The sequence below is a fragment of the Pogona vitticeps genome, chromosome 15, assembly GCF_051106095.1.
Source record: "Pogona vitticeps strain Pit_001003342236 chromosome 15, PviZW2.1, whole genome shotgun sequence".
Taxonomy (NCBI): Eukaryota; Metazoa; Chordata; class Lepidosauria; order Squamata; family Agamidae; genus Pogona; species Pogona vitticeps.
Genome location: NC_135797.1, coordinates 11,788,092 through 12,025,288, shown reverse-complemented (window position 1 = coordinate 12,025,288; position 237,197 = coordinate 11,788,092). Strand labels below are relative to the sequence as shown.

At 49.5% G+C, this 237,197-nt stretch overlaps 15 protein-coding genes and 2 long non-coding RNA genes across 23 annotated transcripts; 7 read left to right on the top strand and 10 right to left on the bottom strand.

Moving 5' to 3' along the window:
* Positions 1-18,249: 18,249 nt before the first annotated feature.
* On the bottom strand, positions 18,250-21,875 carry CD248 (CD248 molecule). The gene has a single exon (XM_020777637.3). It carries the CDS (start codon positions 21,780-21,782, stop codon positions 19,689-19,691), a length of 2,094 nt encoding a protein of 697 aa, XP_020633296.3. The 5' UTR covers positions 21,783-21,875; the 3' UTR covers positions 18,250-19,688.
* Positions 21,876-37,127: 15,252 nt separating this feature from the next.
* Positions 37,128-44,328, bottom strand: CFL1 (cofilin 1). The gene is made up of 4 exons (XM_072984197.2): positions 44,129-44,328; positions 41,013-41,320; positions 39,621-39,697; positions 37,128-38,045 (listed from the first exon to the last, which is right to left on the bottom strand). Exons 1-4 carry the CDS (start codon positions 44,129-44,131, stop codon positions 37,933-37,935), a joined length of 501 nt encoding a protein of 166 aa, XP_072840298.1. The 5' UTR covers positions 44,132-44,328; the 3' UTR covers positions 37,128-37,932.
* Positions 44,329-53,288: 8,960 nt separating this feature from the next.
* Positions 53,289-61,134, top strand: LOC110070044 (glutathione S-transferase theta-1). The gene is made up of 5 exons (XM_020777640.3): positions 53,289-53,514; positions 57,154-57,241; positions 58,060-58,210; positions 59,610-59,786; positions 60,727-61,134. Exons 1-5 carry the CDS (start codon positions 53,403-53,405, stop codon positions 60,925-60,927), a joined length of 729 nt encoding a protein of 242 aa, XP_020633299.3. The 5' UTR covers positions 53,289-53,402; the 3' UTR covers positions 60,928-61,134.
* Positions 53,989-58,100, bottom strand: LOC144584883 (uncharacterized). The gene is made up of 2 exons (XR_013539364.1): positions 57,792-58,100; positions 53,989-57,730 (listed from the first exon to the last, which is right to left on the bottom strand). It is a non-coding gene; the product is annotated as an uncharacterized LOC144584883 (long non-coding RNA).
* Positions 61,135-64,121: 2,987 nt separating the features above from the next.
* MUS81 (MUS81 structure-specific endonuclease subunit) lies at positions 64,122-81,725 on the top strand. 2 transcript variants are annotated; one of them, XM_078382091.1, is made up of 16 exons: positions 64,122-64,317; positions 65,634-65,772; positions 68,040-68,179; positions 70,011-70,094; positions 70,277-70,357; positions 70,482-70,570; positions 71,741-71,914; positions 72,954-73,058; positions 74,122-74,249; positions 75,215-75,327; positions 76,333-76,449; positions 78,128-78,223; positions 78,755-78,793; positions 80,182-80,285; positions 80,695-80,778; positions 81,107-81,725. In XM_078382091.1, exons 1-16 carry the CDS (start codon positions 64,204-64,206, stop codon positions 81,171-81,173), a joined length of 1,674 nt encoding a protein of 557 aa, XP_078238217.1. In that variant the 5' UTR covers positions 64,122-64,203; the 3' UTR covers positions 81,174-81,725. The 2 variants fall into 2 exon arrangements, with proteins under 2 accessions (XP_078238217.1, XP_072840297.2); XM_072984196.2 differs by having other exon boundaries at positions 64,123-64,317; positions 78,755-78,877.
* A 1,383-nt stretch (positions 81,726-83,108) lies between these two features.
* EFEMP2 (EGF-like fibulin extracellular matrix protein 2) lies at positions 83,109-98,790 on the bottom strand. Its single transcript, XM_020777643.3, has 12 exons — positions 98,631-98,790; positions 94,888-94,980; positions 93,557-93,605; positions 92,692-92,919; positions 91,913-92,035; positions 90,562-90,678; positions 89,631-89,750; positions 88,043-88,162; positions 86,299-86,425; positions 85,752-85,947; positions 83,804-83,984; positions 83,109-83,457 (listed from the first exon to the last, which is right to left on the bottom strand). The coding sequence occupies exons 2-11, from the start codon at positions 94,969-94,971 to the stop codon at positions 83,823-83,825; spliced, it is 1,326 nt and encodes a 441-aa protein (XP_020633302.2). The 5' UTR covers positions 94,972-94,980; positions 98,631-98,790; the 3' UTR covers positions 83,109-83,457; positions 83,804-83,822.
* A 3,173-nt stretch (positions 98,791-101,963) lies between these two features.
* Positions 101,964-115,543, bottom strand: FIBP (FGF1 intracellular binding protein). The gene is made up of 11 exons (XM_020777639.3): positions 115,410-115,543; positions 113,355-113,524; positions 112,698-112,896; positions 111,458-111,584; positions 108,939-109,039; positions 108,580-108,713; positions 106,625-106,733; positions 104,736-104,799; positions 104,336-104,422; positions 103,035-103,132; positions 101,964-102,281 (listed from the first exon to the last, which is right to left on the bottom strand). Exons 2-11 carry the CDS (start codon positions 113,437-113,439, stop codon positions 102,212-102,214), a joined length of 1,074 nt encoding a protein of 357 aa, XP_020633298.1. The 5' UTR covers positions 113,440-113,524; positions 115,410-115,543; the 3' UTR covers positions 101,964-102,211.
* Positions 115,544-118,484: 2,941 nt separating this feature from the next.
* Positions 118,485-119,894, top strand: CCDC85B (coiled-coil domain containing 85B). Its single transcript, XM_078382098.1, has one exon. It carries the CDS (start codon positions 119,134-119,136, stop codon positions 119,875-119,877), a length of 744 nt encoding a protein of 247 aa, XP_078238224.1. The 5' UTR covers positions 118,485-119,133; the 3' UTR covers positions 119,878-119,894.
* Positions 119,895-127,348: 7,454 nt separating this feature from the next.
* Positions 127,349-144,256, bottom strand: FOSL1 (FOS like 1, AP-1 transcription factor subunit). Its single transcript, XM_072984012.2, has 4 exons — positions 143,429-144,256; positions 134,297-134,548; positions 131,225-131,332; positions 127,349-128,829 (listed from the first exon to the last, which is right to left on the bottom strand). Exons 1-4 carry the CDS (start codon positions 143,540-143,542, stop codon positions 128,317-128,319), a joined length of 987 nt encoding a protein of 328 aa, XP_072840113.2. The 5' UTR covers positions 143,543-144,256; the 3' UTR covers positions 127,349-128,316.
* Positions 144,257-150,563: 6,307 nt separating this feature from the next.
* Positions 150,564-172,833, bottom strand: LOC140702855 (maestro heat-like repeat-containing protein family member 2B). 3 transcript variants are annotated; one of them, XM_078382094.1, is made up of 3 exons: positions 172,602-172,833; positions 152,956-153,052; positions 150,564-152,167 (listed from the first exon to the last, which is right to left on the bottom strand). In XM_078382094.1, exon 3 carries the CDS (start codon positions 152,016-152,018, stop codon positions 151,065-151,067), a length of 954 nt encoding a protein of 317 aa, XP_078238220.1. In that variant the 5' UTR covers positions 152,019-152,167; positions 152,956-153,052; positions 172,602-172,833; the 3' UTR covers positions 150,564-151,064. The 3 variants fall into 3 exon arrangements, with proteins under 3 accessions (XP_078238220.1, XP_078238222.1, XP_078238221.1); XM_078382096.1 differs by lacking the exon at positions 172,602-172,833 and adding an exon at positions 171,993-172,455; XM_078382095.1 differs by lacking the exon at positions 172,602-172,833 and adding an exon at positions 154,312-154,506.
* LOC144584881 (zinc finger protein-like 1) lies at positions 155,903-169,478 on the bottom strand. Of its 3 annotated transcripts, none has more exons than XR_013539362.1 (7): positions 169,344-169,478; positions 168,705-168,816; positions 167,415-167,608; positions 167,031-167,106; positions 166,165-166,332; positions 165,340-165,469; positions 155,903-160,465 (listed from the first exon to the last, which is right to left on the bottom strand). XR_013539362.1 is itself a non-coding variant. In XM_078382099.1 (6 exons), exons 1-6 carry the CDS (start codon positions 169,443-169,445, stop codon positions 160,401-160,403), a joined length of 717 nt encoding a protein of 238 aa, XP_078238225.1. In that variant the 5' UTR covers positions 169,446-169,478; the 3' UTR covers positions 155,903-160,400. The 3 variants fall into 3 exon arrangements, 1 of the variants encoding a protein (XP_078238225.1); XR_013539361.1 differs by lacking the exon at positions 155,903-160,465 and adding an exon at positions 164,612-165,241; XM_078382099.1 differs by lacking the exon at positions 165,340-165,469.
* Positions 156,917-160,345, top strand: LOC144584936 (maestro heat-like repeat-containing protein family member 2B). Its single transcript, XM_078382222.1, has one exon. It carries the CDS (start codon positions 156,917-156,919, stop codon positions 160,343-160,345), a length of 3,429 nt encoding a protein of 1,142 aa, XP_078238348.1.
* LOC144584882 (uncharacterized) lies at positions 169,848-170,827 on the top strand. Its single transcript, XR_013539363.1, has 2 exons — positions 169,848-169,952; positions 170,676-170,827. It is a non-coding gene; the product is annotated as an uncharacterized LOC144584882 (long non-coding RNA).
* A 1,733-nt stretch (positions 172,834-174,566) lies between the features above and the next one.
* Positions 174,567-181,542, top strand: LOC140702850 (maestro heat-like repeat-containing protein family member 2B). The gene has a single exon (XM_078382088.1). The coding sequence runs from the start codon at positions 175,172-175,174 to the stop codon at positions 178,610-178,612; it is 3,441 nt and encodes a 1,146-aa protein (XP_078238214.1). The 5' UTR covers positions 174,567-175,171; the 3' UTR covers positions 178,613-181,542.
* Positions 181,543-190,815: 9,273 nt separating this feature from the next.
* Positions 190,816-209,177, top strand: CTSW (cathepsin W). Its single transcript, XM_078382097.1, has 12 exons — positions 190,816-191,026; positions 194,742-194,962; positions 201,553-201,619; positions 202,465-202,578; positions 203,570-203,727; positions 204,176-204,275; positions 204,649-204,729; positions 205,242-205,361; positions 206,073-206,137; positions 206,299-206,389; positions 207,128-207,204; positions 208,726-209,177. Exons 2-12 carry the CDS (start codon positions 194,867-194,869, stop codon positions 208,837-208,839), a joined length of 1,083 nt encoding a protein of 360 aa, XP_078238223.1. The 5' UTR covers positions 190,816-191,026; positions 194,742-194,866; the 3' UTR covers positions 208,840-209,177.
* A 2,321-nt stretch (positions 209,178-211,498) lies between these two features.
* BBS1 (Bardet-Biedl syndrome 1) lies at positions 211,499-230,135 on the bottom strand. Of its 2 annotated transcripts, XM_072984368.2 has the most exons (17): positions 228,626-230,135; positions 227,440-227,516; positions 226,403-226,437; positions 225,561-225,833; positions 224,718-224,764; positions 223,673-223,711; positions 222,791-222,863; positions 222,561-222,692; positions 221,032-221,138; positions 219,679-219,799; positions 218,903-219,061; positions 217,249-217,318; positions 216,612-216,770; positions 215,326-215,459; positions 213,580-213,714; positions 212,475-212,561; positions 211,499-211,912 (listed from the first exon to the last, which is right to left on the bottom strand). In XM_072984368.2, exons 1-17 carry the CDS (start codon positions 228,661-228,663, stop codon positions 211,826-211,828), a joined length of 1,773 nt encoding a protein of 590 aa, XP_072840469.2. In that variant the 5' UTR covers positions 228,664-230,135; the 3' UTR covers positions 211,499-211,825. The 2 variants fall into 2 exon arrangements, with proteins under 2 accessions (XP_072840469.2, XP_072840470.2); XM_072984369.2 differs by lacking the exon at positions 212,475-212,561.
* Positions 230,136-231,196: 1,061 nt separating this feature from the next.
* On the bottom strand, positions 231,197-235,553 carry LOC110069798 (transmembrane emp24 domain-containing protein 10). The gene is made up of 5 exons (XM_020777355.3): positions 235,106-235,553; positions 234,638-234,758; positions 232,982-233,055; positions 232,760-232,886; positions 231,197-231,738 (listed from the first exon to the last, which is right to left on the bottom strand). The coding sequence occupies exons 1-5, from the start codon at positions 235,307-235,309 to the stop codon at positions 231,617-231,619; spliced, it is 648 nt and encodes a 215-aa protein (XP_020633014.3). The 5' UTR covers positions 235,310-235,553; the 3' UTR covers positions 231,197-231,616.
* Between the last annotated feature and the right edge of the window lie 1,644 nt (positions 235,554-237,197).

Genomic DNA, 237,197 nt, shown 5'->3' with positions numbered 1-237,197 from the left:
TGGGAAGGTCTGACTCTGCCAAACAACCCAGGAGTCCTTGACTCAACATTGGCCAACTATCTGGATTCTGGAGCTATATGTACCGTGTTTTTCCATGTATAAGACTATACTTTTGTCTAAAATCTTTAGACTAAAAATTGAGGGTCGTCTTATACACGGAAGTAAGCTGAGGAGAGAACAAAAACAAGTGGAGGGGAAAGCAGGGATCAAAGCTAAGCCCCACTTAGATTTCTTAATTTTGGATTAGAAAAGTGGGGATGTCTTATACATGGGGGTTGTCTTATACACAGAAAAATACGGTATGTGGATCTCTGGTCACAAAATTTGGGATGGGGGGAAAGCAGCGAGGGGGAGAAAATTACAAGAATGATTGAGTCTCCCAACGGCTAGCTTTATTCCAGAGATGGTTATAACCACACAGGGCCACACTGACAAACCGGCCACCTCCATGTGGCTGGGGACGAATTCACAGCCACCCGCCTGTGGGTGTAGCTAATTATAACGACGGAGTATGTGTGTGTTCACCCTGAGATTCCTTCCAACGAAGACCTCAAGAATGTCCAAAATTGCAGGCTGTATCATTAAAGTAATTCCGAGAGTTTTCACCTCTATCGGGAGCAGGCCTTTTGTACAGCTAATGAGCCTTAGTTGCCCCCTTAAATCGATCCCCAAATACATTCCATTACAGCAAAGGGGAGGGGAATCACAAGAAAATCATTTCTTCAGTTGCAGCGAGGACAGCAGCTTAGTTGAAAGGGAACAGAAAAGCCAGAGGAGGAGCGCCACGACGTGCCACCCTCATCATCTTTGCTCATCAAAATGCCCTGGGTTGTGGGTCAGCACTTTTAATTGGGCTCATTGACAACAAAGATAGTCTCTTGAAAGGGAGAGTTTCAGGGCCTGTCTAGAGTGGCCGGATCAGGCTACAGTTGAGGTCGAGAAGAGCGATGTGACATTTGCCACACTCCTCCCATCTGAACAACATCTTGACAGCTCATTCTACTGTCAATCGAGTGCTTCCCCTGATCACCTGTAGAGGATCAGGGGAAGTGAAATTAATTTTGTACCTCTGTATCATTGCTGATGCAATGAATCATTTCAGGTTTTTTTTTTAAACTTTGTGTATTGCTAATAGAGAATCTGCAACAATGGAGCTGTGGGTTGTGTTATCAGAGGCCCTGTGATGTTGTTAGGTGGACTGTGATTGTTACACAAGGCCTTACCTCCTGTTGACGACACAAGGAGATGACCCCGTACCCCTTACATCTTAAGTCCTGAATATTGCTGACCTAGCAAAATCCCATTGGGAAATGAGGTCATAATAGCGGGAACATAAAACATGGAAAGAACATTAATTTTTGGTACGTATATAACAAATAATAGCTTCCAACGACTTTCAAAACACAGCTCTAAAGGACATTTTTAAAGAGTGTTTCAAACCATTAATTTACAGTGGTGCCTCGCTAGACAGTTACCCCGCATGACAGTTTTTTTTGCTAGACAATGACTTTTTGCGATCGCTATAGCGATTCGCAAAACAGTGATTCTTATGGGGGAATTTCGCTGGACAATGTTTGTTCCCTGCTACGCAACCCGATTTTCGCTAGACGGCTATTTGCTTTTCGCTAGGCAATGATTTCGCTAGACAGTGATTTCAGTGGAACGGATTATCATCGTCTAGCGAGGCACCACTGTATCTATCTTCAGTGCTTTTTACAAATCTTGGAGAAGTCGCCATTTTTGAAGTCGTCGCTGCGTTAATCTGTGCAAGCATTTCAAGAAGAAACAGAAAGCAAAACGAACAAACACACACACAAAAAGTTGCAGCACCTTAAAGACTAACTGCTATATATAATGTTATGTTAGCTTTCGTGGACCGTTATCCACTTCATCAGGCGTAAGAATTAAAATGGTAAAAACCCATGCAAGGTTCTGATTCACGCATGAATGTTTCATGGTGGAGTCTCCGTAATTCTAACTCCTACGTCTGACAAAGTGGATCTCCTGCACAAAAGCTTATGTTAAAATATAGCCATTAGTCTTTAAAATGTCACAATATTTTTTTTGTTTGATTGCTTTCGCCTTGGGTTGCTTGTTGAAAAACTTGGAGGTCACTTCGCGAACTGCTTCAACCCAAAGTGATCACAACAGCGATGGCAAATTACATTTGGTGTTTTGCAACCCAATTGCTTTTTTTTAAAAGCACCTCCATCCTGTTCCATTTCAATTCGTTTCCGCCGGCTCCCACAGACTGGACTATTTTTCCAGACTTATGCGGGACAGATGTCTGTCAAAATATTTAGCAATCATAGAACGATTCTTTTGTCTTGCGTCTCCATGGAAGGCCGAGAGAATGCAGAAGTACTGCAGAAGGTGGTTTAAGATTAATTAATTCATTTTTTTTCTGTGGACAAATGAATGGGATTAGATTTTGCTCTGTGTGGATGACGGACAAATATCAATCCAATAAACCTTCCTCATATCTGATAGCCTGTAAATTGCATTTTCTATTCAAGGCATAAGGATGCAGCTTAAATTTCATGACAGGACATTCTCAACGGGTAACATTTGTATTTGAATTATTTGAATGACCTGCTTTCGTTCTTTCCAGCCTCTGCAGGAATGTTGTTTTGTTTTTTTGCCAATTTTCCAAGGAAGGTCATCAACATAAGATACTAATTTACTGCATGCCTCTAGTGTATGGCTTCCTTCAACTGTGCTTTATATTTGCGCTGCAGTTTGTTTTCCTTTTGTGTTGAATGTTTTGCTCTAAGTTTTAACTTTTTCCCCAGTAATGTTTTGGCATCTCTTTTCATGGGGCATTCCTTCCATATATCAGGTGTGGGGGTGGGTGGTTTAATATTAAGTTTTTGTTCCAGCATTGTATTGACGTTTTATAGAGTTTAATTGTACAATGGCCTTTGATATTGCATTACAGTGGTGCCCCGCTTAACGATTACTCCGCTCCACGACGAAATCTCTTCACGACGTTTTTGCGATCGCTTTTGCTGGAACGGATTATCGTCGTCAAGCGAGGCATCGCTGTATTGAGTTGCATTTATATAGAAGATAATGAGAGGCAAGATTTGGCGAGCTTGAAGTTCAACACTCAGAAACCTCCGCATTCTATATCACATAAATATTTTGTTATTCTAGCGATGCATCTCTGCAAGGTTTTGGCAACTGAGGGCTGGCGTATTGAAGTTTGCCAACTTTATATGCTTCTTTTAGTAGGTTTGGCTGGAAGGGACCTTTCTGAGCTCGGAGATGTCAATCTATCCAAAATTCACCCATCATACCTTCCCTCATTGCTTTTTCCTTCTCTAGCATCTGTTGGGGTCTGTTGTTGAAAGCAGTCATGTTTCTCAGTTTGCTGTTGGTCTGTAAGTAACAAAACCTTATTCTGTTCTTTCTCCCTCCGATGTTTCAGAGGGAGTTATTGAGACGGTGAGATTAGTTGATGAGAAAAGGGGTGGTGGACTCATCTGGGGGACGGGACGCTATTCATTCCTGCGAATCCTTGTGCATTTCCGCCTAGAGGAATTTAACCAGAAATCCAAAACTCTGCAACATGAGGGAGGTCAAAGCTTCACCCATCTGGCTAGGGAGAAAAAAAAAAGTCCAGAAATGTCTCTCTTCTCCCCATCAGAGCAGAAGTCGACCCTTTCTACCTTCATGCTTTTTTTAAAAGGTGTTTCTGAAAAAAACCCAGGAAGAATGTCAAAAGCAAAAAAAAAGAGACTAAAATTGAAAGGAATATTGGGGCTCATGGTGACCTTGAAACGGATGTGGTTATGATGCTGTTTGATTGAATGCCATTTCAATTATGATTGAAACGGATGCTGTTATGTGGTCTGCGAAAGCACTTCGCTGTCTTTTTTACACTGAAATGAATAAAAATGTGAACTTTGACGTAGTAGAGCCCCCCTTTTTTAAATCCTTTTTTTTCCTGAGAGATGTGGAAATTGTCTCCTCGAGTCCATGCTAGGAGTAACAGCCCACCAGCTTCAAGGGCATCCTCGTCCTCCTTTTCCTCTGTCCCCTTCGCCCACCTCCCTTCCAGCTGCGTGGGTGACCTCTCCGATTCCCCCCCCCCACTTCCGCAGAATCCTTTGACCATCTTGTCCCCATGCCCTACAGCCGCTGCGGGGACCAGATCCCGAGGGAGACAGGATCCGGTCTCGCTTGCCCTCGTTTCTTGCCTTTTGCACATCTTGTCCTTGGGAGAACAGGAAATGAGACCAGGAAGGGGGGGGGGGGAGAGAAAGGCTGGGAATGAGAAATACAGACTAAAACTTCCATCAGCCAGCCTGGGAGAGGAGGAGGGAGGATCAGAGGCTCAGGGATCTGCACCCCTCCGAATGCTGTTAGATCTCCATTCCCATCAGCCAAGGGAAGGCAGGTGGGGGGAAAGAGCCACTTGAGCATGTGCAGAGTTCCAGAAAGGCAAACGGGACCTTGTGGCCAGAGTGGATGTGGGAGCGTGGCTTCTGAGCCGGAGAGGGTCGAGGTGAAGAGGTGAAGGACGGCTCATTGTCCTCCCTAAGCTCTCCGTGGAGTCCAGGCCATGAGAGAAGGACCAGCTGTTGTGGTGGGGTCAGCTTGGCCCGTAGCCTCTGGACCACGAGGCTGGCCCGAGGCGGAGTGCCTGCTTGAGGGACCGAGGAACAGATGAACTCATTAGATGCTTGCAGGACTGACTCACCTCCCAAGGGGGGGGGGTGGGAAAGGCGGACAGGAGCCCAGCCCGCCTTCACCCACATCCACCTGGCTCTAATCACAGACCAGCCGATTGCTTTCTCGCATCCAGGACAACCGACGGGCTGCTGGGCACACACACGTTCAAGCCCCCCCCCAAAAAAAGCCAGCCACCTCCATTGTGTTGAGAAAGTCAGGCCAAGCTTGGAAATTACAGTGGTGCCTCGCTAGACAGTCACCCCGCATGACAGATTTTTTTGCTAGACATTGACTTTTTGCGATTGCTATAGCGATTCGCAAAACGGTGATCCCTATGGGGGAGTTTCGCTGGACAATGTTTGGTCCCCGCTTCGCAAACCGATTTTTGCTAGACGACAATTTTGACAGCTCCCTCCGCGCTCGCAAAACGGGTGTTTTCGGGACCTAAGCTTTGCAAGACAGGGATTTAAACAGCTGAGCGGCGGTTCGCAAAGCGGCTTTCCTATGGCCGATCTTCGCTAGACAAAGATGATTCTTCCCCATTGGAACGCATTAAACAGGTTTCAATGCATTCCAATGGGGAAATGCTTTTTGCTAGACGATGATTTTGCTAAACAGCAATTTCAGTGGAACAGATTATCATCGTCTAGCGAGGCACCACTGTATTAGTGACCTTGGGGTTGTGTGGAATCTGGGAGCCGTAGTCCAAAAAAGATTAAATTGCCCATGTGATCTCCATCGTTTTTCTGGCTCATTGTCACTGCAGAATAAGTACCCGGGTGGATCAGGCCGCCCTCCTTCTTCCTGTGTCTACTCAGTGCCTCTGAGAAGGTTGTCAAATGTAGCAGGAGGGGCAATAATGACACCAACCCCCTTGGTATTTAGTGGTAGGCTGCCCTGGAAGATGGAGGTTCCATTCCCAATTCACGGGACTAATGAGAAGCCAAAGATAGCACCAGGAACCAAATGGCGAATGAACGTAGCAGTTCCTGTCCGGCTCAATTTGCTATCTTAAGTTTTAGCAGCTCCGTTTCTTGAATGGTTAAACTAGAGATGTAAAAAAATATAATGATTAGGCTGACTTGAAAAACATAGTGGTTTTATCCTTAATTACTGAAAAGCAGCTGTTTTTACTTAGCTGTAGGAAACCGAGACTCTGCACCCACTGTCTTCTTCGTTGTTAGTGGGTCAGATTTTTTTAAGCCAACCACTCTGTACATGCCCAGAGGCTTTTCTGCTTAGACTCGTCGCTTCCTGCCTTTCCAGCCACTGGAGAAGTCGTTTCTTGGGCCGAGTTCTCCCAAAATTTGAACTCAAAACAAAGCCTTTGGCTACATTCCCCCCACCCCACCCCACCCATCTCCCCTTGTGAAAAGGATGCAACTCGAACTGCGTTGTGCAGAACATTTTTTTTAAACCATGCCAGCTCTGCTCCCCAGATGTTTCTCCGTCTCGGCCGCGCCGGTCATCTGCTCCTTAAATCAGCCTCAAACTCTTGTACTGCTGAGCTGTCATACATTTTTTCCCCACTCTGGATGGTTCTTGAGGACCGCCCGCGGGCCCATCCAAGACAGCCGCAGGATCTTCCCCCAAAGAGCAACGGGGCAATCACTGTCATCCGACCAGCAATGCGAGATCAATTTTTCTCTTATAAACCCCGGGGGCCGGCTAGTCTCCGAGGCCGAAAAGGGAGAAAGTGACTCTTTGAGTTTTTGGAACTACCAGTCCCATAATCCTATCGCCAGCGTGGCTGCTTGCAAGCTCTGGGGTCTAGATGGTACCGCAATAAACCTTAGAGGTGCATGTTCCAGGGAAAAGCAGCAAGCGGGGGTCTTTCCTTCCATATTGCTTCCTTAACCCTGCTGTGTTTCTCTCTCTTTTTTTTTTCCTCTTAACTCCGATCTGGTGAGATCATCCCGTCCCCCATATTCCCATTCCACCCGGCATATATTTGAAGCGATGCCACGGATTGCAAAAGTCTGTACAGTCGAATCCCATTTTTTCCCCCTGCCCCTTCCTTGCCCCGTTCAGAGCTGACAGAATAAAGCATTGGCTTGGCCCAGGTTTGCAACCCACACTTATGTGCGTGTGTGTGTATGTGTGTGTGTGTTAGAAGCCACGCTGCAGAAATGACGAGGAGCGCCAGGCACCTCAAATAGTTGGGTGCATGCAACTCCACTAGAAAAACCTCATCAGAGCGATTTGGCTTTGCTGTAATTCGATTTGCAGCCCATCTGTCGTTTGAAAAGAGCAGTCAGTGCTAACACAGAGGCTGTGGGTGAATTCAGAAGTTTATCTTTCATACTGGATGCAATGAGAATCACATTCCCCTATTCTGTTTCCCAGGAGGTGATGGGACCAGTGGCCATGATCTAAGTTTTTTTTTTTTAATGAGAAAACTGATAGCCACCTTCAAATCTTTGAATGGGTAGGACTTGAAATGGTGGAGCAGGCATCTTCTGCCTAGCTGTAGAAGATAGGACGCCGTGTAGTGAATTCAAATTATGAGAAGGGAAATTGCATCTTAAAGAGGAGGGAGAGAAAGGTAAAGGTTCCCCTTGACATTGAGTCCGGTCGTGTCCAACTCTCGGGCGCGGTGCTCATCCCCGTTTCCAAGCCGTAGAGCCAGCGTTTTTTTCCGAAGACCATTTCCGTGGTCACGTGGCCAGCGTGACTAGACATGGAACGCCATGACCTTCCCACCGAGGTGGTACCTATTTATCGACTCTCCTTTTTACCTGCTTTTGAACTACTAGGTTGGCAGGAGCTGGGACGAGCGAGGGGCGCTCCCTCCGTCGCATGGATTTGATCTTATGATGGCTGGTCTTCCGACCTTGCAGCCCAGAGGCTTCTGCGGGTTAACCCAAATTATGAGATCGGAAATCACATTTTAAGAGTAGGGAGAGTTTATTGATCATAAGTAGTGTTAAACTATATTAATTTATTCAAACTATTTTTTAACCCGCCTTCCGAGGAGGCTTACAACAATTAAGGATCAATGAATATACTACCCCCCCCCAAAATCAGCTACACTAAAACACATTCAACGCAGTAAGGTACAACAACCTATTTTTAAAAAAAATGGAGGACAGAGCCAATAGAAGGGGAAGATATGGAGGCAGTGACAGATTTTACTTTCTTGGGCTCCATGATCACTGCAGATGGTGACAGCAGCCACGAAATTAAAAAGACCATTTTAATCCGTCCTGTATCAGGATAACGCTGTAGCGTTCTCTGCTCAATGAGGAGAAAAATTTTTTAAATTTGCAAATGGCCTTGCAGTTGGCGTCCTGACCGGGGCAAGCAGAAGGGGGTAGGATGATTCCCCTCACCGTCCCCCCCACTGTCATCTGGACACCCCCCCCACCATCGCCCTAAAAGATTGATAAACAAATGTTGTTGGCTTTTGCTTCCAGCCCTAAGGAACGGTGAGAAGAACGTGGCTGGTCATGTTTTTTTCTCCAATTATTCGTCCTCAATTCAATGCGAACGATTAGACGAAACCCAGATTTCTTTGCATTGCAAAAATGATGCTGCAATCCTGCATTGCGTCTTGTGATGTCCACCCTTCTCGGTGAAAAGGCAGAATATTGCTGAAACATTTCGCCTCTGCCGTATTTGACATCCAATGGGTTTTATTAGCCCACAAAGTCTTGCCGGAGTATTGAGCAGTGGATTCTACCCGATACAGCTGAAAATAGTTATAAAACCACGTCTGGAAAAAGATGGAAGAGGAAGAAGTTGAAAGGATTTCAATGTTGTATATTGGACCGACTTTTCGTTCGAAGAACAAGTTTTAATGTCAGTTTCCGGTCTCATACTGGGTATTTAAATGACAATATTTCAAAGACTGCGATATTGTTTGCAAACTTTTCCTTTGGTTGCAACAACTTTGTGAGTTTGGGCCAGGGACGTCTAATTCCACTAGGATTTCGAGAATGGTGACTTTATACTGTGGTGCCTCGCTAGACAGTTACCCCGCATGACAGTTTTTTCACTAGACACTGACTTTTTGCGATCGCTATAGCGATTCGCAAAACAGTGATTCCTATGGGGGAATTTCGCTGGACAATGTTTGGTCCCTGCTTCGCAAAGTGATTTTCACTAGATGACAATTTGCTTTTCGCTAGACAATGATTTCGCTAAACAGCAATTTCAATGGAACGGGTTATCATCGTCTAGCGAGGCACCACTGTATAAGAAACATAAAGGAAGACTGTTGTCAGTATTGTCAGCAGGAGGAGAAAGGTTTTGACCTCTTTCTCCCCAAGTTACTGGGCTCCACAAGCCGATTCTTCTGCTCCCACTGAGGAGTAGCTGTTCAATGGCAGAACACTTGCTGCGCACACAAAAAAGTCACACGACAGCTAAACCCCCCAAATCTACAATAAAGACGGGAACCCGAATCTACAAGACAATAATGCTAGGAAAAGTCGAAGGCAACAGGAAGAGAGGAAAATCAAACAAGAGACAGATTGACTCAGTGAAGGAAACCACAATCTTGAGTTTGCAAGACTGAATCATTTGGAGGTTACTCGTACGTAGGGTTATTCTGTAAGTCAGAAGTAAGTTGAAGGCACATAACAACAACGGGGCAAGGAAGATCCTGGTTAAAAACCTAGAAAAGTATTGGTAGAGAGTGTAAACATGAACAGAACTGAGGTTATTGTCTGGCTTGTTAGGCAGGTTCATTTAAAACCAACCCTTTCTCCAAAGCCACAAGAGGGACTAGAACCTTGTGTTTTCAAAGAAAGTACCATAACTGAGTGGGAGTACATACACCAATAGGCAAGATGGTCTTAGGTAAAAAGGCGCCTTATCTGAAGTCCTGATGAGTCCATGTAAACAAACCCTGCGGCCTTCCGGCAGTTGCTCGACTCCGGATCCCATTATCCCCACCACGGTTTTCGCTGGGTCGTGCTGATGGCAGTTGCAGAACAATCCTATAGCGAAGGCTGGAGTTGTTCCTTCCCACGAGCTGGAGAGAATAATGTTCGCCCTTCGCTCTAAAAAAAAAAAAAAAAAAAAAAAAATCAGGACTAGAACCTTATTTTCATTTTAAGGGATGGCCGCATTCCGAGGCATAAATGTGGGTGAACGGAGTTTTGTATTTTGCAAGAACATTTTCCACGGGTCTGCAAGAACTTCTCGTGGGATTCCCTGGTGGTTCGAGCATTGTCCTATGGTTCACCGGGGAAACCAAATATTGATAATTTCATAACAATAAGGAATTTTTTGGGTGTTTGTTCACGCGTTTTCGGGGTGGGGAGAAATTACTTCGTCTTTAAGTGGATCATCTCCTTCTCGAGCTGTTCCCCCCCTTCCCTCCCTTGCTCCAGATCTTCTTCCTTGGCTTTTGGATCTGCAGAGCCCACGATGTTGCAAACGGTGCGTCAGCGATTCCACCCTTTGGGGGTCCCACGGCTGATGTTTAAACGGGTGAGAGCATCAACCCCCCCCCCCCTGTTTCCTGGGCTGAACCGTTGGGAAGAGATCCAAGGACGTTACTGGCAGCTAATCCATGCAAGGCCCAGAAAGTGGGGAGCGGGTAGTAGAAAGGGATTCGGAGACGGATTCATTGCAATCTGGATTTCCTCGCTTTGCGTCTGAATTGAGGGATGTTGTTACGTGTTGCCAAGTCCCTTCTGACCTGTGGAAACCCTACGAATGAAGACCCTCCAAAATGTCATGCCATCCACAGGATTTGCAAACCGCAGTGTTGTGGTTTCATTTACTGGATCAATCCATCCCCTATTGGGGGTCTTCCTCTTTTCCTGCTGCCTTTCCCAGTGAGTCTTGTATTCTCATTCTGTGCCTTAAAATCGGACAGCTTCCGCTGGGTCGTTTTTGGCTTCAGAGTAGATTTAGGACCCACTTGCTTCTTTCTGGAAGTCCGAGGCACCCGTAAAGCTCCCCTCCAGGACCCTATTTTGACCTTGTTCTCCAATGACCCGGACTTACACCTGAAGATCTTCCCACCTTGCTATATCGCTGCCTCTTGAGACTAAAGACCGAGGCACGGATCCGGTGCAAGTTTGCGGAGGCCGTAGGATGGACACTTTTCCACTTGCCCCATGCTTTTCTGAACCGTCAGAAATTCAGCGTTATTATGATCCACATTATTAGACAGCATGGGATCTGTTGCTCTTCTGCCTGTTTGTGATACTTTTAGAGTTGGAAAAAGCTTGATCAGGAAGGTAGGGGCAAATCATCCATATAACCGGGCTAGGGTTTCAATATGCATTTTATGGAAACGTCAAACGTCAACCCCCACATCTGCGAAAAATGCCAGGGTGCAGACTCTCTCCTTTGAAAATCACCTGGAGAAGAGCGTGTTACCTGAGCATGTACAGAATGCCCTTCCCTTGTGTCCCAAGTATCTCCCTCCTACCAGGACAGAACAAGGAACTGGCAACCTCGCCCGTCTGTCGCAGGACAGAACCTCAGGCCTTAAAGCACCAAAATTAGCAGACCTTTGAATTGTTACTCGTTTTGGACTACATCTCCCATAAACCCCAGTCAACACAGTCATTTTCTTCCTGTGTAGGAAAGCCCTCAAATGCAGCCAGGCAGATTATATTTTCCGATCTAAAGTAAACCTCGGGAACCTTTCCCCCTTCGGAGAAGAACACTGAGAATCTATTAGCCAGTACAGCCAGAGGCTGGGGGATGATGGGTAACGTAGTTTTTTTAAAAAAACTTTCTGATCTAAAGTGCTCGCTCTGCATAACACGATGAACGCCAGCATCTAAAAGTTCCCTAATGGTATGAAAAAGGAGAGGCAAAAGAGATTGACGCTTAGACGCTGGGACTGGAATGGGCAAGATCCGGCGTCTAGAGAAGGGGGCAGTTGCTTCCTCCCACCACGAGCTCTACCTTGCAAGTTTGCTGTGACTATAAAGTGGGGCGGAGGAGAGCTGCCCATGCTGCAGCGGCCTGGAGCTCATTTCCTGTTGGATACCTACCTGTCCTGTAGCTGGGTGGCAAGTGGGGGTCACAGAAATTAGGAAGCAAAGTGAGCAGTCCTCATGGAGGAGAAGACGATTTTGGGTGCCATGAAAAGCTAGTCGGGGGGCCCTGCTGGAATGAACCAGCGCAGCTCAAGAGAGCCCGTCTTTTCCTTCCACCTGGAGAGAGCCTGCTTTTCGTTCTGCACATCTCACTACCCTCAGACTCTCCAGAGGCTTTTGGACGACAGGACCCACCATGAGCAATGCGGGCGAGGGCCGATGGGGGGGTCTGTCCGTGGGCACCACCTGGAAAGGCCCCCGTTTCCTGCCACTGGCATGAAGAACGACGGGCTAGGGGTTCGAATCCAGGGATGCAAAATGGTATTTATGGGGGGGGGAATGACATTCTTGGGGCTGTCCCAGGCAAGTTGGAAGGTTTTCTGGGAGTTTGTCGGCCGAAAAGAGTTGTGCTTTGCCGTTCCGTCCTCCCAGCGTGGAGACTTCGAAGCTGGCCCGTCATGGCAGGGGGGGGAAAAAAACGGGACGGGAATTTGGCTGCAGAGGAGCCCTTGGCAAGGAGGAGGATGAGATGGAAGCCAGGCGGAGTGTCTTCTGTCTCTCTCTTCCCCCCACCCCGGTTGGGCTGGGCTCTCTTGCAACGCAGTTCCCCCCAGGCTCCCACTTGGGCAGTGGCCACCTTGGAGGCTCACAACAACAACAACAAGAGATCCCAATCTGCAGCAAAAAGGGGACAAAGCGTTCTTCCTGACCTCACAGCAGTCCTGGCCAGGGAGGACCGCTCGCCAGCCAGCCAGTTCGTAAGCGAAGGCAGGGCCTCCGCCCTGCCTGGAGACACGGAGGACCCCAGCTCACCCCCTCCAGCACCGACACCACCCCCTCGTTGTGCAACGTCCACCCGCGAGCGTGCAAGCCAAGGTGGCTTAGAGGCAGAGGAGCACCAGCCGGCTCGGCTGTTGGCCTCTCTCGGCACGTTCGGATACCCTCATGATGGGTGGAGGTGGCCAACGATTGTCCTGGGCCCTGCTCTTCCGCCTTTCCCGAGCACGCACGGCACCTCGTTGTGCCTCAGTCGAAGGCACTGGAGGAGTCTGGGAAATGATCAGTTGGCAACCTCTATGTGGTAGTTCCGGTCCCTGGCTTGATTGGCTTGATTTGGCGCCACCCCCCTCTCCGCCTGGCCCACCTCTCAAGGTTGTCGTGACGGTAAACCTGGCCAAGATCCCGAGCTTCTTGGCAGGGAATCGGAAGCGGGATGCCTGAACCTTTTGGCACGTGCCAGCCAAGCAGAGATTGCAAAATGACTGCGAATTTTAAAAAAAAACCAACAACACACCAAACCAACCTGTGCAAAACATTATACTCTTTGGTCATGGTGTTTTATAAAGTCTCGGCAGTAACTCTGGGAGAGTCAGAAGTTCCCCTCTGCTGGGCTTTCTTACCTCACTGTTGTACTCTAAAAGTTTGGATGGGGTGGACCGAGAATCTCCACCGGTTGAATTTCTGCCACCTCCAAAGCCATGCAAGATCCTGGTGGTGGTGGAGGATGATTCCCCCTGCAATATCTGTTTGACAACCTTAGTGACCCGCTTTTTTAGTTACGTGCCTCTAACCACTCGACATGATGGCTACAGCCAGCCCCTGCAACGGAGACCTCTACCGCCCCCCCAGTTCCCCGGCTCCCACCGCCTGCCTCCCCGCCTCTGTGTGTGGGCCGGATGATGCTTTTCCCACCCAAGCCCTCTGCAGAAAGTGCAAAGCTAGTAAAGTGTGCATGGAGGGGAAGGGGGGGGAAGAAGCGGGATCGACCCATCATCTCCTGTTTCAGGACAGCCGGGGAGGCGGTGTTCCTGTTGAGGATCAGGCTCAAAAGTGGGGCAGGTCAGCCTGAGATGCCCCCCACTCTCAGCTGTGATGGGGGGAGAGAGAGAAAAAGGGGGGATTCTCTCGCAGCTGCAAAACCAGGGAGCTTCTCCAGACATCCATCGGACGCCAAACAGAAGGATAAAAAAGGACACCGATTTTTCACGGTGCCTGCACATGTTAAATTAGGATGTCTTCATGGCCTAATAACCAACCGTCAAGGAGAGGAATGCCCTCCATAAAATAGGGCATCAAGCCCCCTATTTTTTTTTCTCCACCATCCTTTGACTTCCACCTGTTTCTCATCTCCCGATTCTGGGATTACAGTGGTGCCTCGCAAGACAAATGCCTCGCAGGATGAAAAAACTCGCAAGACGAATGGTTTTGGCGATGGGAGTTGATGACTCGCAAGACGAAGGTTCCTATGGCCGTGCTTCGCAAGAAGAATGTTTTCCGTTTTTTTGTTCCTGCCTCATGTTTGCTGATTTTGAAATGTTTTTCTATGATGTTTAAAAAGTTAAAGTTTTTTGACTGAATTTTTTTTAAAAAATCATCTGCACAATATGTATGGCTTTAAAGAGCCCTTAATAAACCCTTTCTAAACCAAATTTGACTTTGTTCTGACTTCGTTTGCCCATAATTAGATTTCAATGCATTCCTATGGGAAAACGTGTTTCGCAAGACAACATTAACCGCGGAACGAATTAAATTTGTCTTGCGAGGCACCCCTGTATATCCGTGCTGGACAGCAGTGCCAGTGGTTAGAGGGGCCTGCTTTGCAGGGGGGTGGGAAAGCCTGGCTCACTCCTTAGGAAAGACGTGTGTGTCAGAAACCCATTTCAGAACAAGATGGATTTGTGGTCTCATCATCAGCCACCTTCCCAATTAAAGCAGCCTTTGGAAATGACACAGCCAGAAATATTCTTTTCTTTTAAGGGGAAATGCCAACAGCTCATGAGCAAAGTCTTTGTTTTGCATGTGGCATGCTCCAAATTCAACGCTGGCCTCTCCAGATGGTCAGGGTTATGGAAATCAATCCTTCCGAGGAAAGACTGAAATCACTCAGCAGGTTTAGCCTTGAGGAAAGAAGACAGAGGGGAGACAGGACAGCCCTTTTCAAATAATTGAACGGTGGACCAACAGAGGAGGGGGCAGGATCTGTCCTCGACCACCCCGGAGTGTGGGACACAGAATCACGGGCTCCAAGCTACAGACAGTTGGGCTGAACATCAAGAAAAAAAAATTCATAACCGTTAGAGCCGTACGAAGCTTTCAAGAGAAGATCGGACCACCCTCTGTCCGATCTGCTTTGATTTGGATCCTCGCGTTAGCTACAGGGGTCTTGTTGAGATCTGAGGGAGCCTAAATCCTGGGGGTTGTGCTGACATTTGGGGGTCAGACTCAATGGGCTTATAAGCCCTTCCAACTCAATTATTGTACGTATATATGTAAGTAGATCAGACCCATGCCTGAACCTTATAGAAGCTCGGTTGCTCGTTCGGACGGCTCAGGGATGTGACCCGTAGGTGGGAGGGGGCTCCCCCCAAAAAATGGTAGGAAGAGACCATCCTTCGCATGTCAGAAGCCCCAAATGCCATCAGGTAAAAAGCAACCAGGAAGCAAAGTTATGGAAACACATCTTCTCTGCCTCACTTCTCCGCCTGAAGCAGATCCTGCTGGCAGCTGGTCTGGAGCTGCCAGCAGTCCGGTCTGGGGTAAGTCAGCATCCTCCTGGTCTCTGATAAGGGCAGAAGTGGGGAGAAAGTGGGTTTTCAGATGTTGCGGGACTACAGTTCCCATCAGCCAAGGGACTGTGGCTCTCTGCGCTGGGAGTCCATGCCCGAGATTTGCTTGTGCCATGCTCCTTTGTAAGCAGTGGTCCCCTGATGGAGATACTCGTATTGTTTCCGTGTATAAGACTATGCTTTTGTCTAAAATCTTTAGACTAAAAAAATTGAGGGTCGTCTTATACACGGAAGTAAGCTGAGGAGAGAACAAAAACAAGTGGAAGGGAAAGCAGGGATCAAAGCGATCCTGCAGCGCTTTGATTCCTTTCCCTCTACACTTGCTAAGCCCCACTTAGATTTCTTAATTTTGGGTTAGAAAAGTGGAGGGCGTCTTATACACAGAAAAATACGGGACCTCTGTGGTTTTCCCCCAGTGAAATGTACTTAAGGTACGCAGGCCTTAAGGTAGGAAGAGCGATCAATAATATTGCAATAAATAAATAAGGAAAATCAAGGGGAAGGTGAGAGGAAAGAAGGGTGGTAGGGACTGAACCCAACAAAAATTAATCGCTCTCTTCTCTGATCTCTTTCTGTCAAGACTTTTCCTTGTTTCAATACTCTGTTACAGAATAGGGGGAGAAACCGGATCAGCACCATGTTCTTGGTGGAATAAGCTCAGATAAGAAAGCTTATGCGTTACTTGGTGAGCGTTGGCGTTGATCCTAATGAGCATTTTTCACATCGATCTTTGAAATGTTTTCGCTTCAGTTTTAGAAGGGGTATTACAGGATTGCAAAATGGATCTCCATGCTGTCTCTCTCTCTCTCTCTCTGCTTTTCCCTAGAAATCCAGAAATCCACTATAATTGCCACAAATCCTTCTGGACCACCGCGGCTAGCAGAAATGCCAGACGACGAAGCCGAAAAGATTAACGAAGGGAACCTCCCTAAGATTTCAGGTTTTACAAATCTCTTAGCCCGTCATCCTCCCCTCTAGGAAGATGCAAGAAGAGGAGGCAAATCTACCTGTTGGGTTTCGGCCCGTTAAGCCGCTGCCCCCTATCAGGAAAAAAATGGACTGACTAATGAAGAAATGGGGGAGGACTGCTCGTTTGGCCCTGTAAATGCTGAGCCTGAAGTATGTGGAAGGTGGGGGTGGTCCTGGAGTGGGGGGTTGATGGGGAAAAGGGTGGTCTAACCCCTTTCAGGATTTTCCGGGCCCATCTGTTTCTTATTAAACCCTGCCAGCAAACACAGATTCCAAAAGTTGGGGATTAACCTTCTCGGTGCCAGAATCCGTGGAACCACACGAGGCCGGGCTGCTGGAGAGGAAGAAAGGAAAATCAAAATTTCTCCTCCGGGGTCCTGCCCTGACCCCATCATCCCCAACCTCCAATCCATCCATCTTTGCTTGGATTTTTAATTCCCCTGGGAATGGGGTGGGGGGACGTCGGTTCGGTCTGGAATAGAGGCAAACATTTAGTAGAAAGGCCAAAAGGGGGGTCCGGGAAATGAATTCGTTGCCCCAAATTATGAAAATGCGGCCGGTCTCTCTCCCCCCCCAGAAGTCTTCGAAACCCAACAAACTCCTTTCCCCTTAATTGTGTCACACGCTTGAAACTCTTCGCTCTTCTCCTCCCGTGAGCCGCAAAGGGTTAACATTTTGGGGATTTGCCCCCCTACCCCGTCCTTCCTCCCCGGCCCCCCTCCGTCAGAGTGCTACCACACCCATGGATGCAAACCAGGGCCAGAAGTAAGGTCGGGCTGAGTCACGAAGGGCCGTGGAAACGGGCCCCGAATCTGGGATTTAAAAAGCAGTGGGGGTCCGGTGGGCTTATTAAAGTGGGAAAAAAGCTGATTTCTTCATATTCAGCTTGGGCCCCATGCAGAAACCCAACTCCCATTCAACGCTCAGCCCTTCAGCCATCCGTGGGGGCTCATCTTGAGCCCCAGAACCCATTCTGGAGACTATGCTTAGCTCTGGAACAGAATGGAGAGACTGCCCGAAGCATGGACAGAGTGCCTGTTCTTCGCTTACGAGGAAGACAGATTCTCCTCTGCTCCGACGCCTAACCTCCCAGGTGGCTACGAAGAAGCCTGGGTTTGGTTTTGTCGTTTTTCCCCCCCATACTGTCCTTTTAAAGAGACTACCACTCTACAAAATGTGCCCGGCTGAAGCAGACCCTCACCAAATCCCGTGTTCTTTCCCTGTTCTGGAGCACATCCTTTCCTTGTTGAATCCTGTTCCCACCGTTTTGAGCTCAAGGGCTACAGACGGGGCCACTGGAGGAGGGAGCCCAGTGTACCCGCGGTTGGCGTTTCCGGGAACCCAGTTCTGTAATTATCTTAAAATTATAGGGATTTGGCCAAGAAGGATAATCATCTTTTTTTCTGTCCCAGAAAAGGGCGATTTCTTTTCCGGAGCAGAAATTTTAAAAAACCAAAATCTTTTGTTCTCTGCTCTTAGGATGCTTCAGCCCGCTAGTCCTCAAGGAGGTCTAGCAAAGAGTTCCAAACATGGTTTTCCCCAACTCTCCCGGTGACCGCTGCTCCGCAGCGGTGGGGTGGGGGAAATCACCAAAAACCTCAGAAAGCCCTTATCAGCCACCAAAGCAAAGCTTCAGGCTTCAAATTCGAGGCAGCAGGAAAGGACGGGAAACCGTTATTTCATCGATGGCTGCTGTTGCTGCTTTTTTTATGGCCAGGAAGAGAGAGAGATGCAACTGGTGGGCATCTTTCCCTCATGGGCCCAAGTAGCATGCCCAGTTTTGGACGGAATTAAATGCAGGCTTGACCTCAGACAGCAAATGGTTTGGAGTCGGCCGGGAACCCAAATCTTTTTCCCTTCTTCATTTTGTGGGTGTCAGAGAACCTTGTTAAGCCGCTGTGTCAGCAGCCCTACTTTACGGCGTGGCTTCCCTCTTTAAATCGGGGTATCTCCCCCCCACCCCGGTTTTCTCTCCGACCTTCCCCTCCTATTAGACTTACATGCAATGCTGTTCTCATTCCAACCAGTTGGAGGCGCCAGTCCCTTTTATTATTGGACATAATGAAGGGGGGGGAAACACACACGTACAAACAGGGGGGGGAAGGATCCCCCCACCAAGAAAAAAGTACATCAGCAGTCACGATCAACGCAGCCCCCCCCTCTTCCTTCGCCGCCTGGATCCGTGCGCTTCCCCCTCTCCTCTTCTGCCCCTTCCTTCACCTCTTTGCAAAAAAATGGGAGGCCCACCCTGGCCCCATGGCTCTGGAAGATGCATTTGTGCCTTCGGATGGAGAGAAGCGAAAAAAGGGGGAGCCTCTTTAGGGCACGGATCCGGGGGTCCCCTCCCAGCCGGGCTCAGACCCTTCTGCCACTGGAAGAAGAGCAGAGCGCATGGCCCTGGGGAGGGCAGGAGAACAGTGGTGGGGTGGTCTCCCGAGGTGCCACCCCCCTTCCACCGCCAGCTGGATGAGGAAGGGCATGGATGCAGAACGCCTGGGTGGACCCTCTCCCCGTCCAGCTGTCCCCTCGTCCGCAGATCCCCTTTGCCAGCTGACATCTGTGCATGCAGATGACACATGCGCAGAGTTGTGTGTCCACCCGGCTGCCGGGAGGTCTGCGTCCCTCTCTCTCTCTCAGACAAGGTGGATCTGAAAAGCCCGAGACCCAGATGTCCAATCTGATGCGATTCCGTGGCCCCTTCCGTGGCGTAAAGCCATGCTGTGGCCCCTTTGCAATCCCAAGGTCTGATGTTCAATCACTGGGGTCTGGGGGTGGAACAAAGGCCTGCGGTCATTCATTGTGGGCGACAGCAAAGGACACACACGGTAGAAGACTCCAGCCTAGTATAAAACCCCGGTTGAGATCAGGCCCTTCATGAGGACTGGAAAATTAACTTTTTGTTGTTGTTGCAAAGGACGGGCCCCGGCTCAGCATTTGAGCCTCTCGGCAGGCGGGAAAGGCCTTAGGCTTAGTTCTCGGGAGCATCTCCAAACCTCGAGAGAGCCGTTCCCAGGCTGTAGAAGGGAACCACAAAGGGGAAGAATCAAAACAGGGTTTGTCAAAATGGCAAAAAGAGAGAGAAACCGCTTCCGGGATTCCCTAAGGCTTCCGAGCCTCGTAAGAGTCTGTGTCTCGCCAGGCAGGGGAGGGAAGTTTTCTGCATCCTGGCATCACCAAGGATCTCTGGATGGCAGCAGCCCAGGGGCCCCTCCTCAACCAAGGGAGAAGGGAGGCCCTCGTGGCTTGGAGAGCGGTGTTTCCCCTGAAGTCTCCACACCTCGGCAGAGTCCAGTCTGTCCCAAATACAGTATCAGCGTCGTATAGCGTCTTCCTCCCCACTGGGGAGAGCCGGTCCTGAATATTTCATTTTTTCCTGCCAAGAGTGAGCCGTTGCGTCTGAGACCCCAGGCAGGCCTCGGAGGACGCGCGCCAGGCCCACGGCCAGAGCCACCCGTGGCCCCGCGGCTCAGACGCTGGTCCGGCACGTGGCCGGCTGGCCCGGCCTGGACGGCGGCGCGGCCCCCTTGCCGGCCGAGCTGATCACCCAGCGATAGCACTGCGTGACGCTCCGCGCCTTGGCCTGGGGCCCGCAGCGGGTGCAGTAGACGATGCCCAGCACCAGCATGATGACCACGAAGACGCAGATGGGCACCAGTAAGGCCACCAGCAGCCAGCGGTCATCTCTCTTCCTCTGCCCGCTGTCCCCCTGCAGAGTCTGACTCGGGGTGGTGAAAGTGGGGGGCGCGGCCCTGACACCCCAGACCACCGCCCCACCGCCGACCTCGGGGAAAGAGGTCAGGTCCGGTTGGGGTGCGGGCCGGGTCGTGGCGGAAGCAGGGTGTGCGTCGGGCGTTTGGGGGTCTCGGAGGGCCATTTTGGGGGAGGACAGCGCAAAGCCGGTAGCAGGACCCGAGGGAGTCCCGGTGGCCGCAGAGGTCGGATCGGGGGTCTCGTGGCGATCCAGGGTGGCGGGATCCGGATGCCTCAAGAGGGGGACCGAATCCCGGGGGGTGGCGCTCACGTCGGGGGGTTCCGTGTCCTCCGGCACCATGCGGGGCACGACCCGAGGGTCCGGGAGGAACGAGGAGGGCGCCTCTAGCTCCGGAGAGCCGACCCGGATATCCTGGAAAACCGGGAAACGGTCCGAGAGGGCCGAGCCGTCGTGCTGCGGGGGCCACCCGTGGCCGCTCTCGTAGGGCCGGTAGCCCTCGGCCGTGGCCAGCGGGGGCAGCTGGGCCACCAGGACGCAGCTGATGCCGTCGGCGTCCAGCTCGTAACCCTCGGTGCAGTAGCACTCGAAGCCGCCCACGTAGTTGACGCACATCTGCTGGCAGACGCCAGGGAACTGGCACTCGTCGGTGTCGGCGCACTGGCCGGGCTCCTCCTCCGAGGGGCTGAAGCCCAAGTGGCACCGGCAGAGGAAGGAGCCCTCGGTGTTCTCGCACTGGTGCTCGCACGGCGCTTCGGCGGCGCACTCGTCCAGGTCGTGGCAGAGGTGGCCGTCGGGGCCCAGTTCGTACCCGGGCGGGCACTGGCATTGGTACCCGGCCGTGCCAACGCCCACGCCGCCTTCATCCGTCGCGGGCACGCAGCCGAACTGGCAGGGCCGGCCCAGGCAGGCGTTGTGGGCTGCGCAGGAGTGGCCGTCGGGCAGGAGGTAGTAGCCGGCATGGCATTCGCAGGAGTAGCCGGGCCCTTCGTCCAGGCAGAGCTGGTGGCAGCCCCCGTTGTCGCCCTCGCAGCCCCCCGACGGGTAGGCGGGCGCCTCTTCCTCCGGGCACAGGGGGGGCTCCTTCGACCACCCCACCTCGCCCTCCTCCGTCTGGAGGCAGAGAGCCGAGACGGCCCCACCGGTGGTGGTGCCCCCCGGGCAGGCCACGGCGGCCACGGTGCCGAAGGGGACGAAGCGGAGGCGGCCGTCGGCGGGGCCGAAGGGGGTGCTGTAGCGCACCTTGGCGGCAGCATCCTCATCCTCGTCCCCCCCGTCGGACAAGCCGGGGCACATCCCTGGGAAGGCGAAGCGGCAGAGGTAGCCGTCCACGGGGACGGTGCAGGATCCGTCCAGCCAGCGCAGGTCCCGCTCGTCCAGCACCACGCAGCGCGGCGCCGAGCATCCTCCAGCCCCGACGGCCGGGCGGGCCCAGTTGGTGTACGCGGTCTCCTGGTCGCCGGTGGTCCAGGCGAAGCCCCGCAGCGGCCGGCCCGGGTGGCACTGGCGGGGAGGGCGCTGGAGCCCGATCCAGAGGAGCCGTCGGGGCTGATGAGGATCGCGCACGGCGGCGTCGGCGTCGGAGGCGCTCCCGAGCAGCAGCTGGCTCACCTGGGCCGCCTCCTCGGGGCGCTTGAGGGCGGCCAGGTCGCCCCCCAGCTCCCGGCACCCCCTCCAAGCCTCCAGGAAGGTGCGGCGCTGGAAGAAGGCGGCGAAGCAGCCGTCGGGCCAGCAGATGATGCCCGGCGGGTCCTCCTCGGCCCGGAGGGGCCAAGCCAGGAGGAAGAAGAAGAGGAGGAGAAGCATCGTCGCCGTCGTCGTCGGCCTTCTGACAGGCGGAGGGGCCCCCATTCCCCTTTCCCTTCCCCGGCCAGGGGTGGGAGGATGATGAAAGGGGGGGAGGCGGGGAGGAGCGGCTCCATTCCCCGCCCTTTCCCTTCTAAGGCTTCGGACGGAGCCCTTGCCATTGGGGGGGGGGGGGGGGAGAGACGGAGCCCGGGAGGAGGGAGGAGGAAGGACGAAGAGGCTCGTCCCTCTTTTCCCAAATTCACTCCTGGGGGGAGGGAGAGGTAGAAGCCCCCCTCCCGAATAATCCCCAAAACGCAGCCCGAAAAGGATGGCGCCGATCCGCCGAAAATGCCACCGCTTGATTTCTTAGGACATTAAGGAAGGAAACATTAGGGAAGGCATCCATCAGATCCAGCCTTTGGGATCAGAAATGATGGAAGGGGGGTCCTGGCAGAGGCCAGACTGGCTGGGAAATGGATCAGAGCGGTGGGAAAAGGAGGGAGGCAGCAGGAGATGAGGAAGGCCCAGTACGAGATGGACAAACTCCCTCCAGGAACCCACAAGCTTCAGTTTGCAAGAGTCGGGGAGGGCAGTTCAGGACAGGGGATCTCGGAGACGGCTCATTCCTGAGGCCGCCCGGAGTCGGTGGTGACTTGACAGCACATCACAGTTACAAGCCATGCAAAATAAGAAACTAGGCTCATCATTCGAACCGAATTCCGGTCTCTCTCCCCGGAGGGGGCCCGGTGGCCGCTGCGGTGGCCACGCTCCCACTGTCTCTACCTGTGAAAAGGAAACCATCGTCCTGGCCCCGATTTCCCTTCTTGTGGGTCTTTGTTTTTAACCAGAGTTTGAAAAACCAAAAAAAGAGAGAAGATTTGTCTTCCGACACATCTGGGGCAACCCTACCCGGAAATCTTGGCTGCCGGCCCTTTGCTCTGGCCGTTAGCCGTTCCTTCCTGAACGGGAGAAAATTGCAGGAGAGCCGCCCCTACCGAGAGATGGAGGGAGATGGGTGGAGCAGACCCCCATCCATCCATCCATCCATCCATCCATCCATCCATCCATCCATCCATCCATCCATCCATCCATCCATCTCACGTATGGCCTTTTGACCATCCCTGGGCCTACCCCGGAGGGTGGTTGTCAGGAGGAAAGCCATGGAGGCCGCCTTGCGTTCCTGGGTTTCCCTCTCCTTGAAAGACTGTTGTTGACCTGCCAGAGATGCTGCGCGGCAAACAGGCGGACGTACAACAGGGAGAGTCCCATATTCTGTTTCCAGGGCATTCAAAATGGCTCATCCAGCAGCGCAGCGGGCTTCTGAGAGCCTGGAAATCGCGGTGGGGGTGGGGGTCCGGGAGGGGGATTTTCCAGCTTAGACAGCAAAATATCTTGGGCATCTTCTCGGCCACGCTGGCCAGCTTTGCCACAGGCCTCTCGTTCGACGCCCTTGAGGTCATCCCCCCGTTCCCGATCCGTGGTAATTGCAAAAAGGGGGGCATGGAGCATGAGCATGCAGTGGCACGTGGAGCATGAGCATGCAGTGGCACATGAGCATGCAGCAGCACATGGAGCATGAACATGCGGTGGCACATGGAGCATGAGCATGCAGTGGCGCATGGAGCATGAGCATGCAGTGGCGCATAAGCATGCAGTGGCGCGTGGAGCATGAGCATGCAGAGGAGCATGAGCATGCAGAGGAGCATGGAGCATGAGCATGCAGTGGTGCATGGAGCATGAGCATGCAGAGGAGCATGGAACATGAGCATGCAGTGGTGCATGGAGCATGAGCATGCAGAGGCGCATGGAGCATGAGCATGCAGAGGCGCATGGAGCATGAGCATGCAGAGGCGCATGGAGCATGCAGTGGCACTTGAGCATCTCTCAAGCAAATCTCTTGAGAGATTTGTGTTCTGAAGCCCTGCTCCATAGCCACCCATCCACACCGGACATTTGACCTAAATGGGTAGGTTGACTTCTGCCGCGCTGTATGCAGATGACACCCCGTCCGAACTTTGGAGAGCAGTTTCTTTTCTAAGAAAATTGGGGGGGTTTTAAGGTGTTATGGGGGGCCCCAAGCCATCCGGTCCACATTCTGCCTGTCGCCACCCCAGAGGCCCACGGAGCCACGTTACGGCTCCATTTGATCCGACAGAAGGACGGAGCAGGAGACAGAGAGGAAGAAGGCAAAGTGGGGTTGGGGGGTGGGTGGCCGTTCCAACGCAACAAGGAAATAAATGGAATTCTTTGTGCGTGGGAAACGGCAAGGGAGACCATGGGGGGGGGGGGGCTGGGAATGGCAAGTATAAAAATGGAGCACTGGAGCATCGTCAGTCTTGAAGCAATTAAGGGGGACTCCAGGCCTGCCGGAGAAATCTTGAGGCACAGGGCTTCCCGGCCAGTGGCCCCCTTCTTGCGATCTCTCCTCTCCCCCCCCCCCCGCAAATTTCCTTAGCAAAAAAACGCCTTGAACGATTGCATCGAGGTTGGCTTGGCCCAGGGAACATATTTACACAACCCACCCAGAGTTCTCCCCGTCGATCCAGCTGTGCTCGGTTTCCTAGGGAGGGTGTTCCTCCTCTCCCCCCCCCCTTGCAAAGGAACATTTCAGCGCTTCTTTCTCACTGAGGTCATGCATTTATTCCCCAACTGGAAGTCTTAACCAGGCCCCTCCTATAAGTCTTATGATACAGCTCCTTTGAGAAATGCCTTTGAGTAAAGCTAATATTTTAATGCCTGCTAAGTGGTTCACATTGTCATGTCTTAAAGGGCTCCAGGCCCTCCCCTGAAGAGTCTCTTGAAGGATGGCCCATAAAGACATGACGACCCCCCCCCCCATTCTGGCACCTTTGCTGCAAATGATGCCACTTACAGTCGCGCCTCGCTAGACAGTTACCCCGCATGACAGTTTTTTCGCTAGACATTGACTTTGTGCAATCGCTATAGCGATTCACAAAACAGTGATTCCTATGGGGGAATTTGGCTGGACAATGTTTGGTCCCTGCTTCGCAAACCGATTTTCGCTAGACGACGATATTGACAGCTTCCTCCGCGCTCGCAAAACGGGTGTTTTCGGGACCTAAGCTTCGCAAGACAGCGATTTAAACAGCTGATTGGCGGGTTCGCAAAGCCGCTTTCCTATGGCCATCTTCGCTAGACAACGACGATTCTTCCCTATTGGAACGCATTAAACAGGTTTCAATGCATTCCAATGGGGAAATGCTTTTCGCTAGACGATGATTTCGCTAACCAGCGATATCAGTGGAACGGATTATCATCGTCTAGCGAGGCACCGCTGTATTGCTTTGGTGGCACTTGCTAAAAGCGGGCACCGCTCAGCGACCCAACAGACTGGAGAGAGAGTCAACATCTGGATGATTTTGGAAAGTCGCCGAGACATCAGAAGATCCCCCTGCTGGCTTTCACACAGCTTTGAAGTTTCATTAAAACAAAACATCATCCTCGTCGCTCAGGGGCCGAGGTCTCTGGCTGTGGAGTCGGAGGTCGAGAGTTCAGTTTCTCCACGGGGCCTCCTTGAGAGGGGCTGAACACCATTGATCCAGAGGGTCTTATCCAGCTTCAGAGTTCAAAAGTTATTCTATCATCATCCTCATCATCTTTGAACTGCAGAGCTGGACGGGACCCTATGATAGCCTGAGCATCTTTCATAAAGAGAGGAAAACACCTCCTAAAACTTTTCAAAGTACCAGCTGGGCACTTTGGTCATCAGCTGAAGTTCAGGTTTGATCCTTTTAAACTCTCAAGAGCCTCCTCCAGCACCACAATTCAAAGGCATCACTTCTTCGGCTGTTCAGCCTTCTTTATGGTCCAGCTCTCACTTCCATCCATCACTACTGGAAAAACCATAGCTTTGTCTGTGCGGACGTTTGTTGGCAAGGTGATGTCTCTGCTTTTTAAGATGCTGTCTAGGTTTGTCATCGCTTTCTTCCCAAGAAGCAGGCGTCTCTTAATTTCGTGGCTGCTGTCACCCCCTGCAGTGATCATGGAGCCCATGATCTGTCACTGCCTCCATCTCTTCCCCTTCTATTTCCCAGGAGGTGGTGGGACCAGTGGCCATGATCTTAGGTTTTTTTTGATGTTGAGCTTCAGACCCTTTTTGGCGCGCTCTCTCTTTCACCCTCATTAAGAGGTTCTTTAATTCCTCCTCGCTTTCTGCCATCAGAGTGGTGTCCTCCGCCGATCTGAGGTCGTTGATATTTCCAAATCATCCAGATGTTGATATTTCTGTTGAACGGCCATCACTCAAAGGCGGGGAAGGAGAGGATCTCTGCTGTGATAAAGGGAGCATCAATGAATAAGCGCACAGGCATGCCCTAAGTCTCTTAGCGGATGAGGTTATAGATTTATAGGATGTCTCCTGGCATCGCAGAACAAATGTTTTCCATCTTCCTCCCGTCCAGCCTCAAGACGCCTCCAAAGTTCTGGTGGAGACTGTCACGATGTTCTTTGCTCAAAGCAGTGACCTCTCGGCCTCCTCTTTATTACTCTCGTTTCCATCTGTGTCTCAAGGGATTTATATTTTAAGCCCTGTAACCCTAAGAACCTTCCTGTCTGCGGTGGCTTGAAGATGATGGCAGGATTTTGTTTCCCATCTAAAAGAAACGGGCAATTCACGTTAAGACTAAGCATGCGCGACACCTCTGGCACTAAGGAGAAGATTCAAAGCACAGCATCCTCTCCAGAAAAAAACATTTGACCATACAGGAGAATTATGCAATTTCTTTCTTTCTTTCTTTCTTTCTTTCTTTCTTTGCTCAAAGTGGATGATAAAAGGAGTACAGAATTAGAAGCAAAACTGCCTTAAGAGGTAAAAGGCATCTGTTTCTCCTAGCATGAACCCACCACGTTCCAGATGAGCTCACCTTGGTTCTATCCTGGAAAGCAAAAAATGGCATTCCTTGAAAATCCAATGGCTTCCGAAACAAGGTTCTGAAGCAACTACGTGACTGGAAGGGAACGCAATGCCAGGAAATGTGCATTTTCCTTGCTAGGTAATTTGACCTTGTGTTTTAGAGCAGGTCCTTGTTTGCATGCGGAAAATCCCCATCATCTCTCGTTACAAGGATGAGGTTGCAAGAACTTGCTCTGTCTGAAACTCCGGTGAGCTACTGGGGAGGGGATTTGATTGTTTTGGGAAACTGTCTTTTTTTTAATTAAAGGGGGAAAAGCTAGGCACAGCATCTAATGACTACAGTCAACTAGAGAGCAGACTCATTGAATCAACGGTGAAATATTAAGTCAACACGGAGCCAGTGAATCTGCTCTAGTTGAGATTTACGGTATGATACCGGCCGGTGTGTCTTCTTCCTTCCTACTTCTCTATTGCTTGGCTTTCGAGAAAACCTCAGGGCTTCTCTAGCTTCTTTCCCTGTGAACCAAGCCTGGACTGGGAGGCCTTTCGAACCAAGCCCTCCAGATGTTTTTAGAAAATATACAACGGCGCCTCATCCATCGCCGTTGACTCTTCTGGGCCGAACTGGTGGGAAGCCCGCAAAATAGGGAGGGCTGTGGATTTAAACAACAAGGATATCACATTTAGGACTGCCCACTGTAAAGTAGGAGACATGGCTACTCTAATACAGTGGTGCCTCGCTAGACTATGATAATCCATTCCACTGAAATCGCTGTTTAGCGAAATCATTGTCTAGCGAAAAGCATTTCCCCATTGGAATGCATTCAAACCTGTTTAATGCGTTCCAATGGGGAAGAATCGTCGTTGTCTAGCGAAGATTGGCCATAGGAAAGCCACTTTAGGAACCGCCGATCAGCTGTTTAAATTGATGTCTTGCAAAGCTTAGGTCCCGAAAACACCCGATTTGCGAGCGCGGAGGGAGCTGTCAAAATCATCGTCTAGCGAAAATCAGTTTGCGAAGCAGGGACCAAACACTGTCCAGCGAAATTCCCCCATAGGAATCGCTGTTTTGCGAATTGCTATAGCAATAAGTCAATGTCTAGCGAAAAAACGTCTTGCGGGGTAACTGTCTAGCGAGGCACCACTGTAGATCTCTCTCACACACAGAAACACACAAGTTCTTACAATATTTTTCTGTGCCTGAAACATAAGGCATCATCCATTTGCATAGAATGGCTCTGAAAATCAAGGTCCCTCTTTCCCTCCCTCCCCTCCCGCTCGCTCTGTGTTTGTGTGTATTTTGGGGGGGGGGAGGCAGGAATCTTAATGGGTCTGCCCTTGTTTTGCTTAAGGGTGGTCTTGCGGTGACATGGGGAAGTGTGAGCGAGGGAGAGAAAGCTGCCCACACAAATGCAAAGGTGGTCTTTTCGGAGCATGCTGTATATATAGACCAGGAGCCGTTTCTGGCCTCACGCTGTTCTCTTGGAAGGCCGCCTGAGCTGAGTTTGCAGATTTCTTTGGCAAATAAACTCAGATCGAGATGGTTATCTCGATGGTTCAGTTGAAAATGCTTCTCGTGTGCTTGCTGGCGGTGGCGGAGCCGAACGTTGGCAGGTCAGTCCCGCCACGGATGCCTTCTGCGCACGGAGCCATCCTGGGTGGCCTTGGGCCGGCTGCACCGTCCCAAAATCCAGAGGAAGGATGTGGTAAACCATTTTGGTGTCTTCTCTACATGGAAAACCCCTGAAAAGTCACCCTAAGTCAGAACAGACTTGACCGCACATAAAGCTCCAACTTCAAATGCCACTCTGGCAGCGGCTAGCCGGACGAAAAGATAACGTCGTGTGGGAAAGTTTTACGCTAAGCGCTTCTTTTCTGTGGGAATGCTGTGGGGGTAACACAGTGCTTTGAATCTGCTTTGAGCTTTATGGCTTATGGGGATAAGGCGAACGGCGGAGATGACCCATGCTTTCAGATAAAAAAAAAAAGATGGAGGAAAAGATGAAAGAAGATCTGAGAAGAGAGATAGAGAAACTCCTGGGGGTCATCCTAATAGAACCATAAAAATAACTGCATTTAATTCATGGGACAGCCTGCAAAACTTTTCCAAAATTCCTTTTTGAGTTTGTTTGTTTTTTTAATGGCAAGATTTCGGGAGTATTTGGCTCAAGGCAAAGGGCGCCACCGTCAGGCAGAGAGGGCAAGGTGCAATTCTTTCAGGCCCGCCGGCTCTGGCTGGCAGCCTCTTTCTGCAGGGTGTCAAGACACAGCGGTGTCTTTCCTATTTCCTGCTGAATCTTGACAGTTTCACCTTCGGAAAGTCCTCGCAGAATTGGCATTCTAGCAGGGGACACGGCAAATTTTTTTTTTAATTGAGCATCTGTGTTTTAGATTTCTTTACGTTTGTTTTAATCAGCATTGTTCAGGTTTAATTGTATTTTCATGTTAATATTTTAATGCATTGCAATTTGAAACATGTGTATTTTTAAAAGCGACGGCAGGCCACCTCGAGTCCCTTCCTTGGAAGAAAGGTAGGAGATCCCGTAAATAAATAATATCCCAAATCCATCTGTTTGGCCACCATCCTTACAGCAGCTGTGGCATGTACTGCAAAGATAGACAGTGTTGTAGAACCCCCCCCCCACCTCCCTGCTATTTTTACAACCCCTTATTTTAGCCACGGAAGCAGATGCAGCCTACTGAGTCCCAAGATGTATGTGGCCCCTGGCCCTTCAAAGTTTGCCCACCCTTACTGCAGTGAAAAACATTTGGGTTCAGTTGGATAACCAAAAACCACCACTAAGAGGCATTAGATCTACAAAAGACCTCCCCCTGATAGATACAAACGCAGCTAACAGCTTTATTTATATGGATCCATCATTTCCGAGGGTTTCCTTTGAACACAATACTAGGGACCATTGCAGTGAGCGCCTGCACGCCAGCATTTCCTAGCAGACTTCCTCAAGAGCAAGGGGAAGGGGTTGATCAACCAAGCACCGGCCAGTGGACATCAGATTTTAAGAATGACCGCCAGTGTTATCAAATGTCTTGCGTTGAAGCTTAGTGCTCTTTCTTGGCTTTTCTCACAAGATTTCTTCCCTGCCTCTGAACACAGAGGTTCGTTCATCTGCAGAAAAACGGGCCGTAATGCAAACGAAGAGAAAATGAAGATCAAAACCGGTCCAATCATTAGGCTGCTTTGGAAAATGCCTATAATTCAGGTCTAATGTTTTTTTTCTTATGGCCAGCATTTATTTATTCATTTATAAAATCAGCAAAGAGGAGGGCAGAGGGGGACCCCAGAGTTCATCCAGTCCACCCCCCTGGCAAAGGAGGAAGGCCGTACCCTAAAGCATCCCGGATCAATGGCCATCCAACTTCTGTTTAAAGACTTCTGGTGCTGGAGAAACCACCACCTTGCAAGGCGGTCCATTCCACGGTCGAACAGCTCTCTCCCTGCTAGGACGTTCTTCCTAAAGTTGAGTCAAAATCTCCTTTCTTGTCATTTAAAGCCGTCAGTGAATGCCCAGCCTCCTAGGGCCTTGACAGATTTGTACACAGAAAGGTAACTTAATTTTAATCCCAATTCAACGAGGCCTCTCTCGGGCCAAAAACGCCTTCGGCTGAGCCCCGGCTTTGAGGCACACGGTTTCAGAATCCTAGATCTAGCTTTCTGAGCCACTGGTTTTATAAGCGGGACCAAAGAAAATTGGGTTTTCGCATCAACACAATCTTTTGCAAGGGGAGAGAAGCGTAGGGAATTTCTCATCTACCTCTATGCCCTTCAAGGTGTACTGTGGAAAACATTATTTTAGCCTCCTGAAACCCTCTCAAGGTTGCCCATGATTGTACAAAAATAATCGGATTTATTCATTCTACTGTGATGCATCTGACATGAACAAAGAAGGGTAGCTGGAAAAAAGCAGATTTCAGGGGTCTCGTGAAAATGAGATCTTGATCAGCGATAATACAGTAAAGGGTCCAGCCAGCCGGAGCCCAGATATTTTACTGCCCGAGTATAGCACCTATTCTCGGGGTGTGCGTGGCAAATTTGAAGGGGGGCACAGACTGGAAACAGTTCTTCACACACCAGCTTATAATGTTCGTTCTGCGATTTATACAGTCCTGATTTGGCTTACATTCCTTTTTTTATTGCATTTATGGCTGTGGCCAAAAAAATCACAAAAACCCGTTGAAAATGGCTGATGCATTTGCGAATATAGTTTTGCTAACTATAGGTGCAAATTTGCACCTATAGTTGGCAAAACAATTTTAGTCATGGAAGGCAAAGTCCGACCAGAAGCTCTCCCCGTTCCTGCCAGAAAATAAATGTATAATAAGAGTAAAGGAAAGAAGTAACCCCATTGTGTCTTTTTATCCCTTCCTAAAAAGCTGCTATTTGAGGAGGCCACTTTCTTCTGCCTCGTGGTAGGGCCGGCCCTGGGGGGGATTCTTTACAAATCTGTATGACCCCCATCTTCATTGTCCTCGTAGAAATTGCTCAGCCAGAGAAAGCCACAAAGTGAAATAAAAGAGGCCGGTTTCTGGTGGAAAATCTGACTCATCAGCGATCTAGGGATTTTGCCAAACTGGTTACCTTTTAAAGCAAACTGGCATCTTGCATATTCCTTTTGTAACGGGAGAAATTTCAATCAGCATTTACTCGCTAAGGCTGAAATCTTTCAAGGCGGACTTCACAGTTCTTCAAGTTTGATAGGTTTATTCGTTAGGTTTAGATCGGACTTTTCATCCAGCCTGGCTCGCCTCTTCTTCAAGGGAGGCTCAAAACAACAACCCTGTGAGGTATCCAAGGGGCTTCATGGATCCTTAGGGACTAGAATCCAGGTTGGCCACATAATCCAGTCCAACTAGTACCTAGTATCGTTGTGAAAATGTTCAACAATCAGGGTAGAACAGCAGATTTTTAAAAGCATCCACTGGATGAAAGGTAGACTCTTTGCTTAAATCTACAGCTTTTTCTTCCTTCCTTCCTTCCTTCCTTCCTTCCTTCCTTCCTTCCTTCCTTCCTTCCTTCCTTTCACTTCCTTCCTTCCTTCCTTTCCTTCCTTCCTTCCTTCCTTTCCTTCCTTTCCTTTCCTTCCTTCCTTCCTTTCCTTCCTTCCTTCCTTCCTTCCTTCCTTCCTTTCCTTCCTTCCTTTCCTTCCTTCCTTTCCTTCCTTTCCTTCCTTCCTTTCCTTCCTTTCCTTCCTTCCTTCCTTTCCTTCCTTCCTTTCCTTCCTTTCCTTCCTTTCCTTCCTTCCTTTCCTTCCTTCCTTCCTTCCTTCCTTCCTTCCTTCCTTCCTTCCTTCCTTTCCTTCCTTCCTTCCTTTCCTTCCTTCCTTTCCTTCCTTCCTTTCCTTCCTTCCTTTCCTTCCTTCCTTCCTTTCCTTCCTTCCTTCCTTCCTTCCTTTCCTTCCTTCCTTCCTTCCTTCCTTCCTTCCTTCCTTCCTTTCTTCCTTTCCTTCCTTCCTTCCTTCCTTTCCTTCCTTTCCTTCCTTCCTTCCTTCCTTCCTTCCTTCCTTCCCACCTTCCCTCTTTCCTTGAATTTACAAATACTTAAAAAAACCCAACCTTCATGCTTGCTTTCAAAAGCCCGGTAGTGACCGGCTGTGGCCGGCAGAGGCCAGCCGAACCCAATTCTTGACAGTAAATGCGGCTTCATCGCTTCCTTCCAGGTTCCTCTTTTAAAAAAAACAAAAACAAATTTCTTATTTTCTGCTCAAGTTTTGCTATGGCAATGTCCACTGCCAGGAAGAGGGTGATTAGTTTAATGATAGTACGAGGGGAAGAATTATCTAGCCCTCTTGTCTTACCAAAACCAACCAACTAACAACAAAAAGGCCATTCGTACACAGTACATTATATCCAATTTTTATTTTCTAAACATACACAGCCTGTCGTCCTAGACACCTTAATGATTTGGAAATGTGTTGGATGTCAAGATATTGCAAGATACTTTGTTCTTAAAGTTGTAACAGGCTAACGTGGCATTTTCCAACCTTGAAGTCACAGCCTCCGAATGAAAAGAGGCCGACGGTGTCCTTTTATCACAGCGCTTCCTCTGGTGCCACGGAAACTCTGCAGATGCTCAGGGGCACCTTTCCAAATCTACCCCTCTCTCCCCCACGACAAGAAACGAAGCCGCAGCCTCTCCCCTGACTCCGTTGAAACAGCAGGCGCTGCCTTCCGCCCTCAGCAAACCGGGAACAAAGAAATGTCTGCGTCAGCAGAGAGACTAAAAAGAGGTTGCCATTCCTTAACCACAAAATGTTCATTTTATACAGCTACCGGGGAGGGGGGGAGAGAAGAGGAGGAAGAGAGTGACGAAATAAAAATCTTTCCAAATACCGCTTGGAAAGCTAGTTTGAGAAGGACATTGGTCTGAATACAGTGGTGCCTCGCTAGACAGTTACCCTGCATGACAGTTTTTTTCGCTAGACATTGACTTTTTGCGATCGCTATAGCGATTCGCAAAACAGCGATTCCTATGGGGGAATTTCGCTGGACAATGTTTGGTCCCTGCTTCGCAAACCGATATTCGCTAGATGACGATTTTGACAGCTCCCTCCGCGCTCGCAAAACGGGTGTTTTCGGGACCTAAGCTTCGCAAGACAGCGATTTAAACTGCTGATCGGCAGTTCACAAAGCGGCTTTCCTATGGCCAATCTTCGCTAGACAACGACGATTCTTCCCCATTGGAACGCATTAAACAGGTTTGAATGCATTCCAACAGGGAAATGCTTTTCGCTAGACGATGATTTAGCTGAACAGTGATTTCAGTGGAATGGATTATCATTGTCTAGCGAGGCACCACTGTATTGTGAATCTTGGGAAGACTTTCTGGATTGAAAAAGAGTGCCTCTGAGCATGTACAAGTCATCTCCTTCCTAGACACGGACAGGATGGTGCCGACAGTCCTCTGGGCCGTAAAACAAAGATTCGATTCCTCTCCTTTTCTCGGCGACAGATTTGACCTCAACGCCAGCGAAGGAAGATGGTTCGGAAAACAGCTTCAGGGCACTTGTCTTGATCACAAAGACTTTAAAAGTTTTTGGAACTTCCGAAGGACTTCCTGCCTTTCTCGACTTGGTTAAAAAGGGCAAACCGCAGAGTCAGGAAACTTGTTTTAAAACGAAACTATACGAAGACATTGGCGTCAGCTATTTCCGGGTAGCCGTTAGACAGCCCAGCTCCATTTAAGAACTTGAATCCGGGTCTCTCGTCGTTCAGGACTCTAACCACTGGCTCATGTTGTCTTTCACCGCATCCCATACGGACAGAGACAGAATCCAAGCAGCATCCAGTGTCAAAAATGGGGTTGGGGGGGTGAGAGAGGGACAGACAGAAAATGTGAGTAGAGTTACCCTACTTGGGACTGAGGTCTACGAAACCATAGGTAGCAGAAATAATGGTTCTGGAGAGGAGTAAAGCGTTATCCAGAACTGAAGTGTTTTTCCGAAAATAAGACCAAACCTGAAAATAAGCCCTAAGAGGATTTTTCAGGATGCTCGTCATAATATAAGCCCTACCCTAAAAATAAGCCCCCGTTAAGCGAAACCCCGACCTCCACCCTTGTGCAGCCACCAGAAGAAGAGGACAGGACTGTAAAATAAAACATCCCCTAAAAATAAGCCCTAAGGTGTTTTTTGGAGCCAAAAAATGAATAGAAGACCCTGTCTTATTTCCGGGGAAACACGAAAACGGTCAGAGGGAGAGACCCAACGTGGTCAGAGACTCGTCGCCTGGACACTTTCTAATAAGTCTACCTGATAGGGTTGCGAGGACGGTCTTGTCGGGATCTAACAAGGCGGAAAAACCAATTCCGACCCCTGCCGTTCGTTTTATGGGTTTTTTTCCCCCCAAGTGTTGCGAATTTGCCCGGCTGAGATAAACGGAGCATCGGCGTTGGGCCGTGGGGAGAGCGCTCGAGATCAAGACTTAACCTCACCCTTCAGCGATCAAACTCGCCGAGGGATTTCGGATGACTTTCTCGTCCTACCTGGCAGGGCTCTTGGGAAGATAAAAAGCATGGAGACGACGTGCTTTGCAGAGAAGGCATGGATCACCCTGGAGGAATGGAAATCTAACGAAGGAATAATATATTATCTGGGCAACACTCTGCTCAAACAGGGCAGACGTTGGGTCTTGTCTGGGCCGCAGAACAGACCTGTGAGTCTCTCCGGCCTGTCTAACCCACCCCGCTCCCTGGGGCCTCTGTGCAGTCGTTCGGCGGAGGAGGCGAGGCCGTGCGAAGGTGACTCATCTTGGAGGAACCGAGGATTTCGATCCAAGACTAGGAGCCTCACCCGTGGACTTTGGCCTCGTTCGGCAGAGCCCAGGTGATTTGGCCCAGCCACACCCGAGGAGCGATCAAGCAGGCAAGAATTTGGAGTTGGCACCGCGGGAAGCCGGCCAAGACGACGCCACGTTCGCGCCTTCAGGCAGGATGGCGCCGGGATCAGAGTGCTGGATTCACTGGAGAGAGAGTTGCTAACGATTTTCTTTAAAGGTTTGAAGCGTTTTAGCTTGTTCGAAGGTTTTAGCTTCTTCGAAGATCTTCCTGTAAGATCTCTTGGCACGGGCAGGTTCTCAGCCCGGCCTACCCCTTTAGGGTCGTCGTGATCATAAAAATAGGGAGGGCCCGTGGCTGCCGCTTGGTACTCCGTGTAGGAAAGGAACGAGGGATGCACACACGTTACTGAGAACGAGCGGGACAGATCACAGATGCTGGTCCAATCCCTTGAAGATTGCAAAATGTTCAGGGGATGCGAAAGATGACCTTCAGACAGAGAAAGTTCTTTCCACAAGCGTAGCTAGAGACGATGGGGACGAAACGTGGGGATTTTCTCCAACAAGCACCGGCTCTAGACCTGTCATTAGCACCAGCTTCCTTTTACTGAGCACCACTGTCAATTGTGACCTACAACGCTTCGAAGTGACTAAGCAGAAATCGAGAGGCGCATTTGTTTGCTGGCATAATGCTCCCCGGGTTCGGCCACAGCCTCACGAAAACCAAGATTTGCAGCAACAACGCCTTCGGCTGATAACCCGGGAAGCCCGACACGAGGACGAGAAATGCCAGGGTTGTCATCCAGCAGAAGGATAAGCCCGGTCCTCTCAGGAGACTGGCTGTGAGATTCACGAGGTTGAAAAGAACCTCAGAGGTTTGTAGATTACAATCCCCATCAGCCCCAGCTAGCCCAATCCCGGAGAACTGTAGCCCCAAAACATATTCCCCCCCCCTTTTTTTACAGCCATCATCAGGAGGATCACGGGCAGCCCTTTGCTGATGTCACCATCTTCTTTAAACAAAGGTGGGAGAGTTTCTTTTGCTATGACTGCACCACCGCAGGGTGTCCGAAGTCCAAGCGCCCGTGTTATTTCAAAAGCACTGCAAGTCCTGCCGGCAAAGACTTAACAAATAAGGAACTGCCTGATTCAAATCACTCTCGGTGGGAGAGAACATTACCGAAAACCATCAGGCAAAACCTTCAGTGAAAGCCCACATCCATTCTGGATTGCAGAGAGGCAGGGTTAGCTTAACGATTGCTAATTTTTTTTTTCCAGCCCAGCAGCGCTTTGTTAGGTATTAACTATGTTTAGTAACAAGAAAAGTCACATAGGACACATTCTGAATCTTAATGTTCTCCCATTAAAGGAAATTCACCAGGGATACCTCTGGGGCAAAGCAAGCACGCCCAGGGGTAATCTGGCCCACGCGTGGCGCCCTTCTGGCAGCTTCGAGGCTTCTGGGTCCTCAGGATGGCAGTTTTCAGCAAAACCTCCAAGAGGGCGGGGGGGGGGAAGAGAATAAAATTCCAGAAGTAAAACTCTGAAAACTGGAAAGTTTGCTCTCACATTTTCAGGCCTGATGCCATCCAGCATTAACCGAAGACTTTCCAAAGCTACCTATTACCGCTTTAGAAACAGAGCTGGCTAAGATTATAGAGCCGGGTCTATCCCGTGGTGCCTCGCTTAACGACGATAATCAGTTCCAGGAAAATCGCCGTTAAGCAAAAGCATCGTAAAGCAAAATAAAAAACCCCACTGAAACACAATGAAAAGTGTTCAACGCGTTCCAATGGGGTAAAAACTCACCGTCCAGCGAAGATCCTCCATGTGGCGGCAATTTTCGCTGCCTGTATAGCGAGGAAACCGCCCCTAAACACAGTGGGGAGCCATTTTAATTAGCCAGCGGCCATTTTGAAACAGCCGATTAGCTGTTAGAAAACCATCGTTTTGTGAAGAATCGGTTCCTGAAGCAGGGAACCGATCATCGCAAAAAGATCGTCGTAAAGCGGATTTGTTGTAATGCAGGCCAATCGTAAAGCGAGGCACCACTGTATCAGTGTCAAACCACCTACTGGTGGAAGTTGTCCTCTTGCACCCAGGACAGAAGGTGTATGAGAGGATTTGTGTGTGGGGGTGTGTGTGCACAAAACCAAGAATTAGCAGCTGGTACACCCAGCCTTGAATTTAACCCACCTTCCTCTCCCAAGTCTGGTGAAAAAGAAAAAAAGAATGACGCATAAGAGTTAGCATTAATTTTTTTTTTATTTATTGAAGGTAACTGGTGCTGCTTCCATTATTTTTGTTAATTCCACCCTCGACATTGAGATGGGTGCAACTATCTCCACAATATCTCATTTATACACAGTACTACGGACAAGCACAAAGCCACTATGGCAGTTAAGGAGGGGAGAGCAGGGTCTCGGGAGGGGAAAGGCTAGGAAACGCAGCTGCCATCCCACATTGTTTTTTTTTCCAAAACACACATACGGAGAAGGAAAAAAAAGAGCGCGAGAGAGACCGACCAATAAAAAGAATTTACACACCGGGAATGATGGGACTGAGATTCTGGAATGAGGGGCCCTGCCTTAAAAAAATCCTAACCCCCTCCTCCTCCTCCTCCCCCTCCCCAAAAGCGTGGCCAGGAGCAGAGCCCAGGCCACGCGTGGTCCCACAGCTGGAATGGAGGAAGCAGGTGGTCCCACAGAGTAAAAGGAGGCAGCCAAGAAGTGGGAGGGGGAAGCCCCCCTCCAAGGAATGTCGCCTCAACAGCTGGGCAGGGAAAAGGGACAAGGAAGGAGGCGCTGGAGCTGGTTTGGCAAGTTTCAAGGGCAGCCGCAAGGTCAGTGGCCGCCTGCCCTTTTTCTTTGAAACAGGAGGGGAGCAGGGGGGGGGGGAGAGTAATAGATGAGAAGGCAGAAAACTGGAACGTAACTAAAAAGGAGAACCCACCCCACATCCCTCCCACCCCACCCCAAAAATGGTAGCACAGGGCCATTAACATGGAAGCTCCGGAGACGCTGGCACGACAGGGGAAAGGGCGGAGGGGGCTTACAAGGGCTTCCCCTCCAAGCTGATGACGCAACTGCCGCCTAATTTCTCTGCCAGGGTGCAGCGATCCTTCACTTCCTCAAAGCAATTTGCTTGTACCTCGTGCTTGATCCCTGGAAGGGCGAAAAGGTTTGGGGGGGGGGGGGGAAGAGAGAGAAATGAGCAACAGTCCCAGCCAGTTAACCTCTCTCACCCCATTCTGCAGGCCTGAACCCCCACCCCCTCCCAGCACAGGCGGAGAAACCACCTTCCACAGACTGGCAGAAGCAAGCGAATTAACTAATTAGCTAAGGGAGCAACTCTTAACTGCAGGACAGCCAAGGGGCAGAGGTCCATCCCTTTCAAAAGCAAGGGTTCCCAAACATGGGTCGCCCAGATGTTCTTAGACTAAAAGTCCGAGGGCCAGGATTTCTGGGAGTCGTAGTCCAAGAACATCTGGAGGCCACAAGGTTGGCAGCCACGGCTTCCTACCAAAGAACGCAAAGCGCTCCAGCTGGTTGTCGGAGCTGCGATTCACCCACACCAGTCAGGCTGCAAATGTGTACCTATTACAGAATGAACTTTACTAGCACGTGGACTTGATTAAGCATTTAATATAAGGTACGTGTTTGTGTATTTCAAGCTGAAGAGGACCTTACATACTTGTCAAGGTAAGTATTTTGAACCGGGCACATTTTGATCAACAAGGGAAGAAAAAAATTCAAAAAGGGAAGGAAAAAAAAAACACACAGTGATGTCAGGAAAGCAAAATAGATCCACACATTATCATAAATGAATGTGATAACTGCATTTTTAATGATAGTCCATGGGAATTTATTTTTTGCTCTCTTAACATGTTATCAACCACAGCAAACTTCCAGCAAGGCTGGATTACACTATTTTCCAATAGATGGAAGGTTGGGAAATGAAACCACAGTAAATGTGGACTGCCACAACCCACTACTGTACTTAAAATTTGCAGCATCCAAGCACATTCATGTTGTCCATTTAGCTGCAACCCGGACGCTCAGAAAGACAAAACTAGCAACAGCAGTAAACGGCAATTAATTGGGAACTGGTAGGAAAAAGGAAGTGGGGGAGCACTTGAGGGGTCCAAAGGCTCAGCCGAGCGCCGGACAGGGAGGCGTCCCAGTTATCTTGTTTTGGGACAAAAGATGACAGAGGCACAGCGGTGAGCAGCACAATGGGAGCCCCAGAGAAAGTGGGCCAAGCGCCGGCCCCACAGAGAGCAGGGAGACAAGGATATTGTAACTGGCCCAAGCCTGGCTCCGACCTTGCTCTAGAAGTCTACGAGAGCAGCTGTCTCCCCACACGGGGAGTGCCCTCCAGATGTTTCGCACCACAGCCCCACGGCACAGCTCACTGCTGAGGCCCATACTGTAGTATACGTAGTTCCAAACAGCTGGAGGACACCGGGCGGGGAATGGGTGACCTAAGAGATCCCTTTCTGGGGGAGGAGGGAAAACAAGGGATGAATGTGACTGGGAGGAAGCCCACACATTGGGGCCGCGGGATGGCTTCCTTCCACGTCTGCTTCTAACACGTCTAAGGACACGGCTGTTATGAGCGAGCAGAGGGCAAAACCCATCTGCGAGATCAAGAGATCTACAAACAAGGAGTTAAAAGCATCTCATCCCACAATCCATTCTGTACCCGCTATGCGTGAAACACTTAAGGTCCCCTCTCACCTGGGAGCTTCTTCTTCAAGGCATCCTTAGAACTGGCATAAATCATCTTACTCTTCAAGGGGGCAGACTCAGGCGCCCTAGAGGGAGAGAGAACAGCAACCTCAAGAACTGGATCCGGTTCACCCACAAACAGGTTTTTTCCCCACAAGCCTCTATGAATGAAGGCTAGGAGGGCACCGCTCAAAGGACAGGGATTCCAACGGAACACGAACCCTTCCCCTACACGGAGAACAAAGTGCTTGCGATGCCTTGGTTGTCTCTACTCGACAATGAGGGGAGCCACTGGCAACTTTGGTTAACTACTATATTCTCACAACAGCGGGGGGGTGGGGGTGGCCAACATTCCCTCTAAGTTTCTGTTCCGCTGCCTTTGCTCCCTGTGCGCGGAGCATCGCTCGGAACAGGAAGTAAACAAACCAGTTGCCTGTGCGCCACCGAAACGGAGCGCTGGGAGAGGATGAGCATGGGGGGTGGTGTGTGGCACAAAGGGATACAGAAAAAAAATGTTTCTTCTTTATGCTCCAGGTCTGGAGAGGATAAGGAACGAGGGGCATAGGCATGGAAAATGCACATTCAGCAGCCCTGGAAGTGCCTTGAGGTGAAAGAAAGGGCCAGTTTTTCCCCTGCTAAGGACCGTGAACGCTGGCGTAGAACACGTTCGCTGCTGGGAGACGTTCGGGGCTGTAGCCTACTCTGCTCTGGGCTTATGATACTAGACAAACTCTCACCTCAAACTAACTGACAAGAGGGAAGAAATGGGGCAGAATATCAAATCTCGATTCTATTGAAGAACCAACAAAAGCTCAGAATCTTCTCCTCCACTCCAGGTCCAGTTACCTGCTCTTATGCAAAAAGGCAAATGGGGGGGGGGGTATCGTAGGACTGTCCAGGTGACAGTACAGCTGCAAAGGCCACCAATCCTCACCATTTACGATTAAGAATAGACCTGGTGGAAGCTGTATCCTAACCTCTGGGATGGCACATATCCCCACCGCCCACCTCCCTGAAGAAGCAACAGCCTTTGGGTCAACTTCTCAACAACACAACGGGTATTTAAACTGAGTGGCAGAACAGCTATGGGATGAGTTGCCTCTTGAGATCTGGATGCCTGGCCAGGGACGCACCCTGCTGGGGTCGATTCAGACTGGGAGGACTGGAATAGATGGCCCTGCTTTGTGGTTCAGAATGGAGAACTCCAAGCCAGAGCTCCAAACCACAATTCCGACTACATTTCGTTTTAAGTGCAATGTTAGTTACAAGTAGGAGCTTCCAAGGAGCTACTCTGATACACCTCAGTTAAGTGTCAAGAGTGGGGCTGAAGGGGTGGCCTGGTTGGCTGTTCCAGAAAGGCTTGCCCGGGCGGAGGGGGGGGAGACAGAGAGGCACCCTCACCAAAAGATGAAGACAAGGTCCTCCTTTTTGCTCTCCTTGGTCTCATAGGTGGCGTCGTAGAGGGCGTAGCGACAGTCGCGGTCTGGCAGCATCTTGACAAAATGCAGGTAAGGGTCATCGATGGTGTCGCCCACCTGCCCCACCAGGATCTCCTTCCCCTCCTCCTGGATGATGGTCTTCTTGTCTTCGCTCAGGCAGAAAAGCACCGCCTTCTTGCGCTTCTTCACCTCCTCTGAAGTGGACGCTTTGCGCACCTTCATGTCGTTGAAAACCTTGATAACTCCATCAGAGACAGCGACACCGGAGGCCTGCACGGGGGGGGGGGGGGGGGGAGAGGAAAAGGGGTCAGCAGCCGTCACTCGCAAGCCTCCAGTACAAAAGAAAAGGGAACCCATGTTTGTGAATGAATGGCAGGAGAAACTGGGCGATGCGGCATTAATACAGCTTCCCCTTTCACGGTATCAGAACTCAGAGTCATCCAATCAAATAAAATGCTCAGACATTCTGGATCATCAAAAGGAAGGACCAAGATGGGTTCTTTAAACCACATGCTGCCACAAGTTGAGGCAACAAGCTTAGGTTTAAGTAGCTATAAAAAAAGGGGGATTTGATACATCAGACATGCAAGGTCCTATGATGGTCAGTTGTCATAGTAGGACTGGGCATCTTGAAATTCACTGGAAGACACTGGGCCTGTGTCTCAGCCACATCTATTTCACAGGGTGGCTAGGAGAGTAAAAGGACTAGGTGTGCACTGGGCAACCTTAAGCTCACTCAAAAAGAGATGTGACACAAGCACAACTCAACGAATGAATAAAATTATTTAGGACAAAGCATTCAGCCATAATTGCAAATGCCATGTTTCAAAGACAATAAACCCAACCATTCCCACTGCTGGGAAGAAAGAGCCACTGTCTTCAGGCCTCTCTCAGAGGAATCTGGCTGGTCACTGCAGGAAGCTGGGATGTTCCACTGAAGAGACTTTTAGTTGGACAAAGCAGGGAGCTCTTATTCTTCTGAGCTAGCCAGTAAGAGCTGAGGTATAAAAATCTACAGATCTACTAGCACCCCTTCTCATTCTGGAATGAATAAGCCCTTACCATGGGGGGGGGGTGTTTCACACCAAACTGCTCCACGTGCGTGACAAAGATTCATGCATCCCCACAGATTTCCCCCCCCGGGCAAAAGCAGCTGATAATTCTTAATTTAGGCACAGGGTCTTTCCAAAAGCTCGATGCAACACAGGCGATACTATCACAGGTTGTGAAGAGAGCCACACATTTTTACTGCCACTCCAGAAAGCAAATAAGCCAACAAGAACGGGGATAACAGCGCCTAAGACGCCTCTGCCCAACCTGTCTTGCTGACGCCTCCATCTCACCACCCAAAATAGTTACTGTAAAAACCTTGTGGGTGAGTGAGCCCCTGAAATCAGAGGCCCCACCCTCACCTGAAGTCAGGAAGACTTCCTTTTTTCGATGGATGGAAGGCAAATCTAGGAGCGGCACTTGGGTGATTTCGAATTATTTATTTTAATATACCTCTGTTCGTGAAATGCACTGTTCTGGGTGGTTTTATAGCCAATGGAGTGTGACTGGATGTCCGGCTTGCTATAGGAACGGGCAGGGAACAGCGACCCGGAATACCGGCCGGCTTTTTTGGGGGGCTGGAGGAAAAAGAACCCAGCGGGAGGAACACACAAGCAGGTGCCCCCAAGGAAGGAGGGGCTTGGCGGCTTTCCTGCCGCCAACTCCAGAAAAGGAAGTCTCTGCTGTGCTTGCTGCCAAGGGTGGGGAGGAGGCAGAGGCCAAAGAGACCTCCGGTCGGCCCCAGAAGAGCCGAGGAGGGACCAGATTCTCTTAAGAAGGAGGGGGGGGACAAAGGGCTGGCTGTGTATGTGTGTCATCCCTGGGAGAAAAAAGCAGCCGGTGCCAACTCACCCTCCTCGACTCAAGGGGAAAAGATGGAGGAGGAAGGACAGGAAGGGGGTTGGCCAAAAAAAGAAATAAAATAAAATAAAACCGGGGTGGCCGGGGGGGGGGGGGGGAGAGCAAAGGGCTGAAAAGCCAGGAAGGGCTTTGGGTAAACCTTTGCAAAAAGAAAGAGAGAGAGAGAGAGAGAGAGAGCATCTTGGGCAAAAGATGGTTTGGAGGAGAAGGACGGTTTCCGGAAGGATGCAACCCCCCCCCCAAAAAAAACGCCCACAACTCCAGGACTAGAGTCGGACCTTGTTCAAGGGACTGGGTTCGGCCAGGGGGGAAAAACGGTTCAAATGAAGCCATGCCTCCAAACGCCAAAGCCCAGGGCTTCAAAAGGAGGGTGGCCCACGAGGTGGGGGGGGAAGAAGAGGGACCGGAGGGAGGGGGGTAGAGAGAAAGAGGAGGACGAAGGGCTCCCATTCCTGGTCCAAACGACATCCCTCCATCCCTGAACAGCCCTCTACACACACACACAGAGGGGGGGGGTGTCCCAAGGCATCCCTCTCCCCCCTCCCGCCCCATTGAAGCCGTGAGGAACCAGAGGTGGGGTGGGGGTGGTGGAAGGGCGGACTCTTGGGCTTCCCCCTTCCCAGTCCCGAGAGGGGGAACACCCCCCCACACACACACATACACCCCCCCACAGACCCCCACTCAAGGGGACCCGAGTCTAGAAAGGAGCCCCCCGGTGGGGGGGGGAAGAGACAGAGAGAAAAGGAGGGGCAATTCCAACCGCCAACCGCCCCCACCTCAGACACAAGAGGTTCCATTTCCCCCCTCATGGAAAGGAGGAAGAAGAGGGATAAGCGAGCCCCCCCAAACGAAAGAGGGGCGGGGGGGTGAGGTGAGGTTGGGTTTCCTCAGGAAGGGGGGGAGGCTGAGGCAGGGAAAGCGCCCCTTCCCCCCCCCGTTAGCCATGTGACCCCCAGCATGAGGGGGGGAAAGAAAAGGCCGAGAGGGAGGTGAGGAAGACGGGTGTTTCTGTCCCCCCCTCAGATATAAGGCGAAAAGGAGGCAGCCTCTCAGACAAGCCGGGTGAAGGGGGCGCCCCCCCAAAGAACCCCCCACAAAATGGCCGCCGAGAGACAAGATGGCGGCCAGGAGGAGGAGGCGGCGGGGCCGCGCTCGCCGGGGCCTTACCATGGTGCGGTCGGCGAGGAGGGGAGAGCAGGCGGCGCTGGTTCGGAGGCTGGTCTCGGCGAGACAGTGGCGGCTGAGGCGGCGGCTCCTTCCTCCTCTTCCTCTTCCTCCTCCTCCTCCTCCTCAGCGGCGGCGACTCCGACTCCGGTCTGCGCGTCAAGCGAGGCCCGCAAAGGAACTACTGCCCCGCCCCGCTCCGGCGCTTCCGCTTTAAGGCGCCGCCCGAGGAGGAGCCGCTTCCGGCCCGGCGCCGCGGAGCATCACGGGAAAGCGAGGCCGCCGCCACCTCCTCCCCGAAGGCCCTCCATGGAGAAGCCGGGCTGAGAGCGGTCGCTTTAGCCCCCTCTGCAGGCGGGTCGGGGAAATGCAGCCACACACCGTCGCCATGGTCCCCCAAAGGCCCATCCCAAGAACCGACAAGCACCCACACAAAAGTGCACACACGACAACATTTATGTGGATCATCTTCAGAGGGCTATGATTGGGGACACCCCCCCCATCATTCCAGCTGGCAGCTTCTCCCCAGCTATCATCCCCATCAGGAAACGGAGCGGAACGCATTCCTGAGTTTTTCCTTTGCCCTCCTCCTCCTCCCTTTTTTTTTCCTTTTGTGCTGTGTTTTCAGAATTTTTTAAAAAAATAAAAATAAAATCCACACACACACAACGCTATGTACAGAATTGCAAGTCTCAGGGAAAGTGCGGCCTTGCCTTTTAAAACGACGATCCACAAAACCTTCCTATCGCCTTTCCCTGTTGTCTTGTAAAAGTATCAAAGCTGTATTTTAGTGTAACCAAAGAGCCTGCTTATTTATTTTCCTTTTCTCTCTGGCATGATCGGGACCCCCAAAAGCAGGAAGGCTCAAGCAAGAGAACAATTGGAAGAGGAACGATACCTTATAAGGGAGCAAGATGCAAAGGGTGACCTGCCAGAAGTGTTTATTTTAATTAACTACAACTCCCATCTGGCTTCCTTCCCTACACAGCTCATGGCGAGACATGCTGGGTGCTGTAATCCAGGGGTGTCTGGAGGGCGGAATTTCCCCTGCCACCCACCACAGCTTTGAGGGTCTCTTGCTAAAAACCAGACCCCCTCCAGACTCAAAATATGTTTTTTCCTAGAAAATTTCTAGGTCATCTGCAATACGATGGGACTGTGTGTGTTGACGCCTACCATCAAGCGATTTACCAGTGCTAGAATTAGCAAAAAAAACACATAAACCCTCCCACCACAGCAGATTCTAACCGCATGCAGTGTTTGTGTGTGTGTGTGAGAGAGGGGGGGATTAAAAGGAGAACAAAGAAGCACAAATGTTGTGTCGTTGTGCATCACCACCCTTTCTCTTTACAAATAAAATTAAATCTCAAGACCAAAAAAAAAAAAAAAGTTAAAAAAGGGAGAGAGCACTGTACATTTAAGGCAGTTTCAACTCTGCACACGAGGAGTCAGGCACCGGGAATGCTTGGGTCCAAAGATGATGAGTGAGACCGATGAGACACTCAGAAATGATATGCCCATTTTAGGAAGAAAAGGAAAAAAAAAAAAACAGGTTGGAGGGAGAAAGATTCCAGGCTGCCAGCAGGAAAAATAGCCCAGCTTAAGGATGGGGAGGAGGGAGGAAAATGCTTGATGGGCAAAGCTTAGCGGTGCCCAGATGTTTCTGCAATGATCGGTCAGTTTTGGCAGGGCAAGACCCCCCACCTGCTGGCGGTCTTGATATGCAATTATACGAACATGGCCTCCGTTTATGTGCGTGCCCACAGGTTTAACAGAGAAATCGGAAACAGTCTGCAAGAGACACGGAAAAGCTTCCAGGTCCCATTTATCTCCCAGTATTACAGCCAGCTTCAAGCAACATCTGGATGGGTTCTTCTCCTCTCTTGGTTTGTTTTGTGGGCTTGAAGGGCACTCCTTCTGGCTCCTCGGGGGTGCCAGGGAAGAAAAAGGGCTCCCAGATCCTGCAAAAGGGCCCACGTCGGTCAAGCAGCCGGTGATGTTGGAGACCGATTTTTTTTTAAATGAATTAATTATATTTTTAACCTCCCTTTTCCTCCTTGAAAGAAACAATTCTGTCTCAGTTTGTTTTTCGGTCTCAAAACGGCGTGTATAGGAGTTATTCCCAGTTAGAGAAAGACCATTGGATTTTTTTTGCACGACTTGTGAGTAACAAAGCCCTATGGATTTCAATAAACAAACTATACGGGATTTGACCCATACTTCTTTCGAAGCTTGTAAAGGTTGCTTTTTTTGGACTACGAAACCAAGATTTCCCCAGCGAACTGTGGGAGGTGGAATCCCCAAAAGCAACGTGTATGAATTCTGAATTCTTTAAAGTTTCCTCTAGTTCCCCTAATAGTTCTGCAACCTACGGTATTTAGGGGTGTGTGTGTGTTTGCTGATGTCAATCAAGTGAGTGAAACAAATAAGCAAACCTTCTAAACCTTCCTGATCTTATTGCAATACTGCTTAGTCCCAAACGATCCAGTTTATCCGTGTTCCAATTTGCAGATTTTTTTTTAGCAGTCCAGAAATTGCAGGCGGCGGGGCGGGCGGTTCGGGGGCAGAGGAGAAAACTGAGTTCTCTGAGAGAGCTCTCCAGGGAAATCTGGAAAGTGCTTGATTTCTAAAAATAAAATTAAAAAATGAAATTGCAGCTTTATAGGGTCATTGCTAAGCGTAGCAGAGATAAAAACAGCCTTGAACTCTCCAAAAATAATAACACAAAATAAGTGTTATTATTAGATTATGGGATCCCACTTCCTTGTTCTGGAAACTTGGTTCTTTCAGAGTGTGATGGGGCAAACAATGATCATTTCACGGGGAGGCAAAATGCTTGTCACCTCTATTGATAATCTAACGCAAGGAGTGGAAAGGGGCTAATTAGTGTTGGCATCCCCTAATAATCTGTGCTTACTCCCTTCCTGAGCAAGTCCTCCCAATCAGTGGTTTTCCAAACCTTGGGGCCTCCAGATGTTCTTGGACTTCAACCCCCAGAAATCCTGGCCAGCAGAGGTGGTGGTGAAGGCTTCTGGGAGTTGTAGTCCAAGAACATCTGGAGGCCCAAGGTTGGGGACCACTTTCCTAGGCTCGCCCCCTCTTTCTTCTCATCCTACGACTCTCAGCCAAGACCTTTTTATTTAGACCGAACTCCGATTGGCTGCTGAGAGTGTATATTGCATTATTCCCTCTTGTGTTTTAACAGGGTTTGCAAATTGTTTTTAATAAGAGCACCTTATGTTTTTTTTACAATCACTTTGGTTTGCATGCTTATGATCTTGTCACTTATTTAATTGTGCTATAAACATAAAGTTAGGCCAGTGTAAGTTTGCTGGACATTACTTCTAGGGAATTGGTATGGGAAGAGCAAGATTCTGCATGTGAGAATGTGGATCCCATTGCAACTATTGTATATAAGGCACATGTGGAAGTGGTTTGTAAATAGCACCTCCATCCAGCTGTGCTTCATTTTTTATTTTTTTGCTAATGCTGCTACAGCTTTGCGTTTTATTATATTTTTGTATTTTAACTGCTGTTCCTTAATCTAAAAGCTGTTACTTAAAGAGTTTCACAGGATTTAAGTTTTGGAAGGAACAGAAATAAAAGCAGGTCAAATATGCTTGCACAAAATGAAATGCTATATTAGGCCTAGAAATGAAGCTTTTAACCTATATATTATGATGGGCTGGGGTATGTGTGTCAATTTCAGGCCTCTTCCTTCACACAAAAGCTCATAGATCAATCATAAATTTGTTCACCCACAAGGCTCTCACATAATTAATTCCTACACGTCACTACCATTTAATTCACAGATAAGAGTTTTCTGCGGCTACTGACTTTGGACACAATCCTACAGAGCTAAGAATGGCTGACTTTTTTCAAAAGTAAGATTTCGTGGACAAGTCCACTTCATCAGATCTAAGAGAAGGAACGCTAACATGGGATATATCCTTCTGTTAGGTCTGATGAAGTGGATTTGTCCACGAAATCTCACTTTAAAAAAAATATAAAAGTTAGCCTTTAAGATGTCCTCACCACTTTGGCGAGAGAGAGAGAGAAAGAAGGTGGTCACTTTTACTACCATGCTCGGCTGGCTGGCTTCTCTAAGCCCCACTGGTCGGCTGCTTTGAGAAATACAATCATGCGTATTTTTTATTTTGCTTCCCAAAATATCCCAGGCCAAAAGAGGATGGAAACAAGCCATGTCAGCTCCGTGATAGGGAACAATCCTCTGTCTAAAAGTCACCTTTGGCCGCGGGGCGGTGCAATCTGACCCTACCTTGAAAGTAAAACATTGTAAAGAAGGCAATTCCTTGGCGGAGCCCGAAGTTGCAAGAAACTAAGCAACAGGCTAAAGAGCAGGAGCAGAGGCCACCAGACGTCAGGTGAGAAGATCATTCTTCTTGAAGGACAGCAATTAATTCTCAATTTTCATTTGTGCCTATAGGAGAAAATTCATCTTATCTAGAGCAAACAAAAGTCAGTGGAAGCAAAAACGGGAAATAAATGGCCCAGCCATTAGTTACTGTTCGTTCCCAATTTCCCAATATCACATTAAGTGGCCAAGCTGTTTGTTTAAGTCACTGACAATATTGGGAAACTGAAACCAGCTGGGCATTCAAACAGGAATTACAGTAACTGTTAGTTACTGTTATTGTCCCAAGGCCTCCATTAGCACTCACAGTTAGTTCCCATTTCAAAAACTTGCTCTTTTCTGTTTCTCAAAAAAACAAAAAGACTCTTAGCCTTCCCATTACTTTAAAACCACACACCCCAAACGTCTGATTTTCATTCAGCGGCCACACTTTTAACAATGTGATATTCCTCCACCATGTATTAGTGAATCCGAAAATTAATAAATTCAACTCTCCTTGAGCTACAGTCATAATGCAATGTAGTTAGTGACACCTTTGATGTTGGGGACGGAAGGCATGATAAAATAATGAGTTATTTCAAAAGCCTGATTCATTGTTGTTTTTCTAATTGCCCCTTTGCAGGCCAGGTCTGTGGAAGGAGGATTTTTGGGTTTGTGGAGCGTTCGTTTTCATTAGACAACATCTCCGAAGCAGAGCTGTGACCGACGGCAGGGCGATCCGGGCCTTTTTGCCCTACAGTGTCCAAATTTGAACAGAACAACACTACATATGAGCCTTTGGAAAATAAACAGAAACTTTTCCTAACCCATCTATTTCCTTTAAAAAAAAACTTTATATTTTGGGAGGGTGACATCCTCCCCTCTTTCTCTTGGGTTGGTGGGAGGAATCGATTAATCCAAGGCATGAGGCGTTTGCTCCGGAAGAGTTGGACCTCTGGTCTACTAGAAAGGGGGTACATAGGTGATTATTTGAAGGACGATTGAATAATTGCATTTAAAAGCTACTCTTCCAAACTCCAGTCATGGGAGGGTAGCCTCGTTTCCTGGATTTACAGGTGCTGGCGGGGAACCAGAAATCTCAACTGAATATAATGGGGAAACTAAAGTTTTATTTCCAAGTAAATACGTTTGTCTATAGGAGGAAAAACTAAAATAAAAATAAAGCAAATAAAGAAGACAAAAACGTTGTGGCCCCTTGGAGGTTGCAATAGTTTCATGTGAGCTTCCACGATTGGTATAGGGCCGCCTGAGACCAAGAGGAACTTTATTGGGTGACCCAGGTCAAAACTGTCTTTCACACGTTCACACGCATACACGTGTGTGGCAGAAGTGGGTCTGAAAAGGGCAGAAGGAGGTAACACAGCTGGCTAGGCTGGACCAGCCAAAGCAGAGAGAGAGAAAGAGGTCGTTTTCTCTTCGTCTCGTCTGCAACCACCCCAAAGACACGTGTCGCCAGGGCGACACCCTTCCCTCGCCCTCAATTCTATTGACACGCGAAGCGCGACAAAGGCATTTTGTTGAGGGAAGGAGGCCAACGCGCATGCGCCAGCGAGGCGAGGCTCGGGCCTTCCCCCCCTTTTATTGTCACCTTCCGCCTCTCTGCAGCGCATGCGCACAACCACCCTCTCTTTTGTTCGCCCCCTCGGCGGCTCTGGCCGCTTCCAAATAAGGCGTCGTGCGAGCCGAACCCACAAGCCCCGCCCCGCTCGCCCCTTGATTTGCCCTTATATGGGCATGTGGAGCAGATAGGGCGAGAAAGGGAAGGGAAGCCGGGCCACGCCTGGCTCAGGAGCGCCCTCTGGCTGCCGCGCCGGCGGTACTGCAAGCCTTCCCGACGGGGCGCTGTCTTAACGAGGAGAAAGAAGAAGGAATAAAATAATAAAAAAAATAAAATCCGCCTGGATGGTGATAATTTCATAGTTGCAAAATAAGGAGGCAGGCTGGTTAATGGCTTTGCTGCCATTCCAGGGCATAACTTGCATTTATTTATTGCAGAGGAAAAAAAGGTTTTGACAGCAGGTATAAAAATTAAAATTAAAAAACTGAATTCTTTATAAAGGGACGGTGCAGACAATCTTCCTGCCTTTTCTTCTTCAAGTATTTCTCCTGCTTTGTAAAGCCCCCCCCCCAGTGGGTACCAAGGCTGGCCTTCCTATCCCATCCCTTGCCTCAGACAGGACAAGTTAGAGATCTTACATTTCCACCTGTCATGAAACTATTAAAAGTGGCCCACACTATTTTTTTGTCCGGGTTTCTTATATGCAGGTAGAATTGCTCCATTTTGGTTCCTTTCCAAGCCCAGGATTGCTGAGCTTGAACTAAAGTGGAGTTTCCTGTTTGAATGCCCTAGCTGGTTTCAGTTTCCCAATATTGTCAGTGACTTAAACAAAACAGCTCGGCCACTTAATGTGATATTGGGAAATTGGGAAATGAAAAAACCTTCCTTCCTCCGCTGCTCCACGGAGCAGAGGGAGGAGACAAAGGCCTTTTTAATCCTAATAAAGCGCAGGCGATGAACTGAACCTTTTTTTTTAAAAAAAATGAAAATTTGAAAACTTCCTCCTGGGAAGGAAACAGGAGGGAGAAAGGAGGGCAATTCTTATTTTTTTTTATTATTTTTTTTAAGAAAGGTGGGCCAAAGATGGTCACTATATACCACGTGGATGTAAAGATCATACCCATGGCATACCAGATCTCTACCTGATATTAGGTGAACCTATTTAACCAGCGCCAGTCACGTGGCTAAGCCTTTAGAAACGTTTGATGAGATTTCCGCTTGTCACAAAAGTATTAACAGCAGAAGATTTCGGGATGAATCAAAAGCGGACCGCGCCAAAGAACTTTTTTAAAAAATCCATGCAATGCTGCCTGCCGTTTTAACTTGTCTTTTGATATCTAACAATAACAACCTCAAATAAGGTCTGATGAACTCACTCCTTTCTAATGCCGCCTTGTTACTTCATTAAATAGAGTATTAACGATCAAGTACCGCAAACGCTGCAGGAGGAGGAACAAGACGCAGGTGTCACTGAAAATCTCATACTTGGCACTGATTCTGCTAACATCCACAGAAATGGATATTTGGGACGGTGTCCTCAAAAGAACCTTTAATAAACACAGCCCTTTATCTCTACAAATGCAATCGCGACCCTTGATTGCTCCCACATTAACTGTGGATGATGGGAACTGTTACCCAAAATACCTGGGGAGTGTCACCTAGGTAGTAGAAAACTAGATTCGTTAAATTTACCCCTTTTGTTATCAATATTTTTTGGGGTTTTGATGTTTTATTATATCGACGGACAATCCAGAATTTAAAACCAGAGAGGACTTTACACAGGGAGGACACATTTCCGCAGGGATCCGTGAATATTGCAAATACAACACTTTTTCATCTTTGGCAAAGCCGATGCATGGGAATTTGAGGCATTCAACCAAGCACCCCTGGACCGTCTTCGCCCTACCGCGACGTGCCAACAAACCGGATTCTCCATGAATCATAGACGGATCGTGACACCAACTTTGAAGAACTAGAGCCAAACACGATGAGACGCAGGACGGATTTTCTCGGCAGACGGGCACGGCTGCCAGAGAAACACACAGGGCTATTGAGAAAGGATTTCTTCACAGCAGGGCCAAAGGCCACGACAGACAAGCGGTCCAGTCTGCGACATTTTCTAGACCACTCCGAGATGTATAATGATTAATGCACAGTGTCTATTCACAAGAACTGTAACAAACAGCCTCACATCGGTTCTTTGGCCATGCTAATTTGCTTTTGTCTGCGGTGCGAAAAGAACCTTGGTCCTGATCAAGGAAGAAATGGGTAGAACTGAACTTGCCAATAAACCCAACCATCAAAAAGTTACTACTGTGCGGGCTACACATATTTACACAGGTACCCAGTTGGTATAGCGATGGAGTAGGACTCGGGAGATCTGAGTTTGAATCCACACTAGACCATTAATGGAAATTCAGTGGTTAAACCATTCTTTAAACCTCATTTACTTGCAAAACCCTTTTAGGGTCCACTATGATAGGAATGCGAGTCGATAAATAGGGACCACCTCGGTGGGAAGGTCACGGCGTCCCGTGTCTAGTTGCGCTGGCCACGTGACCATGGGAACTGTCTATGGACAAACGCTGGCTCTACGGCTTGGAGACGGGGATGAGCACCGTGCCCTAGAGTCGGACATGACTGGACTCAATGTCAAGGGGAACCTTTACCTTATGATATGACTGCAACTTTATGACATTAGACACATACAAGGCCCATTGGGTGAAATCCTGTTGCTATCAATGATGCCATGCATACCTGAATTATGTCGTCAACCGTTATGATTTTATATGTGTGTAATCATAGCTGTGTGCCATCCACTCCATTCCAACTGACGGTGAGTCCTTCTAGGGGTTTTCTAGCTAGACAGCCCTCAGAAGCGGTTTCTCCTTCGCCTCTCCCGGAAGGCCCAACGGGGGGAATCGAACCCCCAACCTTTGGCTTCATAACCAGATGTGGAATTTACTAAATAGACATGCAATAAAAGCTAAATATCGATACAACAAGGACGAAACAGCACTCCAAGGGTTTTCTGGATCCGTTGGAGGGAGGCCGTGGATCACGGAAAGATATCGTGTGCACACTTATAAACATCACTAAAAAATAGTCCTAAGGCTATAGGTATGTGCATTTTAGGGATCAAACACATCACTCTTAAAGGGATCCAGAAAAGCTTCAAAATGCTGTTTAGTCCTCTGTTTAGATGGGCAGCCAGCCAGCCGGCCAGACTGGGCTGAACGATTTGTGTTTGCTGCAGGAAGGAAGAGAAACCGGCGCACTGCCATCGGAAAGCACCCTTCCCCTCCCTCCTCGGTGGCCAAAGGGGTCCTCTTGCGGCCGCCCGGATGGCGCTCCAGCTCTACCTCGACCTGGTCTCCCCACCCTGCCGCGCAGTTTACATCTTTGCCCAAAAAAACAACATCCCCTTTGATTTGAAGCCCGTGGACCTTATGCAAGGTGAGTCAGCAGGCTGCAGAGAAGCTAGCGCACGGAGAGTTCATGGGAGAGAGTAGGGAGAGCAACATCCTTCCTGGTTTGGGACTGGCCACTGGAACGAGGCAGAGGATGATGTTGTTTTTTTTAAAGCTCCTTTAAAGATCCTGGGCATGGGTTAGGAGCAGTGGTGGGATTCAGCAGGTTCGCACCAGTTCTACAGAACCGGTAGCTAATGTATTATTGGTTCTGCAGAACCGTTTGTTGGCCTGCTGAATCCCACCACTGGTTAGGAGCTATTGAGCTGGTCGTGGGGTTGATGGTGAGGGAATTGAGGGCAGGGGATCAATGGGGAGGCATTAACAGTGGTATTTCTGTGTGTACATTTTCTGCATATTGCTTGGTTTAGAGCCGGACCGGAGATGGCACAGGTATGTCATGGGAGCGTGGGCCTTTCACAATAGCCAGGCATCCAGCGGGACAGAACAAGGAGGTGCTCTGCACCTACTGGCTAGTACCCGTGTCGTCCCTATACAGCCACTGGAGGGTCAAGGATTTTGCAGAAGGGTGGGAGGGCAAAGCCAGTTCCCACCAAGGCAGTGGGATTCAAATGAACCAAGAAACCCAGAAGGCTGGGCTTGTCCATGGACCACTGGCTATGTTGTACAGCCCAAATGTACACTTGAAAATGCTCTAGAGTTCGGACAGACAGAGGACTGTCAAGCTTCTGACTTCACAGTAAGAACCAAGATGATGTGCCTACAATAAAAACCCACTGTGCCTACACTTTCTCCCGTACATACCCTTTCACGGGGTATAAAAAACTGTAATGTTGAGCTCTTAGAATGTCCCCAAACGTAGCAAAGACATTCAACCTCAGCGGCCTTCGATCAGACCGGTCAGTAATTTTCACCAAAAATCTGAAACAAATTATGATGTAATTGTCTGAAAGATCCATTTTATAAGCACGAGAAGTTTGCAATGAATTGGGAATTTCCTCCTCGCTTGACTTAAATATCATCTTAATTCCTTTTTTTCCCCTCTCAGCCCTATTTGCCCTTTCTCACTCTATAGCCTGAAAAATGTGTCCTCATTAAAGAATGTTCCTGTGTGGATTATCTTTGGATCCCTACTGAATTTTAAGTTTGAATGAGTTTAAGAATATGCCACACGACAGTCTATACAGCCTGCATCTCATACAACATTGCAATCTACAAAACTCATATTGAAACCATATTTTTTCAAAGGGATTCAAGAAAACACAGACCGCTCAATGTAACATCTGTTGGGGTGAACTGGTGGAAGAGTGTTATTAAAAATAAAACCCGAAAGTATATAGAAGTCTTGCTGGTTTCTAGAAAGGTAAATCCTATCTTTCTAGCCTGTTCGGCTTCTTTGAGAATAGATTTGTAAAAATGTCAACATGGGGTACTTAGTTGATATTGGTAAAGGAGTTAAAAGCTGTTCCAAAGTCCAGGTAAATAAAGACTCTTGAGCATACTTAACTGGCTTAGGATAAGAAGAGAAGTCCATTTATAGGTGAACAACGGGTTAAAGGACAGGAAACAAACAGTAGGAAAATGAATCATTGGCAGGCTATCAACAAACACTGACTGCCTTGATACCAGTGTTTCCTAGCATGTTGCTAAATAACCTTGAGCAATAGCTGAGCAACAAGCTGGCTTTCTTTCCTGACCACACCAGATGATTCAGGGCGGTGAAAACAACAAGGGACAGAGAAAACTCCAACGTAATTGTTCCAAACGGGAGAAATTGGCATTAGTACTGACTAGAGAAAAATAAAGAGAAGATGGAAACAATACACTGAAGACTTATACAGAAGAAATCAAAGGACGACAGACTTCTTTGAAGAGGAATCCCATGATGAAGAACTTGCAATTCTTGGCGTGAAAACTGCTTGGAAAGCAATGGGAAGGAATAAATCACCAGGGGCAAAAGGAAGACCCACAGTACTACTGAAAACCACAGAGAACGAATCAGTCAAAATCCTAACAAGAATGTGCTAACAAATATGGAAAACAATACAAACTGGCCCACAAACTGGAAGTGTTCAATATACATTCCAATCTCAAAAAAAAGAAGATACCAAGGCGTTCAGTAACTATAGGACCGTTGCTTCAATTTCCCATGCAAGCAAAGTGAGAATTGCCTGATGTTCAAGCTGGATTCCCAAAGGATATCCTATTGCAAATGCCCACTGGCTACTGGAGTGCACTTAAGAATTTCATATCAGTCTATGCTTTATAGACTCCAGCAGACTTTGACCGTGTGGTTCAGGAGAAACTATGTTTTTTTTCCTGAAAGAAATGTGTGCACCTCAGCAGGAAAATGAGCATTCAGGCTTGTATGTGTCTTGTTAATTCCTCTCCACCGCACACCTAGTGCTTTTGTTATGGCTTGAAATTGAACTACAAACCTCTCCACATTGGCTGAAGCAACCACACCACCTGAACTGATGGAAATGCAATCAATTCCAAAAAAAAGTAGAAATCCAAGTACAGTAGTGAAGAAAACACACTACAGATGGGGTGGGGGACTCCCGGCTGGTTTGTATGGACTCGTTTGTCCTGCAGTCAAAGGAAGATCATAGAAATCTCACTGTCGCAGTCCTGAAGCAATTCCCATATTATTTGTCAACGCAGGCACCCGCTAGAACTCAAAAGAGAACTGAGGTATGATACTTCTTTGACTGTGGGAACTCACCAGGAATTTCTTTATCATTTGACATAACTTGAAGCCCCTATTAGGGTCGCCATAACTCAGAAGCTCCTTGTATAACAACTGTTCCGTGGTAGAAGAATTAGTCTGTTGGGGTGCACCAATAAACATCGAGTACCACTATGTTGTTGTTTTGTTGTTGTTTTGTCGTTAAGTTGTGGCCGACTCTTTGTGACCCCATGGACCAGAGCATGCCAGGCCCTCCTGCCTTCTACAGCCTCCCGGAGTTGGGTCAGATTCATATTGGTCCTTTCAGTGACGCTGTCCAACCATCTCGTCCTCTGTCATCCCCCTTCTCCTCTTGCCTTCACACTTTCCTAACATCAGGGTCTTTTCCAGGGAGCCTTCTCTTCTCATGAGATGGCCAAAGGATTGGAGCCTCTGCTTCAGGATCTGTCCTTCCAGTGAGCACTCAGGGTTGATTTCCTTCAGAATGGATAGTTTTGTTCTCTTTGCAGTCCAGGGGACTCTCAAGAGTCTCCTCCAGCACCACAATTCAAAATGTACTATGTGCCACTATGTACACTATGTACACTTTACATACTTGTACCACTATGTACACGTTACCTACTCACTTTACTCACTACAGTACGTACACTTTAACCCCCAGTCCCCACATGGCTCAGTACCAAAAAATGTAAAATACACGCGTGCAGCTGCTCCACCAGAAGATTCAGAACAGCTTGCTTTTTGAGGATGGCATATTGACCTATGCATGCTTGCGCACAGTTAAATGGGTTGCAAGCCAACACATGCCCAGGGTCAAACTCCTGGCTTTACAAGCCTGTTTCTGGCTTCATCTCCAGGCCGTGAATGGCTTGTGCTCCATTAAAGGCATCGTTTCCCTTGACGAGGTAAATGTGAAAAATACCTTTCACTAGGCATTCCGAGTTCAAACAGGATTCCTCTTCTCCATCTTTCTAGGGCAACAGATGGGAGAGGACTTTGGCAAAGTGAACCTGTTGCAGAAAGTGCCTGCCATGAAAGACGGGGATTTTACTTTAGCGGAGAGGTAAGGATTCGGTCTTGCTCTGGGCCAGAGATGCTCAGCCTTGACTGAGAAGGGACCTCTTAGGACCTCCGCCGTCTCTAGGTGCTATCAGGCAGGGAGGAAGGATAGTACTATCTGATCCTGCTGGAAAGGACCGTTTGGCTGGGAACAATCTCACTTAAAGCGACCCATCTGTCCACGCAGGGATTGCTCCAGCCTGACCCTGAAAAAAAAAATTAGTCCTGCTGTTGGATCAGAAAGGTCCAGCTAGAAAAAGCTACTGGAAAATAGCTTGCATTGGATCAGGCCACAAGCCGTCCAAAATGCAAGCTAATTCCCCAATCGGATCACACCCTCTGTTTTCTTCCTTTTACATTTTGAAATTGGTTTTCAGGATCTTGCTAGGAGATCATTCTGTGAAGTTTTCAGACCCTTCAAAAGAGCTGAGAGGGAGCCAGAGAGAGGCTTCTTGAACACAGCTGGAGTTTGAGGGTGCAAGCTAGCCATCCTCTTGTTTGCACCCAACAAGGTGCAAACAAGGTTTTCCTCCTCTGAATCTGAGGAGGAAAACCTTGTTTGCACCTTGTTGGGTAGTTCCCTTGAAACCACACCTCCTGCAGCTACATACAAGAGAACTGCAAACAAGGTTTTCTTCCTCTTTCCCTCTGTGGCTATCAAGACAAATAAACCTGATTTCGATCTTACGACGGCCAGTCTTCTGACCTTGCAGCACAGAGGCTTCTGTGGCTGAACCTGCAGCGCCACCACGTCCCGCATTCCTAGTGGCCTTTCCTAATTCCCTTGCTCACGATTTGTGGTCTTCTCCTCTGCCGGAACAGCACTGCTATCCTTTTGTACCTAACAAGAAAATTCAAGACCCCAGACCACTGGTACCCTTCTGACCTGCACAAACGAGCCCGCGTGGATGAGTACCTTTCTTGGCAGCACACGACGGTCCGCGTCCACGCCAGCAAAGTCTATGCAGCCAAGGTGAGTGAGGGGTACAGGAAGGTCATCTCCTTAGCGCAGCAGCTCCAAGTCAGAGGATAGTCTGCGGAACTGCTTCCCTCCTGACCTAGCCTGTCTGTGATGTGTATTGTTTATTGATCAACCCAACACATGTTCTTCATTTTAAACATAAATGTGTGCTTCTGGTTGGGTTAACAAAGCAGTAAGAAATACTAAAAAAATTACAGTGCCAAGGAAATTAGAAAACTAAGCAAACACCAATGGAAAGGGACAAATGGAAGCAGGTCCGTTAAAAGAGTCATTAAAAAAAGGCAACAACTGAGCTAAACATGCTGGCATGGGTAGACCTGAAAATCAAAGGGAAGGTGGGCCTCCCTGGGGTGCCCCCCTCCAAAGACAAGGGGACTGTGCCTGTGAAGTTGCACTGGGGAATTTCGGTTTTCCCAAGGCTCTTTGCATTAAGCGGCGACTCAGGGAGCCAGGAGAAAAGCTTTGTTTGCAGCGGCACTGAAGATCCGTAAGAGGTTCAGTTAAAAAGGAACTGCCTAGTAAGCTGCAAACAAGGTTTCCTCCTCTCGTTTTCCTCCATTCATCTTGCCAAGGCAGAGAGGCTTGGCTCCCCTTTAGCTGTTTTTTTTTAAAAAGAAATGTCTTTAACAAGCTGTGCTCACTATTCTTATGCCTATGGGTTGATGCAGCGGCTTTTCCGCATCGGTTCAAACCATTGCACGACTGAATGGATCTGGGTTAAAAAAAAACCTACATGCAAACGTACACAAAAACCTTAGAAGCTCCAAGGGCAGAGGGGAAAACTATGGCTGGGTGGGGGGGATGCCTCCAACCTGATTTGCATTTCCTTTTGAGTCATAGGGTCAACAGGGGGGAAAATGTGAATCAGCCTGCTCTAAACCCATCACATTTCTCCCTCTGGTGTAGTCGCACAGTTATTCTCTTTGATGGAGAATAATGCCGTTAACTACCTTTAAGGCAAAATAATCCTAGCCCGGCAACTGGATACCGAGAAAACAATTGTGGGGCCAATATGAACCAAACTCTCCCTATAGGTCTAACCAGGCCCAGAGGGACCCATGGGTCTGATTGCAAAGCTGGATGTGTGGGGAACCCATGCGAGGTAGGGCCCCTTTCGGCTGATCTTCCACCGTGCAATTACAGAAGTCCCTTGGCGCAACTCAACGGAGGAGTGGAAGGACATGGGAACCTCCCCTCCGCCCATGGGGCCGCCCTGCCTTGGTGTGCGGAGAATACATCTCCCCAGCGTTCAAGCGTCATTGGGATTTCCCATCTGCCCCAGATCCTCTGCTCTATTTCCTACTAACCATGGGGCACCAGAATTGCTTTGGGTTGTAAAAGGTGTGCCGTTCCTCTCTTATCTACCCCCTTCCACCCCTCCCTTGGACAGGGTTTAGTGCCCCTCTTCCTGGGCCACCCCCTTCCGCCCGAAAAGCTGGACGAACGCATCGGGGATCTGAATGGGGACCTGAAGCTCTTCGAAGCGAAGTTTCTCCAGGACCGGCCATTCGTGACTGGCAAGGAAATCTCCCTGGCCGATCTGGTGGCCTTTGTGGATCTCATGCAGGTGAGCTCCAGAGGCCAGGTGCCCCCCCCCAGGTGCCTAGAAGGCTTGGAGGGAAGATGGGAGCCTTGATTTTTAGTTCCTGGCTAAAGTTGAGCCACCACAACTCCTTGGGCGAGGGACAGCCAGGATCAGGTGTTCCTATGTTCCGGGGGGTGGGAAAGGGGCCACTCGAAAAAGGCCCAGGGACCAGACCGCCTTCCTCTTGGAGAACGTATAAGTCCTTAATGCTTCTTAGTTTAAGAAAATCCAGCCAAAGGGAGACACCCTCCCCCAGTTCTCTTTCCTAAACAAGAGACTCAGCTTTCAATGCATCCTCATCCACTCGGGACCACATAAGGAGGATGAGCGCTTAAAAAGTGGACTACAGAAACCACAAAAGGGTCCCGAGACACAACACACGCACAGCACTGTGGTCTGGCACTGTGTCCTTTGTGCCGTGCGTTTACGAGGTGGCGGTGGTGGTCACGGAATTGTTTTCAGCCAGGGCTTTGAGTCCACGCGCTCGCTCCGGGCTTGCAGAAATTGCCCTGCGCCATCTTCCTTCCTTGGATCGTGCAGAATGGGTCCAATTTATGAGCCTCCTTTCCTCTGATAGGCACAAGGGGGCATGCATGTCTCTCCTCCCCACATGTGCCCCTCAGGACAGCCCTACCTCTGTGAGATACGTAGGTGGGTCAGACTGAAAGCGTGGTTGACCCAAGGAGTGAATTTCAGGGTTGTTTGGGAGATTTGAATTGGGTCTTCTGCGTCCTAGTCCAACGACGACAACCCGCAACTGAAGTTGCTCTACAAAGGCCACATGCCACCGAATTCTCACTCCTTGGAGAATCGCTCCTTAGAATGGGTAATAGCCACTCTACCAGCCCTGTTCAATCACCTTCTGTCTGTCTGTCTGTCTGTCTGTCTGTCTGTCTGTCTGTCTGTCTCTCTCCTTGCGCAGCCTTTTGCAGCCGGCTATGACGCCTTTGAAGGCAGGCCCAAGATGGCGGCTTGGCGTGGCCGGGTGGAGAAGGCTATTGGGGAGGACCTCTTCCAGGAATCACACAAGCAGCTCTTTAGCCACAAGAGCAGGCTAGCTGACCACATCCCCCCAGAAGGGAAGGAGCAGATGAAGCAACACATCTTGAAGTATGTGGAATGAAGCCCAGGAGGGACCAACCGATTGACCGACTGACCGACCGACTGACCTATCAACCAACCAACCAACCAACCAACCAACCAACCAACCAACCAACCAACCAACCAACCAACCAACCAACCAACCAACCAACCAACCAACCAACCAACCAACCAACCAACCAACCACTCACTCTTAGGGTCTCTTGAAATAAATGCAGAAGGCATGTTAGCATGTGTCGCATAGCTTTGCTTTACTTAAGACGTTAAAAATCCTCTGATTGTAGTAATTCCAGGAGCTTGTCTTCTTGTGCACTCATGAGAGTGTTTGCCGAGCCTCGGAAATGATCGTATGTCCAGAAAAAATGCCTCTGGGGTTTTTTGACCAGCGTCCAGGTGCCACCTCCAGGAGCATGTGGCCCTCCATCTCTGCCTTGAAATCTGGGTTAGGAGCAGGGCCAGATACTTATGCCCCCAAGCTAAACTTCTCCAAAAAAAAAACACTGCTTTGGCTTTTAGACAATTCATGATTTACTAATCCAAATAAATACAGCCCGTTTCAGGGACAAGAAGACGAGAGTATGCCTTAAGTTCAGAGCTTGGCTCCCCTCCAGCCAACTCAAGACAGCCGGCAGGGCTCCTTGTGGCTTCCTCATTTCTCTTCACCGCAACCAACACTCACATTGACATCTGCTCCAGACTGCTCATTCGTACTTTATTCCCCGGACAGGCACCTCCTTGTGTTTCCTCCTTGCCAGAACGGATGCTGCGAGGCATACCTTCATTCCTCCAGAAGAAACACAAAAGCTGAAAGTCTTTGGGCGTTGTTGTGTTTCTTTTACACAAACGTGGCGTGATGCCCTGTTCAGACTTCCTTTTAAGGAAAAAGAAATTGGCAAGTGGCACAGCGCTAAACTGATGTGGCAGCTTATGAAACTACTATAGCACTTCTCAGGCTGGCTGAAGGAAATGCCAGTAGACCTGGAAAAGTCCTTCTCAAGGGAGACCCTCTTATCTCGCTTCTGAACCATTTTTTTCCGTCCTGTTTAGCGCTATGTTACAGAAGTGCTATTAGATCAGCTTTAGTGATATAGGATAATTTTTTTATAATCTATATCTCACGGGCAATGTCACCCTAGGACGTAAGTGCCACTGCACTTTGGATTGACATCGTTGACCATACATAGCCAGGAAAAAAAAAGGCATGGGAGTGAAATCACTACCAAAATACTGTAACGCTCTGCCAGCAGATCGAAAAGCAATGAATTCCCATTAAAAAAAAAGACAAGAATTACTCACAATTAACTGTTCTCTGTGCCGTTGAAAGGAAATACACTGAATTGTTACCCTGCCAACTCCAGCACAGACGGGGTGGGGGTGAATAAATTTCAGTGCAGTCACACCGTCATTTATTTTATAGGATTATGCATTCCACTGACATTTTAATCGACAAAAGAAAAAGGAGACACATCATTTAATTTTATGTCATTTATCAGATTTAACCTTACTGTAACCGTCGCTCTTTTTGGGATGGGGTTGTATTTGTCAAAGTGAAACCCATTTATTACCCTTGGAGATCCTGCAATTCTTTTGATCCCAACTTTGTTCCATTTTTAAAAACTTTTATAAAATATTTTGAAATGTTAAAATATTGCACCCCTCTCTGTTTTTTCCCCCTTCATCTTTCTCCTGTTTCTATTTGGATCAAGCTAACTTTCCCCCTCGTCTACTTCTTTCTTCTAATTGTTCACCACCCACTACAAAGAGAACAGAAGGGGTCCAGAGATGCACCCTAAGAAGAACCCCCACAGCGCCTCCTGATGGTTAGCCGCAGAAGTCACGAGCCAGAAGGCCATCTCTTAAAACGGATCAGTGAAAGTCTGCAGCATAATCCACCAGCATCTTCTCAGCACCGATGACAAATGGGTTGCTGACTCAACACCTCCATGAGCATACTTTCACATGCCTGGCTTGGCCCTTTATCAAACGATGCGTAATCCAGAACCACACCTTTGCGGCTTGTTGCCTGTGCTTGCCTCCCTGGCAACGAGAAGTCTGTTCAAAAGACGACGACACAACCACTCAGCGGCTCCAGGCATTTTGCTGCCTGAGGTTAAGGACAAAAGTCCAAGGACAGGTGCTGAGTGGGTTGGCCACGGTATTTTTGAGGGCAACTGGGCAGGCTTAAAAGCTACAGACATACTGTCTGGAGCACTGGTTCTTAACCTTGGGTTACTCAGGAGTTTTGGACTGCAACTCCCAGAAGCCTTCACCACCAGCTGTCCTGACTGGGGTTTCTGGGAGTTGCAGTTCAAAAGCATCCGAGTAACAAAGGTTAAGAACCACTGGTCTGGAGCACACACAGCTGTTTCCTACATCCAACACAAGGGGAATTATAAGGGCTATCTGGCCCCATCACCTCCTGGCAAACAGAAGGGGAGAATATGGAGGCAGTGACAGATTTGACTTTCTTGGGCTCCATGATCACTGCAGATGGTGACAGCAGCCACGAAATTAAAAGACGCCTGCTTCTTGGGAGGAAAGCGATGACAAATCTCGACAGCATCTTCAAAAGCAGAGACATCACCTTGCCGACAAAAGTCCGCATAGTCAAAGCTACGTTTTTTCCCCGTAGTGATGTATGGAAGTGAGAGCTGGACCCTAAAGAAGGTTGATTGCCGAATAATTAAAGGTGCATGCATATATTTTGCCTATAAAAGGTGGTGAATGTTTGAGTCCTGTTCAGTGGCAGAGAACTGGGTTCTGTGTGTGTGGTTCAAGATCTGAAATGTGCTTTTGGATTGATTGATTGATTGATTGATTGATTGATTTATAGAACAGGAGGCTTGGTAAGGTGGCTCCTGGGCCTATATAAGGCACCCTCCCGTTTCATTCCACTTAAATATATATAAAGTTAAATGTTTCCAAACTGCCCTGACTGAACTCTTGTGTAAAAAAAAAAAAAATGTAGAATTCAACCTTTCTGGCCATAAGCAGATCCCACGGCTACTCCTGGGGCAGGAGGATGCTGATTCTCGTCGTGAGAATCATCATCCTCACCACCAGCAGCCTCAATGGTTAGGGGGAATCATCCACGCTAGCAAGCCCTCCCTTTAACTTTTTTTTTCTCCTCCCTGCCTGCCTTGCTTCCCACCACGCGTCCTGCGCATGCGCGCCAGGCTCAGGAGGGGGCGCTCTAGCCCTCCAGCTTCCGGGGGAGTCTATTGCTCCATCCGTTTGGGAAGGGGAGGGGCCGAGCAAACGAAGCGAGCGAAGACTTCGGAGGCGCGCCTTCCGGAAAATGCCGAAGCCTCCTCCGCCCTGCCCGAACCCTTTATTCGTGCAATGGCTCCGGGAGTGGCGCGACCAAGCGGCCGACCAGGGGCGCCTCCGCAGCCAACGGGCCTACGAGAGGGTAAGCCACGCCCCTTTTTCCTCACGCCGGAGGCCACGCCCCCTCCCCGCCTTGGCTAACCACGCCCCGATGGTGCTCGCCCCCGCCCCTCTCTCCTAAGCCCCGCCCCCTCTCTCCTAAGCCCCGCCCCCTTGGTCCTCCAAACCAGAAATGGACCCTTTTAAAAGGGGAAAAAATAAAAATAAGAAACTGCTCCTCACATCCTAGTTTTATTTATGAACTTTGCTATCATTTTTACCCGTGGTTGATGCTTTTTTAGCCGTGGTTGACTTTATTTATTTATTTATTTATTTATTTATTTATTTATTTATTTATTTATTTATTTATTTATTTATTTATTTATTTATTTACAGTATTTATTTATTTATTTCTCTACTTATCTACTTATTTTATTTTATTTATACCCCGCCTATCTGGTCAATATGACCAATCTAGGCGGCTTCCAGACCGATTAGTGGGAATCAGGTTTATCATAATAAATGTATCCCTCACCATGGCTGGGTTCATTTATTTAATTTTATGTATTTATTTATTAGATTTCTACCCCGCCCTTTTAGACAAAAAGTCTACTCCGGTCGGAGATACAGTCGTGCCCCGCTGGACGATTACCCCGCCGGACGACGAATCCGCATGACATCGACGTTTTTGCGATCGCAAAACGATGTCTTAAATGTTGTACCGTATATGCAGCAGAGAAGCCGGCGGTGTGGTGGATCAAAGCACCCGGAGGTTTTGACCATGGTGTAATCCTGGCACACCTCTCTGACTTCCCTGTTCCCTCTTTCCACAAGAGTAGCGCGTGGTCAGATGTTTCCAGTAACCATATATTACCGCAAGAGATCTCTGTTGTAACACAGAAATTTTTAGGATGTCTTGGTCTGGATTGAGCCTATTAGACCCCCTCCCTGGTTAACTTTGCAACCTATTTGCTCAGGATAGAGATGAAAACCGCCTAGAGTGGTCGTATAGACCAGATGGGCTGGATAAAAATCAAATAAATAAATAAATAAATAAAACAGCTCAGGGGGTTGGATCATGCAGCTCAAGAAGACTACCTGCGTTTCTGAGCTCTCTTGGCGATGAGTACGGTCATAACTGAACTGTTTTAATTGATGTTGGAAGCTGCCCGGAGACTCTTGCGGGCGGCGTACAAATCGAATAAATGAATGAATAAATAAATCATCCTCTTTGCACCAAGAGAGACTGTGATAACTAAGAAGATCAGAGCGGGTGATAAAATTGGTAGTCGCTACAAGCCTCTTGGTCCCCTCTGTTGCCCCCAAAGCTTGGCTTATGTGTCTCCTGCATCCTTACAGGCACTGAGCTCCCTCCGCAAATACCCTCTCCCTCTACGCAGCGGGCGCGAGGCTCGAGTCCTTCAGTACTTTGGGGAGAAGATCTGCCACCAGCTGGACGAACGGCTCGAGAGGCACCTCGGTGACCAAGCATTGACAGGTGCGGTGGGAAAGATCCAGGCAGCGATTCCTTGTGTGCCTGGAAGACGGTAGATTTCTTATTTGATTTGTATGGGAAGTTCCCTGTAAATTGGTGCAGATTCCAACTTCATTGCTTCACAGCCAGTCTCCGAATCATGCTTAGTCCCTCCTTCGCAAGCCTGATCCTTGGCCGGCAGGTGTAGGGCATGCGACTGGAGCCGTACTCGGTGCTTGCAAACTTGGTAGAACTCGCCAGCGCTTGTGGTCTCCAAGCATAGCCTTCAAGGGGTCAGGATCACCTCCCTGGTACAGCCATGCAGTAGGATCTAAGGGCAGAGTTATTGGTACAGCGGTGCCCTGCTTGACGATTACCCTGCTCCACGACGAAATCGCTTCACGATGAGGTTTTTGCGATCGCTATTGTGATCGCAAAACGATGATTGAATGGGGAAAATCCGTTTTACGACGATCGGTTCCCTGCTTCGGGAACTGACTCTTCGCATTACAACGATCAAAAACAGCTGATTGTCGGGTTTCAAAATGGTCGCCCGCTGTTTTCCAGACCTATTTCTGGAAGACAGTGACCGAAAATGGCTTCCCCTATGGAGGATCTTTGCTGGACGATGAGGTATTTCGCCCATTGGAATGCATTGGGATGGTTTTCAATGGGTTTTTTCTTTCGCTTGACGATGATATCGTTTAACAGCGATTTTAACGGAACAGATTATCGTCGTCAAGCGGGGCACCACTGTATTCTGCTTTATACTAATAGGGTTTTGGATGATAGCAAGATGAATGGGGAACCAATACGGAAAGAGACGGCCCTTTGTCTTGTCAAAGAGGAAGCCCTTTGTCAAACACCAAATGTGACTGGTATTTGAACGGTTTAACCGACAGCTCCTGGGAATCCCTCCTGGCATGCTAAATGCTGAAAACGCCATGGGGAGGTTGCACCAAAAAAAATAAAATAAAAATTAAAAAATCCAGAGGGCCAGCCCTCCGTACCCCAAACTGAAAAACACTTTTCCTTTGGACAGTTTGCAACAGTTGAGAATAAGATCAAGCAAGCACGGCTGTATTTAGGGATGTCGGCTTTGGCCGTTCGAAGACTTTTAACTTACCGTCCACACCCTAGCAAATTCCTCCTCCTGATGGCTGTGCGGCATTAATATGTGAAATCTGGTAAATCCCATTAAACAAAGGGCCGCCTATCCGGAGAACAGACTCTTTTGTGCTGGGGCAAATTCGTGGCCTTTTTCTTGTTAGAAAAAGAGGGGGGGGCTATATGTAAATCAGGGGGACAGACGCCCAATTTTCTTGATTGCTTTGAATGAGGAGTCGTCCGATGGTAGTCTGTGAGCCACCGCCAGCCTCCCGGTGGGCTCCCCGCCACTTTCTACACCCTCTCAACCCAAGGGGAGAAATTATCTAAACATGACAAAGTCTACTGCCTCCAAACCTTGGGGAAAATAATTGTTTATATCTCACTACCCAAGCTTTTTTTTAAGAATAGGCAGCTCTGAAGAGGTCTATTTTGGGCCCGAAACAATCTTGGCTGACGACGAGCCTTCACGTCGTTCCTCAGTTGATGGAATCATAGAATAATTTGAGTTGGGAATTATTCGGGGACAACCCCCTGCTCAATGCAGGAGTCATAAAAGCATTATTATTCTTGTTATCCTTATTGTTATTATTGTGCAAATCCTAGCAACCCTTGCCTGGGATTCCTAGGTATAAAATGTTCAGAGTTAGTTTCCCCTTCCTGTCTTCTGGGGACGCTCCGGGAGGGGAGTGGGCTGCTTGCCCGCGATCACAAAGCGTCTTCTCCCAGCAGTTGACATGCGGAGTTCAACTTCTGATTCCTCGCTCCTTCAGCCAGGAACTCCTACTCACTGAGCAACCCGGCCAGCATCTACCCTGGTTTCCCCTAAAATAAGACCTAACCTGAAAATAAGCCCTTGCAGGGTGCTCGAAATACAAGCCCTACCCCAAAAATAAGCCCCAGTGAAGTGAAACCCCATCTTCCACCCCTATGCAGCAACCAGAAGGACAGGACTGTATCTGAATCAATGTAGATGGTTGTCCATGAAAAAAATTAAAAATCACCTGAAAATAAACCCAAATGCCTTTTGTTTTGGAGCAAAAATTAATATAAAGCCCTGTCTTATTTTCTGGGAAACACGGTAGCATTCCCATTTCCTGGGGCATTCCTGGAGACGCAGTTCGAAATCTGATTTCTGGCCATCGGCAACCGGGACTGACTTTGTTTTGTGCCGCGAATTCCAGAACGAGAGGCTCCGGCTTCTTCTCCGAGGGAGCCAGAGGGAGACGGCAGCCCTCCCAGCGGTGGAAGCACACGGTTCAACGATGTTCCAGAGGGACCGCCTTGCATGGGGCCGGCTCAAAGCCAAAGCAAACGCACCAAGGTGAGAATACCACCAGCCCTTCTTTGTTAGAAAAAGCCCATTGATTATTACATAATCAATCAACCCAGCAGGGGTTCAGAGACTTGTCAAATATTAGCAGAAGTTCTCATTCTTGACCAGACAAGCTGTTTTCGTACATCAGGTTTGCCTGGAGAGGAATCATAGAATCACGGAATAATGGAATCGGAAGGCGCCTACGAGGCCAACGAGGTCAAAAAACCTGCTCAAGGCAGGAATCTAAATCAAAGCAGATCTGGCAAGAGGCCTCCAGCACCGTAGCGTTCACCATCTGCAAAAGTCCCATCGTCGTACTGCTCTAACAGTTAGGACGTTATTCGTGATATTCATCCGCCCTTGTGGAAATTCTTGGCCTTAACATGAAAAAAAAAAGCCAAAGAGGGTGTGTGTTTTTTTAAATTTAAAAGTCAAGGAGTCTGTGTTTGGAGCAAATAACGAAAAAAACAGAGGACTAAAGATTTACATCCCGAGGGGGAAGCTTCCCGGAATTAGGCTGTGACGCCCCTGGAGAGAAAAAGATGAGGAACGGGAGATAGGAAGCGTTGCTGCAGCATTTTGGTGGCGGAAGGTCTGCGGTGGGGTAAACAGCCTTTTAAATATGGGGAATTAGTGTCAAGGGTGCCCCCTCGTGTCTGTTTTCTTCAATCTGGTTTCTTTGGGAAAAGGCACATTTGGTTTATAAAAAAGAGAAGCCGGGGTAATGGTCGTTCTGCAAAAGCAACAAAAATTTGCTGTCAGAGGGAGAAAAAAACACGAATTTCCGCCATTTGCGTGCTGTCGTGTTCTGGTGGAAAGGCAGAAGGGTCACTCCACCAGGAGGCTTGCCCGCTGGCGACAGACGGAAAGGGGATGCCCGCCAGTCTTTTCTCTTTGGTCTAGCCTCGGGCAGGCGGGCGTCTCAAGGAACGGCTCTGAAGGGGTCCTTATATCCGTTCGGATTCTTAGCCAGCCTGCAAAAGTGGTTTGTTCACAGCCGTCCCCGCTCTTGACAGAATTAGACCTCATCTCTTTCGTCTGCGGCAGGGGGAAATGAGGAAACTGCCCTACCGCGGACGGCTGGGGAAAGTCTTTTGTGCGAGGGATGAAAATAAATGAATTGGGTTTCCATCTCCCGACCAAAAAGACTCATTTCACCCTTTGCGAGACTTGCAATGGGACGGAGCCCTTTTTGCCCCAGAACGTTAACGAGTTTACATCGTTCCAGAGGGTGACACTCTTTTCGGCCGGATAACGCACCCAGAAGAGGTTATCTTGGAAAAAATGTACACAAAGATGTACAGTATGTTTGGGAGAAATGCCGACAAAAGGCACACAATCTATTTAGTGGGACAGCCTGCCTCTTCGGGCCCTCCTCCGTAGGGGTGTCGTCCCGAGGGTCCGAGCCAATTCGATTTATAAAACGAGAGATTCTGAAACTGGCCGTCGCTCTTTCTCCAAATCCTTCCGCGGGAACAAAACCGGAATGGACGCCAGCTCCTTGAGAGACCCCCCACAGCGTGGAAATGAGACTCCTTGAACTACAACTCCCATGATCCTCCAGTTGGCACGGCCACCGGTGGAGCTGAATTTAACCAACTGTTGAATATAGTAGCCCAGAACGGAGTGCCTGATTTTGTTTATGTCTCCCCCCCCCCTTGCAGCCTTCCATTTTTCTTTCGTTTTGCGCCTTTTAGACTGTAAAGCCGCCATCAGGGACTGCCCTATTTGTGTCCAATTTGGAGGTGAAGAATGGTTAAAAAAAAAACTCTTACGTGTGCATTCTTGACAAAGGCATGAGCTAATCTTTTTTTTCCTTTCTTCTCGGACAAACCAGCCCACGTCAGGCAAGACGAGCCGTCTTCCCGCTCGCCGTTCGCCCGCCTACGCTCTCCTGCTGGCTCTCTACCGGGACCGAACGGTAAGAGAACTGAGCGTACAAAGTCCGCATCCGGGTCATCCTTCTGGGTAGGCAGAGACCCCCTACGCAGGAGGACGTGGGGAAAGAACCGCCAGTAGATGTAGCACGTAAGCCCTAAGAATCAGATGCCAGGAAGGAACGTGTAACTCTGTCTTTCTGCCGTTTTGATCTTTTCTCCCTAGAATCCCAACTCCCGAGGTTACCTGACGAAACCAGAATTACAAAGAGCCGCTCAGCCACTGTGCGATAAATCTTTCTCTCTGGTGAGTTGATTCCGAGAGCCTTTCCCTTTCCATGGGAGCCTCTGGCGCACACCTGCGCACCAACGATGTGATTTTATTTTTTGCCACGATCTCCTTTTGGTTGTTATGCGGATTGTTCTTACAGGTGGCTCCTGGGAGTAAGAACACGGCCTGGTCCACAGTTGGCTCTCTGATTCGCAAGGAGCTAGTCCTCAAGACTAATATCCCAGCCAGGTGAGCACCCTCAGGAGGGACGAGGGGGACTTCATAGGCAATATTTAGCTTGTGCGGAAGTCAGGCCTGTGTGCCCCTCCTTAGTAGGATAGCCTTTCAAGTATTTGAAAAGTACTATCCTCAATTTTCTTTTCTCCAGGCTAAACCTGGCCGGTTCTTTCAGCCTTTCCTCCTAGGGCTTATTTTCCAGCCCCCCCTGATCCTCCTTGTCGCCCTCCCTCTGAACTTGTTCCGATTTAGGCCACAGAGAGAGCAAAGGTGGATCTGATTGATTTGCAGTCCGTCGTATAGGTATTCTGACTTCCATTGAACAATAGCGGGCAGAATTGGACACAAAGAGAACTCGGAGCAACCGGGGGGGGGGGGCGTACTTCAATTTGGAAAGACTTCGAACCACTCAGTTTGCTTCTTGTCCTCAGAAGAGGATCTTGAGTTTCCAAGCTGTCGTTGGTGTCACTGCGGGCTGGATAGCTCAGTGAGTTTCGTGGCTGGCTCTGGAGCCGGAGGTTGAAAATTCGATTCCTTGCTGTGTCTCCCAAGAGAAGAACCAGCCTCTTTAACCTTGGGAAATCTGCACAGGCCCAGGGCACCCCAGGAGAAGGGAATGGCAAACCATTTCTGAGTGCTCTCTCCCTAGAAAAACCCTGGAAAGGATTGCCATCAATCAGAGTGGACTCGAGAGCATGATGGTGATGATTTGAGGGTCTTAGGCTGCCAGCAGATGGGGAAAAATAGCCTTTGGAAAGTCTGAAGCCTGCCTAAGAAGCCCGTCAGTGGGCATCTTTCTGGCAGGTTTGGACTCATCCAGAGAACCAGCGAACGTCTGCGCTTTTGAGTCCTGATGAAGACAAGAAGCCACCAGAGCCACGAAAGGTGTATTGTCTGAACGGCTAACGCAGACGCTGCCATGATCGTGGATAGGGCGTGCCGATGTGCCGAGGTCCTCGTGCTCATGGGGGAGCCTCACTTAAGTTCAGGGACCTCTCCTAACCTGGCGCCTTCCAGGTAGATTGGGCTACCACTCCCGAAGAACATTGCAGGCTTGCTTGGCGTCGTGGAAGCAGAGGCCGGAACGGGCCGGGAGCAGCCATCCTATGAGCGAGACAGAAGGGGGAAAGCATCCGGTGGAATTGAGGAGGGACCACTAACCCACTTCTTTCGCCCCACCAGGTATTCTCTGACGGAGGCCGGGGTGTCCTTAGCCCAGCAACTGATCGCTTTGGAAGAAGCAGAACCTAGCACGCCTGCCTCATCTTCAGTTGTGGCACCTAGAACCGGAGAGCTCCCACTGCTTTTGGAAGGAGAGGATGATGGGAGGCAGGAGGACAGGGATGCTGCCCCGAAGTAAATAGCTTTTATTTTCTCTGCGCCTGCTGCTTTTCTTTCTTCCCGGAGGCTCAGACGAAAGGCAAAGTTAGTTTCATGGCTCCAAGGTCCCAAAGAACTTAGTTACAAATGAGTTGCTTTTAATGAATTATTATTTTCTCCAGAAACCCTATTATTGCACAGTAAGAGCCCAGGACGTGACTGCCACGGCATTTGGTATTCAGGAAACTGGAAAAAGAGAGAGTGATGAGCCTTTATAGCTCGTAGTTCTTCCCAGCCCGATCCTCCAAGAATTAGCTTTAATTTGGAGCCTGGGAGTCGGGAGTCACAAAATAAGGCGCCTGGATATAACTTTGTGACAACACAAGTTGGTTGCAATTCATCCATTTCTTCAACGACACGGGTATAAATACGGAAGTTACATTTAAAAGTGTAACTTGTCGCGTGATCGCTTTACTCCTGTCGGGAAGCAACTGTAATTTTTTTTAAAAAATCACTTCTGTAGTTAACAAGGTATGGCCTCAATAGATGGCGAAAGAGGAATTACTGCCTGTTGGCTCATACTGTGTATTGGAAAAAAAAAATTCAATCTATTTTAGTGACTTCTGCAAAACGGGGAAAATTAAAGGGTGCTTTAAAAGTGTAACGGTGGCAGTGGGGAAACGCAGGAAATTTGTTAGCAAGATGGTGGAATTCACGACCTGGTTATGGGGACTGTAGAATCTATAAATGCTTGCCAGATAGCTCAGTGGTTTAGCTATCTGGCTGAAGAGCCAGAGGTTGGGAGTTCGATCCCCCCACCTAGGAGCCAACCTATGTGGCTTTGGGCAAGCTGCACGGTCGTGCCAGAAGAAGGGAATAGTAAACCATTTCTGAGTCCTCTCTACCTTGAAGACCCCGAAAAGGGGTCTCCATAAGTCAGAATGGGCACACAATGATTATTAATCTATAGATTAAAGGTTTACAGATCTAATTCTATAGAGTCCCTGATAGGTCCCAGCCGTTTGTGTGTTTACATTCATTTCCCTGCTCTTAATAATACTGTTTACTTTTCCAGGTCCTTTCAGGGGGAGCCACAGACCGGTCTGTTTAACCCTCAATTTATCTTTCATCCTGGACAATTTGAAATTATTCTTTGTGTGGATTTTATTGAGACCACAGGGTAAGTGGCGGTGGCGAACCTCACAATGATACGGGAATGGCACGTGGGCAAGGGTGTGCATTGGGTGTACAGGCAAGCACTAGAAGGGGAGAGGGAACGTAGCCAGCAGCCCCTGGTAAGCATGCCTGGAAAGGGTTCCTTTCTGAGGCTCAAGAGTTTCCCTGTCTTTGAAATATAAAATTGCTTATGTGTGTGTGTGTTAATCGGTAAATCATCCATCCATCCATCCATCCATCCATCCATCCATCCATCCATCCATCCATCCATCCATCCATCCATCCATCCATCCATCCATCCATCCATCCATCCATCCATCCATCCATCCATCCATCCATCGTCTTAGAGCAGTAAATCTTGTTTTTCATGTTGTTCTGTTAATACAATAAGAGCTGGTCAGGGACGTGGTGGCGCTGCGGGTTAAACCACAGAAGCCTCTGTGCTGCAGGGTCGGAAGACCTGCCGTCGTAAGATCGAATTCACGCGACAGAGTGAGCGCCCGTCGCTTGTCCCAGCTCCTGCCAACCTAGCCGTTCGAAAGCATGTAAAAATACGAGTCGATAAATAGGGACCACCTCAGTGGGAAGGTCACGGCGCTCCGTGTCTAGTCGTGCTGGCCACGTGACCACGGAAACTGTCTTCGGACAAACGCTGGCTGTAGGGCTTGGAGACGGGGATGAGCACCGCGCCCTAGAGTCGAACACGACTGGACAAAAATTGTCAAGGGGGAACCTTTTACCTCTAAGAGCCAGTTGAATACCATATACATACTAAAGAGCGTGTGCCTATACAGTTTTAAAATAGCAGGGACGTATCTAAGGGAACAGAAGCAACACATGCATAAATAAATAAATTAAAAACCCACCCAGCCGTATAGAATCTCCTTCAAGATAAAACTCAGATGTCAGGTGTATCCGTTAAAGGCCTGATGGAGAGTAAAAAGTAAAAAATGGTTGGAAACCCATACTGTTACTTGAGAACTACCTCCCCAAGGGGTCGTAGGGAAATGTATTCTAAATATCTACACACAGAGACACACACCTCTTCCCTTTTTTTTTTCCTTCAGCGGCCCCACATCCCGGAAGCAGGACTTAGTCAGAGAACTCCAGCGCAACGACGTGCCGTTCAGCATCCGGAAGCTTCACGTGGGGGACTTCCTCTGGGTCGCCCGGGAAAGGGCCAGCCCGGTTGCAGGTGCGAAGGTCGCTCCGGTCCATTCGGGGGGGGGCAAAGGGAGACGGGACAGTCGGGTCGAGAAGCCCTGCCTGCCCGCCTTCCGCCATCACCGTTTCTGCGGGCAGGTTTGGCGTTGGGCCCCACGGGCTTCTGTAGCGGATTGGGGGCTTCCTCTTGTGCTCATCTTGGGGTTGTCTGTCCTACAAAGCCTGAAGCCATTTTGCGGCCTTTATTCCCGAATTTGGAGAGGCTTTGGAAGGTAGCTGGCAGCCCAAGGTTGTGTTGTTGTTGGTCATAATTCTTCCTCACCCACCCAATACTTGCTCCCACTTTGTGCCTGCTCTCAGAGGGAAAGGGAGGAAGGAAAGGCTCCACGGATGCTTCCATTTGGTGGTTGGAACTCCTTCGACCCCTTTCTTCCCCCCTGTGAAGAGATGAAATGCGTTGCTTCTTTAAAAGAAAGGCTTGCCTTATTGAGGGCTAGAAACTTGTCTTTGTATTCACGAAGGCTTTCACGGCCGGGATCTGATGGTGGTTGTGGGTTTTTCAGGCTCTTTGGCCGTGTTCTGCAGGTTGTTCTTCCTGACGTTTCGCCCGTCTCTGTGGCCGGCCTCTTTCAGAGGACTGGAGTAGGAACTCTGTCCATGCTCGGGGGCAGTTTGTTCACTCAGCGATCTGAACAAACCACACCAGAGCACGGACAGAGTTCTGACTCCTCTGAAGAGGCCGGCCACAGAGATGGGCGAAACGTTAGGAAGAACAGCCTTCAGAACAAGAGCCCGAAAAAACCACAACAATCCAATTTGTCTTTGTTCGAAGAGGCGCTGGCGTATTTAAGAAGTGCCGTCGGTGGCAGACGTTGCCCGCGTTGGGTGAGGAAGCGCCAGCCGTGCCTGGCGAGGCCTCGACGACCTCCAGAACGTAGGGCGCTTCGTTTCCCGCAGACTTTACGCCTTCCTCCCTTCCCTTCCTTTCCGTCTCAGGAGAACAACAGCCCGCGGCCGGTCAGGAGCTGGTGCTGGATTACGTGGTGGAACGCAAAAGGATGCCGGACCTGTGTAGCAGCATCATCGACGGCCGCTTTCGTGAACAGAAGGTGCCGGGCGGTTGGAATGCCTTGTTAAGCGTTACGCAGGAGCTAAGATTCCTGAACTAAGATGAATAGTTTGATAGGATCAAGGATTCGGTACTTGATTTCAGTGGTAACGGAACTGGCTTCCCGCAGCCAGAAGGCAAAGCGTCTTAAAGACTCGCCGGCTTTATTTGCTACAAGTGTTCCCGGATAAAACTAGGTAGTCTTTAAAATGCGGCAAGGATGTGTTATTCCGGTCAATGTTTTTGGAAGCAGTTTCTGTTGAAAGAAAGAGAGGAGCAAGGAAAAGTGGCGTTTAAAAGAGGTAGTCTGTTTTGGAAAAGCTTTATGGCCAGTTTCTCCCCCCCCCCCAGCGCCTGCCCCATATGGCACCGGTCACCAAAAAAAGAGACAAAACAGGGTCAAAAGGAGAGAGAGAAATCATTACTGGAGATGCCTGAGCAGACATCTTCTCAGGTGTTGATTTTTAGAACTGAGGCGCTTGCTTAAGAGGGGGGAAAAACACAGTTCTCAGAGTTTCTGAAGGTGTTAAAATATTTTTTGCTCTTCCTGATTATTTTATTTCACTGGAAGGCAGTCGAGGGGAGCCCCCCAAAGGGTGCCGATATGGCCTTTGATCGAAAAGATGAATAAGGTGGGACTTTGTGGGTTATCCTCCGCGGTTTCAAAGAGTCCCCTCTAAGAATGGCTAAGAGGTTTTCCTTTAAAAAAAGGGGGGGTGGATATGGCAGAGGAATTGGTAACCCTAGCTTAGCAACCTTCCCGCAACCTGGCCGTCTCTGGGTACGTCGACGAACGCTCCAGTCCGGTCAGCCCAGCCAGATGTGGCCGCCGGTAGGAAGGCCGTTTGCAGGCCGGTGTGGCTTGGAGAGCACCAGGAAAAGCTTTTATGGGGGACGGCTGCTTTCGAGGGAACCCGGACGTTGCCCCGAAACCTTCGAAATGGGATCTGTCGTGCACACAAGGACAGTAACCGTCTTCTCTCCTACTTTTCCATCACGCGCCCAGTTCCGTCTGCGACAGTGTGGCCTCCGGCACCCCATCTACCTGGTGGAAGATTCTGGGTCCGGGCAACACCTCAGTCTGCCAGAAAAAACTTTGCAACAAGCGATTGTCAACACCCAGGTATGACCCCCCCCCAGCATGGGTGGTGGTTATGTGGCCCTCAGGTGGCCTGCGATTTAGAGCCATCTTGTCATGGTGTGGGTATTTACGGAGTGGCTTAAGGTGCGAGAGGTATTTAAGGGTGGTTTTGCCGGTGCTGTCTCCTTCTGCTGTGTTTCCGCGGCTGAGCAGGGATTTGAACCCGGGCCCGTGTGTCTCAGGCCCAGCAAGGTAGACTTATAGGACCGCCATGTCATAGGACAATGGAGCTGGAAGGGGCCTCTTAAGGCCATTGAGTCCAACCCCCCCTGCTCAAGGCAAGAATACCAATCAGAGAAGATCTGACAGAGGGTGGTTCAATTTTTCTCTCAGACGCCTCCAGCGTTCGAGCCCTCGCCGCCTCCCGAGGTCATGCGTTCCGTTGTCGTACTGCTCTAACAGTTAAGAAGTTTTTCCTGATATTCAGCCTAAATCTGCCTTCCTGTAGCTTGAGCCCATTGTTGTGTGTCCTGCACTCTGGGAGGATGGAGAACAGATCCTGCCCTTCCTCTGTAGGACTACCTTTCAAGGATTTGAAAAGGGCTCTCCTCTCTCCTCTCCGTCTTCTTTTCTCAAGGTTAAACCTGCCCAGTTCTTTCCGTCTTTCCTCCGAGGGCTTGGTTTCCAGTCCCTTGATCCTTCCCAGTCTCAGCCAGTCATCCCCATCTTTGTATCCCTTTCTGCCTCGGTTGCTAAATCCAACCAGTTGGAAGCCAGTGTGTGGTTTTTAGGGCTGGGCTTGGCACTCATGGAGAATCCAGATCCATTTCCTCCTCAGCCCCTAAACTCGACAGAAGGCTATATCTATACATCCCAGGTATGGCATTTCGATACCGCTGGGGCTCCATCCCAAGGAATTCTGGGGTGTATAGTTTGGTGAGGCGCTTGGCACTCTCAGGGGTGAATTCCTAGGATTTTGTCGGATGCAGCCGCTGCCGCCAAAGAAGGATCAGACCTACTGCAGCAGGGTGGTCTAAATACAGTGGTGCCCCGCATAGCGACGTTAATCCGTTCCAGGATTAACGTCGCTATCCGGATTCGTCGCTATGCGGGGGGGAAACCCCATAGGAACGCATTAAACTCCGTTTAATGCGTTCCTATGGGGGAAAAACTCACAGGTAAGCGAAGATTCTCCCATCCGGCCGCCATTTTCGCTGCCCGGTAAGCAAGGGCAGGGCGCGAAAATGCTGCGGGCAGCCATTTTGCTGATCCGGTGGCCATTTTGGAACCACCGATCAGCTGTTTTTAGAACATCACAATTCGAGGATCAGTAAGCGAAACGCTTACCGATCATCGCAATGCGATGATCGGCCATTGAGAACGTCGCAATGCGATCACATTAGCGATCGTGAAAAACGCGTCCCTATGCGGATTCGTCGTTAAACAGTGTGCTCGTTAAGCGAGGCACCACTGTATACCATTGAGTTCACCAATTGCGGTCTCTCTCATCCTGGATGACTTAATCCTGTTGCAAGGCGGATAAATTTGGGAAGAAGAAAAATTGAAGGTGCTGGGATCTTGTTTGGATCTCGGCATAACTGAAGGGAGGCAGATCGCCAGATCATGGAGAGCTGCCCCTCCATGTGGGGATGGGGAGGAACGGGCAGGCAGTATTCCTGCTGTTGTGATAACGTCCGTGTCTCTCTGCCACACACGGTAGGTGGTGGACGGCTTCTTCGTCAAACGCACACGGGACCTCCGGGAATCTGCTGCCTACCTGACCCTCATGACGCGTCACCTGGCGAGACTGTACGGGGTGAGTTCGGAGCGAGCGGGAGAGTGGGCTTGTTCCTGGAAGGCTTGTTTTAACAACAACAAAAAAAGCAAGAAGTTTTGGGAGTTTTGTCATTCGCCTATGATGGTATTTTGCGCTCGGCGTGTTTCAAAACCTTAGCGTCAGCTGCTTTTCCGATTAACTTGGAAATCGGAATAAAATATCCTAGAGATGGTAGGAGAGAGGCGAACTTTATTTTAATTTTTATTATTTTTATTTTTGCTGTGTTGGAGGCCACCTTCCCTTGGCTAGATGATCTGTAAGTCACCTGGCTTTCAGGTTTGGGGGGCTTTCGTTTTTCTCTTTCTTCCCCCTCGGCCAGCCTCTCTCCTCTTCTCTCTCTCTCTCTTTTTACCTTCTCTCCACCTCCAGCAGGCTAATGAGGGTGGGGGAACGATGGGGTTTGTGGTCCAACGTGCCTGGAGGGGTGGTTCTCAAAGGATGCTCTTTAAACCTCCGTAGCCACCAGGTAGGCAATGACTTCCGGGCTCTTTTCTCTCTCCCCCCCCCCAGGACAGAACGCTCCTGAGCGCTACCAAGGAGGAATTAGAGCGTGAGCGCCCCCTGCAGTTGAGTGACGGCTCCTGCTGCCTCCTGACCTTCGCCGAGTTTAATGAAGGGGCTGTCAAGAACAAGGTGGATGATGAAGGGAGCCCAGAGGATGCTTCTGATGTGGGGGGAAACAGGGAGAGGCATAGCTCGGTTGCAGAAACCCCCAAAGGTTCTAAATTCAGTGCTCAATAGACTCTCCTCTAGAAAAAGGAAGTCGCCCGTAGGAAAATGGAGCTTTCTTTGCTTAGAGAGCCTCTGCCAGTCAGCGCAGGCTACCCTGGCCTGGAATTCAGAAGAGCTGGACTCTGTAGAACGGGGTTCTACGTCCTACCGGGACTGTCTCTGAGTAGGATGGACTACACTTCCCATAGAGGCGGTCCTAGGTGGGATCCTTGCAAGGAGAGATTTCTCTTTGGAGAGCTGATGCCAGTCAGAGCAGGCAGTACTGGCCTCTGTGGTTATTCTGCTGCCAAGCGGCTTTGAGCTCCTGGCAACCTTAACCGTGTTTGCAGGGTAGCCGAGAAGCCATTAGGTATTTAAAAGTAGGTAAGTGTTGCCACACCCGGTGCGTTCCCATCGCCAGGCGGGAATTCGAACCCAGGTCTCCCGAGCCTGGCTTGGATGCTCTGTCCCGTGCGCCCGCCGGATGGAGGGGCCAACCGCCGGGTGTCCATACAGAGCCATCGCTGTGTGTCCTCCTGGGTTTTTCTTTGAGAAACACAAGCGAGAGAGTCTATCCACATCTGGCCGGCTGATGGGGGTCTCTCATAAACTGGATTTAACCAGTGTGGGGAGATCCCTAATCCGTGGGTCTCAATAGCACACCTCTCTGTGTGCTCTTCCGGCCCACGTGCCACGAAGCACTGAGGGAATTTCCACGTTCCCGGACTGTGGATGGACTCGGTCCCTCCGGCCGATTTATTCAGCAGGGAGGGGCGGAGTGGACCCCAAAGGGAGGAAGCTGGAGGCAGAATCGTGGCTCCCGAATCTGACATTTATTTCCCTTTTAAGATGGAATTGCGGATTGGAATTGAATGAGGAGCGGGACTCGACTCAGACGATGCTGCCGAGGACGGCCAGGCACTTCTGTGTTTGCAAATGGCATCATTTAATAGTTCCTTCCAGCCCTCACCGGGATAGCCAGGACTGCCCCGTTCGAAGGGGTCTCAGAGATCATTAAGTCCACCCCCCTGGTTCAATGCACGACGGGCCAAAGCAAAACAGCTTTGCCTCTTCTGGAATAGTGCTGATTTCTGAAAGAATTTGATACCCTTTTCCAGGAGAGCTGATTTTCTCTTTTCTTCTGGCGCGAGAGCATGTCGTTTCGGGATGAGAAAGCCCGGCGTCTCGAATTTTGAGGTCCCTCTTTCTCCTCCTCCTCCTCTCAGGCCCAGACCGTGCGGGACGTGTTTGCCCGCCAGCTCATGCAGATCGGGGGCATCCGCGGAGAGAAGGCAGTGGCCATCCTGGAGAGGTTCAAGACGCCGGCCAGGTAGAGAGAGATCTAAAGTGTGGGGGGGTCCTGCGGCACAGGTGAAAAAGCCACCCTCCCACTGCCCCCCCCAAGGTGTAATTTGGACCGTCCTCCTGCAAGATCTTTAGTTTTAATTGAACCGACAAGAGCTTTGGGTCCTGATGTACCCGTGGTTTAGTGGATCACCGTCTTTCGCGGGAGGTGGGTCTGTTCTTCTCACGTCCCAGCTAGGATCCCTCTCGCCTCCCCCCCCCCAATAGCCAGCCTTGGCCTTTGTAGAATTCTGGACATTGCAGTAGAAACTGGATTTTCTCTCCGTGGTCCGACCTAGCGGTGGCTTCTCAAGGCGCCCCTGCGTGCGTGGATTAGAAAATGGGCCACAGTGTTGGCCCCTAAGCCCTTCGCGATCCTTTCTCTCCTTCCTCAGTCTGCTGGCTGCCTTCGCCGCTTGCCCGTCTCGCCCGGACCAGGAGCAACTCTTGAGTAACATCAAATGCGGCCCATTGCAGAGGTAAGTGGTTGGCCTGAAGGTTTCCAGTCCATAAAACCACCCCCACCCCCAGATCCCTTCCAGATTTGAAGCTTGATGACTCAATGTGGGCGAGGGGGGCTTGGTGGCGGAGGGCATCCCGTGTAAACACCCCACCCGGGACCCTAAAGACTGCGGTTCGTGAGCTCCAGACAACCCACGGACTGGTTTAGCCGTTGTCCTGCTGCGCCCGGTTGCTTTGCGGCGAAGACGGGTCATGACGCTCTCAGACCTCCTGGCTGGCTGCCCTCTCGGGGGACCTCCTCCTGGCTTTCTTTCCTCTGCCCTCCTCGCTTTCCTTCCTTTGCAGAAACCTCGGTCCCGTCTTGAGCAAAACGTTGGCCCAGCTGTACTGCACGCCCGGCCCTCTGCCGTGAATCGCGAGGGAATGCAGTGCGAGAGACGGAGAGGTGGGAAGAGAAATCGTTCCGCCCGGATTCCGAGAAGGCCCATTGTGAATCCCATGGACTAAGGAAGGGGACCTTTGGATCTAGCCTTATCGGCCGCAATGCACTTTCCTGCCCCAACCTTTCAAAGGGGCTAGGTTGGCGTTCTTGCTCCTCCCCAGACACACACACACACACACAACACAACACAACACCCTGCCCTGTGGGCAGCATATAACCCATAGAAGGCGGTTTGGGGGGACAACGATACCAACGCAGTTTTATCCCTGGACTGCCTGTAGCCATCTAGGAAGAGCTAAACGCAGGATGTATAAAATAATGGGTTGGTAGGACAGAAGGGAGACGGGGATTTGGCCCCCCCCTTCCTTTCCTGCTAGAAGAGATGGGCTAGTGAATCTTTTGGGTCCCTTGATGCTTGCCCAATGCTCTTGCTGAATGTTGTCCCTGATTATTAATACTATTATTTTTTAAAATGCAAAAATCTCGTGTTCTTGTGATCGTCCAATAAAATGGTTAAGGGGTGCTCTGAGCGGTGGTTTTCCGTTCAGAAGATGGCAGTGTGGGGCCGAGAGAGAGAAAGAGAGAGAGAGAGAGAGAGGAAAGGGATGCCAGGCCGTTCAAGGGGGGGGCAGCCTGTCCGAGTCCCGAGGGCCATTCACACCTTCCTGGGGGGGGGGTCCCCATGGAAGACAGCCAAGCAGGCTGTGGGTCTGATCCCCTGGGGCCACCCCTTCCAGGAAGCCCCAGATGGAAATAACTTTTGCTGTCTGCTTCTTGGGAGGAAAGCAATGACAAACCTCGACAGCATCTTAAAAAGCAGACATCGCCTTGCCGACAAAGTTCCGCTTAGTCAAAGCTATGGTTTTTCCAGTAGTGATGTATGGAAGCGAGAGCTGGACCATAAAGAAGGCTGAACAGCCGAAGAATGGATGCTTTTGAGTTGTGGTGCTGGAGGAGGCTCTTGAGAGTCCCCTGGACTGCAAGGAGAACAAACCTATCAGTTCTGAAGGAAATCAACCCTGAGTGTTCACTGGAAGGACAGATCCTGAAGCTGAGGCTCCAATCCTTTGGCCATCTCATGAGAAGACTCCCTTGAAAAGACCCTGATGTTGGGAAAGTGTGAAGGCAAGAGGAGAAGGGGATGACAGGATGATGAGATGGACGGACAGGGTCATTGAAGGGACCAACATGAATTTGACCAAACTCTGGGAGGCCGTGGAAGACAGGAGGGCCTGGCGTGCTCTGGTCCATGGGGTCACGAAGAGTCGGACACGACTTCACGACTAAACAACAAAGTGACACTCTCCAACAGGGAGGGAAGAAAAGAAAAAACTGCAGAAAGAAAACAGCCTGCAGTATTTTCTCTCAGCATGGTAACTGGAAGAATTTGCAATATGTGAAGGTCAATATTTTTGTTTCCTTCCTTTTGAAAGGTTGGAGTCTCGGGCTGTTCCTGTTTTTAGATGCCCGCTTCTAATTAACCACACGGCAGAGGGGTGTGGACACAGAGGGTGTCTCTCCTTTGAACATTCCCGTAAATTACCCGTTTATAGCCAGTTTGGCTCCTCTCTTGAGGGCCAAGCCAGGGAGGGGAGCCCCAAAAATTGCTGGGTTTTCTCTCAGAGGGCAGGTTTTCTTGTTCCTTGTTTGACTTAAATGTTTTCTTTCTGAGATAGGGGAACACCTCCAGTATCCAAAAAAGGAGAGGTGGGGGGAAGCCAAGCCTGTAATTTCTAACTTCACAGGCAGCCCTGAAATGGTGCAGAATGATGGATGGGGGCAACATTTCCCCTTTTCTTGCTACCGGGAGGAGAGGAAACCTCATAAAGTGACATTTAAAGGGCTCTCGGAGGTTACGCCAGACGTGTCCTACACACAGACACACAAAATTGCATCATGTGAAAGTTCCTTTAAAAAAAAAAAGTTTTACTAATTTTCATCAGCCTTGTTCTCTTTTAAACCCGAAAGACAGAAGAAGTGGGATCCTGCCTTTGAGGTTCAGAAGTCCCCGCTGTGTTTGGGATTTTCATCCTTCTGCTGGGAAAAAAAATTGCTTGGTGGTGGTCCCATGACGGCTGCAGCTGTGGGTGGTGGGGGGCAGAGGTCTTGCTTGGGGCTGTCGGCGTGCCGGTTTAAGGAAAGTTTTGGGGGACCCATGCGAGGCCCACATCTTTTTCCCAGCAGTCGGGGGGAGGAGGAGGTGGCTCCCGTCTCTCGATTCCTTCCGCACCCCTCCATACCTGGCAGATGTTCTCTGCAATGGAGAGAGAGAGAAGGAAGGTTTAGCCTGGAGAAGAGAAGATAGGGAACGCGGAAGACGGAGCAAAATGTTCCCCCGGATGCTTCAGGCACATGACCTCCCCAACCAGTGGGTTCAGATGACAAGGAAGAAGGGCACCGATTTAAAACCTTCCTGGCACCCAGAGAGGATTGGCAGGGGCACAGGCTTGCCTCAATGGTGAGCCTTCGTTCACTTGAGTTCGGAGAGCCAAGCAAGGCGGGGTTGGCCAAGAAAGATCCCCCCGTGGAGCCAGCCTCCTTCCATAATTCTGCAAAAGCTTTTTTTCCCCCTAGGAGAAGCTGGACTCCCAAAAACTTACCCTCCCTTCTTCCGCCCGGTTAGAACGGATGGGCTCCGACGAAGACGGTGAGCCGGAGAACCGAACTGGAACGGTAACTCATCAGGGTGTTCATGGTGACCATCTCCAAGTCCAGCACAAACTCCCGGGGCCCCGTGACGGATCGGGCCAAGACAAGCATGGCGCTTATGTTGTTGATTTGCTGCAGGGGGGGAAAAAGGTGCAAAGCGGGGGTATGAAAAGGGAGGTGGGGCATTATGGGGCTGGTCTCTCATGAGCAGCCTACATGCCACCCGTGGCCCTCAGAGCCATCCACTGTGTCCCGTCCGTCCCCCTCCGGTTCAGGACTACAATTCTCTTGACAAGGCTAGCACTCGGATCTTCAGTGAGTTGGGGGGGGAAAAACAGAATTCAAAGCACACACCCCACACGGTTTTAGCCAGTCACTCCTCTTTAAAAAAAACAACAACCCAAAGAAACGGATGTTTGCTATGTCTCTTCTTTCCATCCACTCGTTAGGGGCTGCGAGTGGGATAGTAAAATGGCTTGCACCCCTTGAACACCATCAGCCTACAGCCACCAGGATGTGCCCAGAAAGAAGCCCTGTGTCTTTCCAAGGGGACACCCTCCTGGAACAAAGACGGGCTTTGCAGGATGAGACCCAAAGGCCTCCCTCGCTCATCCTTCTGTTCCCACAAAAGCTAAAGGAAAGCCCACCAGCAATTCCTCTGGGCTTGCTTATGATTCCCGTTACTGATCGTTGCAGCTAGACGTCTGCTCTGGAATAAGGAAGCACCATTCCTTATTATTGTGATACAGTGGGTGCCTCGAATAGCGATGTTAATGCGTTCCGCAAAAAACATCGCTATTGGATTTCTTCGCTATTCAAAACGCGGTTTCCCCTTGAAATGCATTGAAAGCTGGCTAATCCGTTCCAATGGGAACAAATTGCTGTCGTTAATGGAAAATCTCCATAGGAAACCTCGCTATGCGGTTCCCCAATTGAAATGCATTGAAACCTATTCAATGCATCACAATGGGGGGGGGAAATCAACAACAAATTTAAAAAAGAGTCAGAACAAGGTCAAATTGGGCTAACACAGGGTTTATTCAGTGTACTTTACGATCTCAAACATTTCAAACAGGAAACTTTAACTTTAAACCTTTTAAAAATAGTGAACATGAACCGAGGTTCCCCAATTGAAATGCATTGAAACCTATTCGATGCATCTCAATAGGGGGGAAAAAGATCGCTATTCGATAATCGCCCATAGGAAAAATCGCTATTCAAAGCGAAAAAATACCCCGAAAACCACATCGCTATTCGGTTTTTTCGTTAATAGAGGTGCTCGCTATTCGAGGCACCACTGTATAATGAGTGCAGGGAAATCGCCTCAGAGGGAGACCACAGCTGTGATACAAGGAGATCTGCAAGCGGGATCTGAAGGCCTTAGGAATGGACCTCAACTGATGAGAAACCTTGACCTCTGAGCGTTCAGCCTGGAGGCAGGCGGTGCATCACGGCCTCTCCCAATTTGAAGAGACCCTTGTCCAGCAGGCTGAGGCCAAGAGGCAGACCCGGAAGTAGCAAAATCAGGGAGCTGGACGGGGGACAGATTGTGTTTGTCTTCCGTGTGGAAGGGACGGTCACTCTCGAATTGGCCTTCTCAGCCACACCAGACACTGTTCCAAGTCCTCCTTACAGAGCACGTTACCATCATCTCTCGAGACTGAAGGATGCCTAACGACGATAAAAACCATCAAAAGGCGCTCTAGTCCTGCCACCTGAATCCCACCCATAGCCAGCCAGATGCTCCAGGCATGTTGAGCTCAATCGCTATTTCCCAGATTTGGAGACGGAGCATCTCTGGCGCCGGACAGAATACTCCGCCCCTCGTGACGACGAGATCTTAACCGTCAAACCCCTCCATAAAGTTTCCTTTTAGGACTTACAAGGAAGCAGCCTTACCCGTATGTAAAATTCTCCTTGCTCGTTGCCGGAGCGGATCTGGAAGGTGTTGTAGGCACCGGGATAGAGGCTGGTGGCCTGAATCTGGAAGATGTCAGAGGGCACCGTCCGGTCGGCTGTGATGCTCATATAGCGGTGGACGACGGAGGACGGCTTGTCTCGGCAAAGCGGGTTTGTGGCTGGACAAAGGCAGCGGCTACGGTGGGGATAAAGGCATTAAAATCAGGGGTGAATTTGGTGGAGGGTCTCCCGCAGTGTCTATTCCAAAGGAGGCTTTGAGATTCGACTAGGAAGGGCCAGGCATCTTGCTGAAGAAATACACAAGTCTATTTCTCGGTCTTGGCTATGGAATGAAATTATTTTTAGCCATCCACATTCAACTCTCTTTAGAAACAAACAAAAGGACAGATCTGGGCAAACGTCAGGAGGAAGCAAGACTCTCTGGAGAAGGCAATAAAGCCAGGAAGGTGGACGGCAGCAGGAAAAGAGGAAAAGCAAACTTGAGAGGGATTGACTGCAAAGGAAGCCACAAGTTTCCTGTCCTTACTTTTCAGACATTTGCACGTAGGGCTCCTGGCAGCGGTTTTTCTCGACACAGCGGTATTCCCCGTGGAAGTTGATGCAGTTCTGAGAATCGGTGCATGGGTGGGTCCTGGCCTCGCACTCGTTAATGTCTGGAAGGGCAAAAAATAATAATTAATAAGTTGATTAGGGAGAGCCTGGGAAGCGGAGAGACCGTGGCCTTTGGGACTGCTCGTGGCGCATTCCGGTTTGGGATATTTTTCTGGGGAAACCCACAACGTAGGGGAGACCGCGAACCCGCCCGACCCAAATCTGTGCGCAGTCTAGACTTTTTTTGGTCCAGCGGCCAGGAGACTCTTTTTTGGGGGGTGTGGGTGAGCAGGCTGGAGTAATTCCTGCATGGCCTTGGCACTTGGTACCAAAAATTCGAACTCGGACCCAAAGATTTGCCAATATCCCTGCTTTAAAGGGATATCACTCCCGGAGAAGCAACCCTTTCCAGCGCGATCAGACACAATCTCTTTGTTTTTTCCCCTGTCTGATTGGAAACGCATGCACATTTTCTCCAGTGGTGTAGATGGAAAAGCAAGCACCCGTCTGTGACAGGCCCTCGAGCCACGATAGCGGCCAACCCAAGACATTTCGCTGCCTGAGGCCAGGGATAAACGTATCTCTCCCCGTGGCGCTTTTCCGTGACTTCCACGTGGGTAATGGGATAAGATGCCCTCCCCATGCAGAGAGAGCCTGCTAGATTACTCTGGGTATAAGGCACGCTGGTGGGGGTGGGGGCATGTCACTTCGTCCAGCGAAGGAGGGAAGTGGCGAGGGGGCTCAAATCTGCCAAAGCGTAGAGCGAGCCCGAATCAAAACCTCAAGGAGATTTCAAAAAGGCAGGAAGCTATTTTACCCCAAACCACGCACCTCATCCTCCTTAGAGTGGGGTCTGCATGTATGGAAATGTACCCCGATAAAAAGCTGAAGGCTTCTAGGACGTTTCTTTTTAAGTACTGTTACCGCAAAATGCTAGCTCTGATAGCTATCCTCTTTTGCAATCTTACCATTTTTTTGTGTGTTTTTCTCTAATGCTATTCTGACCACCTTCTGGGTATGTTTAAAACAAATACCGCATTTTTCTATGCATAAGACTATACTTTTGTCTAAAACCTTTAGACTAAAAATTGAGGGTCGTCTTATACACGGAAGTAAGCTGAGAGAAAAATAAAACAAGTGGAGGGGAAAGCAGGGATCAAAGCAATCCTGCAGCACTTTTGATCCCTTTCCCCCTGCACTTGCTAAGCCCCACTTAGCTTTCTTAATTTTGGGTAGAAAAGTGTGGGGGGGTGTCTTATACATGGGGGCGTCTTATACATGGAAAAATGCAGTGTGTGTCTGTGTCTGTGTAAAACATCATAAGCTTACAGATGCCTTTGGTGTGTTGAGTTATCCTAACAACCCTAGTTTGTAGGTTACCACCCTCCTAGCTCTTTGGCCAGTGCTCCTCCTCCATAAGGAAACCCATGCAGTACGATGGCGAGAGGATTGGTGTGAAGCCTGGGAGATCCAGGTTCGAGTCCCGGTTCAGGCATCAAACTCACTGGGCAACTTTTGGTTCCTCCCTTTCAGCCTGATGGAACTCGTAGGCTTGTTGCAAGGATCAGGTGTGGAGGCGAGCCTTCAGCTCAGGAGAAGAAAGACGGGCTCAAAACCACGCGAGGGATAACGAAGCCATAAATCCATCCCAAGATAAAGAAGAGGGTCGTCGCGTTTACCTTGGCAGAGACGGGTGCTTAGCTGCTGGTACCCCTGAGGACAGGTGCAGGAGAAATATCCCGGCTCGTTCTCACACTGATACTGGCACAAATACGTGGAGTAGCTACACTCATCAATATCTGGAGAGAGAAATAAAGGGGATTTCATTCAAGCGCTGAGAGAGGAAAAGACTGAAAGAAACCGGGCAGGTTTAGCCTTGAGACAAGAAGACAGAGGGGAGAGAGGAGAGCCCTTTCCAAATCCTTGAAAGGTGGCCATACAGAGGAGGGGCAGGATCTGTCCTCGGTCATCCCAGAATGCAGGATGCACAATCAAGTGACAGATTTTGGCTAGAGATCAGGAAAAACTTCTTAACTGTTAGAGCCGCACAACGACCTCGGGAAGTGGGGAGCGCTCCAGCGCTGGAGGCATTTCAAGGGAAAGCTAGACCACCATCTGTCGGAGATATACGATGACTTGGGATTCTTGCCTTGGACTCAATGGCCTTATCGTTCTCTTCGAACTCCATTATTCTAGGACTCTATAATTCTGAGATGTCGGTGTTGGCTTCGCCTGCCCGGCCTTCCAATAGGAAACGCCTGCTCTAATTTTGCAACTTGTGGTGATTTAGTAAATGATGCTGGTGGAAAGGGACACTCAATTTCTGCTCAGTCAAAGCAAGTTAAATCATTATGACCACTCCCTGCCTTTTCATGACCCCCTCAAAATGGGATGCCTGAGGTAACGGCCTCTCCCTGACTCAGTTGCAACTGACGGCTCGTTGCTACCTATATACGTTCACAGACTCAGATGGTGGAAGCCAGGCAATACAGGCGTGCCTCGGTTTACGAATTTCATGCATTCTCTGGGACATTTCGTAATGGGGGGAAAATTCGCAAACTGAAACACGGTTTCCCGTAGGAAATGCATGCACGGGGATGGCACTATAAACCTGCAAAATTTGTAAACCTGCACGGGGATGGCACTGGAAACCTGCTTTGAATTTGTAAAATACAAATTTGTAAACCGAGGCATTGTTTTCAATGGATTTTCATTCACCATCTAGCGAAAAGCATTTTCCCCATTGGAATGCATTGAAACCTGTTTAATGCATTCCAGTGGAGAAGAATCGTCGTTGTCTAGCGAAGATCGGCCATAGGAAAGCCACTTTGCAAACCGCCGAACAGCTGTTTAAATCGCTGTCTTGCAAAGCTTAGGTCCCAAAAACACCTGTTTTGCGAGCGCGGAGGGAGCTGTCAAAATCGTTGTCTAGCGAAAATCAGTTTGCGAAGCAGGAACCAAACATTGTCCAGCGAAATTCCCCCATAGGAATCACTGTTTAGCGAATCGCTACAGCGATCGCAAAAAGTCAATGTCTAGCGAAAGAATGGTCATGCGGGGTAACTGTCTAGTGAGGCACCACTGTAAATATAAAAACTGAAATATGAATTGAAAATAAAGCAGCCCAAAGCCTAATAGAAAATGGCAAGCCATCTCTGGAAAGGATGAGGTGGCAGGGCTGGGCGGACAGGTAAGGGTGGGAGCCTCACCTGAGAGATCAGCCAAGGGAGAAGAGGTGGAGGTAAATGGGGTGGAATCACCTCTTACCTCTGCAGGTAAAGCCATCGTGGTCCAGCTCGTAGCCCTGGTTGCAGCGACAAATGAATGTCCCGTAGGTGTTGAAGCAGCGTTGCTCACACGGGGCCCCCATCTCACACTCGTTCACATCTGTGGGAGGTTGGAAAGGGTGTGATTCGAAAGAGGAGGTGGGCTGCCTTCAGGGAATGGACTGATTTTTTTTTCTAAGGGTGCACAGATGTGTCTTCTAGGACTTTAATTCCCAGATTTCCGTTGCAGAGTTTTGAATTTCTGGTTTTAAAAAAGCCTTTTGCTATCCGGGACAGAGACACGCAAATAGCGGCCAGTTCCCCAGAGAGTCTACCCCTTTTTCTCGTGATCTGGCGCTTCCGGTCTCAATAACTTGCTCTGAGACATTTGCGGGAGGAAAAAAAACTTATTACAGTTGTTTGAAATGACAGGGATTGGGTTTGCCATTTCAAGCTACTGTTAAAAAAACCCCTCTCTCTTTCCTTCACACCTACTAGCAACCACCAACCGAACAGGTCAACAGCAAACAAACAACGGTCGGCAAAGATGGAAGCGTTGGGTCGGCAATCACTCAAGTATTTCTCATCACCAAAGGAGGAGAGGATGTGAGCTAAACCTCTGGTCCGCGAGGTCACAAAGAGTCGGACACAACTTAACGACTAAACAACAACAACAACCCTAGCCCAAGATGAACCTGAAGGGGAAGGGGGGACCCAAGAGGGCTCTCCTTCTCCTCCGACCTGCTCTCTGATCCTTACACCGGGAGAAAGCCGGGAGACTATACTGCTGGCTCGGCCGGCGAAGCACGGACTCCACCACCGCGGAGAGCAAACGGCACAGAGGGGAAACGCTAAGGATCAGAGACCACGCCGTGGGCTACGTGGGCCCTTCGGCAGGACAGGGAAGAGCGAGGCCAGGCGTTGCTCCTCACCCACGCACGAGCGGTTGTTGCTGGCCAGCTGGAAGCCTGGTTCGCACTGGCAGGAGAACGAGCCGGGGGAGTTGACGCAGCGATGCTGACAATAACGATACCGACACTCGTCGATGTCTGGAAGAAGGAAGGGAGGAGAAATTGCAGCTGTGTTTCTGAGCATGCACAAAAAATTTAGAGCCGGACTGCAGTATCCATGGGGGTCAGAGTTTCAAGCCTTTCCATGCCCCCCCAAAGCCCTGAAAATTGAAGTCTCTAGTTCCCCAATATAGGGCACCATCTCTGATCCCCTCTGGTGGCCCGTTCTAGTAATTACAGTGTGGAAATAGGTACCATATTTTTCAGTGTATAAGACTATACTTTTGTCTAAAACTTTTAGACTAAAAATTGAGGGTCGTCTTATACACGGAAGTAAGTGAGGAGAGAACAAAAAGCAAGTGGAGGGGAAAGCAGGGATCAAAGCGATCCTGCAGCACTTTGATCCCTTTCCCCCCCACACTTGCTAATCCCCACTTAGATTTCTTAATTTTGGGTTAGAAAAGTGGAGGGTGTCTTATACATGGGGGCGTCTTATACACGGAAAAATAGGTACCTATGTGAAGACCGACACTTTGCTAATTTAATGGTGTCCAGAGAAACTCAGACTGAACCGATGGAGGGCCACTTGGTTTAATTCTGCAGGTGGTTCAAGATAAGTCACACCCCACTATCAAAAATGGAGCACCGTCTCTGAAAGGGGTATGGATTCCTATCCAGGATTCTGCACTTTTAAGGAGCATAAACGGCAATCGTTTCAGACAAGGAAAGTTTAACTGATGAGATGGGAGCTTTGCAATTCGAAGCAGCTGCCTTAAGAAATAAAGGGCCTTTTATGATCCTCCCATCAAATTTCGTAGTTCCAAAAATTACAAATTAGCTCGTTTCTCTTTGGTGCTGCCCAACGACGGTCTTCATTCGCATGTTGACCGTTTGACTGTCTTAGGCGGCCAATAGATCGATCGAATTTTATCTGCTGCTCCTTGGAAAGCTGTTGTGTGGTTGAGAGATGTCAAGGCAAAAAGCAAGCAAGCGATATAAGAAATGGTGGAAGGAAACCCACTTATTTAGCCTGGAGAAGATGCGGTAGCTCCAGACACCCGAGGGACCATTGGGCAAGACTAAATTTAAGGAGCTGAATTTAAGTGAATTTAATTCTGTTTCAAGAAGAAGGGTGACAGTCTCTCCCTTCTGAAAACTTTGGCAAAGCGGCTAAGCAACCATCTCTCTAGAAAGCTGGGTTTCCAGCATCTTCTCCTTCTTTCTCCCTTTCTATCTCTACGAAAACCACATCCCATTTGGCTCAATGACTCACCTACACATTCGGTGCCGATCTTCCGATAGCCATCCGGGCACTGGCAGTGGAAGCCGCCGGCCGTGTTGATGCACTCTTGGCTCGGCTGGCAGTCGTGCAAATCGTACTCGCATTCGTCAACGTCTGTGTGGAATAAACACCCCAGTTCTTTGATATACAGTGGTGCCTCGCTTAACGATTTTAATTGGTTCAAAAAAAATTGCTATGTGAAAACATCGTTAAGCGAAACACCATTTCCCATAGAGATGCATTGAAAACCGGATAATCCGTTCCAATTGGAACGGATTACCATCCCTAAGCGAAAAGGAAAAAATGTTAAGCGAAAGCCATTGAAATGCATTGAAGCCTATTTCAATGGGGGGAAAAATTTACAAAAAAATTCAAAAAGACTCAGAACAAAGCCAAATTAAGTTAACGAAGGTTTTATTAGGTGCACTAACGATTCCAAGCTTTTTAAACATTTTTTAAACATTTTAGAATATTTTATAAATAGCAAAAATGGGGCTGTAAAAAAAAACGTTAAGCGAAACAAGGGGACCTAAAACTGTCATCGTTAAGCGAAGCATGGTCCCGAAATCGTTAAGCGAAAATCGCTCATAGGACAAATCGTTAAGTGAAGCACAAGATTGCTCCGAAAAAGCCATCGTTAAGTGAATTTTTCGTTGTACGAAGCAATCGTTAAGCGAGGCACCACTGTATTCCAGCCCCCACACACAGACACACACCGGAGCCAAGACCCACACCTGGAAAGGCTTCCCTCTGGTCCGGCCCCCACTCACCCAAACAGGACCCCAGTCGGTCTGGCTCGTAGCCCTGAGGGCAGGTGTTCTGCAGAGGGATGGCATGCGGGGGCCGCCTCAGCGCCGGGCTGGGGGGAGAAGCCCTTTCCGAGTTCACGTCGTTGATCACGGAGGCCGAGCGGGGCAGGCAGAGGTACCCTCCGTAATGGTTGATGCACTTCATCTCCCCTTTGCAGGCGTGAGGGATGGTCTCGCATTCGTTCACATCTGAGAACGGCAGAATGGTTTGGGGTTTTTAAATATATTTATCATCATCACTGCGCTCCCGTCAGGATTTAGCCCCGAGGAAGGCTGGTAGGTCAACAAACGGACCTGACAGGGCTGGGAATGCACATCTGTTGGCGTCCCGATGGGCCACATCTGGCCTGCAGCCTTCTCCTCTAACCATCTTTCCCAGGTAAAGCCAGGCCACGATGGGCCTCAAGGAGCCAAAAAAAGACGAAATGAAATATATGCCATTGCACCTAATTCACAGCGGCAAGGCTGATCTGGGCCCAGAGGTGGGAAATGCAGGAAATTCCAAAGAAAGAGATTTTTTTAAAAAAAAACTACAGTGGGCCCTCGACTTACGAACTTAATCCGTTCTGGAAGGACGTTCGTACCTCGAAAAGTTCGTAAGTCGAAGTACCATTTCGCACTGAAATGCATGGGAACGGTATTAACGATTGCAGAAATGGATAGTTTATCAGAGACACGACATGAGAACTCGAGATTATATTAAGGAAAGTTGGAAAATGTTTTACGATTGGGCCCAGAAACAGATACACGGGTCGAGAATGAATTAAGGACGACAACAAGGAGCCAAAGTTTCTACAATGCACAATGGCTTCACGGAGGTCTTTACCTTTGCAGTGTTGGCTCTCGGCGTCCCACTGGTAACCGTCGGTGCATTCCTGGAAGACAAACACAAGACTTTCCAGGAACCGTCCATTTCTCTGGACTCGCCGGCAGCCTCCCTGGTGCTCTACACGCCCCGCGCTCAGAGATACTGCCTCCATGGCGCCTACGTAGAGCCCAGGACCGCCGGAGACGTGCTCTGAGCCCAAACGTGATCATGCGCGAAACGCTGTATCGGAAAGCTTTGCTCAGCTCCGGCCAGGATCCAGAGACCAGGCCATGCGGAGATTAACGGAGCTGAACTGCACCTTAAAAGAGTCCTTGAAACAGGTTTGGGCAGCAAGCCCTGCCCATATTTAGACTGGCATCAAACATTTCCTTGGGGGAGACCTTGAACTCGGGGACTCCCAAAGTCGCTTCTACAGTGGGACTTACAGTGCCTAAGATTCCTTTTGAGCATCGCTGCTGGCTCGTCTCTTTTAATTTACAGTGGTGCCTCGCTAGACAATTACCCCGCATGACAGGTTTTTTTGCTAGACATTGACTTTTTGCGATCGCTATAGCGATTCGCAAAACAGTGATTCCTATGGGGGAATTTCGCTGGACAATGTTTGGTCCGTGCTTCGCAAACCGATTTTCGCTAGACGACGATTTTGACAGCTCCCTCCGTGCTCACAAACAGGTGTTTTCGGGACCTAAGCTTCGCTAGACAGCTATTTAAAGAGCTGATCGGCGGTTCGCAAAGCGGCTTTCCTATAACCGATCTTCGCTAGACAACGATGATTCTTCCCCATTGGAAGGCATTAAACAGGTTTCAATGCATTCCAATGGGGAAATGCTTTTCGCTAAACGATGCTTTCGCTAAACAGCGATTTCAGTGGAACGGATTGTCATCGTCTAGCGAGGCACCACTGTATCTCGAGCAAATTCACAAGCCACGGGAGTGGCCGGAACGCTGAACAGAAGCGTTCCACATCGCAGCCATTCTGTGGTGTTTTCCGGACCAATGTCCAGTCTTTCAAGAAACACGAGGCAAGAAAACATGACTTTCCGCTGTTCGCCTTCCCGGGTTCCATTTGAGCCCCGCTCATCACAACCCTGCGAGGCAGGCGCCTTTTCAAAAGTAGTGACCATCCTGAGATCAAGACAGGGGATGATTCTGGAGCTGAGTGAAGGCTTCGCCACCGATTTCCCCCAGTTGGCAGAGTTCGACGACAACCCCCTTTTTCTCCTTCCAAAAAGCACCTGCCTGGCTTTTTCCCCCCACCTTGATCCTTTCCTGCCCCATAACTCCCGTTCTAGTCCGCGAGAAAGCTTATTTGGAGCCAGGGCATTTACCGTGTAAGTGTCGGGTTCCTCGGCCGCTTGCGATACCACCGCTCTCAAAAGGGTCGCCAGGAGGAGGCATGAAACGGGCTTCATGGTCTTCCGCTGGAAGGGAAGGGGAGCAAGTTAGAATTTATACATTCCTTTATTTATTTATTTATTTGACGTATACCCCCGCCCATCTAGACCAAAGTCTACTCTGGGGAGCTAAACCAAGAGCAGCCATCATCCTCGGCCGCCGTCTGCCCTCTCCGGTCCAAAGCATGCCAGATGCAAAGCAAAGTGGATGACTTTGCCGTTCCCTACAAGCAATGCCCCCCTTTTTTTCTTTACCACAATGTTAGAAGCCTCTGAGCATATGCAGAATGCACCTCTCTTTGACTCCCACTCCCCTTCCTTTTTTTAAAGCCTCGAATAACGGAATTTCGGCCAGGTGGTAACCAGGTGTGTTACCTTGCAGGTATTATTTTTGGAGTTCTTCTTAGGGCCTCTTCCAGGCAGCTGTGAAGCACGTGCTTTGCAGGCAGAAGGGCCCTATCCACCCAAAAGGGCTGGGAAGGGACCCAAGACTGAAACAGTGGTGCCAGCCTAGCCCAGACAATGCTAAATTGGGGGGTATGACGCCCATTTAGCAGGGGAAGTTGGCACATTTCGAGATCCAAGTCCCAAATTAGAGTCCGGGTCTTCGGAACCAAGTCCCAAGTCCCCCAGAAAAAAAGGGAGTCGAGTTCGAATCATGGGGGGGAGAACCTGAGTCAAGTCACTTAATTCTAACGGAGATCTGCCTGCCCGTCCACCCTGCCCTGCCTGGCTGGGGCAATGGGGCGTGCCATCATCCTTCAGACGTCCAGCCAGTGACCACCTTCCCAAAACAATAGCTTTCCTGGCCTTTGTGTTTGAGGCTCCGTGCGGCTTCCTATAATTATTTCTAGCCTACGGCCTACCAATTACGGGAGATGATAATGTTTTGGCCTACCCCTAACGTTAGATTTGTAATTTCGTGGGTGTTTTTTTTTTAAGCCGGAACACTTATTTATGCTCTACACGCACCAGGATTTGCTGCCTGGAACAAGGGACACGGACCTATTTTAAAGTGAAAAACGAAATAGACTGTGGTTCTGGAAGAACGGAACGACGGGAGCAGGAGAGGAATAAAATGAATGTTGATGGGATGCCCTTCGAAGCCCGTATCTCCGTAAAATGATGAAGTCCAGAAAACATGTAGGGTTTGAGACGCAAGGAAAGTGAATAAGGCCAGGAGGTGGTCGGTCTTTATTTCCCCAAGATTCGCCCGCCAATTCTCCTCTAGATTTCGCTGCCCTGCGAATTTTGATGCCCTGAGATGTTGCCTCAGTTGCTCCATCCCGAGCCCTGGCATTCAAAAAACCCAGACCTTATCTTTATTATCCAAACCATAGTACAAATTAAATTCCAGTTTGGGTCCTGGGGTACGGGGCGAGCCTCTGACTTTGTCGGCAAGGGTCAAGCCTCTCCTGGATGGAGGCCATGGGTCAGTCCTTCTTCCAACGGAGACATGGTGCTCAGCTCTAAATATAGCCCTTTGCCTGGACCGACGGAGATCCATGTAAGCAGAGGCACCCAGCCGCAGCGATGATCCCAATATCCCCCCCTTAAACCCATCATCAAATCTGCCTTAAGCCCAAGCTGTTGTCAACGCGGAGGAAGGAAGGGACGGACAGCCAAAACAGAGCTTAAAGGGAACTGGAGGAGGGAGGGGAGGAAATTTGTCCGGTGCGAACCTCGGTCAATCCTTTCAAAATGAATGGAGACCACCTTTTCTGCCCCCCGTCTGCAGCCACAGAATCCACAGAGGAAGCCGAAGCCAAAGGATGGCGTTCACGGTGAAGAGGCTTTCCTGGAGAAAACGGTGAGAACCCATAAGGCAGACGATCCGATAGAATTGGAGGGGACGGCTCAATGGGGTTGCATGCAGAAGATTTCCAGTTGCAACCTCCACCTTCTCCTGCACCCTTTGCTAAGGAAAGACCACATACCAGTGATGGAGGGAAGGAAGCGCTTCTGCTGAGACCCGATGGTCGTTGGAGCAGACCATAGTGGAGATGCATAAAGAGGAAGAGGCAGGATCGAGGGAGCCTCCTATGAAAACCATCCAGGTTGGGGTAGCAGGCTTTGAAGTGACACAGAGCACTTGAGCAGGCCAAGAACAAGGAAATCTCACTGCTGTACAGCCGGACTTTAAAGCCTATAAGATACGAATGTTCTCAAAGCACCTCCGGGGTGACCAGGAACCGAGACAGCCACTCAAGAAACTTTTGAGTTGACTCAACATTTTGAGTTGACTCAACATTTTGAGTTGACTCAACATTTTGAGTTGACTCAAGTGGCGATGGTCTCTGCCTCGAAGCTGCGGCGGGCGATCCTTTTCCCGGCAAGAACAGTGATGGGTCTTCTGTTGGCCCTGAAGGACCATCAAGGCCCATTAGCTTTTAAAAGACCTGCTTCTGGCGGAGATGAAAACTGCCAGAAGGGCTCCCTTGACCCAGATCGGCATGACTGCCTGCATTTTTTTGCAAGAAGCGGAAAGGTAAACAGTGGGCCTTACGGGAAGTGGCCTCCACTCCACCCGAGCGGACGCCCTAACAAACCGGTAGTTCTTTTAAAAGGATTCTTGGCATGCTTTTGGCTGACACAGGCGTCCTGTGTAAGCCGTTGCCTCTAATTCAGATTAAAACAGTTTGTTTTTAACCTCTGCAAGCAATGGCCTCTATGAAATACGGTTCCTTAATTTTCTTCTTAAATCAAGGTTCTGATCTGGAGACGTCTGTGCCCCCTGACCATAAACTCAACCTCGTCGTGACTACAGTGCCCATTAGCCCCCATCGGTAACATTTCAAGTAAGGGTTTCCAGGCAAGGAAGGGACCAACAGAGTTTTTAACTATCCCCACTTCCTCCGATTCAGCATCTTCTGGAAATGTTAGGAAACAACGCTCAGAACGCCCCCCCCCCAGCCAGCTCTAAATGGGGGGTGGGTGATGGGAATGTTCATCCAACCCATCTAGACTGCACCAGACAGAGGAGGCTCTACCATCGAGCCCTGAAAACGAAAGGCAAAAGGAGGGGGAAAGAAAGTAGAACGAAATGCCTATTGTACGTGAATAAATAAGAGATGCATTCTGGAATAAAAGGTGGGAGCTGGAGGGAAAGAGGAAGAGGGTCCCCCCGAACTTTGCAAAGCCGTTGAGACTTTCCTTCCTTTGTGACTTTCACAGAATCCTTCCCACCAGACCCCAAGAAGCTTTGGAGAGCTCCCCATCGCCCCGAAACCTGGAGGGGCCAGAGGAGGCCTGCCGGTAGAGGAGAAAAACCAGGGTCCCATTGGCAACCCAAAGAGAAAGCGCGCACACCCGGACTCTGGCCGAACGCAGCCAAGAAGGAAAGATCGGGGCCTCCCTGGCTGCTGGAGGAGCCGAGATTCCTCCACGGACTCCGGGGTCCCCCCTGAGAGACGGTCCCAGAGGGAGCACCCCGAGACTTTTGAGGCGTCACCCCAGAAAGTCCATCCACCAGCTTTCAGCCCATCATCTCTCAGGACCAAAAAAAACACACCCCACTTCTTCTGTCCTCCACATGTTGAGAAGCGGATTTTGGCCACCCACCCATCCCTTTTTATGTGCTTTGGGCCCTGGCTTTCTCTTGCTTCCTTCATCCCCCCCCCACGCACCCCCTTTCCCAAACCAAACCGGCCACGGAAAACGCCAAATCCATCACTCACCACACTGACAGGCGCCAAGCACAACTGGGGTCCCCCCTCGCTTTCCCTTCGGGGCTGGCGGTGGGCTCAAAACACCATCCTCTCCCCCCACAAAAATTCCGGCTGGGTGCAGATGCAGAGCAACGGCTGCCTCCCTCCCTCCCTGGGAGAGTGTGCGCTGGCTCCCCCACCTCCTATGGGCCCCCCCACCCCGAATTCCTGGCCCCCGGCCAAGCAGCCCGCATTGCCAAAGGATTCCACCCAACATCTGGTTCCACTTAGCTTCCAGCAAACACCCTTTCCTGGCCAGCTGTTCCCGGCCATCATCTCCCTCCTCCTCCTCCATTCCCCCCAGGCTGCCAGTCACACCACCCTCTCGTGCAAAGGGGAATGTTTAACCCCACATGTGCTGCAAACTCTCGTGCAAAGGCGTGTGGCGCCAGGCAGCAGGGGGGGAACGACGCTGGCGCGCCTCTTCCGCTTTAGTGCTCCCGGACCCTTTGGTTGACGTTGAGGTATGGTACCTTCTTCTCGTCCCGGGCGTGTGCATGTGTGTGTCAATAGATGATACCGAGATCAACACAACAGGACAGCCATTTGTGAGCCAGAGAATTTGGTCTCTTTCAAAAAAAACCCCCAAGTTCCTAGTCCTCAGTCTGTGATCCAGAGAATTTGGTCTCTTTCAAAAAAACCAAGTTCCTAGTCCTCAATCAGTCAGTGATCCAAAGAATTTGGTCTCTTAAAAAAAAACCAAGTTCCTAGTCCTCAATCAGTCAGTGATCCAGAGAATTTGGTCTCTTTAAAAAAAAAAAAAATTCCTAGTCCTCAATCAGTCTGTGATCCAGAGAATTTGGTCTCTTTCAAAAAAACAAGTTCCTAGTCCTCAATCAGTCTATGATCCAGAGAATTTGGTCTCTTAAAAAAAAAAAAAACCGAGTTCCTAGTCCTCAAGGCACAACCGTGAGCTGCAAGCCATACAGAAGACAGAAAAGACAGAAGAAACCTACAGGAAAGATGGCTGCAAGTAGCACCTCACAAGACCCAGGTTCAAATCCCCACCGAACCCTTATCATCATCTTCTGACCAATCCGCAGCCACAAGGCCAGTCCCCCTTTTCTCTCTGCTGACTGACCTCCTCAGGAGAAGGTCGGGCGTGGGAAGCCACATTATTCCACTCCGGAGCTTCTCGGAGGAAAGACGGGTCCTCCATACAGCCATGAATGAATGAATGAATGAATGAATGAATGAATGAATGAATGAATGAATGAATGAATGACCTTTGCCTCGTCTGTCGGAGATGATTTTATCAGAGCGAAGACCCAACAGAAAGGTTAACTAATACTTTGATTGAGGAGAATATTAAATACCTCTGGGCAAAAACCTACTCCGGATTATTTTTCTGCTATGAGACCAGGATAACTCTATTGCTCTCCAAGACTAGCCGAGGTCTCTGCAACGTTAAAACAGAGGTGCATTTAAATGCAAAATTGTTTATCATTATAATGCACGTTATCAAGTGGCCTAGATGGATTTCGGAGTCCAAGCTATGGAATAGACGCCGTTGCTGGCATCAACTTTGCCAAAAGCCGGCTCTGTTAAGGTAGGACTCTGCTTTGGGTTGCTTCCTGCTTCGGTCGGGGTCTACACACATCCCCAGGCACCAAACCTTGCAACCTGGCGCACGCAGAGCCCTGAGCAACAGCTCTCCCTTCCATTCAGAGCCTGGTTTGCGACCCAGGCGTCCTGCCTTCCCCCTCTGCTCCGTGATGCATCCTGCAGCCCCAACCCAATTGTGGGGGAGGATGAGATTCAAAGGGGGGGGGGGAAGGAAGAAAATATTCTTGCTGCAGATGTGTGTGTGTGCGTGCAAGGAATGAGGTGTGGGAGACAACATGGCTGGAAGGCATGATTAGCCGGAGCCAAACATCCAGGTTCTGTCTCATCCCGCAGAGCAGGTGTGCAGGAAGAGTTGAATCTGGGGATGGGGCTTCTTTTGCAGGAACTGGGGGGGGGGGAAGAGATCGTAGCAAATAATGAAGTAGGAATAAAGCAAGGCAGCCTGTGTTTAGCCTTTGGAACAACAGCCCACCCGGTTCAAATCCCGTGTCTTGCCACAACTGGAACGGAGGGGGGGAGCACACTAGCCCCAAATGTTGAGCAAATAACCGCATCCCCCCACCCTTATCCCATAGCCATGACTATGGAGAGAGACACCCACCCACAAACATTATTAAAAGGCCACCAAAAAGGGCTATATCATGAGAAGACTCCCTGGAAAAGACATTAATGTTGGGAAAGGGTGAAGGCAAGAGGACGAGATGGCTGGACAGTGTCACCAAAGTGACCAACAAGGATTTGACCCAACTCCGGGAGGCAGTGGAAGACAGGAGGGCCTGGCGTGCTCTGGTCCGTGGGGTCACGAAGAGTCGGGCACGACTTAACGACTAAACAACAACAAAAAGGGCTTAAGGCCACTTAATTTGGAGGTAACGGCAGAAGAGTATTTCTTACGGACATTTTTTCCTTTTGCCATACGTCGTGGGCTGTATTTCTGATTTATTGTGGGGTTTTAAAGTATTTTGCCATGGACCTTTTGAGCACGCGGCCTCGGAGGCCTGGGTTCTAGAACAGAAATATTGTCAAGATTAGATTGAAATATTTCAAGAACAGGTAGAAACATTTTCAAGAGTAACCATTTTCGACGGTTAGGTTAAGCCGTTTGATTTTATTTTGGTCTGAGAGGGGAATGAAGGATAAGGGTGCTCACCGGTAAATGAGTTATTGAGACCGTAAGGGCCAGTTAAAAAGACCAAAAAAAGATTTGGGGGTCCACTCTGGGGAGACTCGAAGCTAACTGGGCTCTGTAAGTTCACATGCTTCGGATGCAAAGTGAGAGGTTTTTAACTAACATTCAAAACGCTGCAAGAGTGTGTGGGGTTCTTCCCCTCTCCAATTTATCCTCACAACAGCCCTGTGAGGTAGTACCTCCAGGTGAGACTGGCTTAAGGTCACCCAGTGTCAATGGAGGAAAAATCCTGACTCTCTTAAGGCCCAGCCCAGTCTTCTAATGAATAAACCACCCGAGCTTTAATACTTGGGAAGTGAATAGGCTCTTTCGGCAGTAAATCTGTATTATTTCACTTCAAAATGTGGTCGCTCAAGAGGCGGGGTAGGTTTTGAAGGAAACCTAGTCAGGAGAAGCGAAGGGCTTCTCCTGTAGGTTTAGTGGCCTCCCTCAGGTTGTCATTTCAATCAGCAAAATGAGTAATATTGTATGCAACACTCTGCATTGAATGCTGGCTGCCTGTCCATGGACGCCACCGTCCATTAAAATAAAATTAAGCAATATACCTGTTTCGGAGGAACACTGCTTTATTTATTTTTTTTATAAATAACTCTCCAGCCTTACGCTCCAAAGATATAGAAGATCGGGAAGCCGGCCGAAGGTAGGCGGCAGAGTAGCCAGCGAAAGGGAACAACAGAATCTGCAGACCTGACCCCACCTCGGCGGCTAGTAGTGAGACCTGCGTTCTCTTGAATTTCTCTCTCCCGAAGAAGAATTAAACATTGACACCATTCACACAACATCCTCCTCCTCAGGCTCAGTCATGATACATCTTCAGAAGGCAAGCCTTGAGGGTCCCCATATATCTCTCCCACAGCGCTTGATGCCTGCAGGATAAAAAAAAAAAGGGAGAAAAGAAAATTTTGCATTTAAATCTTCTGTGAATTGAAAAAACAACAACAGGAGATCATTAAGAGCCGGCCTTTTTTCTCTCTCTAAGCGCTTGACTTTCTATAGGGGCCAGTCAGGGATGTATGGCGGGGCCGGACCACAAATCCCATCACACTGTGAGCCTGAACCAACAGACAAGGGTGATAGGAGTTGTAGTCAGACCACACTGGGAAGCGGGGCGGTTGGGAAAAAGTCTGGGTTACAGAGGAACCCTACGAGCCGGGCACGAAGGAGACAGGCCCTTTCCTGCGCCTGGGATTCAGAAGCCTCTCGGGAGCCATATTGACACTTTCTGACGGGGAATATTCTGTATCTCGCTCGACCAGCTTTTTGAAAAGGCGAGGCTGAAAGGTGTATGGGCTGAGCCTCCAAATTTCTCTTTAAAACTCCACTTCCTTTAAAAAGACATCATATTTTGCTAAACCATTTTTCTAAAGAAGGGTTTGTTTGTTTTTAAAATGCACCTAGCCTTTGAAGCAGACGACCAGAATTTCTCAGGACAAACAAATTCCAAAATCCACACTGAGGTTCATTTCGTCACCATATGGGTTTTGGAAATGGGCCTTGCGGCCAACGTGGCTGTCATTATTTGGGTAGCGCAAGGAAACCAGAGGGGAACAACATGTAGTTATGGGGGGGCAGTAGAAGAGAGCGACCCCCTTCCCTCCGCCTTTTCCCCCCACACACACCTGAACGCATCCAGAGAATGAGCGCACGACGTGTACTGAGTCAAAAAGAGACGGACGTCATTGGAGGTCCACTTGTCTGAACGGAAGGGCTCCACAAACTGTTGAAGCAAAAGACAAACATCAAAATGGGGAAAGAAAATCTCCTGGAGGCTAAGAAGGGAAAAGAAAATGTAACAGGGGCTCAGCGACCCCAAACCGCCATCTCCAAGGTGTCCCCTCCATTCACAGATTTTTTTCAGGCAGTGATTTTGGCTTCTGAAACAAAGCTACTGCGGGCCCAAAAGAGGCCAGGGGCTTAATGGAGCCTTTCAATGAGAAAACCTGCCAAAACTTTTATTTTCTTGGGGGGGGGGACTGCAGGGGGAAGAGCAGGAATCCCGAGGGGGGTCTTGCATGCATCCGTTTTCCCACTGATTCACAGGTTGGTTGCCTTTTAAATTTGTTTTTACTGTGAAAGGCTTGAGGGAGGAGAAAGAGAGAGAGAATCCACATTGCTTTTAGGGCCCAAAGGCAGCTTCATAAAGTTTCAAATCAATCACTCGCTCAGCTATCCAAGTTTATTTTCTTCTGCTCTCAGCAAAACCTCGTATACAATCTCTCCAGGTTTGAGGTGTGCCTACACAGGGATGTTTGAGTTACTCCTTACAATCCAGGTTTGCAAAGACGTGGTTTGATTTCTTACGGAAGCGAACAAGCCGGTACTCCTAGTTCCAAGAATGTGCCCAAACCAGAAGCCCTATTAGGATTGCTCTAACTTGGTTCCCACATGGGACGCAGTGGCGCTGGGGGTTAAACCACAAAGCCTCTGGGCTGCTGCAAGGTCGGAAGACCAGCCGTCATAAGATCGAATCCACACGACGGAGGGAGCTCCTGTCGCTCGTCTCAGCTCCTGCCAACCTAGCAGTTCGAAAGCATGTAAAAATGCGAGTTGATAAATAGGTACCACCTCGGTGGGAAGGTCACGGCGTTCCGTGTCTTGTTGCGCTGGCCACGGAAACTGACTTCGGACAAATGCTGGCTCTACGGCTTGGAGGCAGGGATGAGCACCGTGCCCTAGAGTCGAACACGACTGGACTCAATGTCAAGGGGAACCTTTTACCTTTATATTGACACCTTTTTCTCCCGCATTTATTTCCTCCACATCCCTTTCATTATTTCACTCTGTGCTGAGAACGGGAATTAAGGACCTCATCCTTTTATCATCCATCATGCCCCATGCAGCCTCATCTTGATGGTGTCTATCATCATTCATCTCTGCTCTCCTGCCAACCTGTACGGAGAGATGGCAAGGAGCGTCTCACCTTCTCCACCAGGTCGACAAAGAAGTCCCGAACATCTTTGCTGTGCGTCAGCTTCGAGGCGATGTTGATCAGAGCCCTGGAGAGGTTCTGAAAGAAAAGAAAAAAAAGGGGGTGGGGGACAGGAGGGAATAGGTCAAAAAATAAAATCAATGCACAGGCAGCCGAAAAGGATGGAGGTTCTCAACAGAACCACAGCACCCTCTGTTGGCCAACCCAGAACGAGCAGGCCAGAGGACCACAAGGTTTTCGAGGAAAGATGGGTGCAGTGGGGATCAGGGGAACCCCTCCCTCCCGCCAGCCACCTCAAAAGGCCAAACCAGGGAGGGGTGGTGGAAGAGGTTGTGAGCTTAAAACTAGGGTGCTAGAGGCATCCAGGCATCTCCCAGTTTCCACGGCGCACCTTAAAATTGGCTTCCATCTCGTTGAACACGGAGAGTTTTCCTCGTAAGGATGTACACACCAGGCTGCGCGGGACGAGATAAAACAGAAGTCGTTAGAGGAGGGCGGGAACGACGCCAACCCCAAACTTTTCATGGAATGCCAGGGGTTAGGACTGAGAGGTGGGCCAGACCTTGTAAAGTCTCTCCAGTGGTTGACTTGACTTGCTAGGGTGATGGATGATGGGGGTCTAAGAGGATCTGGAGGGTACCCCACCACCCCCACCTGCCCTGTTGTGATGTGCCGTAAAGTGGGAACCAGCTTAGGTAAAGGTTCCCCTTGACATTTTTAGTCCAGTCGTGTCCGACTCTAGGGCGTGGTGCTCATCCTCTCTCCAAGCCGTAGAGCCAGCGTTTGTCCGTAGACAGTTTACGTGGCCAGCGTGACTAGACACGGAACGCCGTGACCTTCCCACCGAGGTGGTACCTATTTATCTACTTGCATTTTTACATGCTTTCGAACCGCTAGGTTGGCAGGAGCTGGGACAAGCGATGGGAGCTCCCTCCGTCGTGTGGATTCGATCTTACGACGGCTGGTCTTCAGACCTTGCAGCCCAGAGGCTTCTGCAGTTTAACCCGCAGCGCCACCACGTCCCATGTGGGAACCAAGTTAGAGCAACCCTAATAGGGTTTTCTAAGTAAGGGAGGTCTTTAAGGAATGGTTTTACCGGTTCCACCCACCCCAGTGAACTTCCATGGCAAAAGTCAGGAATCAAACCCAGGTCTCATGAGCCTTAGTGTGCCACTCTATCCACTATACCGCACTGCTTTGGGACACCTTAAAAAGCCAAAGAAAAAGACCCAAGCATTTACAGTATTTGTAGGCCCCAGCATGCCTCCCTCCAAACATTTAAAAATGGCAGGGATGGGGTAGAGAAGCTTGGCCGTTAAAATAGACTTGAAACTTTAGGGACCTGTTGAATTTGAAATTAGCCTTACAGGGCGTCCTTCGGTACTGTGGAATGTGCAAGGAACCCTAATCCATCGTTCCCTTATCCTGACTGAACCAGCTTTCTAGATTCCTTGAACAGCCTATTGAAGGCGGAGAATCAAATTAGGGTTCTGTATCTCCTGACCTGTAAGGCCAACAAACTGAAGCCTTACACGGAGAAAAAGTAAATAAATAAAAAATTATAAATGCAATACATTTGACTCCCACCAGACTCCCTCTCAGACCCTGGCCGTAATAGGGCCGCTAAATGATTATGGTTAATTCTGTTTCAAGAAGCTGTTGCAAATGACTTTCGAAACATTAAATGGCAGAGAGATGCAAAAATATATTCAAGCAAAAACATCATCTTCCTCGCTGAGGGGGAAAAGGTTAAAAGCAGCACAAAAGAACAGTGCCTTCCATTATTTTAGCTGCTGGCCCTCCAAGAAGACGTTTATTTATTTAAAATATTTTAACCCACTTTTTAAAAGGACGTAAGGCCGTTTACAACCATTGAATGGCCATACAGTGGTGCCTCGCTTTACGATTGCCCCGTTTAACGACGAAATCGCATTACAACGAAGTTCTTGCGATTGCTTTTGCCATGGCTGCCCTATGGAGGATCTTCGCTGGACGGTGAGTTTCAAGCCCTTTGGAATGCATTAAATGGGTTTTAATGCGTTTCAATGGGTTTTTTCTTTTCGCATTACGACGTTTTCGTTCTACAGCGATTTCGCTGGAATGAATTAACATCGTAATGCGAGGCACCACTGTATTTAGGTTAAGGAACAAGGAGTTGGCTGCAAAAGGCCTCTGCCCCCCCCACAAGAACTCGTGGTTTCAAGAAAGTATGCGTAGCCCACCTCCAACTCCGAGACCTTGTTCACCTCCCCAAAAGGGAAGCTGAACCGTCAGAGGTACCTCTTGTGTAGATCTAGCAAGTCTTTGTCGGTAATCAGGATTTTTAACTCTTTCAGACCCTGCAAGAACTCTTTATCCAGGTCAACATCCATGTCATCAACGTTGGTATCTGTGAAGGCAAGAGGGAGGACAGTTGGAAGTCCACGTCCTACGATCGCTCAACCAAAAAAAAGCCCATCAATCGTAGGTCTTTCTCCGGAGCCACTTCTAGGCTAGGGCGCCCCTTTCCTTAGGGACGTGGCTGGCCCTTCCTTTAGAATCACAGAATCATGGCGCTGGATGGGGCCTAAAAGGCCATCGAATCCAGACCCCTGGGGAAGGCAGGAATCCAAATCAAAGCAGATCCGACACACGGTGGGTCCCATTCTCTCTTAAATGCCTCTAAAGTGTTGGCGAACACTTTCCAAGGTCATTGGTTCCGTCGTTGTACTGCGCTAACAGTTAAGATGTTTTTCCTGATCTTCAGCCTAAACCTGTCTTCCCTGTAGCTTGAACCCATGATGACATGTCCTGCACTCTGGGATGATCAGATCCTGCCCCTCCTCTGTAGGACTGCCTTTCAAGGATTTGAAAAGCGCTATCCTATCTCCCCTCGGTCTTCTGTTCCCCAATCCCCAGTTCTGTCCATCTTTCTTCCTAGGGCTTGGTTTCCAGTCCTCTGACCATCCATCGGCGTTGCCCTCCTCTGATCTCCCCCCAACCTCATAAAAAGGACGGCATAGGATCTAACATTCCTGGCCTGTTTTCAAATAAAGCATTTTTGGGTTTTTGCAAGTCATACTTTTATCTACAGCTGTTTTTTTTTTTTTTAACAATCTTGTTTAAGCATTTTAGAAAATGGTGCAAGCACAATTGAAATGGGAGGGGAGGGAGGGAGGGAATTATACCAAACCAGCCTTCCTAACCAAATGAAGATTAAAAGCACGGGGGTTATCTACAGGGGTTCATCTGGAGTGGGCTGATGCAAGCCAAATGCTACACAATTTGGTGCAATATTTGTGTACAAATGGCACACATAAATACCTCAACCAACCCCATTTGACTCAGCTTCTTGCACTGTCAATGGCCAATATTATGAAGCAGCTTAAGAAGACAGTTTAACGCTTTGTGATGCCTACCGCCCAACTTACTACCAATTACAGTGGTGCCTCGCTTAACGATTGCCTCGTTAAACAACGAAACCGCTTGACAATGAGGTTTTTGCTTCGGGAACTGGTTTTTCGCTAAACGATGATTTAGAAACAGCTGATTGACGGCTCTAAAATGGCCGCCCCCAGTGCAAAATGGCTCCCCACTGTGTTTGCAGGACAGATTCCTCGCTTTACAGGCACCAAAAATGGCCGCCCCTATGGAGGATCTTCGCTGGACGCTGAGGTATTTAGCCCATTGCAATGCATTGAACCGGTTTTAATGCATTTCAATGGGATTTTTTGTTTCACTTGACAAGGATTTCGCTGTACAGCAATTTCAATGGAATGTATTATCCTCGTCAAGCGAGGCACCACTGTAGAGGCCAGCAGAGGATCTGGCTTTGGGCAGATTCTTGACGCAATTTTTAAGAAAAGTCACAGAGAAAGGGGGGAACCTCCCTCCTATCTCTTCCCACTTCTGAAAGTTTGATTTTTTAAAAAAAATTCTGATCTGTGATGCAATGTACCAGCATTCCCCTAATACAGTGCAGGTATGTATATATTTAACTTCCTCCGCCCCTCCACGGAGCAGAGGAAGCGTTTAATTTCCCAATATCGTGAAGCGGCTAAGCTTTCTTCTTAAGCCACTTCACAATATAGGAAACAAGACAAAGGGAAGGCAATTTGAACTTCTTACTGTCCAGAAAAAGGGTCACCACCACGCAACACAGAAACTTAGTTGTCCAGTAATGAGCAAAGACAACGGCCGCTTCTACAAACCCGGTGCTGAGTCACAAGATCCGAATGGCTCTGGACCAGACTTACCCACTGCCCCTAAAGTCCAGTTCTGAATCATCTGCTCGGCACAGTAGGCAAAATCTTCGAAAGTCAGGTACTGCAGCTTCTTTTTCCCGGTCTCAAAGCGGCTGTTGGCAAAAAAAACGATGGCTGCATAATCCCTGGGAAAATGGCAGAAGAGGAGAGGAGTTTAAGGACAGGATGTTAAACTTTTTAAAAAATAAGCCAGCCATTCTCCGTTTGGCTGTGATGAGCGGCAGTCACGGTTTCGTGAGCTAACAACAAACCATGGTTTCCAACTCTGGCTTGCAGACAGAGGAACTGTGGTTTGTTTGCAGGCAAGCCCACGATATAACCCCATTTCTTCTTCAATCTTTGACCCGCACCTGGCGAGCCGGTCCGAGAGCAGGAAGTGTTGTTGGATGTTTTCTACCAGCGACCCACGGAGTTCTTCAACGGCCTTGAAGACGCGCTTGAAGTTGTCAAACTGGAACAGAGCAGAAATTAGACGTGAATTTACCATGGGCCAGAACTGATTTAATAGTCTGTCCCTCGGTCCCTAAGGAAACTGAAGTTCATTAAGGGCTATGTTAAGGATCCCACTGGTATAAAACTACTGTATTTTTCTGTGTATAAGACTATACTTTTGTCTAAAATCTTTAGACTAAAAATTGAAGGTCATCTTATACATGGAAATAAGCTGAGGAGAGAACAAAAACAAGTGGAGGGGAAAGCAGGGATCAAAGCGATCCTGCAGCGCTTTGATCCCTTTCCCCCTACATTTGCTAAGCCCCACTTAGATTCCTTAATTTTGGGTTATACACAGAAAAATACGGTAATTAGCTTCCAATAAAGGCATCATTTTAGTGGTGGATCAAATTACTAACAGCTAGATCTAAGTATGTTACCGCTTGTAAAGAGGTAGGATAACTTCTCTCCTCTTGCTTCTTCGATGGCTAGGGGTGCCTGAGAAATCCACCATTCTTACAAATTTTGGATAAAACTGAGGTAATCATTGCCTCCAAGATGAATGCGTGGATGAGAAATTAGTTATCAGGAAGCGACTTTTGGACTTCCCAAATATTCTCAGTTCAAATGAAATATCAAAAGAAGCTCAGAAGCAAACATTTGGGGGATGAAATGCACTTTTTTTAGGGGAGAAAAACACATTTCAACAGAAAATATGTGCAGAAACATCAATTCCAAGAGAAAACGTGTTATGTTTTGAGACAAAACACCTTTCCAGTTGCACATTCTGACAGAAAGTGCGCCTAGAAATGTATCTTTTGAGATGCTGCATGTATGAAAGCGCTCCCTGTGAGGGAAAACACGAACATTTCGACAGAACACACACAAAAAGGTGCATTTTGAGAGAGAACCTGCTTATTTTGATATGAACTCAACAAAGAGTTGCACGTTTAGAAGGAAAACAAGCCCGTTTGAAGAGAAAACACATTTACTGTAGCCCCACTTTGGGAGAACAGAGGTCGAATGTGTAGTTGACTGGGAGTTTTCATCCAGATTAAAAAAAATTTCCTCCACAAAGCAAGGTGGAAATAGGTCGCAAATAATCTGTGAATGCACACAATCAAAAGAGAGATGGATTCGAAATAGGCTTATCTGTTCCGTCCCAATAAACTGCTCATCCAACTTCTAAACTACCTTTTCCCCCCATTTCTAACACCCAGACGGCATCCACGCATTCCCTCCTAGCACGACATGCTTTGTTTCAGGAACACAATCCTGTGAGTATAGTCCTGTGGTGCCAGAACTAGACCTTTTAGTAGTTGTTTTTGTCTTAGCCTCACAGGGTTGTTGTGAAGAGAAGACCTACGTACGTTGCCCTGAGTTCTCTAGGTAAACAGAGTCAAATAAATCAATCAAATGGATATACAGTGGTGCCTCGCTTAACGAGTGCACCGTAGAATGACGAATCCGCATAGCGAGGGGGTTTTTTTGATTGCAACTGCGATGGCCCCAATGGGCGAAACTCGCATAGCGAAGGTCGGTAAGCATTTCACTTACCGACCTTCGCTTTGCGACCCGCGGATTAGCTGTTCGGCGGCTCCAAAATGGCCGCCGGAAGCCCCGAAATGGCCGCGCGCGTTTTCACGCCCTTGGTAAGCGAGGGGAGGGCGCGAAAATGGCTGCCGGCCATAGGAAAACATCGCTGAACTGTGAGTTTTCGGCCCATTTGGGTTTTCTTGATCCGTTCAGCGATGTTTTCACATAGCGAGGGTTAATCCGGAACGGATTAACCTCGCTATGCGAGGCACCACTGTACAGATCAGGTCAACACCTGAGCATCCTTCTGCTCCTGGTTTCCTTCATCCTTAACTTGACTGTCCTCCTTTCCACTATCCTCTCCAAGGCTCAATTCTATTTGTTCAATCCTGTTCCAAGTATCTTTACCTCCTTTGAAACCAGCCCTCTAGCATAACTCCATTAAAAGCGTTCCCTGTGGCAGAGAACAGCTATAAATGTGGAAATCATGACAAACCAGAATTCCACACACAGACAGCCAAGACGTCTCTTCTATCTGACGGTGACCCATGTCCATCTCGACCCGGGATTGAGACCTGTTTTTACTATAAAACCTTTATATCATTGAATTTGCAAGTCCTCTTTCCTACCACTGCGTTTTTTGCTGGCTCGGCAGAGACAAGACGCTTTCTGTAGTACACCCTCAAGAGAACGCTCTCCTCCATGGTTTCTGCTTGGTCTCCCTCACAGGGGTGTTGTGAGAAAAGGTGAGGAGTGGAACAGATTTGGACTGAGCAAATGGATAGATCTTTATGTTATTACTCAGTCTATCAGGTCAGAGCCATCGAGCACCTTAAATGTTGGAAGAAACAAGCCGGCCGGCGTTCCCGAAAGCCCACAGATAAGCCCGAAAGGCGAATACCTGCCGACGGCAACTTTTAAGCGTCACCCCGGTCTTGACACTGATGTCGTCCAGATCCTTCTTGGTGCCCTTCGAGAGTTTCTTCCCCAGCACCTCCCTCACAAAGGCCTCGTCAAAAGCGTAGTACCTGGAGCCAGAGGGACAAGAGGCAAAGGAGCACACGGGCAGAGAGCCGGGACGCTGTCGCGCTTCCGGTCACAGAACGAGTGTTGGGAGATCAAGGCTCTAGACCCCAATGAGGCAGGGAACTTATGGAGGACCCTCGAGCCCATCGCACACACTCTCTGCCGGACCTGCTTCTCCGGGTTATGGCGAGTGGGAAGCCGGGAGAAGGACAGCCCTCTATGCTTTCTTGGGTTCACTGCGAATAAGGCTGCTTTTAAAATGTAACCAACAAATATATGAAATAAATAAGCACATCAGAAAACAACTTGGGTTTTATTGATTGATTGAATTAGTCAGACCTGGGCAAAGTGCGGACCAAGGGCCGCATGCGGGGCCCGCGAGTCGCTCCTGTCCGGCCCGCGGACAGTTTTGAACATCAAAACCATTTATAGCTTTTTGTCTAAAGTTGATCAGTAGCTTATCTTTAACATACTGCAAAAAAACCTCTTTAGTATTTGTGAAGCTTGACAAGTTTAAAATAAAAACAACCATAACATCACTGTTTCATTTTATTTTTAAGTATAGTTGGTTTGGCCCCCAAACACAGTTCAGATTTTTCATGTGGCCCCCCCTATAGAAATTAATTGCCCACCCCTGGACTTAGTTATATCTCACTTCCCCCCCCCCAAAAAAAACCCCTACAATGTTGACTGTTACTTACATTTTTCTTTTATTTTCCCCAAACATGACGGCCCCCCTTCCTATTGAATCAGGACTCTCCAAGACAGGAGGGCAATCAAGGGGTGGCCCCAGTGCTACCCTTTATATCTGAGTCAGGGTCTGAATCCACATACCAAGGCTTCTACTTAGACACACTACCCACTACACCACGCTGCCTGGAAACAGAAAACCACCTGGGCTGCGAGGTGGAAAAAGGTATGCCAAATAAAATCTATTTGTTTCTAGAGGGGCATAACACTCCTTTGCTGTTTTGGTGGCAAGAGATTAAAATGCCTCTCTTCCTGACCGGTTTCTTAAACACAGTGTTCATGGATTGACCTGCTTATTTATTAAATATATTTTTCGTCCCATGGGACTGGAAGGAGGTAAACAAAACCAGAACAGAGCCTCCCACCTCTCAATCAGCATGGTCTGGCGGTACGGCGGGATTTGGAAGAGCAACTGATTCAACAACTTAGGAGGCGAGTGGAGAAGGCGCTCCAGCATGTAGAACGTCCGGTAATGGTCCATGGTGTCGCTCTGGAGGACGTCCACTGTGGCCCCCGTCTGCTCCAAGATCCCACTGCGCAGGCGGAGCGCCACCGCATCGTTCACTGGGAGGCAATAAACAGCTTATTTGAAAGACTACGGGCAAAATGGGTGGCAGTTACAGATGGAAAAATATATATATATACAGTGGTGCCTCGCTTAACGAGTGCCCCGTTTAACGCCGAATCCGCATAGCGACTAAGATTCTGCGATCGCAAAAGCAATCGCATTGCGATGTTTTAAATGGGTAAAAATCACTTTGTGATGATCGGTTCACTGTTTCGCTTACCGATTATCCACTTACACTGGTGCAAATCCCCTGCAGGATTCTGGCCAATAAGACCACAGCCAAGATACCTTGTGTGTCTCTTACTCTACGCCAGACATTCCTCCCCCAACAACCTCGTGCTCCCCAGAGGCCCCAGCTACAATTCTCCATCATCTTCAGCCAGCAGAGTCACAGTTAGAGAAAGCTGCATGTGACCTCTTACCCGCCATACCGAAGTTGGAACCCCATTCTTACCTGAGTATCCGTCCAGCCAGAGCTGGTAGACTTCCTCGTCAATGAGGGTGGTGTTTCCCACAAAGATATCAAGGTTGGTTGTCATGGTTCCACAGAGATGGATCTTCCTGCTCAAAATTTGTCCCCGGCTTCAAATTTCATGGCAAAACTTCGGGAGATCAGAGAGATGGCTGCAAGGCAAAACATGCGGCTTAGATACCACCTCATAATGCTTGAAGCTCTCTCTCCAAATAATTCACTGTTTGATTATGCAGGCTATACATTGCCTCCTCCCTCCCCCACTGAACTGGGTACTCAATTTACTGACCTTGGAAGGATGGAAGGCTGAGCCAACCTTGAGCCGGCTACCTCAGCCCATTGGGATCGAACTCAAGTCCCGAGCAGAGTCTTCACTGCAGTATTGCAGTTTAACTACTGCACCACAAGAGTGATGATCAATGCCAGTGTTGGGCCACTCAAGGCCCGGACTTACTTACTGCAGCTGTCGTTTGGAGTCACTCCAACAGGCTTCATCTCCCACCGGCATCACCCGAGGGCAACGTGTGGCAGCAGCTGCAAATCCAGGGAGAACGGGAAGGCTGCTGTTTTTTCCGCAGGCTTATTTCGAACAGAGGCAGGGCATCCGGGGATAAGGAAGAGGGCAGAAATTAGAGCGTTTGGCTGGCCCTTGGGAAAAAAATACATCCCCGAGACCACCACCGTGACTATGAGCCAGCCGCTCGCTCGCTTGCGTTCAGCTTGTGGGGAATAAAATGTCAAGAAAGACAGGGACGGAAAAGTTACCCTTTGAGCTTTTTTCTCCTTTTTTTGGAAGAAAAACAGGACAAGGCAGGCTAACGAGCGAAGGGCATTCGGTAGACCTTCGCTCGCGGCGCCTCCTCCATGCCGAACCCGACCCGCTCGCCCACCGTTCGGAGGGGGCTCTCGTTATTTTCCTCCTGGTTTCGGAATTATTGCAAAAGGCTCTAGAGGCTGAATCCCCAAACGGAGGAGAAACCAGAGGCGAACTGAAATCTGTCGTCTTCCTGAGTCCACGGCCAGGGAAAGGGGTGTTGGTGGGGTGTTTACAACGCGGAGCGAGGAAGAGGAAGGCAAAAAAGTCCTTTTTGTTATTTCCTGACGGCTTGAAAGGGGAATTGAAAATAAAAGAAAATTACATCTCACACAGCAAAGGGGTAAAACCCATGAAAACCTTTTTTAAAAAAACCTCCATCCTTTCTCCCCTCTTTCTTTTTCTTTCTCTTTCTTTCCTGCTTTCTTCCATTCTTCCATTCTTTCTTTCTTTCTTTTCTTCTTCCTTTCCTTCCTTCCTTCCTTCCTTCCTTCCTTCCTTCCTTCCTTCCTTCCTTCCTTCCTTCCTTCCTTCCTTCCTTCCTTCCTTCTCTTTCTTTCTTTCTTTCTTTCCTTCCTTCTTCCTTCCTTTCTTCCTTCCTTCCTTCCTTTCTTTCTTCTATTTGTACCCCACCTATCCGGTCAATACGACCACTCTAGGCGGCTTCCAGGCAGGTAAAAATACAATAGCATATACATATAGCAAAAATTAAACATATCCAGGAATAGACATTAAACAGCAACCATGAACAATAACTCTTCGGCTTCCAGTCTCAACCCAGAGGCACCCTAGGCCTTTAGAGGAGACACCGACCCCCCCCCCAATCCAGGCCACTTCCACCCAAAACCCTCCAGGCCGCTGGGACTACAACCCCTATCATCCCCGGCCAGGAGGGCTGACGGGTAGGCAACCCTGGTTTGGCAAGATGATCTCGCCTCCCCGTCCTCCAAAAGCAGTTTTAAGCACAAGGAAAAGGGGGGGAGGGCACTCTACACATGCTCAGAGGCCCAGAGGTGGAGAAACCAAAATCTTTACTGGCGCAGCAGCTGAAGCTGCAATCCTGCAGTGAAGACTCTGCTCATAACTCTTATTTGTATTTATTTATTTATAAAGTCCTGATTTCCAACCCTAACCCTTTCCTGAGCCCACCCTGGGCCCCACGTTTCGAACTCAGAACCCAGGAGTCCGGGCCTGAAAACAACCCCCCCCCCCCCCCATTTTACCTCCAAGCCATCCATTTCAACAGGGCTCCCCCTGCAAGCGCCTGCTACGGCTTTTTGTATACAGCCTTTTCACATGACCCCCGCTCGGGGGATCCACTTCCGGGTCATGCCTGGGATTGGCCCCGGAGGCCTCGGCGCGTCGCACGGCGCCTGCGTCACAAGGGCTGACGCTCCGGGCGCCATCTTTAGGGCGGGCAGAGTGGTTTTTCTGCTATTCCTTTCATTCCCATCAGAGAGAAGTGATTTTTTTTTCCATTGAAAACCCATTGGATTTAGAAATACAAAGCATTCCGATGGGCTGTCCTGCAAAGCAGCCCCCCACTCCCCAAAAAACCTAGCTTAGTAAATAATATAAATTTATTTTATTATTTATTTTTATATTTATAAATATATTTATAAATGAATTAAATAAATAAATAAATAAATAATATTTTATATACTTAATAAATAAATAAATAACAAATAAATAATAGTATGGACTACAGCACCCATCGTCCACCTCCAATACAATGATCTCAATACATTAGTTTGGGAGCAGCCGGTCTGGAACCAAAGCAAAACAGCAGGCAAGGGGTGTGTGTGTGTGTGTGTGTGTGTGTGTGTGTGTGTGTGTGTGTGTGTGTGTGTGTGTGTGTGTGTGTGTGTGTGTGTGTGTGATATATGTGTGTTATATATATATATAAATAAAACACACACACACACACACACACACACACACACACATATATTGCCTTCAAACAGGTGGGCAATATCCATCCAAGTCAAGATTAAATAATGCCCATTTTGCTGCTGGAGAGGTAAAACTGGGCAGCAATTTTGAAGTTGGTTTTATTTGTTGCAAAGTTGGTTGTTTAAATTCCTCTGACTGCACAGCAGAAGTGCAGGGATCCCCCCGGAAGGAGAATAGCTTCAAGTTCCCCACCATAGACCATCCCTTTCCCCCCCCCCCCTCATCAACTGGCACATACAGTCCCAATAACTCACTGGGCCATGAGGAGGAGAAAGAATAAAAACAATTTACGTTAGGAAGAACAACCTTCAGAACATGGCCAAAGAGCCCAAAAAACTCACAACAACCAATTTAATGACAGTCATGAACAGATCAAACCGCAGGCTGAGAAACATGACTGCCGAACGGACTTAAAACGGTCTCGCAGCTTCCAACAAGGCTTATGTTTTTGTTTATTTGTTAAGTCGTTTCTAAGCCTAGCTGAAGAGTTTGAACCACCTAGGACCATGGTGGGACGTATGCAGAGATTATACCACTGAAATTTAGTCCTTAACATAAAATAAGAGTCTAGTCCTCATGGTTTCCCATAAAGAGCTCTATTCATCTTTTTCAGTATAGTTTGCCACCATTTAAAACACGAGTCTTTTTTCAGAAGACAGCTAATTGAAAATGGGAACTTCTGCGTGTAAAACATGAACTCTGATCACTGATCTATGGCATTCTCCTAAAAATATAAGTTAACCTTTCAGTTCCTGAATAAAGGACACGGGAAACTGCTTTGTACCAAGTCAGACTATTATTTAAATAGATGAAAGGGAGCCGTATGGTTATTACAGAATACCAATGCAAGAGTAGGGGATACTTTTATAGACCGCTAAAAAAAAATCGTAACAAAATCTGTGAGCTTTCGTGGATCAGGTCCGTCCATCAGGCATGTACCCGTGTGAAGAATTTAACGTCCAAAAGTTCATGGCGAGATGGATTTTGCCAGGGAAGTTACTCTTAGATGGCCTCTTTGTTTTGTTTTTTTTTTAAAACTGGGGTGTGATCTCCAACTGGAAGCTGCCTCGGCGGTTATTTTAAAACAGCCCTGATGCTGCCTGAGTTACATCTAAGAAATGGTGAAATCCATCTCGCCATGAACATTTGGACCATCTGCAGTGATCATGGAGTGCCATTTAAACAGGAATAATACTGTATATTCGTCTTCCAGGGATGCAGTAAATTTGAATTCCATGCTTTTGCCGGGGGTTGGACTAGATGACCCTCGGTGTCCCCTTCCAGCTGCACGGTTCTCTGCTAATGCTGTATATAGATTGCTTCTTCTTTTTTCTTTTTTGTATGAGGCTCCTCACCATTAACACTTACACGCCTGGCAGATGCAATATCGTCGGCTCTGTGCCGAGAGAAGCCGGGTGTCTCAAATTTAACTGCTGCTGGGAGGAAATGTTTCTTTCATTCCCTGCATGACAACACCGGGGACAGGAAGAGCTTTTAAAAATACAGTATAGGGGAGAGGGGGAAGTAATGTTGGGGGAAATTGAAACGGGCAGATTTGTGTTGTGTAGCTGGAGATCAACTAGTCCAGGCGATGGCACTTCTAGTTACTTGGGTATAGACGTGAAACCTGGTCAATGAAGAAGTCAAAAGTCTGGTTCATTTGAAATGTGGCACCGAAGGAGGGCTTTATGGAGGCCATAAATTGGAAGTAACCCATAACCACAAAGCACGGATTTGAAGCTTTAAGGCCTTTAATGGTCCTGTGTTAGGGAGACAAGTTAATTGAATGAGTCTTGGGAATCTAGGTATTTTCAAAGGTCTTTTATGGATTCTAAATAATGTTCCTTGCTTTTGTGGGTCAATGACTGTAATAAAACATATTATTATTATTATTATTATTATTATTATTATTATTATTATTATTATTATTATTATTATTATTATTATTATTATTATTATTATTATTGCTATTGCTGTTGTTGTTGTTGTTGTTGTTGCTGCTGTTGTTGTTGTTGCTGTTGTTTATTTATTTTACAGTATTTTAACTGCACCATTACCAGTGGCTGTTTTGTTGTTGTTGTTGTTGTTGTTGTTGTTGTTGTTGTTGTTGTTGTTGTTGTTGTTGATGATGATAATAATAATAATAATAATAATAATAATAATAATAATAATAATAATAATAATAATAATAATAATAATAATAATAATAATAATAATAATAATAATAATAATAATAATAGTCGTCATCGTCACCATCATCATCATCACCACCACTACAACTACCACCACCACCACCACCTCTAAAGAGGTGGATACAGGCTGCCGAGAGGTCTGCAGAGGGCCCTTGTCCAAAGTCCCTGCCCAGGAGCGCCTGCTCGCTTCGGGTGGCTCTCCGTCAGGGCACCGGATCCGGGCCGCGGATGGCGCACCGGCGGCGAGAGAGGGGCCTCCCTTAATCCGGATTAAACCCTGGGCGCTGGGGGCGCGGCGGCGGCGGCGGCTCTCTCTGCGCTCCTCCCCCGGCGGCGCCCCGGAGGCCGGGGCTGGGCTTTGCCTCCGCCGCCTTGAAACCCACCCACCCCTCTCCGGGTCACACTCTCCGGCCCGGCGGGGCTCAGGACCGGAACGCGCGCCCCCCCCCGACTCTCTCCCCCCTCTCCCCCCCCCCGAGGAGAGCCGCCACAGGTCCCTTCGGCGCAGGCGCACCGGACGCGCCCAGCCCAGCCCTCCAAACCAGGCGGCACCTGCTCTCCCCATATTTTTTGGTGGCCAAAGCCGAGCGCGCCCGCCGGTCCCTCTCCGGGGCGGGGCGGGGGGGTCCCGTTCTCCCGGGAGGGGGGAGGGGGAGGAAGGGGGGGCGCCGGGCGGGCCCCCCTCCCGCGATGGGCGGCCGGCGGTGAGCGCGCACCCCCGGAGGAGGACGAGGAGGAGCCCCCCGTGCGCCCTCGCCCCGTGCGCCCTGGTCGGTGCGTAATCGCTCCGTGCGCCCTCGCCATGTTCCCGGCCGCCCGGGAGGCGCCGGCCAGCCCCGAGAGGACGACCGCGACGCCTCCTCCTCCTCCGCCGGGCCGGGGCCCCTCTCCGCCTCCTCCTCCTCCGTCCTCCTCCTCGGCCGAGGCGAGCGACGCGGAGCTGGGGGGCTGCAGCAAGGAGGAGCTGGTGCGCCGCCTGCGCCGGGAGGAGGCCGAGAAGCTGGCGGCGCTGGTGCAGCGGGGGCGCCTGATCCAGGGGGTGAACCGGCAGCTGCAGGAGCACCTGCGCGAGGTCCGCGAGCTGAAGGCGGTCAACGGGCGGCTGCAGGCCGAGAACCGGGAGCTGCGCGACCTCTGCTGCTTCCTGGACGAGGACCGGCTCAAGGCCAAGCGCCTGGCCCGCCACTGGCAGCTCTTCGGCCACCACGCCGCCCAGGTGCTCCGCGACGAGGTGGCCGCCTGCCTCCGCAAGCTGGCCGCCCTCGAGGGCCTCCAGGAGCGCCTGGCCCGCGACAACCTGGAGCTCAAGCACCTCTGCCTGGCCCTCGAGGAGGCCGGAGGGGCGGGGGCTGCCCTCAACGCCAACGCCGCCATCGCCTCGGCCCGGCCGGACGCCAGCCTCAGCCCCAGCCCCGGCGCCGGCTCCTCCTCGGCCTCCGAGCTCGGCCTGCCCTGCGGGGCCCGCGACCTGGGCGACGGCAGCTCCAGCACCGGCAGCCTCGGCAGCCCCGACCAGCTCCACCCGGCCTGCTCGCCCGACGACTAGCCCCGGCTTGGGGGGGAGCCCTGCACCCAGGGAGGATCGCGGCCAACCAGGGATCCCTGCACCTTGGAAGGATTGTGGCCAACCAGGGATCTCTGCGCCCGGGGATGATCGTGGCCAACCAGGGATCCCTGCACCCAGGGAGAATTGCGGCCAACCAGGGATCCCTGCACCCGGGGATGATCGTGGCCAACCAGGGATCCCCGCACCTTGGGAGGATTGTGGCCAACCAGGGATCCCTGCACCCGCGGACGATTGTGATCAACCAGGGATCCCTGCACCCAGGGAGGATCGGGGCCAACCAGGGATCACTGCACCTTGGGAGGATTGCAGTCAACCAGGGATCCCTGCACCCGGGGACGATCGTGGCCAACCAGGGATCCCTGCACCCGCGGACGATTGTGATCAACCAGGGATCCCTGCACCCAGGGATGATCGTGGCCAACCAGGGATCACTGCACCTTGGGAGGATTGCAGTCAACCAGGGATCCCTGCACCCAGGGATGATCGTGGCCAACCAGGGATCCCTGCACCCGCGGACGATTGTGATCAACCAGGGATCCCTGCACCCAGGGAGGATCGGGGCCAACCAGGGATCACTGCACCTTGGGAGGATTGCAGTCAACCAGGGATCCCTGCACCCGGGGACGATCGTGGCCAACCAGGGATCCCTGCACCCGCGGACGATTGTGATCAACCAGGGATCCCTGCACCCAGGGAGGATCGGGGCCAACCAGGGATCACTGCACCTTGGGAGGATTGCAGTCAACCAGGGATCCCTGCACCCAGGGATGATCGTGGCCAACCAGGGATCCCTGCACCCGCGGACGATTGTGATCAACCAGGGATCCCTGCACCCAGGGAGGATCGGGGCCAACCAGGGATCACTGCACCTTGGGAGGATTGCAGTCAACCAGGGATCCCTGCACCCGGGGACGATCGTGGCCAACCAGGGATCCCTGCACCTTCCTTCCCCCCCCAAGTTCCGGTGAACGCAGCCAGCTTTGGGATTGCACTGAATTCCTTTCTCTTCCCCTTCTTTCTTTGGTAAAGCCATATTAAAGGAAGCCCACCCCCCGCACCCGCATCTTACTACTGTACCTGGTTGGCCGTCAACCTTTTTTTCACCACTGACAGGCTTCTTGGAGACCTAAGCTAAAAGATGCCCAGGAATGGGACGGGATCCGTCCACTCATCCAACTTGGAAACCTTTAAAAAAAAAAGTCTACCAGCACCGTCATAACCCAGTGTTATTGGATGGAGGCATTTTTTTAAAAATGTCGTTCCTCTCCCCCATCCCCAACCTTTTTTTTTTCTTTGTGAAGGTCGCCAGCTTTTGAATTGCACAGGACTCTTCTGGAACGCACCCACAGTTGTCCTTGCAGGGCTTCGAAACAAGAGTGCCTTGACTTTTTGGCTGTGGACTTTTCCCCTAGGGATCTGTGGGGTGAAGGATTTTGGATGGGTGCAATTCTCCTCTCGCCCCCCCCCGGTTCCCCATCTCCCCCCACCCGGCCCCCCCAGCTTCCCTCTCCTGAGACCTGCTGCATTAAATGTTCTGTAACTGGGAGGCAGTGGCCGGGAATTTGGAGAGGGGAGGAGAAAACTGGGCTTTCAAAGGGCATTGTTATGTTTCCCTTTTAGCTAGTTTGAAGGTTAAATGCCATCTGTGGAGATGCTTCCCCCACACACAGAGTGCTACATTAGAGATGTATGGAGTGGGGGGTTTCTTGCAGGTTGGGGGGGCAGGAATGACTTTTTAAAACTGTTTGGAAGAGAGAAGGCCACCCACCCCTCCCGCTCCGAACCTCTGCATTCAGGTGTGGAATTTGGCCGTTTTGTTACTAAAAAACTTTGTCGCCTTCCGAGTTTTATAGTACCAAACCACAGATCCCTAACCTGGTAGCTGTTGCTCCCCAAACAGTTTGTGAATTATATCTTTAGCATGTCTCTTGGAGAGAAAAAAAATTGGCATCTCCCCGTTCTTTAAAAGGATCTCGTGGGGAGAGGTTTCGCTAGTGATTTAAACTGTTCCCTTTTTTTCTTATTTAGTGAATAAACAGAATGGAGGGGGGAGGCATTCATTTTTGTCCCCCTTTCTTCTGATTAGCAATAGTTCTGGGGATTTGGTTTGAACCAAGAACCTAGATTGTAAAAAAGGCGGCGGCCCTTGGAACTCCCCGCTACTTAAGGGACGAGGCGACTGCCCGCAGACGGATCGGAATGGTGTTCGTCTCTACGTTGGAAGGAAGATGGATTTTTTTTTACTGAGAGTGGATACTTGGCTGGTTTGGGGGGGAAAAGGTCGCAAAGGTGCCTTTTTGATGGAGAGATCGCAGCCAGCAAGCTTCAGGAGGCCCACAGAACGCTTGTGCGCCGTGAGAGAGATTCATACACGCCGAGTCCATCTGCCTCTTTGTTTTTTTGCTTTTAAACAATTCTTGAATCGCAGGAAGTTGCAGGCCCGGAAAATGTTCCTTCCCCTAAAAACCCAAGGAACTGGAGTCAAGCCCGCCAGACTCCGTTTCCTTTCCGGGATGACTCTAAACTGTGCCACGGGGAAGGGATAACTTGTGAAGGGAGCCACATGTGGCTGCGTTTACAGTTGGCAACCCCGAAATTGGGATGCAGGAGCATCTGTGACCCTAAGCTGTGAAGATGTGAGCAGTATTATTTCCCTTTCCTTCCTCTTCCTCCTCAGGATGTTAATAAATGTTTTAAAAGGGTTGCGTTTGGAGGGGGCTTCTCTTCGTGACTCCTGATTGTCTGAACATCTAAAGAAGAGGGGCTTGTGGGGGGGGGAGCTTTGGTTGGTCTCGGATTAAAAAAAAATTAAAAACGCCTGTCTTCATACGTGGGTGGAAGCAAATGTGAGATTTAAGAACATTGAATACGTACAGGAGAAAGCAGAATACAGTGGTGCCTCGCTAGACAGTTACGCCGCATGACATTTTTTTCGCTAGATACTGACTTTTTGCGATCGCTATAGCAATTTGCAAAACAGTGATTCCTATGGGGGAATTTTCACTGTTTGGTCCCTGCTTCGCAAACCGATTTTCGCTAGACGAGGATTTTGACAGCTCCCTCCGCGCTCACAAAACGTGTTTTCGGGACCTAAGCTTCGCAAGACAGCGATTTAAACAGCTGATCGGCGGTTCGCAAAGCGGCTTTCCTATGGGCGATCTTCGCTAGACAACGACGATTCTTCCCCATTGGAACGCATGAAACAGGTTTCAATGCATTCCGATGTGGAAATGCTTTTCGCGAGACGATGATTTCGCTAAACAGCGATTTCAGTGGAACGGATTATCATCGTCTAGCGAGGCACCACTGTAGTACAGTATTACAAGACTGGGGTGTGTGGTGTGTGGCCCTTTTCAGGCTCCTGGATTCAGTGTCTGATGGGGTGGGGGAGTATGATCATTACACGGAGGAGCTATTCCAGTATAATTTTGCCCTCGCAGATGGTTAAGAATGCTGTTTGGTCCATTTCTTGTATATTTGACGCAAAGAATTTAAAATGCGAGTGGAAGATTGATCTATGCTACCAAAGGCACTGAAATTGATTCATATGCCAGATTAGAATCGGAGAAATTGCGATGCAAAATTTGCTGTTGGGCCGCATCGCTCCAAAGCTACTTTGTACATGCCTCGGGGGCCAGATTTGTTCCAAAGCATTCATCAAAGGCTGGTCTGCACCTCTAGTCCAACCCAGGCTTGGACGCTAAGCTAGGAAGCATGATGGGAGTTGTAGTTCAGCAGCGTCTCTCTCCCCCCCCCCCACAAATTTGACACAACAGAAAGGTTTGGGGCTGTGCAATTGGAAGAATGGGAGGAAAAAAGAAAATATTTGGTATGCACGAGAAACAGGGCGTTGTTACGAACATGTATAACAGGATGTGCTTAGAAAAAAGCCCCATGGGAGCTTTTAACGGTTCTGGAATTGTGGCCAACCTTGGCAAGAAAAGGGGGGGGAACCAGTGTTTGGGCAGAGTAGATCTCAGGAACAGAATACTGGATTTCTGAACTCAAATCAGATGCGGAAAGACATCATCTGGGGTAGATAAGGAGGGCAGAGTCTTAAGAAACCGGGAGGGGTGGATACCTTTTTTCTGCAGGCTTGAATGTAGAGGGGAAAAAATGTTTTAAAAACATAGAGTTGGGGAAGTAGGTGGTGTTTTTAATTTTTCACAGCTGGCCGGTCAGGAGGAGGGAAAGAGAGAAAGGGGCTGGTGGTTCCTTTTTCCCTTTTAATGCAAAACACAAAATCATCATAACTGGGGTCTGGAGGAGGCCAGCCAACTGGAGTGGGAGAGGGAAGGGAGGTCTCAGCAGTGTATGTAGTGGGAAGGTTTTTTTCCCGATGGATTCGTGGTGGTGACCTCCCATGGCTTCGCCCCCCCCCCAAGGTTTGGGCACAACCCCCTCCCCGAGAAAAAAGGAGGAAGAGACCGCTTTTTGCCCACCAAACAAAAGAGAAAAATTCAAAAGTTTTTCACAAAAAGGAAAGTCAATGGATGGATTGCAGTTCCCATCATCCCCCAACCTTTGTCCCTCTTGGCTGGGGCAGTTGGGGTTTGGAGTCCAAAAACAGCGGGCGGGCCCAAGCTTTCCCATAAAGCATTATTCCTTCCACTAAGCTAGAGTTTTTTTTCTCCCTCTCTTCAAACCAAAGCGATATCATTTACCAAGGGTCTGTAATGGGAATTGTGTATTATTATATTTTTTAAAAAACCAAGCTAATGCATGTGCACCCCAAAGAATGCCCTGTTAGGTTCATTAGCCGTGCAATCAGGGGAAGCCGTTTTGTGGACTACAACCCCCAGAATCCTTCGGCGCATGTCGTGCTAGTTGGAGAATTGTGGAAGTTCTCCCCCCAAAAAAGAGCAAATCTTCAAAGTGCGGAATGCAAGATTTAAAAGAGAAGAATATTTGTGTTTTATATCTATACTCTGCTTCTCCTCCAGTGATCCTTCCTGATTTTATGTTCACAACAAACCTGTGAGGTAGGCCGTGTGGAGAGACCCAGGGTCACTCCTAAACTTCATGAGTGAAGGGGGGGTTGAGCCCAAACCTGCTGAGTCCTAGTTTCTCCCCCGGAGAAGAAAAGGGAGCAGATTTAGCCTCCAAAATCCTCCATAGTCCAGTCGCTCTGCATCCGTGCGGTTCGGGCCTTCTACATTATCTTGCACTTTATTGCTGCTCTCCTTCAATTCAGATAATAAAGTGGATTATTCCCAACGTGCATGGTTTTTGTGAACAGGATTCGGGGTTACAGGACGGTGTCGTTGGAAGGGGCTCCCAAAGGTCATCTACTCCAACCCCTGGAGCCCCTTAATCCTTCGGCGTCAGTGGGGAGGCCCGAGGTTGGAGCCCACCGAGATGGTGAGGGGTGTCTGGGTTGCCCATTTTCGCTCAGACGGAACAAAACTTAAGGGAGCCCGGAGGTCTGTTGAGGTTCAGCCGGATTGGAGACAGAAGGTCTGCAGGGCCAGGAAGCGCGTCTGGATCCGGAGATCTCTGATAACAAACAGCCCTCGGTCAACAATGGCCGGAAGGGCTCCCTGCCCTGCCTTCTGGGGAGATGGATCTCCCTCACGTACAGGGAGGGAAGGCCGAGGCGTTAATCTTCGGGGTTGCTAACATGGGCGAGGAGGAGAAAATCTTCAGAGACAATACGGGACAAAGCAAAGGTTTTAGGAACTAGGAAAAGCACCAGCCAAATAAACCGGTAGCCTAAGGTGCTCTGCTTTAAAACCAGCCATTTCTCAGCATCCTGAGGACTAGAACCTTTATTTTTAAGGGGAAGTAAGTCTAGTCCCTGCCAAACAGGCTGAGATCGGCTTGCGAGAGATCCATCTGTAATAACCTTAGAACGGCAGAGCTGGAAGGGATCCTACGGATCCCTTGAATCCAGCTCCTCTCGAGGAGGCCCCGTAGAAGAGCTTATCTAGGGCTGGAAGAGCCGGCCACCGAAATCCCAAGGCAGGAGAGACCTGGAATGGACGGAAGGTGGATCCAGGACTTCCTGCTAGAGAGGTCTCCGGTGGTCCCTCAGGGATGTCCGGCTCTCCAAAATCAAGACGTTGTTGCTGTCACCATCCTCAAGAAAAGTTAGGGGAATTTTAAAAAAATAAGATTTTGTGCCCCTTTTTCTTTTTCCAGGGCACGGAACGGTGAGCTGCCATCGTCAGCTATAACGCCCAAAATTAAAATTCATGGATTTCCCTTGGTTTAATCATCTGTTTTGAAGGATCTGAGATTTCTAAGCGAGAAATGGAGAAAACAAAATATTAATGGCAAGACCCCTCTTATTCCTCACGAAGACAATCCTGAGACAGCTCACTCTAGGGACGCGCACTTACATGCCTTAGTCACAAGGTATCGATGTTGTGAAAGAGGTGACGAGACTGGAGTTTTTAGGGAGAGGGTCCGTCTCGGCACCGTAAGAGCAAAAACCGAAGCCATCCAAGTGACCCGCTAGAGCGCTAGATTAGTCGCATTCATTCCCCATGTTGATGTGGAGTAGAATGAAAGGGACCCTCTCCAGGACTAAAGAGTTGTACTCGTAGGAGAGAAGACCTAAGTTATTTCTTTTCGTCAAGCAGACTGCCACAATAGAGACGGGATAAATCTTTCCTTCAGAAGCCCACCGTTTTTTCCATTTCGGTCGTGGAAAACGGGGTGTGATCTATCCATTTTGACATTTGAACACGACTTGACACTGTAAATTTCTCATGATGGCTATGGCTGGCTAGGATGGCTTTTGTCGAACCTCCAGGTTCAGGAACAGGCTATCTTATGAATCCCAGGTGCTCGGGAGCAATTGCAAGGGGAGCCTGCCGCCCGCGGGACCCACTTCAGGTCTTTCCCGGATGATATTGAGCTGATCGCCAGAGACGGGCAAGGATTGAGTGGGCTCTGTAGTCCAGGGTGGGTTACCGTGGCCATCAAGACTGGCTTTGCTGACTAGGGAGGATGAGAAGCAGCTGACTCCCATTGGCTCAAGGCAGCAACACCCATCTGTGAAGGATTATGGGAGCTGTAGTCCAAATACTTTGCGACAGCCACCATTACCCACTGCAGAAGAGACCTTGGGTTCAATCAAACCAAAGCCTTCCTTAGCTCGTTGCTGGCACACCTCCACCTGTATTTCTCAGCCTCGGTCAAACCATCAGCCTTTTGTTCCCATGTTGCTTCTTTCCTGCCCTCCACATTCCATGAGGACTAGAAACTTTGCTTTCCCCCCTCCTTCCACCTACCACCACCTTTCTACAAAGCAAACCGGCAAAAAAGGTTTTCATTTCCAAAATACCGCCGCGGACATAAACACTCCCCTTTATTTCCCATTAGGAAGATTTCTCCGGGAGAATACAATCAACACAATTTGCACCCAAGATCTAACTTAAAGAGGTGCTGGATGGGGTGGAGCGGGGGGGGCAGCATTTTAAAAATTCAAGAGACGGTACCCATCTGATTTCGAAGAATTTTTACTATGAATGAGACACAGGAGCGGGACAAAGAATAAATTCATGATAAATATTTCTCGACATTCCACCGGTGTCACCTTTGGGAGAAGCAAAAGGGTATCCTCGCCTCATACAGGAGGCCGTGGGTTGTTCTGAGCATAAATGCTGGTCCCAGGGGAAGAGAGAGAGAATCGGTTAATGGTGGTTTGCAGTGTCATTGGCAGTAAATCTCGAACAACCAGGTCCCCAAAGAGAGTACAAAAAAAACCACAGTTTTTTCCCTATGCAAACAAGCCATTCTAGTAGGTTTCTACTGACAAAGTCCAGGTCTTTTGCAAACTTAATGGGTCTTAGTTTCACTTTGCAAGAGATGTAATTTGCAACAAGGTAATGTTCAATGGGAGGAAAAATCTATCCAGTTTTCAGAAACTTGGCCGCTGAGCCTGGAGAGGACCGGGGAAAAAATATCACTTCTGCAAATTAAAAAAAAATCATCCTGGTGCTTTCCCCATATGTTCCACGGCTCTGCTAAGCCACTGAAGGTTGCAGAGAAAACAACGAGGGTGCAGAGTGAATAATTGCAATAAAACCATGAACCCCAATGAGGTGGAACTTTAAAAGCAAACTGTGCCAAAGCACTAATCATAGTCAGAATTTCTGTTGTCCCGGAACAAAGACATTCTTTTGTCAAAAATGGAGGAAAATAATTGTCTGGTCGCTCATCAGGACTAGTAACCTGATTCTTGTGTTTGGCGTGAGAGAGGGCTGCAGGTTTTACAATCACCCAGAAGATCCACGATGGATAGGAAGCCCCCCCTCTCCAGACACCCCTGCTCCATGACCATGCGGTCATGAGATAAGAGGGGCAAATGAAACCCAAGATCGAAAGAAGAGGGAAGAGGCTGCCAGCTAGAGCCCAGCGTCGTTGTTCTGAGACGGTCGTTCCAGGACGGAGGATCGTGAATCTTGCATCTCAGAGCGCCAGCAAATTGGGGGAATTGAGCGAATCAGAGGAGTGGTCGCCACTGCTGCTGCTACGTCGGTGAGCGGAGGAACAGGGTTCTGGGGGGAAAACCGAACCTGAAGGGCCCTCGGCCTCTCCCGGGGTGGGGTAAGTGAAGACCAAACTGGGCGTGAAGGGGGTGAGAGACGGTGTCGGCATCAAGGTGGGAGTGTGCAGAGCCTCCGGCTCCAGCACGCTGCTGGGGGGCAGAGTGATGCTGGGGGGCACTGGGGCAGCCCGGCGGGCCGCGCTGGGTCCCGGCGGGGATCCCTCCTTGGCCGGAGGCTTGGCGGAGGCAGCCTGCCTGCTGAGGCGGCCGCTTTCCTCTCCCACTCCCGAAGGAGGAGGAGACGCCGGCTCCTTGCGGGCCTTGCAGGCCGGCCGGTGGGCTTCCAGAACCAGCTCCAGGCGTTCCTTTTGCTTCTGCAGCTCCTCGATTTCTTTTCGCAGCCCTGACTGCTCGGCCTCCAGCTGGTCAGTTTCCTGATGGGAAAGGGCAATAAAATAAAATAAAATAAAATACAGTGATGATTCACTAGACGATGGTAATCCGTTCCACTGAAATCGCTGTTTAGCGAAATGATTGTCTAGCGAAAAGCATTTCCCCATTGGAATGCATTGAAACCTGTATAATGCGTTCCAATGGGGAAGAATCGTTGTTGTCTAGCGAAGATCGGCCGTAGGAAAGCCGCTTTGCGAACCGTCGATCAGCTGTTTAAATCGCTGTCTTGCGAAGCTTAGGTCCCGAAAACGCCCGTTTTGCGAGCGTGGAGGGAGCTGTCAAAATCCTCGTCTAGCGAAAATCGGTTTGCGAAGCAGGGACCAAACATTGTCCAGCGAAATTCCCCCATAGGAATCACTCTTTTGCGAATCGCTACAGCGATTGCAAAAAGTCAATGTCTAGCGAAAAAACTGTCATGCGGGGTAACTGTCTAGCGAGGCACCACTGTAAAGAGAGAAGCAGGGTTAAAAGAGAAAAGGGGGAGAGGAGGGGAGCAGAAAGCCGAGATCCGAAGCAGCTAGGGCCACCCTACATCCTTCTGCTGCCTGAAGGAGGAATTTTTAAAAAGACAATAATGCGCCTTCTCGGAGAGCATCTCTCCACTACGCTTCCCAACATCGGCCCGTTGAGGCGATGGCCTCCACCCACCCAATACCTAGGCCGGCTCTTTTCCTGCTAAAATGGGGCTTCCCGGGTGCCCACACAGAGATCTGTCCTCCAACAGAGGGGAACCACTGGAGAGATAGCTCTGTGGTTTAAATCTCTGCTGCCAGAGGTTGAGAGTTCGAATTCCCCCACTGGGCCTCCTTGCCAGGGGCCGGACTCCGTGATCCAGAGGGTCCCTTCCAACTCTGCCGTTCTAAGATGATTATGTATATTTTCCCCCTCGATCTCAAACTGTTCCTTCTCACTACTATTTAAAAATAATAATAATCTCGGAACGGATGGATGCCTTGCAGAAATGTTCTGGTGCACCTCTGGGTGAACTCCGCCAATGAATTTTCTGGCATTGTAAACACTTAATTAACTGCAGTGCACAACATTTTATGCCAAATATATATATATATATTTTCCTCTTAGGTGCTAGCAGCTTAATAAAATATGTAGCAACTTGCCACTTAGTGCAACTGCAAGGTGTGTGTGTGTGTTTGGTTTTTTTTCAATCCAAGAGGACAAGAGTTAAAACCAGACCTTGGAAATAACGCCCAGCATGAATGTGTTAATGGAACCATTACGCCCCGTGTGGAACAAGAAAACAAAGCAACCCAAAGCATCTGTTCTTCTAAAAATAACATTTTTGAGAGCAGCGTCTTACCATTCCTTAGCCCCATGCCGTGACCAAAAATAAATAAATCCAAGAATAAAAATGGGGCACCATGATCAAACAGGCACGCGGCTCATGAAGATGTATGTGGGCCGCCGTCTGCCACAGCTTTTGATAAATAAAACTTTTAAAGCTGCGTAATTCTCCGTGGATTTTGCTGGGGCAGAGTATATATAGCTCAGGAAAGGTCTGCCAAATATATACAGTGGTGCCTCGCTAAACAGTTACCCTGCACGACAGTTTTTTTTTTGCTAGACATTGGCTTTTTGCGATCACTATAGCAATTCGCAAAACAGTGATTCCTATGGGGGAATTTCGCTGGACAATGTTTGGTCCCTGCTTTGCAAACCGATTTTCGCTAGGCGACGATTTTGACAGCTCCCTCTGCGCTCGCAAAACAGGTGTTTTTGGGACCTAAGCTTCACAAGACAGCGATTTAAACAGCTGATTGGCGGTTCGCAAAGCGGCTTTCCTATGGCCGATCTTCGCTAGACAACGACGATTCTTCCCCATTGGAACGCATTAAACAGGTTTCAATGCATTCCAACGGGGAAATGCTTTTCACTAGACGATGATTTCGCTAAAGAGCGATTTCAGTGGAACGGATTATCATCATCCAAATGTATAAATTATATATAAAATTCATTTTATGAAAGGCCCAATCCTGGCGCTTATTTAAGCTTATGGGCATCTCTAGCAAAGGCTAGTCCTGTTCTATCAGCGGGTGGCTTTAGGCCCTCCGATGGTGCTGGACTACAATCCCCATCATTCCCAGCCAATGGCGAAGGATGATAAATAATAACCTTTGAACTGCAGAGCTGGAAACGGACCCTTATGGACCGCTGAGTCATGGAAGCCTACCGGGGGAATTGAACTCGCAACCTCTCGCTCTGCAGCCAGAGACCTCGGCCCCTGAGCTGTCCAGCCGTTCTCTGGGAATGCCAGTCCAATGATAAACGCCAGGTTATCACTTGCCTGGCCCGCTCAGATCAGATTCTGCTTCTCTCTAAACCCATCATCCACAACAGTCCCTCCAGGACACGCGCACTCACCGCTTGCAAGGTGTCCGTGAGTTCTTTCCGCCGATTCCGGCATTTAGCCGCCGCCAGTTTATTCCTCTCCCGCCGCAGACGGCGCCGCTCCTCTTCTTCGGGCGTCAGCTGCGGACGGAGAGACAAGATGGTAAAAAATGGGCAGTAGAATTATTCTCAGCTAATATGAATTAGTTGCATTTATATCCTGATTTCCACCCTTGCCAATGAACGCAAACAAGGAAAGGCATCTGAGCATGTGCAGAGTGCTTCAAAGCCATCACTAAGGGTCATCCAGTTCCCCAATGGGAAGCCTGTAGGCAGGAAATTAGTGTCCTCGCATCCTTTTGTTCATGTTCCGCAGATAGACTGCTTCCAAATCTGGAGGTTCCATTCCTAATTGTCTGGACCGATGAGATAGTAAGAAGACAACTCTAGTCTTCCATCACCACAGCTCAGAAAAACAGTACAATAAACCTTCCAACTCTTCTTCTCCAGCCACTCGGAACGCGGGGATCCCTTCTTCCTAACATGGCCAGGATCATGGGACTTGTAGTCCAAAAAAGCTGTCTCAGGCTCTGATTGGTTCCTGTCCTGGGATGGGAGATTCTTTTTTTAAGAACCTAGGCAGACCCATTTTGGAGACAGCGCGTCAGACTATATGTGCTTTCAGTCTTCTGCAGAAAACCTTAATATCATGGCAATAATTTCCTCCAGATGGTCTTGAACCCCTCTACCTATTTTGGAAACCTAACACAAGCCTGAGATTGTGGCCGTTCTGAGAGCGAAGTCCCAGTTCTCCAGAACGGGAGGCTGTCCGTGTTCCTGGAGGACACCAGAGGGCGCAAGTGCCACAGAAATCCAGTGGCATAATGTTCCACACGCCGGCAGGATTTGGGTACGGCATCTCTAGAAACCGGCCATGGCAGTTCTAAAAGCACCCGCCTTCTCTTCTAGTTTAATCAGCACCGATGAATCGGTGATTATCCGATCATTGATTAATCCAAAATAAAAGCAGTCCCTATTTATATTACAATGATTCTATCGTTTGGTCTCTTGGAGAAGCGTTGCGGCATCCAGACCGGTGAGGGGCAGAAGAAATATCCATCATGTGGGTGCCTGTGCCACCCTGGATCTAGGCCACAGGTTCCTGGTGCATCTTAAATCAGATTTATTATAATACAAGTGGTGCCTTGCTTAACGATTTTAATTGGTTCCAAAAAAAATCATCGCTATGGGAAAACATCACTAAGCGAAACATGGTTTCTCATACAAATGCACTGAAAACCAGATAATCCGTTCCAATGGGAACGGATTGCCGTCCTTAAGCAAAAATTGCCATAGGAAACATCACTAAGCGAAACATGGTTCCCCAATTGAAATGCCTTGAAACCTATTCAATGCATCTCAGTGGGGGGGGAAAATTACAACAAATTGAAAAAGAGTCGGAACAAAGTCAAATTAGTTTAACAAAGGGTTTATTAAGTGCACTTATGATTTCAAGCATTCTAAACATTTTTAAACATTTTTAAATGTATAAAAAACAGCCAACATGAGGCTGTCAGAACCATCGTTAGGCGAAACAGGGGGACCCAAACTGTCATCGCTATGCGAAAATCGCCCATAGGGAACATCGTTAAACGGAGCGCAAGATCGCTCCGAAAAAGTCATCGCTAAGCGAACTCGTCGTTAAATGAAGCGCTCGTTAAGTGAGGCACCACTGTAATCAGATTTATTATTTTGGCCTTTCTGGGCTATAAATCATGTCATTTTTTTCTAGTTACGTGCCATCAAGTTGCCTCCAACCTATGATGCACTCCATGATTTCCAAAATGTCCTGTCCTTAGCAGCCTTTCTGAGCTCTTGCAAACTCAAGCCTGGGGTTTCGTTAAGGAGTCCGTCCATCCCATATTTGGTCGTCCTCGTTTCCTGCTGCCTTTAATCTTCCTCAGCATCGCTGCCTTTCCAGAGAATCTTACGGGCCCAGAGTAAGACAACTTTGGTTTCATCCATTTTTGCTTCGTAGAGAAATGTGGCAATCGAGTCTCGTTCCCACCAGTTGCATCGGACGTGTGAAATCGGCATTTCAGGTCCCTACATAGCGTGCAGCGTCATAAATTTGTGCTATGCCATTTCGCCCTGGCATGACGTTGGCTGTCAAAGGCGGAAGAAGAGCAGAGCAGAAAGTCTGGAAGGATCTACCCAAAGGGTAAGTTTTCAAGCTCGGCCTCATTGCCAGACTGTGTCTCTGCCGTCTAAAAACAAGGAGAATGATGAAGTGCTCCAAGTAACCATGTGGAGTAGGTGGTAAACGTGAAGATCAACTGGTTTTAATTTGGCTTATACTTTCTTGGACTGCTGATTTTTTGCACCCGTTGAAATGTCCGTGAAAGCTTTGGCCAAATAAAACATCTCATTCTTTTAAAGTCCTTTCTCAGGGCATTTAACATCTCCCTGACCCTGCCGTTCACAACCACAACACACAACGATGGCTACTGTGCACAATCCCAGAAATTAGTGCGCCCGTTCATTCCTTTGACGAAGTCTGCTGTAGTCCACCAAAAACCCAGACTAAAAAAAAATATTAGGAAGCGCAGAAATGGATCGCTGAACCAAGAGGCTAAAGGGGCAAGAATTTATGTTATAATTGGTGGAAAGTTAAAAAAAAAAGAAGTCCCGCAGTAAAGGAACAGAAAATGAATAAAAAGCGGGATGTCGTGAATAGGATCTCATCAGAAGAATTATTCCAATATACAAGATTGCTTCTATGTTGAACTTTAGGTTTTTTTTTCTTATTTTTTGCATTTAGATTATCTTTGTTTATTGTTTGACAATTAGAGATTCTTACATTTTATGCTTACTGTTTAAATGGGCATTGTGCTAGATATCTATGTTTTTAACTCTTCTGTTGGAATGAATAAATAAATAGATAGATAAATTAATAAATTTAAAAAAACAGACTGTAATAAAGATTTTAAGGAGGCCACGGGTCCCTTCTGGGTTTTTAAAATCATTTATATTTTCAAAGACCCCTTCACGGTCCTTGATGGCCCATCATCATCCATCCCCACCACCCCTGGCCATGACACTCACGTGCTCCGAATGACGCCTGCGCGGCGTTAAGGTCAGGCCAGCGGTACGGATGACCCGCGGCCGCATTCCGGCGCTGTAGTGCGGACAGTGATAGGGTCGTGGGTAGGGGGGGATCCCCGGAGAGGCGCCCATGATGGTCGGCTGGACCATCCACTGAAGGTTGTGGCTGCTGGTGACGGTGTTGAGGTTGGGGACGAAGCCGCCGGTACCGACGCCGCCGCTGCTCCCAGCCCCGGGATCAAGCTGGAATTTCTGGGAGGAAGAAACAAAGAGGGTTGCAGTCAGGAAAATACACCCAAGCGCATGGCAAATAAATAAATAATGGTGAGCCTGTGCAACTCACTGCCACTGGACACGGTAAGGATGGTGATCAACTTGAGCTGCTCTCCGTGGAGACGGTATACATTCGGAGAAGTCGGGGCCATTTAATCGCGACAGGGTGGCTCTACATCACCTTCAGTACCAGAGGCAGCTTGCTGGCTGGATAGCTCAGTGAGTTAGGTATCGGACTGCAGAGGTTGGGAGTTCGATTCCCCCCACTGGGCCTCCCCACAAAAAACAGCCTAGCTTGTTACCTCACATGACAGTTTTTTCGCTAGACATTGGCTTTTTGCGATCGCTACAGCGATTTGCAAAACAGTGATTCCTATGGGGGAATTTCGCTGGTCAATGTTTGGTCCCTGCTTCGCAAACGAATTTTCGCTAGACAACGATTTCGACAGCTCCCTCTGCGCTCGCAAAACAGGTGTTTTCGGGACCTAAGTTTTGCAAGACAGCAATTTAAACAGCTGATTGGCGGTTCGCAAAGAGGCTTTCCTATGGTCGATCTTCGCTAGACAACGACGATTCTTCCCCATTGGAACGCATTAAACAGGTTTCAATGCGTTCCAATGGGGAAATACTTTTTGCTAGACGATAATTTCGCTAAACAGCGATTTCAGTGGAACGGATTATCATCGTCTAGCGAGGCACCACTGTACCTGGTATCAGACAAGGGTTCCTAAGTCCTTACCAAGTGTGGAATCCCACAGTGATTCCCACAGCTTGCCAGTGGTGTCCACACCACTATTCCTCCCTTGCAGATTGATAACTGACATTATTCACCGCCTGATCGTCTTGTTCCTTAATGGTCACTTTCTCCATGATCCGGATCCTCACCTGGTCACGGGGCCACGGAGAAACGTAACCGCCCTCCAGTCTGAGGAAGTGGAAAGCTGGCATTATAAGCCAGAACACAGAGTCCTGACTCCAGTCCTTTGAAAGAGGCCGGCCACAGAGACGGGCGAAACATTAGGAAGAAAAACCTCTAGAACGTGGCCAAAGAGCCCGGAAAACCCACAACTACCATCGGATCTGAGCCGTGAAAACCTTCGAGAATATACTGGCATTAAAAGAGAGCAGCCTTTACAGTGGACCTGAGTTTTTCGTCTCTCTTTTCTTTCGGTTCTTCCGTGCGATGTGAATGCAATTAATAATAATAATAATAATAATAACAATAATAATAATAATAATAATAATAATAATAATAATAATAATAATAATAATAATAATAATAATAATAATAATAATAACAACAACAACAACAACAACAACAACACAACAACAACAACAACAACAACAACAACAATAATAATAATAATAATAATAATAATAATAATAATGATAATAATGATAATAATAATAATAATAATAATAATAATAATAATAATAATAATAATAATAATAATAATAATAATAATAATAATAATAATAATAATAATAATAATAATAATAATAAAGGAGATGCAGCAGCTGTCAAGATAAGATAGAGCCGTGGGGGGCTCGTGGAGAGGTGGCTGGGTTGGGATGACCTGACCCGCCAGGGGCCGATCTATAGGGAAAGTCTTTCAGTACAAATATCCTTGAGAGGGATTTGAGCTGCCCAAGGAGAGAGAGAAAGGCAATATTTAAAGCTAAAAACAAATAAATATACAAATACTAAAAAACAGGATCAAACAAATGCCGCTGTGGGAAATGGTAAACCAAAAGCAACACTAAAATCGAGAACAACCCCCAAAGCAATAACACCATCAGGTGTCCTCGGCCAGGTACGGCCAAGATGGGGAAGACTTTCCACATGCTCAGAGGCACTGTCGCGCCTGAAGACGAAGCTGCCGCAATGAGAAACTCAAGTTTCCCAAAGTTCAGGATGAGCCGGAGGGACTCTGCGACTCCATCTCCCATCATGCTTGGGCCAGATGACAAAGGCTGGTGGGGACCGGAGTCCACCAGCTTCTGGGGAACCACGATTTCCCGACTCCTGGGTTATGGGGGAATTGAACTGGGCAGATGGTCTGATACTCTTAAACCCCGAGATATGTAATTGGATCAAAGGTAATGCCTTGCCCTCTGAATGATTCGCACCCGCTGCCCTTTCCACACCTAATGACCTACTTTGGCCCTGTTGGCCCCTGCCCTCCTCTCCCCGGGCATCGTGGCACGCCCGCGGGGAGTCACACCCTGGCCCTTTGCGTGGAGTGCTGCCGTCATTTCACCCTCCTCACGCTGGGCGAGGCCGCCGGAGCAACGTGGGATCGCCCTCCCCAGCGGGCTGACACATCCTACCTGCGGCCAGGTGAGGGAGGGGCCTTGGGAACGCCTAGAAATGGACCCAGGACGCCTGGGTTCTCTGCCAGGGCGAGAAGGATCGGAGCCGAGTCCCTAAATCCATACCATCACCGACCGTGTGTGTGTGTAAAGGTGCAATCATCAGAGTTATATCTAATTTTTTAAAAATTATATGTACACCTCCCCATACGCAACCACCACACTGCTGATGGGAGGAGATAAAGGCCATGAGGTCCTCGTACACCATCGGAGGTCAAGGGTGGGGAATATTTTTATAAGAAAGAAAGAAAGAAAGAAAGAAAGAAAGAAAGAAAGAAAGAAAGAAAGAAAGAAAGAAAGAAAGAAAGAAAGAAAGAAAGAAAGAAAGAAAGAAAAAGGAGACTGTTTTGGTCCATAAAGGAGGAGAGGGGACTGTTTGCGTTACGCAAAACAAATCGTCCGAAAATCCATGCGGATTTGACTAAAAAGTCAAAATTAAAGAAAATTTGGGTGGGTGGGGGAGTGTAAAGAGAAAGCTGCCTGATACGGCACCCCCCCGAGGGGGTGTCGGCCATCGAAATCTCCCCACTAAAAATTGCAGTTTTACCATTTTAAGAGAGGAGACAGGGGAAAAGGTGTAAAACAGGCATTTACTCTACGGGGTGGGCAGTTTAGAAGATGCCATGCAGATGAGAAGAAATCCAGAAAAAACTAAGATTGTGTGGTTTAAATGCCCCACACTCTGAAGGGTGTGAGTCATGGGGGGGTTTTTTCCAGAAACAGAAGGCGCCCTGGAAAATAGACATGGCAGAGGTCTCTAGATGACGGTTTTTTTTGGCCCTCCAGATGTTTGGGACTACAGCTTCCATAATCCCCGGCTCTCGGGTCAAAGCTCCAAACCTCTCTGTGGCCAAAATTTCACTAGCTTATCCCTCTCCCCCCCCCCATTCTGAATCAGTAAGCCGTGCTATTACGTTCATACCCGGGTGATTCATACAGGATGTGTCTGTCAACAGTTGTGAGCCACCGTGCCTCGAACGAGCCTCCATGCTTGAGGGCAGTCTACCTGAGGACCAGAGGCTGACGACGTACCGGCAAGGCGGGCTTTCAGAGCGTAGAAGGGCGGGCTTGGCCGTGGGCCACAGGTTGGCCCCCTCCAGGCAATCAGAGGGTCTCCAGTGGGGGTACCCAATGATGATGGGCCGCTGACAAGATCTGGACAGCCATGAATTGAAGATGATCAAAGGGAGGGTTGGTTCTCCCCTCGTCTAGAAAGTTTTTTTTTTCATTTGACAGAAAGCGGGAGAAGCCTCTGTAAGCCGGCATCTTGATTGGGGTAAGAGGAAAAAATACCCTTTTCCCCCCATAATTTTTTTCTATTTCTTTTCCCTTCTTTTTTGTGACTTTAAAAAAAATCTGGGGCTTGGGGAGGTTCTCTTCGGTTTGTGGTGCCATTTGGAGCGACTCGAGAGAATCTGTGCAGTAACAGCGCTTAAGAGTCCTCAGTTGGGATTGGGAAAATCAAGGTTCTAGTCCCAACTGATTATGAAACTCAAAGGGTCACTTTATTTGTATACAGTGGCGCCTCGCTAGACAGTTACCCCGCATGACAGTTTTTTCGCTAGACACTGACTTTTTGCAATCGCTATAGCGATTCGCAAAAGAGTGATTCCTATGGGGGAATTTCGCTGGACAATGTTTGGTCCCTGCTTCGCAAACCGATTTTCGCTACATGATGATTTTGACAGCTCCCTCCGTGCTCGCAAAATGGGTGTTTTCGGGACCTAGGCTTCACAAGACAGCTATTTAAACAGCTGATCGGCGGTTTGCAAAGCGGCTTTCCTATGGCCGATCTTCGCTAGACAACGACAATTCTTCCCCATTGGAACGCATTAAACAGGTTTCAATGCATTCCAATGGGGAAAATGTTTTTTGCTAGACGATGATTTTGCTAAAGAGCGATTTAAGTGGAATGGATTATCATCATCTAGCGAGGCACCACTGTATATACATCTTTCCTTCAGTAAGTTCAAGGGGCTCTGCATGGCCTTTTGCTTCCTGCCAACAAACCTGTGGGATCAACCAGGCCGAGTCCTTTCCTGACTCACCAGGGACTTGAAACATGGTTGCTTGACCCTCCTATGGAACAATGATTCTCTTTGGTCCAGTTTCTCTTTCTCTCTCTCTCTCTCTGACTGTCCCCTATCACAGGATCGCCGGGAGGATGAAGTGAGCAGATGACCAGCATAAACACTGCTTTGACAACGATCAAATATTCAGCAATAAAATAAAATTGATGGCATAAATGCATGCAATTTCACAGGGAAGCTGGGAAGAGGTCAAATCTCATATCAGCCACGGCCCTGTTGCTCATCGGCCTGGCTGCCATCCCCATCATCCTCAGGCTCTCCGATCCATGGTTCAACAGAGCCTTAGAGCTAGCCTTTCCCAAACCCCAAGACCCTCTAACTCCTCTGCCTGAAGGCCCGCCTTGCAGGGCTGTTCGGCGCACCCGTGAGCATGCCACATTCGATGCTCTTTGCTGGATATCCAAAGCCTCTCACGCCTCCCCATGGCCAGCCCATGCCCACGCCGCTGCCTGCTTGCAAAGCACATCGAGGGCGGGTTTTTTCCCCTGGGAGGTGGCCCTTTTCCCAGGTATATTTCGCAAGCCGCCAGGAGGGAACTGGCTGCGAAATCAAAACCTCCCCAGTGCCCTCGAAACTGGATCCGAGGAAGGAGGACCGGGAGAGGGCGAGGGAGGGGCCCCTTCTGTCTGCGGAGAGGGTGACTTGATCGGACGGCGTGTTCTTGATGAGTCACCTTGCAATGAAACAGCACAAGATGACACAGCATTTAAAAAAAAAAGCCCGGCCTCTCCCATCCTGCCCGGGCAAAAAGGCCAGGGTGGCAGAGAGGAGGTACGTACAACCCTCTCCACGCCAATGTACACATTCCCAAGACCTTTCCGATACAGGAATTATTCCCCGGAATACCCAGCGCAAGACAGTGGAGAAAGGGATCAACTACGATTCAGAGAGACCCGGGTTTGAATCTCACCCACCCAGCCATGGATGCTCACTTGGAGAGGTGGAAGTGGTATATAATATATGATATAATAATACTTGTGTGCTGTCAGATCAATTCATGATGATCCTTTCCAGGGTTTTTCAGGTATGGAAGACATAGAAGTGGTTTCCCATTCCTCTTTTTTTTGGGGGGGGGGAACATCCTGGGACTGTGCAGCTTGCCCAAAGCTATCCAGGCTGGCTCTGCTTTCCGTAGGCACCGTGGGGGAATCGAACCCCCAACTTCTGCCTCTCGAGACTTAAACCACCAAGCTATCCAGCCAGCTTTGAACTCCTTTATGTATAGTATCTCATTAAGGCCAATCTAAGTGGGTTCCACCTTGAAGGCACATCACAACATCCACCATTTCCAAATACCCCAGAATCTCTCTTTTCTTCTTTTTTTTAAAAAACTGTTTCCTCCCCTCCTCTTTCTTTAGCAGAATCTTTGCAGAGCTTCAAAAAAAATTTATTTTCTGGGATCTTAGCCATGCTGGTTCAGGGGGTTTGGGGCTATGTAGTCTAAGAACATAAGTTTTAGCTGTATTTATTTATTGTTCTTGTTCCATTGGGTTGTTATGATTTCATCACATATTGTAAGCCACTCAGAGAGTGGTAATGCTCATGGGGCGGTATATAAATATAAATATAAATATAAATATAAATATAAATATAAAGATTAGATGGATGGATGGATGGATGGATGGATGGATGGATGGATGGATGGATGGATGGACGGATAGACGGATAGACGGATAGACGGATAGACGGATAGACGGATAGACGGATAGACGGATAGACAGATAGACAGATAGACAGATAGACAGATAGACAGATAGACAGATAGACAGATAGATAGATAGATAGATAGATAGATAGATAGATAGATAGATAGATAGATAGATAGATAGATAGATAGATAGATAGATAGATAGATAGATAGGAAGGAAGGAAGGAAGGAAGGAAGGAAGGAAGGAAGGAAGGAAGGAAGGAAGGAAGGAAGGAAGGAAGGAAGGAAGGAAGGAAGGAAGGAAAAGTGATGATGGAGGGAGGGAGGGAAGGATGGGGTGGTGCATATATTTCCCTCTCTCTGAATATATGTGGTTTGTTTTCAGCCCATGTCCTTTAGATAAGGCTGGGAAGAACAATGAATTTGGATTTGGGGCAGAAGCAGGAAATCTGAATGGATACACTTTATTTGAAACTGATTTTAAAAAGCGGGGGGCACATCTCCTCCATTTTGTGCCAACCTGTTACGGTCCCAGCTATGAGACAGAAATCCCCTACTTGCTTAGCCATGACTCACAGCAGGAACCCTTCTTCTTCCGGAATCTTTTCCAAAAAACAAAACAAAAAATCAACATATGGAATTCATTGCCACGAGGAGTTACTGGGACTAGAACATATTCAAAGAGGTGTGTCATCCTCTGTTAGAGTTGAACCTCCATGTTTAGGGGCAGTGTGGCTCTAGATGGGTTAGACTGCAACCTCCATGAGGTCTAGCACCCCACCCTGTGCTCTCCGATGGCCACAGGATCTGAGTGGAGAATGGGCATGGCGTCCAACCCCCTTCCACCAGCTATCAAGCCACGACAACCCTCATTTCCCCTGGCCTAAAAATCCCTATGGAATCTAAAAGCTGTGTGTGTGTGAGAGAGAGAAATTGCGTCTAATGTGCTGATGTTTTTCTTCTCCGCATCAAAGACCCCAATAATTAGAGGGGAGCAGATTTGTAGGTTCAGGAATGCTGGGGACTGTAGTCCCTAAACACAAACGCCCACATGGCTGCCAATAATTATTATGGGGAGCAATCATTATTATGACGCCCTCCTCATCCTGTTTTTATAACAGATCTGGGCAAAAGGACAAATTGCGTGGAAACCCTACTACTATGAGATTTGGGGTTTTTTAGAAGTACATTTTCCAAGATCTGGCTTTTCTCTCTTCTCCACTCCCCAAACTTCTCTCCCCACCTCTGCTCCTGGACCTCTAAGAGGAGAACCGAACTGTACCCGCAGAGTTGGGGGCTGTTCGGCCCTTGTGCAACCTGCATCCAGGCTAAATGGATCATCACTCCACAGAAAACCCGGGCCAAATCCTCCAGATCCACACATCCCATTTCTTCAGGGGAATAGAACGCTAACCTAGGCCACCAAACGGCTATTGCATTCTTTAGGGCAAAGCACCGAGGCGGTTCAAGTGGAATCAAAAGTGTTATAAGTGTGAAGTGTAGACATGTTGTTTAGAATCATCCTCTCTCCTGCAGGGTTGCATGCCCTCTTCGTCTACCCAGAAGCTGGACTTTTATGTTCTGAAACACACACACACCCCACAGTGGAAGGTAGTAAGTCTCGCCCAAGGGCACCGTAAGGGATCCAGACCAAACCCAGGACACGCGTGGCAGTTTACTCACGCGTATCTCTCACTCACAGGCAACTTTCAGGTCAAAAAAGTCAAAACTGATACCTAAATCTGCTTTTTCCCTGCTTCCCTTGGAATCCATTCTGCCTTTTGTGACCTGTCTCTTTAGATGACAGATAAAGTTTTTTTTAAAGAGAATTTAAACTGCCTTAACAGCCTTTCTGGCTTCATAACCGGAGAAAAACCGAACAACAAACGGCACCGATGAGTAAGAAAAGTTCCACAGGCAAAAAAGGGGAGGTTTTTTCACTACCTTTTTGAGACCAAAACAGGCCCTATTAATCACACCAGTGGAAAGGAATTCAAATACCACTGAACTTAGCACAGCCACTAATCTGCCCTAGGTAAGGAAAAGGGTTCTTTGAGCCTGAAGCCAGGTAAAATTTGAACCCAAGACTCTCTTTAAGAGGAACAATGTTGTCTCTAATAGTTTCTGACCTATATCGCCTAGAGTGGTCATATTGACCAGATAGGCGGGATATAAATAGAATAGGTGGGTAGGTGGGTAGGTGGGTAGGTAGGTAGGTAGGTAGGTAGATAGATAGATAGATAGATAGATAGATAGATAGATAGATAGATAGATAGATAGATAGATAGATAGATAGATAGATAGATAGATAGATAGATAGATAGATAGATAGATAGATAGATAGATAGATAGATAGATAGATAGATAGATAGATAGATAGATAGATAGATAGATAGGAAGGAAGGAAGGAAGGAAGGAAGGAAGGAAGGAAGGAAGGAAGGAAGGAAGGAAAAGTGATGATGGAGGGAGGGATAAAAATATGTCCTCCCGGTTGTCAAAACTTTCCTCCCGAAAGAGACTCGAGTCTAGAACAAAAGCCCAGAAAAGTAAAAAAAAAATGGGAAAAAAATTAGCCAGAATTTCGCTTCTTCTGCCCATCGGCAGACACGTGTGTGTGTGTCTGGGGGGGGGGGGCAAGCATCCGTGCGTTGTCGCTCCTCTGATCCGTCCGGAGAGGCGACCCGTTAAAAAAGGAGAAGAGTCCGTGGCGCATGTACAAAGTGCGGGAGAAACCAAGAGGCGGCTTACCTGCTGCTGCGGTTGTTGCTGCGGTCCCGGGCGCAAAGGGGAGGCCGGATCCTGTAAACGGGGTCGAGGCAGCCCGGGAGCGCGTGGCCTTCCCCGGCCGAAATCCTTGAACATCTCTGCCTGGGCTCAGCCCCGCGAATGGCTCTCCCAGGTTTCTGAATGAACGCTTTCAATGGAATTTTTTTTTTGAAATTTATGAATGGGAATCTCCTGGGCCACTCTATCTGGACTCTAAAAAGAGGGGGGGGAAAGGGATCTGAAAGCTCTCCTCGTAGGAAAATGGTAACTCCCTCCCCCAGCGATCAGGGCCTGGGGGCTCAACGCCTCAAAACAGTGCAGGATGAAACCCCTCCTGTTTCAAAGAGAAGAGCTCTTAATTGGGCAACGAAAAGTTCCAAAGGAGCCCCCCCGCGGCCGTGCCGCACTTGGTATGGTCCGAAGGGTGTGAGTCAGGGCGTGACGTAGATGCCCTTAAATGGCCTGATTTCTTCCTGTCCGGCGCGCTTAAGAAAGGATTCCCTCCGAGCGGCCTTTTCGGATGCCGGATTTCTTTTTAAAATAATTATCTCCCGTGGCTCGGATTTTCTTTCTTTTCCCCCCTAGCTGCCTCGGTAGTCTCCCGTTTTGAACCCCGCTAGAAAAGGGCCTGGCACTCTGTACATGCTCAAAGGCACCGTTTTCTTCAAGGATCATCTCCAAGGCTAAATCTGGATTTTTTTTGGGGGGGGGAGGGCAATTCTCGGTCCGAGATTTCGCCCCAGGACATTTTCGGTCCTGGCAAACTTCTGACCAAGCGTTTCCTTGCAAAAAAATAAAATAAAAATAAAAATAAAGCAGGAAAGAAATCGCGCGATCCTCTCCCGGCCACCCGTTCCTCCTCGGCACGCGCTCACCCTGCCGGGCCTGATCCTGCCGGGCCTCTGGGTATTTTTTCACGGGGGGTGACTCAACCTCCCGTGGGCCGCTTCGCCGGGAAATCCCCGATTTTTCCCCCCACTGGGAAGCGAGCCAGGTCTTCAACCCTAGAAGAGAGAAGCGCTCTTACGCATTCTGGCTTCTGGGGCGGGGAGGAAGGCGTGACCCCCACTTTCTCCCTAGAGCTGAAAAATGTGGGACTCGCACGCAGGCGAGGATTCACAAGACGGGATTCCCCTTCTTGCAACCAAGATTCGAGTTGACTCCGATTTCGCCCAGGTTCGCTCCAAGCGAAGTCCATCCTCCCCCCCACCTCGTGGGGGGTCACCGAACAAACAGGGGATCATGGGCCCGGGAAGGTGGGGAGTGGGTCGGTGGGGGGGCGTCATCCCCCAGCTACTGAACCTGTTGAACTTCTAGATCCCCAGCCAGTGCCTGAAGCAAGGAACACAATTCCACCTTATTCTGCCAGTGTGACACGTCAAGGACCTCCCAGTCTCTGTCGCCAACTTTGGTTTCTGGGACTACAGTTCCCATCCTCCCCAAACATCGCCACGTTGGCTGGGGCTGATGGGAGTTGAAGCCCACCAGCAACTGGAGGGCTGTAGCTGTCCTGTAGCTGTGCTGGTCAGTGTTAGTTGGGGGGGCAAGCCCCATGGAGTCTGATAAGGCCCTATCCTGCTCATCTTTTTTGTCCTAGGGACAGTGAATGGGTGAGACCCACTCTGGAGCCCAAGGAAGAAGGGTTTTCTCAAAAAAAAAAAAAAACCCCTTGCAATTTTTGGTTCTTTGTATTGCCAATAAAAGATATCTCCCCCCTCTTACATTACTCAAAGAGGGGAGGGCCTGTTCCTTTTACTGTATCTGAATTTTTTTAAACCTCACGTTATTGCCATCCGAGTGGTGAAGACATGTTCCCATTCTCTTGATTCTATAAGAACAAACAGAGGGGGAAAAATTGACGTCCCGCCAACTTCAATAGGTACCCCTGTTCCTTGCAAGAACAGAGGCCTGCTTGCCCTAGGAACATTAAAAATGGGGAGCTGCTAAACGAATAGAGGATACAACCCCAATTCAGCACTTAAATGGTTAAAAAAAGAGAGAGACAGAGATTAGAAATCAGACTTTTAAGAAAGAGTCAAGAAGAGCTTAAACCTTTGGACCTGGAAGGAAAAAAACAATCTGCCACTTTCTCTCTCAATTCTGGCCCAATTCTCAAATGATCAAAAATGAAACTTAAAGGGAAACGTCGGCGCATAGGAAGCCAGCGCTGGAAAGCCGGAAGGCACTTTCTGTGAAACAGAAGTGTGCGCAAAGGAACCGCTTGGATATGTGGTTGGACTCCAACTCCCATTATCCCCTGCTAATGTGGTTGGGGTCAATGGAAATTGTAGTCCAGTAGTACCTAGAGGTATCTAGAGCAGTGGTCCCCAATCTTGGGCCTCCAGATGTTCTTGGACTTCAACTCCCAGAAATCCTGGCCAGCAGAGGTGGTGGTGAAGGCTTCTGGGAGTTGTAGTCTAAGAACATCTGGAGGCCCAAGGTTGGGGACCACTGATCTACAGGACAGGATGGAGTGATGGACTAGGACTCAGGAGGCCTGGGTAAAACCACTCCTTACCTTAAAACCCTATTAAGTTGGTTATGACTTAATGGCGCATAACGAGTACCTAGAAGGTTGTGGGGTTCCCATCCTCACAGCGGGAAACATCTCAATCTATGTGCTAGCTCAGTTATCATTGATTGATTGATGACAACTATAACCTTCCTTTCCTCTAAAGGGGCATACACACCTTCTTCTCCTCCCTCCTTTTCACTTCACAACAGCGCTGTGATGTAGACCGGGCCACTGAGCTTCCATTCCCCCAGCTCTCCGAAGCGTAAAGCTCCTCGATTTCAGAAATCGAGTTGTTTATGGCCACTCGATTCCCAGTGGAACCCTCTGAAAGTTGCCGTTGGGTTTGTGAGGCAGAGGGTGCTTAATCCCATTGCGTCAACCGGGCAAACCAAGGCAGAACATTTAAAAAAGGGGGAAAACACAGAAAAAATATCTTTGAACCCACGTCAAATACTAACAATTATAAGGCACGACTTTCTCCCGCATAGAAAGGCTAGTCTTCCGAGCCTGGGAATACAACTCTTCCACTACTTGAAGTTTCTAAACCCAAGACAGAGGGAAATCCTCCCCTTGCTTTTGGATCTCCAAGAGGTTAACAACAGCAGCAGCAACAACTTAAAAAAAAAAAAACTTCTTCGCCTGAGATCCGGACAGGATGTGAGCCACCCAGAGAGAACTTCGGTGACTCACCTTGGAGGAAAAGGCAAAGTGGGGGGGGGGGGAAGAGTCAGCCTTCCCGCCCTTTCAGGCTTGTCCCCAAACGCCTACGAACCTTGGGCAGAAAAGGTAGGCTGTGGGTTCGGGTTCAGGGATTATCTGGAACGGCTTGGGCACACCTGGGCAGGTGTGGTGGAACAGCGCTCCACAGAACAAATCAGATTTCCTATTCCTATTCCAGTTCTAGCGGCAGAACGATCAGAAACGGATGCTTCAACATCTGTTTTCATACACTTGTCTACCCCCCCCCAAAAGATGATGTTCCTTGGGTGGCCACCACGAAGCCCATCAGCAGGATAGGATCCTGCTTGGATCCCCCCTGGGAACTCTGCTGCCTCTGATACTGGATACGAAGCTGAGATAGTTTCAAGACCCTAACTCTACATGTTTCTGTATTTTAGCTGGCAGGCGTTGGTATATCTGGTGGCAGGGAGTTCCGCCGTCGACGCACAAACAGTGTTCTTTTTATAAGTCGTGCTGAATCCCTCACACGGTTCAGATGTTCAACAATCCCCCCATTCTAGAGAGAAGACCCTTGCCTTCTTCACACTGTACGACACTACAATTTTTGCCCAGCCCTTGCTCATATTTTTTTTTAAAAGCTAAAAAGCCCCTGATGTTGAGTACCTTTATAGAGGATTTGCTCTCTAGCACCTTGATCCTCTGGCTTCCATCGCCAGGCATACAATATCTTTTTTTTAAAAGCTGTGGTCATCCTATATTCTCCACCAATCCTTTGGGAAGGGGACCCCGAATACATGTGCGAATAGTGGGATATTTTTAAACTTTCCTTGAGAAAGGCTCTAAGGACGCCTTCTGTTATTCCCACGAAACAGGCAGACAGCAAATCAGAAAGACATTACAGTGGTGCCTCGCTAGACAATTACCCCGCATGATCATTTTTTTCGCTAGACATTGACTTTTTGCGATCGCTATAGCGATTCGCAAAACAGTGATTCCTATGGGAGAATTTCGCCAGACAATGTTTGGTCCCTGCTTCACAAACCGATTTTCGCTAGACGACGATTTTGACAGCTCCCTCCCCACTTGCAAAACAGGTGTTTTCGGGACCTAAGCTTCGCAAGACAGCGATTTAAACAGCTGATCGGCGGTTCGCAAAGCGGCTTTCCTATGGCCGATCTCCGCTAGACAACGACGATTCTTCCCCATTGGAACACATTAAACAGGGTTCAATGCATTCCAATGGGGAAATGCTTTTCGCTAGACGATGATTTTGCTAAACAGCAATTTCAGTGGAATGGATTATCATCGTCTAGCGAGGCACCACTGTATTAAGAAGAGAAAGCAAAGCTGCATGACCTGGCCCTTTTCCCCCTTTGTTGGCCGGCCGGCAGCCATACCGGTGCCGTGGCTAGCAGAAGGCAAGGCGACAGGCCTCGCACGTGGAACCCAGACAGACAAGCAAGAAGGTTTTGGCCAAGCCTCAAAATGAGAGCAGCCGAGGGACCCCGGCCAGCAAAGAGCTGGCAGGCGGTGTGAAGTTTCTCTTATGCTTCTCAGATGATTCACCCTTCCTCTTCCTCCAAGAGGCGACTCACTCACGTTTAAAGGATGTCCTCTGGATCGTGGCCAAGGCCTCCCTGACACACACATATTTCTTTCTCATGCCACACTCCAAGGAAATTGGGAGAAAAAAAAAAGAGATTTGGGGCAAGGAGTCGGAGAAAGGGCAGCTGAAAAAGGGGAAGAGCGCCTTTAAAAATCCGGCACTCGGTGAAATCTGATTTCCCCCCCCCATGGAGAACAAGGCTTATGTGCTCATTATTTACAATCACCTCTCTCTCCCCTGCCCTAGATCTAGAGATTTTGGGACAGGCTATGATGAATAAAAATAGCGTTTAGCCTGTTTGACATCCAACAAAATGGATACAACTCCCCGACTTAGTAAAGCAAAATCAGGATCATAAGCCCTGGGTGCACAGTTGTGTTTTAACCTGGCATCGCAAGGAAGGCAAATACTGCTGGTCAATGGGCTACTTATGGGAGGGGAGGGGGGATGCATAGTGGAGCAAGCTAAAGGAGTGCAAAAATTTGCTTTCGGACTACAACTCCCAGCATCCTGGGAATGACGGGTGATGTAGATTCTCCAGAAGGCCCATAGAAGAAATCTCTGTCGGTCTCTCCTGCACCAGAGGCCAAGGGGAAACTGACCCATCCCACGGTTTACGAAAATACTTGGACGCAGTACGAATGTTTTGGAAGCAAAGAAAGAATCGGATCCCGTTCCAGTAGCAGTCAAACCAAACTTCTTGGCTCATTCTCCTTCTTTCCCTCCCTCGATTGGTCTACCTTACTGGGTTGTTGTATGAACTTGTAGTTGTTGTTGTTTTTTTCCTGGCAGGATTTCTAATAGGCGGGATGGCGACGCAAAGAGGACAGGGGGAAGTTCCAGGGTATTGTTTATGTGTGTAGCCCTTAAGAGTGCCAGATGGAGCGCTCCCCGGTCCCCTGGGGCCGGCCACACTCTTCCTCCGTGCTGCCTGCCTTGCAAGACCGTTGTGTGGGTGGAAGGCGAGAGGAGAAAAAGGTCACACAGACCACATGGAGGTCACAAATGGAAAGGGGCTAGTAAGTAAATAATAGGAGGAATCAGCCCCTTTCGGCCAGGGAAGTTGCCCTCCGGCTGAATGGGGGCCGTGCCCTTCGAAATGCCCCCATTTTTCTCTCTCCCCCCCTCCGCCCCATACTTAACCCCCAAGGCGGCTGTTTATGACTCACCTTCTCGTCCTGGCTCATCATCCGTCCCGGGCCAGCTCCGTTCTGGATCCATGAATCACCCAAATTTTGGTGTCAGGATGGCTGGCCGCCCGTTCCTTCCCTCCTTCCTTGGCTCCCCACAGATCACCCACTTAGGGACTGGGGGGGGGGATGGGCAGGGGGGGAAAACAGGTGAGTCAATGTGGCCCCTATCCGGACCCCTCTCAGTGAAGCAGTGCCCCCCCCCATATTCCTCCTCTCCAAATTTCCCTCCACCACTTCTACAACCCAGTCCCTTCCTTACCTACCCATACTATATGCGTCAAGTTCTGGGTTCAAGTTCTCTCCCAGTGCCTTTCCCCCATCCCATTCATCTCTGTTGTTGGGGAAAGCACTCTGTCCATGCTCAGCGTCACCTTTCTTAGCCCCGGCTCTGTCACGAATAGAAATGCAGGGTGGATCAGAAGTCCCCACGGAAGGGAACCCAGGTGACCCAGTAGTAAGGAAGATGGGACCTGGAGTCCAAAACACTGGGCAGGCAGAATGTTCCCCCCCCTCCCATCCTGGACTCGCATCCGTACCTACGTGAGCTCTCTCACGTAGGTGGATACAGACGTGTGGTGTTTGGATGGCAAATCCCATCTGCTTGGGGGAGCCTTGGAACTGTGGTTGGTTGCTGGCTGCCTACTCTGAAGTAAGCATCCTTAATCTGAGTGCTATTGACTCCCAGGTAAATCAGAGACGTCTGAACACCTGGAGCCCCCCCCCTTTCATGCTTTAACTCCCACAAGGCTCTGAACAGCGCAACTGAGGAGCAAGGTTTATGGATGTTGTAGTCCAAACTATCTGGAAGGGTTAAGGCTACTTCCCCTCCCCCACCCCCGCTAGGGACAGGACCTCCTCGTCCATACGGGCCTCTCCGGTCGGGCTGAGAAGGGGGTCCGGCGGGCCAAGCTCCGAGGTCGCAGGGACTACATCACCCATCAGCTCTCACAGTGGATTAGATGGGGTTTGTAATCCAAAGCACATGCTTGTGGAAGGTCGGTTTTATATGGGGTGGTCGTTCCTGAGAAGGGAAGTCAACCCTCCCGCTTGGAGTGTTTTTACCCCGAAGGAAGCCCCACCGACTCCATGGGGCTTACTCCCAAGAAAAGGTTCTGCCGGGGCTTTATAATAATAATATAATTTATTGTCATTGTAAGTATATACACAGTATACCATACAACGAAATTCACAATTTAGCGTTCTTTTCTGGTTCTTTTCTTCAGACCAGTCATTTTCTCAACCCCGCGTTATCTTCCCACGAGCCCTGCGGGGGATTCAGGGCGAGTTTCCCTTCCCCTTGTCCGGCGCCGGGACCGACCCCTCTGCGGCGCTTCCCCCGGTCCCGCCACCCTCGCCCTGCGCTTCGCTCCTCCCCTTTCACGCCGTCGGCCTGGGGTGGGCGTGGCTTCGTTGCACGACCCGCCCCGAATCCCTGCCTCTCTCTTTTTTTGCGGAGCTGCCCGCCAGCTGGCCGGGCAGAACTGTGACGTCACAGGCGGGCTGGGACGGCGTTGCAAATGTCCGTCACGCTTTTGCAGAATGTCAGTTCCGCGTGGGTGCCCTTGTTCTCAGCGGTGACACCCAGGAGTTGGCAGCTGGCCCTGTAATGGCCGAGGGCTCGCCTCAGGATGCCCGTCCCCGCCTCCAGCGACAAGGACTCTTTCGGGGCCTGGAGGGCGACCTGGCCGTAGATGAAAACCAGGGCTTGGTGGAGCTGGCGTCGCCCGCTGTTCTGGTCATCCTTCTGGCGGGGAGGAGGGCACCCATCCCAGCTGTGCAGTCCTGTAATGTGGCCAGAGTGAGGCCCAAATGCCCCGCAGCAGAGAAAGAAAGGATCTTGGCCACTTTCTCTATCTGTGCTGCTTCCCGGAAATCAGATTTTTCCACCAGCTCCTTCAGCCTGCCCTGAACGAACGCCCGGTCCTCGCAACAGGCCAGCGACACTCCCAGCGCTTTATAGAGGAAGCTCTTTTCCCGGGACCCATCGGTGTAACTGGGCCTCTGCTCTTCCAGGTTGATGATGACATCTTGGGTCCACCCATCATCCTCTATCCTTTTCAGGGTTTTGTTCAGCAACTGCAGAAGCTTCTGCTCCCATTCTGGCTGGCTCGCTCTCGGGCCTTCTGCCTGGCAAAATCCCCAGATCTTCAGGATCTGCTCTGCCCAAAGCTGGACGACGGCTTCGTGGACGTCAGCCCGCAGGGCGTGCAGAAGTTGGAGGGCCCAGAACCCTCTCCGGCTACGAGGGGCAGCCGAGACCAGAAGCCGCGCAAGGAGCTGCTGTGGACTTGGAAGTGTTACTCCTCCTTGGCAAGACCCAAGGTGCAGCCTGGATCCTTCTGGCCGAAGGGCGGCCAACTCCTTCAGGCGCCTGCAGAGTGGCGTCAGAGCAGGAGCGTATCCCTCTGCCACCACAAGGGACAAGAGCTTCGGCCACGGAACTTTATTCCTTCCTGGGGCCGAAGCGTTGAGGTGCTCAAGCACATTCATGGCTGGTCCTTGGGAAAGGACCTCCTCTTCTTTTTCAGCCAGGACTCCAACAGAGTCTTGGCCATCTACGAGCATTGCTTCCATCATCAGGAGACTGATCAGCTCCTGCACTCTCTCCCGGAGCAACTTGGGCTGTGTCCCTCCTCATGCCTCAAAGTTAAGCCTTATGGGATATGTAATTCAACAACATCCAGAGGGGCATATCTTCTCTCTAACCCCAACTCCTGGTCAAGTTCCTAGACCCCCCAAAAAAACCCAAAAGTTGCTTCGTTTATTCCAGATCCCACATGTACGTCGCAACAAATTTTGTTACAACTACTGTATTTTTTTTCTTAGCATCCAACATTCACTTTCCTTCTTTCAACTTAAAGGGGAGGTACCTGTCATTCATCTTCACACGCTGGGAGAAGCAGAATGTGGCATATTGCCTTACTGGAAAAATCAACACGCCCACTCAAATTACTGCACCAACCACACTCTCAAAGTGGATTGTTTTTCAACACATAATTTCCTCTTTTTTTATTAATAAGAATGGCAAGGCTTATTTCCCACCAGCCTCCCATGTTAAATCTTTGCTGTGATGTTCTATTCTGTATCACAACAGCGGAATTGTAACCACACCACGTCGTTGCTGTCGTTTCCGTGTTCTCTCAGTCAAGAGTTTGAAAACAACTCTAAAAGAGCGGTGTCAGAAAGAAACCCAGGCTGCGATTTGATGTGGATTTATGTAGGATCAGCAGCTGGTGATCCTAGTAACTCAGAAGTAACCTCTTAATGGCCCCTGCCGTAAACCCAGTATGAAAGAAATGTGGGTACAATCAGGCCAGTGCAACAGACCTTATAAAATAGTAGGTGGAGATTTGTTTCCAGTCTGTGGCCTCCTTCAAATGTGCTTCTTTTTTTTTTAAAAAGAAGGTATCTCTCTTCTGTTCAAAGATCACATGCGTTCTAATCACACCAGCCGTTCTGATCTATATTTCCAGACAGACTCTTCCACACAATTCCTTGTACAGGAAGAACGTACCCTGGGAGACTTCAGAAGTGTTTGCGGTTTTGTCGCCGCGTACCGGACTTCAGCCTTAACCTTAAGGGCCCAGGAGTTGTAACAACAGCACCACACTCTGAAAAACAAAGAACGACACTCTTACGCTTCAGCTTTAACGATTTCACTCCCCTCCTGAAGGATCCTTACATTGGCCCGTGTTTTTAATTCCATTTTTTTAACACTTTGAGCAACCTTGAGTCCCTTTATCATGAGAAAGGTGGCCTCTAAACGAGACAACTAAAAACAAATACATCGCCTAGTTTGTCTTTCACCCCGAACTGACAAAAAGGTATCCCAATGACAGCACTCCCATCTGCACAGGAGTGGAACCGAGATACCACAGTGGGACTATTTCTAGCCCCCATCAGGAAAGGGTGTCCCAAGCAATCCTCACTATGTGCTGTCAAGTCAATTCCAACTTTGGGTGACCTTCCCCCCCCCCCCCCGAGTTTTCCAGGTAGAGAAGGCACAGCAGTGGTTGACCCTTCCCTTTGTCGGGGGCTGCTCTGGGACTGAGCTGCTGGCCCAAGGCCACCCAGGCTGGTTCTCCTTGCAGAAGGCACAGGGTGGTGGTGTGGAAATTAAACCAGCAACCTGTGGCTCTGCAGCCAGAGACTTAAACCACTGAGCTATCCAGCCTGGTTGTTCTTGGCAATAATTGATGTGCGATCACATCCATTCTGACTCGCCAGGCAGTTTCTTAGGGAGAGAATGTACAGAATCGCTTTACCCTTCTTCTTTTTTCCCTCTGGATCTGTGCCGCTTGCCCAAGGCGACCCAGGCTGCCTTTTTCTCCCAGGACCCCACAAAGCAGGGGGTTAAAACTCCCAACCTCTTGCTCTGCCGCCGGATGCTTAAAATGCGGAGCCACCCAAGCGATGATCCCTCCACACAAACTCTCCTTTAGGAAAGGAACCCAGGCATCTGAACAACGACCTCACACACACACACAACCACCCCCCGCCCCAGTTCTCAGTCTCATCAGGATGTGGCCCCACCTGATAAGGCCTTCTGCCTCTTCAACCTGTGAGGGTCTCCAACCCCCCCCCCCGCCCCCGAGGAAGGGAAGCCAGGCGTCCTAGTGGCGCTGCTTCCACTCCCACCCCTTCAGGCACACCCTCCTCGAGAAAAGAACCCAGGCGTCCCAGGGAGGACACTTTCTTTCACTCACTCACAGACACACACACACACACACACACACACACAAAAACACAACATATCCTGAGGAAAAAGGAACCCAGGCGTCCTAGAGGTCGAACGTCCCACTCACTCCCCCTCCCCTCCCCCCTCCCGGAAAGGGACCCAGGCGTCGTCCGAGCTACGATCCCTTCTCACATATAAGCCTTGATGGGGGGGGGGAAAGGACCCAGGTGTCGTCCGAGCCTTCGCTCCCTCCCCCGCGGAAGAGAGAGGACCCAGGCCTCCGAGGCCGCCCCCACCGCCCCTTCCCAGGACGTCGTCTTGTTCCCCTCACTGAGGGAGGGTCTCGAGACGCCCGTTGGACCCCGTTGGCCACGTCTCTTCCGGGAACGTCGCGCCCGGGTGACGTCACTGACTGCCCGCCCGCCGCCGCGAGGCCTCGTCTCGCGAGAATTCCTTCCTCTCCACGCGGAGCCCGAGGCTGCCTCTGGCAAGATGGCGCCCCGCTCTGCCCGTGCACACTTCCGGCTTCCTGGGGGACGTCACTTCCGCTGAGGCGCTGGCGGGTGATTTCGAGACGGGCGCGCTCCGCTGGGGAGGCCCCGGCAGGAGGTGAGGGGCTGGAAGGGCCGAGGGGTGGGCAGGGGATTCGAACCCAGGACCCGAGGGATTAACACACACCCCCCGGCATCTCCCACCTCCCTCCCTCCCTCTCGCTTTGTGCCTGGCCGACCTGGCAGGGCTGTTGTGTCCCTTAGGAGGAGGCGGGCCGGGGGGGGGGGAAATGCCGATCCGGGGAAGGGAAAGGGGAAGACACGTGTAAACTCGGCACGATAGCACGGAGGGGTTCACGTGTCTCCTACCCACCCACCCACTCTTGCTCAGAGGTCCCCAAGGGGGGCCCTTTGGAGGGTGGCCAGATTGGAGGGGGGGTTGAAAGGGTGCAATTATGGGGAGGAAAAAAGGGGGGGTGAGCAGGTACCTCAGGGAAGAGGCCAATGGGTTTCCTGACTGGCAGTTTCAAATATTTATTCACTTATTTATTGCATTATTGGCTTATTTATTTGCTTACCTGTTTACTTATATAGCGAATGTTTACATTGATTTTATTTTACTTACTGAGCCTCTCCTTGTGCTTATTAAATTACATTTTTTTGAAAAAATCCCACCTGGCAAGAACAGGATCATGCCTCTTACCACAACAGAAATGCCAAGGGAAATGCAAAGAAGGCATCGTCGGGTCCACGGCAAGATCCCCAAAAAGGTGATAAAATCACAAGAAGAGGCGGCGGCCCGGCCGGGAGACGTTCATGCGTTCGAGATGCAATGAGTGGAAACCCAGATTTGAAAGGTGGAGCTGGACGGCCAGAAAGACCCAACAAGCAGGTCTTAGATCAAATCATGCCTGAACAATCTCCAGAGGTGAAGGTGATGACACTGAGGCTGTCTTACTTTGGGTGGATCATGAGAAGACAGGGTTCTCTGGAAAAGACCATCCTGCGGGGAAAGGCGGAAGGCAGCAGCAGGAAAAGAGGAAGACCCCCATGAGAGATGGACGGACTCCCTAAAAGAAGCCACAGGCTTGGGTTTGCAAGAGCTGATCCGGGACTTTTGGGGGCCGCTCATCCATAGGGCTGCCGTGAATCAGAGGCAACATGACGGCACAGAACAACAAGGGCGTATCTTTAATCTTTAGTTTACCATCTGTGGCCAAATGTGATTGGTTTTCCTGACTGGCAGATTTGGCTTTGACAGTTGAGTTCAGGGTTCAATTTCCACTGGGAAGGTTGGTTTTTTTTTCATTTGGCAAGTGAAATGGCTAATGAAACTGAGAAGCTGGTTTTGCCTTGTGCTGTATTACAAGATGGCTGTGAATTCCGATGGAAGCTGTTTGGTTTTCTGACTAAGTGTGACTTTATTTATTTATTTAAAATAGGCTTGACCCTGGCTTTCTCCTTAAAAAAGGACCCAAAGCACCTTTAAAAAAAAAAATGCTTAATTCCAGGATTCCCTCTCATAAACCTCAGTTTTTCACATCCCGTTCTCCCCCATCCCTTCCAGGTGCCGTCTCCCCGCTCGTGAAACGCAGGTCTGAGAGGAAAATGGTCTCTCCAGCGCAGTCCTTAACAGAAACCAAGACACGCTCGACAGCGACCAAAACGCTGGGCAGTCCGGTACGTGAGAGAACCCACTGTGGATTTTTTTTTCTGTTATAAATCAGTGTGGAGGGAATAAAAGTTTGGAAGAGGAAGGAGGATCGTTTAAGTTTTGAGGCAGAAAGAGTGTGCAGGGAGTGAAGCGTCAGAGCGTGATCGGTATTAGTTAAGATAGAAGAGATTACATATATAAAAGCTGCAACCAAATGAGAGATGCTTGTTTATTTGCTTGTTTGTTTATTAATTAAAATTCTATCCCACCCATCTAGACCAAAGGTCTATTAGTTAAGATAGAAGGGGTTAAAGGGAAAATTCTGAAGCTTTCTGTAACTTTAAGAATGTGCGTGAGAACCATTCCTGAAAAAACATAAAAACCAATAAACCTGTTTTTATTTCAAACTTAATTCTTGAATGGACCTCAGTCTTTCCTAGGAGATATCATTGGTAAAGAGATCAAGGGGTGGCACTTTTTTACCATAAAAGGAGCCCCCAGGCCAGCAGCCTCCCTGGTCAATGAGTCATCATCTCCTGTCACAATAGTAAAACCAGCCTTCCCCTCCTCACACACCCTTTGCCCCATCACTTTACGGTTTCCAGTTAGAGAGAGCACTGGTTAGCTGATCAGTCTCTTCATGATGGAAGCAATGCTCATAGACAGCCAAGACTCTGTCGGAGTCCTGGCTGAAAAAGAAGAGGAGGTCCTTTGCCAAGGACCAGCCACGAATGTGCTTGAGCACCTCAACGCTTCGGCCCCAGGAATGAATAAAGTTCCGTGGCCGAAGCTCTTGTCCCTTGTGGTGGCAGAGGGATACGCTCCTGCTCTGACGCCACTCTGCAGGCGCCTGAAGGAGTTGGCCGCCCTTCGGCCGGAAGGATCCAGGCTGCACCTTGGGTCTTGCCAAGGAGGAGTAACACTTCCAAGTCCTCAGCAGCTCCTTGTGCGGCTTCTGGTCTCGGCTGCCCCTCGTAGCCGGAGAGGGTTCTGGGCCCTCCAACTTCTGCACGCCTTACGGGCTGACGTCCACGAGGCCTTCGTCCAGCTTTGGGCAGAGGAGATCCCGGAAATCTGGGGATTTTGCCAGGCAGGAGGCCCGAGAGCGAGCCAGCCAGAATGGGAGCAGAAGCTTCTGCAGTTGCTGAGGAAAACCCTGAAATGCATAGAGGATGATGTGTGGACCCAAAATGTCGTCATCAACCTGGAAGAGCAGAGGCCCAGTTACACCGATGGGTCCCGGGAAAAGAGCTTCCTCTATAAAGCGCTGGGAGTGTCGCTGGCCTGTTGCGAGGACCGGGCGTTCGTTCAGGGCAGGCTGAAGGAGCTGGTGGAAAAATCTGATTTCCGGGAAGCAGCACAAGTAGAGAAAGTAGCCAAGATCCTTTCTTTCTCTGCTGCGGGGCATTTGGGCCTCACTCTGGCCACATTAGAGGACTGCACAGCTGGGATGGCTGCCCAGAATAGCGGGCAAGGCCAGCTCCACCAAGCCCTGGTTTTCATCTACGGCCAGATCGCCCTCCAGGCCCCGAAAGAGTCCTTGTCGCTGGAGGCGGGGACGGGCATCCTGAGGCGAGCCCTCGGCCATTACAGGGCCAGCTGCCAACTCCTGGGTGTCACCGCTGAGAACAAGGGCACCCACACGGAACTGACATTCTGCAAAAGCGTGACGGACATTTGCAATGCCGTCCACGAAGCCCAGAATGCCAGCTTCCGGCTGGCCTGCAAAGAAGAGATCCTGGACACTTTGTTGGGCTTTCTTGGAAGGAAACGCTTCTTTGAGACATCCCTTTGCCCGAGAGCCATCACGGCCGTAGTCTCTGTCAGCCAACTCAAGCCGTGCCTGTCGGCTGAAGACCTCCGGGGTCTGCTGGCTCTCGTCACCAGGTGCCTGTTTCCCCTCCCTCCCCTGGAGCGCCTGAAAAAGAGGGCCAGGACGGAGCAGGAGGCTTCCGACGTAGAGATCAAGTACACCAGGTCGATGGAAGCTATGGGGAAGCTCATCCAGGTCCTCGTAAAGGAAGATCCAAGCTCAGAGAGGACTGAGGAAATGATCCAGGTGATGGAGCCCTGGCTGACGCGATCCGAGTGGATCCGAGAGAGGGCCCTGCAGGCCAGTTGCCAGGTGCTAGCTGCCTTCCAGGTCACTGCAGGTCTTCCGGTGGGAGAAAATCTGAAAGCCTATGGTGGCCGGGTGGTCTTCCTAGCCCCCTATACCTGGGAGAGCTCCATCGAGTGCCGGCGATGGGCGGCCAAGGGCATCAGCCACTTGGTGCGCATTCAAGGCCGGTCAAGAATCACAGAGGAGGAAGAGAAAGAATTGGATTCCGCCCTCTGTGATCTGCAAGCGGAAGTCCCCCCTGATCTGACTGAGGCCTCGGCCACGCTGGCTAAGGTGGTGAGCACCCACCTCCCTGAAGATCAGGTGCTGGACTTCGCGGAAGCCCTCCTGGAAGCCCTCGCCTCCAGGATCCCCATCTGTCCCACGGCTGGGGGTTGCTGGCTGCTTGCCCTCGTCCAAAACCGTGGGGATACGATAAAGAGCCAGATCCCAGGACTCTTGGACCTTTTCTCCAGCCACCTGCCGGCCACCACGCAGTATGGCTTGGAGGAGGTCCTGATGGAGGCGGTCTTCACCCTGGCCCACCAGCACCTGGACACCGTCGTGAGTCACCTCCTCCGCCAACCCCTTCCGCTGGCCAGTGGGACCAGCAGGATCTGGAGGCACTTAGGTGAGGACCCATCCCTAGCCTTGCTGATCCTCCCGAAGCTGCTGTCCTTCATGACCCGGCCGTCCATCCTGGGGACCATTTCCAGCTCTGGCCGTGAAGAGCTGGAGGAGGAGGAGGTGGCAGTAAAACACCTCAAGGCCACCTGTGCCATGTACGAAGTGCTCTTGGGGCTGCACATGGAGGTGATGGTGTGGAACGCGTTTCCCCAGCTCCTGTACTCTCTCCCGGAGCAAGTGAAGTCCTGGTGTTCATTTGGGGATCCTGCGACTTACCCGGAGGGCCTCCGTATGTTGACCGGGTGCCTGCTGCAGACTGGCATGCTCGAGGGCGTGCTCATCCAGAGGGTCCTTCCCTGGATGAAGTCGGGATCCTCAAACCTCCGGCTCCTGGGAACCACAATCTTGACCGAGGTGATTCCGCTCTGCAGCAAAGAAAGGATCCAGCTGAGAGCCTTCCTTCCGGTCCTGAAGGAACGAGCCGAAGACCAGCAGCCGGACATCCGCCTCATGGCTCTGAGAAGCTTGGGCCGGCTTCTCTTTTGGGCACCGGTTGAGGTGAGAGGACAAAAGAAGGTGATCCTTCAAGTCCTTTGCGGTCACCTACACGACGCCCCGGTGGTGGCTGAAGTGTTGGACACCTTGGCCCTCGTTCTCCAGCACCTCAGGTGGGGCAAAGTGGCCTCCGTCTTCAAGGACATCTGCAGGAACGTCACAGTGTTCCTGTCTGACGAGGATGACCACATTCGCGGGGCGGCCTTCCACCTCTTTGCGGTCTTGGCCACCTGCGCCAAAGGGCAGTGCCCGGCGTTTTTTGCGGAGCAGGTGAAGCAAAATCTGGCGCCCCTGCTCGTCCATCAGAGCGACTGCAACCGCAAAGTCTCGGAGGCGTGCAGAGTTGCTTTTTCCCACGCCCTGGATTTTGTGGCAGAAAAACGGCTTCGGCATCTGTGTAAGACGACCAACATCAGCTCCACAAAAATTACTGTAGACCTCTGCCAGCACCTGGTCAAAGAAAGCCCCAAACGGAGCGTGGACCTCCTGAGAAAAACAGCAACCTATTTCTCGAGCGGCCAGGACGAGGTCCGGATGAAAGCTCTGGAAATTTCAGGGGCCCTTTTACAGAGCATCCCAGTGACAGGGATAGAAGATGAGACGCTGCATCTTCTTCTGACTGGGCTGGAGGCGTTGCGGGAGAGGGCCGGCCCAAACCTGCCGAGGGCAGCCGCCGCCACGGGGGCTCTGGAAGCCACGATCCTGAAGAAGAAGGATGATCTTCTACAGGCCACCACCAGCACCGCTCCGAAAGGTCGCACCTGGCGAAAGAGGCTTCTGTTTTGGCGGCGAAACTAAATTCCATTCAGAACAAACGGCCCACCTCCTGAAAACGAACAACACAGCCAGGCATTCACCAGCCATAGGACAAGATCCACGACCTGGCACGCGGGACTGGAGGAACTGGAGGACAGAGCCCTGCAATGAGAAGAAAAAAGGGGGGACCGGGTCAGGGGTTCAGGGTCCAATGCATCGCCTCCTGTGAGATCCTCGCCTAACAAAGAGACGATCACATGGCGATGAATTCTGTAGGTTGGTCCACCTCAGACCCATTTATTGATTTCTGGGTAACCCAGATAACCTGTTTTTTATTTTTATTTTTGAAAAATGGCACTGAAGAAAACAGACAAAACCAAACAAGATCAATACAAGAAGAATACAACATCTTATGAAAACACGACAAGAATAAATGTGAATTTTAGCGAGGAAGAGGAAACGAGGAGAAAAGAGAGCAAACAAGATGAATGCAAGAAGAACACAAAATTTTATGAAAGCACAACAAAATTTTGTATTCGCGAAGGCTTTCATGGCCGGGACCTAATGGTTGTTGTGGGTTTTCCGGTCTTCTTGGCCGTGTTCTGAAGGTGGTTCTTCCTAACCTTTCGCCAGTCTCTGTGGCCGGCATCTTCAGGGGACAGCAAACTGTGCTCTGGGTAGGCTGGGAGTGGAGTCTTTATGGCTGTGAGAAGGCTAGTTTGTGAGATAGGCTATTGTCCTAATCAGGAGATGGGTGATTAGTGCGTTTTGTTGTGGGTGTATTGTTGTGATAAGGAGGGGAGAATATCTGTCCCTGTGGTTGATGGGTGTCATTAGCTGGTCTTTTGTGTGTAGTAATCCCCTGACCTTGTGGCTGGGTGGAGTTCCTTGACGTTTTGCACTCTGTTTTTTACAGCTGGGAGCAAAACTTTGTTGAGTTTTAAACTTCTTTTTTACTGAAGTTCTGCTGGTGCTTGTGGATTTCAATGGTATCCCTGCGCAGCCTGACGTAATGATTGCTGGTGTTGTCCAGTATTTCAGCATTTTGAAACAGAATTTCATGTCCAGTTTGTTTTAGGGCATGTTCAGCTACTGCAGATTTTTCTGGTTGTTTTAGTCTACAGTGTCTCTCGTGTTCTTTGATTCCGGTGTGGATGCTTCGTTTTGTGGTTCCGATATATACCTGGCCACAACTGCAAGGTATCCGGTATACTCCTGCAGTGGTGAGGGGGGTCCCTTCTGTCCTTTGCTGACTGTAACATTTGTTGTATTTTTGTGGTGGGCTTGAATACTGTTCATAGGTTGTGTTTTTCCAGAAGTTTCCCCATGTGGTCTGTGACCCCTTTGATGTATGGCAGAAATACTTTGTTTGTGGGTGGCTGTTTTTCTTCTTCAGTTTGGTGTTGTTTTCGTGGTTTGATGGCTCTTGTGATTTCATTTTTGGAGTAGCCATTTGCCTGTAGGGCCCAATTCAGGTGGTTGAGTTCAGCGTTGAGAAACTGAGCTTCACAGTTCCGATTTGCACAGTCTACCAGTGTTTTGATTATGCCTCTTTTCTGCCGTGGGTGGTGGTTGGAGTTTTTTTTTGTAGGTACCTGTCTGTGTGGGTGGGTTTTCTGTAGACCTCGTGTCCCAGTCGGAGGTCAGTTTGGGTAGGACCATGACATCTGGGAACGGGAGTTGGCCCTCTATTTCTTTTTCCATGGTGAATTGTGTATTTCGGTGGATGCTGTTGAGATGGTTGAGAAATTCTTCCAATTTTTCTTCACCGTGACTCCAGATTGGAAAGGTGTCATCCACATATCGGAACCAGATTGTGGGTGCGAGGGGTGCCGAAGCCAGGGCAAGTTTTTCAAAATGCTCCATGTAGAAATTTGCTATAACCGGGCTGAGGGGGCTGCCCATGGCCACTCCATGTGTCTGTTCGTAGAATTCATTATCCCACTGGAAATAGCTGGTTGTAAGGCAGTGCTGGAAGAGGGCCTTGATGTCTTCTGGGAATATCTGCTGGATGAGTGAACAGGGATGCTACATCAAAACTGACCAGTCTGTCCCCAGCGTTGAGTTTTAGGGTGCTGATCTTGCTTATGAAATGTCCTGAGTCTTTGATGTAGGGTGAGGTTTGTCCAACGTGGGTCTGTAGAAGGGTTGCTAGGTGTTTGGCTAATTCATATGTTGGGGAGCCGAAGGCACTTAAAATGGGCCTGAGTGGGATTGAGTCCTTGTGGATTTTGGGGAGTCCGTATAGTCTTGGTGGGAGAGCTTCTGTCTTGCAAATTCGTTGGAGGACATTGGGGTGCAGGGAGGAACTCCTGATCAGCATGTTTGTTTGTTTTGTGATTTTGTTAGTTGGGTCCCGTTTCAGTTTTCTGTAGGTGATGGGGTCTAGAAGTTCAATGATTTTGTCCCTGTATTCTTCTGTTTCCATGATTACTGTAGCGTTGCCTTTGTCTACTGGCAGGATGATGATGTTCGGGTCTGAGTTCAGGGACTTGACGGCATTTCTCTCCTTTCTTGTTATGTTGCTTTTGGGGTGTTTTGCTTTCCGTAGGATCCTAGTCACTTCCCCTCTTATTTCCTCTGCTCTTTCTTCTGGAAGATGATATAATGCTGATTCCACGTTGGCAATTATATCTTCCACAGGAATTTTGCTGAGTGTTACTGTAAAATTTCTTCCTTTGCTTAAGACTTAGGTTTCTTCTGGGGAGAGTTGGCGTCCCGATAGGTTGATGATGATGCGCGTGGTGTCTAGTGTAGGTTCCTGTTGGCTTGTTTGGCACTTGTTGAATTTCTGTTTTTGTCTGGCTGTGTGGTTCATCATTTCTTTTTCCATCTTATTGTAAGAGAGGGGCTTCTGCACCCCTCGCACCCACAATCTGGTTCCGATATGTGGATGACACCTTTACAATCTGGAGTCACAGTGAAGAAAAATTGGAAGAATTTCTCAACCATCTCAACAGCATTCACCCAAATATACAATTCACCATGGAAAAAGAAATAGAGGGCCAACTCCCGTTCCTAGATGTCATGGTCCTACCCAAACTGACCTCCGACTGGGACACGAGGTCTACAGAAAACCCACCCACACAGACAGGTACCTACAAAAAAAAACTCCAACCACCACCCTCGGCAGAAAAGAGGCATAATCAAAACACTGGTAGACTGTGCAAATCGGAACTGTGAAGCTCAGTTTCTCAACGCTGAACTCAACCACCTGAATTGGGCCCTACAGGCAAATGGCTACTCCAAAAATGAAATCACAAGAGCCATCAAACCAAGAAAACAACACCAAACTGAAGAGGAAAAACAGCCACCCACAAACAAAGTATTTCTGCCATATATCAAAGGGGTCACAGACCGCATGGGGAAACTTCTGGAAAAACACAACCTACAAACAGTATTCAAGCCCACCACAAAAATACAGCAAATGTTACAGTCAGCAAAGGACAGAAGGGACCCCCTCACCACTGCAGGAGTATACCGGATACCTTGCAGTTGTGGCCAGGTATATATCGGAACCACAAAACGAAGCATCCACACCAAAATCAAAGAACATGAGAGACACTGCAGACTAAAACAACCAGAAAAATCGGCAGTAGCTGAACATGCCCTAAAACAAACTGGACATGAAATTCTATTTCAAAATGCTGAAATACTGGACAACACCAGCAATCATTACGTCAGGCTGCGCAGGGATGCCATTGAAATCCACAAGCACCAGCAGAACTTCAATAAAAAAGAAGTTTAAAACTCAACAAAGTTTTGCTCCCAGCTGTAAAAAACAGAGTGCAAAACGTCAAGGAACTCCACCCAGCCACAAGGTCAGGGGATTACTACACACAAAAGACCAGCTAATGACACCCATCAACCACAGGGACAGATATTCTCCCCTCCTTATCACAACAATACACCCAGAACAAAACACACTAATCACCCATCTCCTGATCAGGACAATAGCCTATCTCACAAACTAGCCTTCTCACAGCCATAAAGACTCCACTCCCAGCCTACCCAGAGCACAGTTTGCTGTCCCCTGAAGATGCCGGCCACAGAGACTGGCGGAAGGTTAGGAAGAACCACCTTCAGAACACGGCCAAGAAGCCCGGAAAACCCACAACAACCACAACAAAAATAGTTAATTCTAGGGACGAAGTGGAAACGAGGAGAAAACAGAAAAAAACCAAACAAGATGAATACAAGAATACAAAATTTTATGAAAGCACAACAAAAAAATGAATGTTAATTCTAGGGAAGAAATGGAAATGAGGAGAAAAGAGGCAAAACCAAAGTAGATGAAGACAAGAAGAATACCACATTGTATATATTTATTTATTTGTTTATTTGTTTGTTTGTTTATTTAGTTATTTAAGTTCTATGCCGCCCACTCTACCCAGAGGTCTCTGGGCGGCTCACAACAATTAAAATTCAATACAATAAAAGATATTATGATTAAAAAATACAATTAAAATACAATTAGAATTGCCATCATCAGGACCCACAGCTGATATTATTTCGATTAAAAGCCTTCTGGAACAGGAAGGTTTTGACCTGGCGCCGAAATGTCATCAGCGTCGGAGCCCGATGAATCTCAGTCGGGAGGGCATTCCATAGTCTGGGGGCAGCTGCCGAAAAGGCCCTTTGTCTGCAAGGCGTCCCTCTTACCTCCTTGAGGGACGGCTCTTTCAAAAGGGCCCCCTGGCTAGATCTTAACTGCCGGGTAGGTTCCTATGGAAGGAGGCGGTCCTTCAGGTATCCAGGGCCCAAGCCGTTTAGGGCTTTATAGGTCAAAACAAGCACTTTGAATTGGGCCCGGGCAGCAACTGGTAGCCAATGCAGCTGATACAGAATCGGCATGATATGTTCCCTGGCGGCTGCTCCACTCACCAGCCCCTTCACATCCAAACCACCATCTTCCAGTCCCGTTGAGAAAACCAGGTCCTACGTGGAATAAAGCCAGCGTGAAGCAAGGGAGGGAGACCCCCCCGTAGCGTGTCTCTCAGCCTCCCTGCTTTCCACTGTGCTGTTCCCGAACTTACTTGAGGATTTGGGCCAGCCAGCCGAGCACGGGCCGCCGGCGGTACTTGTCCTCGTCAAAGTCGATACGGGCCTCTGAAGCTCATCCGACTCTGCCTTCCCGGGTGTCATAAACTTTCTGCGGTGAGGAGCCTGCGGCCAAAGGAATGGACAAGAGCACAAATAAGGATTAAAAAAAGAAATATTATTTATTTATATTTCTATCCTGCCCAACTGGGTCGCTAGACTACTTAATCTGGGTGGCGAACAGGAGGACAACGCAGGCATAAATCAGTAAGGATAATCCCAGTGAGGGGGAAAAGGGGGTTCCAGACACGACCACAGGAACCACAAAAGGGAAAAAAAAGATTAATGGCAGGCTGTGGGGTGGAAGGGATAGATAAAATGACTTGATTAGAGGCGTGGGAAAACAGCTAAGTCTCCAGTGGTGTCCTAAAACCCAGAAGGGATGGGGCCAGTGGCACCTCTGGTGGCAGGGAGTTCCAAAGGAAAGCGGCCATCACAGAAAAGGCCTCGTTTTGAGGGTCCAATTTCCAAGGGAGAGGTGCTCAGCCAGGTAACAGGGTCCTAAACCCTTAAGGGCTTTATAAAAGTTAACAGAAGCACCTTGAATGTGGCCCGGAAGCAAATAGGCAGTCAAGGCAGATAAGCTAGGATAAGGGGTTACATGGGTCATATAAAGAGACGCTCCAGAGACCAACACGGCAGCAGAGCATTCTGGACCTGCGACATTTGAACAGCCTTCAAAGGCAGCCCCCCCCCGTAGAAAGCTCCCCAGGGCCTGCCGGCTTCGCCTGTAGAAAATGGCTGCTCACGGACCCCCCTACCTGCGTTGATGGTGACAGGACCGCTGGCCAAGGCATTCATGGCGATCACCGTGTGGTGTTCCTGCACACCGCCGTTGTTCAGCCTTTGCTCAGGTGACTGAGGAGAGGCGAAGGCAGAGCTGGGGCCGTAGGAGCTTGGCTGGGGGGCCGCCTCTTCCGTCTGGAGCCCTGTGTAGGGAGAAGGGGGGGTAGGTGATCTTCCTGACTCTCTATCAAAATCTTCCTGTTCCCCCACCCACTTTAAAAACCCCTTCTGCCACTTGTGGCTCTTGAGGTCCCTGATATAGGGTGCAAAACTGCTTCCAACACACAGTGACCCTAACGTAGTTTTCAAAGTACGTGAAACGTTCCCGGAGGGGTTGACCATGATGGCGACCCTCCCCGATGGGTTTCCACAGCTGAGTGGAGATTTGAACCCAGGTCTCGTGAGTCCTAACGGGACACTCTAACTCCAGCAACACACCTAGGAATCTTAGTAGTGTTTGTTTTCATGCTGATTTTGTTCGTTTCAGTGTTCTAACTCTTTACTACTCTTCTTTTTTTAATGGGGTGCCCGTACTCCGCCTTCTACGGTTTGCACATTATAGTGGTCCGTGGATTGCACACTAGAGAACACGAATCACCAGGGCAACCCCAAAAGGCAATGCAGTAAGATGCCCCCCCCCCATCCACAGGAGATCAATTTTAAAAAAACCCAAGGATGCTGGAAAAAAAATGTGGATTATGCCGAATTCTATTTTAATGGCAAATTCTGAGGATTAAATATCCCCCTCTTAGCCTCTGAAGGTCAGAATGACGATGGTGGCTGGGAAATGCATGGTAGTGAGCGGAACGGTGAGGCCCCTTGTGGCTTGGGCAAGACTCACCACTGAAGCTGGACCAGTCTGTGTAGTCTGTGGCGTCGAGAGAATCTGTCTCCTGGACTGCCTCTATTTCATCGATCTGAGTGGACAGAAAGCAAACACCAGACCGAGGTTCATGACTAGGAATACAAAATTACAAAATCCAGAGCGGTGGGAAACAAAAAAAGTTGAGATAAAATATATACACATGCTGGACATCCACCTCAATGGATTAAATATTAGCCAAGGTTTCTTAAGCCATTACCCAAAAATCTAAGAATTAGATTGCATTAGAGTAAATTAAAATTGAAGTAAGGCTGCTTCTGAAAAAGAGAGGGTTTTTTTTTTAAACTTCATCAGCCCAGCCCCGGATCAAGCACAGAAACCCACCACAGAGCCACCTCTTACCAGTGGCAGTCCCAGTCCGGCCCGTGCCCAGTTCACTGTCGACAGTTTCCCCCGTAGCACCGATGCCACTGGGCTGACAAGGTTGGCTGGTGGGAAGACGGGCCCTTGGCAACTGGGACACTGGTAGCCAGCCGGGGCCGTGTTCTTTGGCAACTGGCTAGCCGTCTCATTGAGGCAGGACCAGTGAAAGAGATCTACGGAGAAAGGAACGGAAGCAGTTTGAGACAGAAGGAACAGCAACAGGCCTGCCCAGGGCTTTGCTGAAAGGCTGAAAGAGAGCTGCCCTTTCTTCTAGCGACAGACCATTTGGAAGGTAGGAAGTGGGTTTAATTTTGCTTTTTGCTTGCTTCCATGCTGGACATTTCAAGACCGATAGTCCTGCAATCCTTACAGACCCTTAAGGCCATACGTACATAAACAAGACACGGGATATTGTGTTCACCGAAAGCTCAGTTTCCTTATCTAAGAACATCATCTCTCATAAAATTGCAGAGGTGGAAAACGTCTCCAAGGCGTTTCAAGTCCAAAACTTCACAAAGCCAGGAATCCATAGCGAAAGCATCCTTGAAAGATGGCCATCTCTAACCCTCTTTCATCTCTTTGAAAACACCCACGCATCTCCCAGCCTTGGGTGAAGATGTGAGCCACCAAAGGCTCCTTTGTTTACTCCCTTTTCCTATCTGTATACTTACTGCTTTTAAATATTGTCTTTTCAATGAGGACGGCACCCCCCGGGGGTGTCCGTTTTTAAGGAGAGAGGCAGGGTGAAAATATATTTTAAATAAATAACAAAGACACAGAACTGTAGGCCTAAGTTATTCCCTCCCCGCCCGCCAGACACTTCAAGCCAGAATCAGAGCTTACAAATATTATTTCTTGGTTGATAAGCACCGGTGTGTGCGTGTGCGTGCGTGTGTGCGTGGGTGGCGGTGGTGTTCATGGCTTAATTTTTTTTCTTTGACTGCAAACATAAATAAATGAATCCCAGGAGTCATCTGCCACAAAGGTGGACCCATAACAGAAGGAGGAAGAACATCTTCCAAAAGCAGAAACACGGTCTGAACAGAAGAGAGAAGAGGCTCTCATGGAAACCCGTGTAATTCTGCGTTATTTTCCAGCCCTCTTCGTTTGTTTCTATGAAGCCAGATGGAAACGGGGTGAGATCTCTGAGGAAGAGGCCACCTGCTGGGCTCTTTTGGGCTGGTTTCAGGGTTAGGGTCGCCAGCGGCTTACGACAGACCTGCGCTATCCTACGAGCGCATGCCAGAGCACGCAAGAGGTTTCACTGACCATAGCAGACGAGCCGGACGGTCTCTTTGGTGGTGAGAAGGGTGCTACACAGCCGGCAGTTTGGGTTGTAGTCGCTGTCCTGAAGCCACTGGAGGTATGACTGAACGATGCACTGCAGAGGGGGTGGGTGGGAAAGAGGCCAGCGCTTGGTCAGGCAGGAGAGCATAGAGCAAAATGGAAGAAGAGCCAAATAGGAAAAGATTCAGTCAGACCCCCCCCTTATCCGTAGGATCGGGAACTACTGATTCAGTTATCCATGGTCTGAAAGGATTTAAAATATTAAAAGAACAATCCTGATCACTAAAGCCCCACTCCAGTCAGCCTTGCTCCGAGATGAACAGCCGACAGTGATAACCTTTTTTGGCAGGCCTCAAGATATTTTGCAGCCGGCAGGGAATGGGCTAATCCAGAAACAAAAAACATTTCTGAAACATCCTTTATGACTTCTGAGTGGGAGAAAGGAAGGGCTAAAATTTCACAATTATGCCTTTTTAAGCCACACCCTCCCTCCTCTCTGATTTTCTTCCACGCCATCCCTTCCTGCTCGAGTTATACCAAACGATCCACATCAGCCAAAAATCCGCTGCAAGTGAACAGTCTCTCTCCCCTTTCCCCAGGATTCCCCGGTGGCGCTTTTACCTTGGCATGATTAGCGACGATACAGTTCTCACAGACATTTACGCGGTGCTCAAAGCAGAAGAGGTTCGTGACTTTCCTCTTGGGGCACTTGCAGAGCCCCATGGCGCCTGGGAGTAGGGCTGGCGAAGGACCCACATGGGCTGGGCACGAAAAGAGAAAGAGAGATTGCAGTCGGGCTTGGAGGGAAACCTCCCCAGCTCCTGCTTGCCTTGGACTCTTCCCCTCTAAGATGGTTCAGACAAAAGAGGGGGAATTTTGGCCCTCCAGACGTTGGGCTGTGTCCCTCCTCATGCCTCAAAGTTAAGCCAGTTCGGGGTGAAGGACAAACTAGGCAATGTATTTGTTTTTAGTTGTGTCATTTAGAGGCCACCTTTCTCATGATAAAGGGACTCAAGGTTGCTCAAAGTGCTAAAAAAATGGAATTAAAAACACGGGCCAATGTAAGGATCCTTCAGGAGGGGAGTGAAATCGTTAAAGCTGAAGCATAAGAGTGTCGTTCTTTGTTTTTTCAGAGTGTGGTGCTGTTCTTAAAACTCCTGGGCCCTTAAGGTTAAGGCTGAAGTCCAGTGCGCGGCGACAAAACAGCAAACACTTCTGAAGTCTCCCAGGGTACGTTCTTCCTGTACAAGTAATTGTGTGGAAGAGTCTGTCTGGAAATATAGATCAGAACGGCTGGTGTGATTAGAACGCATGTGATCTTTGAACAGAAGAGAGATACCTTCTTTTTTTAAAAAAGAAGCACATTTGAAGGAGGCCACAGACTGGAAACAAATCTCCACCTACTATTTTATAAGGTCTGTTGCACTGGCCTGATTGTACCCACATTTCTTTCATACTGGGTTTACGGCAGGGGCCATTAAGAGGTTACTTCTGAGTTACTAGGATCACCAGCTGCTGATCCTACATAAATCCACATCAAATCGCAGCCTGGGTTTCTTTCTGACACCGCTCTTTTAGAGTTGTTTTCAAACTCTTGACTGAGAGAACACGGAAACAACAGCAACGACGTGGTGTGGTTACAATTCCGCTGTTGTGATACAGAATAGAACATCACAGCAAAGATTTAACATGGGAGGCTGGTGGGAAATAAGCCTTGCCATTCTTATTAATAAAAAAAGAGGAAATTATGTGTTGAAAAACAATCCACTTTGAGAGTGTGGTTGATGCAGTAATTTGAGTGGGTGTGTTGATTTTTCCAGTAAGGCAATATGCCACATTCTGCTTCTCCCAGCGTGTGAAGATGAATGACAGGTTCCAGCCTGTGGCAATTTTCAAAAACTTGGTGTTTTGGCAAGGGTTAAATAAATAAAAGTTGTTTCTTTCGTGCTGCAGTTAAAGGCACAAAAGAAAAGGCAGCGCAAGCAGTTAAGAAGGAGAAGCCCAAGGGCTTCGCTGGGGAGAGGGTCAGAGTACCTTTACCTCCCCTTTAAGTTGAAAGAAGGAAAGTGAATGTTGGATGCTAAGAAAAAAAATACAGAAGTAGTTGTAACAAAATTTGTTGCGACGTACATGTGGGATCTGGAATAAACGAAGCAACTTTTGGGTTTTTTTGGGGGGTCTAGGAACTTGACCAGGAGTTAGGGGTAGAGAGAAGATATGCCCCTCTGGATGTTGTTGGATTACATATCCCATAAGGCTTAACTTTGAGGCATGAGGAGGGACACAGCCCAACTTGCTCCGGGAGAGAGTGCAGGAGCTGATCAGTCTCTTGATGATGGAAGCAATGATCGTAGATGGCGAAGACTCTGTCGGAGTCCTGGCTGAAAAAGAAAAGGAGGTCCTTTCCCAAGGACCAGCCATGAACGCGATTCAGCACCTCAACGCTTCGGCCCCAGGAATGAATAAAGTTCTGTGGCCGAAGCTCTTGCCCCTTGTGGTGGCAGAGGGATACGCTCCTGCTCTGACGCCACTCTGCAGGCGCTTGAAGGAGTTGGCCGCCCTTCGGCCCGAAGGATCCAGGCTGCACCTTGGGTCTTGTAAGAACAGCACCACACTCTGAAAAACAAAGAACGACACTCGTATGCTTCAGCTTTAACGATTTCACTCCCCTCCTAAATGATCCTTACATTGGCCCGTGTTTTTAATTCCATTTTTTTAGCACTTTGAGCAACCTTGAGTCCCTTTATCATGAGAAAGGTGGCCTCTAAATGAGACAACTAAAAACAAATACATCGCCTAGTTTGTCCTTCACCCCGAACTGCCAAAAAGGTATCCCAATGACAGCACTCCCATCTGCACAGGAGTGGAACCGAGATACCGCAGTGGGACTATTTCTAGCCCCCATCAGGAAAGGGTGTCCCAAGCAATTCTCACTATGTGCTATCAAGTCAATTCCAACTTTGGGTGACCTTCCCCCCCCCCCCCAGAGTTTTCCAGGTAGAGAAGGCACAGCAGTGGTTGACCCTTCCCTTTGTCGCGGGCTGCTCTGGGACTGAGCTGCTTGCCCAAGGCCACCCAGGCTGGTTCTCCTTGCAGAAGGCACAGGGTGGTGGTGTGGAAATTAAACCAGCAACCTGTGGCTCTGCAGCCAGAGACTTAAACCACTGAGCTATCCAGCCTGGTTGTTCTTGGCAATAATTGATGTGTGATCACATCCATTCTGACTCGCCAGGCAGTTTCTTAGGGAGCAAATGTACAGAATCGCTTTACCCTTCTTTTTTCCCTCTGGATCTGTGCAGCTTGCCCAAGGCGACCCAGGCTGCCTTTTTCTCCCAGGACCCCACAAAGCAGGGGGTTAAAACTCCCAACCTCTTGCTCTGCCGCCGGATACTTAAAATGCGGAGCCACCCAAGCGATGATCCCTCCACACAAACTCTCCTTTAGGAAAGGAACCCAGGCATCTGAACAACGACCTCAGTCACACACACAACCCGCCCCAGTTCTCAGTCTCATCAGGATGTGGCCCCACCTGATAAGGCCTTCTGCCTCTTCAATCTGTGAGGGTCTCCAACCCCCCCCCCCCGCCCCCGAGGAAGGGAAGCCAGGCGTCCTAGTGGCGCTGCTTCCACTCCCACCCCCTCAGGCACACCCTCCTCGAGAAAAGAACCCAGGCGTCCGAGGGAGGACACTTTCACTCACTCACTCACTCACTCACTCACAGACACACACACACACACACACACACACACAAAAACACAACATATCCTGAGGAAAAAGGAACCCAGGCGTCCTAGAGGTCGAACGTCCCACTCACTCCCCCTCCCCTCCCCCCTCCCGGAAAGGGACCCAGGCGTCGTCCGAGCTACGATCCCTTCTCACATATAATAAGCCTTGAGGGGGGGGCGGGGAAAGGACCCAGGTGTCGTCCGAGCCTTCGCTCCCTCCCCCGCGGAAGAGAGAGGACCCAGGCCTCCGAGGCCGCCCCCACCGCCCCTTCCCGGGACGTCGTCTTGTTCCCCTCACTGAGGGAGGGTCTCGAGCCGCCCGTTGGACCCCGTTGGCCACGTCTCTTCCGGGAACGTCGCGCCCGGGTGACGTCACTGACTCCCCGCCCGTCGCCGCCGCCGCCGCGAGGCCTCGTCTCGCGAGAATTCCTTCCTCTCTAGGCGGAGCCCGAGGCTGCCTCTGCCAAGATGGCGCCCAGCTCTGCCCGTGCACACTTCCGGCTTCCTGGTTGGACGTCACTTCCGCTGAGGCCCCGGTAGGAGGTGAGGGGCTGGAAGGGCAGGGGGTGGGCAGGGGATTCGAACCCAGGACCCGAGGGATTAACACCCCCCCCCGCATCTCCCACCTCCCTCCCTCCCTCTCGCTTTGTGCCTGGCCGACCTGGCAGGGCTGTTGTGTCCCTTAGGAGGAGGCGGGCCGGGGGGGGGGAAATGCTGATCCGGGGAAGGGAAAGGGGAAGACACGTGTAAACTCGGCACAATAGCACGGAGGGGTTCACGTGTCTCCTACCCACCCACCCACCCCAGCTCAGAGGTCCCCAAGGGGGGCCCTTTGGAGGGTGGCCAGATTGGAGGGGGGTTTGAAAGGCAGCAATTATGGGGAGGAAAAAGGGGGGGGTGAGCAGGTACCTCAGGGAAGAGGCCAATGGGTTTCCTGACTGGCAGTTTTAAATATTTATTCACTTATTTATTGCATTATTGGCTTATTTGTTTGGTTACCTGCTTACTTATATAGCGAATGTTTACATTGATTTTATTTTACTTACTGAGCCTCTCCTTGTGCTTATTAAATTACATTTTTTTGAAAAAATCCCACCTGGCAAGAACAGGATCATGCCTCTTACCACAACAGAAATGCCAAGGGAAATGCAAAGAAGGCATCGTCGGGTCCACGGCAAGATCCCCAAAAAGGTGATAAAATCACAAGAAGAGGAGGCGGCCCGGCCGGGAGACGTTCACGCGTTCGAGATGGAATGAGTGGAAACCCAGATTTGAAAGGTGGAGCTAGACGGCCAGAAAGACCCAACAAGCAGGTCTTAGATCAAATCATGCCTGAACAATCTCCAGAGGTGAAGATGATGACACTGAGGCTGTCTTACTTTGGGTGGATCATGAGAAGACAGGGTTCTCTGGAAAAGACCATCCTGCGGGGAAAGGCGGAAGGCAGCAGCAGGAAAAGAGGAAGACCCCCATGAGAGATGGACGGACTCCCTAAAAGAAGCCACAGGCTTGGGTTTGCAAGAGCTGATCCGGGACTTTCGGGGGCCGCTCATCCATAGGGCTGCCGTGAATCAGAGGCAACATGACGGCACAGAACAACAAGGGCGTATCTTTAATCTTTAGTTTACCATCTGTGGCCAAATGTGATTGGTTTTCCTGACTGGCAGTTTTGGCTTTGACAGTTGAGTTCAGGGTTCAATTTCCACTGGGAAGGTTGGTTTGTTTGTTTTTTTCATTTGGCAAGTGAAATGGCTAATGAAACTGAGAAGCCGGTTTTGCCTTGTGCTGTATTACAAGATGGCTGTGAATTCCGATGGAAGCTGTTTGGTTTTCTGACTAAGTGTGACTTTATTTATTTATTTAAAATAGGCTTGACCCTGGCTTTCTCCTTAAAAAAGGACCCAAAGCACCTTTTTTTTTAAAAAAAAAAGTTTAATTCCAGGATTCCCTCTGTTAAACCTCAGTTTTTCACATCCCGTTCTCCCCCATCCCTTCCAGGTGCCGTCTCCCCGCTCGTGAAACGCAGGTCTGAGAGGAAAATGGTCTCTCCAGCGCAGTCCTTAACAGAAACCAAGGCACGCTCGACAGCGACCAAAACGCTGGGCAGTCCGGTACGTAAGAGAACCCACTGTGGATTTTTTTTCTGTTATAAATCAGTGTGGAGGGAATAAAAGTTTGGAAGAGGAAGGAGGATCGTTTAAGTTTTGAGGCAGAAAGAGTGTGCAGGGAGTGAAGAGTCAGAGCGTGATCAGTATCAGTTAAGATAGAAGAGATTACATATATAAAAGCTGCAACCAAATGAGAGATGCTTGTTTATTTGCTTGTTTGTTTATTAATTAAAATTCTATCCCACCCATCTAGACCAAAGGTCTATTAGTTAAGATAGAAGGGGTTAAAGGGAAAATTCTGAAGCTTTCTGTAACTTTAAGAATGTGCGTGAGAACCATTCCTGAAAAAACTTAAAAACCAATAAACCTGTTTTTATTTCAAACTTAATTCTTGAATGGACCTCAGTCTTTCCTAGGAGATATAATTGGTAAAGAGATCAAGGGGTGGCACTTTTTTACCATAAAAGGAGCCCCCAGGCCAGCAGCCTCCCTGGTCAATGAGTCATCATCTCCTGTCACAATAGTAAAACCAGCCTTCCCCTCCTCACACACCCTTTGCCCCATCACTTTACTGTTTCCAGTTAGAGAGAGCACTGGTTAGCTGATCAGTCTCTTCATGATGGAAGCAATGCTTTTAGACAGCCAAGACTCTGTCGGAGTCCTGGCTGAAAAAGAAGAGGAGGTCCTTTCCCAAGGACCAGCCATGAATGTGCTTGAGCACCTCAACGCTTCGGCCCCAGGAAGGAATGAAGTTCCGTGGCCGAAGCTCTTGTCCCTTGTGGTGGCAGAGGGAGACGCTCCTGCTCTGACGCCACTCTGCAGGCGCCTGAAGGAGTTGGCCGCCCTTCGGCCGGAAGGATCCAGGCTGCACCTTGGGTCTTGCGAAGGAGGAGTAACACTTCCAAGTCCTCAGCAGCTCCTTGTGCGGCTTCTGGTCTCGGCTGCCCCTCGTAGCCGGAGAGGGTTCTGGGCCCTCCAACTTCTGCACGCCTTACGGGCTGACGTCCACGAAGCCGTCGTCCAGCTTTGGGCAGAGGAGATCCCGGAAATCTGGGGATTTTGCCAGGCAGGAGGCCCGAGAGCGAGCCAGCCAGAATGGGAGCAGAAGCTTCTGCAGTTGCTGAGGAAAACCCTGAAATGCATAGAGGATGATGTGTGGACCCAAAATGTCGTCATCAAACTGGAAGAACAGAGGCCCAGTTACACCGATGGGTCCCGGGAAAAGAGCTTCCTCTATAAAGCGCTGGGAGTGTCGCTGGCCTGTTGCGAGGACCGGGCGTTCGTTCAGGGCAGGCTGAAGGAGCTGGTGGAAAAATCTGATTTCCGGGAAGCAGCACAAGTAGAGAAAGTAGCCAAGATCCTTTCTTTCTCTGCTGCGGGGCATTTGGGCCTCACTCTGGCCACATTAGAGGACTGCACAGCTGGGATGGCTGCCCAGAACAGCGGGCAACGCCAGCTCCACCAAGCCCTGGTTTTCATCTACGGCCAGATCGCCCTCCAGGCCCCGAAAGAGTCCTTGTTGCTGGAGGCGGGGACGGGCATCCTGAGGCGAGCCCTCGGCCATTACAGGGCCAGCTGCCAACTCCTGGGTGTCACCGCTGAGAACAAGGGCACCCACACGGAACTGACATTCTGCAAAAGCGTGACGGACATTTGCAACGCCGTCCACGAAACCCAGAATGCCAGCTTCTGGCTGGCCTGCAAAGAAGAGATCCTGGACACTTTGTTGGGCTTTCTTGAAAGGAAACGCTTCTTTGAGACAGCCCTTTGCCCGAGAGCCATCACGGCCGTAGTCTCTGTCAGCCAACTCAAGCCGTGCCTGTCGGCTGAAGACCTCCGGGGTCTGCTGGCTCTCGTCACCAGGTGCCTGTTTCCCCTCCCTCCCCTGGAGCGCCTGAAAAAGAGGGCCAGGACGGAGCAGGAGGCTTCCGACGTAGAGATCAAGTACACCAGGTCGATGGAAGCTATGGGGAAGCTCATCCAGGTCCTCGTGAAGGAAGATCCAAGCTCAGAGAGGACTGAGGAAATGATCCAGGTGATGGAGCCCTGGCTGACGCGATCCGAGTGGATCCGAGAGAGGGCCCTGCAGGCCAGTTGCCAGGTGCTAGCTGCCTTCCAGGTCACTGCAGGCCTTCCGGAGGGAGAAAATCTGAAAGCCTATGGTGGCCGGGTGGTCTTCCTAGCCCCCTATACCTGGGAGAGCTCCATCGAGTGCCGGCGATGGGCGGCCAAGGGCATCAGCCACTTGGTGCGCATTCAAGGCCGGTCAAGAATCACAGAGGAGGAAGAGAAAGAATTGGATTCCGCCCTCTGTGATCTGCAAGCGGAAGTCCCCCCTGATCTGACTGAGGCCTCGGCCACGCTGGCTAAGGTGGTGAGCACCCACCTCCCTGAAGATCAGGTGCTGGACTTCGCGGAAGCCCTCCTGGAAGACCTCGCCTCCAGGATCCCCATCTGTCCCACGGCTGGGGGTTGCTGGCTGCTTGCCCTCGTCCAAAACCGTGGGGATACGATAAAGAGCCAGATCCCAGGACTCTTGGACCTTTTCTCCAGCCACCTGCCGGCCACCACGCAGTATGGCTTGGAGGAGGTCCTGATGGAGGCGGTCTTCACCCTGGCCCACCAGCACCTGGACACCGTCGTGAGTCACCTCCTCCGCCAACCCCTTCCGCTGGCCAGTGGGACCAGCAGGATCTGGAGGCACTTAGGTGAGGACCCATCCCTAGCCTTGCTGATCCTCCCGAAGCTGCTGTCCTTCATGACCCGGCCGTCCATCCTGGGGACCATTTCCAGCTCTGGCCGTGAAGAGCTGGAGGAGGAGGAGGTGGCAGTAAAACACCTCAAGGCCACCTGTGCCATGTATGAAGTGCTTTTGGGGCTGCACATGGAGGTGATGGTGTGGAACGCGTTTCCCCAGCTCCTGTACTCTCTCCCGGAGCAAGTGAAGTCCTGGTGCTCGTTTGGGGATCCTGCGACTTACCCGGAGGGCCTCCGTATGTTGACCTGGTGCCTGCTGCAGACTGGCATGCTCGAGGGCGTGCTCATCCAGAGGGTCCTTCCCTGGATGAAGTCGGGATCCTCAAACCTCCGGCTCCTGGGAACCACAATCTTGACCGAGGTGATTCCGCTCTGCAGCAAAGAAAGGATCCAGCTGAGAGCCTTCCTTCCGGTCCTGAAGGAACGAGCCGAAGACCAGCAGCCGGACATCCGCCTCATGGCTCTGAGAAGCTTGGGCCGGCTTCTCTTTTGGGCACCGGATGAGGTGAGAGGACAAAAGAAGGTGATCCTTCAAGTCCTTTGCGGTCACCTACGCGACGCCCCGGTGGTGGCTGAAGTGTTGGACACCTTGCCCCTCGTTCTCCAGCACCTCAGGTGGGGCAAAGTGGCCTCCGTCTTCAAGGACATCTGCAGGAACGTCACAGTGTTCCTGTCTGACGAGGATGACCACGTTCGCGGGGCGGCCTTCCACCTCTTTGCGGTCTTGGCCACCTGCGCCAAAGGGCAGTGCCCGGCGTTTTTTGCGGAGCAGGTGAAGCAAAATCTGGCGCCCCTGCTCGTCCATCAGAGCGACTGCAACCGCAAAGTCTCGGAGGCGTGCAGAGTTGCTTTTTCCCACGCCCTGGATTTTGTGGCAGAAAAACGGCTTCGGCATCTGTGTAAGACGACCAACATCAGCTCCACAAAAATTACTGTAGACCTCTGCCAGCACCTGGTCAAAGAAAGCCCCAAACGGAGCGTGGACCTCCTGAGAAAAACAGCAACCTATTTCTCGAGCGGCCAGGACGAGGTCCGGATGAAAGCTCTGGAAATTTCAGGGGCCCTTTTACAGAGCATCCCAGTGACAGGGATAGAAGATGAGACGCTGCATCTTCTTCTGACTGGGCTGGAGGCGTTGCGGGAGAGGGCCGGCCCAAACCTGCCGAGGGCAGCCGCCGCCACGGGGGCTCTGGAAGCCACGATCCTGAAGAAGAAGGATGATCTTCTACAGGCCACCACCAGCACCGCTCCGAAAGGTCGCACCTGGCGAAAGAGGCTTCTGTTTTGGCGGCGAAACTAAATTCCATTCAGAACAAACGGCCCACCTCCTGAAAACGAACAACACAGCCAGGCATTCACCAGCCATAGGACAAGATCCACGACCTGGCACGCGGGACTGGAGGAACTGGAGGACAGAGCCCTGCAATGAGAAGAAAAAAGGGGGGACCGGGTCAGGGGTTCAGGTTCCAATGCATCGCCTCCTGTGAGATCCTCGCCTAACAAAGAGACGATCACATGGCGATGAATTCTGTAGGTTGGTCCACCTCAGACCCATTTATTGATTTCTGGGTAACCCAGATAACCTGTTTTTTATTTTTATTTTTGAAAAATGGCACTGAAGAAAACAGACAAAACCAAACAAGATCAATACAAGAAGAATACAACATCTTATGAAAACACGACAAGAATAAATGTGAATTTTAGCGAGGAAGAGGAAACGAGGAGAAAAGAGAGCAAACAAGATGAATGCAAGAAGAACACAAAATTTTATGAAAGCACAACAAAATTTTGTATTCGCGAAGGCTTTCATGGCCGGGACCTAATGGTTGTTGTGGGTTTTCCGGTCTTCTTGGCCGTGTTCTGAAGGTGGTTCTTCCTAACCTTTCGCCAGTCTCTGTGGCCGGCATCTTCAGGGGACAGCAAACTGTGCTCTGGGTAGGCTGGGAGTGGAGTCTTTATGGCTGTGAGAAGGCTAGTTTGTGAGATAGGCTATTGTCCTAATCAGGAGATGGGTGATTAATGTGTTTTGTTGTGGGTGTATTGTTGTGAGAAGGAGGGGAGATTATCTGTCCCTGTGGTTGATGGGTGTCATTAGCTGGTCTTTTGTGTGTAGTAATCCCCTGACCTTGTGGCTGGGTGGAGTTCCTTGACCTTTTGCACTCTGTTTTTTACAGCTGGGAGCAAAACTTTGTTGAGTTTTAAACTTCTTTTTTATTGAAGTTCTGCTGGTGCTTGTGGATTTCAATGGCATCCCTGCGCAGCCTGACGTAATGATTGCTGGTGTTGTCCAGTATTTCAGTATTTTGAAATAGAATTTCATGTCCAGTTTGTTTTAGGGCATGTTCAGCTACTGCAGATTTTTCTGGTTGTTTTAGTCTACAGTGTCTCTCGTGTTCTTTGATTCCGGTGTGGATGCTTCGTTTTGTGGTTCCGATATATACCTGGCCACAACTGCAAGGTATCCGGTATACTCCTGCAGTGGTGAAGGGGTCCCTTCTGTCCTTTGCTGACTGTAACATTTGTTGTATTTTTGTGGTGGGCTTGAATACTGTTTGTAGGTTGTGTTTTTCCAGAAGTTTCCCCATGTGGTCTGTGACCCCTTTGATATATGGCAGAAATACTTTGTTTGTGGGTGGCTGTTTTTCTTCTTCAGTTTGGTGTTGTTTTCGTGGTTTGATGGCTCTTGCGATTTCATTTTTGGAGTAGCCATTTGCCTGTAGGGCCCAATTCAGGTGGTTGAGTTCAGCGTTGAGAAACTGAGCTTCACAGTTCCGATTTGCACAGTCTACCAGTGTTTTGATTATGCCTCTTTTCTGCCGTGGGTGGTGGTTGGAGTTTTTTTTTGTAGGTACCTGTCTGTGTGGGTGGGTTTTCTGTAGACCTCGTGTCCCAGTCGGAGGTCAGTTTGGGTAGGACCATGACATCTAGGAACGGGAGTTGGCCCTCTATTTCTTTTTCCATGGTGAATTGTGTATTTCGGTGGATGCTGTTGAGATGGTTGAGAAATTCTTCCAATTTTTCTTCACCGTGACTCCAGATTGTAAAGGTGTCATCCACATATCGGAACCAGATTGTGGGTGCGAGGGGTGCCGAAGCCAGGGCAAGTTTTTCAAAATGCTCCATGTAGAAATTTGCTATAACCGGGCTGAGGGGGCTGCCCATGGCCACTCCATCTGTCTGTTCGTAGAATTCATTATCCCACTGGAAATAGCTGGTTGTAAGGCAGTGTTGGAAGAGGGCCTTGATGTCTTCTGGGAATATCTGCTGGATGAGTGAACAGGGATACTACATCAAAACTGACCAGTCTGTCCCCAGGGTTGAGTTTTAGGGTGCTGATCTTGCTTATGAAATGTCCTGAGTCTTTGATGTAGGGTGAGGTTTGTCCAACGTGGGTCTGTAGAAGGGTTGCTAGGTGTTTGGCTAATTCCTATGTTGGGGAGCCGATGGCACTTACAATGGGCCTGAGTGGGATCGAGTCCTTGTGGATTTTGGGGAGTCCGTATAGTCTTGGTGGGAGAGCTTCTGTCTTGCAAATTCGTTGGAGGACGTTGGGGTGCAGGGAGGAACTCCTGATCAGCATGTTTGTTTGTTTTGTGATTTTGTTAGTTGGGTCCCGTTTCAGTTTTCTGTAGGTGATGGGGTCTAGAAGTTCAATGATTTTGTCCCTGTATTCTTCTGTTTCCATGATTACTGTAGCGTTGCCTTTGTCTACTGGCAGGATGATGATGTTCGGGTCTGAGTTCAGGGACTTGACGGCATTTCTCTCCTTTCTTGTTATGTTGCTTTTGGGGTGTTTTGCTTTCCGTAGGATCCTAGTCACTTCCCCTCTTATTTCCTCTGCTCTTTCTTCTGGACGATGATATAATGCTGATTCCACGTTGGCAATTATATCTTCCACAGGAATTTTGCTGAGTGTTACTGTAAAATTTCTTCCTTTGCTTAAGACTTAGGTTTCTTCTGGGGAGAGTTGGCGTCCCGATAGGTTGATGATGATGCGCGTGGTGTCTAGTGTAGGTTCCTGTTGGCTTGTTTGGCACTTGTTGAATTTCTGTTTTTGTCTGGCTGTGTGGTTCATCATTTCTTTTGCCATCTTATTGTAAGAGAGGGGCTTCTGCACCCCTCGCACCCACAATCTGGTTCCGATATGTGGATGACACCTTTACAATCTGGAGTCACGGTGAAGAAAAATTGGAAGAATTTCTCAACCATCTCAACAGCATTCACCCAAATATACAATTCACCATGGAAAAAGAAAAAGAGGGCCAACTCCCGTTCCTAGATGTCATGGTCCTACCCAAACTGACCTCCGACTGGGACACGAGGTCTACAGAAAACCCACCCACACAGACAGGTACCTACAAAAAAAAACTCCAACCACCACCCACGGCAGAAAAGAGGCATAATCAAAACACTGGTAGACTGTGCAAATCGGAACTGTGAAGCTCAGTTTCTCAACGCTGAACTCAACCACCTGAATTGGGTCCTACAGGCAAATGGCTACTCCAAAAATGAAATCACAAGAGCCATCAAACCACGAAAACAACACCAAACTGAAGAAGAAAAACAGCCACCCACAAACAAAGTATTTCTGCCATACATCAAAGGGGTCACAGACCGCATGGGGAAACTTCTGGAAAACCACAACCTGCGAACAGTATTCAAGCCCACCACAAAAATACAACAAATGTTACAGTCAGGAAAGGACAGAAGGGACCCCCCTCGCCACTGCAGGAGTATACCGGATACCTTGCAGTTGTGGCCAGGTATATATCGGAACCACAAAACGAAGCATCCACACCAGAATCAAAGAACACGAGAGACACTGGAGACTAAAACAACCTGAGAAATCTGCAGTAGCTGAACATGCCCTAAAACAAACTGGACATGAAATTCTATTTCAAAATGCTGAAATACTGGACAACACCAGCAATCATTACGTCAGGCTGCGCAGGGATGCCATTGAAATCCACAAGCACCAGCAGAACTTCAATAAAAAAGAAGTTTAAAACTCAACAAAGTTTTGCTCCCAGCTGTAAAAAACAGAGTGCAAAAGGTCAAGGAACTCCACCCAGCCACAAGGTCAGGGGATTACTACACACAAAAGACCAGCTAATGACACCCATCAACCACAGGGACAGATATTCTCCCCTCCTTATCACAACAATACACCCACAACAAAACACACTAATCACCCATCTCCTGATTAGGACAATAGCCTATCTCACAAACTAGCCTTCTCACAGCCATAAAGACTCCACTCCCAGCCTGCCCAGAGCACAGTTTGCTGTCCCCTGAAGATGCCGGCCACAGAGACTGGCGAAAGGTTAGGAAGAACCACCTTCAGAACACGGCCAAGAAGACCGGAAAACCCACAACAACCACAACAAAAATAGTTAATTCTAGGGACGAAGTGGAAACGAGGAGAAAACAGAAAAAAACCAAACAAGATGAATACAAGAAGAATACAAAATTTTATGAAAGCACAACAAAAAATGAATGTGGAAATGAGGAGAAAAGAGGCAAAACCAAACTAGATGAAGACAAGAAGAATACCACATTGTATATATTTATTTATTTATTTGTTTATTTATTTGTTTGTTTATTTATTTAGTTATTTAAGTTCTATGCCGCCCACTCTACCCAGAGGTCTCTGGGCGGCTCACAACAATTAAAATTCAATACAATAAAAGATATTATGATTAAAAAATACAATTAAAATGCAATTAGAATTGCCATCATCAGGACCCACAGCTGATATTATTTCGATTAAAAGCCTTCTGGAACAGGAAGGTTTTGACCTGGCGCCAAAATGTCATCAGCGTCGGCGCCCGACGAATCTCAGTCGGGAGGGCATTCCATAGTCTGGGGGCAGCTGCCGAAAAGGCCCTTTGTCTGCAAGGCGTCCCTCTTACCTCCTTGAGGGACGGCTCTTTCAAAAGGGCCCCCTGGCTAGATCTTAACTGCCGGGTAGGTTCCTATGGAAGGAGGCGGTCCTTCAGGTATCCAGGGCCCAAGCCGTTTAGGGCTTTATAGGTCAAAACAAGCACTTTGAATTGGGCCCGGGCAGCAACTGGTAGCCAATGCAGCTGATACAGAATCGGCATGATATGTTCCTTGGCGGCTGCTCCACTCACCAGCCGCGCAGCTCGATTCTGGACCAGTTGCAGTCGCCGGACCGTCTTCAAAGGCAGCCCCACGTAAAGTGCATTGCAGTAATCTATGTGGGATGTTACCAGTGCATGTGTGAATGTCATGAGACTCCGCTCGTCCAGGTAGGGCCGTAGCTGGTATAATTTCCGCAACTGAAGGAAGGCGCTCCTGGCCACCGAGTCCACCTGGGCTTCCAGAGTTAGACTGGGGTCCAGGAGCACCCCCAAGCTGCGGACCCTGTCCCTTAGGGGGAGTGTAACCCCATTCAGGACAGGGAAATGGCCCTCCAGCCCGTCCGGTGAAGCACCCACTAACAGCACTTCCGTCTTGTCTGGATTGAGTTTCAATTTATTAACCCTCATCCAGTCCATTATCAGGTCCAGACACGAGTTCAGCACAGAAACTGCCTCACCTGGATTGGTGGAAAACGAGAGGTAGAGCTGAGTATCGTCAGCATATTGCTGACTCCTCAGCCCAAACCTCCTGATGACCTCTCCCAGCAGTTTCATGTAGATGTTGAACAGCATGGGGGACAGTACTGAGCCCTGAGGAACCCCATGACATAACTGCCATGGGGCAGAGCAACTGTCCCCCAGCACCTCTCTCTGGACACGGTCAGCCAGGAAGGAGCGGAACCACCGTAAAACAGTGCCCCCAACTCTCAACCCAGCCAGCCTATCCAGAAGGACACCATGGCCGATGGTGTCAAAAGCCGCTGAGAGGTCCAGGAGTATCAACAGGGTCACACTCCCCCTGTCTCTCTCCCGGCAAAGGTCATCATACAGGGCGACCAAGGCAGTCTCTGTACCAAAACCCGGCCTGAAAACCGATTGAAATGGATCCAGAAAATCCGTTTCATCCAGCAGTGCCTGGAGTTGCCCGGCCACAACCCGCCCCAACACTTTGCCCAAATAAGGGAGGTTCGCTACTGGTCGGTAGTTAGCCACCAGCCTTGGGTCCAGGTTTGGCTTTTTAAGGAGTGGTCGAATTACCGCCTCTTTCAAGGTGGTAGGGACCACTCCCTCTCTCAAAGAGGCGTTCACGGCCTCCTGGACCCAGGTGCGAACCCCCCTGGCTGATCTTCCAATTAGCCAGGATGGGCAAGGGTCGAGCAGAGTAGTGGTAGAAAGGACAGATCCAAGCACCCTGTCCACATCATCAGGTCTCAACAATTGAAACTCATCCATTAATACTTGACCTAAGCATGGCGCACTGGACACCTCCTCTGATTCTGCAGTAACTGTGGAGTCCAACCCACTGCGAATCTGAGCGATTTTTCCCTCAAAACGGACGTCAAACTCATCACAGCGAGCTGATGAGCAGTCCGGGACCTCCACCGGATTTCCCGGTTGAAGAAGATCCCGGACCACCCGAAACGGCTCTGCTGGACGACATTCTGAGGAAGCAATACGGCTGGAGAAATATTGTCGTTTCGCCAGCCGTATTGCCACGAAATAGGCCCGATAATAGGCTCTAAGTTGTGTTTGATCGGACTCCCAGCGGGATTTCCTCCACCTGCGCTCCAGCCGTCTCCCCTCTCGCTTCATTGCCCGCAATTCAGAAGTATACCAAGGAGCTGTCTGGGCTCGGCGAGCAGGGAGAGGGCTGTGGGATCGTGTCAGCCGCCCGGGTCATCTCCCTATTCCATAAGGTGACCTGAGCTTCAGACGGATAATCCCCCAGAGCATTCAGGAATCCATCTGGATCCATTAGTCTCTGAGGGTGGATCATCTTAATAGATCCCCCACCCTTGCAGAGGGGAGAAGAAGCTAATAGACTAAATTTGACCAGGGAGTGGTCTGACTATGACAATGGGGTCGCAACCAGCCCCTTCACATCCAAACCACCATCTTCCAGTCCCGTTGAGAAAACCAGGTCCTACGTGGAATAAAGCCAGCGTGAAGCAAGGGAGGGAGACCCCCCCCCCCCCCCGTAGCGTGTCTCTCAGCCTCCCTGCTTTCCACTGTGCTGTTCCCGAACTTACTTGAGGATTTGGGCCAGCCAGCCGAGCGCGGGCCGCCGGCGGTACTTGTCCTCGTCAAAGTCGATGCGGGCCTCTGAAGCTCGCCCGACTCCGTCTTCCCGGGTATCATAAAGTTTCCGCGGCGAGGAGCCTGCGGCCAAAGGAATGGACGAGAGCACAAAGAAGGATTTAAAAGAAATATTATTTATTTATATTTCTATCCTGCCCAATTGGGTCGCTAGACTACTTAATCTGGGTGGCGAACAGGAGGACAACACAGGCATAAATCAGTAAGAATAATCCCAGTGAGGGGAAAAAGGGGGTTCCAGACACGACCACAGGAACCACAAAAGGGAAAAAAAAGATTAATGGCAGGCTGTGGGGTGGAAGGGATAGATAAAATGACTTGATTAGAGGTGTGGGAAAACAGCCAGGTCTTCAGTGGTGTCCTAAAACCCAGAAGGATGGGGCCAGTGGCACCTCTGGTGGCAGGGAGTTCCAAAGGAAAGCAGCCATCACAGAAAAGGCCTGGTTTCGAGGGTCCAATTTCCAAGGGAGAGGTGCTCAGCCAGGTAACAGGGTCCTAAACCCTTAAGGGCTTTATAAAAGTTAACAGAAGCACCTTGAATGTGGCCCGGAAGCAAACAGGCTGCCGAGGCAGACAGGCCAGGGTAAGGGTGATACCTACCTCAATTTGGGCCCAAATGGCGGTGTTCTGCAGGATTTGGGGAGGGCTAGGAAGTTCTGCCCCCCCCCCGAGATTTTTTTAGGTCAACAAATCCCCCCTCCCTTCCTCCCAGCTGATCAGCAGTTGCGACAGATGTTGCCGGAACATCTGGATGCAGCTCACTCCCATATTCCCCCAGCTGTTTTGGGCAGAATTATGGGAGTTGTAGTCCGAAGCGTTCGGCGGTTGATTCACTGCTGGTATCAGCAACCAGTAATTATTGGGGTGTGTATATGTGTGTAGGATGAATAGGTTGTTTTCTTGCACATTTTAAAGGTTAAATGTGCATTTTAAAAGTTAAATGTTGGTCATTATGCAGCGTTTATTTTGGGCCTATGCAGAATTTTGTGTGTGCCCAGAAGAGTCAGATTTTGCTCTCTCAGGTGTGGCAAACCAGGTGACTCCCCCCCTTTTTTAGGCTGGCCATCTGACCAAGGCAGCAAAGGGTCCCCCCCCCATGGATACCCATGGGGTCGGGTCACCTGTCTACCCAAATCTTAGATTTATTTATTTTTAATGCACACTGACAGACCAAAAAAATTCAGAAGAAGATTACTTTGCCCTTTTATTTTTAAGATTATGGGAAAGGCTTTAATCGTGTGGGTCCTGAAAAGCTATGGGTTGTTCTGAAAGAAATTAATGTACCTTGAACATTTGATTGGTCTGGTCAAGAAGCTGCGGTTAGAACAGAAGATGGAGAAACAGAACGGGTTTCCCGTAGGCCGAAGCGGAAGACGGGGGGGGGGGAATGGCTTTGATCGCCAGATCTGCTCGGTCTGTATGCAGAACTTACCTAGATTCAGATAAAATACTAGATTCGGATAAAGATGGCATGAAACGGGTGGGAGAAGCATCAGTAATTTAAGATAAGGCGATGGCACCATTTTACTGGCAGAAAGCGTCAACGGCTTGATGGAAGTGAAAGAAAAAAGAAGTGCAGAAGCAGGACTATAGTTGAATATTACAGAGAAATCATGTCTACAGAAGAACTTTATCCCATTGAATATTGACAGCAAAGACGCTGAAATTGTTAAAAGATTTTGTATGTCTTGCCTCGGTCGTCAGTGCAAATGGAGACGGAAGCCAAGAAACAGGAAAACTTTTAAAGGTAGTTACTGGGAAAATTAGGGAAGAACTAGTAAAGATCGTCAAGTTTAAGGATGTTCTTGGGTGGACCTTATTTTATTCCCACTTCCTATTTACAGATGTGAAAACTTGCTGGAAAGAAATGGATTCATTTGAAATGTGACGCTGGAGGAGAATTTTATGGATGCTCTGGACCATTAGAGAGATCAAAGGAACACATCTTTTTTAAAAAGCAAAAATGACTAAACTAAGGTCCTACTTTGGGTCCATCGCGAGGCGACAAGACCCATTAGAAAAGACACGAGGCTGAGAAATGTTGAAGGCAACAGGAAATGAGGACGGCCCAACGTGAGATGGATTGGCTTAGTACTGGAAGCCATAGCTTTGAGCTTGCAAGAGGGTGAGATGTTTTGGAAGCCCCTGATCCGTAAGGTCCCCGTAAGTTGGAAGGAGAAATGTGAATAGGGACTTGTGGAAGGCACGTTTTTCACGTGGCTTCCCTCGTGACCTCCCGTGCGTGCAAAAAGCTGGCTGGGTCAGTCGCGGCGGCTTCCGTTAACCGCGGCCAGGAAACGGGTCGATCAGCTTCATTGATTAGAATCCTGGCCCTGATTAGGAATGCTGCACTGCTGCCAAAATGGGTGGGTTGGTTTTCGTGCCTCGTTTCGGGGCTTTGTCATAACGGCTTTCTCTTTTACAGAAATTAAACAGAGGATAACCCCTTCGGCTCGTTCCAGCGGGCATTAAAAGACGGAGCGGTAGGGCCAGTTTAAAAAAAAAAGTTGAGAATGAGATGATCTGGGTTTGTTTTGCTAATATATATATATTTAAATCTGGTAGTACGGTTGATGGTCAGAGCCAGCTCTGCCGCTGGACGGAGGGAAAAAGTAGCTTCAGACAGCAGCATGGAACTGTCGTGAATAGCAGCAGATGGTCAGTTAATTTACGTATTGTCATGGCATTGCAGTAGCAAAGCATTTCGAAATACTCTTTAATTGAATTTACCAAAATAACTCGCCTGGCTTTGGGTGCCATGGATCTGGAATGGGGAGCGCTGTGGAGCGCTGTTCCTTTCTCTCTGTCACGTCGCAAAAAAGCCCTGTTGGCACGAGGTAGGGGAGGCTCGAAAGAGACCAAGCTGTCCTGAACGCCGTGGCTCTTAGGATTCCAGAATCCTGAGCGTCTTGGTGAAATTGACAGCGGGCTGATCGAAGAACAGGCTCATCCGACATGGAGTTGTCCTGCGGAACTCCCTGTTACAAGACGGGAACACAGCCGCAAGCTCAGAAGCGACTAAGGTAGAAAACCCCTTTGAAAAGGCAGGCTGAGAGGTCCTGATCCACACCCCTGCGTGGAGAGCCAGCAGAACTTCTGCCTGGAAGACAGAGCTGGAAACCTAGAAAATTCGGTTGGAAAGGACCACGGAGGTCATCAAGTCCACCCCCCTCCGGACTTCATTCTCTTCACCCAGGGCAGACCTTGATGTATTTCAGAATTATGGGTGGATGAAGATTCAGGCCAGCGTTTCCAAGCCCTCTTCCCCACCCCCTGCCCAATTTTTAACTGAAGAAATTGATTTAACACTCGTGAGTCTTCCCTTCAACCTGACGGGACGTGTATCCTGCCCGGATTTACCTGTGAACCGTATCCACCTGTGTTGGGAGGGGCTCACGATGAGCTAAATCATGCTGGTTTTGAGCAGTCCCTCGGTGAAGAACTTAATCAAATACAGTGGTGCCTCGCTAGACGATGATAATCCGTTCCACTGAAATTGCTGAATAGCGAAAAGCATTTTCCCCATTGGAATGCATTGAAACCTGTTTAATGCATTCCAATGGGGAAGAATCGTCGTTGTCTAGCGAATATAAGGCCATAGGAAAGCCGCTTTGCGAACCGCCGATCAGCTGTTTAAATCGCTGTCTTGATAAAGTATGGAGGAACCGAGCTTCATATGAACTTATCGGGGAGATGATGAGATATACTGTACGGGTAACAGATAAATAAGAATTTTTCTCTTCCCCCCAGCTTTCCATGGCTTGGGAAAAAACACGAAACGTAGACCCTTTTGTGCTTCTAGCTGTGACACCGATTAGTAACTCGCTTTCCGTTGAACCCCAAATGGAAGAAATCTCCAACCTAGATGCCAGGTCTTGCTAAAAATAGTTGGTACATTTTTATTGGGGGAGTCGGGGTACATGAGTTTATAGCGATTAAAAAAAAAATACAAAACCACATCCCAGCTAGGTTTACACTGAAGGTATAGATCAGTTTTCATACATGTTAAGAGCAGCTTTGAAAGGGGTCTCCTCAGGTGTCAGCCCCTCCTAGGTGGTGTCTCAGCTTTTCACAGCTTGGCCCGCAGATGGCAGCAGACACTTTTCGTAGCTTGCAAGGTATTTAGAAAAGCAGTGTTTCCTGCTAATTTCTGGAGATCAAACGGTTACGAAACACACCCGAGAGGGAGAAAAGGCAAAAGGCTAGCTCTTTGTGAATTTCTCTTTATAATAGTCATCTCAAGCTTTAAAGAAAGGAAGGAAGGAAAAAGCAACTTGGAACTAGTGTAGAGCAGGAGTGGGGGACATGTGTGACTCTCTGTAGCTTGTTAGACTCCAACTCCCATCAGCCCCAGACAGCGTGGGGATGACTGGTATGGAAAAAAAATATTTGGAAACCCCATGTTGGGGGCAGTGAACGTATAGCGGTCGTGAGGAATCTGTGGCGCTCCAGGGTGTTGTTAGACGCTTGTTTCCCACTAGCCCTAGGTACCACGGAAAAGATGGGAGTTGTAGTCAAACTATTCAGAGAGGCACTTGTTCCCCCCCAGCTACAGGCGAAGGCTTACGAACAAGGGCGTTGGGTTGTTTGGGGGAAGCGATCGCTGCCAAACCTGGTTGAACTCCTCGTCCGGAGACATGCTTTTTTGGGGGGTGTGAGTGCGAATCCTGTCCCACGGCAGGTTGGAAAAGAAAGAGGTTATGCTTCACTCTGTGAATGTCCTTTTGCGGGGAGAGGGGAAAGCTTTTAAAATTTTAATTTTTTTGTCTTCATGGCTTTGGAGGTCCTGGTGGTGATGGGTCCTCGGGCGGCCCTTTCTGGCGGGTCTCCCTCTGTTGACGCCGGGTGGGGTGGGAACGAAGGAAGAGCCTCACGGCGGGCAGTGGCAGCCGCTCGCCAAACGGACCGGCCGGACCTCCAGCGAGCCGTCCTCTTTCAGGAGCACGAACACGAGCGGAGCCCGGAGGGCCCGACAGCAGCGTCTCTGGCAGGAGAAAAAGATGTCAGGGGGTGAGGATCTGTGGGGTGGTAAGAGTCGGAAATGTTGGACACGGGGAGACCTGTATTCGAATCTCCCATCGCACCTAAAAGGTATTGGGTTCTCTTTTGGTAAGCAATCACAGTCTCTCCACTTGAACCACCTCGTAGGGTTGTTGTAAAGGAGAGAGAGAGGAGGAGGAGGAAGAAGAAGAAGACCGCGTAAGCTTTCTTGAGCATACAAGGTAGGAGATCAATGGAGTGGATAATAAATCCGGGATTGCAAAAAAGCACCAGGGCCGCCTCGTAAAATGGAAATTTTGAGGGAGATCTGCTCACTCTCCTACCTGCTTTGTGTCTGGATCCGGCTGGTTTTCGAGGCCCCCAAGCTGGCATTCTTGAACCCAACGCGGAGGCCCCTCTTCCTTTCTCCGGCAGGGGCACCTCAAGCATTCTGCGAAGACGAAGGCCCTCGGATGGAGCACCCAGTGTTGCCAGCCAAGATCTGGGACAGGGAGAGGAAAAGGAGGAGAGCGGTGAGGCCAAGAGCAAGGCGCTTTAAGGCTGGTTCGGTCCAGGAGTGATGCCGGAGCGCTCTGAAAAGTGATACCCCCCAAATCACTGATTTTTCTTGCTAAAAGGCTTTGGAAGGTCATCTCCCGACTGCTCGCCAAAGTGTCTTTTAAATGTAACTGGTTGCATTGCATGTCAACGCTACTCAATTATTTCCTATTATTTTTACTTTTAAAAATAAAGAGGTTTTGTGTTTTTGGTGGCTCCAATGCAATTTTTAAAAAATGCAATCGGAAGCTATGGGGAAATAGTATTTATTGCGCCGCTAAAGTAATTTATTCCTATTCACTGTTACTAGATTTTTTTAAAAAGACCTCCCTTACTCCACTGCCAGAAGGCAGGTCCTGTTACCGGCTTGGCTCACGTCGGTTTCGTGAAGCCTGTCAGTCAACGTCTGCGCGGGGGGGGGGGGAGCGGCTGTCGGGCAGGGCACCAAAATTTAGAAGCTGCTGCAAGGTTGCAAACCTATCTGGGGGTGATTTGCTGTTGGAAGGGCAGAAATGCATGCTCAAAACGGTGCGCAGTGCACAAACGGCGCATCCTCCAGCCTCTTCTCCCGGGGCAGAGGGGAATGCACAACTGGCAGGTTCCGAGTGGTAACAATGGCCCAAATCTGGTGGCCGAGGGTGTGACGTAAACAGCGCAACCCTTGGAAGAGATGTGCCATAAATTAAGACATAGAATTGGTTGACCGTCTTGCAGCTCAGATTTCTTAACTGGAGGCCACTGGCCTCCCAAAGTGACCCCTTTTGCATAGCTTCCCCAGAGGATTTGAGCACCCCGGGACCTTTTGACAGTTTCGTCTTTTTTTTCCTACACTTTCCCACGTGGCCGATCTTGTCGTGACCCTGATTGACCCGAGAGGGCAACGAAGCCCGTGGAGCCGAAATCGCTAGTCATGGCTCTGTGCCCAGTTGAGCCAATTGGACACACAAGGCTGTTTCGCACTCGGGACCGAAGGGCGTTTACCTCCCAGGGTGACGTGGTGTGAGGCTTGAACACAGCGCCCTCTTTGAGTCAGCAGCGTCTGATTGGCGGGGACGTCTCCTGGAAGGAAAGGCAAAGAAAATATCTTAAAGGCCTCCTGAGTCACGTCGTTAAAGTATGGCTTGCCGTCTGAATCAATGCTGGTCATTTTCCTCATTTTACAGGTTGAAAGGCAGTGGTTCCTCAAGTCACATGGTAAATCTTGGGCACAGGTGGGATTTGAACCCCGCTCTCCTGGATTGAAAGCTAAGGCACCACAAATGCCTCAGATGAAGAGTGTTCAGGTTTGCACTACAGTGCCCAGAATCCCCCAAGCAGCAGTGTTTCTAAAACCACACCTCTGCCCCAGATGGATCTTTGTGTTTCTATCCAAGGGATGAAGAAAGAGACTTTCTGACTCATGAAGTAACAGGTGGTGGTTGCTTAATCGTGAAGAAAGCACTCTGTGCATGCTCAAGAGAACCATCACCACGCTACACTGACCAGGAAGGAGCCTTGTTAATGGGGCTTGAGTTGGGAGCTGAGTTTAGCACAGGTTGAAGGGAATGGAGAGAGGATGATGAGGACCCTCACCAAGGCGCTGGCCGTCTGAGATCAACGATGGGAGCGTTGCCACCTCTTTCGCCCAGGCTTCGCGCGCCCGGCTGGTGGTGTCCGCGGTGAATCTGGGAGGGTGGTCCAAACCGAGCAGAGCGAGGACGGCCACCCCCACATGCCGAAGGACCGCTTCCCTGCAGCTGCCGAGAGATGCCAAGAAAAGCAAAGTCAGCCACAGGTTTGAAATAGGACGCTACATCATCTGCTTTGCTGCTGTTTATATTTTCTGGACCAAAACGGGTCCAGAGACGTGGATTCCCGGACCTCTGAAAGCACCCTGGAAAAGGAGGTTGACCGTATAAGCAACGGGGTCAGCTGCTTGTGCTAAATTTCGCTTTTGGGGGCAATAATTAAATGCATGAGAGTCTTGCCCCTCCTTGAGGTTCATTTATGACTTGGTCTGTTGCATTTATAGGCTTTCCTTTGATAAACTCAATATGAGGTTCGTGGCACGCCTCTGCCCGCTTTATTCTTACAACAACCCTGTGGGGAGGTGAGGACAGACAGGGACAGAAAAATAACAGGCCTGGTTCAAGACTGTCCAGTGAGTTTCGTGGCTCAGGTTAGCCTTAGAACCACGTCTGCCACGTTCTTGTTCAACAAAACGATATAGCCATCGCCCCATCCTGCCCTCTGCTGTGATCAACAGCCATCGGATCAGCCAAAAACATCATGTTATGCTTTTCACAACCAAGGCATGCCTTAGGAGTGGCTGCTTAAAAGCACAATAGTTGTAAAATTAGCAATCTTGTTTGCATCTGGCTGTTTCCGTGAACAAGATCCTAAATGGGGGGGGGGGGGAAGCAGAAGATGCCCCCCAAAATACCTTGATTCTTTCTGCTCTTTAGCAAATTTCCTCTGAATAAAGTCTATACTCAAAAGCTTTCCCTAACTTGGAAGCCCTCAAATAGGTTAGTTGGCTGGGGACGATGGGAGTTGTCATCTGGAGGGGGGCACTAAGTCGATGAAACTATTATCTTCATCTCAAATAAGTGGGCTTTTCGATGTCGCAACCCCCCCCCCAAAAAAAATAGCTGTGTGTCTGCCCAAATTAAGCATCCACCACCCTCAGGACAGAACATGATGTAAAAAAATTGATAGCGATGGATAAATGTAAGAGGCTGTGTTCTTTCCACATGTTTCTGCACTTAATTTAGGCACACAGTCGTTCCCAGGACTGATTTTAATCCTGCAAAACAATACAATACAGAGGGAGAGAGACATAACAAAATGCATTTCCTTTATTGTTGTTATTTTTCCTGCCCGGGCACCTGGGCCATTATCAGCATCGTGATGCTCAGACATTCGACACCAAATCAAAGGAAGGAAAAAGGGGGGGGGGGAGATAATGTTGTTTGTTCTGTAGGAGTAAAACAAACTCCAAAATCCACAGGTGGGCAACGTGTTTGGATAAACTGCCCATCTGTGAAACTTCCTGATTTTTATGCATTTGCAGATGCCATGCAACCAGAAGATTGCCCGCTTGTGGATTTTGGGAATTAAGATTTTTGTTTTAGACATCCCTCGGGTAAATCTGTGCCTGGTGGAATTCTGCCCTCTTAAAGACAACCGACCAGATTGGAAACATCAGTCGGAGTAGACCCAACTTCCACCGCTGTTCTTTTTTTTAAAATAAAACCGGATCAGTTCAGGTAAAGGATTTGAACAACGGTTGCGTTTGTTTTGGACAGATTCGGCCAGATTTCCTGCGTTCTTCGTATTTGGAGATGAAAAAGAAGTTGGGTGTCAAGCATTCAAAACAAGGAGGAGGGGGGGAAAAACAACAACAAACAGATGTTGCGTCTTACGTTGAGCATCAGGCTTGGATTCATTGTTCAAGTGAAATAACTCCCCCCCCCAAAAAAAGCATGCCAGGCCTGTCACTGAATTATCCCTTCAACATAGAAAAGAGATACTCATTTATTGCCTTTTCTCCACCTCTTGGCACTGACCTTTGGGGACCCCTGCTTGCCATCATGTTCTTAAAAGATGATTATTCGTGGGAAAGCACATCTGTGCCTATTCAAGGCACTGCCCATCTCTGTCTGCCCTAAAGGAAAACTAAGCTGGATTGTTTCCCCCTCTTCCCTACAGAAACCAGGATCGGCCAGATCAGAAGAGGACTCTTCCTTCGAGATAGTGGCTCTCCACTTCCGACCGACACGCAGCTCCGTCCCCAACAGAGCGGGAGCAAGCCCTCTCTTCCAACCCTGTTAGAAATGTTACTCTTGGAGACTAAGACCCCCATCCTCCCCGAGGCAGCGTGGCTGAAGAGCATGGCAGGACGGTTGGCTAAAGAGAGTTCTGTGGCGCAGGTAGATGTTCTTCACTGCCCCTTGTTCTGATTTCTCACGAGGAAAACCCACACGGAGCAGCCTGGTTTTTTCCCCCTGCCTCCACATGTGCTTACTTAAGGACTTAAACCGGGAATTAATGCTTGAGTCTAACCACTACACTGCACTGTCCCCCAGTGGGTTGCAACCTGGATGGGATCCGGGCCTCTCCTTACCTGTCATTGAGAGGAACCGCCGTCCTTTCCAGCGGTGGCTCCTCGTGAAGAAGGCTCGTCTCCTCGGATGCGCAGGTCACCCTGGCCAGCATCCCGCTCACGAGCAGAAAACCCAGCATGACGACGGAGAAGGGATGCTGTGGATTTCGTGGCTGGAATGGGCCACCGAAGGCGTTTGAAACCTGTGGGTGAAGGGCGGCGGGAATCGCCGGACAGTCCTGGCCTGTCCAGAGACGCAGGAGATGGAAGTGTGGGAACCTGTTTTTATCTGCCTCTCCCCGAGCCTTGCGGTGACCTTGGCATTTTTTACAGGCACACTTTCGTCTTCCCCCAACCGAAGGGGGCTGGAAATGCACTAACAGAAATGCCAGGTTTTTTACGCCCAACAACATGGATAGACCCAATACACAGCATCCGCCCACCCAACGGGCCCTCCCTTTACCTGGAGAAAAATATATATATATATCAGAATTTAAATCTGAGCCATTGTTCAACATCAGAAGGATATGCTTTAAGAAAGAGAGGGGGATGTGGAGGGCTGGATTGAGTTAGGCTTGGACGAGTGATTCCACATTCACACACCCCGAGAAATCAAAAACACTCAACCGTGGGCTCCGTGCCTCTTCTCAAACTGACCTACCTCGCAAGGCAGGCCTCACCCAAAGCACTTGGCATGCCTGGGGCTGAGCGGGAAATGCAGAGCTTGGGGGGCCCGAGTATGTGCTCCTTGAGGGGTGATCTCAGTTTGCCATTAAATTCCTTCCCCTTAAAACTAACCTTCCTTCCTCCATTCCCCCCATCCCACCTCTCAAACCAACGCTCAGTGGCTGGAATTCGGTTACGCCGTTCCGGCTGTGCGTTGGGCATCGTGGCATCAATCTTTTGCTGATTTGGCCATTTTGGGGTGCCCAGAGTTTGTCAAGCCACATGCACCCTGAAATGGCCAAAGGAAACCCCGAATCCTTGGTCATTCGCCACGGCTAACAACATCATTCCCATGATGTTGGGAATGATGATCATTCCCGCAGGGGCATTTTGGCATCTGGCAACTTCAGGTGTGCAACACCCAAAGTCTGGCAAATTATTTTGGGACGTGAGAAGGAAAGTCCCACCAACACCATTCTTGGCAATGAAATAACAAATTGACTTTTTGCGTCTTTTTCACTATATCCAAAATCACCCTCATGAAGCCAAGGGCTGCTTTAAGGTTCAATTATTTCCGTGTGAGTTTTTCTGAACACAACCCATGTCTTCAGATGCATGTCCTGTCTTGTTTTTCAGCCTACGGTAGTGAAAGGATATACTGCTCCTGAAGAAGGAGGCTTGGCGACTTGAGGTTTGTGGGGGCCACGGAATCCATTCCGGGTTTTAATACGAAGTTGAAACGGGCTCTCCAAAGTGCTCGGTCTCAGTCCCTCAAACAGGACCAGCATCTTGGCTCGCCCCTTCAACACTCAGCCAGACACTGGAATGGATTTGTTCTCCCTGTGAATCTGGAGTCGGCGGGCACCCTTGCAGGCCGTTGGCATCTCTCTGCTCCCCCCTCTGAAGGGAACAGGGGAGTTGGCAGGATTTGTGATCCTGGCCAAGCTTACCCCGGAAAAAACAGCTTTTTTTTCCGACAGCAAAAGGGCTTTTAGGGATTTCTAGGCCTCCAATTCCAGACTGCAAGCCCTGAAACCTTCCATGTGACTTTATCTGTTGACCCAGGCATTTTTCGAAGTACAAATGATCAGATTTTAAGACGAGGTGTTCAAAAAGGACGGTTCCATTTTCTTTTAAAAGAGACACAACTTTCCATTTTTAAGCAGTCATTTCATTGCCTTTGTTTACAGCGGCTGTCAACCACCTTGAGGTTTATTATTTACTACTGTACTGTATTTTTCAGTGTATAAGACGCCCCCATGTGTAAGACTTTTCTAATCCAAAATTAAGACATCTAAGTGGGGCTTAGCAAGTGGAGAGGAAAGCAGGGATCAAATTGTTTGTTCAGAAGCATCACCTGTAGATCTTATCAACACAAGCCGTGCAATCTAGACTTCAAAACTAGACGGCAACTTTATTTCTCCTCATTTATGGCTTGCTTTCGTGATGCCGGCTTCTCTGTCGCCATGCCCGTTGGCTGGATGCCAGAATGGCGGGTTCGAGAGATGCCTTTGGCCACATTTCGCCCCAAAAGGGGGTTTTCAGAAATAAATAAGTAGAAAAACCAACCTGGAAAAGAAACACTGTCTCCTTTCCATTGACGGTCTTTCTTTTTCCCCCCCTCCTTAGGCTAGACGGTCATAAAGAACAGAACGCCCGTTGTCTCTGATCTGTAAATAGCCCCACACATTAAATAGGAGGGGTGGGTGTTAAGAATCGGAGGGGGGGGGGGAGAGATAGACAACCCTGGAATCTCCTAGAGAGAGATTAACTGCCCGTCCACACAGATCTCCATACCTACTTTCAAGGTCTTCACATCAAAATGAAGACGAAAGAGGTGTGGAGGGACACCCATGCACCAGGGACGCCCAAAGTCCGGTCATCGGGAGCTACCCTTGAGCGATGCCCGGCCCCTTTGGAGACCTATCCAGTAATCAGTTCGCTTTCACGGATATCTTTGTGTTTCTTCTTTAAAGGAACTCCTTTGACCCCCCACCTTTTTCCATTTTGGGATGCAAAGCATTCCGGGCCCACGAGGGCACGCAAGAGGTAAAGCGATGAGCCGATTAGATTCTCCCTTGGAAATATTTTTAGCCCAGCAAAAGGGAGCGTTCAAGGTGCCTCGTTAGGGTTTTCAACGAAACTCAAACGCGAAGCATGCGCCAAACGCCTTCCGCCGTTCCTCATGGCATTTGCTTGCCAGTGGTTTTGACCAACTTTGTATTTTTAAATTTTTGTGACACCATTAGGAAGGTACGGTCTCTGCCTTTATACCCGGACTCTCTTACAGAGACTCCGAAAGAAGAGAAGGTGTGATTATCACGAAAGCTGTCTGAGCGGGTTTTCATTTCACCCGGAGCAGGGCTTGGACAGAGTTAATGGCTCTTGATGGCCCATTCGTCACCAAAGCCAACTCATGATGTTTCAACCTTACAACATAGGTAGCTCATATCACAACATCTTGTTGTGGGAAAATCATTTCACTGCCATCCACTCCAAAGGCTAAGCTCGGAGGGAACCGGGAAGTTGTAGGTGGTTGGGTGCAAATGAAGTAATAATTCCTGCAGATTAAAACGCCCCATATTTCAGCTCATTACAGCTAAGGAGAGAGTTCATCTATGCCAGATGCTTATCATAATTTGTTGTTGTTTAGTCGTTAAGTCATATCCGACTCTTCGTGACCCCATGGACCAGAGCACGCCAGGCCCTCCTGTCTTCCACGGCCTCCCGGAGTTGGGTCAAATTCATTCTGGTAGCTTCGATGACCCTGTCCATCCATCTCGTCCTCCGTCATCCCCCTTCTCCTCTTGCCTTCACACTTTCCCAACATCAGGGTCTTTTCCAGGGAGTCTTCTCTTCTCGTGAGATGGGCAAAGGATTGGAGCCTCAGCTTCAGGATCTGTCCTTCCAGGGAGCACTCAGGGTTGATTTCCTTCAAAATGGAGAGGTTTGTCCTCCTTGCAGTCCAGGGGACTCTAAAGAGCCTCCTCCAGCACCACAATTCAAAAGTGTCAATTCTTTGGTGGTCAGCCTTCTTTATGGTCCAGCTCTCACTTCCATACACCACTACAGCAAAAACCACAGGTTTGACTATGTGGACCTTTGTCGGCAAGGTGATGTCTCTGCTTTTGAAGATGCTGTCGAGGTTTGTCATCGCTTTCCTCCCAAGAAGCAGGCGTCTTTTAATTTCGTGGCTGCTGTCACCATCTGCAGTGATAACAGAGCCCTAGAAAATAAAACTTGTCACTGCCTCCATATCTTCTTCCATTTCTATTTGCCAGGAGGTGATGGGACCAGTGGCCATGATCTTAGTGTTGTGTTTTGATGTTGAGCTTCGGACCATTTTTGGCGCGCTGTCCTCTTTCACCCTCATTATTTACAAGGAGTTCAAAGCATTGCAAAGCTAAGAATAGGAATAAGGAAGAATTCTGGAATAGTAGCAACTGTGGGTCTCACGAGACCCGTCTTTGGATCTCCTTCTCTCTGCCTGCTTAGCCAAACACCTCTCAAGGTCAACCCCGTGGGGAACAAAAGAGGCTTCTCAAGGGCTGAGGAATGCTGGCCGAGCGTGGGGGGTGCCTCCCGAGACTCCAGGCGGAGCTGGCCGCACGCACCCAAGGGTTGAGATGCCCGGGTGCCGCTGGGGCCCAAAGGGGTTGAGCGGTGGAGAGATCAGGAAGAAAGGTTTGTGAAAACTACAGCTGGTTCCAACCCCAAACCCCAAAATCAGGGGTGGTCAAAATTATTGTATTTTTTAAAAACTGCTCCATAGTTCAGTGGCTTATGTCTCTGGCCGCGGAGCCAGATGCTGGGAGTTAGAATCCCCACTGTGCCTCCCCTTCCTGGGCGGGCTTGGGCTCCGTGACCCGTCAGGTCCTTTCTACTAAATATTATAGAGAAATACTAAATATTACAGAGAAATTGATTAAGATAAGGGGTGGCGGTGGAGGTGGTTTGGGACTATACCTCCCAGAATCCCTTAGCTGGTATGCAAACCTTAGCCGTACGAAAATTAACGTTTCTGCATTACAGTGGTGCCTCACTAGACAGTTACCCCGCGTGACAGTTTTTTCGCTAGACATTGGCTTTTTGCGATCGCTACAGCGATTCGCAAAACAGTGATTCCTATGGGGGAAATTTGGCTGGACAATGTTTGGCCCCTGCTGCGCAAACCGATTATCGCTAGGCGACGATTTTGACAGCTCGCTCCGTGCTCGCAAAAATGGGTGTTTTCTGGACCTAAGCTTCGCAAGACAGTGATTTAAACAGCTGATCAGCGGTTCGCAAAGTGGCTTTCCTGCGGCTGATCTTCGCTAGACAACGACGATTCTTCCCCATTGGAACGCATTAAACAGGTTTCAATGCATTCCAATGGGGAAAATGCTTTTCGCTAGACGATGATTTCGCTAAACAGCGATTTCAGTGGAATGGATTATCATCGTCTAGCGAGGCACCACTGTATTCCCAACCCTCTCTCTCTCTCTCTCTCTCTCTCTCAAAGAAAAGCCAAATGGGGAGAGGGGTGTGCGCGCTTAATATGGCCTGTGCCTCTTTTAGCTTTCAATAGTCATAACCTTTGGACTGAAGGAACCTTCTTGGTCATCGAGTTCAGCCCCTTGAACTCACAATATCTGACTCTGCAGCCAGAGGTTTAAACCATGGAGCTAACTAGCCGTTCTTTGCTTGAAAAATGAGAGAGCTGAAACTTTGCATCAGCATCCCTTCCACGCAGCCTCCATCTTTCCCGTATTGCATCCGAGAGAGCCGTGCCTGGTGAAATCCATCTTGCCACGAATTTTGGGGTTGTCTTCACCCGAGAACAACGTTCCAAGCAAAAACCGATCCCGCCACAAACTTTTTTTTTACTTTTTAGCATCCTTTCACACTGGTCCCGGCCTGACCGAGTGGGTGGCCCTGATCCGCGCAAGCTTGCGGACTGTACGATGCTTTCTCGAGCACTCTCTTTCGTGGGGCGTTTATATTTTGTAAGGAACGTCGGGCTCCCTTTTATTTCAAGGGCATTTTTCAACCTCTGTTGAACATCAACGTTATCATTTTTTTAATCCTGCAAAAAAAAATAATAATAAAAAGAGGCAAGGTTCTTGAAATGGGGAAACGGGAGGGATTGGTACTGAAGCTTTCTGTGCATGCTCAGAGGCTACCATGACGGCTACCGGTTCCAGGGAACAAAATTAGCCCTTCAACCACAGAACGGGGTGTGGTTGACTCTTTCTGACACCCCCCATCCCCAAATGACACCCCCTCTTGCCTTCCTGCCTCTGTGGTTGCCGGTTCACCAGATGCAGCACCACCTCCCTACCTCCCTCCTCAGCATCTTCTCCTCTTCCTCTCGCTCCCTGTGACTACTTTCTCTCCTAATCTCATCGGCTGCACCCGTCATGTGGCCGGCAACCTTGCCTGTCGGCCTGGTGGTGTGGGGGGCCTGGGTTCTGAGCCCCCCAGCCACTGCCGCCCTCCCTCCAGATCTGAGCATGGTGAGGGGACCCTGAAGGAAAAGGGATGGGGTGGGGGCGACAAACGGGCATCAAATCTGCTTTGTAGACCCTTTAACAAAAAAAAATCTCCTCCCAGCCCCCTGCCCTGCAGTTCTGCTATGCCCTTGCAGGCATAAATTCAACAGGCGAAACTTCTCATTGCAAGAAACAGGCACCGTCTCATGACTGCGATATCTCATTGGTGGAATCAATTAACTTTCTCCCTGCTCTTTTTTTTTCTGTTTTTCTCCCACAGGCTCAAATGATCCAGATGTTTCAGGATTTCAGGGCACGGTTCAACAGAACCTACCAAACCCAAGAAGGTAAGTGCGTCCCTCGTCCTCTGCCAGGTGACGCACATCTGGAATGCACCGGGTAGCGTATTCGGGTGGAGTTAATGGGCATAGAGATCTGGTATCTTTATGACTGTAGGGTGGAAAGAACCGAAGGCAGGCAAGTTTGATTTGTTTTGGTTTTTACTAGAATCCCGAAAGTCTTGGGCAGCTTGGAATAGAAATTTCTCAAGCGCCAGAATTCGTTTTCGAGCCCGGGGACTAAGTGGCGTTTGTCTCTCCTGAGCAAAAGCCCATCTCTCTGGCTCCCTAAGCTTTGCTCCTTTCAGCTGCCTTCTTTGGGGGTGACGTCTTTTGGTTGAGGAATGAGAGCATCTGAGGGTGAGAAAGGATCGGGTCTCCCTTAAAGGGGTCTCTCCACCCATGAAGGAATCATGCCAGCCCAGCCAGAGGGGGGGGGAGGAAGGGGGTCGTCCTGTTACTGGACCAAAAAAGGGGGCGTCTTGAGCAGAGACGAGGGACGGGCTGATTCGCAAGCTGCCCTACGCCGTGTGGATGGTGCCACAAGTAGCGTGCCAAAATGCAAGCTTTTCCCCCTGTCTGATTGTACCCGTAGTCCATTGCAGCAAAAATTAGCAGAGTTTTGTGGCCTGTCAGAAAAACTGGCCGTCCCAGCTTTGTGGGTCAGTGGCTTACTCTGGGCCCTCTGATTTGCAAAGACCAAAACTTCCCGATCTTTCAGGTGGCATCAGAAATCTGTTTCCATCTCTTGCTCCAAGACCCCAAAGTCCAGAGCTTAAAAGGGCAGCTTCTGCCGATTGGGATCTTCTGCCCACAAGCAGGTTCACACGCCGTCTTGATTTCTCTCCCCCCAGAAACACACGAGCGCTTTAAGGTGTTCGTGCAGAATCTGGCGAGAAGCCGTGACCTCCAGGCCTCCGAACTGGGCACCGCGCAGTATGGGGTCACCCGCTTCAGCGACTTAACAGGTAAAAAAAAAATTGGGTCCCCCCCCCCCCAGGGCTAAAAGCAGAGGGCGGATTTTGCGTGTTGCTGAAGGACAGCGGTAAATTTCGGAGCACACAGACACTCCTTAGACCAGTCTCCCGGGTACGACCCCGAAGGAGCGTCCAAAAAAATGCAGGCCGTTCATCCGTTTTAACGAGCCAGTTCCGTCTTCCTCGGGAACGGGTCTTTTGTAAAGCCAATGGGACTTGCTTGCCAGTTCAAGATTAAGCCCGTCCCAGATGCTTTGCATAACAACAGGGATTTACAGGATTTTCACTGGGTTCAGGAGCAGGAAAGCCAGCCCGCTGGCATTTATCTCACCCTACTTTAAAAGCTGTCATTACCTTTTGCCATTACACACACACACACACACACACACACATTAGAAATATCTCCATGCATGCACAGAATGCCCTAACTAGGTAATAGTATATTCAATAGTATATTGGCTGTAATAGTATGTTTAAAATGAAGAGCCCTTTCCACGTATTGCCAAGATATTCCGCATCCAGCAAAAAGCAGTATTAGGTAGAGATGGGAAACACTCCAAGTTTTAGACTCCAAAGGAATATTTCCAACCTCTGTTCTTACAATCTATTGCTTTTTCCTCTGTTGTTGGTCGGGGAATTATATCTAGGACTTAACGTGCATTTGGTGGGGACACGGGAGAGGGGCCTTCTCGGTGGCTGCTCCCAGAGACTTTGGAACTCCCTGCCACTGGAGGCCAGGTTGGCCTCATCTTGGCTGTCTTTCCGCAAGCAGGCGAATAAACCTTTTTCTTTTCCCTTAGCAACTGGATGTTTGTTTTTTTTAATGGATGGTTGTTACCTTATTGCTTCGAATGTGTTTTGGTGTTGCTTGCGTCTTTTACGATGGTGTTTGTCTGAATCTTTTTCAGTATTTGTATACTCAGTGTTGTTCTCACTGTGTTCCCTGTTCGTTCGTTCGTTCCCTTCTTTCCTTCCCACCTAGAAAACGAATTTGCAGAGAAGTTTGGCCTCGCCCCTCCCTCGCTTCCTGGCCGGCTCCCGACAGGGGGGCTGTCAGAAAGCCCCCTCCTAAGGAAAGAATCGAAGTCCCAGTCTTGTGACTGGAGAAAAGCCGGCGCTGTCACCGCCGTGAAGGACCAGGTAAGGGTGGACGGGGTTGTGGGGCGCTGGAAAACAGTGGCACCCAACCCAGAGAGGGAGCGAAAGGGGTAACACCCCCCCTTAGAGAAAGCAAGAGTCTTAAGCGTCCAAGCCAAGGAGCAGGAAGCAAAGAACGGGGGAAGCTGGAAAGGGTTCTCAGAGGTCATCTAGTCCAGCCTCTCCGGATGCTGATCCCCTGGGAACAGATTTTTTTATGGGGCCAATGGGTCTGAATGGCTCCCTCCTGGCTGAGCCTCAGATAGTGCAGCGTGACCACCACCGCCTCTTAGGGCAACCTTTAGATGCCGAGCCAAGGCGTCCTTCTCTCCCGTGGGCACCTGGGGCTCCGAATCTGCCACCTGGCCTCCCAACAGCCTTGGGTGGGCAGGCCCGGGTCATTCCACCGCCCAATGATCCCCCTGGCACCTCTTTTCTCTTCTCTTGCCAGGGCACGGAGTGCAAATCCTGCTGGGCGTTTGCCACGGCCTCCAACATCGAAGCCCTGTGGAACATCCACCGGCACCTGCCACGAAACGTCTCGGTACAAGGTACGTTGGGGGGGTGGAGGATAAGGGGAGCCGGCTAGCCCACTCCGTGGCACGACCAGGGCCTCCCACCCCCCCACCCCCGCCTGGAGCATCGACGGTCAAGCTCTCTACGCCGTGGGAAAGTTTGCCGATGTGGACTCTAGGCCCCAGAATTCCTCTCGGTCTGAATGGGTCGAAGGCAGCCCTCCGTAGTCCAGTCCATCCGATGGCAGGTCGTCCGGCGTCCAAACGTCCGGCGTCCAAACGTCTGGCGTCCAAACGTCAGACGTAGGACTTTGGATCCCATTCACCCCAGCTGCTTCTGCATTTATGCCACGTGCCCTCCGTGGCCTGCCACGAACAGCGTTTTAAATGTTTCTTCTTCTGCTTCCAGAAATTATCGACTGCGCGTATCAGAAGAAAGGCTGCAACGGAGGCTTCGTGTGGCAGGGACTCTTGTCCGTGCTCAACAGCAGTAAGTCCTCAATATTATTATTTATTTTTTTTAATGGATTCATGGCATCGTTCTCCCCTCTTCTCTGCAAAGATCTTGAAGTGGCACACTCTCCTACTTTTATCCTGACAGCCCTGCGAGGTAGGATTACGACCAAGGGACAAGTAAGCTGTCCCGAGGCTTACTTGTTAAGCCCAGAGCTTGCCAATGAATGACAGGCAACACAGTTATCTGCAACTCTTTACTTTTCTGGTCATGAAGGAAGAACGTAAAGGTACATTTCAAAAAAAGAGGAACTTTTAACAAGCAAGAAAGTTACTCTGTTGGTGCAACACATCACTTTTTCTAGTTACAGCATTTCCCCCCCTCCAAGTTGTATGCCATGTGCTTTTGGAAAAGTCAAATGACAAAAAAAAGTCATTGTCGGTGCAAAGAGTAATGCTGGTTTCTCTCCCTTTGTCTCCCATACTGTGCAAATGTGCGCGAAAATGCACACACGTGCTTTGCTAACCTCTGTGCCTCTCTATTTCCAGGTGGATTATCGGGAAGCGAGCTGTATCCCTATGTGGGCAGAAACCAGACTTGCCAGAAACACCGGGGAAGAAAAGTGACCACGATCGATGGCTACGAAGTTCTTCCCAGAGATGAGAAATGTAAGGATGTGGCTGTGAGGGAATGCGTGGGTGTGAGGGAACTGTTTGTTAAGTGGAAGTGTGGCCAAAAAATAAATAAATCACTGTCTGTGTAGGGTAACATGGATGGATTCAGATGGTTGCTGCGAACCTCTCTTGCAAGTTGAGCGTCCGTCTTCCTAACCTCCTCTCTATAAGTACGGGCTACTCCTTCATAGTCTTCCCTGATGCTTTGCTATGTCTGCTTCTCCCGTTTCTCATAGACACACCATTCCTACATGGACCCATCTGAGAACAACTTATGCACCCACTCTACTCCTTTTGAATAATATTATATACTTTAATGCCTGCACACGGTTCCGAGTCCTACCCTGTTGCGTCGTACGATGTGCTTTCCTCCGTTGAGAGTTCAAGCTCATCTCATTTGCTTCCTCTGTTCCGCATTGGTATATGAGACATTTGAAACCATGGGGCACTGCCCTCTGTCTGCTTCCTTGCTGTGCTTTCCTCTCCACGAATGGCTTCTTGTATCATCATCCCCATTTTTGATCCCTCACGAAAGCCAGCGGGAGTTACAATTTAACGAAGGAAAACTCTCCAAGGCACGAATCACAGTTTTCCTTGTGGACTAATCTTTGGCATCGGTGTGCATTTATGTACGATACATTATGGACACAGGAGTCGGACCCTTCTGTCCACTAACCCCATTGTGTTTCCTCTGCTGTTCTCCAGACCTAGCCAGCGTTGTCGCTTCTCAAGGTCCGGTAACAGCTCTGCTGAACATGAAAGTACTTCAGGTGGGTCTCTGATGGAGGGGGTGGGGTGGGGTGCTAGAATAATACCATCTTCCCCCCTTTCCTCCATCAAATCCTCCAAATGAGGGGGGAGCCTCCCGTTTACGGAGCCTTTTCAATCTTTCCTGACGTTTTCCTGCTCCCTTCCTTTCCCCGCATCGCAGGGTTACCAGAAAGGCATTATCCGGAGACCTTCCCAAGCCTGCAGTCCAAATCATCTGGATCATGCTGTGGTCATCGTGGGCTTTGGCGATGGTGAGCAGACAAGGGGCATCAGATAATGGGAGAAGGGAAAGGCGCTGTTGGGGGTGTGTGTGTCGAACCATCATCCGCCAAGGATGGTTAAACCTCCAACCCTACCACAATAGTTTCTTTGGGTGAGACACCAAGGCAGGTAGCAGAAGACAGATGAAGAAGAAGGACTTACGGATTTGCCCAGAGGGCAGAATCCTACCAGAAAGGATTTCGCTGCCTTCTCGCCATCCGTCCTCCTGTGGGCCAACAGACACTCGTTTGCCGGGACATACTGTATTTTAATGCATTAATTTGAAAGTAAGCTGTCCGTTCCTTGGCTTTTAGCCCAGCTGGGGAACCTGCTGCCAGAGGTTCAGGATATTAAAAAGGGGTAGGATAAATTCAGAGAGAAGATAGATAGCCTCGAGGACAGGTGTGGGCTACGGTTCCCCTCACCGGTGGTGGCGATGCCGTACCTAGGCAAGATGTGAAACAGGCACCCAACAGCCTCTTCAGTGTCACAAATCCTCTCCCATCGCCGTGCGTGTTCTCATGCATCAGGTGCGAGGGCCAAACCGCAAGGAAGCTCAGACTGCGAATCTTGGAGAAGCCTCTGCTGAGCCCAAGGCAGAGAGAAAGAGAGAGGGGGGAGAGATAGAAAGAGAACCCAGGAGGCTGAAGGATTGATTCACTTGGGGAGGCAAAAAAAAAAAAAAAAAAAAAAAACGTTCGGCGGTTGATTCTTGGCTTTCTGTGCAGTGAAATCCCGGCGCGGATCCTGGACTGGGTCGTACTGGATCATCCAGAACTCGTGGGGAGAACACTGGGGAGAAAAGGTGAGCCGGACATCCGACTCTGGGATCGTTAAGGAGGGCAGAGCCCATGTGGGCTCGGGGTGGGGTGGGGGTTAGGACAACTTGTCAGAGGAGGGCTTCAAAGAGGGCGATGCGGCTTGCGGGGCAAGGAGACGCTGGAAGGCTTCGTTAGATCAGAGTTTAGAAATAACAAGGGACACGTGAGTGACCTGCCACTGGTTTTGGAACAATGTCCTTTCAATTTAACATTTTAAAAAGTAGGAATGGATTTAAATGATCTTCTACAGTGGATATTTCTTAGTTACTCCCGAAAGTTCCTTTTAAATGGAATGACCATTTTAAGATACAGTGGTGCCTCGCTAGACGATGATAATCCGTTCCACTGAAATTGCTGTTTAGTGAAATCATCGTCTAGCAAAAAGCATTTCCCCATTGGAATGCATTGAAACCTGTTTAATGCGTTCCAATGGGGAAGAATCGTCGTTGTCTAGCGAAGATCGGCCATAGGAAAGCCGCTTTGCGAACCGCCGATCAGCTGCTTAAATCGCTGTCTTGCGAAGCTTAGGTCCCGAAAACACCCGTTTTGCGAGCGCGGAGGGAGCTGTCAAAATCGTTGTCTAGCGAAAATTGGTTTGCGAAGCGGGGACCAAACATAGGAATCAGTTTTGCAAATCGCTATAACGATTGCAAAAAGTCAATATCTAGGAAAAAAAAACTGTAATGCGGGGTAACTGTCTAGCAAGGCACCACTGCATTTTAAGAGGCCTTTTGGCACATTTTCCCCTACGTTCTTTTGCCATTCCTAAGTGTTTTTCTCTCTCCTAATAACATTCGAGGCAACTGAATGAAAAAGTAACAAGCAGAACAACGAGATATACCACGAGTTACTTTTTCAATACGGTCATGTCTATCTCAACTATGATTCCAAGTAACTGGAGCAAATTGCTTTTAATGAGCATCTTTTCAAGCTCTAATAAATGTGTAGAGAAAAACATGCTAGTCATATTCACGTATTTGATGGACTTTCCGCAGATGGTGGAATAAAGTCTGCGATGGCTCTGGAGGTCAGGATATAAATCAAAAGTTCAAATTGAAAGAAAGGATTTTAGATGGACATTAAGAAGAACTCTTTGAACGCTACGAACTGCACGGCAGAGCCCATTGCCGGAGGATGTGGCGGGCTCTTGGTTCCTAAGCCGAATGGGCCCCTATGTCTGAGGATGATGGATGAATCATGACCCTTTAGGCTTGGGATGATGGATGAAATATCCTTTAATCGGCTCACGGAGCCTTCCTGAACCTGGTTTTGGGACTACAACTCCTATAACCCACGTACAGCGGAGCTGTCGTTTCCCACTTCTCGAGGGCACCAAGAGTTGACCTTCGTCCAAATATGGCCATGTTTTGGCTCCCCCGTCCGCTCCCGTTTCCTCGTTCCCAGCTCTTCGTGGGGCTGAAATCTCGAAACTTAAGGGTCGGGAGGGTCGCAACGGAGCCCGGACACGAAGAAAACCTCGAATAATCTTCTGTCTTCTCACCTAGGGATATTTCCGGCTGAACCGGGGCAGTAACACCTGCGGCATCGCCATGTACGCGGTCACGGCGATTGTGAAAGATTCGGGGAAGAAGACCCCTCCGCCTTGTCCTGGCATCTGACAGCATCCTCTCCGTGTCAGGAATCTACTACACCTATAATCCTTGACTCGGCTACCGGCAGCTGCTGGGAGTTCTTCTCTGCATTAACTGGATAGCCAAAGGCGATCCAGCGCCTCGCCTCGGCTACGCTCTGCCCCGTTGCACTTCCTCCTTCCTGCCTTTCTAGCACCCCGTGCACTCACCTCTCCTCCTACAGGGTATGTTTGGTAGAGAGGTGAGAGAAGCCTTTCTTGGTGGCTGCTCCCAGACTGTGGAACTCCCTGGCACTGGAGGCCAGGCTGGCCCCGTTTTGGCTGTCCTTCCGCAAGCAGGCAAATAAACCTTTCTCCTCTGGCTGACTTTTCCTGAGTGACTGGTTTACTGAGTGGGTGGTTTTTTTAATGGATTGTTGTACTTTACTGCTTTTAATATGTTTTGGTGTGGCTTAGGTTTCATAGTATATACGGTATTCGTTTGATCCTTTTTAGTATTTGTAGACTCACAGTTGTTAGCTTTACTATTGTCTTTTAATGATGGGTCCTTTCGAGGAGAAAGACGGGGTAAAAATAAAATAAAATAAATACTTCACAACTTGCTCTAAGGAAGAAGGGTATGTCTCCTTGCAGTAATATATAGGATACAAATGTAATAGAAAACAAATATATAAAAACAACATGTGCACATATGCCTTGATCACACTGGCGCTGTTCTGTTTTTGCAACAGAGAATATTTTCACGGCGGCCTTTGAGTGCCTCTCCTGAGCTGCTGAATAACCACAATAGCTGGGTGTGAAAACAGCCTGCCTTACTCCTATGCGCTTGAAATAGAGACGGTTTTCCTCGCAGGCGGGACGGGCACAGAAGCCGCTTTACAAGAAACGGGGTAATGGTAGCCAGAATTTTACAGACCGCCTCCAGAGTGGGTTCTTGACATCTGGTGCACAAAAAACACACTTGCGGAAGTTACAGAGAAGTCTGGTGGCACCTGCCAGGCGCGAACAGGCTTTATCGCGTGGGTGGGTGGCAATGGACGTGGACGGCAGCCCCGTCTTCAGGGGCTTGTTTCCAGACTGGTTTCACAGCCATTTCTCTGAAAACACCAGCTGCCAACCTTAAGACGTTGAGATTCTCCTGAATCGTGCTTGCAACGTGTAAAGGAGGGAGCCGGACGGTGGCTGGGCTTGACGCCTGGCAAACATCCACCTCCAATTCCTGCTTCTCCGGCGTGGCTCCGGAGAGCGGGACGGGGACCCCCTAGAGCAGGGTGGAGCGAAGGGGGAGCTCTGCAGAAACCCCATGGCTGCCTCTTGAGAGAGGAAACACAACACCTCCCCGTGAAGACAGGAGCCGGCGGTCGCTGTGGTTGGAGACTCGTCGCCTCTTCACACCTCGGAGCACAAAAGCCGTACATAAAATAACCACACCGAGGGTGAGAAACCGTCAGTCCTCTCCCTCCGTTCAAAACAACAGATAACCAACGCATCGGGTGCTGCACACAAAAATTTTGCAGCTGATGGAGACGGCGATGGCACTCGTTTGGGGAGACGATCCAAGCTCTACCTTATGTCTGAATGGTTTTACCGGTTTGCACCTCCTTCTGCGCATCCTCAGACAGAAACGGGACATCGGAATGCGACAGATGGACAGACAGGCAATCCCCAAGCCCTGCAAAGGACAGGGAAGTGAGGTTTCTCTCCGAACCATTACCTACACACCTTAAGTGCAGAAGCGGGGTTGGTGTGACTTTCTGTTTCGCTGGCTCACTGCCACGATTCCCTTTCTGTTAACAACCACAGCCGCAGGGGGCGAGGAAGAGCCGATCTTTCTCCGGATGCGCTGAGCCCCCAGCTCCCATCGACTTCAGGCCCAAAGAGGCCTCAAAGATGGGGGCCGGAGTCCGGCGCAAGTGGAGAAGAGCAGGCCTGGGGAGCGCCCGCTTAAGACTCGCTAAGCCGGCTCACCACAAACCGAAGCGAGCGAATGTCTTGCTTTTTTCTCTCCAATGACAAATGGGGATGGGGGTATGTTTCGCCTGGAGATGACGGGGGGAGGCGATACAATATTGTTGTTTTTCAAGTGCTCGAAACCCCCTCTCCTCCTACACATCCCAGAACATGGTGGTTTTCTCTGGCTTCAGAGAGCAGAACCCAGACCAGGGGATTGGAAACTGACCTGTGAAGCAAAAGGAGATTTTTTTTTACTCAAAATGAGAAAGACGTGTCAGCCGCAAGAGCTGTGGAACAGATGGCCTCTGAAGCGAGTGGAATCTCCTGCGACAGAGGCTTAGGAACGGAGGCTGGGGAGCCGTCTGCCAGAGATACTTGAGGTGTGGACACCTTGCATCAGGCAGGGGCTTGGAATGAAATGACCACACAAAAAAAAATTTGCTCCCCTTTTTGCCACAGGGGTTTATAAAACTCAGCCGGGCGCTTTCCTAAACGGAACAAAAACGACAACTAGATCCAAGCACCGGGGTGCAGACTGGAGGCGGGGAGTCCCTAGCCTTCGCGACAACGTTGGTGGACTTCAGTCTCCAACAGCCGTCACGGTGGAGGCGAGTGCGGGTCACAGGCTTAAGGACTCTTTTGGTGGGAGCGGCCCCCGCAGCCCGGTTATTCTGGATGCTTACTCCTCTGCTACGTTCCCTTTGCTTCACAAAGATACACACCCCGCGACACCACAAGAGGAAAGCATAACATTTATTGAACTACTGTCTAACTTAACTGCCCTGGCCTTCTGCTTCCAAATCCAGAAGGCGAGCTAACTCTAACCTGGGCTTATCCTGGGTGAATCTCTCGAGGTGCGTTCTTCCCCGCCCCTCCCCCGCGCCGTCTGCTGCCATCACGGATGGCGTCTACTTGTCTTGGAACTAGAGATTCTTCCCTGAGCAACCGTGTCACAGTGCTGAAGGCAAAGGAGATGCTCTCCCTGAGGTGCCCAGCGCGGGGAGGGGGGGTGCCCCTGCGGCAGGCAAGACTGTTCCTCTTCCTCCCCGCCCCGAGGTCATTCACACTCCTGCCAGGCCCTCGCTGACAGGCATGCTGATGTGGGCCGTGAGCAGCGGCTCCGTCTCCCCCTCGCGCAACACGAACACCTGCAAAGCAGAGGAGAGACAGAGTGGGCTGCGAGGAGGAATGATCGTGGGAGGCTGGCTTGAAACTATCTTCAGAAAAATATTTTCAATCCATCCATCCATCATCAAGAGATCACAGTGGGGTAGGGGAGGAATGCAAGCACATCTGGGTGCGGGACGTGGAAGACGTGCGTACCATGCCTAGAGAACAAGCACAGGGTACTGGCTGGTGGGCTGGGCCGGGACCTGGAAGATCGCCCTTGAGCTTCGAACCCATGAGGGTTTGTCCCGACACACCATCTCAACTATCTTAGGGGTGAGGTTTGGAGTACAAAGAGGCACAAAGCGGAGGAAAAGATGCCTGGGTCGCTCACGCACACCTTGGCGTTCCGGAGGGCAGGCAAAAAAATCCCTGCCTACAAGAATCTGGGATCAAAACAAACACACACGGCTGCTTTTTTTTAAAAAGGGCAGAAGGGCGGCAGCCTGCCAGAGGCCGCTAAGACCGTAACGGAAGCCCCAAGGGACCAATCTTTCCAGCCTGGGACGAAAATCAAACGGGGGGAGGAGGGGGGGCACCGACCTTAATAATATCGGAGATGGCTTGGTCGCTGAGACAGGTCACAAAGGTTACTAGGGGGTAATTCAGTCCTGGGACCAACATAGGGGCCTAAAAGGGGAGAGAAGAAGAGAGAGACAGGAAAGATCGTCCTCAATGCAAGGAGAAACATGGGAAGGGAGACGCAGAGAGGAGGGCGAGAAAGACAGGGGTTCTTCGGGATTCCAGGAGGAAGACGGAGGGCCAGGTGGCAATCGGCAACTCGGAAGGAAGACGGCCCTTCCCTCCACGGCACGTAGGGAGGTTGACCAGGCTGGAAGGCTAATCTTACTTCCTTGGTGATTACAGTACGGCGCCTTATCTGAAGGCAGCAGGATCGCTGCCTTCAGCAACACACAGTTGTTTTCCCCAAATATGTCCCGTCGGAGACCACACTTGCTGGACTCTGACCAAAGGCGGGGAGTCAGAGGAAACGAGGGTTGGATGCTGAAGGCGTGTTGCGCCCTAGAACCTTGGGAACGACACCCTTGAGAAGTAGGTTCTGCTAACAATGTTTTATAGAATCATAGAATCGTGGAATTGGAAGGGAGCCTAGAAGAAAACCAACTCTTGATCACTTGCTCAAGGCAGGCACCCTAATCAAAGCAGACCTGACGGAGGGCGGTCCCATTTCCTCTTGAAGGCCTCCAACGTTGGAGCGCTCAGCGCCTTCCGAGGTCAAGGGTTCTGTCGTCGTACTGCTCTAACAGTTAGGAAGCTTTTCCTGATATTCACCCGAAATCTGGCTTTCTGTCACTTCAGCTTAATATTAACACGTCCTGGATGGCAGTCTTTCCTGCATTTGAAAACTGCTGTCCTATCTCCCCCTCCAGTTTTCTTTTTTCAAGGCCCATTTCCTTTTGTCTTTCCTCCGAAGGCTTGGTTTCTAGGGCCCCCCGATCCTTCTCGTCGCCCTCCACTGAACCTGCTCTCACAAGGTCAGCCTTCTTCTTAAAGCATGATGCCCAGAACTGAACACGGACATTCAAGGTCAGACCTGAACCAAGCTATTTTTGGGCCGTAAAAGATAACTTGGGGAGTGAGGGCCACCCACCCACCACCCCATCGCTCGGGAGAAGGAGGCACTTACCTTGAAGAAAGGGTGCTGGACGGAGTACAGCTTTTCATCATAGAGAAAGCTGATTACCAGGCCGGCGATCGCCCGGATGTCCGACATGTTCTGGAGGTTAAGGATCAGCTTAAACTTGGGGCCCATGCCCTGGACCTGGGGAAGGGAGAGAGAACGAGCTGGAGAAAACAAAGCCTATGGGGGTGGGGGGAGAAGAGTGTACCTGGAAGATCCCCCCCCATGACTCCAACTAGGAGGGGCCTTTGGTCTGGAGATCCTGCTCCGAAGCGCCACGTGGCATCTGCTTTTGAACAAGGGGAACCTGGCCCCTCCCAAGATCAAGGTTTCAGAGACTGGCTTTATCCTTTAACACAGCTGTTTTCTCTCCCTTTTCTCCGAGTTTCCCACTCGCGTCTCTACTTCGCTGCTTTCCTGGATTTGCTTTTTCAGCCTTCGGCGTCGCTGAAGACGGATCAAAGATCCAGACCCCCACCAGGATAGGAATGAGGGGGACCCCCTTATTTTTAATGTCCCGGAAAGACTGCACACCGTTGTATTTCTGTTTCTCATCCAGGGGGTTGGAAGGGACCTTTAAAAAAATGCAGCAATGTGGTTGGGAGTGAACACACAAACAAAGGGAAACGTTCATTCGATCGGGACTTGGAAATGGCAAGGCAGCCCCCGATGTCACAATTGGAGGAGGAAGTGGGGGGATCGAAGGAGCACAAATTCTGGTCCCAAACGACTTCTGCCTTCCATCAACGAGATACCCATCAATGGCTGCAAACGAGGGTTGTGGAGATTTTTTTTTTTTGGTTCCTATCAACCTCCATCTCTCCGCCATTTTAAGACATATTGCCTCCCTTCAAGCTCATCCTGACAGGCAGGGTCAATATCCTCCAGACTCATCAACCCTGAGGCACACGGACCCTTCCAACTTATTTAGAAGAAGGGCAAAACACAGTCGGGCCCCCGTAGGATCAGTATCCACAGTCTGAAAATATTAAAGGCAAAAATCCCAGAAATAGGTATTTCTACAATGTACAGTGGTGCCTCGCTTAACGAGTGCCTCGCTCAATGATGAATTCGCATAACGATGGCCTTTTCTGGAAATTTTGCCGCCTCACCTAACGATGTTTCCTATGGGGGATTTTCGCATAACGATGTTTGGGACCTTGCTGCTCTTAACGATGACAGTTTTAGGTCCCCTGTTTCGCGTAACGTTTTTTTTTTGACAGCCCTGTTTTCGCTATTTTAAAACTATTATACATTTAAAAAAAATGTTTTAAATGCTTGGAATCGTTAATGCACCTAATAAAACCTTCGTTAAAGTAATTTGGCTTCGTTCTGAGTCTTTCTGAATTTTTGGTGATTTTTTTTTCACCATTGAAATGTATTGAATAGGCTCCTATTGGAACGAATTAACCGGTTTTCAATGCATTCCTATGGGAAATGGTGTTTCGCTTAACGATGTTTTCACATAACGATGTTTTTAATGGAACCAATTAACATCGTTATGCGAGGCACCACTGTATTTAGCAGAACTGGCCACTAGAAGGTGCCAGAGACCATACTATGTAGAGTGCCATTACTGTATTTTACTGTACTAGTGTTTGCTGTTATCCAGGATCTGCGGAGGGTGGGGGTAGCTGGGAAACGATCCTCTGCAGATACAGGGGTTCCCAACTGCATCTTCCACCCACCGCTGACCTCGCTAAGCTGTAGACCGCGAGTCCTCCCCATCCCCTATCCGCCTTTCCCCCTCACCACTGCATTCATCTTGATCGGCTCCTGCAGCGACTCCGAGATGGGCGCCATGCTACACTCCAGCGCCTGGACGTAGGCGCGCGCTGCCATGAGGCGTATGCGGCTCAGGTCGGTCTGGAACACTCGGTGCATGGCTGAGCGAAGAGGGAAACGGAAAGCAAATGGAGAGGTAAAAGCGGGTGAGATCCGAGAATCTTGGAACCGATCTCCTGCGGATCTGGGGTCCTACCGTACCGAAGGAAATGGACCGAAACTTTGACCATGCACAGAGGAAATTTCTGTCTTCCTGCTAAATCAGTCATTCAGCCAGAACAAGGAGGAATGGGACTCTGGCCTTAAGGGGTTTGTAGGATAGTGCCTTAAATCTCAGGGCCCATCACTGCCCTCTCCAGTTAGGACCTGGGAAGACCCGGACCTAAAAATCCTAGGGAGTTGCTCCCACCCCATGCAGGCCACAGGCGGGCAACCTCCGGCTGCCATTCTTGAGGACCCGGGCGCCTCCAGGGACTGCCTTAACCCTCTCCTCCATGGGAAACGGGACACGATAACAAAGTCACTTCCAGCCTGTAACAAACTACTTCCAGTTAAACTGTCAAAAACCAAACGGACAGGATGAGGGAATTTGGGATAAGACCCTAGAGCTTTGGGCTTCATGATTGCGATCGCTGGTACGGAGAACATTCAGCTTGACAGAGGAGGGATCTGGCAGAGAATCAAGGCTGATTCCTAGACATCTGGGGCTCCACGTGGATCTTGCCCAGATCCTGCAGAAAAAAACACTGGTGACTTTTATCCACTTCCTGTCTAGACCTTTATAGAGTTTTTCCACGGCAGCTTATTCTGCAGAGGATCTGAAAGTCCTCCCCCTGCGTCAGGCGGGAAAAACACAACTCTCGCTCCGGAGAGGCTGCTGGAAACCACGAAGGACAGGGGTCGGACAGCTAGGATGGGAGCTGGGAGCCCAGTTTTTATTCCCAGCATCTCTTGCAGTTAGGATCGGGACCAGAAGCGGGCCAAAATGGCAAAATCAAAACTCAGGAGCGCTTAGACGTCCATTCTCAGTTTTGATGCTTTGGGGGGGGGAAAGCTGGGGCTGCCGCCCCGCCCCATGTGCAAAAACTACCAGCTTCTAGAGGCCAACAAAGCAGAACCTCCTCCCCTTTTGGGTGCACAATTCTGTTCATGCACGTGGGGAGTAACTTAGGATCTCAAATGCAATAAGTGGGGTGGGGGGGCACAGACTTAATGGCAGTGTGCATTCGGTAGCAAAAGCCCCCAGGGCTTACCAACGGCATTCTCCCGCTCCCTCAGCGTCTGGTCCACATACAGCTTAGTTTTCTTGGGAACGTTGAGTTTGATGCTCTGGGCCATGGGGGCTCCAACCACGGCGTCCCCCTTGTTGAACGTGGCCGTGCGTTTCATGATCTTGATGATTAATCCCCCGCCTGGGAAGAAACAGGAAAGAGGACGAGACACGAGGAAGGGAGGCAAAGAAGGTGAGGCAGAGAAACAGTAAATACCTAACCTTAAGTTCCAAGCTTGACCCTCTGATCATGTTTGCCTCTTTCCTACCATGTATCACTAAGGACTAGAAGCTTGATCCTATATTTTCAGTTTTAAAATGGAAGAAGAGGCTTCCATGGAGGGTACTGCCTGAACTCCTGACTCCAGACGAGTTAAACAACAACTGCTTCTATCCAAAAAGGCCTGAGATTTCTTCTTTAAGGAGATCCTTTAGCAAAATTTTTGGTTGCCGTTTACTTTTAGCCCCTGAGCCGTTGAAAGCAGGACAATGTATGACTCCTGAAGTTAGAAAGCAGCCCCCTGGAAGCCTCCAGGACTAGGGGCAGTGTACCTCTAAACACGACATCAAGTGACAAAAGGAGACCGTCTGGCTTCACAAGCCGCTTCTCCTAGTCTTACCTTTGGTCGTCATGATGAGGGTGTTGTCTTCCCGCCCGTATCGGCCAAAGCAGATGCTGCTCACGACATCCTGCCAGCAGGAGAAAGAGAGGAAGGGGTGTGGGTGAGATCTCCCAAGGGATTCCTGGCAGATCCCAACGACACCTTCTCTGCCTCTCTGCCACTTTAAAGGCTAAAACTCTTTTTGTATTTGTGAGCGACCCTATTAAATCAGGAGGAAAATATCTCTCAAAGGGTAGGTATTTAAGGGGCTTTCAAGACACACGTTTACAAAGTTCATGTTGTTTCATGTTGATGGTCTTAAAACTTAAACTTTAAACAACAACAACAGGGAAAATAGATAGTTTTAGTGTGTTTTTTTTAATGCCACTTTGTTATGGCAGGCCGTGTCCTACTTGTTTCTTTCTGAGCCTCCCCATCTACAAAAAACATGTGCATTTGTGCAGAACCCCTGATTTATAGCAAATCAGATGCAGGTTGATGCTCGAAAATACAGAACATGGGACATTGCAAGCAACTGACTTATGTGCGGCCACAGTAGTCCTGGTATTTCACATCCGTTTCTGAATAGTGAGCTTCGAGAGTTGTAGTAAAAACACACATACCACATCCCAGAAATCTGATATCTGCTCACCTTTACCTTACGTGCCCCATGCCTTAGAGTGGGACAGGAGACGAGACAATTTGGGCTCCGAGGAACATGCACATACGCCCCTAAGCATTACGGCATGTCTCTGCCCCACCATTAAGGAGGGAACAACACTCTCCTCCCATCATCTCACCTCTTCTCTCTCATCCAGAGCATGGAAGTACATAGTTAATTGTAACTATTTGCTTTCTGTTAATTCCTTTTCTTAATACTCTTGGAACTGCAAAGCTGGAAGGAATTATGGAGTCCAGCCACTGGCCAGGAGACGCTGGAGAATCAAACTCCCAATAAGGGTATCATTACATTATATTTAACTTAATGGCCAAAATCCTATCGCATAGCGGAGCAAATCATGCCAAAGTCGGCCAATGGAATCAAGGCATATTTAGTGAATCACCTCCTTTGTAGCTTCTATTGGTTCAAACAGACTATTCTCATGGTGGCTTATTACACTCAAGTAAGTCACAGAGTTTTGACCCAACTCCGGGAGGCCATGGAAGACAGGAGGGCCTGGCGCGCTCTGGTCCGTGGGGTCATGAAGAGTCGGACACGACTGAACGACTAAACAGCAACGAAAGCCACAGAGTAGGCCCATTGAAACCAATGGAACTTACAGAGGAATTGACTCACTAAAAGCCCACTAATTCGATGTGATTTACTACTCTGAAAAACAGGACTTTTGGCCACTGATAGATAAAAAGGGACGTTTAAGGAAAAACAACTTTGACAGCCTAACGGTAACATCCCAGTTACTTTTTATAACTTTTGGGTCATCACTCAATTTAAGGGAGGAGGAGAAGGAGGAGGAGGAGGAGGAGGAGAACAGCTGAGGTGCTCACTCCTGCCACCCCTCCTGCTCTGGGGTGAGGGCGGAGGGGGCGATAAGGTGGGCGGCCACAGAGGGGGTGTTTGGCACCGAGATTTGCACCACGCAGCCCATCTCCTTTCCGAAAGCCGACGGGAGCCCAGGGGGTCCTCGTGGGCTTCCTCCACGCTCCGGCTCACCTGGGTCTGGATGACATTCACCAGGTTCTTCTCCCGATACACCTGGACCTCCATGTTGGCCAAGGCCACCAGCACCGCTTGGAAGCTCTGGAATTTTTCGTCCAGGAGAGCCATCGTGATGGGGGCGGCTGGCAGGGGAATCACCCAGAGTTTCTTTCCCTGCCAGGATGAGAAGAGGGCGTCAAGGGGACAAGAAACGCCCCTCCGGCACTCCAATATGCCCCCCTCTGCCCCCACCCCAAAGGGATTTCTCAGGTCTGGAAGTGTTCGCCCCACCTTTGGCTTGCTCTCCTTTTCATCAGGAGTCTTTGATGGCTTCTTCTGTTTCTAGATGAATTTGTAACCACCTTATTTCATGTTATTTTGTTCTTGCTGTCTTTTATTTCTTTAAAAAAATGACCACTTATGTTCCGTGCACACTCATGGGACCATATATCAATGAATGAAATACACAAATAAATTTGAGGCTACATTAGGGAGAGCAGCAGCGCCACCTGCTGGGGGTCAGAAAAACACAGGGACACGCACAGAGAGCAGACACGTGCCGGACGCCAAACCCCTACAGCATAGTTCAGTTCGTCTCAGTTGACGCTGATGTAATTCTGATTTATACAACGGAGCCTAGATGATCTAAATGCCTCTGGGGGTGATGGGACATTTTCCTTGCCTGCTCCGGGCCACTGACATGGAAGCAAACCCTGGGGTCTCCCAGCCATGGGCCCAATCCGTAAACCTCCCGCCTGGAAGAGGAGCCCACGCCCCTCCTCGGCCCCCACCTTCTGAGTATAGCTTTGCAAGGTGTCATCCGAACAGGCCGCCACAATGTTCTTTTGCACCCGGACCAGACCCACTGCTTGAGCCGTCAGCTCGATGCTATATTTGGGCCGCTTGGATTCCCTGCGCAGAAGAGAGAGGGAGAAATGGAAACAATGGGTCAGGATCACGGCCAAGGCGGAAGGCAACCCCGGGGAAGGGCTGGCCCCAAATGCACAGCAGCCTGAGGTCCGTCCGGGGGCTCTTGTCTGGGGCTCGACATTAAGAGAGGGGGCAACGGCGTGGCTCTGCACACAGGTTTGGGCTACAACTCCCATCATCATCATCCCCTACCATGAGCTTGGGGGGTGGATGGGAAGGAACCCCAGTCCCATCCGGAGGGCTCGTGTTCCTTGGCCACATATTTCTTATCAACAATCTTGCTTATCAAATTGACTGCAGATCGCCGAGCGAATCTACCTCTTCCAGCTTCCTGCCTTAAAGACGCCCCACCATCGCCGCAGACCCCTAACGCGGCACGCCGCATCGATAAGACGGGAGCAGGAGACGGCTGGCTCGTGTTCTTGAGCAAGCCACTCTCAATCCCTTCCTTTCCTGGCAGCCAGAGAACGCCGGCTGCCCTCCGGTCAGCAGCTCCAGCGGGTCTCCTCGGGGTCACCCATCGGGGCCCTGAGCTGACTTGCTGGGGGGAGGTTGAACATTTGGTTTGATTCCCATTCCATAAATACAGCGCTATGTGAAAACATCGCTGAACTGGACGGGGAAAGCCATTGGAATGCATTAAACTTAGTTTAATGCGTTCCAATAGGCTCCAAAACTCACCGTTCAGCGAAGTTTTCCTATAGCCGGCAGCCATTTTCGCGCCCTTGGTAAGCGAGGGGAGGGCGCGAAAACGCTGTGCACGGCCATTTGGGGGCTTCCGGCGGCCATTTTGGAGCCGCCGAACAGCTGATCCGCGGCTCCGTTTTGCGAAGATTGGTAAGCGAAACGCTTACTGATCTTCGCAAAGCAATTTTCGGCCATAGGGGCCATCGGTATGCGATCGCATTTGCGATCGCTAGAATGTCCTCGCTATGCGGATTCGTCGTTCTACGGTGCGCTCGTTAAGCGAGGCACCACTGTAGTATGAGTAGACCTTTGGTCTAGATGGGCGGGGTACAAATCTAATAAATTAAATAAAATAAAATAAACAAGGCTGAGTGGGATTCTGGGTGGCTTCCCCACTGTCTAAGCCCTGCTAAGGCTTGCTCTCAAACTTATCTGGGACGCAAACTTGTCAGCTCAAATTCTCACACCTCCCCACTCCAACGCTGGTCCCTGTGTTTCCCCCGAACCCCCCCCCCTGCGTCCCTCACCTGCGGAGGATGTAGATGCACCCGTTGCGGCAGGCCACCGTGAGCCGATACTCCACGTCAAACTGCCCTGTGACATCCAGGAAAGCTGGCACGCTGGGCACTGTCATCTGATGGGGGGAGGGAATGAAGAGTGCGCTGAGAGCCGGCTCCCGGGCACGAGGCTCAATCCTCCTCCTCCTCCTCTTTGAACGGCAGAGGCTGGAAGGGACCCCCCCAAAGATCATCCAGTCCAGCCCTGTCAAGGAGGTACCGGGTGGGGAATCAAACTCCCAACCTCTGGTTCTGCATCAGGAGGCCTTAAACCACAGAGCGATTGAGCCGTTCTAGACAGCCAGTGAAGTGACAAGCGTTAGGGTGGCCGGGCTCGGAAGGGGTAGTCAGCAAGAGCAAGAGATGTCCCCCCCCCACCAAAAAAAAAAGCCCTGACATCCAAATCCAGGCTTCTGCGATTTCATGGATACAGGGCACCCAGCCGTTAGAGCTAGCTACATTTCTTTCAACCCCGATTTTTTAAAAAAGCATTGATTTTCAATATGCTAAATGCTGACCCTTAACAGCTGATCGTCCCCCTGCAGCTCACATTTCCCTCACAAAGAGGTGAGACAAAGTGCAGGGTGTATATTCTTCTTCCTTTTTATCCCTTGTCACTCTCGGTGAGGGGTCCCACGCCTGGAGGAGGCTTGGGAGATCTTCCCACTGTAAATCAAAGTCTCCACCCCAGGCGTATTGTATCGAAATGGTATGCCAAAACCCCACTGGGCCCCAAAGCGAGGTGCTGTGTTCCTTTGGAGTGGGTCCAGAAATTCCAAGGGGACACACAAAACTACGTGATTTTCATAATAGGGGTGGGGGAAAATTTTTTTATCAGCATAAACAACTTGCAGTGACAACTATCATCACACAGGATGTAAGATTTCTCAAGATCAGCTCTGCAGGCTTCCTTTTTCACACACAATATTTTCTATTCGCTTTTAGGGTTTATTTTAAAGTTGCGGACGTGACACTTTGCTGAAGAGGGGACTGGAGGAAGGAGAGGTGGGGAGGTTTGAAGGCTTCTCAAAAACTGGGTTTGCTACACCGTGCCGTTGCAGAAAATACGCAAACGAGGTTGGGTTGTCCCCTTGGCCCTTGTGGGGAACCTGTAAAATTTGGGGTGGAGGCAATCTGCGGCCCTCGAGAAGTTGCTGGACAGAATCAGCCTGGAGGGTTGGGAGGTTTGGTCTAAATTTGAAACAGAAGAAGCTGCCTTCTAATGAGCGAGACCCTGGCATCTTTTAGTCCACCATTTAGTCCAGTATCTCAGGCGTTCAGACCGGATTCTCTCCAGAGACGCCTACTCCTTGAACATATGATCTTTTACTGATCTCTCTCTAAAAGAGCCAGTTCCAACATTTGGAGGGTGGCCAAAGACAGACGAGCTCTAATACAAACATGTATGGAGAAAATAGGGTGTTTTTTGTTTGTTTGTTCAGAACATATGGGAATGGGCAAGTGTCTGAGTCACACAGGAGTCTTATTCAGGACCTCACCTTTGCTAGGATGGTGAAAGCCTCAGGGTCTAAGATCAGGATTTCTGTGCTCTCTGTGCCAATCACGAGGCAGCTGACGGCATCCTCGTCCACCATGTTCTTCTTCAGGGTGGCCATGCAGGTGATCACAGTCTGAAACAGGCAGGTGGGGCGGGAGGGGAGCACCGGTTGGCACCCAGCTAAATTCCCAAACTCCCGCTCCACCCACAGACGGGCACAGAGGCAGTCACCTGACGCTTGATGGGTTGCAGCTTATGTTGGTTCACAAAAGATTCCATCTCAGGCGGATCGAGAGTTAGGAACCTATAAATTAGAAAAGGAAAATGATGAGAACAGCACAGGTTTCTGAATCTCCAAGAAAGGAATCGAAGGGCCCGTCAGCTACAGTCTGAGCCAAGGTTAGGCAGACATCAAGGATTTTAATTTTAAAAATTTAGAAAACTGAAGTCTACCAAACCATCAGAATCAGGGGTAATATAATTGCTGGTTAGGAGGAGTCAATGATCTGTTACACTCCCAGAAAGTTGTCCTGGGAAAATCGTCAAAGCTACGAGGACATTAAGACTTCTAAAACAACAGTCTAAACCTGCCCGACAAAGCTGAACAAAATCCCATGAGAAATAACCGTTGCATACAGCCGTTCACAAATGAGAAATCAGGCTGAGAGAGAGAGAGAGAGAGATTTCCCCTTGCAAGTGTTAAAGACTCTTGTTAAAGTATCAGGAGTCAAAAATCTCTGGTGATCTACCACGTCCCAGTCTACCTGCCCCTAAGCGGAGAACGGAAAGTATAAACCATTCCTCACAACCCAGGCTGTCAAAAGAGGGCACGTGGAAATCTACCCTGTTCCCCCGAAAATAAGACCTAACCTGAATATAAGCCCTAGTAGGATTTTTCAGGATGCTCTTCATAGAAGCCCTACCCCCAAAATAAGCCCTAGTTAAGTGAAACCCTGCCCTCCACCCTTATGCAGCCACCAGAAGAAGAGGACAGGACTGTAAAACAAAACATCCCCTGAAAATAAGTCCTAAGGTGTTTTTTGGAGCAAAAATGAATATAAGACCCTGTCTTATTTTGGGGGGTGGGGGAACACACCATGTCACAGAACTCACCTCAAGGACTGCACTGATAAGGGGATCTCAGAGTTTTCCCTGTTAGAAGACAAAACATCATGATCATTAGCATACTGGCTGGAGATGATGTGAGGTGGAGTCTGACCGACAGAGATGGTTAGACGAGACCGTCTTTGGGCCACTTCGGGGATGAGCCCCGCGCCCTAGAGTCGGACACGACTGGGCTGAATGTCAAGGGGAACCTTTACCTAACCTTTACCTTGGGCCACTTAAGTACCAACGCTGGCTTCTACTTCCTTAGAGAATCCTGGAAACAGGGATTTTGTGAACAAGCGAGACTTTCCAGCACCCTCATGAAATGATCTTTCCTAAGACTATTTGGGGTAGGAGGCAGTGCAGTTACCCTTGTATAAAACTGGCACAGAGCTTCGGAAAGAGGCTTCTGTTGTGTGGTTTTTTTTGTGTTACTACAACTCCCAGAATCCCACAGCCAGCAAGGTGGCTGGGAGTTGTCGCTGAAACAGGAACTTTTCCCAGATGTACTAAGGAAGTGGTGAGAATCCCTCTGAATGCTTTCCAGAAATACTAGGGGTAGAACCAACTTGTCTTGATGCCTCACTGGGAAGATGTCAGATCAACCATCCAAACAACTTTGGTTTCTAGAGAGACAGGCGACAAATGATTATGCCCAGGTCATTTAAAGTATTTCACGTGGCTCCTTCTTGGTTTCCTAAAACACTGTGATGTCAGCAAACTGGGAAAGGCTGAAACCGGGTGTGGGACTCTCTAGAGTCCTTAAGAAGGCGGGTTCTCAAAACGTTGGCCCGGCAGATGTTTGGGAACTTCAGCTCCCAGCATCCCTTGCCACTGGCTATGCCAGCTAGGTCTGCTGGGAGGTGTGGGCCAAAACAGCTAGAGTGCCATCACATTGCTGTCTCTAGAGAGGAGAGCTTTCTGGCTTTTCATTCTTCCGCCTTTTTGCCTGATTTTCCACTTCCATTCATTTTTCTACCTTCCCAGCATTCGGAAAGAGCTCAAGGGAGACTTAGAAGACATCGCCCTGGCCACACAGGGCTCTCCTCACCGCATTTCTTCCAGCATCTCTTTCATTGACAGAAGGTCAACTTTGTCCTGCAGGAAGAGAAAACAGGAGAGTTAGCGGCTGTCCGCAATCAGCCAGATACTCCTCCACGAAGCTAGGCAGAGACCCAAAGGAATGACTCCACTGGACCTCGGTGATTTCACTCTCTCCTGGAGATAGGAGACTAACCTCAGCTGGAAGGTGCTGAGAATTGTGGGAACTCGCTTGGATTCCACTAAACTCTCAACAGGTTATGGGCCCAGCACCATCCTCTGCTACCATCTGCGCTGTGATTTGCACTTGTTCATCTAAGAGACTGACATTATATATGCCACTAGATTCATAAGCTTGCAAATATATTTCATTCCAGCTCCCCAGAGGCTTCTGGATCATATTACCTATTTCAAAATAGGAGCCACAAAAAGGCTCCGTCCCACGATCAATCACGTAACAGTTGCTGGTCTTGTGGAAAGCCAGGGCATAAAATCAAGGGAATGTCACGCCCACAGAGAGAGAGAAAGAAAGAAAGAAAGAAAGAAAGAAAGAAAGAAAGAAAGAAAGAAAGAAAGAAAGAAAGAAAGAAAGAAAGAAGGAAGGAAGGAAGGAAGGAAGGAAGGAAGGAAGGAAGGAAGGAAGGAAGGAAGGAAGGAAGGAAGGAAGGAAGGAAGGAAGGAGCTGATTATGGATAAGTGGAAGGAAGGAGCTGATGATGGATGAGAGAGAGGAAGGAAGGACGGAGCTGATGATGGATAAGAGGAAGGAAGGAAGGGCCTGAAGAGCAAATGCCAAGGCCTGCAGGGCAGCAGAGAGCCTCTTTCTCAGAGCCAAACGTCTGCCCCCCCTCACCTCCTTCGCCTGGTCCCACACGCTCTTCTCCATGGGATTCGGTTCCATTGGAGGCAGAGTAAACTTGAAGTAGGGACGCAGGTTCTTGTACACGTAGATGAAGGGCCCGGAAGCCACAGCCACTGCCGGCACACGTGGCTCATGCTGGTCCATCAAGAAGGCCACAACGCTGGCAGGCAGATCCGGCAGGGCGTTCTCGCTCAGGAGGCCCATGCCCTGATACACCTTCAGCTTCATCTCATACCCCGTCGGGCCAAGGTCACCCACCACCAGCTGGGAAGGGAGAAAAAGAAGAGCTAGGAGGAAGGTTCTTAAAGGTAAGCGCACGGCGTGTGCCCGAAGTCTCTTAATACAAGCTGCAAACCAGTGTGGGCAACTTTAACCTTTAAAGAGACACACTCTTCCCCTGCTGTCAACGTTTGACAGCGGCTGTCCTGTTTCACTTCCGAGCTACCCTGCACAGCAATTTTTCCTCTTTCTCCCTGTTGCAAGAAGGTGTGACGCAAAAGGGGCCAACCAGCACAATTTCAGCATCCGTTTCAGTGGCACGGCTGGTTCCCCCAGGGGCCACGAGGGACGGGGGTTGCCCACCTCTGTTGTAAACCCTCGGAACAAAGACATAGAACAGAAAGGTCTCGAAATGCGCTCAGAGACTTGACTCGAAAAACACTATATATGCATTAATAGGTGCATCCTATGAACAGATGATTAGGCTAAAGGAAGTATTGGACAGAAGATGAAAAGGACCAGACTAGCCACTGGTTTGGGACATGACAGAAATAAAACAGACTGGTATCGATCCAGAAAAGAGATGATGGGCAGAACAGCCCTAACCCTCTTACCTTACAGTCTCCATCGCCATGCAGGTCAGCCAGGGCTAGAAGACAAAGCAAAATTTGTGAAAGCACAATATGGGGATTGGGACGGCATACAAAGGGCCAAAATGACCACACGGGCACTGTTTTTTAGACGGCTACCAAGAAGGCAGAACTGGACTCAAGTTAAAGGGGAATCCGATGGGTGGATCCCAAGAATTTAATGACTGTTTCTTTCCCTGACTCTGCACAATGTAAAACCTGGACGGTACAAGCCAGAAAGGAAGGGAGGGAGAAACATTTCCAGAAATCAATCCAGGAGAGACAAGACCTATAGAATTTTCAAGGAAACATAAACTGTGGTTTGAATGTCTAGTTTCATAGTAAAGTCCACAGAGTTTTGTTTCCGTTTGGTGTTTTTTTCTGTGGAACGAAGTAAAGGCGAGCTGGGGATCCTGGCATAATTTGTGCCGGTAAAGGTGCTTTAATATGTCTCCACTAAGAGGAGATGACAAAGCAACAGGTCTCTTGTTATGCGATACTGGAAACCCAAGGGAAGCTTGATTCTACCAACTGCTCTTATCCTGTTCTTGATCGCGACATCAAGATTTCGCTTGGAAAGTATCTGACCCTTGCTAGCAAGATCCAGCCCCCATGCCACAGTGCAAATTTTTATTTATTCATTTATTCTATTTGTACCCCGCCTATCTGGTCAATACGACCACTCTCGCAAAGTCACAAGAAGAAAAAGAGGATGCGAAGCATCTCTAAACAGGTCTTGCCCTACCGTTGGGCAGAGTGATGTGACTGCCTCAGGCAGCAGAAGTTGCACCGATAGATTCTTGATCCAGAGCCTTCACTGATTCGGACATTTCAGGGAGCGAAATGTCTCAAGCCAGTCTTCTTGCGTCCTTGTGTAAACACGGCATTTCAAAATCTACCCCCCTCAACCGTTGTAAGTCATGTTCAGTCCCCCCACACCTTTTGATTCCACCTCTGCCCCGTCAAAGAAAAAAAAAGGAAATAAGTTCCCCCTTCTCAGGGGAGAAAGAGTTGACACTTACTGATGCAAGAGGAAAAGGTGAACAGGTTGGCCACTGGGTCGTAGTGGGCATCCAGCCATTTCGAATGGGCTTGCGTACTGGCAGGAGCAGGAATGATGGGCGAGGAAGGAGAGAAAACATACACAGATAGAGACTTTAGACATTTTGCGAATGTTTCGCGCGGATCCAACGTTTCCAGAAACCCTCCTTTCCTCCTGGCCTTTTAACACCTTCCAACACCTTTCCTGGAGAAACAGAACCAGGCCGAATCCTGTTCCTCCCTTGCACTGGCATAAATGGTGGGTCGCGGGAGACGCTGGAGACGGTTTCTACGCATGCACAAGAAGATGATGGCAGGCAAACCTCCTTGCACAAGATCGGAAACGGCTAGGATCTTCTCCGCCGGAATCATCCCGGAGGTCATCTAGTCCAACCCGCTTTTCAGGGCCGTACAGGCTGCGGCTGCAATATCCTTGTTTTCCTCTCAGCTTAAACACTTGCACTAAAGGAGAACCACCACCACCCCTGTACGTCCCCAGAGGCATCTGTTCTGCTGCTCAATGTTGCTTCGTGGACAGAAAATGTTTAATCCCCATTTTTTCCCCGCTTTCTATCCGCTGGTTCTAGTGCGACCGGCTGCTTCGGCTGGGGGGGGAGGCGCACGAACCTCCTGCCTCCCCTTCATTTTCTCTTCTCCGTCCTAAAACCGGATCCCTCCGGCCACTCTTGACCGGTGCCCTGACCCCCACCCCCCATCATCATCACCCCCCACACACATACTCAAGTCACCAAAGATTGCAGTCCTTCTGCGGGCAAGGCAGAAAAGCCATGCAAGGAGCTGCTTTTCCCCAGCGCATAAAAGGCACTGCAAGAGAAAAGCAGCACCTGTTGGATTTCGGCCTGGCACCCTGGAAAACCTTTTAAGAACAACTCAGGAATGCCGTGAAAGCAGACAGGGATACAATTGGGGGGGGAGGGAGGAAGAGGGATCCCCACCAGCCTTCTGAAACCAAATTCAACACCCCCTGTGACCCACAGACACCCTCCATCCTCCAGAGGACCCAGGAGTCCGAGCCCCCCCCTTTCCCCCTCCTAGCTTTCCACCACAATGGGGACCGGGGAGGGGGGGGAACGGAAACTTATTGGCCACCCGCTAAAAGAAGCGCTTGGGTGTCATCTCGTCCCCTGTTATTGCAACTCTCTTTACCTTTCTCCGGTACTTCCAGAGGACGCCGCGGCCGCCATCTACGGATAAGCCCTGGAATCCGTTACCATGGAAACTACACGGCCGCCAATGGGTGCAACGGGAAAACGGGTCCCCCTTGGCAGAACGCGAGTCCATAGACTTATGCACGGTAGAGTGACACGCACCGACTAGCTTCCGGACTGACTTCGGATTTTAATTTACTTTTTTGTAAAAAAAGAGAGAGACAGACAGACACGGAAATCGAAGAAGCCGAGTTCAGAGCTGCGAAATGTTACCGCTTTTGGGGCTGGACCTGCTATTATCAGATCTACATGTCCCTCTTGATTCCCCCCCAGATGTGGCCAGAGAAATACTATGAGACCACAAGCATTCACTGCAATGGGGCAGTGGTGGAGGGAAGCTGAATTCTGGGATCAGCGGGCCAAAAAAAGGGAGCTTTCCAATGCTCTGGCCAAGTTATGCATATTTTTGGCAGCAGCTGGTGTGGCTCCAGAGCACACTTGACAGGGTCTTTCTCGAAATGAAGCACCGGGTCGTTTGCATGACTGGGGACGTCCAGAAGGGGATGCATCTTGGCGGCTATGGAGGCATGATTTGGCCCCAAACCTATTTCCCGGGGAGCAGGGGAGAAATCTATTTGTGGGCTGAGCAGAAGACCATCTTGGGCCTTGCATCAGTTTGGGTGGGTCGTCATATGGAGTCCACATGCCACCAATAAAATGTACCCCACGATCCATCGCCTCCCCCATTCCAGGTACACCAGTCTCAAGAGGACTGGGCCAAGGAATCACGTGGAAAGATCACACCGGATCCTACCGTGAAGGGCCACTTTGCTGTGATCTCTGTTAGAGGGACCTCTCTGCCAAGGAACGGGGTCCCACCACCCCAAAAAAGCACAGCCCTCCTGCTGGGCCAAAAAGAGGTGCGTTGTGCACACCTCCAGGTCGGGCTGGTTCGCCATTCCCTCTACGGCGTGTGGTCACTGGGAAATCACTTGACTGTGCCCCAACGTGGTCCAAAATGAGTTGCATTTCCCTGTCTGATGGCACTCCTTAATTAGTGCGACAACTGGATGGAAACATGCCTAGTATTTCCGGGTGGGTATTCCTGTCCTGTCAAAACTATGGTTTTTCCAGTAGCGATATATGGAAGTGAGAGCTGGGCCATAAAGAAGGCTGACCGCCGAAGAACGGATGCTTTTGAATTGTGGTGCTGGAGGAGACTCTTGAGAGTCCCCTGGACTGCAAGGAGAACAAACCTATCCGTTCTGAAGGAAATCAGCCCTAAGTGCTCACTGGAAGGACAGATCCTGAAGCTGAGCCTCCAATCCTTTGGCCATCTCATGAGAAGACTCCCTGGAAAAGACCTTAATGTTGGGAAAATGTGAAGGCAAGAGGAGAAGGGGACGAGAGATGACGAGATGGTTGGACAGCGTCATCGAAGCGACCAACATGAATTTGAACTCTGGAAGGCCATGGAAGACAGGGTCTGGCGTGCTCTGGTCCATGGGGTCACAAAGAGTCAGACACAACGACTAAACAACAAAAATTCTTGTCTTAAGGATGCAGGCTCATCTGGGGGTGCCCTAGAAAGAAACATTGGAAGCCGAGACGACAACTGCACGCAGCTTGTGTCTTTCAAGGCCGTTGCCTCACTCCACCTCATTGCAGGCCTGGCCTAATTTTTTACACATACAAAAAAAATTCCAATTATTGTAGTCTGAAAGCCAAGGGCCTCTGATAGACACGGTTTCTCCAGTAGTTCGGAGGTATCATTTCAGGTAACCTGAACCTCACTTGCAAAGCTCCAAGTCCATATTCAGTTTAAATTTAAGTTCCACTTAACAAGAAACCAGTGATACTACCCCATTAAAGCTTTTTGTGTCAAACGATCTCTATGCAAAAGAATGTTCATGTATATCTAAATATAAATGTACATGGCCCTTCATTGGCCTTTTTTTTGCACAGAAACATTTAGAAGACATAAAATCCCTTGTTCCTCATTCATGTAGTGAATGGGGGGGGCATCACATCTTCAAGTATGTGCTGCTACACCGATAAGAGAAAGTGGAAAGTTTTGACCAGCCAGGGATTTGCAAAGCTTGTAACTTTTATATCCTCCCTTTTCTCCGGGGGCTACACCAGTCCCTCTTCATTTCACCTTTTCCCCATGCCTTTATTTCACCAAATGCATGAGGTGATACCCTGGATTCAAGAAGGACGCCTCAGGCAAGTCAAGCCATCCATCAGATGTGGACATAAACTAGAACGCGTGTGTGTCTATCTTCCCTTAAAGAAAAATGATTACTGTATATGCAGCTCAACACTAGCTGTGTCTCAGGACAGCTGGCTCCAGATTTGCCTTTTAGGGAAACCTTCTAAAATCTAGCAAATGAATTAGATTCCTCTTCCATATGTATACTGCCTGGCAGGTGCCAAATTCCTCACAGCAAGCTGCGCAAATTCTAAACCTTGTAAAATACTATTTTTTCCATTCACGGATGACACAGGAGTGACAGAGGAAAAAAGACCCTCTTCATGACCTCCCCTCAATTCTCCAACAGCAGCAACATATAGGAACCATCCTTTATTACTTCCAACCCTTCTCCAGTATGATCCGCCATCAGGGATTAATTAACTACAATCAAATTAAACACCCACCCTCACCAAGGGACCGTCCGCTCCAAGAAAAATAAAAGCATGGGTGCAGGCTGGTGGTCTTCAAATCCACCCTCCAGAATCAGATGGCTTTGTTTCATTTTGGTTGATAAAAAGGTTTTAGTCCAGTTGCAACATTCCACCGAAGCTCCTGGCTAAGGGATATCGTGTTAATTTTTTTAAAAAAAGAATCCGGATGTCTTGGGATCTGCACGAGGTGGGAAGGAAGAATTTGGTTCACACCAAATATCCTGGGAGAAGCCAAGATGGGAGTCTCTGGAGGGTTGGGTCCCCTCGCTCTTCTCCACCCACCCTACAACCCAAGTTGACCAAATCACTCAATAAGTTTCTTAGCCTTGAAGAAACGTCTGAGGTAGAAGACCTGCCACGTAGCTAGACCCACCAAGCAAAGCATGGAGAAGATGCTGAAGTAGAAGACTCGCGCGCTGGTGGATTCTGGAAAGAGAAAAGCGACACGTCGGTAAGATTTATGTCGATGCTCGTCACCCCTTCGAATCTCTCATTTAACAAAATTCAGGGAGATGCTTATTTTAAAAGGCATAGCATAGTCTGCACACAGACAGTCTAGTATTTCAACACAAATCTCTCCATTCTGATGGATTAAATGGCCGGTAACAGGAAAAGTCCTTTTATATCCAAGACAAACAATACTAGCCTGCAGTGGACACAGGACCCAGGAAACTTCCTGTGATTCAAATTTGGGCTTCCATCCAATTCAAGACTCCTACGACTTTTAATTCACTGGCCAAAGATCTCATCAATTACCTTTGCAGAGGGCGATTCTGATGCAAGGAGACAAGAGGCTAACCTTACAGCGGGAGAAGCCAAAGGCAGCTCTACAGAGGCGGTAGAATGCCACTCTCAAGAGCATTCCTCACCATCGGCTCTACTGTCCGAGGCTGATGGGAGTTGTAGTCCAATAGCATTTGAAGGCCTATGCCCCACCCACTGTTTTAGAGGAAGTTTTTGCTCTTTGCATGGACAGGAAAGGAAAGGTTTTCATAACTGCTTACATTAAAAATAGCATTTTTAAAACGACTATCCCGTTTAACTGAACTCCATGCCGTTGGTTAGGTGGTAATTTGGTTCACACCTCCAAAAAGACATTTCTTTCCCTTTGCTCAGATGTTTTGCCTGCGAGGAATTTTAAACTGCAAGCACTTTGAGACAAAGACCAGTCCTTTTATAACCTGGGAAGCACCAAACTTGCCAGTGACACTAAATAAATGAGCAAGGACTCAAAGGTTAGTGGATGACTTGAAGGCAGGAGGAAACAACGGAGGGAGTCTTTATTTGACTCTCCATCTTGTGGCTGCTTGCCAGGACCTGCTTGATGGGCCCGCCGTAAGCAAACAAGGCAGGTCTCTGCCCCCAACCGCTTCCAAACCTATAGCAGTCAACAGCAGATGGCAGAGAAACCCATACAAAGGTTGAAGGAATCGAGACAAACCCTCACCGTTGGTATCCCGCATTTCCTCCTCGCGTTGCTTCATGAATGCAAAATCTTTAACGATGGATTCCGAAAGGTCCTCGAGCCGGCGAAGGTCGACTTCCAAGGGTTTGAGTTTCTCTGCCTTTGCAATCTGCGAGAAAAGGTGAAGATGAGGTGAGATCACCTCATACAGAAGGCTGGAAGACCCTTCGCACCCAAGCCCATCCGGCATGGATTTTTACTCACATCTTCGTAATTCCGGGCCTCCACGCCGTGCTTGATGTTGAGGGTCACCAGTTGTTCGGGAACCCGGAAATGCCCTAGAAGACCCGATAAATAAATGGTTGTCGAAGATGGGAGCAAGGGAGACAAGAGCAGAAAGCAAATAATTCTTGTGCATGGCTTAAGCAGAGAAGTACATGGAACGTTGATATTAAAAAAAATAAAGAATGGTTCGGAGCCTAAAGGGCCTCTCCTTGCCAGGGAGCGAGGTTCTTGCATGGCTTTAGATCTTTAACACATCAAACAAGCATTTAAAATGTGTGACCCATAATGAAGTCAGAAGGGGGCCTAAGAGGTCATCAAGTCCAACCTCCTACTCAGTGACAGACCCAGGCTCCACCTATATCCACCTGCTTTCCTTGGCTTTGGCTCATGGCAGATTCCGCTTGTTCTGGGTGGATTTTCCAAAGGTTGCTGAACACTGAACTGGCACGGATTCTGGCACACCAACCAGGACGTTACTGTGGGAGCAGTGGGACACTGGGCTGCTTAAAAGAAAATGCCCATTGTTCCTGAACTGTATTTGTTGTTCTATGCTATCAAGTTGGAAACAACTTATAAGAGTCCCTAATAGGACTCTCAAGGTGAGATATTTTAAGGAGCGATTTGATCCATTCCACACCCCGGTGAAAGCTGTAGTCCTGGAGGAGGTAGCCGCGTAAGTCTGGGCAAAGCATATCAGGCAAAAGCTAATGGGTTTCCATGGGTCTGGAGAGATTCAAACCCAGACCTCCTGATTTCTAGTCCAGCGGGCTGTCCCATAATATACCACACTGGGTATCCTCTGAACTTTTCCAATGACTGCTTTATTAGGAGCCATCAAGTAGGAAATGACTTCTAGAAAAACCTAACAGGGCTTTCAAGGGGAAGTGAAATATTTAAATAGGTGAATAATGAAACACAGAAACCTATTTCAAATAATTTTAATTTATCTGGGCACTCTGCATAAGCCCTGACATTTGTCATTCCGGAGAAGAAAAATTCAAGAATCCAGAGAGATATGTAGATAGACAGATTAGGTAGATTAGATAGATAGATAGATGGGATAAAATATATACATATGTTTAAAATCCATCTCAATGGACTTAATAAAAGTCAATTATTTCTTCGGTCATTATAAAATATGGGATACTTAAGGAGTGGCTTTACCAGTCCTGCGCACACACTCCAGCAAGCTTCAATGGGAAGAAACTCCAAATCTCACAGAAACATCCGAAATAGGGTAGTTTATTCTACCAAGATAATATAGACTTCTCTTTTTTTTTAGACTGGGCAAGAGAGATGCCATAAACTGGGAGAAGGGTTTATTGGGATCCTGCTCATTTTCAGCTTAAAATGAGTGGCCGGGGCATGCGCAAAGTGCTCGCTCCTCTCCATGGGGTAAACCTACCAGACCCCGACCCATGAGATCAAAGGGCAAGATTCCCACAGTGGACCCGTCCTTGCAATGTATTTTTGATATCTAATTTTTTAAAAACTCTTTAAATCTCACCCAAGGAACTGGAAGACGGGCTCCCGAGTGAGACGGAGGAGCCGAATTCAGCCCTTTTTGCGTCGCTCAGCGGCCCAGGTTGGACGGAAAAGGCAACTCGCCCCTCGAACCCGCCACCCGGTTCCTACCTGGCTGCCCGTGGCTCTCAAAGCAAATCTCGTAGATCTCGTAATCGTCCGTGGTGAAGGCGAATTTTCCTTTCTTGGCATCGTCTTTGGAGTACAGGAGGTGTCCCGAGGAGTCGGTGACCTGCGGGGGGAGAAAAAAAAGTCCAGCTGTGGTGACACCAGCCACTCGCTGCTGTGCCTCTGAGCATGTGCAAAAGGCAAAACCCACATTATGGGAGTCCCTTAGGTGGGGGAAGAAGGCGCTTTGGCCATGCAGGCTCTTCCCACCCCTTCCTAGGGCAGTTTGGAGGGGAAGATCCTAAGATCGTCCAGGGGCTAACCCGCAAGTGAGTGCCTCTGGGCATGTCCAAAGTGCAAAACATATCCAAGAGACCAGAGACCCTTTCTTGGCTGCTGTTTTTGGTTGGTTGGGTGGGTTGGTTTCCCCTGGAGCAGGAGAAGGGGTTTTTAAAGATCTGGGGTGCTCACCCTCAGGTCGGTCCGGATCCCCGGGGCGGCGGCTTCGGACACCTCGTATTGGCCTGTGACCATGACGTCCCGGTGCAGCTCCTCTTTCAGACACTTGCGGGTCTGGGGCGGGAGCTGGAAGGAGAGCCCCTGGCAGCCCCCCGCCGAGAAGGCGGCCACCACCCCCAGCAGGAGGGCCAGCACCCGCGGGACTACCCGCCCCATGATGGACGAGAAAGGCAGCCTGGGCTCCCTCCGAAGCCTGGGCTCGGGGTGTGTGACCCCAGACCCCACACACACACTCCAAACCCCTCTCCGAGCGAGACCCGGGCCCCAGCAACCTCCTGCTCCTTTCCCCAACACGCGGGTCGAGGCGTTCCCACGACCGCGTCGCCTCCGAATGCTGGCCCCGCGCAGCCGAACGCACCGCGCCTGCGCGCGCAGCCCCTTCCCAGCCTCTCCGCCCCCTCCCTTCTCTTTCCGGAAGCGCTCACATCTGACGTGGCGCGCTCTCCGCCCGGGGGGCGGGGCCTTCGTGGGTGGCGAGGCCACGCCCCTTCCTGGTCCCCGGCGGAAGTCCGTCCGTCCGTCGCGGAGACGCAGCTGCGCATGCGCCCGAGCTGCTGCAGCCACGGACTGGGTGGGGGAGTGGGGTTGGGGGGGGTGCTAAGCTTGCTGAGGGTTCAGGCAGAAAAGGGGAAAGGAACGCGCCCCCCCCGTTGTTGGCGCTGCCATTTCTTTTCCAGAAGGCCCAGGGCAGAGACTTTTGGTCGTTAGGAACGAACGTTAGGTAGTTAGGAAGGAACGGCTGGGTAGGGAGTCGAACCAAAAGTAACGAGGCCGCTTCCCTCCTTCGCTTTTCCAGGCAGGGGAGGGAGGGCATGGAAGTTCTTTTTTTGGGGGGGGGAACAACAGGTGGGAAGGGCCAGAATGGCCAGGAACGTTTTTCTCGTTACTTTAAAAGGAACGTTGAGCAGTTCCCCCAGATTTCCCGTTTGTTCATGGAAAGGGGCAAAACAGGCAATAAGAGAGCGGGCAAGCCGCTGGAAGAAAGAAAAATCAATGCCCAGGTTTTCAGTTAAACTGAAACTATATTTCCCTTATTAAAAAAAAAAAACTTAATGCAAATACTTTGTAACGGCCGTTTGCCCTGAAAAGTGAATTATAACATTTTGGATGCATGAATACGTTTTCTTATTTGGGGGGGGGGTGCTCTCCCCAGCTTGTTTTGCAGGACGTGTTTGTGAGAATCAAGAGCAGGGTCCCCAACAGATCCTCAGGGAGGAGGATCAGAAAAGCTGCTTCTTTATGTGCAGGAATCGCTGAGAACTCCGGGACTCCAAAGGGGCAGAATTGCTATCTGATCATCAAAGTAATAATAATAATAATAATAATAATAATAATAATAATAATAATAATAATAATAATAATAATAATAATAATAATAATAATAATCATCATCATCATCCTTTATTGCCAATGCACAACATGGGTGCAGTGAAATTGAACGGGCCTCCATTGATGCAACCCCAACAAAGCACACACATCCCACGGCTGGTTCTTCTTACTGTGTTTTTCTATGGCCAGGGATTTCCAAGCTTCCCATTTCAAGATCTCTTTTCACTGGTTTTGAGTAGGATGTACCAGGATTTGGGAACGGCAGGAGGCCGTCGGGCGCTCCGCCGTAGGCAGCAAAATCTTTTCGAGCCCGTAATGAAGAAGAAAAGGAATTACGATGAGTTTCAGGCCAAAGAGGGGAATAAAAAAGAAAGAAAGCAAAATAAACTGTGCAGGTATTGTTTCAAAAGCTCCAGCGACATCGCTTAGAAAGAGAAAACAGCCACCCTGACTAGATTTGTCTCTACTCTATGCAGGGATGTTGGATGTTTCAAAATCCGAGGACCTATGAAAAACAACCTTTTTCCCCCCCAGGAAAAAAGGGAGGGGTGGGTGGGTTCCAATCATTTCCGTGTCACTGGGGAAAAACACACACACACAAAATCCCCATCGAGTTTCAGGTGCAACTGAAGACTTGACTTGAGTTCAGGCTGTCTTCAGACGGTTTGCAGGACCCACAGATAAATCAAGACAAGAAGGAGGAAAGGGTCTTGCT

Excerpts from the sequence above, each read along its gene's own strand:
- CD248 (XM_020777637.3), bottom strand. The coding sequence starts at position 21,782 with ATGGGGGCCCCTCCGCCTGTCAGAAGGCCGACGACGACGGCGACGATG.
- CFL1 (XM_072984197.2), bottom strand. Across the intron at positions 39,698-41,012 it reads GACCTTGTCTTCATCTTTTG|GGCGCCTGAGTCTGCCCCCT; the intron begins GTGAGGGTGCCT and ends CTCTCCCTCTAG. Across the intron at positions 38,046-39,620 it reads CTTGAAGAAGAAGCTCCCAG|GGATCAAGCACGAGGTACAA; the intron begins GTGAGAGGGGAC and ends TCGCCCTTCCAG.
- LOC110070044 (XM_020777640.3), top strand. The coding sequence starts at position 53,403 with ATGGCGCTCCAGCTCTACCTCGACCTGGTCTCCCCACCCTGCCGCGCA. Across the intron at positions 53,515-57,153 it reads GCCCGTGGACCTTATGCAAG|GGCAACAGATGGGAGAGGAC; the intron begins GTGAGTCAGCAG and ends CCATCTTTCTAG. Across the intron at positions 58,211-59,609 it reads GCAAAGTCTATGCAGCCAAG|GGTTTAGTGCCCCTCTTCCT; the intron begins GTGAGTGAGGGG and ends TCCCTTGGACAG.
- MUS81 (XM_072984196.2), top strand. The coding sequence starts at position 64,204 with ATGCCGAAGCCTCCTCCGCCCTGCCCGAACCCTTTATTCGTGCAATGG. Across the intron at positions 68,180-70,010 it reads GCCAAAGCAAACGCACCAAG|CCCACGTCAGGCAAGACGAG; the intron begins GTGAGAATACCA and ends CGGACAAACCAG. Across the intron at positions 70,095-70,276 it reads CTCTCTACCGGGACCGAACG|AATCCCAACTCCCGAGGTTA; the intron begins GTAAGAGAACTG and ends TTTTCTCCCTAG.
- EFEMP2 (XM_020777643.3), bottom strand. The coding sequence starts at position 94,971 with ATGAAGCCCGTTTCATGCCTCCTCCTGGCGACCCTTTTGAGAGCGGTG. Across the intron at positions 89,751-90,561 it reads CAACAACCGCTCGTGCGTGG|ATGTGAACGAGTGTGAGATG; the intron begins GTGAGGAGCAAC and ends AACCTCCCACAG. Across the intron at positions 85,948-86,298 it reads TACGTGCAAATGTCTGAAAA|CCGCTGCCTTTGTCCAGCCA; the intron begins GTAAGGACAGGA and ends TCCCCACCGTAG.
- FIBP (XM_020777639.3), bottom strand. The coding sequence starts at position 113,439 with ATGACAACCAACCTTGATATCTTTGTGGGAAACACCACCCTCATTGAC. Across the intron at positions 109,040-111,457 it reads TTAAAAGTTGCCGTCGGCAG|TTTGACAACTTCAAGCGCGT; the intron begins GTATTCGCCTTT and ends GCTCTGTTCCAG. Across the intron at positions 108,714-108,938 it reads CTCTCGGACCGGCTCGCCAG|GGATTATGCAGCCATCGTTT; the intron begins GTGCGGGTCAAA and ends CCATTTTCCCAG.
- CCDC85B (XM_078382098.1), top strand. The coding sequence starts at position 119,134 with ATGTTCCCGGCCGCCCGGGAGGCGCCGGCCAGCCCCGAGAGGACGACC.
- FOSL1 (XM_072984012.2), bottom strand. The coding sequence starts at position 143,542 with ATGTTCAAGGATTTCGGCCGGGGAAGGCCACGCGCTCCCGGGCTGCCT. Across the intron at positions 134,549-143,428 it reads AGCAACAACCGCAGCAGCAG|AAATTCCAGCTTGATCCCGG; the intron begins GTAAGCCGCCTC and ends TCTTCCTCCCAG. Across the intron at positions 131,333-134,296 it reads GCAGGCGTCATTCGGAGCAC|CTGACGCCCGAAGAAGAGGA; the intron begins GTGAGTGTCATG and ends CTCCGTCCGCAG.
- LOC140702855 (XM_078382094.1), bottom strand. The coding sequence starts at position 152,018 with ATGATGGAAGCAATGCTCGTAGATGGCCAAGACTCTGTTGGAGTCCTG.
- LOC144584936 (XM_078382222.1), top strand. The coding sequence starts at position 156,917 with ATGCTCATAGACAGCCAAGACTCTGTCGGAGTCCTGGCTGAAAAAGAA.
- LOC144584881 (XM_078382099.1), bottom strand. The coding sequence starts at position 169,445 with ATGGGGCTCTGCAAGTGCCCCAAGAGGAAAGTCACGAACCTCTTCTGC. Across the intron at positions 168,817-169,343 it reads TCGTCGCTAATCATGCCAAG|TGCATCGTTCAGTCATACCT; the intron begins GTAAAAGCGCCA and ends CCCCCTCTGCAG. Across the intron at positions 167,609-168,704 it reads CGTCCGGCTCGTCTGCTATG|ATCTCTTTCACTGGTCCTGC; the intron begins GTCAGTGAAACC and ends CTTTCTCCGTAG.
- LOC140702850 (XM_078382088.1), top strand. The coding sequence starts at position 175,172 with ATGATGGAAGCAATGCTTTTAGACAGCCAAGACTCTGTCGGAGTCCTG.
- CTSW (XM_078382097.1), top strand. The coding sequence starts at position 194,867 with ATGTTACTCTTGGAGACTAAGACCCCCATCCTCCCCGAGGCAGCGTGG. Across the intron at positions 204,276-204,648 it reads ACGAAACGTCTCGGTACAAG|AAATTATCGACTGCGCGTAT; the intron begins GTACGTTGGGGG and ends TTCTGCTTCCAG. Across the intron at positions 207,205-208,725 it reads GAGAACACTGGGGAGAAAAG|GGATATTTCCGGCTGAACCG; the intron begins GTGAGCCGGACA and ends CTTCTCACCTAG.
- BBS1 (XM_072984368.2), bottom strand. The coding sequence starts at position 228,663 with ATGGCGGCCGCGGCGTCCTCTGGAAGTACCGGAGAAAG. Across the intron at positions 224,765-225,560 it reads TGTGGGACCAGGCGAAGGAG|GACAAAGTTGACCTTCTGTC; the intron begins GTGAGGGGGGGC and ends CTCTTCCTGCAG. Across the intron at positions 221,139-222,560 it reads CTTTCACCATCCTAGCAAAG|ATGACAGTGCCCAGCGTGCC; the intron begins GTGAGGTCCTGA and ends TCCCCCCATCAG.
- LOC110069798 (XM_020777355.3), bottom strand. The coding sequence starts at position 235,309 with ATGGGGCGGGTAGTCCCGCGGGTGCTGGCCCTCCTGCTGGGGGTGGTG. Across the intron at positions 233,056-234,637 it reads TGAGAGCCACGGGCAGCCAG|GGCATTTCCGGGTTCCCGAA; the intron begins GTAGGAACCGGG and ends CGGGTCTTCTAG. Across the intron at positions 231,739-232,759 it reads GGAAATGCGGGATACCAACG|AATCCACCAGCGCGCGAGTC; the intron begins GTGAGGGTTTGT and ends TTCTCTTTCCAG.